Below are 252,617 nucleotides of genomic sequence, written 5' to 3'. Positions count from 1 at the left end.
ATACATATACACATACACATACATATACATATACATATACATGTATATATATATATATGCATATATATACATGTATATATATAAATGTGTATATATATATATACATGTATATGTATATATATATATATAAAGAGGAAAATGTAGATTCCCTTCTTCTTACATCACCCCCATTGGCAAACGACTGCAGTTAGCTGCCTCTTTAGCTGCTCATCCCTCTTCAATTTTGATCTAGAACTTGGAGAATTCATGCACCTCCCGCTTTTTACATTGGTTCCAACATGCATACATTAGTCTTGTACTACGTCCTGGATACTCTTCATACTTCTCTCTCTCTCTCTAAAACTGATGTCGCTCTCTCTCTCTCTCTAAAACTCGACACTCTGCCTATACACGTCACCTTCAAAAAGCTCCCAAAAATGAGGTAAAAAACAAACAAAGGAATTGTGAGTTGCTTGGCAAATGGACGTGATTGCCATGTGATGCAGAGGAGGCGACCACGTGCCTACCATTGGCTACATGGAGCTCACTAAATTTAGAATCGTTGGGCACACCTTCAAGGATTGAACCCACGACTATTTTTATCACACTCAAGAGCCTTGACCACTAGTCTAACAAGCCAATAGCAGTACATGCAAACTATAATATGAGACTATTCCTTTATTTTATACATCCTTCACCACTTTTCAAAAACTCAAGTTGTCACTAGGTACAATCAGGTTGTTCCCAGCAATGTGCGGCGCCCCTACTAGTTAGACTTTAGATGGCCTCCCTGTGCCAGCCAGTGCCTTGGGGGAACCCCATTGGCATGGAAGATTTTGCAGCCCCATGGGTGGTAAATGCTAAGGTCTCCATTTCCCTCTGTGGTGGATTATTGGCTTGGCTTGCAAGATTTTCCAAATTCCAACCCATCATTTCAGTGTTGGATTGGCTAAATCGGCACAACGGCTCCATTAAGTAGCCTCGGGGCGCCTGCATTCCAGACGGGGTGTGATCGGCTCAATCCGTTTTTGCAGAGACAGTGCAACAAGGATGCATTGCATTGTTGGGGGCTTGCAGTTTGACAAGCGTGGAGACGATTCGTCCCATCGGGTCAGCCGCCTAGGTTTTTTTTTTTGCGGTAAAAGAGTCAGTAACATTCCATTAAAGAAGAAAAGAGAAAAGTATACAAAGTAAAGAAGAAGAGCAGGAATCTCAGTTCCATATTCTCCCTATCATCCTAAGATTCTCATTTTTTTCCCCAAAAAATTGAACCGCTCTTTTAACTTCCTCTATTTTGACCACAGGGAGCACTCTTCCGTGATGAGGTCTGCAGTGAACCAAGTTATTTCTCTGCATGATTGCAAAACCTCTGATCAACTGCCAGAGTTCATGTAAAGGGTCAGTCATGCTGCCCTTGTCTCCAAAAAGAGCCATTTTCCATCTGATCTTCAAGTGAATCTGAACCTTAGCAAGGCTTAGGCTGATCGCCTCCAAATCTCTTTTGTGTAGAAGCAGTGCCAAAAGAGGTGCATATGAGTCTCATTTCCTATCTTGCAAAATAAGCATACTGGAGCAACGTTTGGATTCCATTTAGCAATCCTTGCCCTCATAGGCATTTTCCCAATAATCACTCTCCACATTAGAAGATTTAGTTTAAAAGAGGGGGTGGCCCTCCATACCCTTCGGAGCCTTGCAGCCCAGACTTCCAAGCTGTCACCCGGAGCATGGAATTTCCACTGCGTGCTAGCAGCCAAAGGGGCACTTAGAGAGTCAGTCTCCTTGACATCCTTCAGTCCTATTTTTGAAAAGGGTTTGCCCGACCTCCAAACAAACCCCCTAAAGCTCACTTCCTCTTGCATATACTGGCTAGTTGGCCATTCATCTTTGATCTTACTCAATAAGATTCTTACAACCTGTCCCTCACGAGCTGTCAATCCATATCTCTGTTCAATCTCTATAAGTTGTAGCGATTTTCTACCTCCTGGGTCCCATATCTGATAAAAGGTTTGGAGCCCTTTTCTACACAGCCTAGCTGCCATTCGTGGGTGGATCTTGGTCAGCCGACTAGTTGGCAGCCTTCACTGCGAGCGATGTGTAATAGATTAGAAGCAATGATGATGATGTGTGGTGAAAGCTTGGGTAAGATGGTTGAACCCTAGGGTTGTGTGTTCAAACTAGGGTTCGAGTATGGAAGGAGCCCTAAAAATAAGGCCGTATGCACGTTTATGAATCTTTTGAGTTCCCTTCCCCTCTCTTCTCTGCTGCTGCTGCTGCAACAATGGTATGCTCATTTTCCATCGTTCTTGCCTTGCATTTTCCTCTTCATAGATAGCTTGCCTTTGTTTGCTCCCCTCGATACGTCGGCTTGCATGAAATCGTACTCTTTTTCAATCCTCTTTCATCACATCTCTAATATCCAGTCCCTCCAAGAAGGGACACCATTTGCGATTGCGGAAACCTGGAAGTTTGTGTGCCTTTATAGAGACAAGGGCAGGGAGACGTTGTTTTGGGAACCGACACAGCAGGTGTTCAAGACTGTGGACTGTTTTGTGCCGCGCCAATTCGGATTCCCCTCATTTATTGCGAATAGTCCCATCTCCAAAGCTTTGATTGATTTCTTTTGCCCGGAGATTATATTGTTGAGGTCTGTTGATTTTATTCCCAGTATCGTCAAGAGGCGTCATTAACTATCCCTAAATCAGCAAAGAACGTTGTGCAATTAGGGAGCTTAAGATGAAGGCGCGTGTTAATTACGCCGTGGGCTTTTATAGCCTTGCATTGGAAGGCAGGCAGTAAATGTCAGAGACGTCGGACTAGTTGTCTAGTGCGGTTGAAGGTTGACGTGTCAGAAATCTTAGGCATTGATCAAAGGAAAAAGGAAGTTAAAGGAGACTCTTAATGAAGGATGGCGTGTGGACGTTTAGCATCAGTTCTTTCATCCTTTTCTTGCTTTTTTCTTCCTGCAATCTAGTTGACTTTCAACTGGTTGATCAAGTTTAATCCTTGCTAGGTCAGAGTTGGACTGTCATCACAAGTGCTTTGTGTGTATGTGTAGACTTGTCAAATCTTAAGGATTAAGATTACACTCTTACTATTGTCATACTTTCTACATAGCATATATTTCATTCTTGAACAGTTATGCAATTCAAGGGTTTTAATTTAGCTACCGCTCTGTGCCTTTCTAATTGTGCATTGGCTGTAATTGGCACCAGGGCAAGGGAACCGGAAGCTTTGGCAAGCGGAGGAACAAGTCACACACTCTCTGTAGGCGGTGTGGAAGACGCAGCTTCCATATTCAAAAGAGTCGGTGTGCTGCTTGTGCTTACCCAGCTAAGCGCATACGTCACTGTATGTTATATAGTTTTTTGCCAAGGGGAATGTTTCAAGACAGCAAGTGATTCAATTTCTGACGGCTGCATGTTTTCTGCCTCCATATTTTATACTTGTGTGGTGTGATTATCTTACAGTGCAGTGCATATGGCCTTTGTTGGCAGATAATTGGAGCATAAAGGCAATTAGGAGAAAAACCACTGGTACAGGGAGAATGCGCCATTTGCGCCATCTGCCAAGGCTCTTCAAGAACAATTTCAGAGAGGGTATGGATACTGTTTTGTCCTAGGAATTGCCTATTAAGCCTGTTGTCATGTGAGATTAATTTGGCACTCGGAGAATATTCCATGTGTAAATTTTACTAAAGCTTCTGCAGACTAATTTTAGATAGTCTATGGGCTCTTTATGGATTGTCTCAAAGTATTTCTGGAGCTTGAGATTATTTTAATGACTACAGGGACGGTGGCACCTCCCAAGCAGAAGGCTGCTGCTACTACATTCTAAGGGTTGGAAGATCTGTCAGGTGGAACCATACTGGCTTCAGAACAAATTTTGGTCTGCGGCCTTTAAACCACATGGTTTCCTCGAAGCACCTTTTGTTGAGCTGTTGGACTGGGATTTTCTACCTTATTCGTGTAGCTCAGTTTTAGGAATGTTATGTGTTCATGATTGAGTCCTTGAGATTGTTGAGATCATCTACTTTTCAACATGATATATTTGGGAACCAGCCTGGCCTTTTCAAGATAAACTATTATTTTGTGGGGGTGTGCCACACTGACCATCCAGAAGGTAATTTTGCACATTAAAACAAGATATGGCATATGCACATTGGACATGATTTATCGGCATAGAGAATTTGTTTTCAGCACTGGTAGTGGTGGGCCTGTGTTGTTATCTTGCTCATTATCTTTCAACTCTCAATATTTGCTTCACATTGTCTCTGAAGTGCATGTTGCTTCTGTTTTACATTTTTTATCAAGTTCAAAATAATGTGTACTTGGTGAGATGATTCTCTTGTGAGAAGTCTAACCTGCCATTTCTGGCAGCTTCAATTGTTTGGAAAGCACTACATGGTTTTGAATTCTTCCTTTCGAATGACGGTGATTTTCATGCTGCAATGTGTTTGTATTCATGTTGTGTGAGGACTCTCTAGAGCAGTAATGTGTTGTATCCTTTTTTGGGGGCTTTGTATGTTTTTGAGTAGTACAGTCAGCCCTACCTCTTTTTGCAAAAAAGCTAAAAAATAGGACTCCTCTCCAAGGAATTCTGTCAAAACAAGATATAGACACCATGAAGTGCAAGGAGATGCTTGATATTCCACAGGAGAGGAATATCTACACCATGATCTGAAAGGAGATCACAACGCTATCTAATGGCATGAGATTCAACTGGTGCTAGTACTTCACATGACCGAGGAAGAGGAGATTGTATAGAGTTTGGTATTTAGGTTTAAAGTTCAATCACTCCTTAATGTTTAAAGTTAAATCACTACTTTAGTGAAACTGATTTAGAACTTGGAATCAGGGAAATGTAATACTATTGGGAAAAAACTATGTAATAGTTCTAGTTGAGTAATTAGGGAAATGTGAAATCATTGGGAATGTATTTGTGCTTAGCGATACATAAGTGTAAAGGGTCCATTTAGCTTTTTATGTTTTAAATGAAAGAGAGAGAGATTCCTGTTTTTTGGAAGATTTTGTTTCTTGACTTGCTTGTTTATTTTTGCATTGTCACCTTCTTCCTTTCTTCTATATTTCTTGTTTCCTTTCTCTTTTGTTTATTTGATATATATCAGTACGCATTGGGTTTTCCGAAGAGACTCTGCGGGTCTTTAGAATTCCAGTACGGTTGCTTATGCTTGGGCATTGATGACAACATAAGTGTTACTTTGCTTGCTAAATAATGTCTTCCTTTTGTTTTTGGCTCTCCACTTTTAAAGTGCAAGCCTAAGTAATGGTTTTTCATCTCATGAAAGCAAAAATGGTGGTTTTATTTATTTCATGAAAATTAGAATTACAAGTGTTGTCCCTTCTTTGTAGTCCAGGTGCCATCGACTTGACTTCTCGTTTTCTCTCAACTTGAAGCCAAATTTTTATTTATCCCCCCATCATTTTCTCCCCTTTTCTCTCTTCTTTTGCTTCTTCTCACCTTTCAATTTGCCCAAGTAGGCCTCTTGAATGTATTCAACTTGTTTATAGAAGTGTGTTTACCCTTCTTTTTTCTCTTTCATTCTCTTTTATTTCATGTGTAGATTTTTGGTCTTTAGAACAATGAAAAATCTTAATTTGCATGAATGAACTTTTCTTACAAAGGTATATATAAATTGCCAATGTCACACTCGTGGCATAAATCAAATGATTCTAGTGCAAAGTTATTTTAAGCATGAATGATACATAGAAAGGCAAGATTATACCAATAAAGTGGCCCCTTAACATGAGGCTTATAAAGATGATTGATTCTTAGAGAGCAAGAATTTTCAATTTTATCACGAGGGAAAAAGTCTCATTATAGGTTTGTGCATAATGAAAATTAGGAATTCTCAAGTGTATGAATCTCTATGAGAGTGCTAGTTAGGATATGATGTTAAACTCCATGTTAAGTTAATGAAAAGAGATGGTGCTAGCTTTTTGAGTCTCCTAAATAGAGATTGTCATACACCCTTATCCTTCCCTCTACCACAATCCAAGATTTATTTCAGAACTAGACATTAATAAGCTTTGACCAAGAGTTGCTTGTATGCTAACATGCATGCATTGCCAAATTGCTGTTTGCACTTGGTTCTTGCCTTACTAGTGTTCTTGCAACTAAAGGGTATTAACCAACGAAGTTAGGCTATAACAAATATATGCAAGAAGTTGCAAGCAGCGAGATCTCCACCACCAGTTTAGTAAAGTCTTAACAATGAGCACCACTATTACATTGGATATGCCTCCTACAAATGGCACCATTTATAGTTTTGATAAAGCTTCCATGGATAGCACAAACAAATTAGTTAAGACTCTAGCAAAGAGTACCACCAAGATAAGTATAGTCCCAACAAATTGGTTAAGACTTTAACAAAGAGTACCACCAAGATAGTAAAAGTGAAATGATAATCCAAGGGTGTTAGGAAAGCAATATGCATTGCAAAGTTGCAACACAATTTGATAATAAGAAAGATACAAATATTGAAATAGTTTGTAAATTATCTTTTTGAACAAGCCCAAAGGGCACGCAAAGCATTAAAGGATAGAGCAATTTCAAGCACTTGTACATGAAGTAAAGTATTCTCCTTAAGGGTAAGTAAGCATAGAAGCATGAAAGCCAACGTCAAAAGTGGAAGGTGCAAGAAGCTTAAAATGCAAACCTTGAACAAGTACATAATTACTTGAAATCAAACCATACCCACACTAATATTGGTGGAATATCAAATTGAAAATGCAATATTTTTACATCTCATTTGGGATGAACAAGAGAAAGACACTAAAGTAGAACTATAGAAGGAGAATAGATAAGGATGAATAAGAGAAATACATAGAAGTAGAAATGGTAGTGCAACTAGAAAATTATTTCCAATCAAATAATAAGAAAAATTTGAGCAAAAAACAATTCAAATGTCAAAGTGTAGCAATTTTGCCAAATAGACTTGTCACTTACTTCTTGAGTGTTGACAAGAACTCAATACAATGACCTTGTATAAACAGATGCTCTAGCATGTCTAGGTGTGCGGATTTGTATTTGTGAGAGCATATGCTTTTATACTATGGTCTATACTCACTCGTGGGCATTGATGATGTTAGTGGGGAGGTCCTAGTAGCTAGTCCCTACCATGTGTGATGGGGTTATGGTTTTCAACCTTGTGACTCATGAGATTGAAACTACACTATGTATTTTGATTTTAGAGCATGAGTTTGGGAATGTTCTTGGATTCATTTAGATACATGTCATCAATTTGCAACACGACATGATAGTTATGCCAAAGTCGTCAACATGTTAGAATAACAATTATCAATATGAACATAGTTCAATTCATAGAGGATGATAAAGATCAAGACCAAGATAGTGATAAAATGCAAAGTCGAAACCGAGAGTGAAAAGGTGAGACCAAGGCTCTTACAAGTATGAAATCTAAGATTTTAAGATGACACAATTTTGAAAGGGTAATTCTCTAGCGAAGTAAATGATATTTGACAACAAAATCAAATGTCTTAGGATGACAAGTTTAATGCAAACCACAATTTGGATATAAAAACTGTAGCTTTGTGTAGTATAGCATTATACAAAATGTGCAAACACCCACCTCAAATCACAACTTGGACTTACAGAGTATCGTTATCTCAATGTGTGAAGCTCAACAATGAACATGAAAAGTTACAAGGAGCTGGAGATACATATTTCCAAATCAATAGGGTGTGATCATACTGTTTTAGATCACTATGACAAGGATCACGGAAAATTATTGAAGTACATAATTCTTCCAAGACAATCGGATCTCCCAAAAAGCCGAGAAAATAGTTAAAGTTCATGGACCGTCCACACATCAATTGCAACAAGCATTTTCAAAAGGTAAATGAGATAACTTGAAAACAATGTAGACCAACAATCTCCAAGCTAATCAAGACAGATGGAGCTTATGCGGCAATGAGACAATACCGTAGCAACATGAACCTACAAAGACCAAGTGAAAGGCCAACATGAACCTACAAAGACCAAATCAACAAAGCACATGAACGTACAAAGACCAAGTGAAAGGCCAAAATCAAAGAGAGAGAGAGAGAGAGAGAGAGAAAGAGAGAGAGAGAGAGAGTATAGAAAAAGGTGTGGAGAAAGCCATGGATTATGATCCTGAAGACCTCATCATAGTTGAAATACTAACCCGTTTTCTTTATGATGCCATTTTCATGGCCAATGCAACAGATTGTGATATACACTCTTTTAAAGATACACTGATATGTGATTAGCCAACAGACACAAAATATAACATCATTTATGCCCATTCAAAATACACACCCATTTTTATATAATCTAGAAATCAGGAATTTAAAGTGAATGAACCAAAATTGAAATATTTGCTGAGGGAAGACAAGGACAAAGAGAGACAAGGACAAGGACAAAACAACAGTGACAATGATAGCTAAGACCATCATTTAAGAATTGTACCAAAAGGAGAAAGATTAACATCCTATTACCTCACAAAACTGCGTCTAAGGGGGAGTGCTGTATATAGACTTCATTTTATGATTAAGACGCCTTTTATAATCAAGTGAAGCTGTTGAGAATGATAGTATCAACATGATTATCATATGTGTATAACACACAAACTTTATGAAACGGTATTGTGGAAAGAGAGGATTATTCTTTGTTAATGATACTGTCCTCTCTGTACTGACTCCAACTCCCTCTTTTGTGCACCATGCGCACTTCATCATGGTATTGAAGATATTGTATCCATGTGTTGATGCACTTCTTTTGAAAACAAGCAGCCTAAGAATCTGCCAAATCCTGAGTGTCACAACGCAAGCAAACAAATTGAGCACCCAAACCTTCAAAATACCATCTTATTCCCATACAGAAGCCTGGTGGTCATGTCTCTCTTCTGCAGGGAAATATGCAGGACCAAATATCTGACCCCATCGGTTCTGTTCATAATCACTGACAGACCTGACAAAATGCTAGTATGACATTTCTATTTTCAGCCCACTTTCATACTCTTTTTCAGGAAAATCACCGAGTTTAGGAAAGAGAACTCCTTTTTCATATTGCCAGCAGCCAAACTTAGACCGGAAGAAGTCCACATCCAAATGACTTCTAAAGATATGTGTAGATGTCGATGAGTGAAACCAAATTCCCATTAGAACCATGAATAAGATATCGATGAGCTGTCATGTCACAGCTTACTGTAAAGCCAGAAAAGAAACAAGAAAAACCGACATGCAGTACATCTACATCTTCTGTAGATGAACTGGAACTGATTCATTTATGATAATCTTATGCATTCTTTATAAAGGTTGCATCTAATCAAGGCATTTACCTTCGGAGAAATTTGAATTCAAAGGTAGCCAAGAAATCATACTTGATAAGAGAGTCGAGAATTTCAAGATTTCTAGATCATAGAAAAGATACAACATATATCAATTTAAAATTACAAAGGTACAACAAGAGGGAGCACAAAGCGCATGGGATGGCTTGCAATGCCTCCCTGAATGTAACTTCGAAACAAAAGAAAAAGCCCAACCCCACAATCTAGTGAGAAGACCTGTAAATACATCTCAGATCGTCCTTATCTCGAGCTGTAAACATGCCGTCATAGATTGAATTTCTGTTTCCAGAATTTCAGAATTCAAAGATTAAACATTGGAATAATGCTGTTCGCCTAGTAGTGAATCAAATGCTGTACAGGAAAGGTACAAAACACCGTGGGTATCAATACTTTAGACAGTGTGCAAAGCTAGGAAGGCCCGTGCTTGTCTTCTCAAACTGGAATGTCTGTATTTTTATCTTTGGGTCCCTCATAAATTGGTTTTTATCGCGATAATGGCACTGGCCACAAATACAAAGAATGAAGCCGAACATCAGACAGGGGCGGGTCAGGTAACAATGTAACATGCCATCCTCTGTGTGTGTGTGTGTGTGTGTGTGTGTGTGGCTATCTTTCTCTCTGCCATTCAGATTTTATGGAGTTCTGTGATGAGTCTAATCTGTACTGGTCCCATCAGCTGAGAGCCCTAGTAATTGTCCAGTCCTTGGTCCATTCTTGTATGGAGCTCAATAGTAGAGCACAGGACTACATCGTGAAGGTATCCTGTACTCTATCAAATCTCCAATGGATGTTATTGGCTATCATGCCACGTTTGGCGAAATGTGACCACCATACAATTACACACTTGGACTGGGGAAAGTCATGTGCTAACTGCCTGAAGCTTGCAATGCACAATTCAATATAGGTCATACATTTCAGCAAGTCATACTCATATGAAATTCTACAACAGTTATACACAATGTGATGGTGACGCCAATGCTGAAGGCTCCAGTTTTGAATGAGCCACCCCCATCTTTCACAGGACCAAACACTGCCATGTATCCTTAGTTGTCGTGGACATGATGCAGTAACCAAATACCAACCATCGCTGAATAGGTGACAAACGGCATACATAGGTCTTTAACGAGATCCATACTCTGCTCTGCAAGGATTCTGCCAGCCTTCCAGAAATTGCTATATTAATGGGCTTCTCCTTTTGCTTTCCTCCTCTGAAAATTGCTGACGAATTTGGCAAGACTATGTGTGTGATTCATTACTATCAGGTATTGCTGCACAGCAAAATGCCTTATAGCATGGTGTGGGTGAGGCATTGCATTTGTTGCACTTCTCAAGGTATGGTCGGATACAAGTGCACAGCTGACTGCTGAATAACCTCGCACAGGTTTGGTAATTCATACTGTCACTGGATCCTGTACACCTCTGCATTTATCATGCCAAGCCTAGAAAAAAAATCAAATGTTCCATTTAATTGACTTGCTATTTCTTCTAACAAAAAGACCTTGATTTTCTTTCTTCATAGGATTGCTTGTTTAAACCCTACAACACATCATAGGGTCTCGACTTCCTGTTTGAGATATACATTTGCTAAGCGAAAGAAGACTGGAGGAAAGAAAAAGTAACTGCGTCTTCAAACTACATAAAGCAAATCCTTTGCCTGGAACAGTGTCCTACTGGGACTCATGACACTTAGGAAAAGCAGAGACCAAATCATTCTCATGGGCACTGCCAGGGATACCTATATATCAGAATAAGGAGGCCACTATTTTCCACACAAAATCCATAGACAAAAGTTGGTCTTTGTGTTGCTACAAACAAGATGATTGCATAAAGTTGGAAGCTGTAATTCTTTATCATGGACTTCTCGAAGGAAAGACTGCTAAAAAATGGACCATGTTTCTCAAATGGGGCATAGGGATGACAAACAGTCATGTTCTTCTCAGAATGTAGAACGTGAGAGATCAAGCTTTACTTATAACAAGAAGTCTAGCATCCTGTTCTATTGTGCAGAGAGAGAGGCTGTTTTTATTTGCACTATCTTTCTTGACCAACAAGCATGGGTCCTCCTTTTGCAACAAATGTTCGATTATATACACGTTGGTTATTTGTTATGCTGTAATCATCAGTGAGCTGCATTGATCTGGCCTTACCTGAATTCTCCATGAGGCCACTAAAAGTTGTCCCAGCAGGCATATCCACAGGTGCTACTGACCCTTCAAAAAGAGTCATAGATGCTGAACTCACAATGGGCCCAGAGTATGGCTTTTTCACGTTTTTGTGTTGTTTTCTCTGCAAAAAAAAAACCTTGTTCAGCTATGTTTGAATCCCTTAAGGACCAAGTTCCATTCATAAAAGACAAAAATGTACCCGGGCTCTAGTTGGTGACCGATCAGGTCCATAAGTAGCCATTGCCTGCTGAATAGCAGCACAAATCTGAGCAGCCTGATCAGTGTGTGGATGGCACTTCACAATACGAACAAGATCTTTTGTGTCGAAAATATGTGCATCCTGAGGTGCACTTCGGAGATGCAAAATCAATCGTGACGGTAATGCATTTTGTGAATCGTGTTTCCCAAGCATATATTCAATGGTCATTAGATCTTTCCATGCCACATCCCAAAGTACTGTACATGGATCTCTTTGAAGATCTGGCTTCTTTTGAACAATTATGTTTGTCGGGTGCTGAAAAGATCAATGAACCAACAAAACCTTAGGATAAATACTAAAATGACAAACAAGAATAAATGCAAATAGGGGATTTTCTTACTTGTAATAAGATGACCCGGCGGTGTGTGACGATCAGTGTCCGTCCCTTGGGAAGGTTGAAATGATCTTCATAAGCATCTGACATAGCGAATTTCCCACGAACCTTAAAAATGTCCATCGGCCCAAATATTGAGCCACGTTCTGCAAGTTGTAAAAGAATCTGCAGAAGTCAAATAAAATGAAAGAGTAGGTTAAAGAGAGAAAAATTACATTTCAGATAAAAGAGACCAACAGGTTGACACAGCATTTTCAATCTCTGACAAAATTATTTTTCCATGCTTCTCTGTATCCTATTGCATGTAAAGGGTCCTAGTCAATACAGTACTTCAGTCAAAGCTTGCAGCCCTTTGAACTGCTATCAAAGAAAAGATATTGGCTACCTGGCCTTGGGCCTTATAGTCATCATATGGGTGAAGAATGTTATCGCCCCCTATCACTCGAGGAAGGCGACGGCGCAACAGTACTGCTTCAGATGTTATAACTGCAGCAATTTTTGTCTTCATAGCATTTGCTCCTTCAGTTGTTTTAGAGAGAAGATCCAGTACACCACTTACAGGCTGAGCTGCTACTCCAATGATGCCTTTCCCCACACCTTGTACAAAGCCTTCCATTCCTGAAGATCTGGCCCCCTCAAACGGTTTGGTTAGAATTCCAGTGACCCCTCTAAACAATCCCTTGCCAAATGCTTCTGCTCCCTCTCGGAATCCATCTCCAAATCCCTCTACACTCGCTTTAGTATCCTGCATTCCAATGTAGAAATAAATATTTCCGTTCTGTAACCTTTTTCAACTCAACAATATGCAGAACTATCAGGCAACAGTCACCTGTTTCTGGCGGCTTCTTATGAACTTTTTGTCCATTGAAAGAGCAGCTACACCTTTGCTCATGTGGCCAAGTGCACTGCTTGCATTTCCCAGTATATCCACACCAGAAAGCAGCAGGAGTGGGTGACTAAGGAGATCTTTTCGTACACTTGACGTGAAAGCTGCTATAAGAGAGCTCTGGCGCATGCAAATGTCTTCATGAACACGAGGTGCAATCCTAACCTGTTTGGCAGAAAGAAATCTAAGCAGTCCACCACCTTACAGACATCAAGTACAAAGCAGCATGCAGACAAAGCTGCAACAGTTTTACTCACTAATAACAGCATATTTTGAAGGCTGTCTGAAAAGATGAGATCTATTTAACTCACTTGCATGTCATCAGTGTTTCCAAGAGCTGTCATAAGTGATGCCCAAAATCCAAGAGCGCCCCGAGGCCGCTGAGTGGGAGACATGGCCAGGGACACTTTGAACCGAATCTCAGATGTATTTAAAAGCCTGCAAATGTGCCAGCTAGTCAGCAGAAAGTTCAAACATACATGCTTATGCACTCATGACTGCAGGCGTGTGCAGGAAACTCCACCAGGGACACTCTCACAAGGAACTCAGAGATCTTGAATGGTTAAAAACAACTGATCCACCCACCCTACCCCCCACACACCCTTACACTACCAAAAAAATTCAATTTATTACCCAATAAAAATGATTGGATCTATGGCGACATCAGTTGTCTCACTGGCTGTTAATCTACTCAAATTGAGATGTTGAAACATCTGGTGCAAGCGCCAAATTATTGGCTCATGAATGTTAATCAGGAATGCTGTATTAGCTGTGCTTGGGCCCTGCACCAGCCACAAAGTACAAGATGAAGTCAAACAATTTATCACCCCCCTACAAAATAGAGTTTTGTGCTAATAATCCCATCACATGACTAGCTTCTAATTTCTTCTTGAAATATTAATCACTGATAGATTAGATCTGTTTGCCACATATTTGAGCTTCACCTGTATTCCAATATAAGGATAAACATATCGGTCTGGAGTCCCGTTATCCTGCAAAGTGACCGTGCACTTAAAAATAAAGTCTAGTGGATTTGCTGACACTTGCGGCCGAAATAGAACAGGCATAGGAGTTAACGGCAGCTGATTGTCCACTTGAAGACCGTCAACACGTAACTTGACCCTGAACAACAAGGTCAGCCACGTTGAGCTTACGTATATGCATGATTTAACATATAGAACCATACCATGCACCCAGTTGATATTAAACAGCTCTCAAAACAAACTGCTTTTACTTTGTTAATTTTGATACATTTTTGAATCCTCATGACCCTTTTCAATTACCTTCTACTTCCAATTGCTACGTTTCAATACTAGCAAAAGTCTTAACATGGATTTAATAGTACAATTTTGAGAGTGAAGTGCATAAATCAATGAAGCATTTACTTATTCTCAAAGCAAAGAACTGGCAACTTAAAATTTTATTCAAGATTGACTCTGAAGGAGTATTATATTCACTGTTAACCATAGAATAAGTTTGCATGGCATGAGAGCATCCTATGACATCCCCAATTATGTCAAGGCCCAGATGTATGTGCAGCTCACATGTAGCCAAACCAGCCTAAAAGACTGTCATGGGCCCGGCACAGAATAGATCAGCAAAGCACCTCGTGTGAGGAACAGAATCTTCCCTTCCCTGCATCCTTTACTAAATCTGCTGATGATGCATGGTTAATCGAAGCTACAAGGCTTAGAGACCAATTCCAGAAAAAGGAGGATGTGATTGAAACTACACGGCAGGAGGATGAACGAAGAAGGGAGATGGAGGCTTCCATTCAGCAGTCCTGATACTGTGACTAGGTTGGGAAAGCGCTTCTAGCCTCGTTTCTTTCCCTTCCCGGGATGCTTCCATTCTATGGGTAAACAAAGCAGTCTTCCATGGATGAACAAACTGCCTGCATTTTGGTAAGTCTCCTTTGAATCTTATATCTTTTATCTGGAGGGACAGACAGCTCAACGATGAAGGCTAGCTGCAGGACAACCCCATTATCATCACTTTGCAAGCTTGGTCTTCAGCTCTGCGTGTTTTAGCAGTGCCTAGAGTCCCCACAGCAAACACCCCAGAATGTTAAGAACTGGAGCTAAAGCAGCAGCTGTAGCAGTTGCAACTTGTGATATTGGTATCTTTTGAGGGTCATAGCAGATGCAAGATCGAAGGAAGAGCAACATGCTTATAGTTGATTGGCCTTATAAGTCACCACCAGTTCTCATTGCTAGCTCAGAGGATCCAGGGGGAGGTTGAGGATATGACAGATACGCTGGGGAAGGGTGGTGCCCTGCGGACAGCTGGGGCATGGCACTTAACGAAACAATGATGATGTGCCCAAGTAGATTGTGGGAGAAGTAGCTCCAGCTAAGCAAATAATGTAAGTCCAACAGAGCCCTAGCCCAAGCAGCAGCAATAGCCGAGCAACAGTAGCCTCAGCAAGAGCCAGGGGAGACGCAACCAGCGAGTAGCATGAGGACCTCCCCTAAATAATGTTTTTCTTAGAAAAAGGAGAAAATCAATAATAGATCTCAGACTTTGGGGAGAAGCTTGTGCTGAAGCCAATCGGGCATATCAAGTACTGCACTTGATACAAGACAATTGGGTACTAAGAAAAGTGGCACAATACAATGATGCCCAAGTAGATATGAGGGAATGAAGTTAAGGAACTAGATTGCAGAAATGTTGGGGAAGCTTAAGGCCCAGAATGCACTAGTACATCAAATAGTTCGTTTACAAACTGAGCTAGCAAAGAAGCATGCATAGCATGATGGGCGCACAAAATGTTTGATGGAATCTGTATGGCGAGGTTTGACATGTACCGTCATCGTTGCAAGCAGAAGAACGAGTGCCTCAAACAGCTTTAGGATGAGTTGGCTGTGGCTGAAAGTGCAACAGCCTCTCCCCAGCAGTTAGCTGATTACTGAGAGGGATGCATTCCAGACAAGCTTAGATTCACAAAAGTGGAACGGGAGGAGAAATATGGAGTTTTAGTGAGATGGTTGTAGAAATTGTTGAGGTTTGTGGTACATCAGACACTTTGCTGAACTTGCCTTTTCTGCAATAGCACAAACTTGATTCTAACATCCTTTTAACCCAACATTAGGCATCAGGGCAGGTACTTCTATTTCTATATATCCCATAGCTTGCTGCAAGTTCCTGGGATGGGAATGGGTAGCTTGCACTCTTGGATTACAGGGAATGGCTTCGGTATGACCAAAGAGGCTGCTAATAGCCAATGCAGATCACTGGATGTGAATGGCTTCTCGCTTATTGCAGACATTGCCTGATTCTTCCAGAGTTTACGAGACCAAATACATAAAACCTTTGAAAAGTCCATCAGGTGGAGGGCTTATGTAAAGCGATGGTACACAACCTTTAAAAAGTCCATCAGGTGGATGGCTTATGTAAAGCAATGGTACAAAACACAGTTCAGAAAGTACATCACATGAGTATATCAGCATATGCCTATTCACATGCTGAGCTGGATCCCTCGAGGAGGAAGTTTCTAGTGCAAGTAAAATGATAGACTGAAACAATGAAGAAATACACCTTAATAAATCGCATAAACTCTGTTTGGCTGGAAAACTCACAATACCATCTCTAATGGAATGCATGAACTCCAATCACATCTATGACATGACTGCAACATGCACACCATATCCTCCAGAGGGTAATGCTAGAAATGATTGCCCATAAAAATCAATCTAAAACACAGTGGCGGTCAGATTTGAGACCAGTGCTGCTGCTCCCCGCTCCTCCTGCTCCCCTCCTCTCCCTGCTCGACTGCTGCTCTCCTCTCCCCGCCCTGCTGCTCCTCCTGCTCCCCTCCTCGCTGCCCCCTCCCTTCCCTCCTGCTGCTCCTCCTCCCTGCTGCTGCTCCTCTCCCTGCTCCTCCTGCTGCCTCTCTCCCCGCTCCCTGCTGCTCCTCCTGCTCCCTCCTCGCTGCCCCCTCCCTTCCCTCCTCGCTGCCCCCTCCTACCTGCCCTCTCCCCCGCTCTGCCCCCTTCCCCCGCGCTGCAGCCTCCCCCCCCTGCGTTGCAGCCTGCTCCCCCCCCGGCGCCTGCTGCTGCTCCCCCCGTGCTGCAGCCTGCTGCTCCCCCCCCGGCACCTGCTGCTGCTCCCCCCCCGCTGCAGCCTGCTGCTCCCCCCCCCGCTGCAGCCTGCTGCTCCCCCCCCCGCTGCAACCTTTCCCCTCCTCTCCCCCCCTGCTCTTCCTTGCTTCTCCTCCCATCTCCTCCCCTCCTCTCTCCTTCCCCTCTCCTCTACTCCTCTTCTCCCCCTCTCCTCCACTTCTCTTCTCCTCTATCCTCCCCTCTTCCCCTGGTTTCTTCTTCTCTCTCCCTTCTTCTTCACCCACTCCTTCATCTGGAATACCCCTATTCTCTTATAGGGGTCTCCTGGGTTTCAGGAAAGCGGACGGAGTTTTTATTTTTTGTGTTTGAATCGGCCAACACACCTCGATTGACGAATGGGTTCCCATTCAGTCAATCCGTCTCCGCTCACACCGGCCGCGAGAACTCTCACTTTTTCAAAAGACGAGCTACAGCAGTTGCAAAAGGATTTGGAGCATGAGTGTTCCACGACTCTCTTCGCACGCATTCATGGCTCACACCCCTCCAGGTCACAAGCTAGAGATTGGATGCTGTCGGCGCTTCCTCAGGACCTCGCCCCCCACCTCAAGGATGTTCGTTTGTTGGGACGGGGTTTCTTTCAGGTGTGCCTAGATTCCTCGGACTTCACGAGAGACCTGCTACAGGCCGGGTTTCTACTTCTAGGCTACAGGAGGATCTTTTTGTTTCCTTTTCAACTGGGATTTGACCCAATTGAAGAGGACAAGTAGGGAGTTTCTGTTTTCATCAGGTTCCCTGGTCTTCCCTCGGTTTATCACCGGCTTCTTTCAGTTATTGGCGAGAGGTTTGGTGTGGTGGCAGAGATCCCCCCTCTCCCTAGCGAGCCCTCTTCGGCTGCTAAGGCGGTCAGGTTGGACGGGGTACCCAGGGTTAGGGTCATTGTCCAGGACCCCAATATTTCAGATGACCACATCATGCTACAACGACCCGATGGGTCTTTCTTCCGCCAGAGATTTGAGGTTGCAGGTCGGCAGGACCAGTGCAGGATTTGCAGATCCTCGGGACACTTCGCCAGAGATTGCCCAAAGAAGAAAAAGAGGCCCACAAAGCAACCATCTTGTACTAGCTTACGACAGAGAGCTGGAGCAGGACCTACCGCTCCACAGACACGGCCTCAGACACGGGCTCCTCCCTCTCCTAGGGCTACTCGAGTCCCTTCGACACCCCGCGCCACCTCTCGCCCACGGTGGGTTCCGGTCGCGGCTAGGCCCTCTACTTTAGTTCACTCCTCCACCTCTTCGGAGGCTACCCACTTGGAGCCTCAGGAGGAGACTACTGTTCAGGAGCCTTGTTCGACTCCACCCTTGGATCGGGCTATACCTTCCTCAGCAGTGCAGGTTGTTGGCACCTTGTCTGCACCACTTTTTGATCAGGATCCAGTACAGATGCCTCCCTCTTTGGACAGAGGGAAGGGGGTTTTACATTCTCCTCCTACTTCAATAGGAATCCTTCGTATCCCCTCCCCAGGGCTGGCTCAACAGAACTCATTTTCCACTTTGGAGGACCTCTCTAGCCTCCCAGATGATGATTTTGTACCCTCTACTTTTGGAGAGCCAGTTATCGGCATCCCTATTGAGAGATCCTTCTCTCTCTCACTTGTGGATTTTCCTCCCCTTGGACCTCGTGTGTATGGCAGGAGGTCTGCTCCGGTAGACGTTTCTGTTTCCGCCACCAGGTCGGGTAAGGTATTCCAACCCACTTACTCCCGCCGATGAGGATAGCTAGTTGAAATATACAGGGATTGGCAGGGATTGGGCGCCATCCCTCATCGCCGTCGCAGATAGCTGATCAGGAATCAGCTCCATCCAGGTGTTCAGCGCCTTGCTGCGGCAAGGGCTCACTTGCAGACTTTGCTTGATCAGAGAGCAGAGTATGCCTTCCATGCACGGGAGTCCTTTTGGATACAGATGGGAGGGAGAGTCAATAAACACTTTTTCTCTACACTTGGTCCCAGACATAGTAGAGAGAGTGTCACGCAGCTTATTGACTCTGACGGCGTTTTGCAGTCTCATCCGGAAACCGTCATGCATTTAGCGACAGCTTTCTATACCTCCCTACTTTCCGCAGATCTGAACTCACAGGCCAGAGAGGTGGCTAGAGATGAAGTTTGGCCGAGTTTACCTGTGTTGGTCATGTTGGAGATAAGTGCACACTAAGTGTACTATTTCCTAGTCTACATTTGTCTAAGTCTAAGTCTAAATCTAAGTCTAGTCTTTATGTCTTGAGTGTGTGCCATGTGGCACTTCTACAATATCCCATAAGCACTCTTGCTTTATGTCTTGTACTTTGGCCCATATATTCAATGGGTCACATCATTCTAATCAATCAGTCTAGCTTGTGTCTTGTCTACATCCTAGCAAGAGGTAAGACCTTCCCACATGGCATCCTCCTCTCATTCTCTCATATCTATCGACAAATTCAATGGGTCCAACTTTCATACTTGGCAGATCAAAATCAAGTGCCATCTTATGAAAGAAGGCCTTTGGGACATTGTTCACCGTGATGCTCCCGAAGGTCCATCTGAGCAAGTTGTTGCTGCCAAGAACGACAAAGCCTATGCTATCATATTGCTCGGCCTTGGAGATGATTACATTCATCACATCTCCGACATACAGTCTGCTCCTCAAGCATGGATCACTCTGGATACTCTTTTTGGAGCCCGATCTAAAAACTCTAAAATTGCACTTATGATCTCATTCTTTGATCTACATATGCAGGAAGGAGCTACTATAGCCTCTCATGTCAATTATCTTCGCAATCTTATGGTTCAGCTTGCGTCAGTCAAGTCTCCCATCTCAGAAGATATTGCTATTGCTGTGCTTCTCAAAAGCTTACCTGACTCTTATGATACTCTTGTCACTACCTTCAAGTATCATAATAATCCTTCTCTTGAGGGTATCATCAATGCTCTCCAAGAGGAAGAAAGAACTCAACAACGAAAGGTAACTGACACTGCATTTTTAGCAAAGAAAGGAAGTTCTAAGGTAAGAAAGCCTTGCACCCATTGTGGCAAAACTAATCATGTGGAGAAGGACTGTTTCAAGGCTCATCCATGCACCATTTGTGGCCGTGATAATCACCGGGAGAGGGACTGCTACTCCAAAACCTCTACATCAACTCCTGCATCTACCTCAGCCCATGTTGCTGCAACATCTCCATCAGTTGATCCTGCTGTTCCTTCCTCACATGATGAGAAGTGGGCTTTCTGATTACTTCTATGTCTTGTCTACCACCTTGACCACCGATGATGTAGGTCAAGGGGTTCTAGTGTCTTGGTCTTTCTATTTGTCTACAGTCAGTCTTCTGTCTATCTAGTCTTGTCTGTCTGTCTATTTGTCTATCAATCTGACTGTGTTTTAGATCCATCTTGTCCCTACCCTTGTGGACCCATATGAGGATATCACTTGAGGAGGGGTGTCTCAGGATCTTTTGTCTGTCATGTTTTCTATCTTGTCTCTCAGTCTATCAGTCTTTATGTCTGTCTTCTAGTCTTGTCTTTCTGTCTTACTCCTAGTGTCCACTTAAGGAGGGTGTTGGAGATAAGTGCACACTAAGTGTACTATTTCCTAGTCTACATTTGTCTAAGTCTAAGTCTAAATCTAAGTCTAGTCTTTATGTCTTGAGTGTGTGCCATGTGGCACTTCTACAATTATCCCATAAGCACTCTTGCTTTATGTCTTGTACTTTGGCCCATATATTCAATGGGTCACATCATTCTAATCAATCAGTCTAGCTTGTGTCTTGTCTACACTCTTCTCAAGGTATTTCTAGTCTTTCATTCTTATTATTTCATTTCAAGTTTCTAGCTCTAGTTCTAGTTCTTGCTTCCATATTCCAACAGGTCACCCCAGAGATGTTATGCTCACTTGATGCACGCTTTACCAACACAGAATTCAAGACTGCTCTCTCTGCCCTTCATAAGGGCAAATGCCCTGGTTTCGATGGTCTTACTCCTCCTTTTTTAATAGCCTTTTGGGATATGATAGGTGATCATATTACTTCAGCCCTGCAGGGCATTTGGGACTCGGGTGAGATGCCTGACTCACTGACCGAGGGACTCATTCACCTTATCCCGAAAGGTAGCAACAGGAATTTTGTATCCCATTGGAGACCCATCACTCTTTTGGGCACTCTTTACAAAATCCTTGCCAAGGCGATCGGCATCCGCGACAACAGCCCCTTCTTCCAAACCTCATCCATGATACTCAGACAGGTTTTGTGCATGGCAGGAGCATTTTTGATAATATCTTTTCCTTTTGGGAAGCCACAGAGTGGGCTATGCAGAGTGGGCAGAGGCTAGCAGTTTTACTCTTGGACTTCGAGAAAGCCTATGACAGAGTAGATTGGGGTTTTCTTGAGGGCACTCTTCTGCGGTTTGGATTTTCAGATGCTTGGATCAGAGGGGCGGCCTCCCTTTACAGGTCAGCCCACAGCCAGGTTTTGATTGGAGGGGTAAGGGGTGACAGGTTTCAGATTTCCAGATCAGTTCGTCAGGGATGCCCTTTAGCCCCCTTCCTCTTTCTTTTTGTGACAGAAGCTATGAGTATCTTCCTTAGATCTCACGCTGAGCTTTTTGGGCTGAGATTGCCCTTGAGACAGGAGCAGGAGCTTTTTGACTGTGAGTTGGTTGATGACACTGCTATTTTTATTGAGGCCTCCTTGCAGTCACTTGATTCTTTCCGGACAGCCTTGGATATTTTTTGCTCAGCTGCAGGGGCACACATTAACTGGCATAAATCCTTTGGCTTTTGGATGAGTGATGAGGACACTCTAGGCTGGGGAGTTGACATTGGTTTTTCCTGGATTCAGAGGGGTGTTCCTATCAGGTATTTGGGATGCCAGGTAGGATTGGACATCTCTCCAGCACAACAGTTTGCCCCAGTACTAGAAAGTATAAGGAAAAAGCTCCTTTTCTGGAGCTCTGCCAAACTTGACCTTGCATCTAGAGTTGTGGTAGTGAACCCGGTTCTCTTGGCCACCTCCTGGTTTGTGTGTTCTTGCTGGTGCCGGTCTAGGGATTGCATCACTCAGCTCATCAAACCAGTCAGGAATTTTTTATGGAGTGGACTTGATGGCACAGCAGATGTTGCAGCAAGGGTGGCTTGGGAGACCATTATTCTCCCTACATGTGAAGGGGGCCTTAATGTCATTGACCTGGACTTGCAGTGCAGGGCATTGCTTTGTAAGGTGGTGGTGAGGGGACTCATGTCTGGGCAGGAACCTTGGAAGGATTTCTTTTTTGGACGCATTCAGGCTTGCACACCAACCTTGGGAGATGATTGGGTGGACAGCCCTCGCTGGATTTTCACTTCAGCCCCTCTCAGATCTCCTGCCTCTCCTCTCATGACTACCATCCTGAAAGCTTGGGGGAGCTTCAGGAACTCTCTTCGAAGGATTCCACCTTCTACCGTCGAAGAGATTGATAGGCAGCCGATCATTTGGAATGATAGTATTCTTGACGAGCATGCTAGACCACTGGGCACTTCCCATTACATGCAGTGGTCTAAATGGGAAAGACGCCCGGCCTACATAGTAGGCACTTGGAAATCTTTTATCACGCTACCTGAGGATCAGAGACTGCAGCCCGTGAGTCACCTCAGAGGGATAGCACGCAAGATTCAGCAGATAGATGCAACCATCCCAGTGGAATGGACAGTTGAGTTGCCTATTACTTCCACCACTTGGATGGGGGCTTTTTCGAGGACATCAGTTCCTTTACAGGTGATCGCTCTCCGAGGTCTCGGGGAAGACGCACTGGTCTTTGATGTTGGGGATGGAGGTTTACTTTCTACATCCAAGGATGGCATTCTTCTTGAGGTTGCCTTTCAGCCTGTCAGGATTGATGGTTTTGTGGACCATGGAGCGGGCTTGCAATGGTACTTAGACCCCGACCCTCTGCTCTTGGCCTTGGGATCCTGGAGGTTGTGGTCATATGGAGGTGCACCTATCAGGTGCTTGCAGTGGGACCCAGGAGAGTGGGAGTGGATAGATCATGGGCACCGAGAGAGGGGGATTCCCTTCTTTCACGGTTGGTAATGCCAGGAGGTTTCAGCTGAACAGTAGGGGTTGGATTCCCTCCAGAGCCCCCCATTGGGAAAGCTTCTTCATCACCGCAGATTTGCGTAGAAATTTCTGGAGGAGGCTCTGGAAATCCCTCAGAAATAGAAAGATCACTCTTTTCTTTTGGCTTTCTATTCATGGAGGGATTGCAGTGAACTTATGGAGATCACGGTTTGGGGCTGATCCCACTTGTCCTCGATGTCATTCTGCAGAGGAGTCAGTGCGACATTGCCTTTGGGACTACAATCAGGCGAAGACTATTTGGAAAGGGGTTGCTCGGATACTCAGCATCTTTCACACTTCCCCTTTCTTCATGACTTGGGGCTCGGTCACATGGTTATCTCTTACCGGGCCCCAGGTGTTTTATGAGGGTGAGCCTTCTTCTTGGGCACTCTCCGTCCGCCGGCAAGTGATAGAGCCCTGCTCTCTGCAAGATGTACCACTTACTCCCTTCAGAGCTTCTCATGTTTCAGTGGACACCTCTTGGGAGATTTTGGCTAGCATTTCCTCTTGGCACATTTGGAGAGCCAGATGTTCTGAGGCCTTGGATGGCACCCAGATACACCCATCACAGGCGTTCACGGGTATTTGGACTGACACGGTTCACACTTCCGCCCCTCACCTAATTATCATTACATCTGGGGCTCGATGGATTATTTTGTTGATAGATGGATGTAAGATTGGCTTCCTCAACCTCTATGCTCCCATTGCCTCCCAATAATAGAGTGGATATTTCTTTTTGAGAAGGAATTGTACCCTTGGGTCCCTATTGCTGATTCTTGGGTATTGGAGGTGACTTCAACTTGATGGAGTTGCCTACAAACAAAAGAGGGGAAGGGAAGGCGGCATTCACTCTCTTGAGAGAGCTTCATGGATTCATTCCTCAATGGAGGCCGATCATGCTTGTAGGCACTACATATAAAATTTTAGTGAAGGCAATCAGCCTTTGTTTTCAGCCTCTACTTCCTCACTTGAAACATGACACACAGATTGGCATTGTGCATGGGCACAACATCTTTAATAATATATTTATTAAATTTGAAAGGCCTCAGATTGGTCTAGACAGAGCAGCTAGGACCTTGCTATTCTAGTCTTATTTTCGATAAAGTTTATTGATAGAGTAAAGTGGACCTTTTTGAAGGGTACGCTGCTGTGTTACGGTTTTTCTGATTCATGGATCCGAAATGTGTCCTCTCTTTACAAATCAGCCCATAGCCAGGTTAAGAGATGTTTCAGATTTCCGGATCAGTCCATTAGAGATGCCCTTTTGCTTCTTTGTTATTTTGGTTTGTGGCAAAGACTATGAATTGTTTCCTCAGATCTCAGGCGGACATCCTTGGTTTAAGAATTCCCCTCAGCTGGGACAAGATGTCGCTAGACAGTGAGCTTGCAGATGACACAACAGTTTACTTAGATGCCTCCCCTTTGACCCTTAACAGATTTCAGGACAGCTTGGAACAAATTGAGTGGCATAAATCCAATGGCTTTTGGATCAGTGATGAGAACTATCCTACCTGGGGATTAGACTTTGGTTTCACTTGAATCCAGAGAGGTCTTTTAGTTAGATATTTGGGCTATTAGGTTAGCATAGGCATCTCTTCATCTCAACAGGCTGCTCTAGTGATGAAGAGTTTTAGGAGGAAACTCCCCTTTTGGTGTTAGCCAAGCTGGATCTAGCCTCTAGAGTGGTAGGATTTGTTGGCCACTGCTTGGTTTGTATACTTATGTTGGTGCCATTCTAGGAGTGCATCTCTTAGCTTAAGAGGCCTATTAGAAACCTTCTTTGGAGAGGCCTTGATGGGTCCTCATACATAAGAGCCAAAGTGGCTTGGTACCACTTGATTCTTCTGTCCTAGGAGGAAGGGCTTGACATTAATGGTCCGGATTTTTAGTGTAGACCTTAGCTTTCCAAGCTTGTTTCAGTGACTTATGGCAGGTCAAGAGCCTTAGAGATAATTTCTTCAAAGCATTGGGTCTTGCATTCCCTCTTCAAGCGGTGATTGGTGGACAGCACTCGGTAGTTTTTTTCTTATGCAGACATCAAGATGCCTCCTTCCCCTTATGGCTGCTATCGTCAGAGCTTGGTGGAGTTTTAGGATCTCCTTACTACATGGTGAGACTGATAGGCAGCCACTTATGATGTGGTATGGTTCTATTCTGGATGAGAGCAGCAAACCTCTTGGTGCCTTGAGATATATGTTGTGGTCCAGATGGAGAAAGGTCTTACTTTTTCTCTGGGCTCCGAGAAGATTTTCAAGGATCTTCTTGAAGATCGTAGACTTCATATGACCAGTCACCAAGATGGAATGGTAGGAGGATTGCTCAGATAGATGTGGGCCTCTATAGATGGAGCGCAGCATAGGCAAATCAGATGGATGGGTGCTTTTTACGTCATAGGCCTCTTGTAAAACAATGTAGATGACACTTTGGTCTTCAATGTATAGTCTGGAGGCAAGTAGGTTAGGTCCTGGGAGTTCCATGCTGTTTTTAAGATAGACTCTCTATTTTTCTTCAAATTCCAACTTTCTACAGTGTGGATTTGCATAGCTTCTTGCTCTCTCCTTGGACATCAACTCCTAGTATGACCATTTGTACGAAGAAGAATCTCACACTAAATGATAGGACATCTCTCAACTCTGACTTGCCACACACCCATGGACCTACCTGATCCAAGCTCTCCCCTAAGCTGGAAGTTATTGTCTCACCTAGGGCAGAAGGTAGAACCAAAAAGGAGAGTGTCTTCATGTCTCATACCATCAAGTCACACACCAAAGTATCCTCGACTGAATGAATCCTTGAGGGTTTGTAGAGTCTTGTCCACGTGATGATCATTGCCCTAATCTCAATACATGGAAAATGAATATCTATAATTATGTTGAAACGTCATGAGCCCCCTCGCAGGATTTGGAAAAACTATTTTGCTCAAAGATAACGAATGCCTAAGTTATTCTCAAACATGAATTATGAAGAATGAATGTGCATGCATAAGGTCATGTGAAAACACAAATTGACAACATGAAGTACTTAATAGGGGAATTGTCTCTTCCATCATGCTCTCAATGATTTGGTGTGAGGTCAGAGATGGTGATAAAATAAATGATATACAGTATACCATTTTCGAGGTTAAGCTTTTCAAAAGGCCAAAGAATGGATAAATCGCTTTTTCAGCTTTAGTAGAGAGTTTTTGGGACAAACAATGTGGGAGAAGAAAGGGCTTCTAATCTCAAGGCTGAACAGTGATTGATACTGCTCATCAACACATAACGAGCACACCAGGTAAAATGTACAGACCTGCTTGTTCTAGAACCGAGCCCTGTAGCATAGACAAGTGTGAAATTCTGCATCGATAAATACAAGAGCTCCTCCGGAGTATGGTCCACCACAGAGAGACCAAACTCTGCCAGTTCAACTGACAAGTGGACCTGATTCTCAATTTCCTGAGATTGAGAAGATTGTTTTGTATCATATACATGATGAGCTTGTTCTTGGAACATTGATTTGTTGGGAGTTCCAAAAGGAACAATAGACAAGTCCTTATTACTCGGCATCCAGTCACCAACTTTCACCACTTGTGTAGAACTCTCTCTAAAAGTTGTAACATGCAGTGCTGCCACAGGTGTACCTTCTGTTGCCATTGGCTGATATTCTGTGCTTTCATCGATGTTATATTTTCTTGTTTTCAATGGATCTGCAATATCAACAGTTATCTCTAGCTGGTGTTCCCTTTGAAGATTCTCCCATGCAAAGGGTACAGACGAGCCTGGCTTTAGAAGCTGCCAGGATTCATGATCACCACCAGCTTGGCGAAATAGCATGGGCAGGACTATGGAACGGTTCTCTATTCTGCATGACAAGTCATGGGAAACATGTTCTGAGCCAAATCTAGAATCCAAGATTCAATACAGGAGAATCCACCAAAAAGATGATAGACTAACTAAAAAAAGGTGCATGTCTAGCCTCTCACCGATAAGGACTAGAATAGGACACATGACGGAAGATCACCAAAAAACGTGAATCTGTGGTTCCATTACGGATCTCAGCTCGGATAATCAACTGCTTACTATCAAGTTCACTTCTCATTAGAATATGTGTCATTCCCTCGCTATCTGTGCTAAATGGGGTGCTCCATTTGTATCCATCCACACAAACCTACAGAAAAGCAAGACAACCAATAAAACATGGATTGACTGAAATAGTTAAGTTGTTTGTGTCCAAAAAGAAAGGTATCAGAACATGTACCTTCAGCAATTCAGGTTCGATTGCGGATTGCCAAAGGAAAACTTTAGGTGGATCATTTGGATAGAGCAGCTCAGCACAATCAAGATCACACTGCCGCAAATAAAGCTGCTGACCAAGCCGGTTCACAAACAAAGTGTGCGGTTGAAAGTTTACCACCTACCATAAATAACAAAGCTTCAGATCATGTCCAAAAGTCAGAAAGCCACCAAACAAATTTTTAAGCAAGCTAAATCTCGTTAAACCGACTGATCAAGCTCTGTGACTAATGCACTATGGACAATTTGAGCACTAAATACAGTGCGCAACAATTTGAGGCCTTCACAAGAGTCAGAATTGCCCAATAAAGTTAGATTGGACCAACAAGTTGTAGAAGATAGTCGATTTTCTCATTTAATGTACACTACAATATGCAGAAAAATTGATAGTGAACGGAATAACCAATGCAGAAGACAGGATAGGCTGTACCTTCAAACATAAAAATATAAATCAGGCCACACCTTCGATAGAACAATGATTGATTAAAGAAAACAAATTCAGCATTTCAAAGACTGGTCAATAAATCAGCTGGATAGAAGAATAAGTTATTGAAGAAAATAAATTCAGCATTTCTCAAAGCCCTGACCAGGTTGACAAAGGAATAAGTTATTGCGTAAGATAAGACAATGCCAGTCAGATATATTGAGGTTGATACATATATTCTAAAAGTAATATGATATAGTCTCTGAGTAGGCTATGAGGTTCAGAATAAACACCCAATATCAAAATGATAGAACCAAATAGGATACAAAGGAAATAATAAGACCATACACCAGGTATCCTAACATGGTGTAATCATAAAGACGTGTACAAAGACGAGATTGGAATTACAACTCACCTGTGCACTCATAGGATTTTATATCACAATCAAAAGGTCCAATCCTTTACCGAAAAAAGACAATTCTCACCTTGGTCCTCTCTGAAGACATGCTCAGAAAAACAGAAAGCTTGTAATAAGCTCCATTTGCATCCATGGCTTTCACATTTACACGTTCCTGACATTGCCAAAATACAGAAAATTACAATTCAGTCAGTTTCTACTTGTTCAAAAAGATTCCTGGAGAAATAGTTTTTAGACATTTATTGAAAAGTAAATGCCAATATTGTACTCACGTTATCTTCCAGATCTCTGAAAGAAATGCCGTACTGAAAATAATTGCATTGTAATGCAGCAACTGAGATCCCCAGTCGAAGAGAGAGAAGACCATCATCTCCACGAGGAGAAAATGGCATAAACCCAGCCGTTCGGTTGTACTGAGCTTGGGGTGACAGCATGGTTGGAGTGACACCCGTTCTTTCAATGGCCGCAAGGCACTGAACCACTCTCTGTAATCGTGATGTTTTGCTCTGTGGCATGTGCGAGGGGCGAGATGAAGCTTGTTTTGCAGCTTTTACTGCTCTCATGAGCCATGGTGTGTCTGCATCTGTTCCTTTACTGGGTTCAACTTCAACAAGGCAGTAGGATAATGGGAGAGCAGCATTATTGCACAGCCAATAGGGGACAAAAACTCGCACCACTCTTGCAGCAGTATTTGTACCACCAAAATCATGTTCCAAGCTAATCTGGAGCCTCCTGCATTCAACACGCTACTTCAGAATTTGAAGCTCCCATCAGCCGCTTGTTAACAATTAGGATTAGTGGAAGCAGTATAGAACTACCTTTAGTAAGCACTCTGCTAATGCGAAACTCATTGTACATGAGATAGATTAACAATTTGTTGCTTTCCATACCAAAACAACTGATAACACTGTGATGATAAAAGTTCAAACATGTCCTCTATAGTTTTCCCATAGGATTCTATATATGCATACAAATGTCTATACGTGTGTGTATGTGTGTTTAAAACCTATGGAGACATCTAAGTGCCTATGAAGGCTTACTAGGGTGTCTGAAGGCCACTCTGGTTTAAAATTCTGAAACACAGATAAGATGGACGTTAAAATCTAACGTTGAGATCTAGTGAGCCCAGGGTGTTTGAAGGCCACTCAGGTTTAAAATTCTGAAACACTCATAAGATGGACGTTAAAATCTAATGTTGAGATCTAAGGTATGGTGTGCCCGTGGAGGCCCACATCGATTGCCATGCACCAGGACTATAAATGAGACTTCAATTACAACCTTGAAATGTTTTAAAATTATGAACCACATGATAGAGAAATATTTCAGAGAACACCATCCTCAGCCCTCTCCTCCTCCTGTCTCTTCTCTACCAAGCTCACAGCTCTCTTTCCTCGAGTTCTGCCCAGCAGTCTCCGCCTGCACCGACTGCTCCAATACTATCCCTTCACCTTACTTTGCTACCTACTGCGCCAGCCTTGTTTCTTCACCCTCTACCAAGCTTATGTTAGAGTGGGATCTCTTGATGTATCATATGTATCATGTGAGTGAGGGCTTCATTGTGGGTGTTCCGCCCGTTGTGAGCATTGTACAGATGGGGGGGATGATTTTGACCTGTGCACCCTGACCGTGTATTTCGCAGAGTGCAAGTTTGTTTGGGACTGCTGCGGGCTCTTGTCAAGGGGTTTCAAGGCTACACCCGCCTCTGGTATCGCCATGTAGGTGCCTATGCCCGCCTGGGTTGGGGGGGCAACCAGGCCTCCAACCAGGTCGGGTGACCCAACTTGCTGGTTGGGTTCCCACGACCATGTGGTTGGCCAAGTCAGCCAGATTGGCTTTTGGGGGGGGGGGCATAGGGCTCCTCTCTCGCATCGTTTCTTGTCTTGTGCTCAGGTTTTCTCTCAGTTAACAAAGACTTTTCTCTTACCTTCTGAGTCGATTCTCTCTTTCCCTGTTCACATTTTCAGTTTGCTGTGTGTCCACTCTGCTTTGCTGTTCGGATTCCGCTGTACTCTCGTGAGCTGCAAGGCTCGAAGTTCTGAGACCTGGAGGGCGATTGGAGCCAGCAGACTTGCGAAGTGATTTGCTGCTGTTCGGAGGCGTGGATGTTAGGCTGTGCAAGAGCAAGGTGCGACCAGTTTGACGGAGATTTCAGTATGTGGAGGTGGTGTTTCAGGGCCTAGACAGCAAGGAACTGAAGGTGCTGTGGGCAGCAAAGCAGACCAGGCTCTTCATTAGCCTTTTTCCAGCCCCCTTCTCTCCTCTTACCTTAGTCCCCTGCTCTTCTTTTTTTCCCACCCACCCTCCCTTTTAAGATCAACTTCTTTCCGAAATGGCAACCTTGACTGAGATGGTTTGAGAACAAGGTCAAGATCCCAGTCTTACCCACCTTTCTAATGGACTGGCAATTAGATGGCAACAATTACAGCATGTGCAGAATAATGATGGAGTCAGTTCTACAGTCCTATGATCTTGCAGAATTCATCATTGGGGGGGTTCCAAAGCCAGATCCACTTGATGCAAGCCTTGGGATCTTGGAGCAGGACGGTGAGACTTTGGCTCAGCTTTAGGACCGCGTTAATGTACAGGCACGTTCCTTTATTTTCTAAATACACGTAGACACATGACGCTGGGAAAAGGGATTTAGGAGCATTTGGCATCACTCTATAACAGAACCTCCCCAATGAAGAGAATTGCTCTTGAGGAACAAATGAGAGAGTTATATTCTGCAAAGTCATCCACCATGCCGGAACATATCAACAACCTCCAGGAGCTTCAACAGGAGATCCTTCAGGCAAGCAAGGAGATTTCATCGGAGGACATGGCCATTACTTTGCTGTCCCATCTCCCTTCCCAGTATTCAGCGTTCTATTCTTTTTTGATCACCAACAAGAGGATGAACACTATCACCTGGCAGCCCCGCACAACAAAAGATGAAACCCAGGCCAAAGGACCCCTTCTGACAAGAAGATTGATGCAGAGAAGGAAGTTCTCAAAGCGCATACCTGCAATCACTGTTGCCAGAAAGTTCACTACTAGAAGAAGTGCCCTCAAAGGACAACCAACAAGGGCCCTAGTTCCTCATCTGCAGCAATTACTCCGCCTTTTGTTCACCTTGAGATCCTAGACTCTTTGACATCTCCCGTTGGAGAGTGTTTGCCCTTTAGGCAGAAGATTCCAAGATTCTGGATAGTGGAGCCACTTGAAACATGTGGCCATCCTCAGCAGGATTCAGAAACTTCATGTTATTGGGGGTGACATTTGCATAGGTGACAGTTCGACATCAAGGTTCGTGGTGAAGGTAGCCTCGAGATTACTCCAGATGGCAAAGGGGAGGAGCATTCCTCTCAGATATTGTTTGTTCTGTCTCTCGGGTTTAATTTGCTGTCAGTTCATCCAAACTTGGCACAACTGTCTTGTTCGATGTCGGGTATGTGGCGGTCAAGCCTTGGGGGTGCTTTGTGAAGTATTGGTCGATGATTTTAGCAGATTCACGAGGGCATACTTCCTGGCTCTCAAGGGCATGGCGTATTCCCAGTTCAGAGAGTGGTGCACTCTCGTTGGGAATGACCATGATAGCCCTTAGGAATGATAAGGGTGGTGAGCTTTGCTCACAAGCATTTGACAGGTTTCGTACAGAGACAGGCATCCGGCTCAAGAAAGAGGAACGTCCATACAGGTCACAGCGTGGCAAGGAGAAAGTTTTGGAGGACACACCTCTACAAGTGAACTATTCTTTGATGTCTCGGATCATTCAAGACAAAGAACCATCTACAGGAAGCACTCTCTGAGGAGAAATGGACGAGAGCTATGGAGCTGGAGATCGAAGCCATTGAGAAGAATGGGATCTAGGAGCTGGTTTCAAGACCTTCGCGGTGGTCAATCATTGGTGTCAAGCGTGTCTATAAGACCAAGTATACTTCAGATGGAGCTGTGGACAAGCACAAGGCTAGACTTGTGGCCACAAAGGGTATGCACAGAAACCAGGGCTTGACTATGAAGACACCACTGCCTGGATGTCTACTCTCAGGACAATTTTGGCAATTGCTGCTCATCAACAATGGCCGACCTATTAGATGCATGTGAAACCAGCTTTCCTTAATGGCAACTTGCACGAGGAGATCTATGTGGAACAGCCCCCAGGATTTGCTAAATCAGTGGGTATGGTCTACAAGTTGAAGAAGTCCTTGTATGGTCTCAAGCAGGCCCTGTGTATATGGAACCAAGAATTGACATGGTTTTTTTTCAGAAGGGTTTTTAGGTCTCGGGGGCTAATCCGAACTTGTATGTCTTCCGGGAGGACGGCTTGGTTACCTTGATCATCCTGTACGTCGATGGCCTCTTTATTACAGGCAGTCATGTGGCACATATTGCCAAGACCAAGGCTGCTTTGTCACATGCATTCGAGATGATGGATTTGGGGCTACTTCATTTCTTCCTAGGCTTGAAGATTTGGCACGGTAAGGAAGGCTTCTTTGTTTCTCAGCAGCATATGTGCAGGAGCTGCTGGCAGCCTTCAAGATGGAGGAGTGTAAGCCTATTTCTTCCTCTATGGATCCTAGCACAATACCGTCCAAATATGATTCTAGTGACAAGCTGGACACCAGTTGTAGCTAATTGGATCCTTGATCTGGCTTATTGGATCTCAGCTTCTCCGTGGGGCTGTTGAGTTCCTTTATGCAAGGTGGAGGGAACAAATCGAGGATCCAGTTACAAGGGTGGAAAGATTCTGATCGGGGAGGTGATCCAATCACTAGGAGATCCACCACAGGATATTGTTTCACCCTCAGGTCAGCAGCAATTACATGGAGCAGTAAACGGCAACCCACTGTGACCTTATCTTCTACAGAGGCTGAGTATCAGGCTGCCACATGTGAGGCAGTGTGACTTCACAGAATGCTTGGCAAGACAGGGTTCCTGCAGAAGTCCTAGACCATCATCAAATGTGATAATCAAAGCTGTATACCAATTGCCTGCGATACGGTGTTTCAAGCTCGGACCAAGCATATTGAGATACAATATCATTATATTCAGGAGAAGATGCTAGATGAAGTGATCTTGCTCATCTTCTATAAGACGGAGGACAACAGGGCAGACCTATTTACCAAGCCACTTCCACAGCAGCTACTTGGTGCTCATTCCTACTTCCTGGGGCTGATTCAACATCCAGGAGCTGAAAGGGGGTGTGAGTTGGCATCTCCTGATGTATCATATGTACCATGTGAGTGAGGACTTCATTGTGGGTGTGCCCGCCCCTTGAGGATTGTACAGATGGGAGGGATAATTTCGACCATTGCACCCTGCCCGTGTATTTTGCAGGAGGGCATGTCTATTCGGGGCTGTTGCGGGCTGTTGTCAAGGGGTTTTGGGGCTGTTTACGCCCGCCCCTAGTATCTCCTGCAATCCCTCTGCTGAGGATTACATGAAGACTATGTCATCTGCGTACAGCAGTATTTGCACCATCAGGTCAGCCAGAAGTGAACCCTCTCCACCTAGGCGATCTACAAATGATGTAATCTCATCGATATAGAGCCCAAAGAGAGTCAGTGAGAGAGAGAGACACAAATGAGTAGAACAAGAGCAATGCTTAACTAACAGCAAAGGAGGTAAAACTGAGTAGAAAAAACTGTGAAGAACAGATGACATACAGCAGAAGGATTGATAAGACTGCTCAAGAGATGATACATGTGCTTTGAGAATGTGAATGGAGGTGAGAGGCCTCTAGAACCCTTCATATCCTTAAAAGCTTCTAGCTGTTTTTGACACATCGAAACCAGAAAGTCCTTCCCGAATTTGTATTCTATATGCTCTGGCTAATGGTTGGCACCATGCTAAAGATTGGGGAAGAAAATATTCCTTTCAGCCAAGGGTTCAATGCAGATTCAAACACGAAAGACCCATACCCTACAGTTGACATGAAGCATCCCCGTCTTCAGAAGAGAGAAGACTCTAGGAAGTCAGTTGTGTCCACAGTTCAAGACCAACTACACAGTAGAGCCTAAATTCAACCTTTAGGAGCTTTTCGACCAATTAAAATATTGGAATTAGGAGACACATAGGTTGTATAAATTGCCTGGAAATTATATACAGCACCTGGGATTGCAGAGCTTACCTTCCACTCTGCTGATTTATGAGTGAAAACGCAGCAGGAAGCTCCTCTCTCATCTGATCAGAGATGAGTACTACCTCCTTTTGTATTTGGAATCAAAAAGCCACAACATGCATTAGGAACGAATTGTGACAATGGGGACAAAAATAAGTTAGAGCTGATGAGCTTTCAGAAACTGAGATATGGACTGGTACCTTCTCTAATTTCCATCCACCTTGCACAAGCCATGTTAGGTAAACTTGTCTTCGTATATCTACAGCAAAGATGTGCACACTCCCCCCGGCAGGAACTACACCTCTCTCTCTTTGAACCAGGTTAGAGTCTCTCTGTTTTTCCCAAATGGTATACTCAGCAGCACAAGGGAGAAGGTTTTCCAGCTTCAAAGGTGGACGAACTGAAATTCTCCAATCATATATAGGAGAGTTTATCTCAGTATAAAGAATATTGGCATCAGCCTCCATGCTAAGCCACCAATGAGTTTTTGAACCGGAAGAATGTGCCACAGGGCATACCAGCAACTCTTCTGTTTTCTCTAGCTGATTTAACATAAACAAAGAAACAGGAATCCGATTCGAGTTCAGCCGTGCAAGACTTGTATTTGAAGATTGGCCATCACTGTTTCTGCTGTTAAGCTGATTCACAGCACTGATTGATCGACCCCATAAATGTCTTGCAGTTGTGGAATCTGAGTAAGGGCGTACTTGAAGGCAGTAATCAGTATGGGGTAATGTGTATTCTGAAGGAACAGGAATGTAACATCCAGGTTGTACAATGGAGATAGCTTGTCTGTGATGGCCCTGCCTACTCTCTGGAATGCGTTGGCGAGTTCGAATCCAACGTCGTCGTCTTACAAAGTCAAACGGTGACTTCTTGCATGACTTCAATGAATTGGGCGGCCACTTCAAATTCTGGAAATCAGGACCATAAGCCCAACCATCATCATCGACATAGCCAGCCTTGTCAATGACCCAATCCGTATTCCAAATCCATCCAGGTGGTAAAGCAGCTTCCAGCTCCCCCTGTAATATAGCATAGCCATGGGATTGAAAGACTGTAACAGCAAATAAGGCTTGTCCTACGTGAATCATGAGAATTCCATTTCAAATTGCAAAAAGATGCAAGGTTCTCACCTGAGACTGAGAAGATTTTTGATAGTCACGAGAGCTCCATCGTCCAGGATCTGTGGGAAGAAAATGTCCAGGCCATTTGCTTCCCCAACCCGCCAAGGGTTGATACCTTTGATTCTCAAAAACTTCTTCCGACTCAGCTACAGGTTCACTTGTTGCAAGCAGACGAGATTCATCAGGGCTACTCAAAAGGGACATTGGGCAAACACATACTTCAAGGACGACATCTGTTTCATTAGAAACAATGACAAGGCTACGAAGAATGGCATGCTTATGTCCTTGATTCATTGCCACTTCAAGCGCAATGTAGTCATTATTGATTTGGATTGGAATGGTTCCCAAAGGTAAAATAGAACGAATACTGGACCAGGGTCCACTGGTGCTAAACCCTATCAAAAGTCCAGTGTCACTTAGATCATGATCGTTTCTGCTCGTCTCTCCTTCTGCATGCCGGTTGATTCTTTCTGTGAAAAAAAACATGCTGACAACCAATGATCCTGGCTCATTATATTTGTCTTCAACTGGATCACTTTGTGCCTAATAATCAGCAATACGAGGCAGAGGAGTTCATTAGTCAGTTTACATAAGCTCATATTCAGCTCTCACAACAGATTGTTTGAAGCTCTCATAGCAGATTCTTTTGATGCTGGAACAGGATTAAGTAAACTTGTCACTTCGTTTTAAAGTAAACAGATTGTTTTGATGCCAGAACAGGATTATTATTATTCTTATTATTATTTGAAAAGCAAACCTGTTTCTTTGGAGACTCTAAAGAATATGTTTTCCCTTGTACTAGTGGCCAACTACTTTGATATGCTTGACCAACAGACTGCTGGATAAGGTTCCAATGTGAAGATGGAGGTGTGAACCCTTCAGTTTTCTCTTCCTTTAGAGGAAGTGAGAGCATCCCAATCAGTTCCCCTACATTGCAGTAGCAAATGAAGGGAGAGAGGATAATTTATGGTTAGTTGAAATTACAGATTGCTAGAGAATTTCAGTTTGACAGGAATAAACAAGACTTCATGTTACCTCTTCCAGCTTTTGCTGCCTGATTGTTTACTCTAATGTCCACGTATGCAGAGCCCTGTGTCAAATGCAAGAATAGCACATTGAAAACCATATAAATGCAAGACAAATGGCACAACTGAGGATGAAGAATGCAAGTACTGATACATGGGTGGAAATAGCAAACACAATGTTGAAAATAACAAGAAAAGTAGCTTGTCAGAAACTTAAAAATAATAGTATTCCCAAGTACTTAGCAGTGAGCTACACATGTAATATACTTGAGTTAGTACAGAAAAGCTTATGCGTGCAACCTATTTGCTATGCTTTAACATTTACTTTAAGATTGACCATGGCATGGCATACACTAGTATTCAGCAGGAAACGATTTTTTGGGAAAGAAAAAAAAATCCCAGATCTTCCATTAAAACATTGTTTTTTTATACATATACTGTGCCCATGTAAGCCAGAAAACCTCTGCTTCTACAAATTCCCCTTTCACCTAGCCAATTTTGCATTCATTCAATTATATATCTTACTAAATGTGAGCCATTGGGCTTCCAAACAATATAAGTATAGCATTCGACTGACCATGGCCTACCCTTCATAATAGCTTGAATAACTACAGGTAAGCACCGTGGATTCATTTTTATCTTATGTATCGTGGGACCAAAAGTTTTTGGTTTCAACATTGATATCATGCTAGAATGACTGATCCGTCAAGATTCGAATAAGGACTGCCATTTTCATACTTTCAAGTTTCACAGTGCTAATCATGAATGATCTGCAATCTCACAGTTCCTGGAATTACCTGTTCTGGCAAATCAAAGATAAACATTTCATTCCATGTTGCTGTTGCAACCACTGTGTTCTTTCCTTGAGTGAGAGCTGAAGGTCTCACAGAGCGAGATCTTGCACTCTGAATAGGGATTTTTTGCGCTTCAGCAGGTTGTTTGGCAGTAGTGACACGTAGAAGATAGGAATACTCCTGCCCATTTCCATCATCATTCATTGGCAACTCCTGCAAACAAGGAAACACATGACAAAGCTTGCTATCTGCAAGGGAAAATTGAACAAACCAGCAGCAGATGGATATCTGTTGAAACAATGCATACCCTGGCCTCTGAAATGCAAATGGCAACATGCTGGCAAGGCATCTTCAATACTGTCGGAGCCATCATCTTGTCTGGAAAGCTTTGGGGAGGCATATGTACGAGCATGCTTTTATCAGATTCCAGGAGTTTAGAGCCCTTAAATCCATGGTCAAAGGTGCATAAAAACAAGTCACGGCCAAGTTTATTTTCTATTAAAAGCTTTTCTGAATCATCTTCTTCCAATGCTGAGCTGATATTTGAAGCACAAGGGTCAATGATACCATCATTTTCCTGTGTCGAGCAGCCCATGTTTATATTAGTTTGAAGACTGATTTGAGGAAAACAAATCGGACCAGAACAAAAGAGACTGTGGCATCAACACTGTGAAGTAAAGAACACAACCATACCCGTTCTGTCTCGATGAAAACCTTCTGTTCAAACTCTGACTGCTTTCGCCAAGATAAAGTGGCAGCAACAAGGGCATCAACATTTGCAGAAGTGACATTCAAATTAACTATATTGGCTGCAGTGATACGAATACGCTTCCCAAATTTAAAGGTGGAACCAGAATCCATATCATGTGACTCATACCTATGACCAAATTTAAAAATGTCAAAGCTTTGCATGCCAAACCATCTAGTAATCTATTCATCAGCCAAGGAAGTTCTCTAAAAAGACATTTTACCGCCATTATAAAGCCAACAAAAATAGTTCTACTCACTTGAAAATTCCCTCAAAAGGTTCTATTAAAGGCTCCCAAGCTTCCAGCTGGGTATTGAATGTGGAAGCTGCCATAGAAGCTACACAAACAGCATTCAAAGCTTCTGCCCGGCCATTGGCAGCAAGGTTGATACTTGTTATTGTGACATCTACCAAGGGCGTCATCTGAATAATAGATATCATAAAATATCGGAGAAATGATTTAGAAAAAACTGCAATGTTCTATTCATGTAAAAATATAAGAATCATAAAATTAATCTTGACAACTGTGCATTTCACCTCCTTAAAAGCATTCTAGACATATAAAAACAAGAATACAAAATACGAAGGACTCACCAAACCCCTCAAATCATCTAAAATAGTAACCGAGAATCTCCCTATCTTCATCTCTGCACTCAAATTGTCATGCAACCTGCTTTGAGCTGTCTCTACCAGACCATAACCTAGTCGGCTAGGAGGCCTCTTCAGATCTGGGCGTGCCAAGAAAGTGTTGGCCTGCAATCCATGCTACAACAATTTAGCATTTTGGCACATGATCGACTGAGGCAGAAATACACACATCCTTAGACTGAGCCAGAAATACAAACTACTCATGCTTTTAGGTTGTCTAGGCTATCATAAATAACAATCCTTGTTCCTCTGGATTAGCTGAGCCAGAACTACAAGCATACTCACGCTTAAGGGAGTCTAACTTATGAGAAATAGATTCTTGTACCTCTAAAATATACTTAAAACATGCAGATTGTGCACTCGTTTCTTCTGAATGATTCAAAACTCTCAAATGAAATTAGTAAGTTCCTGAGCAAATAAAACCCAAACATAAAACCAGCACATAAAGTTTGGCATCCATCCTCTTCAGCATCAGCTATGAGGCCTGTACATCATCGCAGCAATACACCAAGTCTGACACCCATTGCTATCATCATAAGCTATAAGACAAGTACATCACCATATATATCATGCAACACAGAATCAAATTCAGGGGAAAAGAAGAATGATGGAGAAATAGTGAGTCACTCAATGTATCAAAACTGTAGTTTGGCAGATGCATTAATTTTTCTTAACCAAAAAAGTAACATATTCCACTGGATCAGTACCGAAGTACAACCATTACAGTAAAGTGGAAGATCAATATATCCACAAAAACCCTAAAACCAATACTCATGAGGCGGGAGACAAAGGTCAATCCCATTACTTACTACAGCTCAAAAAAAAAAGCTTGCATCATCGCCTTCCAGTGACACGTGCCATTTTTCCCAAGATTTCCTCCAGAGTGAAGTACATGCACCAGAAACTGATTTCGAGGGAGCAAATTGAGAATGCTGGAAACACCGAACCACTTGGAGGAACAAAAGGAAGGCCGAAAATGAATTGCACCGTAGTTGGAAGAAAGGGGGGAACAACACTAAAAGCTGCAGGTGAACTCACTTTACAAAATCGGACTGCCTGAACGCAGATGAAGCGCTCCCCAAAACCCCAAACCAATAAGTTTACGGATGTGGCAGTGTTCTCTAATGTCAGCAGCCCAGGGAGGCTGATTGGCAAGAAGTAGAGAAGTCCGCTTCACAAAGACAAGCAAGGCTGGGCAGAAGAGAGATAGGGAGAAAAGGGGGGGCGGGGGGGCCAGGTGCTACTGAACAGGAAGCTCAGCACCATCCCAGCACAAACTCAGGTGTGGCATGGAACGGCAAGGAGAGGAGCTATAATACTAGAAATGATCACTTTTTAAAATTAACAATTGTTCAAATGAGATGGTAATTAAAGCGTGTTCAACATCCAACTTGGGGTCCTCAACTTTGACTTCGACATCCACATCGATTGCTACATCGACAACAGTTACACTAGGTTCACCACCTACTTCGCAGTTTTCAGAGATCCATACTGGCCCACAGTACTCTTTCTCTTCCCTCTCACCCCTCCCTCTTAGCCAGCCCTCCTTCCAATATTCTACCAGAGTCACTTCATCACTGTCCCAGATATCCCCTCTCTCTGCTCAGCTCACTCATCGCCACCTACCATCCAGCCCCACCCCTCCACCTTTGTGCCAGCCCCCTTCCAGTTCGAGATCCCGAGAGGACCGGGCTTCCCACTGGAGCTCAATCTCATTCAAGAGCTCAGCCAGGACATTGTAGAGCTCAAGAAGGTCGTTTCTTCTTTGAGCACGGCCTCGAGGGGCACACCAGCAGCAGCAGTAGAGGCCCAACAGCCACCATGCAGTCAGCCATTGCAGAGACATCCAAATGGGTAGATGTGGTGAAGCAGAAACCTGCGAAAGCAACCATTTTGGCTACCCTTTTGGAGCAGCAGTAGAGGGCCACTAAGGCTCTCAACGTCAATGTCTGCAGGATCCCATGGACATCGATGTGACCACCTTTGTTGCAACCACTTTAAGGGTTCCTGATCATGCTATTGTGGGAGCATGGCGAGTGGAGAGAGACCCCAACCGAGAGTAGCCTCTCATTATACGCTTCAGAGACACTCAGGCACGCTTGGTAGCTTTGAGCCGCAGATCGTCCTTACAAGATCGCCCCTCGATATCCATGGATGAGGAAATAATGCCTCTATAGATAGAGGAGAGATGTGCTCTCTTGCAGTAGCGGGATGCGGCCCGCAAAAAAGGGGAAATGGGCAAGTGCGGGACGGACGTCTCATCACTGGGTCCCATTGGACATCTGACCGCCCTCCCACACAAGGGGATGGGGTCTATGAGACGCAAGATACCGAGACCCTCGCTTGCACCATTTGGAACTGTAATGGTACCCTATGGTAAGAGCCTGGAAGCTTCTCGAAGTCCTACATAGGACGAGATAGTTTTCTACACTAAGACACATCAGAGCCCAGAGTGTCCCTTACTGGCAGTCAGCGGATACACTTGGGAGTCAGCTTATAGGGAGGAGACGAGGGAGACACGTGGAGTACGCAGTTCATGAGGAGTGGCAGTTCTATATAGATCATCTCTCATTGGGGCGATATCCGTTGAGAGGAGGGACCCACACTCTAGGTTCCTCTGGATCGGGTTACGATGCACGTACACCCCCATTCACCAAAATATCATGGATTTCTCGAGCCACGGAGATGTTCTCGTAGTTGGACACTTCAATGCGAGGATGGGAGAAATCCTTCCAAGGTTCCTGCCCTCGCAATAGTCCTCTAGGCTCTACCCACCACCTTGCATAGTAAAACTCAGCTCTGCAAGTCTGGATCTATTATATCGAGTCCACCTTCCCACTTGGGTAGGAACAGAGTCTCCCAAGCCACCTTCGGTCTAGTATCTGTTGAACCATTTAGACCACTCCAAATAAAATTCCTTATCTGTCTTTGAGTTGAGTGATGCAGTTCATAGAGTGGCACCAACACCAACAAACAAAGCAAGCCGTGGCTAGCAATACTTCGTTAACCACCACTGCCCTGGAGGCAAGGTCAAGTTTTGGCTAAGCTCCAAAAAAGAAGTTTCCTTCTCACACTCTTCAACACAAGAGCAGTTTGCTGCAATGGAGAGATGCCCACACCAACCTAGCAGTGCAAGTAATTGATAGGAACACCCCTTTGGATCCAAGTAAAACCAAAATCAGCCCCCTAGGCTAGAGTGTCCTCATCACTAATCCAAAATCCATAGGATTTATTCCAATTGCACACAATTGATGTGAGCACCTGCTGCAATAGCAAATATATCCAAGGCTTCTCTAAAGGATGTGAGGCTATGGGTATTGGCATCCAAAAAAACAGCAGTATCATCAGCCAACTCATTGTCCAAGGGCTGCTCATCTTGTCTAAGAGGGAGTCTCAACCCAATAACATCCGCATTGGATCTCAAAATCTGCTCATTACAAATAAATACAAAAAAGAAGCAAGAGGGCATCCCGGATGAAATGATCTGAAATTTCAAACCTCTCTAACCTCTCTCCTCTAATAAGTACTTGTCTTTAGTATAACGAGGAAACCCCTCTGATGCATGCATCTTAGAAATCCAAAGCATGCAAGGGTACCTTCCAAAAAACTCCAATTACTATATCATATGCCTTTTCAAAATCCAAGAGCAGAATGATGAGGTGTTGGCCATTCTGCACAGCCCAATTTGAAGCTTCCCAAAATGAGAAGATATTAACAAATATGTTTCTGCCATGCACGAAACCAGTCTACGTATCATGAATGAGATCAGGAAGAATGAGCTGCAAACACAGACTGCAATATCTTGTAAAATGTTCCCAGCAAAGTGATGGGTCTCCATTGCGAGATGAAATTTCTGCAACCGCTTACCAAAACCTGCTGCCCCTCCCAAAATGGACCCACTACTGGAGGTAACAGCAGATGCACTCACCGCAACCGCACTCGTCGTCACTTCTGTCTATGGCACCTACGTACTGGCCACCAATGCCACACTTGTTGTGACTCCTATAATGCTTACTGGTGGAGTGCTGATGACTGCCTGAGAGGTTGGCTGCATTGAACTAGGTGGTGGCAAAGGGGGCACTAGGGACACCGTGGCTGCTGTAGAAGGAGGGGCAATCGAACTAGGCATCCCCGGCTGAGAAGAACTTTCGCCCTCCTGATTCCTCTTCCGCTTCTTCTGTTGTGCAAGTAGCACAATCCGAGGACCGTCTGGCACCAAAGATGAGATCGTTGCTCCGATGCGCAGGGGAACCTTTGTGTCACCTGTGATGGGCAAGAGGACATTCAGCACCTGACCAACCTTCGTCGTCATTGGATTCCCCCGTGCTGCTGCTTTCACCACCCGTGATACCTCCGCCTGAAGTCAGTCCTTCAAAATAAATGCCCATGCAACCGACTGAAACTCTGTGAGCAATAACACCTAAGACCCTTTGTAATGAATCGGGCATAGTACCAAAGTCCCAACGCCATGCAGGGGTGAGGTAACATGGGGTCCCCATTCATGTTCCAAAAAGCAATGAAAAAGGGAGGTGTCAGGCCACTTGAGCCCAGGCATCTGCCCTTGTGAAGGGCAAGTGTAGTTTTGAATTTTGTATTGGTGAAAGGGGCATCAATTACATCTATCACATGGGCTTTCACAAATACTGGAATACTCTGCCAACCATATGTCTGGCATAGTCCTTGGCAAATGAGTTAGAAAGACTCTCCTTTTCTAGCAACTCTCTCTGCTCACTCAATGTTTTGCTTGTTTCTCGGCATGATTGAGTTGGGGAGGCATAAAAATCTGTAGCAATAGGCATAACGGCATCATGATCTGTTTGCAAAAATCCATCAAGGTCAACAAGATGGGAAACACTCTCTCTACCATGTCTCGAGCTGAAAGAAGAGAAAAAGTGTTTCTTGACTCTTCCTCCCATCCAGAGCCAGAAGCATTCCCATGCATGAAAGACATGGATCCAGAAGCATTCCTGTGCATGAAAGGCATACTCTGCTCTCTGATGTAGCAAAGCCTGCATATGATCCCTTGCTGTAGCAAGGCGCTCTTGAATCCAAGCATCTATAAGCCTTTTCTGTTCTTCCCTCTAAAGGGCTGCTAATTGCCAGAAAATCTCATGTCTCCACTACCACCAAAAAGGGATGCTGCAACATGTGAAGGGAATGACACTCCACCTTGCAAATGAGATACCCAAATCTATAGAACATCCTCTTTGAGGCCCTCCTTTGGATGGAAATCCTGGCACAACCTTTTGGCTCTTCACAACCATATGCGGATCTTCTAGGACTTCTATATCTACAGCGGCTTTAGCATAGCCTAGTGCTTTTTGTGTGGAGTGAGCTCTGAGTGCCTAGAGCTTGTAGTCTTCTTGTGGTCAACCTTTGAGGCTTGATAGGTGATCTTTTGTACACACATGCAACAAGCCTCATAGGGATGAGCATCTGTTAAAGTGTGTGAAGTGCTTTTGTCTTGTGAAGCTTGGAATAAAGATATGCCATCTTTTATAGTTCTCTTTCTCTGTCAATCTTAAATTATTGCATGCATGCACCAATTCCAACAAAGAGGACACGGTCCCCTCTATTGTTGGGGACATAAAGGTTGAGAATACCAACCTTGCATCCCCCAATCAACAAAATAATCCACTATGTTCTAGAGGGAAACATGATACTGTGCTCTAGAGGAAAACATGATACTGTGTCCAACCACAAGGGGAAGAAAGCAGTCTGAAACTGAGATGCATGTTCCCCCCTAGAGCCCAAAGCAGGAGATCAAAAAGTAGACTTGAAAGCAATTTACCTGACTTTGAGCAATCTCTGGCATCCAGTTTGTATTCTTGAAGAAAAACTCTATCAATGGTATCCCCAATAACACCTGGATGAAGCCGATTGCGGATCAACTGCTTGCGGGCGACAATGATGAGGCACACCACCGAGGCCCTGAATGGCTATCAATGGGAGGAAGTAAGGTGAAACACCTTAACTGACCTAGTGGTGAAAACAAACCCCTCCGGGAGGGTAGGCCTCTTGGCATATTCTTGAGCAAGGGTAGGGTACTCTTCAGGGAAAGAGCCTCACGAGATGACCTATAGACCGAAAAACCAATAATTGTATCCTGAGATGGAGAGCACAAAATCCTCATCACCATAATCCGACAAGGCAGAAAAGAAGTTTGTGTGAAACATGCCTGTCACCGGAGTGCGTAAAATCCCTGCACTTGAAGATTGTAGACAAGTAGCAACATCCTCCTTTCCATGAGCATTGAAGAGAGTCTAAAGAACGAGTGAGGAAAGGGGCTGCTCGGATGTGGGGCTAGGATCTGGTGGAATAACTGCAGGGGAACTATCACTGCTCCTATCCAAAATGGCATGCGGTATAGTGCTGGTGCCCACGATCTGAGGAGAAACTAGAGCCTCATTAGGGACAGCCGTATCTAAGGCTAGAACTGGTGCAATACTAGCTGCAACTTGAGGGATAAAATCCGGGGTGCTAGAAGGTCTAATAGGAGCAAGGCCCAGAGAAGAAGAGATCCCTCCGGATTTGCAAGTGGTGGAGAAGCCACTCTAACTCTAATCGGAACCCATTGTGGGCCAAGAGCAGGGACAGGACGTGTAGCTTGTGCTGGGTGATGAGGCGGTGCAGAAGGTCCACTCTTTGTGGAGTACGAGAAGGGGCCGCATCGGAAGCTTTCTTATGTCTTTTCTTCTTCTTTGGGCAATCTCTAGCAAAATGCCCAAAGATCCTACACATCCGACACTGGTCCTACCTACCCACAATCTTGAATCTCTAACGCAAACGAGAGCCATCCGGTCGCTCGAGCATGATGTGTTCATTAGTAATGTTAGGGTCACAGACAATGACCTTAACTCTAGGTACTCGATTGAATCTGATCGCCTCGGCTGCTACAGAGAGCAAACTAGGAAGGCAGGGAAACTCAGTGACCACTCCAAAAGTAGCTCCGATTGAGGCAAGGAGCCGATGGTACACCTGGGAAAGACCTAGAAATTCGACGAAGAGACACGTCGTCTGCCTACCATCCTCTACAAGGTCGAAGCTGAGAGAGAAGGGCTTGAAGAAGATCTTCCAGAAACTGAGCAGTGAGGGGATGGAATTGAGCACAATGCTTGCAACTCCAGGCGTGTCGAAATCCTCATCCCAAAAGTCGAATGTCGATGAGGTGCAAGGCCAGGTCCTCATATATGGCCGCAAGCATTCAAATCCTAGCTTGTGATATAGAGGGGTAGGACCCCTAGTTGCATGCGAAGAGTGTGGCAGAGCTCTCAAGCTCCACGTCCTTTTGCAATTGCAGCACCTTGTCTTTTGAGAAGATACATGTTCTTGTGGCCGGTAGAAGTGGAACATGATTGATTGGATGGGTTGCCATTCGTCAATTAAAGGTCGAATGCCGATTCAAACCGATGAAGAATCCGTTCGTCAACAACAGAGGGAAGAGGGGAAGGAACATAAGGAGAGGGAGGGGCTAAGTAGAAAACTAAGGGAAACTAAAGGAGGGGGGGGCCTGAGAAAGAAAGAAAGAAATTTTATTAGAGTCTTCAGAAGACCGATGGGTCTATGAGATTGAAAGAAAACCTGATACAAATCACAGTAAGGGTGGAGCTACTGAAACGAGCATCATCACCCGTGCTAAATCCTAAGTCTGATCATACATAATCAAATACATCCGGATGCAACAATGAAGAGAAAAGGACTAGTGGAGCGGAGCGGAATCCTCCGTATGTCATGTCCCCCTGGCTGGTGCATAGCTGGTGATGGGACGTTGGTGCCCGTCAAGGGGTGCCGTGCGTCTCGGTCTCCTAGACGAGGCTCGACGCAAGACCAGAGCCACCGTGACTCCCGTGGGACGTATCCTGGGTCTAAACAATGACGGGAGGTCCCCCAGAGTGATCTGTCTGTCCCCTCAATGTCTCGTGTGTCGTGCTGTGATCGTCGGGTCGGGGTCTCTGTCACGTCGGCGGCTAGAGACTGGACGATCAATGTCACTCGATGGGAAGAACTCTGTGATCCCGCTCTGAGAGGTGTCTGATGATGTGACCAAGCCCCGTCGCCTGAGTAAGTACTCTCTATGTCGGATTCCCTCGTGAATGAAGGCCGCGAGGCATCTCTTCAAAAAAGAGACTTCTATTAAGTAAGAAAAAAACCCGCTAGAGCAAGCTCTGTGCGGAATACACCATGCTAAGCATGTAATAAAAAACACCTTGGAGGAATGAGGTAGAAAGAAACCAAGGCTGAGGCTGAAAATGCCATCTCAACCCTGTAGACGTCTCAGCAAAGAAGGGAGAGTCTCTCCAATCTCTGAGAAAAGTAACTCTCCTGGAGGAGGCAGCTCGAGATGATCCCTGCATGGTCGCCCAAATGGCCATCAGAGTGTGTATCGTATCTGTCCAAGGTACTGGCCAAGATCTGAGAAGGGTGAACCTGAGAACCCTCCAAAGCCTCGGTGCATCTGGCTCTCCAAATGTGCCATGCTGCAATGGTAGCTAGGATCTCCCATGGAGAGTCGACCGAGGAGTGAGCAGCCCTGAAAAGAGTGGCCGGAACATCCTCTAGAGAGCACGACTCCACAAGGTGTCGTCGGATGTGAAGAGCCCAAGAGGAATCAAGTCTCTCAAAAAATACTTGGGGCCCTGAAAGAGTAAACCAAGCCACTGATCCCCAGGTCATATAGAAAGGTAGGCGAACAAAAGTGCTGAAAAGTCTTGCAATCCCCTTCCATATGATTCTCGCTTGTTTGCAATCCCATAGGCAGTGCTGTATTGTCTCCAAAGCAGAAAGGCAGCGAGGGCAAGAAGGGTCAGCTCCGAAGTTGGACCTCCAATGGTTTACTGCTATCCCACCATGAATAGAAAGCCAAAAGAAGAGAGTGATTTTTCTATTCCGGTGGGATTTCCAGAGTCTTTGCCAAAAAAATTTCTGCAAGTCAGTAGGAATCTGAAAGTTCCCCCAATGATGAGCTCTGGTGGGCCTCCAACCCCTATAGCTGAGCTGGAATTTCCTGGCATTACTGACCGTGTAATGAAAGAAGGGGATGCCCTTCTCTCGGTGCCCTTCATCTATCCATTCCCATTCCCTAGGGTCCCACTGTAAAAACTTAATTGGGACACCTCCATAGAGCCACAACCTCCATGAGCCAAGGGCGAGGAGAAGCGGGTCAGGATCCAAGTACCACTGTGAAAGAGAGCCATGCTCCATGAAGCCCACTATCCTGACTGGCCAAAACGGTACCTCCAACAAGATATCGTCTGTGGATCTGGACAGCCTGCCCCCCGAAGAAACATCAAATACTAAGGCATCCTCATGTGGGTCAAGAAAAGCAATCACCTGTAAAGGAACTCCCAATCTGGAAAATGCCCCCATCCAGGTGGAGCAAGAAATAGGCATGTCATCTGTGTCCACCCAATCCAAGGGCAAGGCTGCATCAATCTGTTGGACTCTCCCTGCACTCCCTCTGAGATTAAGAACCATCTGAGCATGTTGGTCTGCAGGAAGCTTCCTGAAGGCTTTCCATGCTCCCACTGTAGATGCAGGGCCCCTCTCCCATCTTGGCCACTGCATGTAAGGAGAAGCTCCAAGTGGTCTGCCAAGCTCATCCAAAATCCTATCATTCCACATGATAGGCTGCCTTTCAATCTCTTCACGGGCGGATGGGGAAATCCTGCGAAGAGTACTCCTAAAGCTGGCCCATGCTTTCAGGATAGCAACCATAAGAGGGGAAGAGGGAGACCTGAGGTGGGCTGTGGTGAAAACCCATCTAGTACTGTGTGTCCAATCCTCTCCTAAAGTGGGCGTGCGAGACTGTATGCATCTGATTAAAAAATCCTTCCAAGGCTCTTGCCCTGGCATAAGCCCTCTCACAACGAACTTGCAGAGTAAAGCTCTGCACTGTAGATCTGGGTCGATGATATTCAAACCCCCTTCTCTTGTAGGAAGAATCGAGGTCTCCCAAGCCACCCTGGCTGTAACATCAGTTGTGCCATCTAGACCACTCCATAAAAAGTTTCGTACAGGCCTCTTAAGCTGAGTGATACAATCCCTAGAGTGGCACCAACAAGAGCATACAAACCATGCTGTGGCTAGAAGAACCTGGTTAACCACCACCACCACCCTGGAGGCCAAGTCAAGCTTGGCTGAGCTCCAGAAAAGGAGCTTTCTTCTGATGCTTTCCAACACCGGAGCAAACTGTTGTGAAGGAGAGATGCCCACCCCAACCTGGCAGCCCAAATATCTAACGGAGACGCCCCTTTGTACCCAAGTGAAGCCAATATCATTACCCCAATGCGGGGTGTCATCCTCGCAAATCCAAAAACCACTGGATTTATGCCAAATAATGTGTGTGCCTGCAGCCGTGCAAAACAAATCCAAGACTGTCCGGAAGGAAGTGAGTGTCCTCGGGGAGGCATCCAAAAAAACAGCCGTGTCATCTGCCAACTCACTATCCAGGAGCTCTTCTTCCCGGCGGATAGGAAGCCTCAGCCCATAAATATCAGCTTGAGATCTAATGTAGATACTTATAGCTTCCGCCACAAACAGAAAAAGAAACGGGGCAAGAGGACATCCCTAGCGGACGGATCTAAAAATCTGAAACCTGTCCCCTCTTACCCCCCCAATGAGCAACTGCCTATGGGTTGATCTGTAGAGAGAGGATACTCCTCTAATCCATGCATCTGAAAAACCAAAGCGAGATAGAGTACCCTCTAAAAAATCCCAGTCTACTCTGTCGTAAGCTTTCTCAAAGTCCAAGAGTAGAATGACCAATCTCTGGCGGCTCTACATGGCCCATTCTGAGGCCTCCCAAAATGAGAAAATATTATAAAAAATACTTCTGCGATGCACAAACCCTGTCTGCGTGTCATGAATCAAATCTGGAAGAAAAGCCTGTAGCCGCAGACTGATAGCTTTCGCCAGAATCTTGTAAAAAGTGCCCAATAGAGTGATGGGTCTCCATTGAGACACAAGATTCCTATTACCCCCCTTTGGGATGAGATGAATGAGACCATCTGTAAGTGAGTCCGGCATCTCACCAGAGTCCCACACGCCCTGCAGGGCTGAAGTAATGTGATCACCAATCTGCTCCCAAAAAGTAATAAAAAAGGAGAGGGTAAGTCCATCTGAACCTGGGCACTTGCCCTTGTGAAGGGCAAGTAATGCAGTCTTGAATTCTGCATTAGTGAAAGGTGCATCCAGAGAAACATACATCTCATCCTTCACCAATACAAGGATACACTGCCAAATAACCTCTCTGGCATCATCAATGCCCTGTGTGCCTGGATCTGCAATAAGAAGGGATGCAAAAAAATCTGAAGCTACACGCATGACAGCATCAGGATCTGACTGTAACACCCCGTCTGAGTCAACAAGCTGCGAAACACTATCTCTACTATGTCTAGGCCCATGAGTAGAGAAAAAGTGTTTGTTGACCCTACCACCCATCTGAATCCAAAAGGATTCCCGTGCATGAAAGGCATATTCTGCTCTTTGATCCAACAATGTCTGCAAATGAGCCCTTGCTGCAGCAAGGCGCTCCTGAATCCAAGCATCTGTGGGCCTCTTCTGCTCTTCCCTCTGAAGGGACGCTAACTGCTGGCGTATACCAATCTCACATCTGAGAATCTCACGTCTCCTAGAATCAACGACTGTATGATAATAGTCACTTATTCCGGATAAGGCTGCAGCTACCTGAGATGGGTGGACAGCTCCACCCTGTATGTGAGAAATCCAAATCTGTAAAATATCCTCCGTGAGGCTCTTCTTTGCATAAAAAGCATCCAGAATCCTAACACTGGCAGAGCGTCCTCTCCGATGAGGGTCAAGAATCTGCAACACCACTGGAAAATGATCTGAGGTGGAAACCCCAGTAGAAATGCATACAGATCCTCCTCTGTCAAGTGCCCAATCGTCTACATAAAATCTATCAATCCGTGCATGAATGGGCATGTGTATTCTCCTGTTCGACCAAGAGTACAGGAGTGACTGTGGCATAATATGAAAGGCATCATCCAACCAAGTGTCCCTGCCACTGAACTGAAAGAGGAAGGCATCCCAGGCTGCCGTCTCCAAAGAATGAATTCCACCCTGTCTGCCTCCCTTTTTGTCTGAAGGCAACTCAACCATGTTGAAGTCGCCACCAATGATCCAAGAATCTGCAATGGGGGCCCAAGAGAGTAACTCCTTCCAAAAGGAGATCCGCTCCCCTCTGTTGTTGGGAGCATAAAGATTGAGAAGACCAATCTTACGCCCTCCAATCAAAATAATGATCAATTGAGCTCTAGAAGGGGAGATAATACCATGACCAGCAACCAAGGGGAGAATAGAAAGAAAGACCGAAATGTAAGTACCTCCCCTTGTGCCCATAGCAGGCGACCATAAGGTATGTCCTGAAAGCAATTTGCCAGACTTAGAGCAATCACTGGCATCCAGCTTGTGTTCCTGGATAAAAAGGATATCAATAGCACCTCCAGTGACGCCTGGATGAAGCTGGTTCCGGATCAGCTGCCTACGGTGACGGTGTGGAACTCCGCCTAGGCCCTGTATGTTCCAGCTAACTATCCTCATCGACAAGGGGATGCTGGATGGAAAGGCTTACCCGACCTAATAGAGGAGACCAGCTTCCCCTTGGCCAAAACACTCTTGCTGAGGGCAAGAAACTCAATAGGTGAAAGGATCCCCACACCTGCTGAAAGGGAGGCCCTGTCAGAAGGAATCCCAATGACCGGGACCCCTAAGGTGGAGGGCACAAACTCCTCATCATCCATGAAAGTCGCCGAATCTGCCAGTGCTGAAAAAGAATTCCTGATAAGCAAGTCTGGCCGAGGAGTGCGAAGGAGACCTGCACTCGTGGAAGATGGAGGAGAAGGACCTGCCAGGCCTCTATCGACAGAACTGGAGCTGGGGGTTGAGGAGGCCTGTGGCTGGGGTGAAGAGGAATCAGGAGCCCTCATCTGCGCCTGCACTTTCTTGGTTGTCCTGACTGTGGCAGGAACAGTTTGTGGGGAAGAAGTACCTGTAGCCCCCTCGTGGTCAGAAACCAAGGGGTCAGAGACCAAAGTGACTGGGGCTGGTGGATCTAAAGGCCCCTCCTGATGTGGAACTGTAGTGTTTGGGGCTGCAGCAACATCCACCTCTGAAGTCTGGAAGGCGTATGTCTGAACATGATCAAAAGTCTCCTCCTGAGGTAAGGGAGCCGCTCTGATAGCTCTCCATCGTGGTACTGGGTGTGCTGCGGGCATTGGGCGCCCTGCTGCCCCTAGTGGTCCTGGGGTGTGCGAAGCAGGGCGCCCTGTTGCTCTTGGTGGTCCTGGAGTGCGTGGTACAGGATGCTGGGGAGGTGCAGTCGTGGTAGTACGTGAAGGAGCCGCACCAGAAGACCTCTTGGGTCTTTTTCTCTTCCTTGGGCAATCTCTAGCAAAGTGCCCAAGGGTCCTGCAAATCCTGCACTGGTCCTGTCTACCTGAAATCTTGACTCTCTGTTGAAAGAGAGAGCCGTCTGGACGCTGAAGCATAATGTGGTCCTCTGAGATGTTAGGGTCAGAGACAATGACCCTAACACGAGGCACCCCGTCTGCACTGACTGCCTCTACCGAGGAAGAAGGCATGCCAGGAAGGGAGGGGATCTCCGTGACCACTCCGAATGTGGCTTCGATAGTAGCAAGAAGTCGATGGTAGACCTGAGGAAGACCAAGAAATCTAATGAACAATGATGTGACCTGCCTGTCCTCCTCGACCGGATCGAAGCCCAAGGTGTAAGATCCTCCTCGAACCCAAAGCCAGGGGATTAGCTTTGAGAACAAGGGCTGTGGACTCGTGGGAGTCGAAAACCACTTGGAAGAATCCACGTCCCAAAAGTCGAATATCCCTGAGGTGAGGGGCGAGGTCTCCTGGTAACGCCGCCAGCATCCAGTCTCTAGCCTGTGATCTGGAAGGGTGTGACCCAAAGATGCGGGCAAAAAGTGATGTGGAGCCCTCTAATTCCACATCTTTCTTGAGCTACTGCAGCTCGTCTTCTGAAAAAATGACGGTTCTCGCAGCCGGTGGAGGTGGACGGAGATTGGCTGAATGGGGATCCATTCGCCAATCGATGTGAAAAGGCCGATTCCAACATTGAAAAAGCTCCATCCGTGAAACTACTGCCCAGGACGCCCTGAACGCGGGCGCAAGAAGAAGGAGAAAGAGAGGGTAGGAGAGAGGGGAAGGAAAGGAGAGGATAGACTGAAGGGAGAGACGGAGGTAGGCTGAGGGGGAGGCGTGGGGAGCTGAGTTAGCAAGGAAGGGGGCGGGGAGCGAGAGGGAGGAGGTTTTTTTTTTTTGGGTCTCCTTGGGGGGGAGAGCAGCGGGGGGGGGGGGGGGGGGGAGAGGGAGGGGGAGGGAGGGGGGCGGGGGAGGAGAAGGGGGCGGGGGGGCTGGCGGGGGAGAGGGAGGGCGGAGGAGAAGGGGGCAGCGGGGAGGGGGAGAGCAGTGCAGGGGGAGAGGGAGGGCGAGGGAGGGGGGCGGGGGAGGAGAAGGGGGCGGGGGGGCTGGCGGGGCGAAGAAGAAGGGGGCAGCGGGGGGGGGGGAGGGATGACGGGGGAGGGGAGGGGACGGGGGAGGAGAAGGGGGGGCGCGGGGGCTGACGGGTGGGGGAAAGGTAGGGCGGGGAGGGAGAGGTAGGGGGCAGCGGGGGGGGGGGAAGAGGGAGGGTGGGGAGGAGGAAGGGGAGAGGGAGGGTGAGGGAGGAGGGAGGGGGCTGGCGAGAGGGGAGGGAGAGGAGGAGCAGCGAGGGGGGGAGAGGGGGGGCAGCGAGGGAGAGGGGGCTGGCTGAGAGAGGGAGAGGGGGGGGCAGTAGCTCACGGGGAGGAGCAGCAGCTCACTTGCCACGAGGCATCTCTGATTTGGGTAGGCGAGGAATCTCGAAAGGAGCCCGGAGCCGTCTCTGAAGAGGCAATGGTAGCGACCTCGGATCTCGTAGTACACTGGGCACCTGAAAATAAAATGCTCCTCCGACTCTACCTCCTAACAGTCGCACAGTATGCATAAGCGATGCTCCCTAGGAATCCTCTCTGCTCTGCCGCTCTCTATGTAGAGGCGATGTGATGATACCCGAAACTATCCGATGGAGATCCGTAGTGAGTGAGGCATATGAAGCTCAGTGTACCCCGGTGGTGTGATGAATCCCTCCTCCGAAATGCGAAGACAGTAATCTCTGTAGAAACTCAGCTTCACTAGAAGCTGCCTCGGCTCCAACTAGGTCCTAAAGGTGTGTAGCTGCAGGAGATCCTCTCGAATGACCTGGTTGGTATGTGGCCCAATTGGGATGGTGGGTGGGAGTACCGGAGGGGCATCTAAACTGTACTAAAAAGGAGGTATCCTATCGATGTGGAACCCTAGTCTCACAAACCATCTGTGAGTCCGTGCATACCAGCATCGCTCGTCTCCCTCTACTCATGGAGGAATCGAGAGCCAACCACGGCAACCTCTGTCTCCCTGATGTGCAGTCCCCATATGATCTAACCCGGTGTAGATATGTGATTGTCTAAAAGGCTGCATCGAGCTGGAGTGGAGAAGCACCAAACTCGGCTTGAATGATGTGATGTGGTATAGACGGTTCCCCCCGGATCATCCGTGAGAGCATGAGGATCTGCAAGCGCTCCACCCGTGTCCACTCTATCTGTGACATGTCAGGCCCCCAACAAGGGCTACCATACATACCGGCTCGTCGGACCAAGGAGTCGAAGAGAAGAGCCTTGGTCCGAGGGTCCTGGAAGTGAGAGTGAAAGCACTCTCTCTCTAGCCGGGCCAGTGAGGCGTATCCCCTGCTCAGTCTGGCCTGCATCGCTGGTCTCATCGTGAAGATCGGGCCGGAGAAGATGATCCCCAAGTAAGTGTACGAGGATACGATCTCAACTGGTCACCCACCCAAAGTAAAAGTAAATTGTTTCCGTTGCATGTTTGCTCGAGAGGTGTTAAAGATCATGACCTTGGTCTTGCCAAGGTTGACCTCCAAATCATGGGATAAACAAAAAGCCTGCAGTGCATCCAGGTGTCGCTGGAGCCCCTCGGGTGTGGACGACAAGAGTACCACGTCATCTACATAAAGAAGAATCCTGATGATGATCCTGGCAAGTGAGCAACCGGTCCCTCCGAACGTCCCCATGAAAGTCTCAAGCTCATCGATGTGGAGACCAAACAGGGTCGGTGATAAGGGACAACCCTAATTGACTCCTATGGTACTCAGGATCTCATCTATCCAACCTGCGCCTGTACGAACTCGGCCTGAGACTCTCATGCAATGCCATGACTGCCCAGATGATCTGCTGATCAAATCCCAGTGTCTGTAGGCGTGTGATAAGACGAGCTCGAGATACTGTGTCAAAGGCTTTGCGGAAATCCACAAAGCAACAGTATACCCTCTCCTTCCGTGATCTGGCCTCCTCAATGACACTCCTGAGTGTGAGTATGTGATCCATAGTCCCATGGTCTCGCCTGAAGCCGGTCTGACCCTCTGCTCTGAGCCCTCTCATCTCTGCGAACAGGCTGACCGATGCATCCAATACAGCTGCATAGATCTTGGACATCACATGTCCAATCATGATAGTCCTGTAGTTACTCGGGTCCATGGGATCGCCTACCTTGTGGATGGGGGTGATGGTGTTGAGTGTCCAAGTGTGGGGGAAACCAAGGCAAACAGCGTCATTGAATAGCTTTGCTAGGATCGGGGCTAACGTGTCAATCCCATATGCGATAAACTCAGTGCATAGCCCCTAGTGATCCTTAGCTCGGCCGTTGTGCGGTTTCAATGTCGCGTCCTTGACTCCCCCTCTGGTGAACAACGTGCAAGTGGTGGGACGAGGTGTGTGTATGAGGTCTGGAGTGGGCTGGTGTGGGACATCATATAGATGGTGTGCATACGTGTGCCAGACTCTCGTGTCGGTGAGGGGTGATGGGGACCTACGCTCAAGGAATCTCCGCCAAAAATCCTTAGACTTGCTGCTGTAAAAGATGTGTAGCAGCAGCTCCTCATTTTGACGAAGAAAAGCCTGCTTATTCCGACGTACAAGACGTCGATACTTGCGTATCGTGTCTGGTGTGTTCGGGAGGTGACATCTGGTTTCAAGTCAAAGCTGTCGGCGATAAGCCTTGCACTCCGCATCGTACCAATTGTTGCAGGGTATAGAACCAAGAGGTGGTGGTTTAGTGGACCGTGTGGTGTGGGGAAAGATTTGGAGGGCAGCCTCGTGGAGTGTGCAACTAATCAGGGCAGCACGGTCCTCTATGAGTGGTATGTGATCGATGTAGGTTAGGAGTCTGTTTAGGCGTCCAGAGTAGGCCGGTGAGAGGCTGTGATCAAAGTGTATGTCGTGGTAGGTGTCGTGCTTCCTATGTGGTGTGTGTGGTGTGGCTAAGCATTGGGTGGCGATAGTAAAGAATAGGTATGTGTGATCAGCTCCTGGAGGGAGTGGTGCTACGGTGAAGTCAATGATACATGAAGTGAAGGTAGGGGATCCCATGATGTAATCTACTACACTAGTGCCCTCCCTGTGTGGGAAGCAAGTAAAACCACCTGAGGAGGGCCATAGGTCGAGCCCGTTGTAGATGATGAGATCATGCATCCTGCCCAAATCGAGGAGCGCGTGTCCATATGGTGTAACAGGCCCGTGTCGATCCGATGAGGTCCTAGTCATACCTGCTCCATCTAGGTCCATGTCTGGAAGCATGATAGAGTCGTCTCGGAAGTCCAAGAGTGGTGCCTGTCGCGTACTCATCCTGGCGTTGAAGTCCCCAACAAGGAGAACTTCCCCGCAGGCTGAAATGTCTGGGATATCCTGATGTAAGGGTGCATATGGAGATGTCTCACCCTCTTCTCGTGCCACTCTGGCGAAGTGGGATGTGTCTGGCGGGAAGTAGCATATTGCTATGAAAAGGTCACGGGTGTCTGTGCGTCGGATCCGGATCCACATGAATCGGGAGTGTGCGTCCTTCCTCTCAATGGAGATGGCTCCATCGAGGGAAGACCTGTACAATACTGCGACCCCGCCTGATCCTCAGACTCCTCCTGTATCCCTTGTCTCATCCCTGAAGGCTGACTCCCATGTGTAGCCACTGACTATCGGTGGTGGATGCTCTGGGCTCTGGTGTGTCTCCATGTAAAAGACTATGTCTCGTCCTGTATAAGACTCCGAGAAGTTTCCTAGGTCTAACCATAAGGTGCCATTACAGTTCCAAATGGTGCAGTCTAGGGTCTTGAAAACCTGAGTCTCATAGGCCCCATCCCCCTAGGGGGTACGGGTGGGAGCCCGATGGGTACCGGTCAACAACCTACCATCTCCGACCACGGCCCATTTTCCCTCCTTGCGGGCAACATCTCGCTGCTGCAGAAGAACTCGTCGCTCCTCAATCTATAGTGGTGTCAAGTCCTCGTCCATGGACATGGTGGGATGCTCTCGTAGAGAGGCTCGGCGTCGGAGTGTCACTAGATGAGCATGTGAATCTCTGAAGCGAATGACTAGGGGCTGCTCTCGGTTGGGATCTCTCCCAACACGCCATGCTCCCTCTATGCCATGGTCGGGGACCCCCATGGTGGTAGTCGCAAAGGTAATCGCCTCCTCCATGGGCGTCGTAGTGGTACTGGTGCTGTCTCGCGTGATCCCTCATATCCGGATGTTGAGGGCCTTCAAAGCCCTCTGCTGCTGTTCCTGTATGGCGGCTGAAACGGTTGCCTTTGCGGGCTCCCGTTTTGCCACGTGCACCCATCTAGTCGTCTCTACTATAGCCGACTGTATCGTGGCTATCTATGCCTCCATCTCTGTGATTGGGGCTGCTCTGAGGGTCCCGAGCTCCTCTCGAAGCTATGTGATGTCGTGTTTGAGTCCCTGGATAAGGGTGCCCTGCTCGTGTATAATGCGGGCCTGCTCCTGGGTGTATCGGGCCTGCTTCTGGGTGTAATGTGTCAGCTCTGCCTGATGGGCCCGGATGCTGTGTATCTCAGCCAATAGGGAGTCCCAAGCATCTGGCGGGGGCCTAAGATGTCCTGGTCCAGGTGGGAATTGGATCTCGAGAGGGGTTGGAATGAAGGTGGGCTGCTGAGGTTGTACTGAGGGTGGGGACAATATGATATGGGCGAGGGAGTGATATGTAGGAGTAGCGAGGTCGGACAAGGTGATGAGAGGGAGGGGGGTGGGGAGAGAAGGAGAGAGAGAAAAAAAGAAAGATATATTAACGTCCGCAGGAGGCCTCGCGGGCCTATGGGACAAGGTATGGAATCAAGTAACTCATTTCGACCAATGTGGGCCGGGACAAAGGGCTCACTAAGGCCCTTGTTGAGTACTAAAATTCTATACTAGTAACAAATAGCAAAAAAATAGCAAAATAGCATGAGGGTGGCATGAAAATATCAAGTGCTAAGAGCTAGAGTCCCAAGTGCATGAACTGGCTCCACGTATCCACGCTCCATGATGGCTCACTGATGAGATGCAAAGAGCTCACGTATCTACATCTGTCGGGCTGTCTCCCGTGGTGGTGGAGGGCGTGATCTCCTCGATCTCTGGATCCGATGGGCTATGTCAAGGGTGACGCCTCGCCTCAGTTGATCTCCCTTGAGGAGAGCTGAAATAGGTCGAACCTTGATCGTGTGCTCTAGTCGCCTATCGCGTCGTGTACGGTCTCTGTGTTCCTCGTCCAACAGGAGAGAGAGTTTGAGGGGGCTGAAAGGGAGAGGGAGAGAGATGGGTTGAAGGAGAAGGAGTGAGGATTTAAGGGGCTAAGGGAGGGAGAGGGGAAGTGGAGGGTTTGAAGAGGGAAGAAAGGGCTGCCCTACAACGACCTTAAATAAGGCCCACATAGAGAGCCAGAGGATCACAATGACAAATGTCAAACATGCTTTTGAGACAACAAGATTCCAAATGGGACCCTAGCCTACCTCACTCTTAGCTTTGATCGATCACAGCTAACCCCAACTTTAGCTCACCTTGACATCAAACCATATTACAATAGACTGTCTCACCTTGCTCATGAGCAACGCCACTCAAACCAATTAACAAATGGCAGATGCAGATCTTGGACATGTTTCTGAGACAACAGTGGCCAAAAAGATTCTAGCCCAGGCTCCGTCTTACTACACCTGAGATATACCCTTTTTAAAGTACCTCTTATCTAGTTATATTTTGTGGAGGTGTTCTAGATGCCTCTAGTTCCCCTAAAGGGGGTTATGAGCATGATGAATTTTAGATGTTGTTTTCATATGTTAGAATTAGGGTTTCAAGGTGGAAAGCAAGAGAGCACACAAATGAGATCCATGTATTGCATAATGATAAAAACTGAACCCTAAAATGATTGAACCTGACTTAAACTCACATAAACTCCTAGACTGACACCTAAAACTCCGTACATCCAACATTTCCCCCTACCGAGTGAGGGTGGAAGGTATTTGAGACACCTTCAATAGCCATGGTGACGTAGGCTATAAGGACTCAGCTAGTACATGGTCCTAAAACAATCTCAGAGGCAAGTAAGCATAGCTCAAAGACTAATGATCATGGTACAAAAGACTTAGAGGCTCACCAAGCATGGCTAAGAGGCTTATCATGCATGGCTAAGAGACTAATGATCATGGTACAAAACACTTAAGAGGCTCACCAAGCATGGCTAAGAGGCTTATCATGCATGGATGTACAAAGACTCAGTGGTCTAGTGATAACATGCCTGACCACTCATGACAACATACATAAGTGAACTTGCCCGGCCCCCTTTTGTTGTAAGCTAGGGCATGGTGAACAGACAGAGCCTTTTATAAAGCAAGGCATGGTAGAGCCACTAGCTAGTATCCGCACACAAGGCAAATACAAACACAAATATGAATACTAAGTATCTTTGAAACCCATAGCAAGGATGAAAAAAACTATAGTGTGGTATCACTGCGGCAGTTTTCTGTATGTTGTCTGAGAAACCAAGTCCACCGGATGGCTGAGAATGGATAAGAGGATCTCTGCACAGAGATTCTCTGCTGGTGATCGGTGCCATGGTGACATGAAACTAGTGATAGAGACAATTTACATGGTGTCTCCTAGTAGTGGCTCATTGAACAAGTGCCACTGTCACCCGTCGGCTGTTCTTGGTTTAGCACACATAGAAGGAAGATCCCCAAGCCTCCGTTACGAATCGACACACGGACGGGTCTATTGTGCCTCTCGCTTTGGGCCTCGACTATGTCGTCTTCCTGGAGACTGCTGGTCCGTGCTATACAAATGGAAAAACACAATAGCTGAGCTCAGCCAGACTCCCTGATCGCGTTTGTGTGTCCTGAGCAGTTGGTCTTTGTGTCGTATAGCCTCATGAATGAAAGTCGCTAGACGTCACTAATCAGGGTGGACTAGGACACTGGAGAGGGGACTGAATCCATCTCTGAAAAGGCAATGGTGATGGCCCCGATCTCATAGTACACAGGGCATCTGAAAGCAAAGTGCTTGAACTCAATCTCCTGCAAATCACATAGGGCGTAGACGCGGCCCTCTCTAGGGATGCCCTCAGTCTCAATGCATGAATAGCAAAAAAGCCTTCTCAGAGAGAGAGAGAGAGAGAGAGAGAGAGAGAGAGAGAGAGAGAATAGCAAAAAGCACCTATGGGTCAGAAAGAATAGCAAAAAATCCTTGTGGATTACAGGTTACAGCAGTATGAATAGCTGGCAACATTGTATGTCACATTTTCTCTCTCAACACAAGCTTGGCTGGTGTATGTGCCCTGCCCCTGCCTAGGTATGAGAGGCTGGCTGTTTGAAGTGGTTTTTCAGATCTCAAGAAGTCACATACGAAAATTCTCCTTCCACTACAAGGATCACAATTCTGCATGCTATTAATGTGCTGCTGGTGAAGGTGAAAAAAGGTTTATTGTCATTCACAAATGTAATGCTGGAAAGCTTATTTAAAATGGCATAATCTGACTTCACTGCTTGTAGACTACATACCCAGGGTGTAGTAAAGAACTTTCATATTAGGCGATTCAGATACGGAAACATTATAATTGAAATACAACTACGCACCTGATTCTCTATTCTCCATAAGCTGCAGACATAGCCACTCTTAGACCCAGAAACAGTCCAAACTGGTCTCTTTGAGATATTCACCTCATTTACAAGGTCCGCACGCACACAGCGAACAGTATTCAAAGACATTGTGTCTTGTGTCTTTGACACAACACAACCTAATGTAACATACCCTGCTGGTGCTACAGGATACCAAACAAAGAGCTCTTCCAGCCCTTTTCCTGATGAGTGCATGCACTGGACAAAACGGATGGGGTCTGCCAACCTCCCTGAATTGTCATCTCGCAAAACTATTCCTACACTTGGTGGTTCTAACCTGCACCCATACCAAACAAAAAACTTCAGTAATACTCCCTCCCATTTCCTTCAAAAGGAAAGAGGGTGGGGGGGGGGGATCGACAAATATAGATGCATTCATTACCCTTCTGACATGTAATCACCAACAATTGTATAACCAGGTGGAGGAATAGGCCTCCATATTGCAAGCACCCGCCGAAGGTCATTCCCCTTGTCCCACCACATGCGCTCAAACTGTGCAGTGGTGGAAATAAATCGCCCTCCTTTAGGTGTGGCTCCTATACTTTCATGCCTAGGCATGCTTGGCCTACGTTCCAACTGGTTTACTCTTCCATTGATCGACTGGCTTCCAGAATTCAACCCATCTACACCAGATGTGCTTGCTCCTTCATACATAATTTCTCGTAAATCATAAATTGCTAGACTTGCTGGAGCTTCTATGGACTGATGTGCAAAGAAAGAACCAGCTGCATTCTCAATGCGCCACACACTGAAACCACTTTCAGTCCTGCTCAGCAAACCCCCCAAAAAAAAAAATCATATAATTTCCAAAGGCCTGTGCTTGTAGATGCTGTGCATAAGAGTAGAAACCTTTTTGTGTGTGTGTGTGTGTGTGTGTGTGTGTGTGTGTGAGAGAGAGAGAGAGAGAGAGAGAGAGAGAGAGAGAGAGAGAGATGCATCTAAATTGTCTCATGTATGGTATAGCAAAGATGACAAAAGGAAACAGATGAAAATTCTACATCGCACATGATGCTTTTCTGCATTGAAAAAAAAAGACAGCTCAATTGCACAAATAAAGCATGAGTGATTAGAATATCATCTTTTAATGGCATTAAAAGGCTCCATAATGTAGCTTTGAAAACACAATCCACACCCTGAGGAGCCTTGCTTTGTCAAAGGCTCTAAGCATATTTCTTCATGTACCACCCAAACCAGAGATAGGCTTGCAAAAGTTTGTTGGATCCAGCTTGGAATCTACTTCGAGGACTAAAACAAATCATGATGGAGTAGAGACCCTCATATAGAAGGGGAGCATTTTCATGATTTGAAAAACTGAACATGCCAAAATTTTCTAAGGGATGCTCTCTCTCTCTCTCTCTCTCTCTCTCTCTCTCTCTCATATACTCATGGTTGGTGTCGTTTGCTTCCTTCCCTTCCTCTCTTGTTACAGCTCTCTCACCGCTTATGACACCTACTTCGGAGGTGTCATACACTACTCCGCATTACGCTTCAACCTTTCTCTCCCCTCTCCCTCTCAGTCAGCCCACGCTCCCACATTCCATTGGGACTGCCTCTCCATTTCCACTGTCATCCCCGTACCTCACCAAGCTCACCTAGTCACCACCCACCTTCTAGGCTCATCCCCATACTTTCATGTCACAGCCATTACAGTCTCAGCTAGGACACGAGCGCCTGACACACCAGAGGCCTGGGAGACCTTGCTCATGGAGGTACACAATTTTCGTGAGTGCGAGATGGAGTTGACACGCTTCGCACAGGAGCAGGTCCGCTTCAACCAGGAGCAGAGCCGCATCATACAGGAGCACGCTCGCGCCATTCGGGAGCAGGCTGGTCTCATTTAGGGACTCGGACAGGATATCACGCAGCTCCGGCAACAGGTCATAGCCATACACACAGTCCGAGGGAGTACCCCGGTTGTGGAGGCACAGATTGCGAGCATGCAATCTGTTATTGAGGAGACATCCAGATGGGTTGACGTGGCCAAACAGGAACCTGCAAGGGTAACCGTTTCGGCTACCCTCATGGAGCAGCAGCAAAGAGCTAGCCAGTCTCTCGACATCACAGTACGTGGGATCTCACGCACTGAGGCTATGCCGATGGTAGATGCGACTGCTTTCGTGGCCGCTACTCTAGAAGTGGCTGAACACACGATTGAGAGGGCATGGCAGATGGGGAGAGACCCCAACCGAGAGCAACCCTGATCATATGGTTCCATGACACTCAGGCACGACTTTTAGCTTTACGACGCAGGTCAATCCTTCGAGATCAACTAGCGATCTCCATGGATGAGGACCTCACCCCTCTACACGTTGAGGAGAGACGCTCTCTCTTGCAGTAGCGGGATCAGGCCCAGAAGAAGGGGAAGTGGGCAGTGGTACAAGAGGGATGACTTCTTACAGGCCCCCGTAGGGCACCATCCCCCTCCCTTACATAGGGAAGTGGGGTCTATGAGACTCAGATATCCGAGACCCTATCTTGCACCATTTGGAACTGTAATGGTACCTTATGGTCAGAACCAGGAAACTTCTCAAAATCCTACAGGTCACGACATAGTCTTTTATACAGAGACACATCAAAGTCCAGAGTGCCCACTACCAGTAGTCAGCGGGTATACATGGGAGTCTGGCTACAAAGATGAGACGAGATCCACACTTTTGGGGACCATTTCAGTAGAGCAGAGAGATGCACATTCCAAGTTTCTTTGGATCCAGATTCGGCACATGTACAACCGGGATCTGTTTGTTGCAGTTTGCTACTTCCCCCTTCAGACCTCCCACTTTGCTAGAGATATTCGAGGTGAGGATGAGACATCATTGTTGACTTTTCTCGCCGCAGAGAAGTCCTCCTAGTTCGGGACTTCAACGCGAAGACAGGCGTCCGTCAGGTACCACTCCTCAACTTCACAAATGGTTCCACTCTACTGCCAGACATTGACCTTGAGGATATAGGTATGCTACGGGTTTCGGCTGAAAGACGAGGTCCGATCACATCTTATGGGCAAGCCCTATTAGACCTCGATAGGATGCATGATCTCATTATTTATAATGGTCTTGACAAATGGCCTGCATCTGATGGGTTCACGTGCTTTTCACATGGGGGAGGCTCCAGCGTTGTGGATTATATCATGGGATCCCTTGCCCTCACGTCTCGCATCACTGATTTTACCGTAGCACCTCTCCCTCCAGGGGCTGATCATACCTATCTTTTCTTTAGCATTTCCACTCCTCGTCGCACATCACCTTTCACCCCACTGAGTTCTCACTCCACCTATCATGATATACGCTTTGACCGCGATCACTCACCTACTTACTCTGGCTGTCTATACATACTTCTCGCTTATATTGACTTCATACCCCTATTAGAGGATCGTGCTGCCCTGGTCACCCGCTCACTACACCAGGCTGCCCTTCAAGCTTATTAGACTGGATTAAGAGCACCATCGGAGTAAAGCAAGGCTGCCCCCTATCATCAACTCTCTTCGGGCTCTATATCGATGAGATCACTTCTTTTGTCAATCAACTAGGCGGAGAGGGTTCGCTCCTAGCTGACATGATGGTGCAGATACTGTTGTATGCCGATGACGTCCTCATATCATCCTCAGCAGAGGGGTTGCAGAAACATCTAGAGGCTCTGGAGATGTTCTACAGGGAGAGAGACTTGACAGTTAACCTTGGGAAGACCAAGGTTATGATCTTCAACACCTTGCGAGCAGCAGTATCCCGTCACCATAGTTTCACATACCAGGGCGAGCCTGTGGAGATAGTGCAGTCCTACACATATTTGGGGATAATGTTCACTGGACTAGGTTTCACGATGATCCATGCGGGTACGGCACGACTCACACAAGAACGGGGTGCTCTGGCCTGACTATAGAGGCGATGCTTCCAAGCACACGATTGGCTACTTGCCCCTTCATCTTAATTAGCTCCATATCGTTAAAGGCTGTATACCCCGTTGCTGCGGGCTTTGATAGGATATTATCAAGTGCACTGTTTACTAGCTTAGCAACAGACACACATAACAAAACAAGTACTAACCTTTGAGAAGATCCCGCTAGCTGAATCTGCATCTGTTCTGCTCTAGGACTTTCTTCCATTTCCACGTTGCATTCTGAGATCACCATCTCAGCCATTTGACAATCCTTGTTTCGTGGACAATCTTTCCACTGATGAGGCTGAAGGCATCCAAAACACAAGCCTTCTCTCCTCGCTTTTTCTCTTTGCTCTGGGTTCAAAGAAGACTTCGACCAAGCCTGGGCTGCCATTGGTGTTACTTTTCTTTTCACTCCAATGGTGGTACTTGGTTTAGGAGTATCAACTGGCTTTGCCTGCTCGGCTTGACCACTAGGCTGTGAGGCACTCCCTTTGCTAATCCAATTCTTCTTAAATCCAATTTTCTTCGGGTACTCATACCGACTCCCAACCTACACAAACCCACTTGGTTTGTTCCCTTTGGCATCCTCATAGTTCAGGGCTATGGAAATTGCTTCATCTAGCGTGTTCGCATACTTAGCCCGAACTTCCATCTTGATCCAATCATTCAGTTCAAAGATAAAATCTTTTACCTGCACCGACTGAGGTAGAGATTCATAAATTTTCATTACACTCTCTGAACTTATCAGTGTATTCAGCCACTGATAAATTTCTCTAACAAAGGTTTCGATACTGATCCCAAGCTCAGTATGCTTCGTCAGGAGATAAGAAGTGTTTTCTAAATTCCTTTTAAAACCCCTCCCAAGAAGTGGATGCCACTCCATCATTCTGTTGTTTTATCCACCACCTATCCGCTACCTCATTAAACATATGGGTGGCCTCGCGGATTTTTTTCATATCATTCCCAATTTCACAAATAGCGAAGGCCTCGTCCCATTTGTATAACCAGGTCTCTATGATATTGGAACTACGGTCAGACATCTGACCAGAATACTTTTCTGGCCTATAATTGGCAATATTAGGCACCTTAGCCCTCCTAGGCTCGACCATATAAACACTAGATTCAGGCTCCATTGGAGCCCTACCCTTCTCTTCACGAGATGGTCTAGCAGACATACTATGAACCATTTTTCTGAGCCCGGATTGCCCTACATTTGCTTGCAATTGTTGAGCTAAAATATGTTGCAAGGCATCCTCCAATAAAGCAATTCTACCAGACAGTGTATGGCCTACTGAAGCTTCTTCTTCAACTTCCATTTAGGTCGACGGGTGTTTTTTTTTTTTAAAATTAACACACTCTATATAAATTGTAAATGCAAACTGTCACAACTTCCCTATGCTAGGGAATGCCTGCAATCCAGACAACTTCACAATTGAAATAAACACGCTTTCCCTATACTAGGGAAATATCTGCAATCTTTAGTGGGAAATAACCAACCCCACAATAAAATTTTAAAACTCAAATAACTCCAAGGCATAAAGAAATAGAAAGCTCCCTGGTCCAAACTTCAGTGTTCACGCCCCTGATCGCCTCTATTTGACACTACACCACTTCAACATATCCAAATCCACCCAAAAGTGCCTCCAAACAGGTTTTCCGTCAAGTTCCGTCCAGTTTCGTCAATATATGGACAAAAAAAAACGGGATTCCGTCCATGATCAACGGAAACTCCTTAATCAATTTTGTTTTCTCTATCTTCCTCTAGCATACACTCACAGTATTGCGCAGTTTCACTGGTCTCCCACAATTCAGCACTTGAACATTCCTTATTCAAAGAAGACCATTGCCAAGGCTAAAGCAAGATCGTTATCTGCAGATGGACATACTTTGCAAGAGGAGGCTTGAGAATATATCATCATTGGTACACGTGGAACAAATCTCTAGATTGGAAGACGACTCAGAATCTAATCCTACACGTGAAATCACCCGTCACTACATTATCCTTCTTCAACGCATGATGCATCGTGACCAAATCGCCCACGTTCCCTGAAAGCGATTCCAACGTCAACTAGCAGCGTAGAACTTCCCCATAGAAATCCTTGTCCTAGTTGTCATGTTGCACAAAGGAAATTCTCAACTTGAGCGCCGCTGCCTCCACGACTATGTCTCAAAAGTTCTGCATTAACATCGATAACGTCTTGTAGCATCTCTCTGACAGGAAAGACTCCAGGAAGGCGTTAAGAGGGTCAACAATAGCTTTCAGGCCTGCCAGATTGTACGATTGATTTCCGACGACGGGCTTGCTATAGAGACAAAGACGCTAGAGGCTTGTCGGTTCTTGAGCCCGATAGTTCCTATCAAAGTCTATTACTCATCACGCTCCAACTGATCTTTCGTTGGGTATCACGATGAACACCCATCGTCCTAGGCTCTGATACCAAATGAGACAGTCCCAATCGTAAAACTTGTTCCATCTTCACAAATCTCTTGGATCAATCACGGGGTAGACACTCAGATATCCTCCCAGCCAATTCTCGGTGGTAGCAAACTCTCTCAGAATCCCAATCTTACGTGAAAGCTCCTGCTTGCATATTCCACCAAGCCCCAATTCCCTAGATGGATCTAGTATGCCACATGTCTTCATTCTAGGGTACCTCGTAAATGCATCTTTACTACCCCTCTCTTGGGATATCAATTTATTTACTTGCCCCTAAGCACATTTCCACACTTAATGCATTTAAGACCCATAGCCTTAGACCCATCTAGTCAGTGCCTTGTCACCCTCATCAAGGACCTTGACATTAACCCCTTTGACCATTTACATGAAGCCCAATAAATATAATACAAACATTGATCCTTTATAAAGGAGAATGTCGACTGACCCTTTCGAGCTCATGTTGCCTCAACTTGAGCGTAACAGTGGGCTCAGTCGAATGAGCTACACATAGGTAGAAGGCTATTGGTATGCACACTCTTTTTTTTTTTTTTGGTGGAAACTTTTTTTTTGCCCCCAAGAAAGAGACATCTATTAAGTAAGAGAAAAAACCCGCGACAGCAAGCTCAAAGCGGAATACATCATGAAACCATGAGGATAAATAAACCCCCTCAAAATGAGGTGGAAAACAACCAAGGTTGAGGCTGAAAGTGCCACCTCAACCTTGTAAGAGTCTCAGAGAAGAAAGGAGAATCCTTCCATTCCCTGAAGAAAGAAGCCCTCCTAGCTGAGGCTGCACGGGAGTCTCCCTACATGCTCGTCCATATGGCCATCAAAGAATGTATGGTGTCAGTCCAAACACTACCCAATGTGTGCGAGGGATGAACCTAAGTTCCCTCCAATGCCTCTGTCCATCTGGCTCTATAGATATGCCAGGCTGCTATGCTCGCCAGTATCTCCCAAGAGGTATCCACATAGGCATGTACAGCTGCAAAAGGAAGGTGTGGTACCACATCCAAAGAACAAGACTCAACCTGATGGTGTCAAATCGAAATGGCCCGAAAAGAGACATGTCTCTCATAAAAGACTTGAGGCCCTGTAAGAGAAAGCCAAGCCACTGAGCCCCAAGTCATAAAGAATGGGGAGTGTGATGGGATATCTCAAGGTGTATGCCCCAGGCACACCTTGGGTGTTATGTGTGTGTGCTAGAGGCACAGTTAGGTGCCCATAAGCACTGTTAGGTGGTGGTAGATGCCACATAGGATGATTGAGAGATTCTAGGAGCTGATTGAGGAGATGATTGTGGAGCTTGGTGGCTCATGTAAGAGGTGCCTACATATGGACCTCACCTTTCTTCATTCCATAAGCAAGCAAGCATTCTCATTTCGTGTTCAGCTTCATGCTTTCCTTTCTCTTCTTCAACATGGTATCAGAGCACTATGATCCTCCTTGAGCCCATTTATGCCATGTCATCTTCTTCTTCACCTTCCTCTCCATTTTTCCCCTTTCTGCCCAACCACTTGGAGGGCTGAGTTCTCCATCTACAAGCAACCATTCCCAGAGTCCTTCTGGCTGGAGAGACCCTTCATATGGGCGACCTTCCACGTCAGAGGAATTAGACAATGGTGCCCACCAAACCGCGCAACAGTCGCCTTCTTCCTGACGCCATTTCGTGCAATTCGACTTGCTGAAGCAGCCATTCCGAAATTCCTCTGAGCCAAGCTTGCACAACAGCATGAGCTAGCCCCTGTTCAGATTTGAAGTAAATGGTCCACCAGGGAGGGAGAAACAGGTGAAAAACCAGTCGACCTTCAAGCTCTTGGCTATGGCGACGTGACGCGGCATTTCGCCTCTCTTCTTCAGTGGCTCTTCTCTGGTATACCAGCTTTATTTCTACCTAGAAAGCCCTCTTTTCTTTGCTTTGAAGAGTGAGATACAAGCCCTCCAAGATCAGGTCTCTGTTTTGGACAGTTTTGACAATGTTGTGAGTTTGGTGCTACATTAGATGCTACTTTAGCATTTCTGATGTTTTAAAGTGTTGAATAGCATCAATACAATTGTGGCTACAAATTTCCTTTAGGTTGCTATACCTGGATTTGCTTGGAATACTTTCATTTAGCCGCCTCTATGAAGCATGCAAGTTGAAATATCATTTCCATAATGATTTTTAGTATGGAATTTGGTTACAAGTCTTTGCTACACTAAATGCTTGTACTTTGAAAGCTTTTCAACTCTAGACACTGCCCATTTTGGGTTAGACCCTCTCATGGCTACCTTCTTGAATATGGATAAGTTCAATGGTAAAGGCTTTCACACATGGCAGATGAAAGTTAAGTTTGCATTGATGAGGGAAAATCTATGGGGGCTTGTCAAACCTGCTTCAAATTCTTCTTCAACAGCCTCTAATGCTGGAGAATCCTCAGCTTCTACACACCCGGCAAGAGATCCTGCTAGAGAGGAGAAAGCCTATGGCATTATTGCTCTTGGCTTAGGAGATAACTATATTCATCACATTTCTGATTTGGAGTCTCCTTCTGAAGCTTGGCAAAAGTTTGATATTATTTTTGGTGCTAGCTCTCACATCTCAAAATTGTCACTTAAGATTGCTTTCTTTGAATTGAAGATGGCTAGTGGCACTCCCTTGGCTGCCCATGTCAATCACATGCGGAGTCTCATGACTCAACTTGCTTCTATCAACTCTCCAATCACTACAGATGATGCAATGGCAGTATTACTCAAAAGTATGCCTGAAGATTATGATCATGTTGTTACCACATTGAAAAACTAATCCTACTCTTGAAGGTCTTATTACTGCTCTTCAAGAAGAAGAAAGGCACAAGGAACTCCGAAGAGGTAATGACACAACCTATGCCATAAAAACTCAAATGGGCAAGTTTCAACCTTTGTGGGAAGACTAATCACCTCTCAAAAGATTGCTTCAAGATCAATCCTTGCAAATATTGTGGCAAAACAATCACCATGAAAAGTATTGTAAGGCCAAAAAGGAAGCAACTACAAAACCAGAAACTGCTAATTTACTTTCAGTTGATGTGTCTCCACAAGATGAGGCCTCCTATGATGATTATGCTTTTTGAACCATCTCCATAAATGCTCCAGATCTCTCTTTTATGTCGAGTCAAGGTACTCTGCCTGGATAGTCCTCCAAAATGAATGGAATAAACTATTGTGTTCTTTGAAAACACCTCTGGTCACCATATGATGTAGGCCATGTGTATGTGTTTAGCTCCATGGTACCTCCTGTAGACATTGTGTGCATGTACATGCACGGGAGATAACCATTGGAAGGTCTTATGTATCCCTTTTGTTTACTTCACACCCTTGGGAACCCCTTGCTAGCATGAGATCCTAGCCATAGATTTATCCTTGACCACCATGAGATGGCATGAGAAACTATGAGACTAGATGTATCCTTAACATAGTCTGAGGCATTCCCTTGAGGGGGGGTTTGATGGGATATCTCAAGGTGTATGCCCAAGGCACACCTTGGGTTCTATGTGTGTGTGCTAGAGGCACAGTTAGGTGCCCATAAGCACTGTTAGGTGGTGGTAGATGCCACATAGGATGATTGAGAGATTCTAGGAGCTGATTGAGGAGATGATTGTGGAGCTTAGTGGCTCATGTAAGAGGTGCCTACATATGGACCTCACCTTTCTTCGTTCCATAAGCAAGCAAGCAAGCATTCTCATTTCGTGTTCAGCTTCATGCTTTCCTTTCTCTTCTTCAACAGAGTGCACAAAGTGACTGAAAATCCTGGCTACCCCCATCCAAATCATCCTCGCCTGTTTGCAATCCCATAAGCAATGCTAAATAGTCTCCAAAGCAGAGAGGTAACGAGAGCAAGTAGGGTTGGCTCCAAATCTGGATCTCCAAAGGTTAACTGCAATCCCACCATGGATAGGAAGCCAAAAGAAAAGAGTGATCATTCCTGTGGGATTTCCATTGTCTCCTCCAGAAGCACCTCTGCAAATCTGCAGTGATATCAAATGCCTCTCAATGAGGAACTCTGGAAGGTCTCCAACCTCTACTACTGAGCTGGAATCTCCTGGCATTACTGACCGTGTAGCGAAAGAAGGGGATGCTCTTCTCTCGAAGCCCTGCGTCAATCCACTCCCACTCTCCAGGGGTCCCACTACAAATACCTGATGAGAACTCCCCCGTAGAGCCAAAGTCTCCAAGATCCAATGGAGAGAAGCCGGGGGTCTGGGTCAAGGAACCACTCTAAATCAAACCCCTGCACCAAAAGACCTACAACCCACCAATAAGTACCTGGCTGTGGGCTGATCTGTACAAAGAGGAAACACCTATGATCCAAGCATCTGTAAAGCCAAAACGTAGAAGGGTGCCCTCCAAAAACCCCCAATCTACTCTATCATAAGCTTTCTCAAAATCCAAGAGTAGAATGGCTAGATTCTAGCCGCTCTGCATGGCCCACTCTAAAGCTTCCCAAAAGGAGAAAGTGTTATAAAAAATGCTTCTACCATGCACAAATCCCGTCTGAGTGTCATGAATAAGATCTAGGAGAAGGGGCTGCAATCAGAGGCTGATTGTCTTGGCCAGAATCTTGTAACATGCCCCCAAAAGTGTGGTAGGCCTCCACTGGGACACTAAATTTCGGCAACCTCCTTTCGGGATAAGGTGGATGAGACCCTCTGTGAGAGACCTAGGCATCTCGCCAAAGTCCCAAATGCCCTACAGGACTGATGTAATGTACTCTCCAATCATATCCCAAAATGCAATGAAGAAAGAAGAGGTGAGGCTATCCGAACCTGGGCACTTGCCCTTGTGAAGGGCTGAAAGTGCAGTCCTGAACTCTGTGTTGGTGAAAAATGCATCAAGCAAAACATGCATATCCGGTTTCACGACCATAGGGATGCTCTGCCAAATAGCCTGTCTAGCATCCTCTCTATCCTGTATGTCAACATCAGCAGTAAGAAGGGCGGCATAGAAATCTGAAGCTATGTGCATGACGTCATCTGGATCTATCTGTAAAAGCCCATGTGAGTCAATAAGCTAGGATATACTCTCTCTACTATGTCTAGGGCCAAGAGTAGAGAAAAAGTGTTTATTGACTCTGCCACCCATTTGAATCCAGAAAAACTCCCGTGCATGAAAGGCATACTCTGCTCTCTGATCAAGCAATATCTGTTGATGAGCCCTTGCTGCAGCAAGGCGCTCTTGAATCGAAGCATCTGAAGGCCGTTTCTGCTCTTCCCTTTGCAAAGCTGCTAACTGCTGGTGAATACCAATCTCACGTCTGAGAATATCGTCTCCTGGTAATAGCAACTGAGTGGTAAAAGTCGCTAATACCAGAAAGGGCAGCAGCTACATGTGATGGAGATGGCTGCGCACCCTGGACATGAGAGTATCTCTGCCACAGTAGTGAAAAATGAAGGCATTCCAAGCTGCTCTCTCTAAAGAGCGAAGTCCTCCTTCTCTACCCCCTTTTTTGTTTGACGGTAACTCAATCATGTTGAAGTCACCTCCAATCACCCATAAATCCGCCATGGGGGCCCAGGAGAGCAAATCCTTCCACATAATGACATGTTCCCCTCTAATGTTGGAGGCATACAGGTTAAGGAAACCAACCTTATCAAGAGAATAATCCACTGAGCCCTAGAGGGAATAATGACTTCGTGTCCAACAACTAAGGGGAGAACCGACTGTGAAACTGAAATAGAAGTGCCTCCCCTAGTGCCCAAGGCAGGCGACCAAAATGTATGACTAGAAAGCAACTTGCCTGACTTGGCACAATCCCTAGAATCCAGTTTGTGCTCCTGAATAAATAAGACATCGATGGAACCCCCAATAACACCTGGATGAAGCTGATCCCGGATCAGCTGTCTGCGGCGGCGATGTGGGACGCCACCTAGGCCCTATATGTTCCAACTAACAATCCTCATCAACGGGAGGATGTAGAATGAAACACCTTACCCAACCTAGCAGCGGAAACAAACCCCTCAACATGGGAAGACCTCCTGCTCAAGAAGCGAGGAATGGAACCAAGTGGCGGAAATCAATAGAAGAAAGAACCATGCCACCTGACGAAGAAGCCCTATCAACAGGAAACCCAATCACTGACTCACCAAAAGTAGAGGGCACAAACTCCTCCTCTGCCAAATCTGAAGCATCTGTCAAGGCTGAAAATGAGTTCCTGTGAATCATGCCAGACACTGGAGTGCGAAGGATCCTTTTTGAGGGAAGAGGGTTAATAAAGTAAACCATCCCCTTCCCCCTATCCAAGGGAGAAAGTGAGGACTGCTCAAGACGACCCTCTGTATGAACGGCCGCGGAGACCTCTCATGCCTCGAGGAGAGGATCTGGCACCAAACTAGATAAACGTGGACTCGCTGGGTCCAGGGGAGAAGCTGCAATCGGGGAGGAGGTCGAAGGTGAAGCGTCTTGGACTGTGTGAGGTGAGACTGGAGGGACAACCCGAGCTGAAGCAGAGTCAACTAATGCATCTTCATGAACTGAAGGTGGAATCTGCACATGAACCGGAACCCAATGGGGTGCGGCGGGTGTCCTTGAAGGTCGTGAGGCACCGGAGGCAATAGGCGGCGGTACCAAAGGAGCGCTCAGTCGATGAGGAGCACTCTGGTGAGTACGAGCTATACCACCACCCTGAGGAGGACCACCCTGTCGAGGCCGACGAGCAAGTGCTGAACCTGTACCACCCCCTGTCGAGGCCGAGGAGCAAGTGTTGGACCTGTACCACCTCCATGTCAAGGCCAAGGAGCAGGTGCTGGACCTGTACCACCCCCCTATCAAGGCCGTGGGGCATTATACCAGAAGGCTTCTTGGGCCTTTTCTTCTTCCTGGAGCAATCCCTCGCGAAGTGTCCAATGGTCCTGCATATCCTGCACTAGTCTTGCCTACCTGCAATCTCTACTCTCTGGCGAAAAAAAGCACCATTCGGGCGCTGAAGCATAACATGGTCCATCATGAGGTTAGGATCCTTACGGAGGACCCTAACTCTAGGTACCCCATCAGCCTTGGTTGCCTCTGCTGCAGTCAACGACAACACAGGGAGGGGGGGGATCTCAGCAACCACGACGAAATGCTGCCCAATAACAGGAAGAAGTCGATGGTAAACCTGGGAAAGCTCGGGAAATCTGATGAAGAGCGAAAAATTTTCCTTGTCTGCCTCCACTGGGTCGAAACCAATATTGAAGGCGTCAAAGAAAATCTTCCTGTGTCCCAGGTGTAAAAACTCAGCTTTGAGCACGGTGCTAGAGTGTCAAAGACAACCTGGAAAAAACCTCGTCCCAAAAGACGAACATCTAAAAGTCATGGAGTGAGGTCTGGGGGAAGAGCCGCAAGCATCCAATCTCTCGCTTAGGATCTGGAAGGGTAAGACCTGAAGATGCGTGCGATCAACGTGGTAGAGCATTCAATCTCTACGTCCTTCTTGAGCTACTGCAACTCGTCTTCAGAAAATGTAATAGTTTTCGCGGATGGTGGAGGCGAAATAGGATTGGCTGACGTCAAAAAGCGCTGCGGGAGAAGGAAAGAGGGGGAAATGGGAAGCAAAGAAGGGGATGGGAAGGGGAGGGGGGCAGAGGAGAGGGCTGAGGCAGGGAGAGGAGAGGGGGGTAGAGGAGAGAGCTGAGGCAAAGGGTAGGGAGCGAGGTAGAAGAGAGGGGGGTAGAGGAGAGCGGGAATAGAGGAGAGGGAGGGGGGTAGAGGCTGAGGGAAGGGAACGGGGTAGAGGGCGGAGGGGGGTAGAGGCTGAGGGAAGGAACGGAGTAGAGGGCGGGGTAGGGAAAAGGGTAGAGGGCGGGGTAGGGAGCGGGGTAGGGAAAAGGGTAGAGGGCGGGGTAGGGAGCGGGGTAGAAGGCGGGGGTAGGGAGCGGGGGAGAGGAGGGGGCGGAGGGGGAGAGGGGGCTGAGAGGTAGGGAAGGGGAGCGGGCTGAGAGGGGAGGGGGCGGGCTGAGAGGGGTGGAAACTTTGATTGATTATATTACAAAAGTAGCGACGTCAAAACGAGGCAGCCGAAATTACATCAGCCATGAACACACACACACACACACACACACACAGAGAAAGATGTGTTAACGTTTCGGGAGGCCGTGTGGGCCTATGGGACAAGGTACACCAAAAAGGAAAATCTCATACAAGCCTCAAGGGGCTGGAGCGAAGGGCGAACACACACAGATACATATGCAAATATATATGAATCCGGTGAATCTGGGTCAGAGGCTAGCTGAAGTAGGAGGGTAGAGAGAGAGAGAGAGAGAGAGAGAGAGAGAGAGAGAGCTACAAGTAGGAGGGAGCGGATAGGATTAGATGTCACATAAAAAATACTACAAGAGTGGAGGGGTTGGACTTATATAGTCCCCTCCATTATCCCCTCTAACCCTCACTAAAACACCCCTAAATTAACCCCTTTTCCCCCCTTCATTACACACAACATAAAAATGCTGACTTGCATTGGAGTAGTAGTAGTAGCTTGAGTTCCATCAGGAGAATATTGTGGGGCAAAATGACCAAGCTTTCGACATTAATAGCATGCATTTGGGAAAGGTGAAAACTGTAGAGCAATACAATATGGAGAAGACACATCAAACCCAATATTCAGACAAGCTGGTATGGGCACCTGCCCATCCCAAAGAATACACACTCGAACATCTCTTCTCGGTATGAAAAACACTTGCTGAGGAACATGAAGAATGCTCCCAAGTAATGCTGCAAGAGTATGTATGAATATGCAGAAAGAAATGAACCGGGAGGGACTTAAAAGTCGCTCATAACAGGCAGAAGAACATATATTCTTTAGCTGGATGAGAACGGTGATCCCAAGGCATAACATGAGGTGTAACACACTATGCCCAAATTCCAACGAAAGAGAAGGGAGCCTTAGATCCTATTAAACAGCCAATCTTCAGTGATATGTATCCCCGGTGATGAAAACAAACTTCCATGGACAATAGATCCATCTAAAAAACGGAGGAAAAATCTTGGAGCCATATAATCTGAGCAAAATCACCTTCCAAAGACTTAACTAAAAGAAGTCATATATCACCATTGTGGACAAACTAATGACATAGGCCATTTATCTTAAAATTCAAGCACTAAAAAAGCATAATAGAAGTGGTTCTCCCAGTTCATCAAAGAAACACCATTTCAGACTTACGTATTCCCTATGGGGTGTGTTCATGCCTATGATCATTCCCTCTAAGGCAAGACCAAAACAGGGATGAAAGCTTTTGCTTTATGGAAAACAGGTATAGAATCCTCTCCCCCCCTCAATCTACTTTTAGACAAGACTATGCCTATCGCCAATAAAAATTTGCAATTGGGCTTTGAATAATACCCTGAACCAGGAGGCACGTAGAAGACACAATCATCAATTGATGCTGATGTTACAAGGTCAGAACGAACACAGTGAACAACACTAGGAGCTGGTGATGCATCACCCATCTTTGCAACACAACCGATTGCAACATACCCAGGAGGCGCAAGGGGCCTCCAGATAGAGCATTCTTTCCTGCCATCACATCCACTGAATATCCAAACAAGATCAAAACCCACAGGCTTTTTGACACGACGATAAGCATTGCTGACAGCCATCACGGCTTGAGAAGGGGGCGCTTCTCTGCATCAACAAAAACCATTATCAGATGTATTTAACAACAAAAACCATCATCAGATATATTTAAAAAGGATGGTCAAAAAGTTGATGCATCAAATAAACTTGAGGCTCACCCTGAAGTTACACAGTCACCCAAGACAGCATAGCCTGATGGAGCCCTTGGTCGCCAGATTGCTATTCTCCGCCCAGAACTATTCCCTGAAAGTTTAATAAACTCTTATTATGCCATCCTTCTAAAAGCCGAATTGTACAATCCTCCACATTTCAACAGGCTATCATTTTGACGCAACACTTCCTTCAGATATTGCCCTTTTATTACAGACATTGTTACCTTTATCATTCAACCAAATTCTGTCAAAATGAGAACATCGTGATATGACATGCCCACTCCCAAACTGAAACGTGGATACTGCATCATTATGGAGGCGAAGCAACAGACGCATCAAGCTGAAGGATAACTGAACATAAATTTCTGAGGTGAATACTGTCAGGCTTGTCTTCTCTTGAACACAAGCATACTCTGCGGAGATGAGCAGTGGATCCAGCACAGTAAGCCCTGAACCACCATCAATGGAAAATTCCTTTACACGACCACGAATCCATGTATCACCTTCCTTGCAAGCATACCTGAAACAACCAGAACCCACATTAAAGTGAAGAGCAACGAAATTTAACCACAAACTTTCTCCATTTAAAACACATTTTAAAAGAGCTATTATTGCAAACACAGCCATTGCAGGCCATTAGCAAGCAGGGCACTTGTTTTTCAGTGTAAGAGCAAAGGGCCTACATAAGATTGAGATCCATCCTGGCCCTGAGTAGCTTTTCTCGTCTCTGCATACTTGCATATGACCTCTCACTATCATAAAAGGTAAGTTCAGGACCAACAGCCTGCCACAGAACAAATTCAAGATCAACAACTGCTTCCGAATTTCTATGTGAATCCAGCATTGTAATAAAGAAGGGATTATGCCCAAAAGAAGGGCTTTTTTTCTTTTCAATACCAACAAACCTGAAGAAAAAAGGGAAATACTCATTACAACTAGATACGGCAAGGATTAATGCTCAACCCAAAAAAGTATGGAGGACTGTGTGAATGGCTAGGGACATTCAAACTTAAGCTTGTAACAACCATGTACCCTAATCTTTCCAACCCACCAATGAAACATCCTGCACAAAGATGAAAATCAAGTAAAATGTACACCATTTCAGATGTAAGTCAAAAGGTTTGCATATCGTGAACAGGTTCCTCCCACTGATAATGACAAAAAATAGCGGACCCAGTAAAGGAGCAGCACAATCAGTGAGCCATCAACAGCCAGTTACAGACAGGTAGCACTCGGGCAAATCACACCCAGCAACGGTTTTGTGAAGGCCAGCACCAGCAACCACTAGTGGCTCCACTGCTTGCAAAGTGTCAATAAAGTTCACACTTGTCTACACCAACGAACATCTCACTGCAAGACAATGGGAACATACACTATGAGGGGGGAGGAGGTAACATAGAGCTAGACCTTGAGCATGCCACTGTTTGTGGAATGAGCTCGAGTAATTAGGTTTCAGCAGCGTAAATAATGTTTTTGAGGGAATAGATAGGAAGAAATCATTCTCTCTTGGGAAGCCCTTGATTTTGTGTAATATGAAGCTCTTGAATGGGGGCTTAAGCTGCTCTTTCTCATCTATCAAGCGGACGACACAAAGGGTGACCTGTCACGATTAAGGGCACTGAAGTGGTTCCCATGTCAGATGAATTTAAAATCTCGCTACTCAATCTACCATTCAACCACGTGGATTCTCTATACCCATGGGTTAGTAAAAGAGTGACTACCATGTGCATCAACCTTTAGGATATTGCCATGCAGACCATGTGAGAATCTTGGAATGTCCCTATGCACATTAGATTGACATACAGTCAAGGGCTAAGTGACTCACATGTCTTGGCCATCAAGTGGCCTATCCTAACGGTTTGAACGTAGGTCGGGTGTGGATATGGTGATACAAAGGGTGGGGGACCATGTGCAAAAAAGAAAAGCGGTGGTTGTGGCTGTGGATGTGAGGGATGCAGTGGTTGTGGCTGTGGATGCAGGGGAGGCAGTGGCTGTAGGGGATGCAGTGGTTGTGGTTGTGGCTGTGGAGGAAGGGGATGCAATGATACTTGGGGATGCAACGGTTTTTATGTACGTGACTCTAGCTTCTATGGCAGGACCCTCCCACTTTGTGTCGTCTTTTTCTCTTTAAAGCATTACATCAAGTGATGTCCACTGTCTGCACGACTGTGATATTACATCAGAAGTCTGGTTGGAGATCGGACACACCCTTCTCCAATGTAGCAACAGAGAAAGTATCTACATTTCCTATGCTGTGTGATAGTTGCTTTTCCACCGTGTGCCATATGTGTACCTCACAAGTCACCTCGTTAGATAAGCCAGATACTCCGCGATACGGAGATGCCTCTATTTTTGTCATTTCATCCTGATGTACTTAGTAACTCAATGCGTATTAGATTTTTAAGAGGAAAAAGCTATTGGGATGATGGGTAAGGCCAACCTTTTATGTTTTACATTTAAATAAATTTCTTCTTTTGCACTTTACACATGGCCCTCAATGTAGAGCTCATGTGAACGATAACTGGTTATTCGCTATATATTCATTACCAACATTTACATAAACACATGGAAATTGTGATATTTACCTGCACATCTAAAATGAAGTTTGTCATAGGATCAGAGGCATTCAAACTAGTAACGTTACTCTTGGATCTACTTATAGATGGATCACATTCCTCCAGATTACGTTCCGGCATCAATCCCGGACTAGGGTTTGCAATTGGTCCCTCCAGCACCACTGCATCCTCTGCTGAAACACTGTAGCTACTGTCAAAATGCAGCTGTAGACAGTCCTTTAACCTGAAAGCATTCTGTAAAATATACACACAAGAGGAGATTAAGACATCAGTATACACAGAATTCCACGATTCACAAACAACATTTCATGTTTACAATGATGCATATAAACATATTATGCAGATCTCAAAGTGACGTTCTAAGGCCACCTTTGCCAGAAAATAATCCCAACTTATCCATGCTAGAGGCTTTACATTATTGAAATGCATGTCAGACAAACTTTAACTTGTTTCAGGCTATTTTGTACATACCTTAGGCTTGCAGACTCTTATAACTTGAAAATAGGAACCTAAGTTATGTTTAAATGGTAAAGTCTCGAACTACTTTACTTTCTAGAATTCTTCAGAGCCCTGCATCCTACTCTTAAAGCGGCTATTGGGATATAGCTGATGAGGGTAGTTGTAGCAATGAAGCCAAAAATAAATTGTAAATTATATCACATGCGCCACGCACAAGACAGCTACATTACAGGCACAGTGTTGGCCTTCACAATTCTGGTCAATCCGAGTAAAAACAACCAGTTAGGCGTGGGCATTCAGAAAACAGGCTCCAATAGAATGTCACCAAGGCAGATAGGTACAAATACTTGGCTGCCCAATACAGAAAATTCAAACCAAGATTGACCCAAACACAATGCACCCTCATAAGCTTCGTTTTAATAGAAAGAGCTTAGATATATGCATGGGAGCTTGTGGCCTGCCCTCTCAAGTTTGAGCTCTACTTTGAACTCCACTAGGAGCATAGATTGAGACTAAAATGAACTAACCCCCTTCATTTGCAATGGGCAAGGTGCCTCACATATTCTCTCACTAACAGCACCCATCCTAGCTATTGAGTGTGGAAGTGTGGAATGTTGCTTGTGAAGAAAGAAAGAAAATAAGAAAGAGCCTTTGAACGACGGAAGGGTCTATGAGACTAGAAGAGCCTGATACAAAGAGCTAAATGGATGAACCCTCTAAGCGGGCATCAACACCTCCACATGAATACAACATAATCATAATCATAGAAACACGAATACATAAAGAACTCTAGTGCCCAAGGAAGGATGGAAGATGTGGTGTGGCCTCACTGTGATGATCTTCCGGAGCCCTGCGGTGTACGAGGCTGCGGTGGCATTGAATCTGTGAGAGTGTTGGCGACGGTCATTATACGCGGTCCGCTATGGACTCCTAGCTGTGCTGCTGTATCCACTTTCACCCCCCTCGGGAGTGCCTCCGCTTTGGTGAGCATGGAGAAGTCTTCAAGCCTGAACTGTGCCTCAACCCCCTAGTGAGTCTGTCATGTCCCTCATTCTGTCCTCGAATCCACTGTCTCCTTGAGGCCTGCTAGTCCATGCATCTAGCTGGAAAAACTTAGTGATGATGCTCTGAGTGGAGTCTGGTTGTACACCTTGATCTCGCCTTTGTGCCCTGAGCAGATACTCCCTATACCCGATGGCCTCACGAATACAAGTCGACACACATCTCTGATCTAGGTAGGACAAGAAATGGATAGGGGTCTAAAACCATCCTTGAAGAGATAGTGGTTGCGACCTCGGATTTCATAGTATACAAGACATCTAAAAGAAAAGTTATCCTCCAACTCAATCTTTTGCCGATCACATAAAGTATGGATGCGACCCTCTCTACGTATACCCTCAGCCTGCCCACTCTCAATGTAACGTCGGTGTGATGACACACAGGACTTAAGGAGTGGGGGAGGTGGATTCGTGCAGTGGGTCAATGAAGCCCTCCTCTGAAATCCGTAGGTAGTGGTCCCTATAGAAGCTGAGCTTCACAGGAAACTCGTTGGGTGCCACCTAGGTTCTAAATGTGTGTAGCTATAAGAGATCCTCTTGGATAACCTAGTTCAAGTTGTGATATGTGAGCGAGACAGAGGGGGCCTCAATGCTATACTAAAGAGCGGTAGTATGCCCATGTGGAGCCTCAAACTATCAAACCATCAGCATGTACGTGCATACCAACACCTCTCATCACCCATGTTTGCCAAAGACATGGATGAAGATAGGGCCAGCCATGGTAACCTACATCGGCCTGCAGTAAGAGCCATGATCCCTAATGCAGTGAAAATACGTGACAACCTGGAATGCTAAGTCAAGATGCTCCGAAGTGAGCTAGCACTATCTGATATGGGACTGACCGCCTATTGCGGATGGTCCGTGAAAGCAAGAGAGCTTGTAGCCTCTCGAATCTATCTCTGATAGGTCTAGCCCCCATATATACCCACTAGGCATACCAAGGAGTCAAAGATAAGAAACTTGGTCCAGGGATCTTAAGAATGAGAGTGAAAGACCTACACTCAAGTGTAGCAAGGGCGACGTATCACCTGCTCAATCAACCTGCATTGCTAGTCACATCTTGAAAATCGAGCCAAAGAAAGGAACCCCCAAGTATGTATAGGATGCAACAAGTTCCACCAATAATCCATCCAAAATTAAATACTCTTTGTGCATGGTTTCTCGGCGAAGGTATCAGGCTCATCCACGTCACGGGCTATAAGGACCACATGGTTGTTGCCTACCCTCAGACCTCACCCCCTACTTTTCCAAGTGGCTATTGATTCTCCTGGAGCCGCAGGCATAGTGTTCAAGGATAGCCCCTTGGCACTTGGTTCCAGGAGGATTTTCTTTACATCTATAATTTTGGGTTTCAACTCTATAGAGAAGGATAGACGATCACATCACTCTTCATCACATTCCCCAGTCTTCCTTAGGTTTATCATCAACTCCTTCACACGATACGAGCTTCTTTTGGGCTGGTCACAAAGATCGCCCCGCCCTTCCCTAGTTTACCCTACCCCACAACGGAGATGATCAGGTCTAATGGGTTTGGTCATCGTATTTGACCCTGACATTTAAGGTTACCACATTATGCTCCAACATCTAGATGGCTCTCTTTTTGGATAGAGAGTTGAGATCATGGACAATCTGATTTGCAGGACCTTTGAGCATTTTGTTAGAGATTGCCCAAATAGGAATCAAAGGCCCAAGAAGTTTTTTGGTACGGCTCTTGTTTGTAGCGCTCGATCGGCACCTCCTACACGTTTAGCACCAACTGCTGCACGTGCCGCCCCTGCTGCCCCTCCGTTGGATTGAGGTTAGAGTTGATGAACCTCCATTGCCTCTAGATTAGGAGGACACCTTCTCTCGTTTCTGACCCCACTCTGATTGCAACCAGTGATATTTTGTATGATTGCAATCAGTGATTATGCAATTTAGGCCATGGCTAGTATCGCACATGACCCAATTTTAGGTGAGGCCAGTTATAATGTCCTTCATATCCTTATACAGGTCCTAGTCTCTATCTAAGCAACCCCCTTCCACTTGAGTTCTCCAGAAACCCATCATTGATCAAGGGAAGGACATAGCTCCTACCTACTCAACTCTCTTGCAGGCAAGGATCTTCTGGACTCCAGCCCCATGCTTGGTTTAGAAGAATTCTTTCTCTCCTCTGACCGATTTGGAGAGGTGGAGTTTGTGCCCTCTACCTTTGGTGACGTGGTTCTTGGTTTTCCTATTGATAGAGCGTCCTCTTCCACACGTCTGGGGGTTCTTTCCCCTGTAACAAGGAGGATATGGGTTAGGGAGCTGTAGGGTGCAGGCATACCTAGATAGGGTAGTTTGGCATCATTTGGAACATGTTTGAACGATCAATAGTATCTTAAATAGCCTCAGAAATTGTTACAATGATATGGACACGTTCCAGAAGGAGAACAAATACTTTGATTCAGGGACGTAAAGTTGATCTCCTCAACCTTTCTGTCCGCAACAATAGTGCGGATCGTGTCCTTTTCGAGGAAGGAACTTATCTCTAGGGTCCCAATTGCAGACTCATGTATTATTGGAGGTGACTTCAACTGGATTGGGAGTATCTTGATAGAAGTAACTAACAAATTCCGTCATTGGTAAAGTGCTGTTCTACATCGATTCGGGAGGGCATACCTCCTCTTTTGAAGAGGGAATATATTATGTTGCAAGCTACCAGTAGTTAGCTTGTACCTAACTTGGCTTATTTATTTTTATGCCTCCCTGCTATTTTTACGCATAAGTGGAAAATGGATCTTGAATCCTTCAATCAATTAAATAAATCAATAGCGTCTTGATTTTTTTGTACTCCACTTCAAATTTCTATTCATAACAATCATGCTAGACTTCCTGATCATAGTAGGAACCATTCCCAGATTATAATTATTTAGCAAATTACCGCCCAAGATGTAGAGGAGTTTGTTTCTAGAATCTAGATGACAAATCGAGGTTAATACATGCTCAACCCTGAACATAAATAGCTATTGTGTGTTCACTATGGGAGCAACAGTTCAATAAAGAGCTTTTCATCATTTTGATATCATAAGGATTTGCCAATCTTGCTTACTAGTTGATAACACGTCAATATCACAAATGATGATGTTCACACAGTTGAGGCCTCTCTCAAGTGCCTCAACTGCTGAATTATCTCCTTGAATTCATACTCCAGTTTTTGAAGCCTAATTTCTACGAGTAATTTCGAAGTATATACATCTTTCTCCTCACCTTCTAACTTGTGGATTGCCTCCATCCATTCAAAGAAGGGAGAAGATTACACTTCGACATGCATAAAGAACTCCTACAATTCAATTATACAAATCCATCCACCTTGCAGCTAGAATCACAAATTACAAACATTTGATTTGTATCAAATGTTTTATAATGACATGTATCCTTTGTATCAAGACAATTGTAAGGGTAGACATAATAATATTATTATTAAAAGCTGTACTTTTTCTGTTATACCAAACAACCCAAGCTCCCATAATACATGGGTCAGTTATGATGCCTGATCGCAATTGAATTTGAGCAAATGAGATCAGCTTTAGCATCCTGAAACTCAGTGACGATAGAAATTTGATACCTATGAATTTTCCCCGTTATCTCTTTAACTTTTCTAGTTTTCCTAGTCCAGGAAAGATTCAGATGGCCACACTGGCTACAAGAGAAAATTACAATTCTATATTTAAATTTTTAGTACTCCATTGAGAAAATATGTGGTGTCTCTTATCACCCCATACTTCATAGGCTCACCTCATGTCACAATAACCAAATCGCATCAGACTCTCGCAAATGAACTGTACCAAGCTCAACTCCCACATGGAATTGACAGCTGTGAGGCAATGCTCCAAAATGGGAATTACCTTGCATGCGCCACATGTTGGAGCACACTCCCAAATCGTGCAATTCCTCATGGATCCAAAACCTCAGGTCTCAAGCACCTTGTGAGAATAAGCCAATCCTTGAGATTCCTCGATGCTCATGTCAGCCAATTGCCAGAAAACCCTCACAAATACAATGATGTCCTCTCAAGATACTTCCCCATGCGGTACTTGCAACTCACACTTGCAAAACCTATGTCAGCTCTTTCAACTTATAAAGTGGCATGGCCTTATTGTAGCTTCAAAGGATTCCGGAGAAAAAATCAGAGCCTTTCGTACAGACAGCTATCTTGGACGGCCAGCTGAGCCATGTGCAGACTTGGATTCCACACTATTAATTACCAAAAAGTAGGTGCAGCTTCTTATGCACACCGAATCATACCTAGTCTGGTTGCCTCCATATAATGTAATGCTACTTGGGTGCTGGCTTCCAGTTAGAGCATTAATGAGGGGGCCACGTCGCAACCCCTAATGCAAACCCACCTACCCCTTCCTCTCCTTCCAAGCCTAAGGCATAAGGGATGGTACATTTGACGTTTTGGAAGGTTAGAAGAAGGCACGCATTTGAGCTCCCCCCACGTTTCTTGTTGCTTCATGCACTTCGAGGCACTCCGTATGGCTGTACGGGCTGCAAGCGTTGATCCCGAGGTGCTTACACAGTGTAATGCTTTGTTTTGCACGCATTTCCAAAACGGGTTGTGGGCACGCTTTCCAAGGCTGGCTGTACGGACCTTTGCGTGTTGGCTGTACGAATCTTTTAGTGATACTGCTGCTGTATGGACTGTTCGGGCACTGTCTCCAAGGCTTGTACGACTCAGCCAAATAACCTACCGGTCCAGGTTTTAATTGCCCCCCCTGCCTAGCCTTCGCTCATGCAGCAGGTCCTGCCATCAATTAGGGCTTTGAAGTCCCCAAACACACTTATATCGAGTGCTTCAAGCACTTCACCTCAAATTCAGATTTTACAGCCACAAGGCTGACATCACTACACAAACAGGAAAGAAACATATTCTGCTGTTCTCACAGCCACACAAGTAGTCCTTTCACGCCTAAGGCCACTAGTCATCACTCATCACACAGCACAAAGAAAAACTCTCAAACTCTTGTCACAAATTTAGAGCTGATAACTAATCTAGTTAGTATAGCTAGCCGAATGTACATTGGGGTACATAAAATTACACCAGATTAAGCATTAACTCCGAACTCTTATGCATAAACAAATGTTTCACTATTTCTTTCAGAGAATCCTTCTGATTGCAGATCTGCTTCTAAAGAACAATAATGAAATCTATAGAACAAATGAATCACACATGTGCATCTTCCTTAGAACACTACTGGGAATTCAATGTTCTCTTTACACACTGGGAATTCAATGTTCTCTATACACAAATGTGCATCTTCCTCAAAAGGTATACCAACCGTCCCGCGGTTATGACGGAGCCTTCTTTATAAACAACTGATTTAACAGTGCAGGAAAAACAACATTCCATGGAAGATAGCCTTCCTCTATGAGAACATGTCATTCAGAATACATGGCAATACATCATATTACACCCTCTAGTAAGAATGTGTTACCTTGATTGTGACATTTATGAAACGGAGCTTCTTTCCAGGGCCAACAACAATCAAATATGGTGCATGATTATCATCTTGTACATCCAAACATAGCATGTTCCCACCTCCATCATATATGAACTCTCTGATATGAGGGGCATCAGCAATAAGTTGATGATTTACTGATAACATCACCATTGAATCATCTTGTTTATAAAGGGGACCTATCAATCTTATATGCTCCTGGACAATGATGGGATCCTTGTGTTCACTCATAGTTTCATCCTTGCCAGTCATTGCAGCTAGAGAAGGTACAAAGAATTCCCCAACATCAAGCAGAAAGTCTAGGACTACCAATAACCGTGGACGCTGGATTCGTATGACAAAGGCCTGTGACTCTGGCCTCATTCTTATGTCCATCACTAACATGGGTGGGTGAGGACTTTGCAGTGAAAGTTGATTGCTAACATCAGCTTCTCCCTGTCCACTTGATGCACCATAAGTTTCCATGTCTGCCATGGAGCCCAACATAAGACGCATTTCTGGTTTGGTATTAGATCGCATGTCAACAACACTCAACCTCGGCAATGTCAAAAAAATGTCTGTTTCCTCGATAGATGTGGTTCGATAGTTAAGCCACAAACTTTGTAGCTGCACAAACATAAAGTGTATCCCAAGCATTCAGAAAATGGTAAAAATGGTTATTCTCCTATGGTAGTACAAGCCGAAAAATCTCCCAAACAAAACTTTCTCTATATTTCTAGCCAAACCAAATTGCCTTGTATCAAATGAGGAAACATGTGGGGAAGGATCATGCTATAGAAGATGTAGCCATAACAATAATTTTTACATGAAACTTCAACAGGAATCTCCCACACTGCATATCATTGAAAAAGAGAAAGCGAAACAGGACTACAAACAGAAATACAAACTCTACAGATATTCCTTCCAATATTCCAGACTTCAACAAGATTACAGAGGTACATCCATAAGCAAAATCATAAATCATGATAACTAAACCAAAGAACAGCCCTAAAACCAATCACAAATTCCTCGTGGGCGGTCACGACTTGCAGGTGCTTATGGGCTTCAATCCACGCGTAGAAACCAAAATCGCAGCAAAGGAAACACTCTCAAGCTCAAGAACCTGGCACGCAATCCAAGACAGGCTCTGTAGAAGAAATCGCAATTTGCTCCTGCACTAGAATCTGTAACCGGAACTTCAACAAAGCGTGGGAACTTTGAAGAGCTTGTTGAAACATGATTGGCGGCAAGTAGAGTAGCTGGGAGAAGAGGGGGAGAAGTCATTCCCGTTTCTGGATCTAGGAAGAACAAAGATGAAATCCATAGCAATACTTTCCCATGGTCCTTGTGGTATGGGCAGTGGCATGAGAAGTCTTGGGGTCTTGTGCCTGTCATACTGGACCCCTCGGCTTCTGAGGCTGAAATATTTTTTAATCTTGAGTTGGTGGTACAACCCTCACACCCTTTCCTTTTTCTGCCATAGTCTGAAGAAGATCTTCCCTTAGCAGTTCAACCACTAAAGCTGAATGCATCAAATCTCAGAGCTTCATCTTCTTTGGATCAATGCTTACTTGAGTCCGTATGTTGGGAAGCAACCCTGCTCGATACTTCCGAAGCTTTGTCTTTTCTGAAATTTCTTTGAAGGGCGTGATTTGAAGATAGGCTGTCCAAAACTTTTGATTGTATGTGTCGATGGTGTTAGTGGCTGCCATGCACACTTTCCCATGCTGTATGAACGTCGTCATAGAAATTCTTAGGCAAGAACTGTTCATAGAACTGCTTCTTGAATTCTTTCCAAGTCTTTGGAGATTCTTCCGCAACAAGAAGAGCTCCCCACCAAGCACTGGCACTATTTGTTCGATGAAGACTTACAATCTTTAACTTAGACTTCTCGCGGTAGTGCCCCGTTTTGAAGGCTATGTCAAACTGACGGATGAACTGCAAAGCTTTCTTAGTGGCTCCATACTTTCCATCAAAAGTACTGAACTTGACAGACGTACCTCCTTCCTTGAAATCCTTACTTCGAGATCTGGATCTTCTTCTACGCTTATGACGGGAGCGTCCTCGGGATTTAGTAGAAGATGAGGAAGAGGAAGAAGAAGAAGATGAAGAAGAACTTAAAGAAGATGGGCATGAACTGGGAGTTCTCCTTCCATGTTTTGACTTCGACTCCCGTGTGGCTTCAAACTCCTCCCTCGTTTTCTTGAAGTTTGACGCTTCTGGCGTGATGCAGGACTCCATGAATTCTCCCTAGAGAAAGGAGAATGCTTAGAAGACTCTTTCGATGGAGAAGCACGAGAAAGTTCTTTGTCTCCCTTTTCTTTTCGTGGCTTTGACCTTGGATAGGACATCATCTCCTCAAATAATTGCTGAAATCGAGGTTTCTCCTTAAAAATCTGAAACTCCTTGATCTTTTCTTTCATGAATCCTTCACTCAGATCGTCCTCAGGTCCCTTAGATTGCTTCTTGAAAGCTGAACCGGGCCTCTTGGAAGCTGAACTCCCTTGCTCCAAAACCATGACTTCTTGTTCTAACACAACTAATTGCAGAGCTCCACTCCTCTTTGAGGTACTAAATGCGTACGGCTGAAGACGGGAGCCGGCCTGATGCACGACGAAGTAAGCGTGGGAGTGGCTTTTAGTTGTATGGTGCAACCAATTGTCCGGGAAATCCGGGCCATAGATACGCAGATACAGCAAGGGCCTGTGAATCTCTAAGCCTGCAAGCTTCCTGGATCGTGGTCACCAAAGAGAGCAACCAACCTGGCTCTAATACCACTGAAACCGTAACTAAACCAAAGAACAGCCCTCAAACCAATCGCAAATTCCTCCTCATCTCCAAAGAACAGCCCTCAAACAAATCGCAAATTCCTCCTGGGCACCCTGGCACGGCTTGTAGGCGCTTATGGGCTTCAATCCAAACGTAGAAACCAAAATCGCAGCAAAGGAAACACTCTCGGACTCAAGAACCTGGCATGCAATCCAAGACAGCTCTATAGAAGAAATTGCAATTTCCTCCTGCACTAGAATCTGTGACCAGAACTTCAACAAAGCGTGGGAACTTTGAAGAGCTTGTTGAAACGTGATTGCCGGCAAGTAGAGTAGCTGGGAGATGAGGGAGAGAAGCAAGAACACAGCACTAGGGGCCAAAAAGAAGGGCTGCCCCCCCCGATAGGTTTTTATTGCAATAGAAAATAGTCTTTGTACAACTGGCTCTTCACAAGAGCATGAACTGAGTACAAAACTCAATGATCTTGAGCTCTTTAGCTCTTCTTTTATAAACCTAGCCTAGCAAAAAGCTAAACCTGCTTTCTAGAAGCTATTTCTAGCTTTAGTGCTTTTTAAAAGCTATTTTATGCTTTTGTTCTTCCTAAAAGCTATTTTATGCTTTTTAGAGGCCCAAGAAGCCCTCTAGTACAGCTACCGCCCCACGGCCGTGGGGGCTGGTACAAGTCCAGCACCTGCTCCTCGACCTCCACATGGCAGTCCTCCTCAGGATGGTGGTATAGCTCCTACTCGCCAGAGTGCTCCTCCACTGAGCGCTCCTTTGATACCGCCACCTTCTACCTCAGGTGCCTCACGACTTGCAAGGGCACCCGACGCATACCAACGGGTTTCGGTTTGTGTGTAGATTCCTCCTTCAGTTCACGAGGATACACTAGTGGGCTCTGCTTCACCTCAGTCTGTCCCTCCAGTCTCACCTCACATAGTCCGAGACGCTTGAGCTTCGACCTCCTCCCTGGTTGCAACTTCTCCCCTAGAACCAGCGGTGCCAGACCCTCTCCTCGAGGCAGTAGAGGTCTCTGCGGCTGTGCAGACACAGGATCGAGATGAGTCCTCGCTTCCTCCCTTGGTTGTAAAAGAGAGAGATATGGAAATGCATGCTGAAATAAATGAGGTAGATCGGAATAAATTTCAGTTTCTTGAGAGACCTGAGAATCATGGCATAGAACTCATTCCTGGCAGCGAACCACCCAATAGGCCCCCATACAGAGTTAGTGTAACTCAACGAGAAGAGATTATGACTCAGGTGCAGGATTTGTTGTCCAAGGGGCTGATTCAGCTCAGTTCTTCTCCTTTTTGTTCCCCTGTACTGCTAGTATAGAAGAAAGATGGCTCATTCCGTATGTGCATCGATTACCGCACACTGAACAAAATGACCATCAAGAATAGATTCCCTATTCCGTGCATTGATGATGTACTGGATCAATTAAATGGAGCTTCAACTTTCAGCAGGGTAGACTTAAAGAGTGGTTATCACCAAGTGAGAATACAGCCTCAGGATGTGCACAAGACAACGTTCCGCACTACCTTTGGGTTGTATGAATATCTGGTGATGCCTTTTGAACTGACAAATGCTCCAGCTACTTTCAATAGGATGATGGATCGTATCTTCCGACCCTACAAACAGTTCATTGGTACCTTCTTCGATGACATAATTGTCTTTTCTAAGTCCGAAGAAGAGCACAAGGAACATCTTGCTGTAGTGTTTCAAGAGCTGAGAAATCATCAGCTCTATGCAAACAGCAAGAATAGTGAATTCTTCCTGGAAGAAATCCATTACTTGGGGCATATAATATCCAAAGATGGGATACGGATGGATCCAGCAAAGATCCACGCCATTCAGGAATGGCCAGAGCTGAAAACCGTGCATGAAGTTCGAAGTTTTCTAGGCCTGTGTTCTTACTATAGAAGATTTATCAGGCATTTTGCGGCGCGCCACACCACGATCTTACTAAAAAAAATGCAGCTTTCAGATGGGAAATTCCTCAAAAGACAGCCTTCACCACACTCAAAGAGAGGCTGACCACAGAGCCAATCTTATTAGTTCCAGATTTGTATCAGCCATTTGATGTGGATTGTGATGCTTGTGGGGAATGTGTTGGGGCTGCATTGCATCAAAATGGTCATGTAGTGGCCTATGAGAGCAAGAGATTCCGGGATGCATAGAGATATCTGGGAATCTATGAGAAAGAGTTATTGGCTGTGATTCATGCCATCCATACATGGAAGCATTATCTTTTGGGCAGATTTTACAGTTAAGACAGATCCCCAAAGTCTGAGATACTTTTTGACTCAGACAAAGCTTTCGGAGAAGCATATGAAATGGGCAAATATGCTGTCAATGTATTATTTTCAGATTGTCCATACTCGAGGAGTTTGAAACAGAGTAGCAGATGCTTTGTCTCGAAGACCCCAGATCAACAATGTGACTATTGCCTATCATCAGGACCTAGAAGAAATGAGAGAAATATCCTAATGATGCAGATTTTTGTGAGATTTTATAGCAAATGCAAGAGGGGCAGTCCACCAATCACTATTCCCTGAAAAATGGGTATTTGATTAAAGATGACTACCTATGCATCACCCAAGAGATGAGGAGAAAAAGATTTTGGAGGAATGCCATGCACCTCCCTATGCTGGACATAGAGGAATTACAACAACAACTCAAGCACTAGAGAGGTATTTCTTTTGGCCAAGGATGCGGAAAGATATACATCAGTTTGTTACTGAATGCAAAGTGAAGTATGACAGACGGAAGGCACCTGGCCTACTTATGCCTCTTCCCGTGCCTCAGGCACCGTGAGAAAGTATTGCAATGGACTTTATTTTTTATTTGCCAAGATCAAAGTCAGGGAATGATGAGCTATCATTGATAGATTTAGCAAGCACGCTCATTTCATTTCAGTTCGCAAAACCATAAAGGCAGACCATATGGCTAAGCTTTCATGGCACAGATCTTTAAGCACCATGGCATGCCTAAGTCCATTGTCAATGATCGAGATCCCAGAATGACCAGTCTATTCTGGAGAGCTTTATTTGATAATATGGGGACGAATCTGAATTTTTCTTCTTCTTTCCATCCCCAAACAGATGGTCAAAGTGAAGTAGCAAATTCTACAACATTGGATATGCTGAAATGCTACGTGGGTGACCAAGGTTCAGACTGGGAAAAGTACCTACCATTGGTAGAGTTTGCTTACAATAATACAGTACACAGCTCTACAAGGAAAGCCCCCTTTGAGGTCATTTATGGGAAGGTTATTCTGCCACCTATACTCAGAACCAAGGATGAAATATTTGCAGCTGATCAGTTTGTAAGAGACCTCCAGACAGCTTACAGCGAAGTCCGGACAGCAATTGAAAGGTCTCAAGAGAAGCATAAAAGAGCTGCAGATAAGCATAGGAGACAGTTAAGGGGATTGGGTACTTTTAAAGTTCGAGAAAGCTAGGCTCCGCAAGTTTAAAGACAAACAAAAAGTGTATGCAAAGTTATCTTCCAGGTACTATGGCCCTTTCAAGGTTACAGAAAGAATAAATGAGGTTGCATACAGGTTGGCATTGCCAGAGCATTGGCGAATTCACAATGCATTCCATGTGAGTCTTCTAAAGAAATTCCACGGGCCAGAGCCTACACAGCCAATATCAGAGGATCCACCAGAAGTGGATGGCTAGAGGAGGTCCTTCAGCCAGAACAGATTGTGTACCATACTGTACGCAAAGGCCCTCAAGGCAAGGAGTTTTACAGGTATCTTGTAAAATTCAAGAATTATACGGCATTGGATGCCAAGTGGATGGATGAAGACATGTTGTCCGATCATCCACAGCTTTTGGATGTTTACAAGGAAGCTTTTCAGTTGAGGTCAACTAAATAGAAGCCGAGGGGATGCCACCACAATGTAAAATATCCTAAGTCAAAGTACAGTTGACCATTTATCTGATCATAATTAAAGAGTTTTCATATGTGTTAATTATGGTCAAAGAATTGACTACGGTCAAAGATACTTGACTCTGGTCAAGTAAGCCTGACTTTGGTCGGGGAGACTTGGTTTATTACCAAGAGGCTTAACTGTGATTAACCAGAGAACCACAGAGCTGACTACGATCAGAGAGTTTGGACTTCGATCAACGAGACTTGGCATGCGCCCAAAAGATTAACTACGGTTGACCAAGATGTGCCAACTTCGGTTGGAGAGTTGTGCCAACTTCGGTTGGAGAGACTTGATTACAATTAAGGCGCCTCGACCCTTGGTCAAAGCCTCTTAATTATAATCAAGAGTGTTGACTCCGGTCAACTAGAGAATAAATATATTTATATATATATTTGTTATATGTACACGTGTGTTCACTAGGGACGCCCGCCGTGACTAGAATTAGTCCACAGTGTGTTATTTGCATGCAAAGCACTAACAATTAATGGGTGCCATAGTGGTGCACTTTATTTAATTGTTACACGTACAAGGAAGGGTTATTTTCCTAAGCGCTACAGAGCCTAACAAGCATCTAGGAGGCAGTTCGTGTGACCAAGTGCTTCGAAGACTCCAGAGTTGCCCTTAGTGGCATGTAATAGGACGAAGTCTAGATTTTAGACAAGTGGCATGTTGCGAATTTGAAATGAGCTTGAAGCTCTTGTAATATTGATTCACGTTGGATTTTGTATCAGACAGCTCCACGCTGAACACTTTGTAACAGATTCTCTCTTCAAGAAATAAAATACCTTCAGGGGGGTCTCCAGCCCGACATGTTGTCCTGGGCCCTAGCTGTGTGTAGAGAGAGGGAGAGAAAGAAAGAAAGAGAAAGAAAGAGAGTTTATTAGCGTCCTCGGGGGGCCAAAACTGACCCATGGGACCCGTCTCGATACAATGTAAAAAGAGTCTCCTCAAGGAGAGAGGTCTGGAGTCTATGAGTTCCTGACGACAGGTAAAAAGACGAGTGACAAAAGATCCCAATGCTGCCGGAGAGGCAGTGGAGAGAACTGATGTCAACTTAGCGGAGTCCCCCAGTATCTGCTGGTAGTCCTCCCTAATATGTGCATATCACAGAGAGAGAGAGAGAGAGAGAGAGAGAGAGAGAGAGAGAGAGAGAGCTCTTATGAGAGTGTTTCTGCAGTAAATTATGAGCATCAAGTTCCATGAGAGAGCAAGCGATTGAGTGCGAGGCTCTGGGGGGGTCTAGGCAAGGAGACATCCTGCTGCTAGGAGACTTCAATGCACGGATGGGAGCCAGACAATTGGGTCTTCTTGACTTCACAGATGACAGAGATCCCAACATAGTCGCCGAGCTAGATGCAATTGAGCTAGGAATACTGAGACACTTTGCAGATGCTCCACAGGTGACAGGGTATGGACGACATCTACTTGATTTGGGGGCAATCCATGACTTGATCATCTACAACGCTCTTCAAAGATGGCCATTGTCTGGTGGACTCAACTATTTCCCACATGGCGGTGGGTCAAGTACAGTGGACTACCTACTAGGCCCACTAGCCCTTGTATCACGGATACACGATTTCATTGTACCCCCACCCCCACTTGGAGCCAACCATTCATACCTGGCCTTCCATATTTCTGCCACTATCTCACCCATAGGAAGAGCCCCCATCACGCCTGCACATGTCCAGACCACGTTGATCGTGCCCTCAACCCAATGTACGAGTCACTTAGCCAAAGCACTCCCAGCCCTACTTGAGGACGACACACCTCGCACGTGCTTCGAGCGCCCTTGTCTCAGTGGTACATGACGCTGCCACCAGATCCTTTCCCACGACCTGATCCACGCCAGTCCGAGATGGGAAGACACCTCAAAACCTCTGGTTTGATGAATGCCACGAGGCAAGAGCCAACCTCATACGAGAGCAGATCTTAGGGCATCTGACGGCATCTGAGGCATAGAGGAGTTGTCGACGATTGACACGCCGCATGAGACAGGCTTTTCTCATACACAGGATGGATGAGATTGTCAGATCTTTTCGAGGAGATAACCCGACCACTCGAAGGGGTTTCCTAACAAAGGGCAAGTCATTTATCCCCATCACTGGCCCATATGTCTGGCACACGAATGCATGTTCCCTCTATGATGTCTAGATGCAGACATCACCGGACATGTCCTCAATGCCCAGGCCCACCACTTGTCGCTTGTTTACCACACAGAATGTGCGGCCTACACTTTGTCGGCTACACAACCAGAAAGCATAGGATCATGAGAGCCTACGCACTAAGCACTTTGCACATGGACAGGAGGTCTTAGCTCCGGTCCTAGCACACATACTCAACCAAGCTGTTTGTAAGGGCTTCCAGACGAGGAGAGCAGCAGGCATACCCAGGGAGCAGCAGCTATGTATGCTTTGCACACTAGGAGTGACTGAGACAGAGGAGCATTTCCTAAGTGTCTGCCCAGCCTATTATGAGATCAGGGGATGATATCATTGCCTCTACCAGGAGGGGAGCAGCTTTAGTCAACTCTCACGATTGATCTACTTCCAGGATCAGGTTTGCATTGGGCTATATCTACTTGAGATGTGCCCACACAGGAAGACCCTACTACGACAAATCAAAGACTGGCAGGAGGCGATCAGGCCATAGGATAGACAGGCTGACAGAGCACAAGGTCATGTCACAGATTTCTATGCATTTGAGTCAGCTCCAGGACACATCGGGATGGAGGTGGAGGAGATAGCTGACATGCGGGCAGCCTGGATTACTGAGAGAGGAATGCAGAGACCAGGGGTTACTCTGAATATAGTCCAATGGGTTCAAAGATCGAGGAGACCATGTCCCCCTCCGCCACCATAGCGCGACACAGCCCGACAGATGCAGATCCGAGACGTTTTCACCGCTCACAGGTGAGTCACCATGGTGCCGGGCTTTGGCTTTTGAGCTTAAGTCTTAGATCTCAGCATGCTATAGCCCTCAGATAGTTGCTACTTTCCGGGTTATATATCTGATTTTGCTCGAGCTATTTAGCCCTCCACAACCTCTTTAGAGACGGTTTTGTATCCCTTCGAATTCATTGATTACCCACATAAGAGATGCCTTGGAGATGCGGTGACACAACAAGAGACTTCTCCAAACACCCACAGCCCCTTAACCTCATCACAACAGCTGACCATTTCTACCTTCTTCAATACGCAGAGGTCCACAGCATTGCCTCACCCTAGCCTGAGCCACAGCTCATAGGTGCACCACCGCCCTAGACCAGCTGGGCCACAATGCATGGGGCCACGGATACATCCCCGGAGATCCTTCGACACCATAGAGATACTTTTTCTCACCAGTTGGACATGAGTTGCCTCCACTCAATCTTCCATAATCCAATGCTGGACATACTAGAGGAAGTAGAGCCCTGTTGTACACATGTTGACAGATCCTTCGTATATCATCTTCTTCATTTCACCTTTCATTTTGTTCTCGTGATGAGAATCAGACAGACCCCTAGGTACAGTGAGGTACCTAACTCAATGGTCCAAGGTGCAACGAGGTATCTAATTATTTTGGTCCTTTTCTTTACCTAAGAAGCATAAATGCAAGGCTCAAGCTTGCAATATTTAATCTGCTTAAGGCTTCCATGCTCATAAGTACTGCACTTCACGTATATGTTGTAGAAGGGTCTACGACCAATTCTAGCTTCGAGCATTACTAGAAGACCACCAAAGTCAGTAACTAAATACAATGCTGACTAAAACTTATGGGTTATAGCACCTCCTTCTTTTAGTGCATCTCTTCTATGACTACCTATTGGGCTCCCTAGTAGATCAGTAGTCGCCCACAAGATTGGAAACCATAAACTAATCATGCATAGCAAAGAATAGATTTTGTGATATATGCACCGTTAAACTTTCATATTGAATGTCTAAAAAGGTTTATACCAAACACTTAAGGACAAAAAGAAACGTAAAAGAATAAATGGCTTTTAAGAAAGCGGCTGTAGCCAGTTTGCAACAGTTCGACGGCCTGGTCGGCTGAAGCCAATCAAGTCTATCAATGGCATCACTACATTGGACAAACAGTTGGTTTGCAGCCACAAACTGGTTGTCACCTTTACACAAATTTCACAAGCATATTAACAAGCCTTCATGTAGCATGATGTCTTGCATATGTCTTTCATTATTGAAGGAATTTATAGCTATTGCATTGAACGATTTTTTTGCAGGCATATTAGCAAACCTCATGTAGCACCGCACCTTGGATATGTTTATCTTTGATTGACGGATGCCAACTGAACTTCCCACCCTCCACTGTCTCTATGGACATTTATGAGCCCTCTTTCTCATAAACAATCTAGTATATTCTAGCCAGTGCTCCTATCCTACATCCCCATTGGTCTCATCTAACATTCTTGGGCCTGTGTATTGGAGAGATGGATCAGGCTGGCTATGTCTTCGTCGATATGGTCTGTGAATTTCCTTTACTTCTAGGGCAAGACCAAACAGAGATCGCAGGACCTCCTTGTGCGTCCCGTTTTTGCTATGAGACATTTCTGCAGATGAAGAAAATTTTGAGGAAGAGGGAATTCTCCCCTAAGAATCAATGTAGAGGCTGTGACAAGCGACCTATGCATTATTCTTCACATATGCCTTGAAAACCATCCAGGAGAGTGACCTTCAACCATGCTACATATCCAAAGCACTACTGTATGTTGACCAAGACTGTTTCGTACATGCCCACACTAGGATTACAAGCTTACAGCACCACTACAAGTCCAAGCTGAAAGCGCATCACCCTGTAAAAGAGCCAATGAGAAAGAAAAGATATTATTGGGCTCCTTGTTTTGAGGCCCAGTCAGGTCAGCAATACAAAAAGACAATAGAAGGGGAGACTTGCAACATTCTATGACAAGGTTGATTGAGAAAGCTATTATATATTCCATCCAAGATACAGTCAGTGACACAGCTTGTGGGACAAGAGGATGCACAACAGAAGAACGCTCCAGACACCCACACATAAGATAGATACATAGCGAAGAGAGGATTTGATGTAAGCACATCGATACAGAATTGTGGAATTCACAAGGCTTCTATGCACAAACCTGAAAATGATGCCAACAGATCAACCACGAAGGGAATGTAAGAAACTAGAACAGGCACTAGATGGACAGAAGGGGCACAAGATTGGGAACAAAAATAGCTATTTGTAAGAGGAGAAAGTAGATAGTGAAAAATAGAGAGAGGTTTTGTGCAAGGAGACCTGAAGGACGGCAGACTGGAGAAAACAACAAGACAAGCTGCCAAACGAACTGTAACATGCCTTCTTGGTTTCATTCGACCATGCTGGTCTCCTACTGATGTAAAATATATTCCTCTTCGTAGTCAAATCGATATATTTTCATAGAATCGTTGAATTTGACTCCAAAAGGGAATGCAATTCAAGACAGTAACATGCAACCAAATTTTCTCCATCAGTTTTGCATTTGCTGACATACTACCTCTCCTTATAACAATTTTACAGACATGTACTGTTCCAAACCAGGTGAAAAACCTAAAATCTCTGAGCAAACCTCAACTAATGCAACCAAAACCCATGGCAAAAATGGAAATAAAGGCATGCCGAAAAGAAACATGGTATTCAATGGCTTTACCTCTACACGAGCAAGTGCTGAGTCTCGCTCCATTCCATTGTATAACTCCAATTCAGCATTCTGAACCTCTACGGTCACACGAGTTATTGTCCATGATGAGACCGCTTGCCTTGAATTGCTACTTTTTCCAGAAGGAATGCTTCTCAGTTCTAAAACCCTTAGTGTATCATCACTATCATCCAATGAAGTGGAAACTTCAGTAGTCACATTTCTAAAATCTGGTGGTAAATGTGGATCTTCTGCAATGTTTGTTGCAGCACAACCAGTAATCACTAAATACTCCTTATCAGACATGATGCCCCTTAACATTTGCACCTGTCCACAAGCATTTCTTTGCTAAAATACAAGGTCCAAAAGTCCTTCAAAATTTTATTTAAATACTTTTTTAGCTTTGCACGACAAACCCCATGCATACAAGCAGAGTCTAAGTTCTCTTTACAACAAAGAGTATTACCCCAAGCACAAGCATCATGATTTAACCTCTTTATTCACTACTATATAATCTAAAACATTTGGACAGCATAGATCTGTCTTAACTGATTCAATAAGACATATATAAAACTCAATTTCTGTAGAACTTCCAAATATGACTCCTAATGGCTGAAGCAAGTCCTCTATGACCATTGATCAGCCAGTAAACAAGTTTTCTCTCAGCTTAAATTTGATATGGGAGGGCATATAGATTAAGCAAGCTACATCAACATGTTTACATTCTAAAATCAACCCCCACATCAGAAGCTTTGGTAATTAAAATATTACCATGCACACCTCACACAAACCAAAAGACACCACATGTTATCAGCCTCCACCAAATTGAAACGCCAGAAAGTGCAAGCAGCAAATCAGCAATCAGCCATGCAAGTGCAGGGGAAGGAAGAGAAAACACCAAACACCACACTAGGGCCCCAGAACCAATCGGCTGGACCCCCCCAAAGGTTCTCAAGAAAATCTGAGTACAAGTTGCACAGCCAAAAAACTGAGTACATGAACTGCGGAAGGCAGTACTCAAATCAGCAACTGCTATTCCCGGATCTAAGTACTAAAAATAGTTACATCCCCAAGATGGCAAAGCTCTGGAGCTTGCTAAGCCCGAAGTCACACGGAACAATGGCAGACTCCTTTGGTGTAGCACCGCTTCCTTAAAACTGGGAGAATAAACCACTCTTGATACCTGGAACAACTAATTAAATGCACATAGCCATGGCACCCATTAATTGTCAGCCTCTCACATGCACATACAATCTCTAGACTAATCCTAGTCTCTGTGGGCATCCCCACTTTGCTAACCAATGCAATCAATAAAAAATACTCTGGTTGACCAAGGTCAACACTCCTTGACCATGGTCAAGAACTTTAGCCCAACAAAGGCTCCTTGACCATAGTCACCGGAGTCAGATCTGAATACTCTGGTTCACCATCGTCAACTCTTCTTGGCCAAAACCAAGATTTCTTGAACGAAGTCAAGTCTCTTTGACCAGAGCCAATGCATTGACCGAAGGCAAAAGAACTCTTTGGCCTATAAAAAATATTTGACCAAAGTCAAACAAAGAGAATACTCTATGAATTGCTTGGGATATTACAAATCGGTGACTTCTAATCAATTGATCTCAACTGAAAAGCTTCTTGTTATATCTGCAAAACTCGAAAAGTACTTAGAACAAAAGTCCTTATTCAGCACGGGTGATGATGCTCGTTTTAGTAGCTCCACCCTTACTGTGATTTGTATCAGATTTTCTTTCAGTCTCATCGACCCATCGGTCTTCCGAAGACTCTAATAAATTTTCTTTCTTTCTTTCTACCCCCTTTTATGGCTCTTCTATTGCTGGCTCGGTTGGCTTTGGCCCCATGGTTTCTGGAGTTGTTACACTCCCTCTAGCTCGCTCTTCGGAGTATTGGGCAGCCACATGCCCCTCTTTGCTCACCCACATGATGAGATTAACCGTATCATACGGTTAGACCTTCTCTAGCTTCACACATCTCGAGCTTGGGGGGGAGGATCAGGAGTTCCCCACCAAGACACAGTTCTATCATGACCACTTTCTGAGGATATCGGAGCATGGTCTCATCATCAAGCCCCATTACCTCGAGGATAGGATAGTTTCACACACCTTGCAGATTGCTATTGGACAAATACGAGTCTCGTCCCATCAACTGGCGGGTTGAGGCTCGGAGAGCGGCCGACATACCTAGAGAGCAGCAGGTCTGTAGACTATGCACGATGGAGGAGGTCAAGACAGAGGAGCATTTTCTATATATTTGTCCGACCTACTATGAGATCCGAGGGTGATAACACTGCCTCCTTCAGGAGGGGCTCGGCTTCGGACCACACACACAACTGATACACTTCCCCGACCAGATCTGCATTGGGCTCTACCTGATTGAGATGCGGAGACACACAGATTCCCTTGTGTGGCAGCCCAGAGATCAGCTACTGTCGATGCCTCATGACACCAAGCTAGATCGAGGACAGACACACGTCACTGATTTTTACACATTTGAGCCAGCACTAGATGAGATTGAGGGGGAGAAACTCCAGGAGATGAGAGCACTATGAATCAGAAGTGAGACCCGTCATCACCACGATATGGCTGGACGAGAGACGCAAAGACCACACACGACACGTGGGACGGCCAGAGGACTCATGATTGAGGTTCGACATATCTTAGCACTCCTTAGAGGGGACCGCCAGAGACATGGCATTACTCTCGATGTAGCCCATCCGATACAAAGATCCAAGAGAGCACGCCTCCCGCTACCACAGGAGATAGACCGACCGACATAGAGCCACTGGAAAATCTGAAATGCAAGACAAAAAGGCATAGTGCTCCTCCATAAAGTTGGCTGTAACATCCCCTCCATCATGTGCATTAGAAGCTGATGCATCTGAGACAGCCATACCTGAATCCCTTTTCTTTTCCTTAGCTATTCGCTTCTCGCATTCACCAATGTAATGACCTAGTTTCTTGCAGCAGTCACAAATGCCCTTCCTTTTAGGCTTATATGCATCACCTTTAGCCTTATAAGAGGGCTGTTCTGAATCAGCTTTATGTTGATGTGTGGGCTGATTTCCATGTTGCTTTTGTTGCCCTTTGCCTTTGGCCTTGAACTTAGAAAGCATGGCGTGCTCGCCAGCCCGTGTTGCCATATTCTTTCTTCTCTGCTCTTCCTACAACAAGAGTCCTACCAACTCGTGAAAAGAGAAAGGATTACTGCCCCCCCTCAATGACAAATTCACTGTGGTGTGGAAACTGAGATAAGACTCAGGAAGAGAATTCAGAGTGGTGGTAATCATCTTTGAATCCGGATTAACCTCATCTATATTCAACAAATGTTCCCTCAAATCCTGAAGTTTTGTGAGGTGAGCTATCTCCCTCATCCATATGTGTATGAGATAGCTCTCTCTTCAGCAAGGAAACTCTCACATCATTTCTTGCTGCAAACATGCTCTCTAAAATCCCCTAAGCTGCCTTCGAGGTCTTACATGACCGAATGTGAGGAATAATAAACCTCTTGACAGAAAGAGAAATAACTGAAAGAGCTTGTGCATCCCTAGAATCCCACCTTTTATGCTCTACTGTGGGAGCTACTCGAGTAGCAGCTGCTGCTCCAATCACTTGTCCTGCATTTTGACCTCTACCCCTGCCTCCAGCAGGAGGAGTGACAAGTGTAGCCACAGTTTATGGCCTTGTCTCATCTCCAATGACATAATCCCAAAGATGTCTGCCAACCAAGATGTTGCGAACCATAAAACTCCACAAGGAGTAGTTGGTGCCATCCAACTTATCCTCCTGTGTGAGGACTCCAAACACCTCGCTGGGGTTGTTCTGAGCCATTTCTGCCAGAAAACTAAAAAAAGCAGCAAACTAGACAAGTAAAGGATGTAAAATGCACAACCAAAGTCTGCCAAAAATTTTGCCAACAATGGCAATTGCTGTCACAGCCTATCAAAGGCTTGAGATGCACCACAATGCTCTACAAATGCCCAAAAATCTGCAAAGTATATCTGCAAAAAGTGACGAATGTCTGCAATATGACTCAAATTGAGTCCAAAACTTCTTGCAAAGCTCCCAAGTGATCTTTCAACTGCCAAATTGCATCCAAAATGCAAAAGCCGAAAATTCCTGCAAGAAATTTGCATCTAAAAGGGGGGAAATCAACCAAAAGCCCCAAATTTTGCAATTATCTGCAAAAGCCCCAAATCTTGTCTGCAAGATTGCAAGCAGAACCAAAAAGCCCCAAATTTCTAGAGCGGGTTCTACAACCTGACTGCAATGCCTGCAATAGACAAGATGCCCCAAATGTGCTCCCAAAATACTACGCCAAACAATGGCTGTCTGCAAGAATGCCTGCCAAAAAACACTTGCTTCACCTACAAGGAAAAACTTGCAAAATGTACGGACACCAAATGTGTACGGAGTAGGTACGGTCGTACGGACGACAACTTGCAATTGTACGGCGAATGTAAGGTGAAGTACACTGTACGGTCAGTGATGACACAGATGCAGTACGGACGATGACAACGAGCTTGCACGGAGGGTGCCTGCTATACGGAACGACCTGTGATGAACTTCTGGAATCTGTACAATCATAAGGACTATACGGAATAGCAGCAAGATGGAACAGGCTATACGGTACTTCACGGAAGAGATGTACGGGAGCGTTGGATGTACGAACGGCGACAAGACTGCGGTATGGACAGAAATCTATACGAACTATACGGACTGGTAGGAACGTGGGCTGAAGCTCGAGCTTGTGGGCAAGGGGCAGTACCGGGAGCAACCTGCTCTCATAACAAATGTGAGTTGAGAGAGCAGAATGCAAGAGTAAGCAAAACGTCTGAATAGATGAGTACTGAAAATACAAGAGAGTGTAAGGTTTTGTCTAAGTGACAAAACCATATCCTATCCACTAACCGTAGTTAGGGATCTGATTGTGGTTAGGGGGAAAAACCTCAGTGAGGGAAAAGTGCCCCTAACCTACTTATTACATTACATTGGCCGTAGCCTAGAATATACAAATAATTCTAACACAGACCTCCCACATCCATTGCATCCTACTTCTTGCTCACTCTTCACCGTTGGGGATGACAAACACGCAATCCTCAATGGTCAAGCCAAAGATCATGAGGGACTATGTATTGAGTACATTGCATATGGTATTCGTACACTAGCCCCGGTCTTCGCAAAGCTATTCAATGGAGTGGTTTGCACCCATTTCCCATGCACGTAGATCCTCCAATCCACAAGGCGTGGAATCCCATAAGTTCAGAAAACTACAAGACCATTATGATTGGACATGTTATGTCCAAGGTTTATGCAATAACACTTGACACTCGTGTTACTCCATAGGTAGAGTGTGAGGAATCCAAAGTGATGGAGCAGGCAGGCTTTCAAGCATATCATGCTACATTGGATCACATCTTTACACTAAGAACTGTCATTGAGGAGGCTTGAGCACGGAAGTAGAGAGTTTATTGTTGCTTTGTGGACTTCCATAGTTAACATTGGCAAGCCAAGGTTATGATTTTCAACACCTCACGGGCAAAACTTCATCGACACAGCTCCACTTATCGAGGGGAGCTAGTCGAGATTGTGCAGTCATGCATCTATCTAGGGGCAATCTTCGCGGCACCCGCCAGGGCACAACTTACATGAGGGTAGGGAGCTCTAGCTAGGCTAGAACGGTAGTGCTTTGAAGGCACACTTCCAAGACCCCTCGATAAAGGGATGGCTACTTGTGAGACCGACATCCATGTATGCAATACCCTTTCGAGTGAGTGACCTATAAGTGACCAAGTGGGGGTGATTTGAGAGGTTGTAGGTGATTATGGGGTCGAGGATGATTCGGAGTAAGCCCTTAGTATCCCATCAGACCGTGTAGCCAGAGTTCACCACAAAACCACTCGAGATTGATGCCCTCTTCCAGACAATCACTTATCTTCACAGAGTGTGGGCCTTACCTAGATGGAGACTATTGAAGTTGGCACTCGAGTCATCTATACGATTATCCTAGAGTGGGATTAGCACGGCCTGATACGCACATATATCTAGATGGTTTGTCAGTCAGGGTATTCAAATGGACCATCTCCCTCCCGTCTAGTACAGCTCAAAGATTAGGCTTCTCGGTGAGGTGGATCAGAGGGGTCTCACCTCTCTATGCAGGAAGTTCCAGTCAGGTGATCATTGGGGGACACATGGGTGAGGCCTTTTCTCTCTCGCTCAGTTCAACAAGTTTTCCCTGTCGCCCCCTTCCTCTTCCTTTTTGTAGCGTAGGCCTTGGGCTATTTTCTATGTTCACACGCGATTGGCCTCACATGGATGAGGCTGCCGATCCGATAAGAGGAGGAGCTGATGGACTCAAAGTTTGCAGATGATACAGCTTTTTATGTGGAGAGATCAACAGCCTTAGCTATCTATTGTGAGGCCTCCGGGCCCTGTACCAATTAGACCAAATCTATTGGCTTCTTCACAGGGACAGAGGAGGTTCAGAAGGTCCGAGACTAGGGAGCTGCTTTCGACTTTCATTAGATTCATCATTCCGCGGGGACAGATAGCAAGATACCTTGGCTACCAAGTAGGTATTGATATCTCAACAGAGCAGCAGATCCCAATTGGAGCTCGGGCAAACTCTCCCTGGCAGGTAGAGCACTCGTAGTCAACCAGGTCCTTGCCACGACCTGGTACATAGCCTCTTGCTGGTGCTTCCATCAGGGGTGCATGGGGCAGCTGAGGTGCTTGCTGCACAACTTTCTCTAGGCAGGATCAGATCGGATGGCACACGGAATACGATCCTGAGTGGCATTGCAAATAGTGATAATGCCACAGGTATGTGGAGGCTTGGGTATCGTTGATCCGAAGATGCAAAGTAGAGACCTCTTAGGCAAGCTGGTGGTACGTGGTCTCACCCCAAGTGCAGAGCCTTGGAAGCTCCTCCTTTAGCAGGGACTCCTTGAAAACACTCCTCGCATAGGTGAACAGTGGCAACACTCCCACAAGGAAGGGCTCCCGCCTTATGAGAAGCCTTTCTATTGTCTGGCAACATCTGGCTGGGGGGCTCATTCGGGTCAGCCCTTCTTGTAGGGAGGAGTTCGAGAGGCAGTCGATCATATGGAACCCAGAGGTCCAAGACCAATAGGGGTGCATGCTAGGCCAACGGACGCCATTGGATGGGAGTAGTGAGAAAGTGGGCCAGCCAGATCTTTTGAGGTTTGGAGACAGCTCCCTGGGAATGCATACCTAACCTACCTTCTATTTAAATACATTTCATCAACTATCTTAATACAATCTAGGCCATAAATTTTGTCGTGACACAAATTCTCGTATTCAAGGGGTGCAAGTACACGATGTCAGAGATTGATGTAGCAATCCCCGCTTCCTAGTGGAAAGGGTTACACGGTCCTTGGACACCTCATACCTAGTCTGGGCAGTTGCCATGGATAGGGGTGCGTCTCAAGGTTCATTCTTTTCGAGAGTCCCTTGGATGCTTTTGGCGAGGCCTATTGTAGGCAGAGACAGAGGGGGACAACTTGGATAAGACAGCCTTGGATGGTTTGGAGTAGCAATGAATCAAGATAGTGCGCCGCTTGAGCAAGGGTTGGCATATTGATCCCAATACAGTCCTTTCAGCCTCAGAGGGAGCAGTTCGGCGCCTGTGGCTCTAGGAGGGCTGACCTCTCCAAGATATTTAGTGGGACCCGGGGGAGTGGTTCTAGCATGCTTGAGCAGGACACTCGGATAGGATAGAGGAGGCGCCCTTTTTCTCGTACATGACTTGCATCTGCTTGGAGGCATATGCTTGGATAACCCTTGAGGGAGCGCCACTAGGTTGAGCAGAACGTTCCTTGGGAGGTCATCTCCCTTTTTTGTGCTCGCCTTTGGACTAGTGACACGTCCCAGCACTCTTGAAACCTCTGATCAGCAAGCAAACACAAGAACACAACACAACGTGAGAAACTGAGCAGGCTGCTCACCACCCAACCATGACATCTACGGGATGTGATCCCGAATCAGGAGATGTCCCTCCGAGCCACGAGCTGAGCTACTGGCACGAACTCCCAACCAGATCCAAACCAGCCTAGTGTCCCATACCACCAGGTGGCGCTGTGAAGCCTGGGATCTGCTACTCGGCCTTGGGCTACGCTAAGATGCAGGCACGCGTCCGCGACTCAATCCAGGATCAGACCTAGCACCTGGGAACGAAACTTGCTCCCATCGGCTCCCTGAGAACTGAACCCCTGGGCCCCTTTTATAGACTCGGGCCCCAAGCGCCAAAAATAGCGAAGACCTCAAACTGGTTCGTACCCTTGCCACTCAACCCGAGAATCAAGCCTGCCTAGCTCTAAGCCTCCCCAGGCTACCTGAGCTAGTCTTGTGTACCCAGTACATGTCAGATACCAATCCGTGCACATGACATACTTCCCCTCCTCTAAGAACTCACTACTGAGTTCGCTAAAAAACCCGGAAATGTTCTTTGGAGGTTTTGTAATGTCTCCCATGTTGCATCCTCCTCAACATGATCCTTCCACTTGATCTTGTATTCCGTGATAGATCGATTACGAATCTGTCTGTCACGAAATTCAAGAATACACTCAGGTTCGTGTGGAATAAAAGTCAAATCTGTAACTCCTATTATCTCTTGAGGAGAAACAAGTTGATCATCCGCACCCAAGACTTCTTTCAGTCTACTGACATGAAAGACTGGATGTACTTTAACATCAGGAGGCAATTCTAGTCGAAATGCAACTGGTCCAATTCTTTTAATGACCTTGAACGGACCACAGTATCTGGGGGATAATTTCGGAACCAAACCAGTACTTAGGCTCTTGGATTCCTTAGGAATTCGTAAATATACCATCGTTCCTTCATAGAACTCTCTAGGTGAACGATGTCTATTAGCATAAAATCTATCCCGATCTTGGGCACTTTTAATAGACTCCTTGGCAAACTGCAACATTTCTTGCATGTCTTGCAAGAAGTTCTTAGCAGCATCATTTTGAATCCCTTTTAACCCAACCATAACTAGTGACTTAGGTTGAAACCCGTACATAAGCATAAAAGGAATGTAACCAGTACTCGAATGCTTTGCACTGTTGTAAGCAAATTCTATCATAGGTAGAGAATCTTCCCATGAAGACTGTCTCTTAGATACATATGCCCGAAGCATGTCTTCAACCAACTGGTTAACCTTCTCTGTAATGCCATCGGATTGTGCATGATCTGAGGAACTCATACTTAGAGTAGTTTCTAACTTCTCAAAAACAAGTGTCCAAAAGTTACTTGTAAACTTTGAGTCCCTGTCACTGACTATGTCAGATGGCAAACCATACAGCTTAAACAAGTGGTCCACAAACTCGGGAGGCAGCTGAACAGCTGAAATAGTTGTTCTAGTAGGTAAGAACCTAGCCATTTTTGTCAAACGGTCAACTATGACCCAAATGGAGTCATGACCCTTGCGCGTTCGAGGCAAACCAGTAATAAAATCCATGGAAATACTTTCCCATTTATTACCTGGAATCTATAATGGCTGTAATAAACCCGCGCTTCTAAGGCGTTTTGCCTTAGTAACGTGACAAATCCGGCAACCTACTACATAGTTTTCAATAAATGCACGCATCTTAGGCCAATAAAAGGTATGCTTCACAAGATACAAAGTCCAATGTATACCCGGATGTCCAGCACTAGGAGCATCATGACACTCCTAGAGAATCTTGGATCTAAGTTCCAGAACATCTGGTACACAAATCTTTCCATTCCGGAACAGCAAGCCGTTCCTAATCATCCACTGACCTCCCACCGCCTGTACCGTAGGTGGCACAATCCCTGAGTCCTGGTCAACCATGGAGCTCCCATCCTGGACTCTCTGTCCATAAGAACTGAAATGACTATCAGTTGCGTATAGCCCTCTCAAGGATTGAAATAGGTCTGAGGATATTTCCGTAAATGACATAGCATTTACAAACTTGACTCGACTTAAGGCATCCGCCACACTATTCAACGAACCCTTTCGATAACGTATTTCAAAATCAAAATCTTGTATTAATTCTGTACATCTGGCTTTCCGTCCCCTTAATTCAAACCCATCACACACATACTTAATTGACTGATGATCAGTCAATACAAGAAACTTCGAACCATACAAGTAGTGTCTCCAAACCTTAAGGGCATACACTACAGCATAAAGTTCCTTTTCTAGTGTGGGCCAACGATATTGGGTGTCGTCTAGCTTCTTACTCTCGAAAGCTACAGGTCTGCCCTCTTGGAATAGAGCTGCCCCAATCGCAAAATCACTCGCATCGGCCTCTAGAACATAAGGCCAGGTAGGATCGGGTAATGCAAGAACGGGTGCTTCCTTGATAGAAAACTTCCAGGTTTCAAAAGCCTTGTTCATTGCATCATTCCAAGAGATCGGCTGGGTAGACCTGCATCCACGACCTTTCAATATGTTTGTCAGGGGTGCCGTGATATGTGAATAATCACGCACAGACTTTCGTAGAAATACCGTAAATCCTAGGAAAGAACAAAGTTGTTTCACAGTCTGAGGAATAGGCCATTCTAAAACCTTCTGGATACGATCCAGATCAATGCTAATACCTTCACAAGAAATCTTGTGTCCTAAGTAAATGATCTCCTTCATAAAGAAGTCACATTTACTCATCTTGGCATAGAGCTTATGCTGTCTTAGAATAACTAAGACAATCCGGAGGTGTCCTATGTGATCCTCAAGCGTTCGGCTATATACCAAAATGTCATCTTAAAACACTACAACGAATTTGCCCAGAAAATCTCGGAACAAATCGTTTATCATTTGCTGGAAGGTGGCAGGAGCATTGGTCAAACCAAAAGGTAATACAAGAAACTCCTAGTGACCATACCTAGTTCGGAATGCGGTTCTATCTATGTGTTTAGCATAGATACGGATTTGGTGATAACCCGTACGCAAATCAATCTTAGTGAAATACTTCGCTCCGGCCAAACGGTATATCAAATCATCGGAACGAGATAGAGGGTATCGATTCTTAATTGTCACTTTATTCAATCGTTTATAATCTATACACATTCTCCATGTAGAATCTTTCTTCTTTCTTAAGAGGACACGTGCTCCCCAAGGTGATTTACTTGGGCGAATATAGCCCATATTCAGGTAATCCTGTAGCTGTGTAGCTAACTCATGCTCCTCAAGCTGGCTCATCCTATAAGGTGGTACACTAATAGGTTGAGCCCCTGGGACTAAGTCTATGCGATGATCTACTGCCCGTTCTGGAGGTAAACCTTCCGGCAGTTGAGCAGGAAATACATCCTTGAAACTATCTAACAACATTCTCAATTCACGGTGTTCAAACACACTTAAATCATTCTTGTTATTTACACAGACAACAAATGAAGAAAGCGGAATCAAAACACACTGATAGACATCATAATGAGAAGTGTTTAATATATTCCGAAGCTGCATCGCAAATACAATAGGTCCCTGAGAAGAGGGAATGTTATCACACTGAATACAAAATTCGGTGTCCTTATCCACAAAAGAAAGGGTATGCTCCGTCCATCCAATCCGAATATTTTACAGAATCAGCCATGTCTGAAATCTGATCTGAAAAGAGTAGCAAACTGAGAGGAATAATTGGGGGAATCGAAGCTGGAAGGAGAGTGGAGCAGAGAAAAACCGTCCCAAGAGGATGTGACGAAAGAAGAGGAGCTGGCCGAAAAGAAGATGCTGGAAGCTGTCGATCAGCTGGCGTAGGTGATCCCGTGGTCTCTCCTTGCTGGTTTCGGTGCAGGCTGCAGTGTACGGAAGTCTACTGCAGACCGTACTGTATGGAGATCTGCCGCAGCTGTACGGAATCTGATGCAGGCTGTACGGTAACCTGACACAGGCTGTACCGAATCTGATGCAGGCTGTATGGAATCTGTCGCAGGCTATGGCCGGTAACCTGACGCAGGCTGTACGGAATCCGGCGCAGGCTATGGCCGTTCCTAGATGGCGAAATCTAGTAGGTGTGTAACAAGGTCTTCTTGCGCACTCTAGCTGAGGCTATGGCTGAGCTTGGGACCCTGCCAGACTATAAAGAAGATGGTGCAGCTAATCTAGGAAGCCATGCTTTCTAGAAAAGCTCACCCTCCCAATCTTGGAAGGTGGTGCTTTTTTCGGAAAAAGCAGCTCCTCCAACAGTATGGCCGCACCCTGCTCCAGCCCCTGGCGCACCTCCCTGCCTGGCCGAATTCCTTTCCAGCCTATGGCGCACCTCTCAGCCTCACCTACCTGCGTCACCTACTTCTACGCAGCCCTGACCAGCAAACGGAATCCCTTCGCCTACCACTCAGCTCTTCTCACGCTTCTCCTCCCTTCATCTCCACTCTCTCCTAGCTACGCCTCAACCCTCTCTCACTTTTCCCTTCAGCAATTTCGAAATCAAGACTCTCCTTCTTCCTACCTTTTCCCTAGATCCTGACCACATCCGATAACCCATGAACCAACAAGATCTTGCAGCAACAAATTTCGAAATTAGGGCATACCTGGAGGAAGAAATCGTCCAAAATTATCGCATCAGAAGTTCCTACCTCAGGAGTTGGCTCTGATACCAACTGACACGTCCCAGCACTCCTGAAACCTCTGATCTGCAAGCAAACACAAGAACACAAACACAACGTGAGAAACTGAGCAGGCTGCTCACCACCCAATCATGACATCTGCGGGGTGTGATCCCGAATCAAGAGATGTCCCCTCCGAGCCACGAGCTGAGCTACTGGCACGAACTCCCAACCAGATCCAAACCAGCCTGGTGTCCCATACCACCAAGTGGCGCTGTGAAGCTTGGGATCTGTTACTGGGCCTTGGGCTACGCTAAGATGCAGGCGCGTGTCCACGACTCAATCCAGGATCAGACCTAGCACCTGGGAACGAAACTTGCTCCCATCGGCTCCCTGAGAACTGAACCCCTGGGCCCCTTTTATAGACTCGGGCCCCAAGCGCCAAAAATAGTGAAGACCTCAAACTGGTTCGTACCCTTGCCACTCAACCCGAGAATCAAGCCTGCCTAGCTCTAAGCCTCCCCAGGCTACCTGAGCTAGTCTTGTGTACCCAGTACACATCAGATACCAATCCGTGCACATATGACAACTAGCATGAGACCACAGAAGACCTCCTATTTCTTATGGATGTTTACTTATGGGTGGATCACCCATCGGCCCTTGGCTAGAGCAGACCTCTTATTTCTTCTGGCTGTTGGCTTATGGGGGGATCACCCATCAGCCCTTAGCTAGAGCATATCCAAGTAGATGCTTCTGTTGCTCATTGCTTGTGGGGATGTCCCGCGGCTCAAAGGATCTAGCTAGCGGCCTTCACAATTGTGGCGTACACGTAGTCGATGCAGCGGGACTTCACATGGGGGATGGTTTCTTGGCTTATGGAGGGAGGGTATGCCTTTTCGATCTCGCCAACATATCGGGTTCATGTCCAGCAGGTCTCTCAGATACAAATACACAACGTATTGCCATCTTTCCATGTACGCTCGACACCCTCTTGAGAGGACAGTGTCTAGGAGACTATGTCTAGCATTATTGCTTGGAACATTTGGGTCGTGCGCTGCAGTCAGGTGATGGTTGGCCAGCAGATCCCTCTGACGACTACCCTAGTCGCCATTTTGCAGAACATCATCTTTACCTTGCGCACCATATGGGAGTGTGGGACTCCAAGATCAAGAGCAACTACCGAAAGGCGGGAGTGTTTCCGCAAGACCTGGCCTGTAGGAATCTTTTACACCCTTTCCGTGGGAGGTATCCGTTGGATGTATAGACCGCCACCCTGGTGATAGTTGGCCAGCAGATCCCTTTGACGGCTACCCTAGTCGCCATTTGGCAAAACATCATCTTTACCTTGCGCGCCATATGGGAGTGTAAGACTCCAAGATCAAGAGCGACTACCGAAAGGCGGGAGTGTTTCCGCAAGGCCTGGCCTGTAGGAATCTTTTACACCCTTTCCGTGGGGGATATCCATTGGATGTATAGACTGCCACCCTGGTGATGGTTGGCCAGCAAATCCCTCTGACGGCTACCCTAGTCGCCATTTGGCAAAACATCATCTTTACCTTGCACGCCATATGGGAGTGTGGGACTCTAGGATCGAGAGCGACTACCAAAAGGCGGGAGTGTTTCTGCAAGGCCTGGCCTGTACGAATCTTTTACTCTCTTTCCATGGGGGATATCCATTGGATGTATAGACTGCCACCCTAGTTGTTAGCCCTTGTTCCGGCGATTCCCTAAGTAGTAAGCTAGGATTTCTGGAAAGGTGCTCTTCTGATAACCAGTTTTTATATTTGTTTTTACCATCCTTAACTCCTTTTGGAAGATGATTTGTATGGTGTTTTTTCTAGCATTAATAGAAGTCTCCTTCTTCTTGAGAAAAAAAAAGGTCCAAATATTTGACACAATTAATTCTAATGCAATATCCACTTGGTTTGATCATGTCCATCTGTATGTGTATCAAAACTATACCTTTATGGGTCTTGGAAAATTTCTTTGATAGGGCAAGACCCAACTACTGGAAATAGTGCTTCAAAGATAGTATGGGCAACGGAGATGTCTTTGCAGTTTAGAGACATCTGTCAAGGGAAGCAAGTTGCTGTCCAAAGATCTAGTGCAGCAAGCAAGATTCTTATGGATTCTATGATGGAGAAAAGATTTATAAAGACTTTCAAAGACGATTTAAAGACATCTAAGGCTAAGTCTTACATGTTTATGAAGTTTGCCTTAATATTATATGAATATCTAATCCTCGTATAGAGCATAACATTAATGTGCGTAATTAAATGGTCAAGAGAAGTAACTGCCAAGGTCCTAGGTGAGGGCGTAATGGCATTGACTAGATAGTTCTAATAGGGCGTAATGGCATTGACTAGATAGTTCTAATAGGGCTAGGGCCTAAGTGCATCTAAATGTGCAAATTGCCAAGGGCAATTGTTTTTAAAAGGAACTCCAAGAGAGGGGTGAAAAAGGATGCATCTAAGTAAGGGCCTAAAATGTAGACATGTGGCCAGGAACTATCTAGGGAATTGTGGGTCTCAGGGATAAGGATGAAGGAATTAACGTTGAGAAAAATTAATCACGCATCAGGTCCCTGAGTGTTGGCTGGGAGGAAAGAAAAGATAGCCATCACCCGTGAGAAAGAAGTAGCGCAGGTCTGGTTTATATTGCATAGCAGCGTGGGATAGATGGGGTAGTGTGACATTTATTAGAAATGCAAGGATAAGAGTGGATTGTTTTCTTGAATTTGTTTCACAGTAATGAGAAGTTTATGGAGCTTGACATGCTCAAGTAGTGGCTATATATATATATGACAAAGATTTCTATATATGATGCTATTTGGCCAAGTTTTTCTATTGAGATTAGAGAGAGAAAGCCTTTATGGAGTGATAGCTGTAGAGAGAGTGCCAATACTGATCAAGGGAGGGGATGTAAGAGAGGAGCTGCTGCTGTTCCAAAGGTGCACAGAAAGGCAGATTTCTGCAAGGGGAATGGGCTGGAACAGTAGAGAGAGAAATTCTGCAGTAGAGAGAGAGAGACTGCAGCAGGAGAAAGAAAGGGGCTGTGGCTGCTCTAGGCTAGGAGAAGGAGAGAGGATCTGCTGCTGTTCCAGAAGAGCTGAGAGGGGGCAGATTTCTGGAGAGGAAGGGCTGGAACTGTGGAGAGAGAAAGTGCTGCTGTAGAGAGAGAAAGTGCTGCTGAGGTGAGAGAGTGGCCTGGGGAGAAGCTGGCTGCACCCAAAGAGCTGGAGAGGTTCTGTTGCATCAACCAAAAGGAGAGAGAAGAAAAGTGACAAATTTTTCATGTAGGGAATGAAGGGGAGAGGCTTTCTTTTATAGGCTCCTCCCCCCCAAGCTTAGAATGGAAGGTGGACACTTGTCCCAGATTTTTGGTGGGCTGCAGTCCCAAAGAGGACAGCCCACAACCTGCCCCAAATCTACCAGATTTGGGGCCAGACACTTGGCCTGCATGCCCTGCCACTTGCCATGCATGCTGCCACATGTGTGGGACAGGTGGACTGACCTGCCAGCTCAGATTCCATGTGGTAGTCTGCCACGTGTCAGCTGCCACATGTCACTCCCAAAAACCCTAAAATTTCAAAGTTGTCAGAATTCAATTCTGATCGCACCCACAGGTTCCTAACAGCTTGGACTATCTATTGACGTACTCTAAGGTCATAATTGAGCCATACTGAGCTCATTTGTTTGTCGTCTTATCTTGTATCTCCATTACTCTTGGCATGCTGCCAGGCCCACACCCAAAGCTCAGGGAACATTCTCTTGAATGGTTCTTAGGTCAGTATGCAATCTATGCATTTGATTGGTCCCATGTTTGGGTACTCAGGTGGGGTTTCTAGATGTCCGTCTCAAAGAGAGGCCATCACTCTTGTGGGTCACTAATGCCCATAACCCCAAGCAAGGGGGTCCACCCTCAAATGCTAGACCTAGTCCCCATTGTCCGTAACTGAACAGTAGGAAAATATTTCATTTCTTAATAAGCATACTATTGAAAAACAAAAAGAAATAGTACCAAGCAAGCGGATACATGTTGAAGCAGGATGACATTCCCTCCGTCTTTCATTCGGTTGTCCTCAACTGAAATGCTTCCTCATAAGCATCCAGGATTTTAGGGCACTCCTGAAATGTAGCTCTGTCCACCCATTGGGCATCGGTGGATGGGAGCCCTCTGAACTTCAAAAGGTACATCTTGCGAGTCGTGCCTCGACGTCCCGTAGTGGAGTTATGCATAATAGTTTGCTCTGGGATCAACAAGATCTCAATGTCCTCTACTTCAGGTGCATCGTCCAATGTGGGCTCTTGAGGTGGTTCCCCAATGAAGGGTTTCACCAAGCTTACGTGGAAGACATCGTGGATCTTCCAATGCTCTGGAAGTCTCAATCAGATTGAGACATCATTTATTACCCAGGGGGTGACTTGCAGAGAGAAGTTGCATGCAAGGGACATCAGTATGATCTATGTGTCAACACATGACAATGTTGCATACATCTTCACCAAAGCACTTCCACGTGAGAAGTTTGAGGCATTTCGCATGCCCTGAACGTATCTCCTTTTGGTGATTGATCACTATCCTATACACCACATTGGCACTGCAGGGAGGTGTTAGAATTATTGGTATATTCTAGGCAATGGCCAATTTAATGTAATAAGTAGGTTAGGGGCACTTTTCCCTCATTGAGGTTTTTTCCCCAATTAGTGAATAGGATAAGGTTTTGTTACGTAGACAAAACCTCACACTCTCTTGTATTTTCAATACTCATCTATTCAAACGTTTTGCTCACTCTTGCATTCTGCTCTCTCAACTCTCACAGTCTGTAGGCTGATGAGGGATGTCATAAAGTGTGTGTGCGTAGTATGTGAAATGATTGGATATGACCTCCGCAAGAGAGACTTGCGCCAGGTCAGACCCACCGAGATCGCAAAAGTGTAACCCCACGGACCCTGATCTTGAGAGCCTTACTGGCTCTCTCTTGCTCCTCAAGTAGGGTGGCTGAAATGGTGGCCTTCGTAGGCCCACACTTTACAGCATCCACCCACTTGGAGGCCTCCTCAACGAACGTCTCCATCGACATGCGCGCGCACACTTTTTTTGTTAGCACTTAGCCTTGGTATGGCCTTGTAGGCTAGTCTTAGGACTCAGTCAACCCCTAGGTTGACTTCCTTGGCCAACCATATGGTTGACGAGGCCATATAGGCCACCCCTTTGTACTTTCTCATTATCCATTTGCACATACTCATGTTTGCTTCAGCTTGTTGTTTGCTCCCTTGCATTCCACTCCGTTTCCATTGCTTCCCGCACCCAACATTGGTATCAAAGCAGGTTCTCTTGCTCCTACATGCCTCCCCTCGTGCTCTCCCATTGCTCCTACCTGCTATTTTGCTCTAGTTCAGTCATGTTCCTCATTTTGTCGCCAGAAATCTGTTTTGGAGCAGAAAAACAGTCCAGCGGCAGATTTTTGGCTTTTTGAGGTCCGATTTCGACGTTTTTCGAAATTGCTAAGCTGCTCGCATACAAACCACCTTGTCCCGCACCATTTTGGCCACCCAAAAAAATGTTCGTACAATTGTACAAATGTCCATACGGCCATAAGGACCTATATGGACACATGCGTGACGCTGCCAGGAATCCGTACGACCTATCAAAAGTTGATTTCGAGCATTTTGGGGCTGTTTCTTGAGGTTTTTTCTTAGATCTCGAAAGTTTTCAGTCATTAGGGCCTTCCTCCAACTGCTTCACCTTGCTCTAGCACCATTTTGCTGGGATTTGCTCCCTCATGACTCAGATCTACCTGGTACAATTGGATTTGAAGATTTTCACCCTCTTTTATGTCACATTTGCACACATTGTAGTGACATTGAAGTGATTTTGCTCTAGAAATTGAGGCTTTTGTGTCACATCTGCAGATTTTGCAATGGCATTTGCCCCTTTTGGTCACATTTTGGGGCATTTGCAGTATTTGCCCTATTTTGACTCCATTTCAACTCCGATGTTGGGGATTTTGGATCTATTGCAGACAGATTGCCGATATTTTCAGATTTGCAAGTTATTTTATCACATTTGCTGAATCGCAGTGACATTTGGCTGCTCTGATATGAAATTGGGGTTTTTTCAGTGATAATGGCAAGAAATTGCAGCCGATTTGGTCCCATTTGCAAAATTACAGCTTATTTGCCCTCTTTTTGGCATAATTGCCCTCTCCAAATTTGGGGCTTTTGCCAGATTTGCTGATATTTGCAGCATTCTTTTCTTGACACAACCAAATTTGAGTTCTATTTGCATTTACCCTTTGATTTGGGCTATTTGTCCTTCGACATTTGTGGCATTCAACCACCATTTGGGACAAATTCAGCTCAGATTTGAATTGGACAAATTTGCAAAGATTTGCCCTTTGATTTGGGATGGTCATTTGCGGGAAAGCTATTTGCAGGGGGGGTCCTTTGATTGGATCGACATTTTCTTGCAGGTCATTTTGGGAACAGCTTGTGCATTTTGCTCAATGTTTGAGCAGCCATGTTGGCATTGACACTTGCAAACATTTGTTGTCATTTTAGTTTGACATTTGCAACAAGTAGTCAGATACTTGGGCAGCCAGCTCTTTGCATTGTGGCCTTGAGGCTATGACACTTGCACAGCACTTTTATTTTTTGGGGATTTTCATTTGCATTGGCAAACCATGAATCTTTTTGGAATGCTTGTTGCTGAGGACAAGCTTAATGGCATCAATTATCCCATGTGGTCCTACTTGGTGCGCCACCTGTTGGAGTCCAAGAACTTTTGGAGAATTGTATCTAGATCGGAGACTAGACCTGTCTCTTCATCACAGGCACCTAGTGCCACCGCAACCACTTCTTGCAGTTCTGGTTCATCTACCACTACTCCCTCAGTGCCTGCTACTGACCCTCCAACACAAGAACAGATTCATTGGGATCAGCAAGATGCACATGCACATGTATTGATTGCCATGAATTGCAAGAGAGTTGTTATACCTCACATTCGGTCTTGCAAAACAGCCAAGGCTGCATGGGACACTTTGGCCATGACACTTGCAGAGCACTTTTATTTTATGGGGATTTTCATTTGCATTGGCAAACCGTGAATCTTTTGGGATGCTTGCTGCTGAGGAAAAGCTTGATGGCATCAATTATCCCATGTGGTCCTACCTGTTGGTGTCCAAGAACTTTTGGGGAATTGTATCTAGATCGGAGACGAGACATGTCTCTTCATCACAGGCACCTGGTGCCACCGTAGCCACTTCTGGCAGTTCTGGTTCATCCACCACTACTCCCTCAATGCCTCCTGCTGACCCTCCAACACAAGAACAGATTCATTGGGATTAGAGAGATGCACAAGCACATGCAGTGATTGCCATGAATTGCAAGAGAGTTGTTATACCTCACATTGCAAAACAACCAAGGCTGCATGGGACACTTTGGCTAGTCTATATTAGATACACAATGAGGCCAAAGTTGCTTATTTGTGCAGGAAGCTTAACAATGTTAAGATAAATGAAGGGGACAGTAAAAAGAATCTGTTTTCTATCTCAACCATCTCCACACATGGCTTAAGAGTTCTTTTTCATGGTTATCACTGTGCCATTTATGATAATCGGTACGACAACTATATTGTACTTTCTCGAGCACTTGATAGAGGGCTATATCATCTTAAAAATCTCCCAAGTGCAAGTTCTGGTCACCTACAATCGTGTCGTCGCTCATTTGTAGCATAAATGTTCACAAGTGTAGCATAGGTCCTCGGGTCGTATTCCGGTGAGAGGTGTAGGCTAGAGCGTGGAGAGCAGATCTCATGCGCGCGTAGGTGAGAAAGAGGGCTTCATCATAACGGTTGATGGAGGCTCTTGCCTCCACGGGAGTTCATGCACAACAGGTAGCTATAGAAGCTAATGCCATGGCTGAATCTGTCATTTATGATACACATCTATGGCATGAGAGATTAGGACATCTCAACTAAAGGGGGAAGGGAAGAGGGAGAAGAACAAAAGGGAGAGAGTGAGAGAGAGGAGTGACACTAAAGATGCGGGTGTGAAGTGATGAGCCACACCACAAACTCATAGGTTTTATTAGGATTAGGTTTTTTTCCCCCTATGACTGTCTTAAGACAGTCATAGGTGTCATATCTTTAATAAAGGGGTGGCAATGTGCAAACCGCTCTGTAGGCAAGCTCTTAGTGAGCAAATCTGCAGGATTATCATCAGTATGCACTTTCACAAGCTCAAGTCGCTTGTCTTCCAGTACCTCCCTGATGAAATGATATTTCACATCTATGTGCTTGGTCTTTTGTTGAAAGACCGGATTCTTTGCTAACATGATAGCACTCTGACTATCACAATGCAAGACTGGCATATCTCCTGTAATGCCCGAATCTCCCACCAGCCGAGTAAGCCATATTGCTTCCTTGCAAGCCTCAGTGGCTGCAACATATTCAGCTTCAGTAGTTGACAGTGCAACGCATTTCTGCAACCGAGACACCCATGATATAGCACCTCCTGCAAATGTGAAAATATAACCGGTAGTAGACTTCCGGTTATCTGCATTCCCTGCATAGTCTGAATCTGTAAAACCATGCACCAATGCATCCTGCCTACCATAGCATATGGACAAGTCTTTGGTACCCTTGAGATACCTCAAGACACCTTTCACTGCTTCCCAGTGCCGCACGCCTGGATTTGCCATATACCTGCTGATGACTCCCACCGCAAAAGCAATATCCGGACGAGTGGCAACCATGGCATACATCAAAGAACCAACTGCAGATGCATACGGAACTTTGGCCATTTCAGCCTTATCATCATCTGATCTGGGGCTGTCCTTATTGCTGAGTTTTAAATGTGGAGGCAGCGGGGTACTAATAGACTTCCCCCCCTCCATTTTAAACCTCTGCAGTACTTTGTCAATGTACTCTTTCTGTGACACAAACAAAAGTCTCTTGGACCTGTCACGAGTAATCCGCATGCCAAGAATATGATTTGCATCACCCAAGTCTTTCATGTCAAAAGACTTATGCAGTTGTTTCTTCAAAGTACTAATCTCCTGCTGAGATTTACTGGCAATCAGCATGTCATCCACATATAGAATGAGTAGCATCAAACTGCCATCCTTTGCCCGTTTGGTGTACAAGCAATGATCGGTCTCACACCTATGATACCCTTGGGACTGCATGAAGGCATCAAACTTCTTGTACCATTCTCTTGGTGCCTGCTTGAGTCCATACAAGCTCCTCTTGAGCTTACACACAAAGCTTACACACAAGCTGCTCTTTCCCTTTAACAGCATATCCCTCTGGCTGACTCATATAGATCTCATCATGGAGATCTCCGTGAAGAAAAGCAGTCTTCACATCCATCTGACATAAATCCATGTCCTCATGAGCAACAAGAGCTAACACTGCTCTCAAAGTAGTCATCTTGACTACAGGGGAAAAGATCTCATCAAAATCAATGCCCTTCTCCTGCTTAAATCCCTTGGCAACCAATCTGGCCTTATACCTCGTTAAAGCATTTGAATCCACTTTGACTTTGTAAACCCACTTGCATGGCAAAACCTTTCTGCCTGCAGGTAGCTGCACCAAGTCCCATGTATCATTTGGAAGTAGGGAGTCCATTTCTGACTGCATGGCTTTCTCCCACTTCCTTTTCTCTGTTCTTCCCATAGCTTCCTTGAAGCTGGAAGGCTCACCACAATCTGTCAGCATAATAAAATCAGCCACATTATTGGCTCCTGGGACAAACCTGTCAGGAGGCCGTTGTACACGGGTGCTCCTCCTAACAAAATGTTCCGGATTATGCTGCTGTCCAGCCTGTTCGTCAGGCATGACGGTGGCTGTACCACCATATTTGGCTGTTCTACAGCCCCATTTGCTGGCATATCCTGTGGTGCATCATTGGCAGAATTATCTGGCTGATTTTCAGCCTGTATACCCTCTTGAACAGGGTTATCTGCAGCAGCCTGCTGCTGCATATTAATGGGCATTCTTTGCTGTCCGACATCATCATAAACAACCCTCCTGTATTCCACAGGTTGCACGGGTTCTTTGTGTACACTATCCTCTTTAAAGATGACATCATTGCTGCGTATAATCTTCCGTTTGACGGGATCCCATAACCTGTACCCCATTTCACCTTCGTCACCATAACCCATAAAGATGCATCTGAAAGACTTTGGCTCCAGTTTGGTGCGCAGTTCTTTGCGTACATGAGCAAAGCACTCGCAGCCAAACACACGTAAGTGCTTATATGAGGGTGGCTTGCCAGACCACACCTCCTCTGGCACTTTCAACTCCAAAGCCTTGTTTGGCGACCTGTTAATAATGTGAACTGCTGTTTGCACGGCTTCTACCCAAAAGCCATGGGGCAATGCAGCATAAGACAACATACATCGAACTTTCTCCTGAATAGTTCGATTCATCCGCTCACTTACACCATTTTTAAATGCATTATGAGGGGCTGTGAGTTCCTGTTTAATGCCCTTAGCTTCGCAAAACTGCACAAAAGCATGTGACACATACTCACCCCCATTATCGGATCTGAGGCATTTCAGCCTACGACCTGTCCGATTTTCAACCTGAGCGACAAACTTCTTGAAAGCATCTAAGGCATCGCTCTTATGCTTCAAGAAATAGACCCACAGTTTGCGTGTGGCATCATCAATAAAAGTAATGAAATACTTTGCACCCCTTAGTGATAACTGTGGCATTTCACACAAATCAGTGTGCACTAGATCAAGCGGTGCTCTATTTTGGGGAGTTCTCCTCTTATGAGGAGTCATAGAATGCTTGCCAAATATGATCACAAGTAGGCAAATCTGAAAATGAAAGAGATAGCAAATAACCCAAACGTGACAGTTCTTGCATTCCTTTAACGGACATGTGTCCCAACCGGCTATGCCACAATGAAATCTTTGGCAGCTCAGTTGTAGCAACAACATGATTACCTACACTGGAAACATAAAGAGGGTACAAGGTATCACTCTTAAAACCCTCAGCCACTACAACCTGGCCATCAGTAATCACCCATTTGGAATCCCCAAATGTGGTGTGGTAACCACTATCATCCAATAAGCCAGTGCTAATCAGATTTTTCTTGATTTGCGGCACATGGCGAACACCATCAAGCATAAATGTGCGTCCATCAGGGAATACTATCTGTATACTGCCAATCCCTGCAATCTGACATGCATAGTTGTTCCCAAGGTGAACAACTCCATGAGTACCTGTGTAGGAAGTAAACCACTCCCTATGAGGAGTAACATGAAAAGAAGCACCTGAATCTAAGAGCCAGGTGTGCATGTCATGGCCATCAATAACCAAAGTATGTGCAATTACACCAGAAGAGCATAAAACATCATGTCTGTCACTGTCAATGTCCTCTGCTGCAACATTCACTGCATCCAAGTCATCTACCTTGGCCTTGCCTTTGCCTTTGCTTCCACTGCCTGCATCCTTTGCTTCAGCCTTCTTGGCTTTCTGATCCCGTATAAACTTGAAGCACTTAGACTTCACATGTCCCTTCTTGCCACAATAAAAGCATTCAATATCCTTTTTACCACGGGACTGACTGCGGGATTTGGACTTACTAGCAGATCTCCCCTTCTGCTGAGTCCTGCCTCTTTCCTGTACCTGCAAAGCATTTGAAGACTTGCTGCCCGCATTATTTTTCCTGCTCATCTCCTCCATGAGGAGAGAGCTCTCTACATCAGCATATATAAGAGTGACATTTGAATCAGACAAGGTGGTCTTGAAAGTGTCCCAACTCTCAGGAAGGGTACACAACAAGAAAGTAGCCTTGAACTCCTCATCAAGGTTCAACCCCTGTGCAATCAGCTGTGTAAAGATGACATTGAACTCACTCAAGTGTGAGGTCATAGCTGTACCTTCCTTCATGCGAAGATCAACCAGCTTCTTCAACCAATACACCTTACTGGCTGAACTCTTTTGGGCATACAACTCTGCTAGCCTCTGCCATACACCATAAGAGGTCTTTTCAGCCTGAACATTGTACACAAGAGAATCACTGAGAGTAAGCATGATAGCAGCCCTCGCGGACAAATCTAGCTCCTCCCATTCATCATCTGACATCCCAGATGGCTTGACACCCTTCACCCTTATGGGCTTAGAAATCTTCTTAGGCAGAAGTACATTCAAACACTGTTCTGCCCATAATGCATAATTGTGTGCCCCTTCCAATTTCTTTATGTTTAGAATTGATGATTCACTTCCCCCTGATGCCATATCACATAAGGAAAGTACCTGACTCCCTGTAAGTTAAAAAAGGACTGAATAAAATTCTGATTTCTCAGAAAAAAAAACTTGCTCTATCAAGAGCCAGGAGCACTCACAATAGTGCTGTTTTTACTGTCAGAAAATCTGCAGCAAAACAGAAAATTCCCTCCAGTTACTGTACCTTCTGACACACTGTACCGTGCTCAAATAGGCATAAAAACAGTAATTTCAGAATGCTGCAGCTGCTCCACAAGTGCTTTAACAGTGCATCATCAGCTGACAAAGCACAAAACACTGCTGTCCTGATCACTTCTCCCACCTCAGATGAGGTATTGCACTGATTTAATATGCATAAACCACTTGGCATACACTGTTTTGTTCACTGAAAAAGAGGCTCCAGACACTTCAGCCTGTCACAAACCTGCAACAGAAAATGGGATAAATCCCAAGCAATCACCCTTCTGCCAAGGGGATAAAAGGCATCTGAAGATCTCTGACAGTAACCCAAGTGCTCTCAAGCAAAATCTGGGCAAAAGCCCCTTGATTTAACACCTGTACCAAGTGAAAAACACCTCAACACTGAGGTAGCAAAGAAAAATACAGCGCTCTCCTGGCACTTTCACCTGACAATGCAATGCATAAACAGCCCTGTGTACACAATAACAACACAGATCCCAACGTACAAACACTGAAGAGAAAATCTTTTGAGCACTGTCAACGATGGACAGTTAGGGACCGAGTAAACTCGATGCGCCCTGGCCAAACGTGGCTCAACTGAGATTTTCCAAGGTGTCGTACACAAAATGTTACCTGTAGAAATGTCACTGAATACACTGCGGAAACAAGACCAATGTGGACTCCCTGGCTCCACACTGCCTCAAGGCATACACTGCATAAGCTTCCAGGCAAAAGCCCTTTGAAAATGTCACCCAAAAGCTGAGATTTGCACTCAGCAAAAGCATAAAAATCCTCAGCAAAATCAAGGCATTACCTTCCCGAAACAAGATAACTGTGCAACCACCACACACTGTGGTACTAGTCACCTCAAGCACGAGGGACAAGATGTACTTGCTGTACCTCCAAAAAAAAAACACAGTTTGAAGGACTGAACAGCCGGGAATGCTCTCTCTTTGCCTTCTTTCCCCAAAGAAAAAAAATGATGTACTTGCTATACCTATGTACTGGCAGCACTGTACCTGTGTACCTGTGCAGGGTACGAAATCCCAGAATAGAGAGAGAAAAAAAAAATTTTCGAAATGCTCTTCCCTGATGCAGCTCCCTGTCGAAGAAGTTCCTGACGCTGCTCCCTGTACGTACGGCGGCGTCCGTACAGTACGGACGGCCGTACGGCCGTACACGCGCGCGCCTGCGCGCCGCCCTGTACGAAGCCCGGAGGCTGTAGCAGCTAGCTGCTGCTGGCGCTGCTCGGCGCCGCCCTGCGCTCCTGCCCGCGCTGTCCCCCTGGACCGCGCTGCGCTACCGCTGCAGCTGCCCGCGCTACGCCCTGGCTGTTGCCCTTGCTGTCCCGCTGGCCCGCGCTGCCTGCGCAATGCTGAGGGCACGAAGCCCGAGGGGAGGGGGAAGGGTAGAGAGAGGGGTAGGCAGGGGTAGGGAGGGAGTGAGGCTGGCTCTGATACCAGTTGAAGGGGGAAGGGAAGAGGGAGAAGAACAACAGGGAGAGAGTGAGAGAGAGGAGTGACACTAAAGATGCGGGTGTGAAGTGATGAGCCACACCACAAACTCATAGGTTTTATTAGGATTAGGTTTTTCCCCCCTATGACTGTCTTAAGACAGTCATAGGTGTCATATCTTTAATAAAGGGGTGGCAATGTGCCTTTACCCCAACATCAACTTCAACAGTTTGGTGAAGATATTCAATTATGTGTGCCAACAATGTGCTCAACCGAGCACCCACTCGGGCGTTGAAGACCATCACTCCCTATGAAGCATGGACAGGTCATAACCCGATCATTTCTCACATGCGGGTGTTTGGGTCCCTAGCGTATGTGCATGTCTCTCAGTTGAGGCATGAGCTTGATGATAAGGCTGTCAAATGCATCTTCATTGGCAACAGCTCACAAAGCAAAGGTTACAAGTTGTTTCAGCCTAGCACAAGCAAGGTGATTGTCAGTAGGGACGTGGTTTTTGCTGAGCATGCCCCTTTACCTTGGCTGGACTGTAAAACACAGCCTTCAATGGAAGCCTCGGATGTGTTTGATTCTATTACGCCTTTCATAGTGCAGAGCACCATGCCCAATGTCATAAGAAACGTTTCGAGATCTTAACAAGCATTTCGTCTAGAAACGTGTAAAATTAGTGTACATGCGGGTGTTTGGGTCCCTAGCGTATGTGCATGTCTCTCAGTTGAGGCATAAGCTTGATGATAAGGCTGTCAAATGCAACTTATTTGGCTACAGCTCACAAAGCAAAGGTTACAAGTTGTTTCAGCCTAGCACAAGCAAGGTGATTGTCAGTAGGGACGTGGTTTTTGCTGAGCATGCCCCTTTACCTTGGCTGGACTGTAAAACACAGCCTTCAATGGAAGCCTCGGATGTGCTTGATTCTATTACGCCTTTCATAGTGCAGAGCACCATGCCCAGTGTCATAAGAAACGTTTCGAGATCTTAACAAGCATTTCGTCTGGAAACGTGTAAAATTAGTGTATTTTATATAAATTATAAAATAGTGTATTTTATATAAATTATATTTTAAAAAACGTTCCACGTTTCGCATGTTTCTTAGATACGTTTTTTCACGTTTCTACTACCTGAAACGTGTTTTCTGGTTACACTGACCATGCCACATGCTTCTAGTAGCTCCAATCCTCCTCCCGTTGCTCCTGCTCAGCTTGATTTTCCACTGCCAGATGGCCATGCTATCGAGCAAGCAGTTCAAGTAGAGAGGGCTGTCATGAGACTGCAAAAATCAGTCCCTCATTGGCTTTTGAATACCCTCAGGGACAGCAAGCAGGCTGAGCCTTTGCATGCCCGCACTAGAGGTGCGCACAAACAGATGCAAGGCAATTTTTTGGTTGTATCTTTGATTGCCACTGCCTGTAATGAGGAGCCTCTATGTCACCACGATGCAAAGTCATGAATGGATGCACGCCATAAGAGCTGGACTTGATTCCATTCAAGCAAATGGCACAAGGGACTTCTGTGATTTGCCTGCAGGCAAGCGTGCCATCGGCACAAAGTGGGTTTACAAATTGAAGCGCAAAGCTGATGGCAGTGTTGATCGCTACAAAGCTAGCCTTGGTGCGAAATGTTAAGCCCACCAGGACCAGTCGTTGAGTCATTGCTCTTGCATCCCACAAACATTGGGAGGTGCATCAGTTGGACATTAAGACCGCCTTCCTTCATGGTGATTTACAGGAAGAGGTCTATGTCACTCAAGCTCCTAGCTTTCAGAAAAACGGTTATGAAAATCAGGTTTGCTGGCTCAAAAGGGCCCTATGCCAAGATACCTGCACATTTGACACCCCGTGGCTTTCAGAACAGCCATACAGAAGCAACTCTTTATGTCCAAAAGAGTGTTGTGGGATCTGTAATTCTCATTCTTTATGTGGATGGCATGCTTGTCACTAGGCCAGATATGGACAAAATTGCAGAATGAACCCAAATGGCTCCTAATTCACCTGCAGATGAAGGTGACTCAGCCCAAGTCTCGACTCTAGCTTCAACAAATGACCGAATCGACCTGCTCTAGCAGTGAAGGCAGACATCACTCTGTAACACCTTCAATGCTCCTACAAGATCTACATGTAGCTCCAATTGTAGCTTCAACGCACCAAAAGCTGATTTGCAGAAATCATTTGCAATAACAGACAAGGGCCAGTTGCACTATTACTTGGGCATCCAGTTTGCATATGTTGAGGGGGGTATAGTGATGAGTCAGTCCAAGGACATTGGACAGCTCTTAGACTGCTTCCAGTTTGAAGATTGCAAGCCAGTTTCTAACACCATTGGAGCCTGGCTTTTGTTTCTCCTCCGCGGATGGGAGTGAACCCTTTCATGCCACCCTTTATCAGCAGGCTGTGGGCTGCCTTATTTATTTACCGGCCTGATCTTCAGTATGCCGTCTCCCAGCTGAGCAGGTACATGCACATGCCTAGGACACAGCATTCGCAAGCAGAGAAAGCGGGTCTTCCGTACTTGAAGGCCACACAAAATTTGGTACTGTTCTATGGTGATGAGTCTCCACTAGTCTTGCATGCATGTTCTATGGTGATGAGTCTCCACCAGTCTAGCATGCTTTCACAGACAGTGACTCGACAGGTTGTTACGACACCAGAGTGTCTCTCAGTGGCAACTGTTTCATGCTTGGCTCTTCATGCATTTCATGGTTCAGCAAAAAGCAGCCTACAATTGCTACTTCTAGTTGTGACGCAGAATACGGGGCAGTCTTCACAGCTACGGTAGCGAGTGTCTGGCTCCATAAGCTACTTGCAAATCTTGGCATCAGCCAGCCAGCTTCTACTACCATCTACACTCACAACCAGAGTGCTTTGGCTGTTGCGAGAAAGCCAGTGTTTCATGCGCGCACAAAGCACATTGAGGCTCATTATCATTATGTTCGAGAGTAACTGTCAGCTGGAGACATACAATTGTCCTATGTTCCCATGGAGGACAACTTAGCAGATCTCTTCACGAAGGCTCTACCACGGGCCAAGTTTGAGGCTTTTCGACATGCCTTACACTTGCAACAATTCGTTACGTGATGTTAATCTCCCTGTACTATCATAGGTTGTTACATCCATCTTGGACGAACAGGTGCAACTAGTTTTCAGGTATACCTGAGATGTATCCAGGATACTTCAGCCATACCATGGAGGGGGATTTGTTAGCACTTAACCCTAGTATGGCCTTGCAGGCTAGTCTTAGGACTCAGCCAACCCTTAGGTTGACTTCTTTGGTCAACCATATGGTTGACTTCAGGGCCATATAGGCCACCCCCTTGTACTTTCTCATTATCCATTTGCGAGTACTCACGTTTGCTTCAGCTTGTTGTTTGCTCCCTTGCATTCCACTCCATTTCCATTGCTTCCCGCACCCAACATTTTTATGACACTTTTTTAGCGAAAGCCAGGATTGTTTATATGACAAGAATAGCCACCTCAAAACGAGGCACTGTAAAATACATCAGCTGAAAATCTCTATATATGCCAAATATACATCATGATCTATGTGTCGAGTCTGCAAGCAATCAAAGAAATATTGTTGCACACACACACAATATAACATATATGTATACATATATCTACACTAGCTCCTAAGTTCCATAATCATATTTTTCTAGTTTCCTTAAGACCCAAGTTTTTCGCAGCTTTCTCATACCATCTTTATCAATGCTTGTGACAACATCCACACAGTGACGACACAAGAGGTAAGGGAGCCAAGGGCAAGGTAGAAAGCTTTACCTCGACATCAACTTGCACTTGAGGTACAGTCCTGAACAAGTCCCTCAATGGCCGGCATACTCTTACATGAAGCCCTCGAACTTCTTGTATCATCGACTTCCCTTCCATTCCACCTATGCCTACAACCAGATTGATGCCCGATATCTAGACAAAATAAAGAATCTCAGTTTGATCGAACTGATTTAGGGTCACCATCCCTCATGAAGCTAGCATTGGACATGATTAAATTACCTCAGCTGAAAGTATGTCAAGATGTATAGCAGAAGCATCAGCTTTTGACCCACCATGCCACTCAAACCTATTAGATATTTTGAGGTAGCCAAGATCCAACTGCATAAATCTGACAATCCAGTGGCTTCAGTATCTCTTTGAGAGAGAGCCCACAAATAGTAAACCAGATATTGGGACTTCTAACAAATACAACATAATTTCAAAACCATGCTTCAGAAGTGCATACTCTTTGCTTGCTGAGCATCGGGGCATTATTATGATGGGTGTTTCCAAGGAAATATTCAGCTTCAATGCTGGTGCTCCATCAATGTCAGACTGTGGTACAAGCCTCTCAATTCCACCAACTTTATCCACAACACGAGTAACTTGTTGTGCATGTGGTGTAGCAAGGGCGGTAAAATATGACATTATCTACAAAGTAGACAAATTTATTAGGCCATTTTGTTTATAACACGAAAAACAAGCACGTTTCTTAAAGTTTTGGAAATTCAGAGTCCTAACCCACCTCTTGAATAAATCTATACAAGAAAACAATGCGTACGGCAGAAAGTCTCCCATCAAGACTGTAATCATAACCTTGGTAGTCATCCTCATCCACATTGTAGGATTGGAACTCCAACTGCGATAAACAATAGCGGCATCTAAGACAATTGATGTTTTAATCCAAAGCACACCAGATACGTTCACAGGGGTAATGATAGGAGCAATACAAAAAAAAAGCTCTTACTCTTCCCTAATTCTCTTCTGGTGGCTCAATTGTATGCTGAAGTAATAAACCATAAAATATGAAATAACCTCAATTATCTATTTGAAATTGAACATCAGCTCTGCGTCATCCTATACAGTGGAAAAGGCAGTTTTGACTTTCCCTGAACACTAATGCAATATGAGACAATGCCAACAGGAATCCAATGTCTGTATCATACCTTGACAAGAGAGTCACAACCAGGATTACGGATATCACACATCCAACCCCAGTAATGCTCTAGCCCAAGCGACATGTCACAAATTCGGAGATTCCCTAGAGTCCCAGATATAATAAACGACCCTGGAAAAACCTGTACAAGGTAGTGACAGAAAAGCACATTGACTTGAGTTCAGCATGTCAGCTCTACAAAATGTGATCATGTACTGGTATCTCTACATAGTATCTTCACTCAGCCATGACCCTCTAAAGAGAACACCTGGCAACCATGACAAGCACAGGCAATAGAAGCTGATTTAAACTTCATCCAACATATCTATCAAAAAACCTTTCCTAAGTGCACCAGAATGAGTACCACAAATTTAGTCACTATTGGAACAGCTATTACCTTGAGATCCATTTGAAACCTTTCTTGATCTAACATCGCAAGTTGGGATCCATCTTCTTTATTGAGAAATATTCGTACACTGTCCACGTTCATCTTCAGTTCAAATACAATTCTAGATTTCCCTTGACCTAGTAAACCTTTTACTATTATCCGGTCTGCAGATGACTCCAGAGTGTTGGATGAAGCTGAAGTTGTTTCATTATTAGCAGGAGATCCCAAGACCTGCTGCGACTCAACAATTTCACTAATCTCTGTCCCAAAGTTGATCAATGCAACCACAGTTGGCCTGTTACAGAAGAATTCCAGTGTAGCCATACAAATACTCATCTGTTGCAATCAGAAGATTCGATCAGACATATTATATATGTCTTGTGCTTTTTACATAGAAGGTACAAAAATCAGCCCTTATGGGTAAGCATCTTCCACTTGTATCTTCAGGTATATAGCTGCAATTTCTTATTTTGTTTTTAAGTTTTGTTACTTCTTTTTCTTCACCCACAGAATGATCATTTTAAAAATTAGAAAAACAATAAGTCCCAGCTTAAGCTTACCTGTACATCCCTCCCATCATAATCTGGAGATTCAAACTGCCTCATAATGAAATGCATGCTCACAAAATTTTTGAGTTCACCTCCTGATTCAAAGATCTTGTCCATTAGACACTCGTCAGCTGAGATATCAAAAGGCTCAAGCCCCAATGCTGAGAAGTTACTCTCTAAACCAGAGGAAAGTTGATTAGGCATTGGGTTCTCAACCGCCTTTGGGTAGCCCCCAGATGATGAATTCAAATCTGCAGAACCTCCAAATTCTGCCAAAGCATCTTTAAAAGACTCATCTTCGTCTTTGAATTTGTTCTCCACTTTTGCCACCTCATCAGGAAACTCTTCGGCGGATGGTCCTAAAAAGGCTTTATTAAGCACAGAACGTGCTATGTACCGGCATGATGGAGCTATATAGCCTTGAAGCTTATCCTCGATTTTAAGATAGTGCAGGTTCATCCCCACTGTCAGATCGTATTGTCGTTGCAGCACATTAACCTGCCAAGTCCAGTCATTAAAGTCAGGCAACAAAGTCCAGTCATTGAAGTCGGGCAACAAACACCATTGATTCTAATCATAGCAAATACAAAATGTTCACATGAAATCCTACCCTTCCACCACCAGCTTGTAAGTTCAGAATAAGGGACTCTTTATCTTCCAACGCATTTAATTCCATCTGGATGCATCCCAACAAATAGAAAAAGAAGAAAGTTGTACAGTCAACAATGCTATTTCCTATTAGCAGTAGCATTGACTTTTCAATCTTTATTTGTCTCAAAAAATTTTGGTACTAAATAATCTCCACATACAAGTCTTGATAGATACAAATTTAAGAATAAGACGTCATACCTTTGCATAGACAGATAGCTGTAACTCTTGGAGCGTTCCTGTCATAAAAAGAACTGGCTGTCCCAGAAAATCAACTGATCTAGTAGGCACATCTTCAACATCACCAATAAGCCCCTCCGGTAAAGCAAGAGACATAGGGGGCTGCAAACCTTCCAAGATTAGTTCATTGAATGCTCCAAGGACCTCAAACCATAAACTTGAGTTCAAAACAAAATCTTTCCAGACTCACAGATGCTTTATAAACTGACACAGTAAGAGACTTTAGCCACATTGCCTTGCATTCCTCATCTTTGCATTGCATGATAACTGTGTTGGACGATTCCAGGCCCTGCAAGAAAAAGATGCCATATGGATATACACTTCTGTCATAGACACTTTTGTCTGTTAGACAAGGGCATACAAGATCTATTTGATGAACAACAAATAAATAAATTGATGGAATGATGTGAGATAACACACTCAAAAGTTACAATCGAGATCTAAAGCTAAGACAGGTATGGCATCATACAAAGCACCAATACAAATTTAGAGACTTGTCATGCCCCCATCACAAAACATCTATCCTTAAATACTTGAGAGTTGCATTTGAAAAGATAGAAAATAAGATTCTGCCTTTAATCAACACAAGGAAGGGCATACAGACGAGCTAAGATATCTAAGCAAGGAGGAAAGTCCCTGGTCTATAACCGGAAGGCATCATACAAAGCACCAATACAAATTTAGAGACTTGTCATGCCCCCATCACAAAGCATCTATCCTTAAATACTTGAGAATTGCATTTGAAAAGATAGAAAAGAAGATTATGCCTTTAATCAACACAAGGAAGGGCATACAGACAAGCTAAGATATCTAAGCAAGGAGGAAGGTCCCTGGTCTAGAACCGGAAGTTACTCAAAGTATAAAGCAACTTGCAGATTTGGGGAAATAGTAACATTTTAATGCATATGATGAGTTCAAGAGGGACCGGATGATCCTCGTGCTAGCTCCCCTAGCAATAGTTTTATGAAAAGTTTTTCATTCATGAGCATGTTCCACTTGAAACAAGCTGAATATTTCCTTTCAGGTGTGCCTGAACAATCAGATCCACTGCAGCCATATCAACAAAATAAAACCAAAACTTGCCTTCTGCAATTCCATCCCTCGAGTGCAAACAGCCAATACAAATTCGGAGCCACCGATGTTAGAGGAAGGAACTCCCAAAACCTGCTTTCCATTCATGCTGCCAAGAGATAAACAAACATATGTGATCAATCAAATACTGAAAATAACTTGTTTCCTAATCTATCGAAGCATGGAGATTTTTCTTACAAGCACAATGGCCATGCCCACATACAAAGTTTATCAAGGTTAGCACCCACATACCTGCAGCAGCGCAGGTATGTTTGTGCATTTGCAGACTCCAATATATACAAATATGATCCGGATAAGACGACCCAGCATGGCTGCCACTCTGCCACTGCATTGCCAAGACCCTGCACAATACTGACTCTTACTATGCTAGTGAACTAGAAGATAAGAGAGCAGTTAAAAACAACAAGTTCTATAACCTAATATCTGGAGAAAAACTAGAGGATTCCAAGAAGCTGCTTCAGATCACAATAAAAAAGAAAACAAGACAAAGCATTCCCCCACCACGGAATCCCAGCCACACCGTCACAAGCCATCACATCTCATACAGGGCCTGGCAAATATCCATCAGAACAAAAAGAGAGAGCACATCATGTTATTGATACTCCCTCCGCCGATCAACACGATACCATCAACAAAATCTGAAACTATGCACTTTATGCGACCTGCATAAGACAAAGAAAGAGAAGCATATAGTGCTGAGACGCCCCAAGTCATATGACAACCAAGGTCTATACCACAGCTTTTTTGACCAAGTTTTTTAGGAGCCAAATCATTGACTACCTGGACCTATGCTTTGCTTGACCTTTGTAGAGATATTTGTGGTCCTCATGTGCGGGGGAACACAATGACGAGTCTATCGTGTCATGCTCTTTGGATTCCGATTGCATCGTGTCCCTTGTGGCCTCTGGTCAAGGTCCTTTGAGTCCTTTGATTAGGTTCCAATGGGCCCTCCTGGTCTCAACTCGCCTCTGCGCTCGAAACTGGCAGATAGAAAACACAAAGAGAGAAAGGTGGTGGGAATTTCAAGCGCGGCAGGTTAGGTTACGGCCATTGATTGGGGTCTCACTGGGCGTCATGGTGTCCCTGGAACAGGTTAGAGATATGCTGCTGTTGTCCATTGCTCCTCTCTCTGGGGTAAATCTGTCGGCATTGTGAGGTGAGCGTGAAGCTGTCACATTGCAGTGAGGGTGTCTCAGATCGGATGTGACTTTGCCACTTCTAGGTCTGATGTCTTTGGAGGATGGGCTCCTATGGCCTCCACTTACTCCTCTCTCTTGTGAAGACGGAATCTATGATTGCTTGCTGTACACCTCATTCTTTGACTTAGGGAGACTGACGACGCTATTCTTAGTGTCAGAGTGCAAGCAAAGTAGTTCATACACTCTTCCTTCGTCACAGCAACTTTTTTTGTTTTTGGGGCAAAAAGAGACTTCTATTAGGTATTAAAGAAAACCGTTAGAGCAAGCTCCATACGGGATACACCATGCAATGCATGAAAAGCTCAAAAGCCAAAAAGAAAGGATTGGGGCTGATAGTGCCATCTCAATGCTGTACAACCCTGCGAGAAAAAGGGCAAACCCCTCCAAACTCGTAGGAATACAGTCCTCCTAGAAGAGGCTGCCCATGAAGGGCCCTGCATGCTAGCCCAAATGGCTATCAAAGTATGAACAGTGTCACAGCACCATTTGTGTGACAGACTCACAGAAAGTTCTACAAATGACTGTACGAATCTTCTTCCTTAGTTCCTTTGAAATTGAGCTTAACTTGATAGGAGTAGCTGGCTTAACTTTGACAGTTGCTAATCTCCCATGGCCCATAAGCTGTGCACGCCATTCCACAAACCTCATGGTGTACTTTTCTACGTGTTATGCTCATCTCAGACATCTTCCTTGAAATTGGATGACCGCTTGAGTGGATCTATCGCTTGGCTTTTATTGTATTTGGTTTTCTTCAGTCTCGTAGACCCTTCAGTCTTTCAAAAACTTTAATAAACTTTCTTTCTTTCTTTATATCATGCTGCTCACCCAGCCCTGCTGCCCCTCTTTGCCCTCTTTGCTCCCCTACCATGGCCCTCTTGGCCTTTTCTACCTCTTCTTGGTGGCCCAAAAGCCTAGCCTGTATTTTCTGTACAGAAAACTCTCAGCCCTCCATTTCCCCATTCATTCTCCTTCTACAGCCTCCTACGCGTCGCCCTTCCTCCCAGCCTCCCTAGACCTAGCAGCAGCAATGTGGCACCTATCCCCATTGGCTAGGGCTCTCCCTCAAGCATGATCGAGGGGTGGTGTGACATGAACTGGGAATCTTAGCCAACCCTAGCAAGCCTCATGGATATTCTCCTCAACATCTCTCAAATGAGCTCCCTTGTTCTCATACCATGTGAGAGAAATTAACGATACACGCTGTCTAAACAGGCTGAATAGAAGCTCCACAACTTCAACAGGTAGCCACACACTCCTACTGGATTTCAGTAGCTTCCATATCAACTTCCTGAGACGGGAGTGTGATGGACAAACCTAAGCACTCACTATGAATGAGATCCCAGCTCCTCGAGATTGTGGAGAGGAGACTGAGACTCTCTCCTTATATAGCCCTAGATAGAGCCATTTTAGGTCAACCAGAGACCAGCCTTCCATGTGGCAGACATGATATCACCAACTATCATGTCAGCAGTCGAACACATCAGCAGACTCTCACATGGCCCGCCTACTGTGCCACATCATCTACTGACCCTGTGTCGTCTGCCACATCAGTCGCCATAGTGCATGTGATCATTTATGCATGCCACATTAGGAGCAGACAGAATATCAGATGCATTGGCAGCACGCTTTGCTGCTACATCATCAGTTCACCTGTCCATGTGGCAGATCATGATCCAAATGCATCAAAACTCACTGCTGTTGGCTTCTCATATGGAGGTTTTACAAGTGAGAATCTAGAACCAGATGGATGCCTAGAGGGCGGAGCATTGATTTTTCAAAAGCAAGTAACGTTAAGATAGAACACCATGCACTCTTGGCATGTACAGCATCACCCAGGTCACAGACACGTCAACACAAACTTTGAAAAGCCACTAAACAAAACCACCTCCCAACCTTGTGTACCTATATTGAAGAGGTAATGGATATAGGCTTAAACTCCTGGGGGCAACTATTGCAAGCATAATTGGGTCCGTACACGTATGATTGGCTGAGCCATACACGTATGAAATAATTATTCCGTACGCATATGGTACGGCCAATCATACTTGGCTTTTTCCTTTTTCTTTTTCTTTTCTTTTCTTTTCTTTTTCTTTTTTTTTTGGGGGGGGGGGTGTCCCAGACCATTATGAAAACGTTTTTTAATCAGTTTCTTGACTTTAAAATTAATACAAAGTTGAATTTGAAATTTTTGTAGCTCTCTGTCAATCAAATGTGTACAATGTATATTTTCCTCTCTTTGTTTTTTGTAAAATTGGGGTCACGTATGATTCAGCCCCAGGGGCCAGGGGCTGATCCATACTCCAATCATACTTCCGTACCCGTATGCAGTATGTGTATGGTAGCATATGGAAAAAACTATGATTGCAAGCACCTAGTCTAGCATCCTCTTTGAGCCTCTCGGTGTAAAATTTCCTGTATTCAGACCTCTATTCATGAATATCACTCACCACAAGGGCAAAGCAATCTCAAAGGGTTACACAAAAGGCCTTTGTATTCAGTCATTCTAGTACTCAAAATAAATAACAGTCTTTGTCTTCATGAAGATGGCACTCCTCAATTCGTAATTTCAAAACATGCCATAGCAAAACTATACCTTCCAGAACAAGACTCTCATGTCCCCTTCAAGCTCAGCCGGATGCCATGATGCATGTATCGTAGAACTCTGTGATGACTCCATTTCATCATTTGAACAAGATGAACCTTCAAATGTTGCGATGAGCTGCATGAGTCTCTGATACCTTGCAGGCGAGAAATGCAAGCCAAGGTGTGGAACTTGGATTGCAATGTGAGTTGATGGATACGTAGGGTGCGGTATACGTATCTAACAGAGGACAAATGCCACTCAAGTCAAGAACATTCATATCAAGGCAGCGCCAAACAAGAATGAACCTTATTGTTGAAAATCAAACACAGCTGACCTTCTCAAATAAAAGGAACATCCCACAACGATTCAGAACAGGGAACACTGTGTGTGTATCGTTTGCAACTTCATTCACACAGCCGACCTCTACTGGCACTATAGGCTGCGTCTCCGACCAATCAAATAATCCATCAACCAAATAAGCAGCTATATCACTTCCTGATATGTAAAATCGAGAATAAAGCCCCCCTCTCATAGAGTGATCATCGCCTTTCTCATTGCCGCATTCTTCCTGCTGTCAAATACATATCAGCTTAAAAAACCATGTGATCCTTTATGAAGCAAAACAGGGGCAGCACCCATAGAAAAGAAATGCTCATCACATGAACTCCAGCACGGACCCACTTACATTTGCAGTATGCAAGGTGAAATGCCCCAAGTCCAACAGAAGCTGTGTGCCTGACCCCCCAGTTAATAGTTTATCTGCAGGTAATCTGACTTTGGGAGCATCCACATCAAGATCAATAGAGAACCTGTCAAAAAATATGAAATGAAGCCACCAATCAACACTTGAGATCTTGTATAGACAACTCATTTCAACTTATTCAGCATTTCTGGCAAACAAAGCCTCTTGCCTGCTCTGTTCTTCCAACGCAATTTTCAACTGTTCTTGGGCACGGCGTCTAACTTGCTCTAGCTTGTTCTGAAAAGAAACAATAAAACAAAAATGCAACCTCAAAATTAACATAAACCTTGCAGAAATATCCATGTGCCTTAATCTCAAATTAATCCTTTCTATGAGCCTTGAAAAAGGATCGATCGGACTAAGGTGACTATCCCAAACCTGCAGGGCTGTTGCAGTCTCCAATGCAATATCTGGGCTCACTGCATTGCTGCTCTTCAGAAATAGCATAAATCGCTCAAAACTTGCAATCCAAACCTGATGAATATAATCGTTACTATCACAATGAAATAAACAAACATACATACATACACACCCACACACACCCTTGTGGGGGGCGTGTGTGTGCACACGTATCAGGAAAAATATGACAGTGCTCCAGTGTGTAAAGTGATAACGGTGAATGAACAGAAAACAACCTAACTTTTTGTAAATTGTTGCATGTCTTGCTTTGTGATCCTTTCTAACATGTTTATCTTGATTAAGAGCAAGAAAGTAGAAATAAATTTCTAGATACCGTTACATAGCATGGCGACATGGCTGCAGACACTTTCCAATCCAGGTTGTCATCGAAAGGATGACGAACATAGCAGGCTGTTAATGCCTGCTCCTTCCCCTCCCGACACACACTCTGCAAACAGATCCATGCCATATCGTTAGCTATTAAATATTGCTCATTTGCAGAAATGCAAAAAAACCTCCCATTTAAGACCTAAACACCACATTCTGCAGCAAGCTTTTGAAAGCATTTTGCTCCCAGGAACAAGAAACTTCTCAGACTTGAAAAGTACAATCTTATTCCTATGGCATTGAAAAATAGGATCAAAGGCATAGAAAACACGTAAGGCTTCAAGAAGAATGGTTCACACACCTTGATAAGAGAACCTTCAGGTGAAGAGAGACCAAATGATTCAAGCTTTATGTGGCACTCTAATGTCCTTGGATATAGCTTAAGGCCCACAGTTAAGGTCACAAAATTTCCACACAGAATTTCTGCCTTCTTCTTATCAAGGATGCGCACTGCACTTTCATTGATGGTTGCATCGATGGAAATTTGCAACATGTCTGGAGCTTCCTGAGCAGACAGCATAGAAGAGTCTTCACCTGGCTGATAATTTAGAAGCTCGTTGATTTTGGTCCACTCTTCCTTGGTTAAATCTCCTGGCTCTGTGTCTTGCTTCTGTGATGTCGCTTCTATTGATGCATTGGAATGTTCAACATCTGATCTTCCCCTATGGTGAAGTAACACTTTTCTATCAGCGCACTAAAATACCAAGATGAGGGAAGCACGTGAAAAGTGAAGCACATGAGAAAGAGGTGGAGAAAGCAAGCCTCAGTTATATCACAGGTTTGGTGAGTAGCTAAAGCTAAAACACCACTCACCATCCAAATGCCCACCATCGTCCCTTTCTTAATTTCTCACGCTCTAGGCTTGCTTCCTTAGATTTCAAGCTTTCCACTTTGGCACGTGCCAACAATCTGATTCAACCATAAAACACATTTAAATATACTGCCATCCCACTCAAGAAGGTATTTTCATTTCAAACCATTAACAAAGTTTGAAAGACAGAACTGTTTCTGAACCACAGCAGTCTATAGTTAGATTGGCATATTTACCTCCACAAAAGTAAAACCTCAGCATCCATCTCTTTTTCAATTTCTTGAAGCTCTAAAATGACAATTCTGGGCTTTTGCTGCAATGAGTCCGCATAAAGCTGCACATATTTCCTCCTCAAACGGCACAGATGAACAACTCTCTCCCAAGAAAGATGATTCCTACAAGTCCCATTGAGTGTGAATATCATTTGCACTCGGACAATGTGCATCAGGGAGAAATGTGTAATTAACAACAATCCAGCAGAAGATGAAAATGGATCAAATCACTCTGGATGCCTCAAAGAACATGAGATCTATTGCAAAGATGGAAGCACTTTAAAGTTTTCTCATATATTTTAAAAAGGTGCTTGCTCCAAATCTATGGACATAGATTCAAAAACAAAAGCTTGCCAGCAACTTGACAAATAAGACTATCTCTATCTTTAATACAATCTACGGCTTGGTGAATTTAAAACAACCATTATGGGATTAAGGAATTAGTCAATCAGTTGTGAGCATATGAAGACAAGAGGCTGCAAGCAATCCAAAGTTTGTGCATTCATCCTCTTTGTGCCTTCCATAGCAGACCCACGTGTGGTGCAATTTTAGAACCACCTCATCCCACAACCATGGATTTACTACTAATTCTGAAACCTACCATAGTAGCAAAGTCTTTAATTTTGCCATTATTACTACTATATACCTTCATACTGTCATGATCTGTGACATATTCCTTTCTTAATACCTTAGACTTATGAATGGTGAGATGAGTGGACACTTGTGGAAGGGTATGCCATTTCAATGGGACACTTCCCATGAGGCAACCCTTCACAAGAGGCATATACTTATGCAGAGCACACTACTACTTGTATCATTGTAAGTGTACTCTCTCATTAAGGGTCACACCCTTCACAAGGACCTCTTCATGCACATACCTTTTGAAGCACACACCTTTTCATGTGTAGCTCTTGACTCTATATATAAGAGAGGCCTTAATGTATGGATGACACACTCTAGACATTTCAAGCAATAAAATCATTCTTGTTATCTGCTATTTTATAGTCTCCTTTTTGCTCCTTTGCATACTAATCATATTAGAATACTAGGATTTCTTAGAGTGATATCATAGCAAATTTCGTTCAGTGTTTTCCTTCCTTGTTTATGATCTAAGTGCAACACATTACGTCTACTTTCTTCTATTCAAGTCACTATGCTAATCTCAAACGATCAGATGAATAGCAAGTATATTCACCGTAGTGCATCAATTCATCCTCATTAAAAGTCTTGGAAGGTAGTAATTCTTATAGAATAGTAGATATGTCCAAGGTCTAGGACATGTTGAACCCTTTGTTTCTTGACTTGACATAGAATCATTAGGCATTGAAGAGTGTTCGGACTAGATAAGAAGTGAGATTAGCTTTTTCACCAACGGGTTGAGGCACAGGTCACACTACCTTCCCTCCATGCATACTAGATTAGCGGCACGGACGACGGGTGTGACAATGGCAGGTCCCACCTCTACCCTATCCCCCCCCCCTTCGGGCCGCTTTAGGGCCATAGCTAGGAGACTGTTACACATAATACAATCGTCAACGGCCCATCACAAGCTTCATGCGACCATAGCCTCATACATCACCAACCCCCCTTAGGCTTTCCATCGCCGCCCCATCTTCTCCATGAGCCCATGGATTCCATGGATATCGTTGGGCTCTTTTTTGTATTCATCATGGGTGTTGATGCCTACTTAGAGACTCCACTCCTTCAGCTCGTTGTATCAAGTTCTTTCATCTCTCTCTCTCTCTCTCTCTCTCTCTCTCTTTCTCTCTGAGACTTGGGGGGAGGACCAAGAACTCCCCACCAAGACCCAGTTCTATCGCGACCACTTTCTACGAGTATCAGAGGAGGGATTCATTATCAGACCCCAGTATCTTGAGGATAGAGGAGTATCTCATGCACTGAGGATTGCCATTGGTTAGAGGCGGGTTTCATCCCATCAACTGAGGATTGAGGTAGGGAGAGCAGCAGGTATACCTAGAGAGCAACCGATCTGCACGCTATGTACGCTGGGGGCACGTTGAGACAGAGGAGCATTTTCTTTGTATTTGCCCAGCCTACTATGAGATTCGAGGACGCTACCACTGTCTCTACCTAGAGGGGAATGGCTTCGGTCCTTTGTCACGACTGATCCATTTCCATGACTAGGCCTATATTGGACTCTATCTGATGGAGATGCGGCGACACAGGGAGGCGCTTCCATGACAGATCAGAGAGCCGCAAGGGTTAATCACACCACTACATGACATAGAGGGTGACCGGGCACAGAGAGCAGTCTGGATGAGCAGCCGGCACAGTACCGTTCAGAGAGGGACGCAGAGGCCACATGTAAGACAGACAACCCCCAGAGTACACTCTATTGAGGTCCGACCTATCACAGCTTTCCTCAGAGGAGACCGACAAAGACGAGGGATCACTCTAGACATAGCCCAGAGAGACCAGAGAGCGAGGAGACCGTGCCCCCCGCCATAGCTCGAGAAAGCTCGACAGACGCAGATATGAAATATTTTTACAGCCCACCAGAGAGCCATCACTGTACCAAGCTTCGGTTTCGTCCCAGCGCCTGGATAGATTGATTGATATGATATGATATGATTATGATAATGTTTATGATTATGATTCTGTTAGCATAGATAAGTACTCACCAAGGGTCCTAGCGTACCCTTTGCTTCAGCCCACTGAGGCTTGTATGAGTTCGCTTTTCTGTGCGCTTTGTCCCATAGGCCCGCAAGGTCTCCCGTGGACGTTAATCTCTCTCTCTCTCTCTCTCTCTCTCTCTCTCTCTCTCTCGTTGTATGGCAGCCCATGCTGGGGGCCAGATTTGTCGGCCTCGCTCTCTCTCTCTCTCTCTCTCTCTCTCTCTCTCTCTCTCTCTCTCGCGTTGTATGGCAGCCCATGCTGGGGGCCAGATTTGTCGGATACAGAGTGGGCCAGATTTGTCAGATACAGAGTGGGCCAGGGTGGAGCGGCTACAGGTTCTCATGTTATCACGGATGATCCGTGGTAAGCCATCCGTCCTTCACCAGATCATTCGGGCGCAGTTTGGGTCACCCCCATTACAGCTAGATGCTGCATTTCAGGTCATTACATATATGTTCCGAGTCAGGGAGTATGGGGATTACACATTCGGGTGTAGCAGGATACCGTGGCTAGCACTGACCTCTTCTATGGCACTTGCACCAAGGGGAGATCAGAGGTGTTGGTATGCACGCACAGAGAGATGGTTTGCAGGACTAGGGCTCCATATGGACAGACTACCTCCTTTCCAGTACAACATGGATGCTCCTTTCTCTCCCCTCCTATCACACAAGGTCAACCAGGTTATCCGTGAGGATCTACTACAACTACACACATTGCGTACTTGGTTGGGCCCGAGTGATCTTCCAGTGAAGCTGGGCTTCTACAGAGATCACTTCTTACATATCACACCGGAGGGTTTCATTGATCCACCAAGATACACGCAAATTCACCTACCCCACTCGCTGAGGATCTCCCTTGGGCAGTTTCGGGTCTCTTCACATAGACTTCGTATTGAGAGCGGCCGCGCACAACGGTTACCCAAGGAGAGGCACATATGCACATTTGTGTGACATGCAGGAGGTTGAGACAGAGGAGCATTTCATCTTCAGGTGTCATGTTTACTATGAGATCCGAGGGCGTTTCTACTGCCTCTTCAGAGATAGTGAAGGGATGTTGGCCCGTGTCCTCTCCTACCCAGACCAATGATGTTTGGCCAGTTTCATTCATGAGATGCTCAGACATCGCGATAGGATACTCCGAGCACGGAGATAGGAGCAGGCTTCTCCCTCGACTGATACCTCTCAGAGCTCTATCACGGAGTTCTTTCAGCCATATCACATAGACCCCCACGAGGCGAGACCTCGACATGACCATGACCCGGAGCCTGTGACCCGACAACTCAAACAAAGGGTTGACTCACAAATCATACTTGGGGACATCCCCTCCTTGTTTAGGGTCGGAGCATGACTGACGGGGGTTACAGTGGCCTTGGTTAGACGAAGAGCTACGACCAGGAGACGTACCAGGACTGCACCCTTGAGGGGGCGACAGCGTTCTATTGCTGACCTCATGCCTCCACTTCCATAGCCTCATCCATCCTGATGTCCTGTTGCTGACGATGATGATGATGATGGTTATGATGATGCCGACGATGATGCTGAGATTGATATATATAGTCGGGATATGACTGTGTTGTACTTAGGACTTAGTACTGCCATTTTGCATTTTTTTGCATTCTACATTGGTGTGGATGCTCGTTTAGTAGCTCCACTACCACAGCTCACTGTATCAGGTTTTTCACAATCTCATAGACCCATCGGTCTTCCGAAGACTTTAATAAACTTTCTTTCTTTCTTTCTTTCTTTCTCTGTGTGTGTGTGTCTCTATCTCTCTCTCTCTCTCTCCCCTTTCGCCACCCCTCAGCCTACCCACGCCACCCCTCAGCCCACCCACAGCCACCCACGCCATCTCTCAGCCCCTAGACCGTCACTCATCCACCCCGCCTTCTATCCTGCCCTCTCCCTGTGCCAAATCTCTGCTCAGCCACCGGCCTACACTGGTCGCAGCTGCCCTGCTGGCTTTGACCTGCTTCTTTGCCCCTGCTGGGCCTCTCTGCCCCCACCTAGGGCCTAGCCCATACAAGGAAGATGCTCACAGCCCCTACATGCAAAACACAGGCTGCTCACAGTCCCTATGTTACACCATTTCTCTAACTCCTCTCTTACTAGATCACGGGAGAAGCACCAAGTATATCCACCCAGCCAATTCTGACAAGGCTACCCAGCTTGGGAGAGAGAGAGAGAGAGCTGTATCAAAAAAACCACGTAAAAAAATCCAATTCTTCACTTCTCTCACTAGCCTTGACAGACCCCAATTCCCTAGATAGATCTAGATGCCACATGTCATCCATATAGGGCCTTTCTAATGCAACATTTCACCCCTCTCTTGGGATGCATTTAATTCCTTGCCCCTAGGCACATTCTTTGCACTAGGCCCCTGGTCTCAGACCTATCTAGTCTGGTGCTATCAGCCCTCACCTAGGACCTTGACATTGATCCCTCCCGATCATTTACATAAAGCGCAAACACATATATTACAAAGATAGATCCTATAAGGGAAATGTCGACTGATTCTTCCGAGGTCATGCTACCTCGGCTAGAGCGTAACATTCCTTCCCTCTTCAGACATCAGCGTCCTCGATGATAAAGTCTGGGAACACTCTCCGCAACTGATATACGGATTCCCAGGTAGCTTCGGATAGAGGTTGACCATGCCATGCAACCAACACCGTGGGTATCTTCCGATTTCGTATTTGCATTGTTCCTCGGTCCAGGATTCCTGTTGGTTTGCGCCTTGCAATATCCTCTATCTCCTGAAACAAAACCACACCTTCGATTAGTGAGTCACCAGTATGTAAAAATTTCTTTAAACGTGAAACATGAAAAACCGGGTGCACCTTACACCCCTGTGGCAATTCTAATTTATAGGCTACACTGCCTATTCTTTTTAGAATTAACCACGGCCCACAGTATCGAGGTGATAACTTAGCACACTCTCCTGAAGTCAACGACTTCGAGTGCGAAGGAATTCTGAGAAAAACTTTTTCTCCTTCTTCAAATACTCTTATAGACCGATTTTCATCCGCATACACCTTGGCTCTATCCATAGCCTGGCGGATGTTAGCTCTCGCAAGTGCTAGCATCTCCCGCATCTGAACTACAAAGTTCGCGGCACTAGGCACTTTCTGAGGTACTCCAACTATAGTCGGATTGGCTGGTCTATAACCATAGTTCAGTTCAAACGGACTGAACCCAGTAGATGAATGTTTCCTATCATTGTAGGCAAACTCCAACAATGGCAACCACTTGTCCCATGTATGTTGCCTCAATGACACATATGCTCTCAGCATATCCTCTAAAGTCTGGTTGACTCTCTCCGTCTGACCATCCGTCTCAGGATGATCCCCACTACTCATTCCCAACTCAGTCCTTAGTGTCTCAAATACCGCTGTCCAAAAATGACCGGTAAACCTGACATCTCTGTCTGACACTATGGATCTAGGCAATCCATGCAGACGAAATATATGTTTAATAAACAAATCCGCTACTTGCGGGGCACTAATAGACTCTCTAGTCGGAATGAAGTGAGCCATCTTGGTTAGACGATCAACCACCACAAGGATAGAATTATACCCTCCTTGTGTTGCAGGTAGCCCTACAATAAAATCCATGGAAATGCTCTCCCACTTACTTAGTGGTATTTCCAAGGGCTGTAAAAGTCCGGGTGGCTTCACCCGCTCGGCCTTACTTACTTGACACGAGAAACACCGTGTCACATATTCATGAATATGCTTTTTCATCTTTGGCCAAAAGAAATCTCGCTTCACGAGATCATATGTCTTCTCGACCCCTGGATGTCCCGCACACGGGCTATCATGGCATTGTCGAATGACTCTCTGCCTGAGATCATTCTGACCAGGTACTACAACCTTGCCATTTCTAACTAGCATACCATCCCTTATGGTATATCTTGCATAAGTTTGGCCTTTTCTGGATGCCAGGTCATCCTTTTCACTTTCCCCGGGTTTTAACATATGAGCTTTAGGCCACAAGCTCTGGACAAACTCGTCCACCTTCTGAGTTTCTCTAATCTCGGTCATTAGAGCACTCTCTAATACCGTGAAACTCAGGTTGTGCATAATGCGAGACAACGCATCAGCTACCTTATTGTCTTTTCCTCTTCGGTACCGAATCGTTAGATTAAACTCCTGCATGAGCTCTGCCCACCTAGCTTGGCGGCCCCTCAAGTCAGGCTGTTTACAGAAATGTTTCAGAGTATCATGATCCACATCCACATAAAACTCTGAACCATACAGATAATGCCTCCATGTTTTCAAAGCATGGATAACTGCATACAACTCCAATTCATGAGTTGGCCAATTCCTTTGAGAGGGAGAAAGCTTCTTGCTTTCAAAGGCTACTGGCCTTCCCTCTTGAAGGAGAACTGCTCCTACCGCAATGCCACTTGCATCGGTTTCTAGGAACAATGGTTTCTGGGGATCAACTATTTTTAACACCGGTCCAGTGACCACAGCTTGTTTTATGGTGTTAAAACTTTCCTGTTGATTCTGTCCCCAAACAAAAGGTACTTTATCTGAGGTCAGATCAGTCAATGGCGATACTATTCCGGAATATCCTTTGATATGCCTTCTATAAAACTGGACAAATCCCAAGAATGATCGCAACGCGGTCAGACTCTGAGGGATTGGCCAAGTCAGTATCGCAGCCACTTTCTTCGGATCCATCTCTACCCCCTGTGGAGTAATTATGAATCCTAAATACTCAAGCCTAACCATACACAGTATAGTTTTCTTTTTATTCACGTAAAGACTGGCTTTCCTCAAAGTACTGAACACTACTCTTAAGTGTTCACGATGCTCAGTAACACTTTTACTGAATATCAGGATATCGTCAATAAAATGTACTACGAACTTTCCGATATACGGACGTAGTAAATCGTTCATAAGCATGACGAAGGTCGCTGGAGCATTGGTAAGTCCGAAGGGCATTACCAAAAACTCATAATGACCAAACCTGCTTCTAAAAGCGGTTTTATGCACATCCTCGGCTCTAATCCGGATCTGATGATAGCCGCACTTAAGATCTATCTTGCTGAAAATCACGGCTCCATGTAATGCATCTAGCAAATCATCAATCCGAGCCATCGGATACCTGTGCTTAACAGTGATATTATTCAATGCTCTGTAATCTATACAGAGGCGAAACGTATCATCCTTTTTCCTCTTTAATATCACTGGTGAAGCAAAAGGTGAGAAACTTGGTTGAATCTGCCCCAACTTGAGGTATTCTTCCAATTGCCTACGCACCTCCGCTTCTTCAGTAAAACTCATTCTATAGGGAGGTCTATTTACAGGTTCTGCCCCCGGGATTAGTTCAATCTTATGCTGAACTTTCCGCTCTGGAGGTAACCCATAAGGTAGTTCATCCCTAAAACATTCAGAGAACTCCTCTGTTATAAGATTAGCCAGCTTGGCCATCTCACCACTTTGCGTAACATCAGTGCTAGCCGACGACTCATCCACCGACTCTACCGATGCGGTGCAAAGGTACAAAGATTCCACTTGAGCCTTTCTGATTTCCATCACGGAAACCAACGGTCCCTGAGGTATATCTTTTTCACCTCGCAAGACATAAAGCACATCATTCATCTTGAATTGATATATGTGCTTTTTCCAATCAATGGCTGGATTCTTACTAGAATGCCACGCCATTCCCAGGGCTATATCTGCATGAGCAAGCTTGGTCATTTCAAAATCAAGCTTCTCAGCATAGTCCTGAATCCGAAGCTCCAACTGGGTAACCCTTTGGTCCCATACTTCAGTTGAACTTCCATCTGCCATCCTGACTGTATACGCATAGTCAGATGGACTTGTCTTTAATTTCAGCCTCTTCACGAGCTTGGAGTTAATCACATTGTGAGTTGACGCGGAGTCAAACAACACAATGACATCATGACTGGCCACTTGCCCTTTCATTTTAATTAACTCCGTATCATTGAAGGCTGTATACCCCGTTGCTGCGGGCTTAGATAGGATGTTATCAGGTGCACTCGTCACTAACTTAGCAACAGACACACATAACAAATAAGGTACTAACCTCTGAGAAGATCCCGCTAGCTGAATCTGCATCTCTTCCGCTCTGGGACTTCCCTGCATCTCCACGTCGCACTCTGAGATCACCATCTCAGCCATCCGACGATCTTTGTTACGTGGACAATCCTTCCACTGATGAGGTTGAAGGCAACCAAAGCATAAGCCTTCCCTCCTCGCTTTTTCCCTTTGTTCTGGGTTCAAGGGAGACTTAGACCAAGCCCGGGCTGCCATTGGAGTTACTTTTCTCTTCACTCCAATGGTGGTACTTGGTTTGGGAGTTTCAGCCGGCCTCGCCTGCTTGGCTTGACCACTCGGCTGCGAACCACTCCCTTTACTAGTCCACTTCTTCTTAAACCCAGATTTCTTCGGATACCCATACTGGGTTCCGACCTGTGCAAACCCACTTGGCTTGCTGCCCTTGGCATCCTCGTAGTTCAGGGCTATAGCTATTGCATCATCAAGCGTGTTCGCGTACTTAGCCCGAACTTCCATTTTTATTCGGTCATTCAATCCAAATATGAAATCTTTCACTTGGATTGATTGAGGCAGGGGTTCGTCAACCTTCATTACACTCTCTCGAAACTTATCAGTGTATTCTGCCACTGATAAATTTCTCTGACGCAGGTTCCTATATTGATCCCAAGCTCGGGATGCCTCGTCAGGAGGTAAGAAGTGTTTCCTGAACTCTCTTTTAAACCCCTCCCAGGTAGTGGATGCTATGCCATCCTTTTGTTGTTTAATCCACCACCTATCCGCTGCCTCATTAAACATATGGGTGGCCTCGCGGATCTTTTTGATGTCATTTCTGATCTCACAAATGGCGAACGCCTCGTCCCATTTGTGTAACCAGGTCTCAATGACATCGGAGCTACGGTCGTTCATCCGACCAGAATACTTTTCCGGTCTGTAATTGGCAATAATTGGCACTTTAGCCTTCCTAGGCTCGACCGTATGGACACTAGACTCCGGTTCCATTGGAGCCTTTCCCTTCTCCTCTCGAGAAGGTCTGGCAGACATACTATGTATCGCTCTCCTAAGCTCGGACTGCCCTGCATTGGCTTGTAATTGCTGCGCTAACAACTGTTGCAAGGCATCTTCCAGCAATGCAATTCTGCCAGATAAAGTGTGAGCTACTGGGCGCGATCCCTGCTGGGTCGGCCGGACTCCTGATTCACCAGGGTCCCTCCTGGAAGCTCCTTCTTCTGCTTCCATTTGTTCAGTAGGTGTTTTGTTTAGGGGGTTTTTTTTTTTTAACACCCTTAGAACACAATAATCACAAACTGACGCTCTGAACACAATTCCCTATACTAGGGAATTCCTGCAATCCCAAATTCGCACTAACTAAATAGCGCTTTTCCCTATACTAGGGAAATCCCTGCAAACTACTCCGACTAAAGCATAACCTGTTCAAGCATAATTTATTCTTGCTGTAGCATCATCAACTGCGACCTCTGAGACCAAGAAAATCTAACTGCTCCCGACAAAACAGGAATAACGAAAATCAAAAGGAAAATAGATAGAGTGCTCCCTGGACTTCGGATCCCACAGCTTGCAGTCTGCATGTACGGCCTGCTCTCATCCGTACTCTGACATCTACCAGCGACCACCGTTCGAACGCTGTTCACCTCATCGCCAGCACGTCAGCGACGAAACACACCTCCACGCCACCAACTTGTGCATCGGCCGTTCTCGTCAAGTCCCCCGAACGACGTGCATAGCAAATCTTTCACCAGCTCACGCGATCCTCAAACGGATCCCTGCTCACGCGACGGGCTACCCACTGTCAACTGATTTCCTCGTTAGACCCCCAGGTGTCCGTTATGGTTTCGCTGCAGTCGCCCTGTACTCACTGTCAAGGCACCTATAACCCTTCCCTTGAAGTAATCCAGTACCCCGCTAATTCGTAGGTCCCCGCGTTCTTACGCTACGTTGTTCTGCGCCACCTACGAACTAATTTCGTCGAATCGCTCCAACAGCTCGTTCGTCGATTCTTTCACTCCTTCCAACCTTCCGCTCTGATACCAAAATGTTACACCATTTCTCTAACTCCTCTCTTACTAGATCACGGGAGAAGCACCAAGTATATCCACCCAGCCAATTCTGACAAGGCTACCCAGCTTGGGAGAGAGAGAGAGAGAGCTGTATCAAAAAAACCACGTAAAAAAATCCAATTCTTCACTTCTCTCACTAGCCTTGACAGACCCCAATTCCCTAGATAGATCTAGATGCCACATGTCATCCATATAGGGCCTTTCTAATGCAACATTTCACCCCTCTCTTGGGATGCATTTAATTCCTTGCCCCTAGGCACATTCTTTGCACTAGGCCCCTGGTCTCAGACCTATCTAGTCTGGTGCTATCAGCCCTCACCTAGGACCTTGACATTGATCCCTCCCGATCATTTACATAAAGCGCAAACACATATATTACAAAGATAGATCCTATAAGGGAAATGTCGACTGATTCTTCCGAGGTCATGCTACCTCGGCTAGAGCGTAACACCCTACACCCCTGCCTCTGGTCCAGCCAGGTCGAGATTTACAAGAAACATCAAGAAGATCACGAAAACCAAGATTCAAATCAAGAAAGCGCAGAAGAGGAGGTTCCAACAGCACACCAACACAATGTAGCATTGAAAAGACAAGGAAAGACAGAAGAGAGACACCAGCATGCTTGACGTCCACCCAGAGGCAATAAATATGTGAGAAATATCATTATTTCTACATTATTATACTTCTGCAAACAAACAGGCATGGGTGATTTTGCAAAATGGGTGTGTTGAAGATAAATGGGGAAAACAGGCTCTGGACAGTGCCATGGCAACTTACTCAGCAGGGACACCCAATAAGGCTGCAGAAAATGCCCTTACCAGCATCAACAAGATTTGCACGGCCCTCATTCAGAAGATAGATAATCTGGAAGCCACTAATGTGGCATTGCTAGCTGAGAAAGCACTTGGGGATAAGGTATTAGCTGAAATGAAGAAGCAGGGTGGGAAGATGCAGGAAGAATGGAGGAAAGAGAAAGCCAAGAGAGAGGAATGGGAGAAAGACAAAGTGCAATGGGTATATGCTAAAACCAGCCTCCAGGATAAAGTGCACGGATTGAAAATTGAGTTACAGAAAATCAAAGAAATGAAAGGGGCCCCAGAAGAGACATACAAGGCAATGGAATAGCTCAAAATAGGGAATGTCAACCTCAAGGAAGATATTGCAGCTATGCAGGCCACAATGCAAGAGAAGCACACTGAACTTAAACAGCAAATCAGCATAGGAGAAGCCAAAATGTTGGAATGGAAGGATGTTGTTAATAAACGTACATCAGCCCCTAAAAAAGAGATCATTCGGATACCCTTGAAGAGGACAAGGGACAGCAAATCGTTGAATGTACATGTTAGAGGCTAACCAATAGGGAACACTCCCATGGTGGCGGACGCCAAAATCCTTTTCACCAAGATGGAGGTCAACCTCACTTGTGAGGCAGCTTGGAGAGTGGGTAAAGCAGAGGCACCAGAAATACAATGATGGCCATCATCTGGTGGGCTCACCAATTCACATGCGCCCGGGGGGGGGGGGGAGGGGGGACAAGCACAGTGGACTACCTATTGGGTCCACTAGCTTTGCCTCATGGATACACGATTTTACTGTGCCCCCCCTCCACTTGGTGCCGACCACTCATATCTAGCCTTTTGTATCTCGGCCGCCATGCCACTCGCAGGGAGGGCCCCTCCTACACCCACCCATGTTCAAATCAACTTTGATCGTGCTCTTGACCTAGTATACGTGAGTCACTCGGCCTCGGAGCTCCCAACCCTACTTGGAGATGAGATGGACCTTGCTCATGCCTCAGATATCCTTGTCTCAATGGTACAGGATGCTGCCACCAGATCTTTTCCCACGACTAGATTTGCACGTGTCCCCAATGGGAAGATGCCCCAAAACCCTTGGTTTGATGACAAGTGCAGAGAAATGAGAGCTCACCTCACACATGAGCGAGCCTCGAGACATTTGACTTCATCTGAGGCACAACAGATCTCATGCCGAGTGACGCGGTCCAAGAAGCGAGCTTTCCTCATACACAAGATGGACGAGGTGATCGGATCCTTTCGTAAAAAGGATCCTACTACTGGTTGGGTGTTCTTACCAGAGGGGAAGCCACCCATCCCCATCACAGATCCAGATGTGTTGCACAACTATCCATGCTCTGTCTACGATGTTCAAGGTCAGACGCCATCCGATATGTCCTCTATGCCTAGGCCCACTACATGTCACTTGTTCACTGCACAAAATGTACGGGCTGCCCTTCTCCGGCTTCATAATCAGAGATCACCAAATCATGAGGAACTGCGCATTGAGCACTTCGCACATGAACAGGAGGTTGACTCCGGTCCTAGCGCAATTGTTCAACCATGCCGCATGCCACAGCTTCCCACCTACCTGGGGCACTACCACCATTGTACCAATACACAAGGCAGGTGACCCCATGGACACTGGGAGCCACTGCACTCTATTGATTGGCCACACTCTGGCTAAGATATATGGATCGGTACTAGAGAGGGAGATCAGCAGCCACCAAAGGGTCATGAGCAGCGGGGTCTTGGGCAGGCAGGTTTTCGGAAACAACACTCCACCTTGGACCACATCTTCAAACTGAGGCTATCTTTAAGGAGGCAAAGTCGAGACGCCAAAAAGTCTACACTTGCTTTGTAGACTTTCAAACGGCCTTTGACACTATGCGACATTCCCTCTTGATCAGGAGGCTACATGAGTTGCAGCTCCCAGAGGTTATGATCTGGGGGGGTGATGATCCTATATGAGTCCGTGAGAGGGAGAGTACGTGCTCCAAGAGGTCGTTGGGAGCACTATCGGAGTGAAGCAAGGCTGCCCCCTCTCTCCGACTCTTCTCGGACTCTATATTGATGAGATTACATCCTTTGGAGACTATCTAGGAGGAGAGGGTTCACTTCTGGCTGACTTGATGGTGCAATACTGTTGTACGCAGATGACATAGTTCTCATATCATCCTCAACAGAGGGATTGCAGAAACATCTGGAGGCTTTGGAGGTGTTCTATAGAGAGAGAGACTTGACGATTAACCTTGTGAAGATCAAGGTTATGATCTTCAACACCACGAGGTCATCCAGTGGAGATAGTACAACCTTACACATATTTGGGGCACCTCTTTTAGTGGCAAATGAAGCACCCAAGAAGTGAAAGAGTTTCAAGAAGCAATTTTTTTAGCAATGCCAAAGCATGGTGGGGAGCTCTTTGCAGATCAAGCACCCAAGAAGTGGAAGAGTTTCAAGAAGCAATTTTTTGAGCAATTTTTGCCAAGGAATTTTTATGATGATGTTCATACAACTTGGGGGAGAGTATCCATGACAACTACGGATACGGTCGAGACTTACAAGCAGAAGTTCTTTTCAGCATACCTCCAGATTACTACTCCCTTCAACAAAATTTCAAAGAAGACAGCGATGCAGAAGTACTGGGCTGGTCTGCATCCAAGTATTTGCACCCACGTGAGATTGAATGCAAGACAAAGCTACGAGATTTGATGCACTCAGCCTTAGTGGTTGAGGAAGTGAAGAAAGATTTGCTATTGGCAATGGTTGCCTCAAAAGGTAAAGATGGAGACACCTTCAAAAGGAACATGGTCCTGGCAGTTCAAGGACAAAGACAACTCCAGTTTCAGAAGCCAAGGGGTCCATTGAAGCCCTACAAAGGGAAGCCAAAGTTTTCACTAGAGCAAAAAGAGGCCTTTCGAAAGGAGGGAAAGTGTTTCCATAAAGAAGGGCATTCAGCTGTCCAATGCCCCGAAAAGCCTCCGGGTCTAAGGGAGCAAAAAACGCCAAAAGAACCGTCAAAGCCTTTGGCGGGAGGAATCCCTCATATGTTGGGAAGAGCTACTGATCCAGAAGCTCGAGAACTTTGCCTCTCATGGGGTAAAGTAAGAGACCGGAATGCTTTGATCTTATTCGATCCAAGAGCAACATATAATTTCATCTCAGAAGACCTAGCGTTGAGGCTAGAAATCAAGATTGAAGAGTTGGGACCAACTCTACATGCAGAACATGTTTTTGAAGGGAAACTAGTCAAAGTTACTCCATTGATTGGGAAATTCAGAATTCATATTCAAGACTATGTGGGCCATGAGCAGTTCTATGTTTCACCCCTCAAACATCATGATGTCATTCTGGGTATGCCATGGTTCCACAGAAAGGAAGTAAATTTGGATACCAAGGCAAGAACACTCAATTTCATGCACAGAAACAAAGAACATAAAATTTTGGCCAAAGGAAGAGGCGAGAGAATCCCAGTTGTATCTAATGTTTCTATTGCCAAGTCAATAAAATCAGCTATTTCTGCGTACTTTGTTTTTGTACGAGAGAGAGAGGGTGAATCCCCAATGGAATTGAATCTTGTCGAGAAAGAAAATTTGCAGTTTCTTAACTCTTTCAAAGATTGTTTTCTAGATTCTCTTCAAAGAGAGCCTAAGTTTATTGTTAGTGATCGAGATCCTAGGTTTATTCTGGCGAGCATTGTTTGATAACATGGGTATGAAGTTGGATTTCTCATCTTCTTTTCACCCTCAAACGGACGGACAAAGTGAAAATGCCAATTCTACCATATTAAATCTTCTAAAGTGTTATGTGTCCGAACAGAAAGCCGAATGGGAAAGGTATCTTCCTCTTGTGGAATTTGCATACAATAATACTGTACACAGCTCCACAAGAAAAGCCCCATTCGAAGTCATTTATGGAAAGGTGATTTTGCCACCTATCCTCAGAAGAAAGGACGAGATATTTGCAGTTGATCAGTATGTTCGAGACTTGGACACAACCTTTTCCCACGTTCGAATAGCAATTGAAAGATTTCAACAAAAGCAAAAGAAGGCTGCAGATAAGCATAGGAGAGATATGAATCTCCAAGAAGGAGACTGGGTGTTACTCAAGTTTGAAAAAGCATGTTTAAGAAAGATGAAAGGGAAGGAAAAAGTACATCCAAAGCTATCTCCTAGATATTATGGGCCTTTTCAGGTTACTATGCCCATAAATGAAGTTGCGTATAGACTAGAATTACCCGAGACTTGAAAAATTCACAATGCTTTTCATGTGAGTCTTCTCAAGAAGTACCAAGGACCAGAGCCCACAAAACTAGTACAAGAAGAGCCACTAGAGGTACAAGAGATGGAAAAGATTCTCCAACCAGAACAAATTGTATACAACACAAAAGAGAAAGGGCCTAAAGGCAAGGTCATCCGCAGACACCTTGTCAAGTTTAAGAACTATTCGGCACTTGATGCCAAGTGGGTAGATGAGAACTTCTTTTCAGAATATCCTCAAGTTTTGCAGTTGTATATCAATATGCTTTACAGTTGAGGGCAACTGATTAGAAGCCGAGGGGATTTCACCATTTGGTACTTCTCTCAAGAAATAAAACATAATCTTTATTAGAAATTGACTTCAGTCAACGAATATTGACTTTGGTTAACTAAGAATAAGTTTTATTGTTTTACTTTTGCTTTGCATTGGTAAGAGAGAGCTGTAGGGACGCCCACAAGGGACTAGGACTACTCCAACACGTAGGAATGCATGCATTTTGCTAGCCTCTAATGGGTTAAAGTGTTGGAATTTGTTTGTGCAATATGTAGAACCCAAGAGAGTGCTCAAAGGACTCAAGAATGGGAAGAAAAGCACAAAAAGCAGGGCTCTAAAGCAAGGACAAGGGGGCGCCTCTTTAAATAGAGGCCCACAAAACTAAAAAGGTGCCTAAAGCATCCAATTTAGGAAGAAAAGCCTAAAAGCTTGGCTTTTATGTAAAAGTAGCTTTTATAAAGCAGGCCCTAGCTTTTTGCTAGGCCAAGTCTATAAAAGAAAGGGCCCCAGGCCTCCCAGATGTATTCAGAGTTGTACTCAGGTCCATGCTCTCACAAGAGCCAGATTATTCCATTGCAATAAAGACCTTTGGGGGGGTCCAACCCTTATTTATGGGCCCTAGTGTGGTGTTTTGTCTTCTCTCCCCCACTCCTAGAGTTCTATCTATTGCTGTGAATCAACTCTCTCTCCTCCAGGTTGAATTGTGATTTACTCTAGCTCCAAGATCTTGTATCATCTGCACGTGTGAGTGGCCAGAGAGAGAGAACCTGCTGCGATTCCTGTTTCCGCCACCTATACTTGCTGCGAATTGACTCCAGAGCACCCAGAGCTTCTGCGAATTGATTCTGGAGTGCCTAGACCTGCTGCAAATTGATGTCAAGCAGCCCAGCACTACTGCGATTTGGTTTAGAAGAGTTGCAAACTGCTCAAAAGTGTCATAATAGCAGCGATTTTATTGCTAAAGTATTTTTCAAGTATCTTAAGGGTTGATTTCAAATGGCAGAGTGGAGGACATTTGAGCAGCTTGGGGCCTAGGATGATTCGGAGTAAGTCCTCACTTCCACATGAGATAGTACGAGCAGAGTTCGCCATGACACAATTGCAGGTTGATGCCATCTTCCTGGCATTCATAGAGTCTGGGACTTACCTCCATGAAGACTATTGAGGCTGGCCCTGGAGTCATCCAGACGACTAGCAGAGAGCGGAGCAAACACATGGTATGCACGTATATCCACATGGTTTGCCAAGCACGGGATTCATATGGACAAGCCTCCCCCCTTTCAGTTAAATGGATGCACATCATGAGTCGATCCCACAAGATGAGATTAACCATATCATAAGGTTAGATCTCCTCCAACTCCACATGTTTCGGACTTGGGGGAAGATCAAGAGTTCCCCTACCATGACCCAATTCTATCGCGACCACTTCCTAGGAGTATCACAAGAGGGATTCATCATCAAACCCCCAATATCTCGAGGACAGAGAAGTCTCGCATTCATTGAGGATCGCCATTGGACAGATGCGGGTTCCATCCCATCAGCTGAGGATTGAGACAGGGAGAGCAGCGGATTTGAATGCAATGCACACTAGGAGTGATTGAGACAGAGGAGCATTTTCTTTGTGCCTTCCCAGCCTACTATGAGATCAAGGGACGATACCACTGCCTCTACTAGTATGGGGTCCACTATCACGACTGATCCACTTCCATAACCAGGTCTGCATTGGGCTCTATTTGCTTGAGATGCGCCGACAAGGGAGACTCTACTACGACAGATCAGAGAGCAGCAGGAGGCGACTAAACCACAAGATACACAAGCTGACTAGGCACAGCAACATATCACAGATTTTTATGCATTTAAGTCAGCTCCAGGACAACGGGTGGAAGAGGAACTAGCCAATATGCAGGCAATCTGAATTAGAGAGAGAGAGAGAGAGAGAGAGACGCAAAGGCCACCCGCGACACGGAGAGCGACAGAGCACACTCGATTGAGGTCCTCCCTATCACAGCTTTCCTTAGAGGAGACCGTCCGAGACGAGGGGTCACTCTGAACATGTGAAGAACCAACCTTCTCAAGAATGCAAATGTGTGCAATGCATGCAGAATTTGAATGCCGATTGGCCCTCCAATGGGAAAGAGCGCCCTCGTCAGAGTACTTGTTTCTATTTTCGACCTACATGCAAGGTGTGTGTGAGATGGCGGATGAATGCGAAGTGAATGAAGAATGCTATGTGAGGTTCACAATGAAAGGGTGATACCCTTTCATTAACGTCCCTTGAGATCTCTCAAGTTCCATCTTCCCATTTACACCTACCCTTAGCCTATGACCCATGCATCTACCATTCAATGCATCTTAATGCACCCTTCCCTTCCGATTGCCCCTAGGACCTAGACACGTGTGTGCACATTTTTATTAATAGAATAAGTATCACATGTGCCGTCTGAAGCGGTGGCTCCAGCTCGACTAGTCCTATCTGCTCAAATGATCCACCGCCATAACAAATCGGTCGATGTCCATCATAAATAGATATACATGTTACACCATTGGCGTATAATGTATAATAATGTTTTAATGTCTACTAATCACAGATTAGTGATTTCTCTTGTCATGACACTCCCTCCTGCTTGAATGGGAAGAAGTCCTCTTCTGGATCCTCTCTTGTCTCTTTCCCTTGCGTACGCTTCTCTTTTACTTTTGCATTTGCATCTCCTCTTCATAATTTGCAAATAATCTTCTCTTGGTAGCACACTATCTCTTCTAAATCAGAACTTAGATCCAATCTTCAAGTTCTGATTCCTCTTGATGCTGAATATTCAAAATGCAGAAGTACCACTGCAGTGCCCCTTCAATATCTCTTCGTACTCAGAACTCTCTTTTGAATACCAAGCTGCTGAAATCTCTTTATAGTAACCTGCTCAATAAGCTGAAACATATTCTCAACAAACTGGTCAGTATTCAAAAGATGTTCTCTCACCCAAATATGTTATTGCACTAGCTAGACCTTGGCTATAGATGATATTGCGATGGAGAACTACTTAGTCTATAGAAACTACAGACCTTCAATCTCTTTTTCTTTTTAACTCTTCTATTTCAGCCCTATTCATCCTATAAGATGCTCTACATGGAGGAGAAAAAATATTTATTCTTCTGTCCATACTCTACAATGAATATGCCTACTCTCTATTCAATTTACACATTCATACACCAGTGTTGGCTGAATGGATAGCATTTATTCTTGGTTCTATGTTCACCGTAGAGTCTTGGGATGAGGGGGTAGAAGCCTCACCTTCTTGCTTGGATGCTTTGCCTTTTCCTTTTACAGAAATGGTTTTGACAATTTTGGCTAATAGAGTAGGACATTTATGCCATGGATGCCCTGGCTTATGTTTCTTACATCCGAAACATTTACCCTCCTTAATTATCTTTTTCTTCTCATCGTCAGTCATGGAAGGAAATGGTGTCCATCCAGGACGTGATTGGCTGTTAACATTTTGTACAATAGCTTTCTTCTTTCCTTTGTTGAAGGGTTTACGAGGATTCAACTTCCTCTTAGCAATCTCAGCCAATTTAATGAGGTCTTTCAAGGTAGTTGGTTTGAACATTTCAACCTCATACCTCACTTTCAGGGTTAGGGTTGCTAAATACTTCTTCCTTCTATCATCCTCGCTCTTCTCGAGTAACTCTAAAGACAGTTTCCACAACCTAGCTGTAAATTCAGCGTTACTCTTGTTTTCGAATTGCCTGAATCTTTCCCAGCGGAAGGTCAATTCTTCTTCATGCCTCGGAGGCATGAAAGTGGCCTTAAGCTGCTCTACAAATTTGGACCATTGAAGAATAGGCTCTTTTCCCGTTTGTAATAAGGACCACCACATCAAAGCATCCTTATGTAGGATGTAGTGTGGCAAGAGCAAGCTTCTCGTGATCGGTCTTATCTTGATGGGCAAAATATAGCTCAAAATGGCAAATCCAATTAAGGATTTTATCCGCCTCTCTTGCTCCATCATACTTTGGGAACTCTTATTCTCTCTCGGGGTTGGAATTTAGCTCTCTTTGAGGGTATACTTAAATCGTCATCCCCAAAATTCAGCACTCTCTTAGTTCCTAATTTTGTCCTAATGGATTGTTCAATCATATGGCTAAGCTAAGAAACCAACCTATCAACGGGAGACTCCTCTCTCCCTCTTGCACTAGGATTATAATCCATGTTTACGGGATTTTGAGTTAAAAGCGTAAACTCAACGCCTTGCTCTTGGATGAACTCGTTTCTCCCTTCATTTCTGAAGGGAAACTCCCTATCAAGAGATTCTTGCAAGAGAGATGAAGGTAATTCTATACGTTGGTTATCATACTCAATATGTGTAAAACTCTCATCTACATCATCCTCTTCAGGAGGACGTCATGGTGATCTCTCCCTATCTCCTGGTGGAGGAAAAAGGACAAGTTCATTATTAAATATCCCTTCCCCTTCCATTCTTTCCTTTTAGTAATACAAGAGAGAAAATGACTTGCTGTAATTTAGGAAAGGGTTTATTTTACAGCAAAAGTCAAGTGTTGTAGAGTTGGTGGTACTTATCCGACTCCCGCTTCATTTGTGTCGAGAAAACAATTGAAATGACCTCTTCTTCCTCCTCTTTTAAGCTTTTCTTCTTGTATTTCTGCTGTAAACTGGTGCACTCCGTTTGGGCTACTTATTTTGAGTGGATTGGAGCTCTAGATACCGTTATAGGAGGTACTTGATGGGTGGATCACCCCCTTAAAGTCTTGTTCCAATCCGACTTTCCGTTGGGAAGAACGGGAGGGGGTCTCTTTTTCCCACGGTTTAAGGGTTTTAAGGGTCTATTCGCCCCCGGGGGGGGGGGGAGGAGTCACCCCGTTAGGACACCCCGTTCCCCGTCCAAAGACCCAAAAAATCAGAGAAAGCCCTTATCCCAAAGACTCTATGATTCAGATATTTAGCCTTCCGTACTATTCTGTACCTGTCCCATCCGTACCTCCATACAACAGCAACAGCCTGTACTACCTGCTTCTGCTGTCCGTACAGGTATCTGTGCCGTACCACCTGCTCCGTACAGGTATCTATGCCCTACGTATCTACCGTACAATCATACGAACTGTCAGTCGTCCGTACAGTTGTGCATCAGCAGTCCTCAGTCGTCCATACAGGTTGCCATTTTGTCCGTACAAGCTGCGTCAAGCATCCGTACCGTCGACTACACCATCCGTATAGTTGCTGCAAATCCGTACACTTTGCAGGCCCTTGTACCTTTCATACATTTTAAAGGCCCTTGTGCCTTTCATTGGCGTCCGCAATTTATGCACATTTCCCTTGAAGGATTTTCTTGCACGATTACTTTGTAGATTTTTGCTTTACAAGTTCTTCTCTTTGCAAAGAAAATGGGGCTTTTGAGATCTTTGCAAACACATTGTATGTTTTGCAGTGCTCTTGTACAATTTTTGGGCAGACATTGCAAAGAAGAGCAATTTGGGAGCATTGAAGGTTTTTTGGACTTAGTTTGAGTCACATTTGAACACTTGGGAATTTTCATTTGAACACATTGGCAGTAGAATTTACTCCTTTCGCAGATAAATTGCGAAATTTGCCCCTTTTTGAGTTGCAATTTCTTGCAAAAAATTGGGGCTTTTTGCTTTACACAGCAATTTCTTGCATTTTTGGGGATTTCAGGCAATTTGCCCTCTTTTGGATGCAATTTCCTTAAAGAAATTGGGGTTTTTGGCATTCTGATGCAATTTGGCAGTGTACAAGCATTTTGGGACTGTTGCAGGCAATTTTGGACTCATTTCGAGTGGCATTGCAGACATTGGAGAGCATTTGCAGGATAATTGAAGTGCATTCTAAGCCTTTGACAGGCTGTCACAGTATTTGTCACTGTGGGCATATTTTTCTTTGTAGATTTTTCTTGTCACAGGATTTCACTTGGTCGGTCTCCTATATTTTTTGAGATTATCTAGTAAAAATGGCTCAGAACAACTCAAATGAGGTGTTCGGGGTTCTCACACAGGAGGATAAGTTGGACGGCACCAACTACTCCTTGTGGAGTTTCATGGTTCGCAATATCTTGGTTGGCAGACATCTTTGGGATTATGTCAATGGAGATGAAGCAAGACCAGATACAACGACTACACCTGTCACTCCTACAGCTGGTGCCAGGAGTAGAGGTACAAATGCAGCACAAGTGGTTGGAGCAGCCGCTCCAAAGCTTAGCCAAAACCCAATCAGTTTGTTGTCGGCGAGTGAGTTCCCACCCCAAAGGGTAACCAAGATGACGAACAAACTGAGTGGGTGGAATGATATCCCCGGGCCATAATAGACTATGCCAGTCTTTGGAATGCAAAGGGAGCAGCTTAGACTTCTGAAAATTAACATGAAGACCAGCTACTAAACCATAAATAGAGACGACCTGCATCAAGGCACCAAGATCATGGGGCGTATTCTTCGGGGTAAAGAAAGAATCATCAGCATAAGCTTGAGCAACCATGCTGCGATTAGCATCCAATTCCAAGCCATGAAGTGATCCTGTAGCCACAAGATGATCAATATATTGCAGCATAGGATGAGTAGCAATGGCATACAATAAAGCACTGAGAGGGCATCCCTTGCGGACCGAACACTCATCAGAGATATCCCCAGAGATAATGCAAGCCGCATTGCTATCTCTGTAAAGCCAGTAAACTACCTGCTGCATTTTTTGTCCAAACCCCAAAGCTCGCATAGTTTGCGAGATGAAATCCCATTGAACTGTGTCAAAGGCTTTTGCAATATCTACATGCAAGAGTAGAACATCCTGCTGCGTGTATTAGGCATATTCAATCCCAATATAAGCATTGGCAATGTTATCTGTGATATGGCGACGTGAAACAAAGCCATATTGGGAGGGATGTAACCCATCATGCAAATAACCTTTAATCCGATCAACCACCATTTTGGCAATGATCTTGTAAATGATTGGCATGAGTGTGATTGGCCTCCAATCACCCAGTGAATCACATAGCTGCTTTTTTGGAATCAGCTTGAGAAGACCCTTTTTCCATGACAAAGGCATCTGCTGATTTTGCCATGCTGTATTTACCATTTGCAGCAAGGTGAATTTAAGAAGATCCCAGAATGCAAGAAAAAATTCAACAGTGAGACCATCCCATCCTGGAGATTTCCATCTGCCACACGATCTCAGTGCATGACAATTCCCTTTCAGTGAAGGGATGTTCAAGTTCTAAAGCCTGAGCATCAGACAAAATTGGATGAACATGCTGCAAAAGAAGCTGACGTGCAGACACGGCCCGAGGAGAAAGAGTATCCAGATGCCCAAAATGAGTGGAGAAGTGCTGCACACATAAATCAGCAAGCTCTCAACGAGATGTTGACCAAGAACCATCAAGCATCCGGATCCGGCAGATATTGGCAGCCTGTCTTTTGTAGTGTAAACTCTTAAAAAATTGCTTGGAAGAGCAGCCTTTATCCAAAAATGCCCGTCGTCTGGATCGAGTTTCCCATTTAGCAAGCTTTCTGCGATCATTAGATTAAAGAGAGAATTGAGCCTGACATAAGAGCATGCTTTCCTCTGAAGACAAAGGGCGAAGATGAGCAAGCTCAGTCAAACTCTGACATGTAAATTTGGCATGTGCTACAGTCTCCCTTGTGGCTTGCATATAGGATTTGCCATAATCTCGAATAACTGCTTGCATCCGAGCAACAAAAGCCTGCCAGGCATAATCCAAACCAATGCGTATCTAACGAGAGAGAGGCTGAATAGCATCAGAGACCAAGGCTTTAAAGTCAGCATGCTCCAGATAACTATTATTAATCAGCAAAAGCCTTTGGCAAGGCAATCTGTCAGTGGGAAATTCATGTAAGGAAAGCCTCAACCAAAGAGGAGCATGATCCGAATGTGTGAAAGCATGATCAACCCAAATTTGACAAGTAAAGGCATCACAATGCTGTGGATCAATCTGATACCATCTGTCCAAGCGTGCCCGATAAGAAGATTGAGCATTATGCTGAAAGGTATAACCCGGAAGCATGGGCTGTAATTCCTTTAGAGATCAACCAGGCGTAACTGAGGCAAAAAATCAGACCATGCATGTGTTTCAGAAGCCAACATATGAGTGTGGCCTGAGGTGTTGTCACCCGATTGAGGGGCATTATTAAAGTCACCACAAATGAAGGCATGTTGTCGCCATGGATAAGTATGCACGGCAGCGCAGATCAAAGCTCTATAACGAGAAGACTGGGGGGCATAAACCGATGCAAATTCAAAAACTTCCCCTTGAACAAGGCATTGAACAGTTATCCATCTACCATGGCATAAGATCGAACTAATCCCGGGGGCAAAACCTGTAAATAGACCTCCCTATCGAATGAGTTTTACTGAAGAGACGGAGGTGCGTAGACAACTGGAAGAATATCTCAAGTTGGGGCAAATTCAACCAAGTTTCTCACCCTTTGCTTCGCCAGTGATATTAAAGAAGAAAAAGAATGATACGTTTCGCCTCTGTATAGATTACAGAGCATTGAATAATATCACTGTTAAGCACAGGTATCCGATGGCTCGGATTGATGATTTGCTAGATGCATTACATGGAGCCGTGATTTTCAGCAAGATAGATCTTAAGTGTGGCTACCATCAGATCCGGATTAGAGCCGAGGATGTGCATAAAACCGCTTTCAGAAGCAGGTTTGGTCATTATGAGTTTTTGGTAATGCCCTTCGGACTTACCAATGCTCCAGCTACATTCGTTATGCTTATGAGCGATTTACTACGTCCGTATATCGGAAAGTTTGTAGTACATTTTATTGACAATATTCTAGTGTTCAGTAAAAGTATTACTGAGAATCGGGAACACTTAAGAATAATGTTTAGTACTTTGAGGAAAGATAGTCTTTATGTAAATAAAAAGAAAACTATACTATGTATGGTTATGTAAATAAAAAGAAAACTATATTGTGTATGGTTAGGCTTGAATATTTAGGATTCATAATTACTCCAGAGGGGGTAGAAATGTATCCAAAGAAAGTGGCTGCGATACTAACTTGGCCAATCCCTCAGAGTCTGACCGCTTTGCGATCATTCTTGGGATTTGTCCAATTTTATCGAAGGCATATCAAAGGATATTCCGAAATAGTATCACCATTGACTGATCTGACCTTAGATAAAATACCTTTTATATGGGGATAGAATCAACAAGAAAGTTTTGACACCATAAAACAAGCTGTGGTCACAGGACCAGTGTTAAAAATAGTTGATCCCCAGAAACCGTTTTTCCCAGAAACCGATGCAAGTGGCATTGCAGTAGGAGCAGTTCTCCTTCAAGAGGGAAGGCCAGTAGCCTTTGAAAGCAAGAAGCTTTCTCCCTCTCAAAGGAATTGGCCAACTCATGAATTAGAGTTGTATGCTGTTGTCCATGCTTTGAAAACATAGCGACATTATTTGTATGGATCAGAGTTTTATGTGGATGTTGATCATGATACTCTGAAACATTTTTGTAAACAACCTGACTTGAGAGGCCGCCAAGCTAGGTGGCCAAACATATGCAAGATATACCATAAGGGATGGTCTGCTGAAAAAAAATGGCAAGGTTGTAGTACCTAGTCAGAATGATCTCAAGCAGAGAGTCATTCGACGGTGCCATGATAGCCCATGTGCGGGACATCCAGGAGTCGAGAAGACATGATCTCGTGAAGCGAGATTTCTTTTGGCCAAAGATGAAAAAGCATATTCATGAATATGTGACACGGTGTTTTTCATGTCAGGTAAGCAAGGCCGAGCGGGTGAAGCCACCCGGACTTTTACAACCCTTGGAGATACCACTAAGTAAGTGGGAGAGCATTTCCATGGACTTTATTGTGGGGCTGCCTACGACACAAGGTGGATATGATTCTATCCTTGTGGTGGTTGATCGTCTAACCAAGATGGCTCACTTCATTCCGACTAGAGAGTCTGTTAGTGCCCCGCAAGTTACGGATTTGTTTATTAGACATATATTTCGTATGCATGGATTGCCTAAATCCATAGTGTCAGACAAGGATGTCAGATTTACCGGTCATTTTTGGACAGCGATATTTGAGACACTAAGGACTGAGTTGGGAATGAGTAGTGGGAATCATCCTGAAACGGATGGTCAAACGGAGAGAGCCAACCTGATTTTAGAGGATATGCTGAGGGCATATGAGTCATTGAGGCATTATACGTGGGACAAGTGGTTGCCATTGTTAGAGTTTGCCTACAATGATAGAAAACATTCCTCTACAGAGTTTAGTCCGTTTGAATTGAATTATGGTTATAGACCAGCAAATCCAACTACAGTTGGAATACCTCAGAGAGGCCTAGTGCCGTGAACTCTCTGGTTCACATGCAGGAGATGCTAGCACTTGCGAGAGCTAATATCCACCAGGCTATGGATAGAGCTAAGGCATATGCGGATGAAAACCGGTCTATAAGAGAATTTAAGGAAGGAGAAAAAGTTTTTCTCAGAGTTCCTTCGCACTCGAAGTCGTTAACTTCAGGAGAGTGTACTAAGTTATCACCTCGATACTGTGGGCCGTGGTTGATTCTAAAGAGAATAGGCAAGGTAGCCTATAAATTAGAATTGCCACAGGGTTGCAAGGTGCACCCAGTGTTTCATGTTTCTCGTTTAAAGAAATTTTTGCATACTGGTGACTCACTAATCGAAGGTGTGGTTTTGTTTCAGGAGATGGAGGATAATACAAGGCGCAAACTAACAAGAATCCTGGACCGAGGAACAATGCAAGTGCGCAATCGGAAGATACCCACGGTGTTGGTTGCATGGCATGGTTTACCTCTATCAGAAGCTACCTGGGAATCCGTATACCAGTTGCGGAGAGTGTTCCCAGACTTTATCATCGAGGACGCTGATGTCTAAAGAGGGAAGGAATGTTACGCTCTAGCCGAGGTAGCATGACCTCGGAAGAATCAGTCGACATTTCCCTTAAGGATCTACGTTTGTAATATATTTGTTTGCGCTTCATGTAAATGATCGAGAGGGAATTAATATCAAGGTCCTAGGTGAGGGCTGATAGCACCAGACTAGGTGGATCTAAGGCTAAGGGCCTAATGCAAGCAATGTGCCTAGTGGCAAAGGAAATGAAAGTATCCCAAGAGAGGGGTGAAAAGATGCATTAGGAAAGGCTCTATGATGATGACATGTGGCATCTAGATCCATCTAGGGAGATGGGGCTTGCTGGAGTTAGTGAGAGAAGGAGAATGGACCTTCATGTGATTTCGATTTCAATTTGTCTGAGAGCTCTCACGCTATAGCAAGGAATTGGCTGGGAGGATATTCTATGGTGCTACTCCTGTGATCTGCTGTAGTAATAGGAAGTTCGTTATAGCAGCCCAGGTCAAGCCAACACCAAACTTTTCAGCAGGTGTTTTCCCATGAGAGGATGCACCACTCCAAGTCCGAGAAGGCAAAGGTCGCCTGGGGGGATCACTGTGCGAGGAGTTTGCCATCCATCAGTCAAAAAATTTTCCCCCTTCCCTTGAGGTGGAGAGGACAAAGGCACAGGAAAAGAAGCATTACCATGTGAGACAACCGGGGCTTTGCCTTTGTCTTGAACAGAGCAAAACTGTTTGACCCCTTTGTTTTTTACCACAGAAGAGGCATTTGCATTCTTATTCAAAGACTGATCCATTTCAGCTTGCACTGGCATCTGTGGAGCTCGGGAAGGGCATTGTGAAGCCATGTGCCCAAATTGCTTGCATTCAAAGCAAGCACCTGCAAACAGCCCCCACTTGAGCTTGTAAAAGGCACTCCCCATGGAAACATTATTCACAGTGACCAAATATGAAGCTGGAGTGGGATGATCTGTATCCCACAAAATGCAGAAGCGATTCGAATTTCCATTGGGTCGTGGTGGACATACCACCTTACCGAGGGAAGCTGCAATTTTAGGTGGAAGAGAAGACGAGCATTGAGGAAAATCCACAACTTCTACCCAAACAGGGCAACGATGCCGAATCAATGCCTGGTAATCCCAGGTGGGAGACCAGGGCAGAACATGGACCATCTGCTGGCCATAGAAAAGAGGAGAGTGCTCCAGCAAAACCTGACGGTGCTGCTCATCAACCATGATGATCTCAAAAAAGCCCCTCGCTGCATAATGAACTTTTTTGACATAAGAACCACCCAGGGTTCGAGTCAACCAATTCCCAACATCTGCAGCAGCAGGCATCCGTCTTGGGAAGAACATTATAATGGCATGCTTTGCATACTCCTTAACTGGATCAAATATATCATCCACTTCCACCATAATGCCAGTGGTGGGAAGTGGATCTTTCCAACCTTTACGGGTGTCTTCAAACCCTTCATGCATAACCTCATAAACACGCTGAGCCTCAGCACAGTCATGAAGGGAATCATCTGAATCCATCACCTGTTTTTGTTTCTTGTTGGAAACCGACTTGTCTCTGTGAAAGGCTTTCTCATAGGAATAATCCGTCATTCGAGTTAAGGAAAAAGCTTGGAAGCAGCAACGCTTTACAAGGAGGAAAGCACAGCAGGTACAAAACTGTACGGTGTTTTCTTGGCTGTACGGACGAAATCGTACGGATTTTTGACAGTACAAAAAAAAAACTTTTTTTCCCCTGACAGGCAAACTGTACGGACTTCCCCTACTGTACTGACAAAACTGTATGGACTGTACGGTCAAAACTGTACGGAATTTTCTGTCTGTACGGACAAAATCGTATGGATTTTCTAACTGTACAGATTTTTGACAATGAAAAATTTTTTTCTGGCAAGCAAACTGTATGGACGTCCCCGACTGTACGGACAAAACTGTATGGACTGTACGGATTTTTCTAGCAATACGGACGAAATCGTACGGATTTTTGACAGTATAGGAAAAACCCTTTTTTTTTCGGATTTTCTGACAGAGCGTACGGACAGAAAACGGGCGTCCATGTATCATATACTCACACTCAAGGGGGGGTCATCGAGGATGCTAGGACACAAAGACAGAAGGTCTAATGATGCTTTGTGGATTTCCGTGCGGCTTTTGACACGGTGCCGAGAGCCCAACTCATCAGATGTCTACAAGAGCTGGGATATGACAGGAGATCACTTGGGCAATCATGGCACTTTATGAGGACAGGTGCACGGTGGACAGAGGAGATCATGAGCACCATTGGGGTCAAACACCTTGTTTGGCCTCTACACAAATGAACTTGACACCTTTAGTGGGACCCTAGGAGGGGCTGGTTGCTATGTAGCCTCCTCTCCCAACTACTGCAATAGCAACAAGACATACAGTGACAGCTACAATGTAGCACACAATAGCGCCGTGTGCCGTAGATCCCTAGGTTGCGGGAGCAGCCCCAAGCCTCAAGTCACGCCACAAGCTTTTTCTTTTTCTTTTTCTTCTTTTCATGAAAAAGACTTCTATTAAGTATCAAGGAAACCTGTGTGAGCAAGCTTGAAGCAGAAACACATCATGTTGGGCATGAGGATAAAAAACACTCTAGAAGAGTTTAAAAAATACTCAGAATGAGCGAGGAAGAACCAAGGTGGAGGCTGAAAATGCCACCTCATCCTCGCTGTAGTCTCTGAAAGAAAGGGAGAGTCTCTCCATTCCGTAAAGAATATATCCCTCCTGGCAAAGGCTGCCCAGGAGGACCCGAGTCTCTCCATTCCATAAAGAATATATCCCTCCTAGCAAAGGCTGCCCAGGAGGACCCATGCATGCTCGCCCAACTAGCCATCAGTGTGTGAATGGTATCAGCCCAAATACTGGCCAAGGTGTCAGAAGGGTGGACCTGTGATCCATCTAAGGCCTCTGTGCATCTGGTCCTCCAAATCTGCCAAGCAGTAATACTAGCTAGTATCTCCCAAGCAGAATCCACATCAATGTGTACTCTTCTATAGCGAGAGATAGGCACATCCTCCAGAGAGCAAGGCTCGACTAGGTGTCGTCGAACGAAGATGGCCCAAGAAGCATCTTCCCACTCATAGAAGATCTGAGGTCCTGACAAAGAGAGAGAAGCCACTAATCCCCAAGTCATGAAGAAACGAGAGAGAACAAAAGTACTGAGGATCCTAGCAGCCCCTATCCATATGACTCTCGCATGCCTACAGTCCCATAAGCAATGATAAACCGACTCCTCCACAGACGAGCACCTAGAACAAGTGGAGTCTGCCCCAAACCTAGACCTCCACCTATTCACTGCAATCCCTCCTTGAATAGAAAGCCAAAAAAATAAAGTGATCTTTCTATTTCTTTGGGATTTCCAGAGCCTCCTCCCAAAGACTCTCCAAATCAGTGGAAACCTGATAACTCTCCCAATGACGGGCTCAGGAAGGTCACCAACCTCTACAACTGATCTGGAATCTCCTGGCATTACTAACCATGTAACCGAAAAAAGGGAGACTCTTCTCTTGGTTCCCTGCAACAATCCATTCCCACTCTCCGAGGTCCCATTGAAGATATTTTATGGGGACTCCTCAATAGAGTCACAACCTCCATGAACCCAAGAGAGAGAGAAGACGAGGGCTCGGATCTATATGCCAACCAAAGTCCTTGCCTTGTTCCACATAGCCTATGATCCTGACAACCTAAAAAGACATGCCCAAAAGAATATCATCTGAAGAAATAGACGGCCTACCACCTAACTGTACATCACAAACCAAGGCATCCTCCTGTGCCCCCAAAAAATCAATGACCTGAAGAGGAATACCTGTCCTCGAAAAAGCCCCCATCCACCATGAACAAACTACGGAACAAACTACGGGCCTGTCATCTGTATCCATCCGATCACAGGGTAAGGATGCATCTTTCTTAAGTATCCTCCCTGCACTTCCTCTGAGGTGACTTACCAATTGTTGTTGACCATCTTCTCGAAGCCTTTTGAAGGCTTTTAAAGAACCTATAGAGGCGGCAAAGCCTCTCTCCCACCTAGAACACTGCATGTATAAAGAACCATGCTCATCACGTATATTGTCATTCCAAATGATAGGTTCCCTGACAATCTCTTCTAGAAAGGAGGAAGGAACTCTCCAAAGAATATTTATGAAGCTAGCCCAAGCTTTCAAAATAGTGACATCCGCGGGGAGGAAGGAGATCTGAGACGGGCTGAAGTGAAAATCCGTCCGGTGTTGTCATCCAGTCTCCACCCGAGGAGGGGCTGCAGGTCTGAATGCAATAAATAAATTAAAAATTCCATGGTTCATCCCGAGACATAAATCCTCTAACCACAAATTTGCAAAGCAAGGCCTTGCATTGCAAATCTGCGTCTATGATGTTGAGAGCCCTCTCCTGCATGGGAAGGATCAAGATCTCCCAAGCCACCCTGGTAATAGTGTCTGCTGTGCCATCTAGCCCACTCCATTAAAAAATCCTTATAGGCCTTATGAGTGATCGCAACAGGCTTCTAGGTGCTCAAGGCACAGTAGTTCCAGTTTGTAGCTCCAGGCCCAGTTGCAGGTCGCAGCAGCAAGCCAAGGGAGCGCTCACTCCAAACCGGGCTAAACCCCCAGCCCAGCTTGTGGGTTAGTCTCAGCAGAGGGGTTTCTCAGATTTGCAGGCCAAAACTATGAAATTTCCTAAGGTGAAGACATTTGCCGCGACTCCAAGCAAGCCCTCATGTTCTGACATTGCAGCTTCATCACCTCTTAAAGAGGCCCCCTCCGTATGCAAAGGCATTTCTACAGCACAAGAAAATGGTTAGCATCATAGACCCGCAAGAGAATATTTATTATTTACAGCAGGAATTCGTGAGCTCAAACTTAGAATCGCAGCTGTAGAAAGGAATAATAATGATATGGAAGGGAAAGTAGGAAGTTATTCAAGAAGTGTTGCACAAATGTACTTCATCTCCACCAACACCTCAGCTGGTATCCATAGTAAAGGAAATGATCACTACTCAAGTGAACATAATCAAGCAAGAGATGGCTGCAAATGTTAGCAATAAAGTTAACAAAGTTGACCTTTACAGGAAGTCAAAGAGCAGGAAAATAGAGTACACAACAAGATGATATCATGCACCAGGGGGGCTGCAGGATGGATGCCTTGGGGATGAGGGATTCACAGAGGAAAAAATCATATGTCTTTAGAAAGAAATACTACAAATCATTCCGAGAGGGTTAAGAGCAGCGACGGCGACGATGCCCTTCCTAGCAATGCAATTTCTCCCTCCTTTCAGGCAGGCCATTTCCCGGGCCCTCTACAGGTCCCCGGGTGGGGGACAGGGTAGGCATAGAGCAAGGCAGCGTGCGTTCGCGCTCCCCATTTGCAGAGCTTAAGTGCTAATGGTTAGCTGCCGCCGGGTAGCCAGCCCTCGACGCCATCGTGCGAAAGTTGTTTTCACAATTTGGGAATTCAACTGATTTTAGGTGATCCATCTTTATGTAACGTAACATGAGGGAAACCCAAAGACTTTCAATCTTAAACCAATGTTAATGAGGCCATTGCATGATAGTACTAGTATATATAGTTATGCCATAATAACTGGGGGATGAGCTGCTTTATGAGCTCCACCGACTCTCTGGTTATCCAGATGTAGTAAGTATTCTATTGGTGTTTGTACTTTGTCTCATAGGCCTGTGAGGCCTCCTGCAGATATAAATATTTCTTTCTTTCTTTCTACCAGAAGAGATACTCCAATTCAGAAACACTGAAATATAGCAGAAGCCCTATTGTCAGTATAATGTAATGAATAAGCTAAAGCTAACCATTTAGAGAGATCCTCATTCTCACCATGTTTTGTTCTGCTTGTGAAGTCCTGCTTGACAAGCATAAACCCACCAGCTGCGTGGATTTTCCAGCACCGTGACACGAGGACGAAAATGAGAGAATTCAATCTGTGTTCTATACTGTGAAACCCCTTCTAGCAGCTTCAACCCATCACAATACTGTTCCTGAATCAATAAAAACAGAAGGGTTAAGTCAATGTGTCGTGAGAGCCAAATGTGATTGCCAAGACAAACATGGAATAAAAAATAAGGGATCAAAAAGTGTCAGCCTGAATAACAATAATGACTTAAATATCATTATGAATGCAAAAATATCTTATGTATACAATCAATGAGCCTGTAATTGACCAGCAATGAATGTGAGCGACAATGTACCACCAGTTTTAAAAAGAACATTCTACCTCTGAAATAGTTAAAGATAGTTCACTCAGGACAAGTGAAATGTTCTGGAAAGCCACTGTTGGATCTCGTTTCTCTTTCTTTCCACGTCGATGATAGTTTAATATGCCATCCACTGGGCGCAAAAGATATTGGCGATCATTGCCCCACTTTGAGGACAGCGAATCTTGAGAAGGTTCTTGATTTATGCCTGCTTCAAACACCTGTTTATGTAAAACCATTTACGCAAATGGATTGTCATTTTTGTTAGTACACCTATTCAAATCAGACATTTTATTTCAAAATACAGAGCAAGACTAGCTAGTAGGAACATCTCGCTTTCACAATTGACAATAAATCAAGCCTTGAATACAAACATTTTAAATAATCTCTCCCTCCAAATAAAATTTGAAAGGATACATAGCAGCTTCAACAAGCGTAACACGACACCATTAATACAATGAGCCAATGCTGGTTTACCACAAGAATGCTTTGTTGCTCAAGTGACTTATAAGGAGAATAAACCTTCAAGAGAAAACATTCAGACTGTAGCACTCATGTTCCCAAAAACACTTTAGCACATGGTACATAAACTTAAGAGATGGATCAAAGTAGGAAGAACTAAGCTGCCAAAGTGTACTGAAGAAGTATTTACCACGTGGCACTGTAGGGTATCACCACAACAAAGGATCGAAAATGTAAATCCCAAGAAAAGCACTACGCTTGGGAGCTGGGCCAATGCCAACTACATAACTTAGATCAGGCCTGGTAATGGAGAGCTCCCAGGTTCACCCTTCAGACTATGGCCAGTATATGGACTGATACTATACACACTTTGATGGTCATTTAAGTGAGCATGCAGGGATCTTCGAGAGCACCTTCCGCTAGGAGCGGATATTTTTTTCAGAGTTTGGAGGGGATCTCCTTTCTTATCTGATTCTCCTTCAAGGTTGAGGTGGCATTTTCAGCATCCACCCTGGATTTTTGTTAGCTCTTTCTGAGCTGGTTTATTCTTTCATGCATGTCATGATGTACTTCCGCACTTGAGCTTGCTCTTGCGGTTTTCATTCATACTTAATGAAGTAATCTTTTTGGACCAAAAAAAAAAAGATCAGGCCTGGTAATGGTCAGATAGATAAGACTACCTACCATCCTCCTATACATAGTCACATCCTCTATGTAATGACCATCATCCACTAACTTGACGTTCTGGTCGATTGGGGTATCAATAGGTTTGCATGCAGTCATACCATATCTCTCCAACATATCCAAGGCATATTGCCTTTGCATCATCCAAATGCATGAGGGGGTGTCAACAATTTCTATGCCCAAGAAATATTTAAGCTGTCCCAAATCCTTCATTTCAAATTCACTTGCTAGCCTCTTCTTGATGGATGCAATTTCAGTATGATCATCTCCAGTAATGATAAGATCATCAACATAAATGACTATCACCACAATTCCTTGCCCCGTGTGCTTCACATATAAAGAATAATCAGATTTTGATTGGCTGTAACTCATGCTCTTCAAGAATTTGCTGATCCTCTCACACCAAGCTCTTGGAGCCTGCTTCAGCCCATATAACACTCTTCTCAGCTTGCATACATAATTGGGGTATTTTGGATGAACGTATCCCTGTGGCTGATGCATGTACACTTCTTCTTCCAATTGACCATTCAAGAATGCATTTTTAACATCCATCTGATATGATAACCATCCACACATACTAGCCAATGCAATTACCACTCTCACGGCTACCGGGCTGAATGTCTCATCATAATCCAACCCTTGTGTTTGGGCATACCCTTTAGCCACAAGTCTATCTTTATACCTTTCCAAGCTATCATCAGCCTTGCATTTTACTTTGTATACCCATTTTGAGCCAATAGCCTTCTTCACAGGTGGCAATTTCACCAATTCCCAAGTCTTATTCTTTTCCAGGGCATTCATCTCTTCATCCATTGCATTCACCCATTCTTTCTTGTTTACCACCTCTTCAAAAGCGGATGGTTCAGCATGTTGTATTCTTGAAACCATATATGCATAATGCATTTTCATGAATCCATTATAAGTCAACCTCTCAACGGGGTGTCTCACTCTCTCCGATCTCCTCAATGGTTGCTGAATTTCAGTTCTTTCTCTCCTTGCATGTGGAGGCAAGTATTTTTCAGCCATCTTCTTTACTCCTGATGTGGATACTGAGGGCAATCCAAGTTCATCATCAATGCTCTCATCGCTTGAGCATTCAGCATGCGCTTCCTCATATACTTTCTCCTTGCCTTTGTCCTTTGCACTACTCCTCAACCTACCCATCCAAGGGCTTACATTAGTGCTCTCATCCTTCTCCAAAGGACCTGATAGCTCCTGGCTAACTTGCCTCACCACTTTATGTTTGGGTCTATCAACATGGGCATCATCCATCACTACTGCGATAGGTGCATACCATGCCTCATTTTCAGCAAACACAACATCCCTACTAATAAGCACCTCTCTGGTGTATGGACTCAAGCACTTGTATCCCTTTCTCTCCTCAGCATAACCAATAAATATGCATTTTATAGCCCTTGGGTCCATCTTCTTTCTAACTTGCTCGGCACATGACTATAGCATACACACCCAAATACCCTGAAATATGCAACTCTACGCTTGCTGCCCCAAAGTCTCTCAAATGGTGGCATGCCATGAATCACTGCTGTGAGTGGTCTATTCATAATATGAACAGTTGTATATACAGCCTCTGCCCAATAGTAAAATGGGACATTCATTTCATTCATCATGGCTCTACAAACCTTTGCAATCACTATATTTCTATTTTCAGCCACACCACTCTGTTTCGGTGTGTACCTGCAAATTATATTCCTCCTAATGCCATGACTCTCCAAATAATCATCAGATTCATCAAATATATATTCTCCCCCTCCATCTAACCTCAAACATCTTATGTATCTTCCCACTTACTTCTGAACCATAGTCTTAAAGCTCATGAAAATGGGCAGGGCATCATTCTTGTGCTTCATGAAATATACCCAAGTATACCAGCTGTAATCATCAATGAAAGTGATATAATATCTTGAGCCATTCATAGATTCATTGTCACAAGACGACACATTTGTATGAATCAACTCAAGTGCATATTTGCTGATTTTTCTCTCCTTGGAAAAGGCAACCATGTTTGCTTTCCAAACTGACAGGCTTCACATATATGCCCAAAATTTAAGTGTCCAAAAATGGGGAGACCTCTCACTATGTCATTTCTTTGCATTTCCTTCAGCCTCCTATAATTTACAGGTCCTATTCTCCTATGCCACAATTCAGCCTGCTCGTGTTGTTCGCTTCCCTTAGCATACATTGACATTTGATGAGAAAATGGCTCTCCAGCATAAAAGTAAATAATCTACCTTCTTTTCTTCCTCTTGAAATCAGCCTGCCTTGCCTTCCTCTTTTAAAATCATGTATGAAACATCCATTTTTATTGAATGTTACCTGCATGTCTTGGTCTACCATCTGACCAACAGAGACAAGATTCTTTGTGATTGTGGGCACACAAAGTACATTTCCACTCCATATTTTGTCACCAATGGCATAAAACCAACATGAGTGATCTCATGTAATGAGTCATCTCTTGTAGCCACATACTCCTTCATAGGCATACTTTGTTTGTGATCAAACCATTCTTCATGGGCTGTCATATGATTTGTACAGCCTAAGTCAATGTACCACACATCTTTGTTACATGCAGGCATCATGCTATTTATAACATGCCCCATGACAAATAAGTGTCCACTTGACTTTCCTCTACTCATGCCTCCTCTATGAGCATATCCACTATCATCATGACCAGCGTAATGGCTGAATTGTTGTCTACCTCTTCCTCTACCACAGGCATTGTCATTTTGGTTGTGGTAGCAATCCCTCTCATAGTGCCCATATTTCCCACAATAATGGCATGTATCCTCTCTTCTAGGTGAGCTAGCAAAGCCTCTACCCCTAGGGATTCCTCTTCCCCGACCTCTGGGCATTCCATAGCCACCTCTATGCATATCATTTCCTCTACCAGAAGGCTGTCCATAAGCATGATTGTCATGTCCTCTACCTCTGAAAGCTCCACCACGGCCTCTTTGAGAACCTCTACCTCTGTCATGATAAAAGACATGATCACGGCTACGAGAGCCATTGCTACTAGTGCCTCACAAGCCCAATTTTACCTCCTCCATCATGCATAGTGCTACTAGTTCCTCAAAGTCATACATGTTCCCTCTGAGTATCCAGTGACTTGTATTGAGAACCTAATCCATTCAAAGTAACAGATATCAAATCATCATCCTCTACTGTGCAATTAATGGATGCTAAATCTTCAGCTATCTGTCTGATCTTGGCCACATAGTCAGTGATGGATCTAGTACCTCTACATACACTGTGTAGTCTCTGTTTAAGCTGACTTTTTCTAGCTTCAGTGCTAGTGCCATATATCTTGTGGATTATGTCCCATGCATCCTTTGGATTGTTTGCTTTCTTTCTGTGAGGTATCAATGTCTCAGATATGCATAATGAAATCCAATGTAGCACTTTTCTTGATTTTTCTACCCATTCTTTATAATCTTTCTTCTCCTGCTCAGTAGGATTTACTTCTGGTAAATTACGGCATTCATCTTCACTGGTTACCAAGTCCCACATGCCTTTTCCCATGAGGAAATTCTCCATTCTATATGACCACACAAGGTAATTGTCTTTCGTCAAATTTTCACCCACTATTTGGGCTACTTGTGAACTCTCTCTGCCTTGCTTGAAACTCAAGCTGTATGCAAGCAAATCCTTCGAATGACCACCAAATAGGCACCACAATTTAAGACAACAAACTATAATTTTCCGTACACAATTTTCTTCTCGCTTCATGTGAGGCATAGGCATCAATAAAGCCTCAATCCCAGGCACAAATGCAACCCTTATGACTGCAAGCACTTCTGAATTTTATCCCTCTCTTATGGCATCAATCTCCTCCAGTTTGTGGCAATAGCAACCACCATTCTGCAATTTATAGTCAAGGCATAAACTAAGGCGTATAACCTTCACCAACCAGGCACAATTCTATAGTTTTCTAATTTTCTGTTTGTAGTGCCTGCAAGCCAATTCTTGGTCTCAAGCTGTAGACTGCAACTTTTTATTGTTTTGCACCCCACGTATTTTTTGATGCATGATCCGGATAAAATCGCTTCAAAAAGCAAAGTTGTAGCTTTTACGACAATCTCCAACTTTCCAGTTAAGCTCCAAGCTCAATTCCACACAGTTCCGAAGTTATTTGTTGCAAGCAGACTGTCTAGTGCATTTTAAACAAAAACAGCCCTTTGTTTGCTTGTTCCTTCTGCTAAGCTTTTCTTATTGCTTGCTTTGCTGATGATAGCCTAGTGCTGCTTGCTTTGTGCCTTGCTGCTACTCTCTTAGCTTCTCTGTTGCGTGGCTGGCTGCTGCTGGCAGCTTGCATCAATGCTTGCACTGTCTCATGCTTATGCTTGCCGTTGTTTTAGTCACTTTGTTCCATGATGCTACTTCTCCTGCCCTGTGCTTGCTTCAAAACTTTATGCTGCTAACGCTTTTCACGTTATTGCGTCACTGCCACTACAGCTGTGATCAAGTTGCTGCTGTCGGTGAAGTCAAGCGTAACAATGAACTCTTAGAGTCCTCTCTTGTTTCAAACTGCATCCATTGCAACCTTTGCCTAGCTTGTCACCAACTTTGCCTTGTGCTTCTGCAATAGCTTGCTACTATTTATGCTTTGTTGCTACTTTTCTTGTAGTGTCACTGCTAAGGTACCTTACTAGCTGTCTGTCGCATTCCATGCCACTTCGTCGCTGAATTTAGTCTACTAGCTGTCTGTTGCATTCCACGCTGATTGTTGAGTCTTGCGGTAGCTTGTAGTACTATATTGCTATTTTGCTTCGCTAGCTTGTAGTGTTGCTTCGACTGCTCCCTCCAAAAACTCCAGTTTCCCAGCATTCACAGAGCACAGAACACAAATTTTAGTAAGATATGAGCAGGCTCTTTTCTTTTGTGAGCATTAGCCTTCTAAATATCTCTTTAGGATGAAGGAGCAGCAACTTCCTCTATGATAGAATCACGCTGGACTTGTAATGGCTCTGATACCACACTGAGAGTGCATATGGCAGAAGCAACAAGCATACATAATAGAGGAGACTCCACTCCTTGGCGACCAGCATTCTTCATCTTCACTTTCATTGCTTAGCTTCATTGTTTACAAGCTTTACATCTCTCATACAAAAAGAATTACCCTTATCCTCTTTGACTATTCAACCATGCCACCTCACACATACAATCAACCACTCTCAAGATACATATATCTCCCATTCAACTAATACCTTCTCACCTCCCCACTCCGCAATGTTGACCTTTTGCAAGGTCTAACCTAACACACGAGGGATTGATCATGTACCCAAGAGAGTGTACTTTCTCTAAAACAAAATTGGCATTCTTGGCATTGATATACAGCTGATTACCTTCAAGAGCTAGAGGGCCTATCTAAGGTGATGCTCATGCTGAGTGGGATCCTTTGACACAGGGACCATTTGCCAATAAGATTCTTGAGCAGTAACAACATCCTGTTAAAAGTGACCAGTGCATCTGTGAAAACAAAGGGCATGACTAGCAACTCATTCTCAGTGATTCCTCCAGGTACTGCTTTATACAACTGACGCTTTCCCAATGTAGGCTACAATACCACAGTAAGAGGTGATGACTGAAAGCAGCATACTATTCTGACAAGTCTACAGATCTTTGCCTCAACAATAAAGCGTACAGTTCCATGATGAGTAAAATATGACATACAGTCGAGAGAATTCTATAGTTGATCAGTCTAAGTCTGCTGGTTTCTTCATCTTCTTCCTAAATTAAATTTCTATAAGTATAAGCCAACAGTATAAGTAAACATCTAGGCCATACCCAGATCTGAGGTAGTCTAAAAGGTATAGCCCCTGCAGAGAAATTATACAGTATCCCTCCACTGAAAAAAGAATGCAATGAGCATAGGTAAATCTTAAATCATCCCATGTCATACAATTCAAGGAATTGCTCTTGTCAGGCAAAATTTAAACTCATACCTTGCTAAACTAGTTTCAAAAATGTACACACAAGCTACTAGTCTCTCAACATAAACTTGAAAAAGTAAAAGCTTTTTTAACCTGAACTTTGTCATAGGAAAAAACCAAAATAAACTACGATCACTAAAGATTTGAAGATCACCTCACTCCACTCCTTTGGTGTCATATCCTCCCACTGTTTGCCTACTTTCCAAGGAGAGGCGTTTGAATCATGGTAGATGGCAAAGCGTTCCAAATGAAGAGACTGCAAAGAAATAATGCAGGCATACACAAATCACTCCTAAACTCCTTGCTCAAAGACAGAAGATGACAAGATAAAGATAAAACCAAGGATTCCTTCATTATGAAATCAAACAACAAACCAAGCTCTCCCGTGCCCAAGGTTAGATGTAACTAACAACCTTGTGGAGTTTATCAAGTGCCCCAGTTGACACAAATGTCTCCTTAGCATTGTCATCTATTGTCACAGCAGCAAGCCTTGATAGTGTAACTCCAGCACAGAAAGGCTTTCCTGGGTTGCTGATGATGACAGACAACCCACAAAAGTTGAGCACGCCATGCCAAGGGTAACAATCTTAGTACACAAACCAAAATCATTAACAGCACAGGCATTGGCAGTAGTATGTATATAATTTCACAAGACTAGAATATATCCAATGTTACAAAAAAAAATTTTATTGTAAGTCGAACAAAAGAACAATGAGAGCTTATATTCTAGTATCTATATTTTTTAAAAATTTGTAAGATTGGATGAAGGTATATATATCTAGCTGTTGATACCATTTATGAAGCATGCATCCTTGACAAGCTGGAAGAATCTACAAGCTAAAGCATAACTATCTCATTGTAATTCACAAAATTGTCAAGCACAAAACAAAATGGACCTTATACTGTCTTCATAGCGAATGTGCACATTTGTGATCGAAATCTTCAAGTTGCCAACGATTGTTGCAATGAGAGAACCCAGCCATGAGCTTGTTTCTGCAGACTAAAAACGTAAAAGGACAGTAGATGTTAGCAGTCAATCTTTGCTTCTACACCTTACAACACTTTTTCTGGTACTAGTTTTTAAGCACCCAACACTAATTAAAACAACTTCTGTAAAAAGCAAGAAGCGCATCAAAAAAACCAATTAAAGTGACAAAATTCAGTCTTCCATCTTTAAATGCCAACCAGTGTGTAAGGATATCGAATATCTTGACATGAAGGATTGGGCAATGCACATGAAGAATTGGGGGAAGGACAAAGAAGAAAAACTAAGAGAGAGTGCATGTGCATGCATGTCTACATGTATGCACACACATGCATGCATGGGTGTGCCTGAATGCATGTAGAGACAGTTATCTTAAACTACAAAACAAAATGGATTTTATATTTATTTATTTATTTTTGGAGGGGGGGCAGGGTTAAGCATACGCTGCTTGTGTGTAGAATTAAATTCAGCTAGTCTTACATTACAAGGAAAAATGAATTTTCGATTGAGTCACGAGCAGACCTCCCCTTAAGGCCAATCGAGGTTTTTAAAGATATTGGCTCTTCATTTTGTACATGCTAAAAGTGAGACATAGGTTTCATTTATCATGACATGCACTCTCCTAGCAGCAAACGGAAAAAAGAACCAAAAGTTTTAGATTCTGGACTATCAAACAATTTTTTAATGTAATGAAAAGGGGTGATGCAATGAAAAGGGGTGACCACATCATTTACAGGTGGTAAATTTGTCTTTTATTTCACCTTGGCCAGCAATTAATGACAAAATGATTGAAGATGCAGAGCCATGCATCAATATTACAAAGAGTAAGTAGGTCGTCTTCCTGTGGGATGCATAGCTTGTCATCAAGTTGAGATAACACCTGCCTCAAGGTCATCTTAGCAATAGTTTGCAAGAAAACTTGACACGTCATATATGGCTTACAGATGACATACAGTTTCTGGTTTGGCTATCTTCTTGTCCTTTGCCTCAAGCAATGCCAGCTCGGCCTCCTGTCAAGATAACAATATTACCTTTAAAATATAGATACTTCAGCTCTACTAACAATATTTCAACCATCCCTAAGCTCAAGTATTCATAACTCACCAACTGCAATGGGATGATATCTCCATGGCACTAGACTTAAAGTCATTTGCATGCAGCACAAACCGGTAAAAATAAACCAAATAAGCAGACACAGTATCAAACACGAATACAGTCGATCCACCAAGCATCTAGGGAATTTAAATATCACAGATGAACTCCCCAAAAAGGGGGCAAGAAAACAACCCACTTATGAAGACCACTTGAGGAGAATAAATGATGGCCCATATGCAAAATCTCCAAATGCGAGCCTTTAAAGGGAATCACGAATTCTGAAATGGAGCCCGTAATTTGAGAGGAGTCAACAAACACCCTCTTATAATCATCCAAGGTATTTGAAAGTACATAGGAGTGAAGATAGTGTCAAAAGCAGAACACCCTGTTATAATCATCCCACTGTTGGGTTATTCCCTCATGGGCGCGTTTTCTCTTGCTAAGGCTGGAAGAGGCGGAAATCCCATGAATAATCAGTGGCTTGACGTGGACATTTCATCTTTGATTGGGTCTTCTATGTGGAGTTTTGGTACGCGTGATTGGCTCATTAAATGTGGGCATGACAACTAGCAGTAGCATGGACACCAAGTAGCAATACATGATGACTTGACTAGTAGTTCAGGGTGGAGAAGGTCGTGGCTCCTACTAAATCGAAGAGATGGCAGTCTCTTGCCTTCTTTTCTGGCCTCGGGCCTGGCTGTGATGTACATTTTTGCAGCAAAGATCGATAAGAGTCATTCTAGTTCTATTCATCTTCTGGTTGTGTATATGTATATATATATATATATATATATATATATATATATATATACCTTTGTAAAGACTAGAATGTTTCCAATCATACAAATTCAGAGTCGGTCTTTATCTTGTAAGGGGGTCATTGAGCTAATATTATATATATATACACCTTTGTAAAGACTAGAATGTTTCCAATCATACAAATTCAGAGTCGGTCTTTATCTTGTAAGGGGGTCATTGAGCTGCACTATGTCAAGTGTTTCTATGTCCCATTTTTGAATCATTTATAATGTGTTTTATCAAAAGGTTTTGTCTTAAGTGAGCGCTCATTTTATTTGAAGCATTTTGAGTGAAGCTCTTAACAATTCCGTCGTGATTTCTATCATTTGGTATCAGAGCTGGGTACTCAGGGGTTGTGATGAAACCAGCCTCAACAACGTAAAGGGTGGTAGGATAAAGCATACACAGTAATTTCACAAATAAATATGCACCACAGATTAAATCACAAGGGAGCTAGAGCGCTCCTACTCAAAAACAAGGACACCGATTAGCCCCAAACGTTGGCGCCCCTTGCGGTCTTTATTTAACATTCATTTGAAGCCAAGCGGATGATTACAAAGGTCTTTGGGAAGTTGCACCACAGGCAAACCAACGCCCACAGACTTCCCGTCCAACCCACCCTGTAATTCCCTACTCAACTCCAAATAGTGAAATGGCATCCAGTCACTAGACAATCCTATATCCTCAGCCAACCAAAGCGTGCAACAGAGACCCCAAAAGCATCCATTGTCTGTGCCACACCTACAATTGCACAACCAAGTGCCCAACCAGCCAGACACGGCTGAACAACTGCAAGACAAAGCCCCCAACAGCCAAACTCTGGTGCAATCAATCGACAAAGCACCTCCAAACAGGTCGTCTCAATCTATAGCCTCTCTGACCACTGCCCAACAGCAAGAATCAACCTTTCTTCACGAGAAAAGAAACCCAAACGCAAACTAGCCAGCAACCAATCAGGGAACGGCAAAAGCAAGCCTTCTTCTATTTTTGCCATGAGGTTTCAGTAAACTATACATGTTATTCTTGTCATGAGGATTTGATAAGATGGGAATGCTATTTTTTGTCATGTGGTTTCGACAAAAAGAGAATGGATTTCCCTAGACGTTGGTTTCGGATGCGCAATTCCTGGAAGTGGTCTATGTCGTGCATCATTGGCCGTGATGTACGTGGTGTACTAGTCACATTGGGTGTACTAGTCGCTTGGTTTGCAGTGCTATACGTATTTGTTATCTCTAGCTCTACAAATCGTATATGCACTGTTGGTGATCTGCAATACTTCGGATGTTCATGATGTACCACTAGTGTGGGTCTGAAGAGATGGCCATAGATGAGTAAAGCATGCATGAACTATCCCTGGGAAGTACAGTCTGAGTATCTATGTGCATGCATTAAGTGTTTACATATGCTCATATTGTACCACTGGCAGTGGGTCGTTAGGAATGGCCCATGTGAGGTGGATCGGACATCGTGGGGAGCATATTGTTTGTGAGCGCATGTATGCATGTATGTGGAATGTTTGCTTGTCTTTTGCCTAACAAACATTGTAGTGTTTCCACTTGGTTTTCTTTTGCAGGTAATTAATGCAATCACGAACGCTTGCCTTCTTTCAAGGGGGGGCTCTGTCAAGAGGACATGAAATTATGGGACTTTTCATTTGCGACTCCCGTAATTTGTGCATGACTGCCTTGAGCCTCTGCGGCGCGAGGGTCTGGCCATGGGGTGGGACTTGGGGAATTAAAATTCCCTAGTGGGTCCTTGGAAATAGTGAATGTGCGCCCAGTTACTAGGCAATTAATTCTAGAGTCAAAGTGTGCAACAGGGGGCCAAAAGAGTGGTGCAATTAAAAATTGCTATTTTTAGCACAGGGTTCTAAAAAGGGAGAGAGAGCCCTTCTTTTGGACTTAGAAGTCCAAAATCAGTTCTAGAAGGAGCCAAATCATTAGTTGGGAGCTGCCAGAGCCTGCCAAGAGCTGCTAGAGCCAAATCGTCATATGCCAGAAGCTTCCAGAGCCTGCGAGGGAAAATCGCCATCAGTTAGGGTCAGCTCCAGTGCATCCAGGGCCTGCCAGAGGAAATCGCACCTGATCCAGGAGCCTGTTGCAAATTGTGAGTTTAACCTTAGAACCGAGCTCTCTATTGACTTAGCTTTCTTGCAAGGATTCATTTGCAATAGACCAAGGTGCCTTTGATGAATGCGACCAAGAACTGAAACTGATGAGAAGAACTTTGTACAAGCTCTCAAGCTCTCACAAGTCCTCCTGAAGGATCACAACCTTTTTGAGTCTACTCTACACCTCACATGTCACGAGGACGTGAAATTATGGGAGTTTTGATTTGCGGCTCCTGTAATTTGTGCGTGACTGCCTTGAGCCTCTGGGATGCAAGGGTCCGATCATGGGGTGAGACTTGGGGAGTTAAAATTCCCTAGTGGGCCCTTGGAAATAGTGAATATGCACCCAGTTACTAGGCAATTAATTCCTTGGGCCAAAGTGTGCAACAGGGGACCAAAAGAGTGGTGCAATTAAAAATTGCTACTTTTAGCACAGGGTTCTAAAAAGAGGGAAAGAGCCGTTCTTTTGGACTCAGAAGCCCAAAATCAGTTCCAATACGAGCAGTACATGAGTGAATAATGCCCTGTGAGAATAGATCATCAGTTTGGAGATGCCAGAGCTTGCCAGGCGCTGCTAGAGCCAAATCGTCATCTGCCAGGAGCTTCCAGAGCCTACGAGGGAAAATCGCCATCAACCAGGGCCAATTCCAGTGCACCCAGGGCCTGCCAGAGGAGATCGCACCTGATCCAAGAGCCTGCTCCAGATTGCGAGTTCAAACAGGGTGTGTTTTCCAGACTACGATTTCATCTCAGGGTCTTCCGGGCTCTGTAAGGTGATTGCGACCTGGTTCAAGGCTTTTCCAGGCTATCTAGGTGGCTGTAGAAGATTGCGATTTGCTTTTTCACACTTTCGAGGCTCTGCAGGAGATTTTCACCTAATTTTTGGAGCTTTCTGGGTGTTGCTGCTGATTTTGGTAACTTTCCAGGCGTGGTTGTTCTCTTCTAAGCTGCTTTTGGGGTTGTGCCAGAGCAAAATCATATTTTCTTTGCAGGATCTAGGGTTTTCCAGCCTCGGTGACCTATCTTCTATGGATACTGTGGCTAGCATCCAAAAGAAGCAGGGAAAACACCATCCTGCAAACCGTATAACATACATCATTCGTGGCTTATCCGTGTCACTAGTTGCCTCCTTCCTCTTACGGTTCCGACAATCTCTAGACCAATGTCCCTCCTCTTTGCAAATAAAGCATTTGCCAGCTTCATATAAAGCGCGTCGTTCCTCTGGAGACAAACAATTACATTCATCATTTTGACGATTAGCTTTTCTATCACACTTATCCCCGCGAGATCCATTCTTCCTCTCGTCCTTCACCGGATCGGTATCATGCTTCTGACCACCTTTGAACCCAGAAGTCCTCCCTTGCATCAAAGCATATGCCGTGCTACCATTCTCGATAAGCTTAGACATATTGGAAACTTTAGTCTTTGTGCAGTAGTCTCTCAACTCCTTAGGCAGCCCGCAGCAATATTTCTCAACCTGCTCAATGAAAGAAACAATCCAGTAGGAGCTAACAGGCAACAAAGCCACCCAAAATTTGCTCTTATACTCCTCTAAATTACGGCAATTATTGGAATTCAGCTCATGCCAAGTAGTCATGATATCCACTTCAAAAGTCGTGGTAAGCCACGCAGCTGAAAACACCTGCTTGAATCCTACCCACGTGTTTGGTGCGGTGCTTTGCAAGAGCATAGTGGCCCACCACTGAAGTGCATTCCCCTTTCGAAAACTTGCAGCCCAGCGTGTTTTGGATGACACTCTGAAATTCCCTCCTGTGTAGGCTAAATCAAACTGTTGCAAAAAGGTCAAGGCCTTAAGTTTATCCTCCAACCCACTAAATGTATCAAATTTTATTGCTGCACCAGCCTCTTTAAAGTCTTTCATATTCCCTTGAGGTGCCAAATTATCATATACAGGTGCCTGGGCAAAAGGGACAACAGCACTCACTCTATCTCCCACAATACCAACATTGGGAAAAGCTGTATTATTCAGATCACCACCCATATTTTGCATATTTCCCAAACCAAGGTTACCTGCTGTTGCATTAGGCATACATGTTTGCATCCCTGTGGCTGCTCCAACATTTGCATACATCATATTCTGTCCCATGGGTTGTAAACTAGGCTGAAACCCAACTGTTTGACTAGCAGGCATACCCGAAAATTGGGCTTGTGGGCTGACCATAGCTTGAAACACTGAACCACCACCAAAATAACCTGATTGCACCGGGTGTTTGCCATAACTCCTTGCTGTCCGGAAACCATGGACTGAAAATTATTACCTTGAGTTGGCCCCGGAATAGCATGAGGCTGCTGCTGACCATAGAGGTTTTGAGAGAGCTGACCCTGAAAGCAAACATCTGGTCTCTTGTTAGCTTCAACATCCCTATCCCCATCAACGGGCTTCCTTTTCTTCGGCTGCACATTAGAATTCATCATCTTCTGGAAGCGAGGATCCTATGTGAACTGCGTCAAAGCACTCATGAAACTCTGCATCTATGCCCTAAATAATTCCACATCCTCCTCATCAGACCGATCATCCTGATGCTCAGCAACATGCTGGGACTCCTCTCTTGCACCCTTGTCATCGTCATAAGACTGAGACATCCGCTCTACCTCTTCCTCTCCAATAAGACTCAGAGATCTCTCCCTGTGAGACGTATTTACTAAACAGTATGCTGTCTTCTTCACCTAGTCTGCTGGACTTGCAACAAGCCAACCACAGGCTCCCCTCTTGAAGAAGTTAAGTGGATCCCGGCAATGAAACCACTCAAACCAGCCTCAACAACATAAAGGGTGGTAGGATCCACTTAATTACAGCATACACAGTAATTTCACAAATAAATATGCAGCACAGATCATATCACAAGGGAGCTAGAGCGCTCCTACTCAGAAACAAGGACACCGATTGGGCCCAAACGTTGGCGCCCCTTGCGGTCTTTATTTAACCATTCATTTGAAGCCAAGCGGCTGATTACAAAGGTCTCTGGGAAGCTGCACCACAGGCAAAACCAACACCCGCAGACTTCTCGTCCAACCCACCCTATAATTCCCTGCTCAACTCCAAACAGTGAAATGACATCCAGTCACTAGACAATCCTATATCCTCAGCCAACCAAAGTGTGCAACAGAGACCCCAAAAGCATCCACTGTCTGTGCCACATCTGTAATTCCACAACCGAGTGCCCAACCAGCCAAACACGGCTAAACAACTACAAGACAAAGCCCTCAACAGCCAAACTCTGGTGCAATCAATCGACAAAGCACCTTCAAACAGGTCGCCTCAATCTATAGCCTCTCTGACCTCTGCCCAACAGCAAGAATCAACCTATCTTCACAAGGAAAGAAACCCAAACGCAATAACTAGCCAACAATCAATCAGGGAACGGCAAAAGCAAGCCTTCCTCTACCTAGTATCCATAGAAGATAGGTCACCACGACTCGAAAACCCTAAATCTTGCAGAGAAAAGCAGCTTAGAAGAGAACACCCACGCTTGGAAAGTTACCAAAATCAACAACAACACCCAGAAGGCTCCAGAAATTAGGTTGAAATCTCCTGTAGAGCCTCGAAAGCCTGAAAAAGCAAATCGCAAACTTCTACAATCACCTGGACAACCTAGAAACACCTTGAAAAGCCTTGGAACAAGTCGCAGTCACCTGGCAGAGCCCGGAAGACCCTGAGATGAAATCGCAATCTGGAAAAGACACCCTGGCTGAACTCGCAATCTGGAGCAGGCTCCTGGATCAGGTGCGATTTCCTCTGGCAGGCCCTGGATGCACTGGAATTGGCCCTGGCTGATGGCGATTTTCCCTCGCAAGCTCTGGAAGCTCCTGGTAGATGACGATTTGGCTCTAGCCGCACCTGGCAAGCTCTGGCAGCTCCCAACTGATCATCTAGCTCCTTTTGGAACTGATTTTGGGCTTCTGAGTCCAAAAGAAGGGCTCTCCCCCTCTTTTTAGAACCTTGTGCTAAAAATAGCAATTTTTAATTGCACCACTCTTTTGGCCCCCTGTTGCACACTCTGGCCCTAGGAATTCATTGCATAGTAATTAGGCGCATATTCACTATTTCCAAGGGCCCACTAGGGAATTTTAACTCCCCAAGTCCCGCCCCATGGCCGGACCCTCGCGTCCCAAAGACTCAAGGCAGTCAAGCACAAATTACAGGAGCCGCAAATCAAAACTCCCATAATTTCACATCCTCGTGACATGTGAGGTGTAGAGTAGATTCAAAAAGGTTGTGAGAATCCTTCAGGAGGACTTGTGAGAGCTTGAGAGCTTGTACAAAGTTATTCTCATCAGTTTCAGTTCTTGGCGCATTCATCAAAGGCACCTTGGTCTATTGCAAATGAATCCTTGCAATAGATAAGTCAATAGAGAGCTCGGTTCTAAGGTTAAATGGCCTGAATGTTGCTGCTTGGCAATTGTCAACTCATCTACATTTCATGGAAAAAGGGCTATGGAGCACCGTGTCTGGAACAAAGGAGAAGCCTAAAAGCACTGGCAACGAGGTAGACAAGATACCCACTTGGGAGCAGAGCAAAGAGAAAGCTGTTGAAATATTGGGTAAGGCCTTGGGTCATGAATAAAAATAGTACTGGACAATTGGACGATAGTGGAGTCTCTATTCGGCACAAAAATAAGGAATTTAAAAGCATTCTTGAAGCAGGAGCTTTTCAGTTTTCATATGAAGGAATCCAAAGGTCTTTGTACGTGTTTGAATAGCGTACAATCTTTGTTAAAGGAATGAAGTGCCCTTGGCTCTAAGGTAGATGAGGAAGCAATATTATTTTCTTGGCTCTATCTAACAAGTATCCGGAGTTGGTTCAAATTTTACGGGTTAATTCAGAAGGTCTTGAGTTCACTGATCTGGTCACACTGTTGTTAAGTGAGGAGGGACGGATGGAAGCGGATCTACTGTTGGTAAACCTGCATACACAGAATGTTACAACTGCTCGGGCCCTTAGTGAGCGTGCAGTTGATGGTTGGTGGCCATATTTTAGTCTGTTCAAGTTGTTTGGTTGGTTCAATTTTCTGGTCAATTTGTTGATAGTTTGATTCTGACGTGGACATTTCATCTTTGATTGTGTCTTCTATTTGGAGTTTCCGTACCTGTGATTGGCTCATTATACATGGACATGGCAGCTAACAGTGGCATGGACTCCACGTGGCGATACATGGTGACTTGTGACTGGTAATTCCAAAGTGGAGGAGGTCGTGGCTCCTAGATGGCGTGTCGGTTTCTTATCTTCTTTTCTGGCCTCGGGCCTAGCTTGTGATGTAGATTTTTGCAGTGAAGCTCAATGAGAGTCATTCTAGTTCTATTCATCTTCTGATAGTTTTATATGTTGAGCAGCTGCTCATAAGTCCTAGAGTCTCTATAGAGTGCTCATAAGTCCTAGAGTCTCTGTAGAGTGATTCGTCTTTATCTTGCAAGCAGCAACATATGCAGGTCATTGAGCTGCAGTCCGCAAGTCTTTCTACGTCTAATATACTCAGCCATTTTGTCACTCATAGTGTTGTTTAAAATACGTGTTTCATTTAAAAAAACTGTCTCAAGTGAGAGCTCATTTTATGTGAAGTATTTTGAGTGAAGCTTTAAATAATTCCATCGTGATTTTTGTCATACACAATGCCACCAACAACTAAAATTAGAAAGGTACTAGGTTATATATAGGAAACCCTACCCCCAATCCTTCCAAATCAAACCTAGCTGAATCACTTGCATTACCATCCATTGTAATTGTATTCTTCAATTCCCCTCTCAATGTTATGTTTGAACCTCTCATGGAAATGCATTGAGGGTACGGAATGTACCTAAAGTAGCATGGTTGCACAAATTTATCTCATAGGATATAGCAACCCATGGGAGAAACCCAAACCACTTTATAAGAAAAGCTCCATTTGAAAAGTGGTAGGAAGGATTGAAGTATCATCTGTAACAATGTCCTTAAGAATTATCAACGAAAGGACCAAACCTTTTACTAGTGCAACAACAAGAGCTACAAGGGTGGCTGACTTCTCAGGCTCTGTAAGCTTTCTAAAGACGACCTATCCTAATATTGTTATGTATTTCCAACCAATCACAGGATGATTCCAAATTCCTCTAACCCAATGAGGAAGAGCACTCATAACTTCAAGTAGCCTCATTATATAACTTAAATCTATCTTGTTAAGAACAGAGAAGTAAATATAGATGTAAGCTCTTCTGTTAAGATGGGAGAGCTTTTAAGCCATGAATAGTCACTCCATTACATTAGATTAGCCACAATCAATCCGTTAGTCCGTCCACCTATCAGTTTGTCACTAGTCTATCATTAGACATTAGGTAGTCACATCAAATCTGCCCATCGTTTTCAGTTTGCTGCTTGTTATTAGTCATTTAGTCACCGGGTCACTCAAGGTAGTTTTGTCAATTTGCTAGTCAGTTGTTTTGTCAATTGTTGGGTTAGTTAGTTGGCTTAGTTAGTTAGTCCATCAACGTCAGGTCTCCTGTACTCCAACATATTCTATAGGTCTTAGAGAGGAGGAGAAGGGGGGGAACCTCTTTTCTTAACCCCACTCTGAGCCCTCCAACCCTACTCAGGGGTTATGTCCAAGTGGAGGGTCAACACACAAAAAAGGCATTCAAAACAGCAATATAATACACCTCCTCCTGCACCACAGCTGCTTTCTACTATTCAGGACACACTTGAAACTTAGGTGAAGTCAATGGAAGAAAAGATGTTGCATAACAAAGTTAACAAAGTGGACCTCCATGAGGAAATAAGCAAGATCTAATAATGCTTTGTCTCTACGAATTGGGGGACTGATAATGCCGAGGGACATGCAGAAGATAAGTTCAACAGGCACATAGAAAAGATACCTAATGTGGAGTGGGATTAGGAAGACATATTCGGGGTTCTTCAAAAGGAGTCGCATACTCTAGTTTTAGGCCCCGTGGGACCTGCTTTTTGTGCATTTCTCCCCACTCTTGGGTTCTTTTTGCACTCTCTGAGGTCCTACAATTGCACAAACAAGTTCCAACACTTTAACCTATTAGAGGTTAAGCGGGGCACCTCTTTAAAAGGAGGGCCCACGAATAAAAAAGGCACCAAAAGCACCAGATTTAAAAAGAAAGCCTAAAAAGCTTGGTTTTTTTGTGAAAGTAGCTTTTAGAAAGCAGGCCCTAGCTTTTTGCTAGGCCTAGTCTATAAAAGAAAGGCCCCGGGCCTCCTAGAGGAGCTCACTCCGCACTAGCTTTAACAAAAAGCTATGGAACCCATCAAAGTCAAGGAAGCAAGGAAGGAGGGCAAATGGGCAACACACTTAATAGGGAATTCAAATCTCATCCTAACACGCCTTACTTTTAAATTGGTGTTATGATGGCCATAATGTTATGATGTTGTGATCTTATAACACCTTTCAAGCTTCAGCATCAGTCTTACAGTTCCCAGTTTCTAGATAATAATCAAGGCAAGGCCCTTTTTTGCCCTCTTTTCCTTCCCCTTGATCCCTTTTAAACCTGCAATAGATTTGACTTCATCACCTATAACAATATCCCACAAATCAAATGCCAAAAGACAATGCTTTACCACATGCTCTAAGAATGGTAATTGGAAGCTCCTTCTAGTTTATTGGCATCACTGCCAGTTTGGTTTATCACTGAAGACATGTTTGATCAATTATTGTGATCGAATTCGCATTATTTGCGCAAACACAAGTGCAAAATCTTCTTACACTGTAAAAGCAGCAATCTCGTTCAGATTATGTGCAACTTCTGCCCCAATGTTTCAACAGATATTCCTGCAATCTGTTGCAATTTTCTGTAATTTGATAGGTACGCACATCCCAATGTAATCAAAAAGTATACTCTGGCATGCAATCAGAGATGCAATCAGAGGCAGCTAAATTTGGCATAAAATGTCTGATTTTTGCCCCAATTAATGCACAACGGTGCATACACAACACTTCCAGGCCTGCAAGTACATCCAAAACAGTCCCAACTGTTCAAATATCACCTCTGTAAACCGAAATTTGCATTTCCGATGCAATTTTTGCAATTTTCTTGCAAAATCTGCAACCCACAAGTGAATTACACTACCAAAACTGGAATTCCAGAATTTTCTGCAATAGATGTCCCAATCTGCAAATTTCACATCTGTGAACTGACAATTGCATTTCTTATGCAACTTTTGCAATTTTCTCACAAGTATTATTACATTGCCAAAACTGATCCAATGGGCAAATTCTCTGTAACAAATGTCCCCATCTGCAAAATCATCACATAGTTGTGCCCAGATTGCAAAATCGTATGACATAGGTGAAAAAACTATGCAGAAAACTGTATAAACTGCCATAAAATTCACATGTGAGTTTCATCTATAGATTCCAATACTGAGAGCTTGCACATCCTCCAAAATCCAAGCGGTGTGAATTTCACCTGTTGCAGATGCCCTTTCTATTGCAACCAAATTCAAAAAACAAGTTGTTTTGCAGCTCCAAGAAATAGCCTACATTTACTTTCCAGACATTTTCAACACTAGCTATCTGCACATGCACTCAGATCTACACAAATGCAAAAAAATTCTGAGTAATTTGTAAAATACAAAAGGAAACTATAAAAATTGCAACAATTTCTACCAAAGGATGTCCAGAAATCTTCTATGTCACTCACAGATGCTTCAATTTTCATGAAGTTGTTGTGTACTTCACTCCAACAGTAAAAACGAGCTCTAAATATTTTCATGAAGTTATTGTCTACTTCACTCCAACAGTAAAATGAGCTCTAAAAATGAAATTTGATCACAATTTCCACCTGCTCCCAAATTGATCTCATACCATGTTGAACAGCGGGAAGCAGGGGGGAAGGATAGATCAGCTGACTTGTTGCAAAACTCTCACAATCGGAGAGGGACTGATTACAAAGTTGTGTACACAAAAACAAACATCACAAATTGATGTACTTACAAAATTAGGGTTCCCAGACCCTATGATGGCAGGGTAGTATCACGTGGAATGTCAAAAGTTTTATTGATCACAAATGTAGACAAGCTGAGCCAAACTAGTGTCGAAATTTAAAACCCACCACTGGCCCAAAAATAATGCCAAGGAGTACCAAATTTGAGCATTATCTTCTAACATTGTCTAGGATAAGCCTGCCTTTAGTAGTTGATATAACAAGGTTGACGCTACTGAAAAAGATGAGCCAGACTTCCTTATAACTCGAACATGTGATTATTCGTCATTAGATTTGTTTCTCATAGGCCCGCAAGGCCTCCTGAAGACGGTAATATATCTTTCTTTCTTTCTTTCTTTTTTTGGCACTGAATATGTATTCAGCTCTACATACAATTTCTATTCCGTAAGCTCTACACAAAATTTCCACTCCCGAGTCCCTACAACTATAAAATAAGTCAAGCTCATTCTCTATGTTTTACTTCACATTTTTATAAACAAGAAAAACATGCCTATTAGGAAAGTGTCAATCAAAGCTTCCCTTCAAGACTGCAACATTAGGGGAAAACTTAAATATGCTTCTAGAGAAACAGAATCAATAGCAAACAAGTGAAATCAATTCTTTCTCAAATAAACAAAGACCTGAAATCATTTTGTCCATTTGTCAAACAAACATAGGTACATGTGTGAACTTAAATCAATTTTAAATCCACACAAGTTTGTAAAGATGACCATAAGCTACTTAAATTCATCATCAGCTGCTATATTGATAAAATCTTGTGACATGTTGTTTCAAGTAATAGATTCCTCTAATGAACATAAGGGAGGAGAGTTTGAAGCTCTAATAAATTCAAACCAACAATTACTGTTTTTTTTAGGCAGCCACTCACATAAATGTCTAGGCTTGGCAGTTCTAAAACCGCATTAAAGGAACCTTGTTGAAAAATATGCAGCTCAGAATTGAGAGGTGAAATTTTCAAACCTCAAGTTGGCGTCTTTTGGCTTCAAAAAGCTCCTCTTTGTCATTTCCCTGTTCATATATCATCAAGTTAGAGACCTTGAGTGAATTCATATTCTTCAAAGTACAACCAAACCGTTTCATTGCAAGAAAGTAACTCTAATCCACAGCATTGAAGGTTTTGCATACCACATTATTAGGAGTTGGGTGCAATCATTTTCTCACAGCATTCACTCTAAGCGTAACTTCCATATCTCATTCAAGAAACAAACGGAAGGGGGAAAACACATGGGTCTTATTAAAAAAGTGCAAAGACATCAAAACTTGCGTTATCAATGACATCTACAGATATGTTGTATTACTAGTTGGGCATTGATAATGCTACAATAGTGTACAATTAACTACTATTTGATGAATTCTAATTCTTAACATTATGATTATCACGACAGCCTTATGTTGAGGCTTATCTCAATTTGGGGGTGTTGATGGAGCCCTCAGGTCTTGATGGGACTGACTGGTACGGATGGTACAAACAAAAAATGTAAATTGGCTACTATTTATTAATAAAGACATGCACTCACATGTCTAGGTCCTAGGGGGTGTAGGAAAGGGAAAAGGGTACATTAGGATGCAACGAATGGTTAAGTCCAAGAGTCTTTGGCTAAGCATAGGCTCAAATGGGAAGACAGTCCTTGAGTGATCTCAAGGGGCATTAAGGAAGGGCTAACCCTCTTATGTGTCCTTCCGCATTGCATTCTTGCCTAAACTCTTTCCTACCTTGCATCTAGGTGGAATAGAAGGAAATTCTCTCATGAGGGCGGTGCTCTTCCCCCATTAGAGGTCCAATGCTGTGTCAATTTCTGCATCATTGCACACATAAGCATGCATTGAAGCTTTCACAATGTAACAACTTAAGGCAAAAAAACACACTTCAAGAACAATAAATTGAAGCTTTCACAAGGTTCCAATATACAACAATTCTCATAGGTAACAACACCACTTACTAGCTAATGGTTGTCACCATGATTAGAGAAGACTACCTAAAGGGTTGTATACCACCCTTAAACTGCCTTCAAGTCCCACTATTCAGTTGTGTAGAAAAATTTATCTGTGCCAACAAATTACTAACTCCCATGTATCATTCTGCTTTGAATTAGTGTCCATCACTGTAAACTTAAAAATTGCATCCAAATTGTCCTAGTTGTCAAAACATTTTAAAAGTATTTTTCAGCTTTCACACAGCTCTTGCTTACATTGCTACAAAAAGTCCCTTCAGAAAGAAAGAAAGAAAGATATATTAACATCCACGGGAGACCTCACGGGCCTATGGGACAAAGTGCACAAAAGAAGCGAACTCATACAAGCCTCAGTGGGCTGGAGCAAAGGGTACGCTAGGACCCTTGCTCAGTACTAGTCTATGCTAACATAATCATAATCATAATCATAGAAAAAAGAAAGTCAACTACAGCTGCAGAGTGGGCCATATCAATCAATCTATCCATGCGCTGGGATGAAACCGAAGCCTGGTACAGTGATGGCTCTCTGTTGGGCTGCCAAAATGTCTCGTATCTACGTCTGTCGAGCTGTCTCGCGCTGCGGTGGGGGATGTGGTCTCCTCGCTCTCTGGACTCTCTGGGCTATGTCTAGAGTGACTCCTCGTCTGTGTCGATCTCCCCTGAGGAAAGCTGTGATAGGTTGGACCTCAATAGAGTGTACTCTAGGGGCTCTCTGTCGCACATGTGGCCTCTATGCCCCTCTCTTGGTGGTACTGTGCCGGCTGCTCATCCAGACTGCCCTCATATCGTCTAGCTCCTCTTCCTCCACTCCATTGTGTCCGGGGGCTGACTCAAATGTATAGAAGTTTGTGACGTGCCACTATGCCCGATCACCCTCTATGTCCTATAGTAGTCTAACCATCCCCTACTGCTCTCTGATCTGTCGTAGAAGCGTCTCCCTGTGTCGCCGCATCTCCATCAGATAAAGCCCGATTCAAACCTAGTCATGGAAATGGATCAATCATGACAAAGGACCGAAGCTACTCCCCTCTAGATAGAGACAGTGGTAGCGTCCCCAAATCTCATAGTAGGCTGAGCAAACACAAAGAAAATGCTCCTCTATCTCAACCGCCCCCAACGTACATAGCATGCAGACCCGCTGCTCTCTAGGTATACCCGCTGCTCTCCGTGCCTCGATCCTCAACTGATGGGACGAAACCCGCATCTGACCAATGGCAATCCTCCGTGCATGAGAGACTCCTCTATCCTCAAGATACTAGGGTCTCATAATGAATCCCTCCTCTGATACTCTCAAGAAGTGGTCACGATAAAACTGGGTCTTGGTGGGAAGCTCCTGCCCCCCCCCCCCCCTCGTCCGAGATGTGTGAAGCTGGAGGAGGTCTAACCGTATGATACGGTTGATCTCATCTCGCGGGATCGACTCCGCAGGTGCATCCATGCTATACTGAAATGAGGGAAGCATGTCCATCTGGATACCATGCCTAACAAGCCATGTAGATATGTGTGCATACCATGTGTCTACCCCTCTCTTTGCGAGTCATCTATATGACTCTAGGGCCAACCTCGAAAGTCTCCAATGGGTTAAGTCCCAGACTCTCTGGATAAAAGTCACTGTCTGAAAGATGGCATCAACTTGGAGAGGTGTCATAGCGAACTCTGCCTCTACTATCTCATGTGGAACTGAGGGCTTACATCGGATCATCCTGGATCCCATCGTCGCCTGTAGCCGCTCAAAGCTCCTCCAATCTGTCATCGGAAGATCGCATCCCCAAAAAGGTGTTGCATACATGGCAGTCGGCCGCACTAGTGTGTCAAAAACCCAACCCGTCGTCGGTGGATCCTGAAAGTGCACCTGGAAACACTGCCGCTCTAGTCTAGCCAAAGCACTACACTTGTGGACGAAAGCATTTCGATTGACTGATACAGTTCTTAAAATTGCATCCTGATACGTAAGTTGATACACCTTTCCATGGGGCTTCATCTTCAAAAAGCATGTTTACAAATATGTGAAGTTTGTGCTTCTGATGGCCCATAATTGTGCCTTAACCTCCATAAATTTGGAAGTGTATTGTGTCTGGAAATCCTTCTTCTCTCAACCATCCTAGACACCAATGCAATGGCACAAAAAAGTAACATATTCTCAAAACATATATCTAGATGATTGTGCAAAACAGCTCCAACGCAACATGTGAAAGCAAAGCAAACAGTGCAGCTTCTACGCTCCCTCATGCTTGTTAAAAACCATCCATTCCATCGTCCATATAGGGGCTACCAATAGTGACATCCCCACCATGGATGCAGACCATTGTTTTCTATAAACATATGCTCTCACAATCATGCTGAAATGAGGCTGTCATAACCAATCTAGAGAGTGGAAGTGCCATGAAGGCCCTGTGGGTGTGTATGTGAAGAATAAACCATAATCCCATAAAGAGGCCAATTCTAACTTGAAGACAAAATTGTGGGTGTGTATGTGAAGAATAAACCATAATCCCATAAAGAGGCCAATTCTAACTTGAAGACAAGATTGTGTAGTACATGTGTCATTTCTGAGATACTTTCTTTTGAGTTGTAAGGAAGCAACGTGGACAAAGATCTACAAGCATCTATAGAGTACAGCCAATGTACCTACTTGGCATACAATCAAAGCAGACATCTGCAAAAGACAGACGACAACTACTGCGCCAACAAAAGAAGTGGCAGCAGGTTCATGCAAAAAGGCATTGGCTTCATTGAGTTCATTAGAGCTCTGAGAGACCAGAACAACAAAGGTAGAGATTGAAGAGATGTGTGGAAAGTTAGAAGAAACGATTACTGCTGCTCCCTGGAGCAATGGAGGGATCACTCAACTGTCTCCAGTTTCTTTTGCAATACTACATAAAACAATGAACCACAAAACTAAAAATATGCAGCAGAAAATGACTGACTAGATTCTGTTAGATTGGAGATGTCTTGGATAGGTTCAACATTCACGATTGTAAGCCTATTGCCACTCCTATGGAGCCGGGGCTGAAGCTTACTATGTATGATGCAGGTGAATCAATCAATGTCACACTTTACAGTCACGCTGTTGGATGCCTCATATACTTGTGCAATACAAGACCCGATATTCAATATGTAGTATCTCAGGTGAGCAGATATATACACAGCCCAAAGACAACACATTCGTAGGCTGTAAAACGCATCTTGCAAGGCACAAAGTCTTATGGCTTGATGTTTCCCAGGGGGGGTAACTTGCAGATGCATGCTTACAGTGATTTAGATTGGGCTGAAGACTATGATACCAGACAGTCCACTAGTGGTAATTGTTTCTTTTTGGGCAAAGCTTTCATTTCTTGGCTGAGCAAGAAGCAATCTACAGTGGCTACTTCCTCATGTGAAGCTGAGTACAAGGCAGCTTTCACAGCGACAGTTGAATGTGTTTGGCTACGACGTTTGTTCGTTGATCTCGTCTCTTATTGGAGGGTCCTTCTCCAATTCTCACTGATAGTCAGAGTGCTATAGCAGTGGCAAAGAATCCTGTGTTTCATGCTCGCACGAAGCACATTGAGGTTCATGAGAGAAGTTACATGCAGGGGAGATCAGTATGATCCATGTGTCCACACATGACAATGTCGCAGACATCTTCACCAAAGCACTTCCATGTGAGAAGTTTGAGGCATTTTGCAGTGCCCTAAACTTATATCCTTTTGGTGATTGATCACTACCTTGTACACCACATTGGCGCTTCTACACATACTTGGATTGAGACATAACGATGCCACGCTTGTCTTGTATAAACTAGATCCCCAAATAAAAATTTAACATGCCCAAATTTGTCATGTCAAATTCAGCTTTCAACTCAGCCTTAAAATCTGCAATTATATCCTCATTCGACCCTGTGAGCAGCATGTCATCTACATAAAGAATGATGACCCCCCATCCTTCTTGCTGTAGAGGGTGCTTTCCGTAGGACTATTATGTAACCTCTTACTTGCCAGGAATGCATCAATCTTGGCATACCATGCACGTGGGGCTTGTTTCAGCCCATATAAAGCTTTGTTAAGCTTGCAAACCTGAAGTGCATTGCCAGAAAGTTCAAATCCAAGAAGTTGTTTGACATAAACCTCTTCCTGCAAGTCCCCATTAAGGAAAGTTGTTTTGATGTCCAACAGATGGACATTCCAAACAAAATTTCAGCAATGGCAATAACTGACCGTATGGTGGTCATCCGGGGTGTAGGAGCAAAAGTCTCCTCATAATCTATGCCATTCTACTGTGCATAGGCTTTGGCAACTAGCCTTTCCTTGTACCTGTCAATGGACCCATCTCGCTTTCTTTTCACCTTGAAAACCCACATTGAAAAAAATCAGACTTGGGATGTTCTGGATTTGCCACCAGGTAAGCATGCCATTGGTACCAATGGACTGCAATTCATTGTGCATGATGGCATGCATCCAATGCACATTATCCTTTGCTTCTTCAAAAGAGTCAAGCTCCTCTTCATCAAGAAAAGTCCCTGCATAAGCTGTCTCAATTGAAAGAGCCCCCCTTGCGTGCCTTACTGCACTACGAAACCTGCCAAGCAATGGGGCCTCAAGACTACTCTCCCTGAGAGTCTAAAGCAACCAATTTGGGACTGTTTTGGCTGCGTGTATCTCGTGAATCTCTTGCCTCACAACTTCATCCACACCCTATCGAGGTACAAAACCAACATGTGGCTGAATTGGGGCATGTGGATTAGGAGGAGGTTGCTGTAAATTCTAATTTTCAGCAGGAACCTCAGCTAGGGAACCAAATGCTATAGGACGCATCCCCTCAAAAACATCATCTGAAGAAGCTGGAATATTAAATTCAGCATGTGTGTGTGCTGAATTTTCAAAGAATATAACATCTCTACTCACAAAAATCTTGCATGAAGCAAGATTGTAGAGACGATAGCCTTTGCTTTGTACACTATACCCAAAAAAAATGCATTTAAGTGCCTTATCTGACAACTTATGTCGAAACTCCACAGGCACGTGGGCATATGCAACACAACCAAAAACTCAAAAACTCTGAAGTGATCCACTGAAGGCTTTCTCCCATCATAGGGAGTGATTGTCTTCAAAGCCTTTGTGGGAGCCCGATTCAAAACATAGTTGGCACACATGAGGCCTTCAAGCAAAAACATGTGAGGCAACTTTTTACTAGTAAGCATGCATCTATCCATCTCCATAAGAGTGCGATTCTTGCGCTCAGCTTTGCCATTCTATTGAGGTGTAAGCCTCACTGTAAGCAGATGCCTGATGCCTTTCTCTTTCAAAAATGCCTCAAACTCATGAGACATATACTTCCCCTTCTATCTGTGCGAAGTGTCTGCACCTTGAGTCCTATCTCATTCTCAACCATAGCCACAAAGTGTTTGAAATGCATAAACACTTCTGATTTTGCCTTAAGACCATAGACCCAAGTGTAGTTGGTGAAGTCATCTATGAATGTAGTATAATAAAGATAACCCCCAAAAGCAGGTGTCCTCATGGGACCGCAGACATCACAATGAATAAGCTGTAATTTGCAAGTAGCTTTCACTGCATCATCCTTCTTGAAAGGAAATCTATGCATCTTGCCAAGGATGCAACCCTCGCATGCATGAGGAGGAGGTGACTCTAAAGGAGGCAATGAGCCAACCATAGCATGCTTCTGAAGTGTCATTAAGCTGCCATAGCTCATGTGCCCATACCTGGCATGCCATAACTCCGCATTCTGCATCGCAGCAATGGGAGTGCTCACTGAAAATGCAAGATCGGATCTTTTCTCATATATATCAAGCTGAAAAAGACCCTGACACAAAGTGCCAGACAACATCAAAGCATAGTCATTCTCTCTGTCTCTGACTGCACACTTAGCATCATCGAATACAACCTGAAATCCTCCTCTATTAAGAGAGGACACTGAAAGCAAATTCTTCTTTAAACCTGGCACACAGAGAGCATCTGAAATTCTGAAATCTGTGCCTACAGTGGATGCGAGAATAATGTCCCCCACTCCACACACTGAATAAGAAGAATTATTTTCGCACATCACCTTCTTTTTAGTAGGTGGAGGATGCAAAAATGCAAACAGGCTCTTCTTAGAAGTGATGTGCTTTGAAGCACCACTGTCAAAATACCAAGTATTCAGTGTATCATTGACGTTGAGAGAGCATGCATCCTTTTAAGGATTGTAACTGCAAGTCAAGAAAGCATAAGGGTCGTCATCATTAGTGGCTGTAGCATTTGAACTACCCACTGAAAAATCTGAAGTGCAAGACAAAAAGGCATAGTGCTCTGCCACAAAGTTGGCTGTAACATCTCCCCCATCATGTGAATGAGGAGCTGATGCACCTGACACAGCCATACCTGAATCCCTTTTCCTTTCTTTAGCTATGCGCTTCTTGCATTCACCAATATAATGACCTAGCTTCTTGCATAGTAACAAATGCCCTTCTTTTTATGCTTATCTGCATCACCCTTAGCCTTATAAGAGGGCTGTCGTGAATCAGCTTTATGCTGATGTGCGGACTGATTGGCATGTTGCTTTTGCTGCCCTTTTCCCTTGGGCTTGAACTTGGAAAGCATGGCATGCTCGCCAGCCCGGGTTGCCATATTTCTTCGTGTCTGCTCCTCCTGCAACAAATGTCCTACCAACTTGTGAAAAGAGAGAGGATTGCTGCCCCCCCTCAATGACAAATTCAGCGAGGGGTGGAAACCAAGATAGGACGGAAGAGAATTCTAAGTGGTGGTAATCATCTCTGAATCCGGAATGACTTCATCAATATTCAGCAGTTGCTTGAAGCTTTGTGAGGTGAGTATTCAGGGAATCTCCCTCATCCATATGCGCATGAGAGACCTCTCACTTTAGAAAGGAAACTCTGGCATCATTTCTTGCTGCATCATTTCTTGCTGCAAACATACTCTCTAATATCTCCCAAGCTGCCTTTGATGTCTTGCATGACTGAATGTGAGGAATAATGAGCCTCTTGACAGAGAGAGAAATCACTTGACAGAGCTTGTGATAGAGCTCTGTTGTGGGAGCCCCTGAAGCAGCAGCTCCAACTACTTGTGCTGCATTTTGACCTCTACCCCTACCTCCAGCTGTAAGAGTGACAGGTGTAGCCACAGAATCTGGCCTTACTTCATCTCCATTGACATAATCCCAAAGATGTCTGCCAACCAAGATGTTGCAAACCATAAAACTCCACAAGGACTAGTTGGTGCCATCCAACTTATCCTCGTGTGTGAAGACTCCAAACACCTCATTTGGGTTGTTTTGAGTCAGTTTTGCCAGATAAACTCAAAAATACAGCAAACTAAACAAGTAAAATCCCTTCCTAGGATGCAAAATGCACAAGTAAAATCTACCCACAGTGACAAATACTCTCACAGCCTATCAAAGGCTCGAAATGCACCACAATGCTATGCTTAATGCCCAAAAATCTGCAAATAGAATCTACCAAAAAAAAAGGCAAATGTTTGCAAATTGACTCACACCGAGTCCAGAACTGCTTGCAAACCTCAAAAATGCTCTTTTAACTGCAAAATTGCAACCCAAATGGAAAAGCCCCAATTTCTTGTGAGAAATTGCATACAAAAGAGGGCAAATGGTCTGAAAGCCCCAAATGTTGCAAAATTTACACTTTGCCTGCAAAAGCCCCAAATTTATTCAACACCTGCAAACTAACTGCAATGTCTGCCCGCGAATACAAAATGCCCCTAATTCTCTGCAAGAACTAAAAGGGGGAAGGGGCAGATTTGGAGATGGCGAAAAAATAGCAAAAGGAAGGGAGGAGAAGAGAGGAGAAGGAAAAGGAGAGAGGAAGAGAGAGAAGGATGAGGGGATAGAGAGAGAGAGAGAGAGGGAGGAGAGAGAGAGTGTGAGCATGGGCAGCACGTAGCAGGAAGGAGGAGGGAGAGTAGATAGGATTAGATGTCACATGAAAAAAAGTGCCATACAAATCATTAGGGACTGACTTATATAGTCCCCCTTCTTTCTCCTATCTCACCACCAATTTCCCTTCTTTTTTCCCACCTAATTCCCTGCTATTTCCCACCTTCATTACATCACCTGATTCCACGGGATGAGATCAACCGTATCATACGGTTGGACCTACTCTAGCTCCACACATCGCGAACTTGGGGAGGAGCCCAAGAGTTCCCCACCAAGATCCATTTCTACCATGACCATTTCCTTAGAGTATCGACGGATGGAGTGATTATCAGACCTAGGTACTTGGAGGACAGACAAGTCTCATATGCCCTAAGGATTGTCATCTAACAGATACGGATCTCGTCCCATCAACTGAGGATTGAGACTGGGAGAGCCACAAGTACACCCGAAGAGCAACGGATCTAAAGACTATGCACCCTAGAGGAGATGGAGATACAGGAGCATTTCCTTTGTACTTGCCCTATGTACTACGAGATCAGAAGACGATACCATTGCTTATTTCAAGAGGGACACGAATTTTGGCCTATCTCCGAGCTGATCCATTTACACGACCAGGTCTGCATCAGTCTCTATCTGATGGAGATGCGACGACATAGAGAGACCTTGATGCGCCACATTAGAGAGCAGGAGGAGACAGTGGCCCCTCGACTGAACTAGACCATGCCTAGCGACAAGTTACAGACTTTCACACTTTGAGTCCGCCCCTGGACATAATTGAGTCGAGGGCTAAGTGGGCTAGCAGCCAGATTTGCAGAGACGGACCAAGGCACACATGATGGTGGTCCAACCCATCGCAGACATACTCAGGGGAGACCGTCAGCCTGAGGGATCAGGAGACCACGCCCCCCACCATTGAGAGAAACGACCCGCTAGGCATAGATACGAGATGTCTTGGGAGCCGGCCCGATGCGCGATGAAAGTTGGGAGGGAAAGGCTAATGGAAGTATGGTACTACCACTAGTCCGGGGTAGGGACAAAATACAAAATAATATCCCAGACATGCTCCCTCCTATGCTAACTGAGTCCCCATAACTAAGCTATGCTGCCAGCATTCCCTCCAACCTACTTCAGATCAAGAAGGAACCATACTACTCTGATACCAATGTAGCATGCGGAGACTAGCTGAGTGGAAACATAGATGACCATACAAGGAGAACTCAAGCAAGAGAGATACAAGAGATCTGCCTAACTATAGTACACTACTTTAGTTACACATGGTTGCCAAATCGGCATACAAAACTGTGCTGATACCACTTCCCTAACTACGACATGTGGGAGATAGAACTATGCTGTGGAACTACACCCAAACCTCACTCATATGCTTGCTGGAAGTGCTGCTGGTGGCTGGGAGCTGGATCCTGAACTGAGGAGGGCTGAGTGAGTGAAAAGGGGGGCTGAGGGCGCCTTATATAGGGCTGGTAACCAGCCAACCTTGGGCCAACACAACCAATTGGCTGGTCGGTTTTGGCTGACCGGGCTGCTAGCCCTTGCCTATAAAACCAGGCCCTTTTGGACCATTTCAGGAAGGACTTGGGGCTGCCTATGCAAGGTGCCCCTATTGCCCTCCGTCCACACTGTCTGTTGCCCTTAGGAACCTCCAAAGCTTGCCAGATATGCTGCGATTTGCTGACTACGCAGCCAGTTGTCACTGCCACTTGGGCTTGACCCTAGTGAATGTGACACACGGGCTCCCACTTCATGAGCTCGGAGAGTTTTCTCTCTCTCTATCGGCACTGTTATGATCAAGATTATGGTTTTCTTTTGTTTTCATCATGGGTATTGATGCCCTCTTAGTGGCTCCACCCCTTACGAGTTTCTTTTAGTCTCATAGACCCTTTGGTCTTCTAAAGACTTTTAATAAACTCTCTCTCTCTCTCTCTCTCTCTCTCTCTCTCTCTCTCTCTCTCATATTTGCGTGTTGTGTATGCCCACTCTATGTTTGTTCTATTAGCTTCCACATTGCGATTTGACAAAATATAATCTAGCATTCCTAGATTATGCAATTTAGATAATAAAATATTGAGATATAAAGAATTTATGTACCTTGCAAGACCTTTCATCTTGAAGAGGCTCAGCAAGAATGAATATGCGATCCAAAAGCACTACAACTGATTCTTTTCCAAGACGATTCCAAGGAACCTGCACATAAAATTCACTTTATGAAACCAGAAAACACAACCTTCCAATTTACTTTCATCACAAGCAATCTCAATGGAAAATTCTTAATCAACACAAAAGTGTCATTGTTAAGTAGACATCAAAAAAACATAACACTAGGCTATCATGGCAAACTATGGGCTAAAAATGTCGATGCCATTGCATGGGAGCAATGCATTCTTTTAAAATTGAAATCATAACCAACATCAGCATGCCCCTCCCCCCCTCTGGCCAAAAAAAGCATCTATGCATGCATTGCATCGATGTGTGTGTGTGTGTGTTCACACGCACATGCATGTGTGTACTATGCATACATGTTCTAATGAGGGTAAGAACCACAATAAAGCTTGAAATCTGCCGGTCATTCTAGCATGACACAAAGTCATTAGTCTTCAAAAGTCCGATGGGTTCAGCTTGGGAGGTAGTATCCCGCATTACATTGTAGCGGATCTGGTATTCGAGATGTGAACATGTTTTAGGCGACCAACCATCTACTTCGGCTGGTATACTAGCTTCTATGTGGGCAAACCGTATTTTCATCATCAAGAGTCAGTGTGGGAGAGATGTATTGCGTCCTCTGCAATAGCGCAAGAGAGATTGATCTCATTTATGAGGACCTAGGATTGTTCCCTTTTTTTTCCATTTGACACCACTTGGGATGTCATGGCACGATAGACCACCCCCTTGGCTTTTCTTTCATAATGAAGAGGTCACGAATAGAGCTCTTATTCTCCCACCTCTGGTATAATTTCTTTTCTCCTACCGCGCCGCTTTCGTCGTCGCTCCCGTTTCTCCTAAGTAGGGGCAGCGCTGGGCTTAGGCTCGTGCCACCCCTTCCCCTCCTTACCCCCCTCCTTGGCCCTTTTAGCCTTGGTCCCTCGTGCTATCGCTCGTGGTGGTGGCTAGTCAACCTATTTTTCTTTCGCATCCAGATGAGACTTGGTCCTCTTGGTCACAGCTCCTTTTGCGCTGGTCGACCTACTCCATCTTCATACTCAGACGTTGCTCTTGGTCCTCTTGGTTGTCATTCTTTGAGCAGCCGATCCGCTTTGTCTCCAGATCTGAATGTGGCTGAGATGGTCTATAGAAGTGTTTTGTTTCGAGTTCGGAAGCAACAGATCCCTCTACTTCACGTGCAGCTCTTTGTTTCCCCCCTACTTCCCTTGCCTACCAACACTCTTCGGGAAGGGCGTGAAATTTCTTCTCTCCCATTTTTTAACCTGCCCTAGCTGCAACATTGGAGGGCTTCTGCCATCCCGTCAACAAATTGGAAAGGGATTGTAGGTGTTTGGGACATGCTCCATCTACTTCTACACTAGGTTGTAGGTGTTTTTGTTGTTCTTGATAGGCTGGGGATTGATTGATTCTCCCCAAATATGCCTATTTTTTATTTCTTTGCGGAGTTCGTGGGATGGAGATTACTCTCCCACCTCTGTTGCGATCGCCTTTTGGCCATTTTGAAAGGAATATATTATTGTTTAAACTTTAAAAGTACAATGGCTCTCTAAGATGTAGAAAGCAAGACTAGTAGAAAAACGGTATGCATAAGGGAAGGAATACGACTACATTTGGTCTAATAGAAATGCTGCTGCCTATCGCGACAGTCGTTGGATAGTACTTCTACCTTCTTGAATTGAGATCTAGATGGGAAGGTGTATATGGAACACCCTCAAAGGAGTATGCTAACACCTACCAGACAGTCATTGGATAGTACTTCTACCTCCTTGAATGGAGATCTAGAAGGGAAGGTGTATATGGAACAACCTCCAAGTTTTGAGGCTACAATGATCAAAGTTTAAAAGCCTTGAAAGGCACCCTACGCACTAAAACACACCTTAATGGCAAAGTACACACATTAATTCAAGATCAAACTCATAAGGTTGTTCAAGAGTTTTCAACACCAACCTTTCTCCCAAAAGCAAGGGAGGGAGGGAGGTTGTACTCGTTCTTTATGTTGATGGTTTCATTGCAATAAAAGACCACATGGAAAAGATCACAAAGACCCAATCTCTACCAACAACAATAGAGTTCGAAATGACAATGTTAGAAACATGGTGAAGGAAGAGAAAAGAAAGAAGGAAAGAAAGAAAGAAAGAAAGTCTATTAACGTCCACTGGAGACCAAAAGGTCTATGGGACAGCAAGAAACCCTCTAGTACATCTGCTTTAGGGAGGGCATATGGCAGCTCCCAAGGAGTGCAAAAAGCAACCCCAATTATTTAGAGTACCTACATGATATTCTAGAAGAGTAAACAGCCATACATCAATTTAAGACTGAGAGTCTTTTGGTTTTGATTTAAACTCTCTGATTAGTGCTACGCCTTCACGGTAAACTGCCCATTTTCCATCCTTTCTAGCAGCCCTGACTTTAGCTAATTCAGTTGCCTTAAACTTGAGTTGAGTTTAAGTAAGCTCCTCTGCTATCCATACTTTGGTGCCCTTCAGCTTATAAGATTGTCAAAGAAGTTTGATCCGCATCTCTTTTGACTTCGATGTAAGGATTGCATGTCCTCTATAGTGCAAAATAGAAGCTGGCCTGGAGTCATCATCATCCTCCTCATCATCATTCACCCATTCAATGTTGGGCAAGCTTGATTTGATCTTTGTCAATATTTCACTATATGTGTCCTTCTCTTTGTACCAATCTTCTTGGAGCCCCCCTATTCTAATCTTCAGCGCATTATTACATCTAGTTTCGTGTTCTTTAATCTTTGCTTGGATATTAGACTAACTTGCTTTGTTGTCCACTTCTACAATCACTTCCTTCTTAGCAATTTGTACTTCAGTGTGAACAAGATCTTTGACTATAGAGACTAGCTACGGGGTAGGGGGGAAATCCTTACAAGATTTTACAGCCTCATCAATTACTGCCTGCTTACCAGGCCCTTCCAGGATGTGAAGTCGGGCATTTACTTCTGTCAGCTCCAATCGCAGCTCTCTCACTACCTGTTGCAAATAAAAAATCTGATCCTGTTGCCCGAGAGAGAGAGAGAGAGAGAGAGAGAGAGAGTTAGGCTGTGAGGAAATAATGCTCAAATGAAGACATGAAGAAGGCTTTCATTCATTCATCAAGTGTGACGAGACAAGTGAAGTACAAGCCTTATATAGGCTACTCACTCACACACTAGCACCTAGTGCATATGGGATAAGTCCCATGATGACAAGTGACTAGATCACCTAGTACTACACACCAACACACTCTTTGACTGATATCTCCAACACCCCCCTTCAAAGCAAAGAGTGTGAGAGCCAACACGCAAGAGTAGATCAATCCCCCCTCCACCGCAATACTGCAAAGAGCAAGTCCAACTATCCAACACCTCCCGTGTGATAGTGACTTCTCAATCAACTTGCGACCAGCAAGGGCAAACCATCACTCGCCATCCCCCCTTACTCTGAACTGGGTGGTCAATACCATCAACCAAAGTAAAAGACAATACATTCATTTTTGGGGGACAACCCAAGGCAGAGTACCTAAAATTGATTCCAAATACATTCAATTTAGAGGGACAACTCAAGGCTGAGAACCTTTATTTGACTCAACACAAACACACATAGCATAGGGGCCTAGAAAGCCCAACCCTGGTCAAATGGATCCTCGTCGTCAAGAGAGAGGCCATGAGCCTCTGCTGTAGCTGCATGTATCTCCTCCAGGGGCTCTTCACGTTCAGCTTCGTCTTCAGCCAGAAGATTGGCATGATGCTTCTCTTGTTCTTGTGCTTTCTTCTTGAAGCAATGGGCTTCAATGTGTCCTTTCCTCTTGCAAAACCTGCAAATAATGTTCTTGTTGGTCTTCCATTTGCTTGTGGAAGCAAATGCATAATCAATAGGAGAGGCAAGAGCGGCTTCCTGCCTTGAAATCGTAAAGCAGCTCAGCAGAATAGCTCCAAAGCACACAGAGATGCTGTAGCAGGTGTGGAGGTGTACCAAAGCGCAACAGCAGGTCCGAAATGTATCAGGCGGCTCTCTAGAACAGCTCCGAATGCTGTAGCAGGCCACCACAATGAGAAACGGCTGCTGTAGGTGATCTGGAAGCCAATAAGCAGCCCCGAGCTATCTCTGTTGAAGGCGGCTATGCAAGAGCAGCTTAGAAATGCTCGGAAATCCCTTCAAAGCCTCGAATAGGTGGTCGGCTATGCTGCAGCGGCCTAGGAACCCCAGATTCGGCGATGGAGAACTGCAAAACAGCCTTAGGGAACCTTATGTGCAGACACGCCTTGCAGAAACTGTCGACCAGCAAGCAATAAAGGCCGTGAAGCAGCGCCCAAAGCTCCAAAAGCTCTCGAATAAGGCAGCAATGGAGGCGAGCTCTGGGCTGGCAGAGACGGAAGCAAATGACTGCAAGAAAGGAGGTAGAATAGGGCGAAATGGAGCAGGGCTGAGGCGGCTGCAGGAAGAAGGGCTGAAGCAGAATTAGGGTTAGGGCAAGAGTGACGTGGCAGCAGCTATGGAAGGTGGCTCTGATACCATGTTAGAAACGTGGAGAAGGAAGAGAGAGAGAGAGAGTTACGGTGTGAGGACATTCATTCATCAAGTGTGACAAGACAAGTGAAGTACAAGCGTTATATAGGCAACTCACTCACACACTAGCACCTAGTGCATATGGGATAAGTCCCATGATGACACGTGGCACTCACACAAGACTCACACACATAGACTAGTACTACACACCAACACACTGTTTGACTAATATCTCCAACAAACAAATCTTGAACAACATAATTTTGCCTTCCCCCTAAGCTACACCAAAGACTTGAAAGCACTTTATTTCTTGGCAAAAGTGTGTTGATGAGATTCTTCAATCCATCAAGATCGAGCAAATGCAAATCATATACCATTCCAACTAAGGCACATGCAAAGATGACACACACTTGGTGGTAGACATCGACGAGTATCACAGGTTGATTAAAAGCCTTGTTTACCTATCCAAAACTCAATTTGACATCAACTTTACTATTGGCAAATCCTCACTAAGCTGAGAAGAATCTCTCAAAGATTGGACTTGAATTGTTTCTTAGATATATTAAGGGCACACAAACTTACAGCAATAAATATGTATTAGTTTAGGAGCCACATTGGGCAATGATAGTAATACTAAGAGGTTGCATTAAACTACTACTACAGAAGGTTGTATACCTTGGCTTGGCAAGAAGCGATCAATAGTAGCTCTTTCTAAAGTACCAAACCACTTCAATTTCGAAGCACATGGCGGTTTGGTTGAGATGATCTTGGATGACAAGCATTTCTTCTCAAGATGATGCAACAATCTTGAAGAGCGATAAGCAGATGCACCCCTCTTGATGTGCAACAATCAGAATTGCATTGCCATAGCAAAGACTATGGTGTTTTGTGAGAAGGATTGCTCAACCTAGGAGAACATAGATAACATCTTCATAAAGAGACACAATGAAGATTCACATGAGTACCTGCTATAGCCAATTGACATTCAACCACCCTTAGGGCTCTAAGCAAGTCCATAGTGGCTCAATCTACAAGGACCCCATATGAGGAGCATCCAATGACAGCATTTGAGAGCACCACATTGATCAATAGCATCAGCCACGTGCCAACCACACTACCAAGCAAAGACAAGCTGAATCAAGTCCCAAGAACAGGCAACCAAAAAGCAGGTCACACGTGGTAGGACAGCCATGTTCGACCATGCGATATGTCAATCGACCTTCAACTGCTAGAGGGCAAGCTCCTTGTCATGCAAAGTTGGCCATGTAGCTGGCTGGCTGTCCCAAGTTGGCTCCAGCTTGACCTTAATGATGGGTAATATGGAGCTCATCCCTCCAGTATAAGTAGAGGTTGCACCCCCCTCTACTCATCCATTAGCTCATACATCCTTTGAGAAGCATTGGTGGCTACTAACCTTCAATGTGGGAGAGCGTGCTTGGCACTCATGCACTCTTTGCTCCAGCCTGATTTGGGCAGCATCTTCTAGTAGAAGAGGGCAGCATCTTCTAGTAGAAGAGATCTATTCTTGTTCATGTATTATTAATAGGACTACAAGTTTTGTGAACTAGTCTTGTGACCATTTGCTTTTGCTCTGTGCATGCGTGTGTGTGTGCGTGTTTGGGGGGGGGGGGGGGGGGGGGGCCTTCGCCAGTGGGATCTTTCTTGGTTGCCAGGCGCATTGCTTCTTCGGCTTGCCCCACTTGTTCTCCTCCGCAAGAGATAGTCTTACATCTATTTGGGACCTATCCTATGGCTCGCCGCTCGTGTTTTTCTTTTCAAATTGATGACAGGACTTCGAGCTGGTTTTCTCAGGATTTCGTTTGGGAAGCAGCTTTGGTTGTTTGGCAGACACGCTGCTATGCTAGACTATGATCACTTCTTCTCCTGGTGTCGCTATGGGGCTCTCTGGTCGTCGTATCATGCTTATACCATTCGACTGTATGAGCACTCTTTTAGTGAATGTCTTTCCCTAATTTCAAGCTTCTTTGTTTCGGTCTCTTCAGGATGTTCACTCCCATGGAGACCTTCCACAGGCCCAGTCAGAAGTCTTTTATTAATCCCACGCTGCCACCCTTTGCTGATACTTTGCAAGCTTTCCCAAGACTTTGTTTGGGAAACAGTTTTGGTTGTTTGGCAGACATGTTGCTATGCCAGACCATGATCACTTCTTCTCATGGTGTTGCTATTGGGCTCTCTAGTCATTGTATTGTGCTCATATCATTCGAATGTATGAGCACTCTTTAGTGAAAGTCTTTCCCTATTTTCAAGCTTCTTTGTTTGGGTCTCTTCAGGATGTTCATTCCCATGGAGACCTTCCTCAAGCCCAGTCAGAAGTCTTTATTAATCCCAAGCTGCAACCCTTTGTTGATACTTTGCAGGAAGGTTTTCTAGAAATAAATCAAGCTTGAGTTCCAGTCCCTTTGAGTTTCGAGTTTTTGTCCGAATCAGGTTTTGTATGCACCTGTCATGAGCTTCGCTCAACAAACAGTGGTACTGTTATTTCCAGGAGATGTGGCACAATGGTTGATATCCCTGCTTAAGGGCTGTTTTGTTGAGGGCTGTTATAAGGCCGATAGAGGATTCTATGAGGTAATTTTCATGGATGCCCAATATAAGCAACAGGTCTTGGCAAAATCTCCTCTCTTTTTTGGAAATCAGTTGGTGCATGTTTATCCATGGACGTCGCGATCAAAGTCTTATTCGTCATAGATGCCATGTATGCATTGAGGTGGTGGATTTACCTTTATATTGCAAGCCTGCATCGCCTTATCTAGCACATATGGCTCTTCATGTTGATATGGCAGGACTGCCATCCCAACAAGTTTTTTCAAATCGAAATGGTGTAAAGTTGCAGGTTCTTGTTTTGAATGTGGCAAATTTGGACATATGCAATCTGAATGTGCAATCTGAATGTCCACAAGTTTCTGAAGCCTCCCCCTGCTACTGCATGCCCGAATGATGCTTCTTTGGCAAAGCTTACAGCAGTGCCACACACTCGTGGTTCAGGATATCCATCTCCCCCTCAATGGCAGAAAAAGGCAAGGCTAAAATGCAAGTTACCCCTTCCAAGGCAAGGATCAAAATGCCAGCTGGAGAAAAAGCTTCTTGGTAGTCGCCTAAAAAATTATTCAAGCCAAGGACGATGGCTAATAAAAATTGGACGGAAAATGCATCCTCCTCCGAGGAGACTCCGGTGGTTGATGGATTTGAGTTGGTAGGCCTTGGCGCACAGTGGTCATGCTGAACCACTGTATTTACCACTTATGGCAGCTATACCATTAGAGAATCTTGTGTATTCCCCTGGCCCTACTTCTATCAGGAATATTCTGGCTGGCACAGCGATCTTTGATGTTATGCTACATCTTCTTGTTTGTACGTATGTACATACTGATCAAATGCTTCACATACAATGTTCAGGGCCTCTATAATATAAATAAATGGAGGCTGCTTTGGGATTGCATCACTATTCACAAACTATATACTGTCTGTTTGCAAGAACATAATCAGCGCTCTTTTGCAGGCCATGAAGGTTTCTTTTCAAGATTTCACATATTTTATGCTGGTCATTTCAGAGGTTGCTATGCTGATTCATCACGATTACAGCCCAGTTGGCATACAATGACCGCATGGTCGTTATCTCCTTGTCAGATGCATGATAAATGGGGAGACTTATGAATTTGCTTCAATTTATGCCCCTTCCGGGCTGAAATCTGGCATTGTCTACCACATTACCCCTACAGGGGTAATGCTTTCATATGTGAAGATTTTAACAACGCTCCTGATATTGCAAATAGTAGTACTCATCGATCTCACATGATGCGAAGAGAAAGGGATCTTGTCTGACACTTTGCATGATTTATGGCAACATCTTACGCTTGCTACTGTTGGCTACACTTTCCATCATAATTCATTCACTCAATATTGGGCCCAATTGGATCAATCGTATATGCTCCATGCGGCACAATTTGATGAACTTTTTTGAGATGGCTTTGGATTATACACTTTAAGCCTATCTGCTCACTTTCTCGTATACATGACCTTGCATTCTGGTTTGCCAGTGCAGAATGTACAGCCGCCTTGTAAAAGGCTTCTCTTGGTCAATAATTCTTATCTGAAGCACCGTGCCTTTACAGTTCTAGTCAAGGCTCTCTTCATAGGCTTGTATTGCACACCTCAGTCAATGCAGAATGAGTTTGGAGTTTCTCATTGAGCATGCAGGATTTAATTAAAGAGTATGGGAAATGCCACCTAGGCGACCTGCGTGGCAAAGTGGTAAATGCAAAGGCTCTCATTCAGCACTTTACTTTGGTTGCACAGCAACACCCATTGTCCTTTGAAGATCAATCTGCTTTTCAGGCAGCCCTTCTTTGTTTGGCTGAGAAGATCAACGGAAATTAAGAAAATGGCGGCTTCATTCTCGTCAAAAAGCCATGCAGGATACAGGCTACTCTTCCAAGGCTTTCTTCAAAAGCCTTCATACTTCCCACCGTATGCATTCTTTGCATCGGATCCTGCATCAAAATGGCTCATGGGAAGCCCTTTATACTTCCCGCCATATGCATTCTTTGCATCGGGTGCTGCGTTACAATGGCTCATGGACGATGAATAGGCAACAGCTTGATGCTATGGTGCAGAAATATATATTTTTTAATATCTTTGCAGCCCCTCCTACTATTTCACCTGTGGAGGTTGATGCTCGGAACGTTTTTCTTCAAAATGATCGACCAATTCATTCCCAAAAGGAAGCTTATGAGCTCAATGTGCCTTTTATTGATCAAATTGAAAGTAGCAGTCTAAGTTAGGGTGCGCTCTAAATCCCCGGGTAAGGATAATTATGCAGGTGGACATTGAAAAAGCATTTGACATTGTTAGATGGGATTTTATTGCAGATGTCATACGATGGTGTTGGCCTTGGGACCCAAGATGCAAAATGTAGTTTACTGGCTTTATGAAAATGGCACAGCTTGTTGCCTCTTATCTAATGCCCTCTCTTCCTCTTGGACCTTGGACCGTTCTGTTCTCTCCTCTTATTGCCCTGCTATTTGCAATTGCTATTCATCCATTATTAATGCATATGGATGCCTTAGTTTCGCAGCATTGTTTGCATGGCATTGATTATCCTAGAGGTGCACCTTTTGTAAGCTAGGCTTATGCTGATGATGCCTTTTTATTTTTATGGAACTCAGAAGCGAATTTTAGGCATCTTATGCAAGCACTTGATTTGTTCGGTCTTGCAGCTGGGCTAAAAGTAAATCTCACTAAATCCAAACTTTTGCCTCTACAGGAGTGTCACTGGCATCACCTTTTGTGGCCTGGCCATTTGGGTTATCCTATTGGATGGCATATCTCTTTGCCACAGGAGAGACTTTGGGTACTACAAGCTCTTTCGTAAGCTGGATTACTGGAACTTGTCTACTTGGCTGCTGCATGTTCACCTTCGGATTATACAGTCCATTCATATCCCATATGTGCAGTTTTATTTCCTGCATATTCCCCAGGGAGGTCTTCTTTGGACATTCAGAAATTTTATCCCGAAGTTATGGAATGTCTTTGGCACGCCAGATATGATCATAAGGCGCTCCGTCTTCTCAAATACAATTATGTTTGTTTGCCTAAGATGCATGGGGGTTTGAACATTCTCAATTATCACTCATATGTTAGCTTGCAAGGCCATGCTCTTGATCTTCTTTTAAGAGCAACATCAGCCATGGGCTATCACCTTTATTGCATGATTGGCTCTCTCCATACAGATGCTTCTAGCCATTGGATTCCCGCCATTTCTAATGTTATTTTTGGGCACTTACATGTCGTATTCCTGCTGTCCCTTTTCTAGTCGCCTGATTCCTGATTGGCAGCAGCTTCTAGCTTATTTGCATTGGTCAAGTTGCCCCTAGATCCTGGCAACAGTCTCCGTCTGCAAAGCATTCATTGGAGCTGGGTGTTTGTTCCCCTTTAGACCATCTTCAGCCTAGAAAGGCGTATTTCTTGCATCATCTAGGTATTTCTATATTGCAGGATCTGGTGCATGATTGGGGCTGCACTCTTTCTGTTACTCAAGCCAGGAGACAGCATTGTTTGGGTTTGCATCAAAAGCCGATTTATGCTGTCTGGGTTTGCATCAAAAGCCGATTTGGCGCATTCAGCCTATCCCTCACCAATTTACTACTCTTCTTCTATTGGACTAGAAATTTGATAGGGCACTTCTGGATTACTCCCCTTTTCAATTTGTAGATCGTTCTGCCAAGAAATCTTATCATCTACTACTTCCACAACCTTGGATCCAACACCATAGGAATCATTTTTGGCAACTTAACAAGTCTCTTGCTCCATCGAATCATTTTTGGCAACTTAACAAGTCTCTTGCTTTATGGAGGGTTTGTCTTTGACCCATTTGGGTAGTAAACTTCCTCTTAAGCAGCGGGTTCTCTTGTGGCACTATTTATATGAGCATTGCACCTTTCTTTGACCTATCCTACCACTCATGATTTTCTTCCCAAGCTAAGGACTGGCCTTCATGCTAGTTTTCCTAGGATTTCTTTTGGCAAGCAGTCCTGGTTGTTTGGGTTGTTTGGGAAATATGCCTCTTGCTAGACTATGCTTAGTTCTTTTGCTAGTCTCATTGTTGGGCTCTGTGGTCATTGTATCATGCCCGTAACATTCGACCGTACGGGCACTCTTGGGTGAATGTTCATCATTTTTTTCGTTCATCCTTACTTCGCTCTCTCCAGAATGCGCACTCTCTTGGAGACCTTCCTCTGGCACAATTATATGTGTTTTATTGCTGCTTTTAGTTTCTCAGTAGTAGCTCTTCCATTTCTGGGTTCCATTTTTGAGAAGCTATGAATGTACATTCCTCTTGATACTGCTTCTACGTACATTCTTCTTGATACTGCTTCTACAAAAAAATGTGCGCGCAAGTGTGTGTGTGTGTGTGCGCGCGCGTGCAAGCATACACACACACACTTTTTTTGGTAAAGAACACACGCACACGCGCACACACTTTTTTTAATGTAAAAAGTGTTAGAATTATTATTATATTCTAGCAGTGACCAATGTAATGTAATAAGGAGGTTAGGGGCACTTTTCCCTCATTTAGAGGTTTTTCCCCCTAACCATAGTTAGTTCACTAACTACGGTTAGTGAAGGATAAGGTTTTGTCACTTAGACAAAACCTATCCCACTTCTTGTATTACTCACTTCATCTATTGCAAACAGTCGTTCAGCTCTCGTGCTCTCTCTCTCTCTCTTTCTCACATTTGGTATCAGAGCAGCAAGACCCTGCTCTTAGCTCAACAGCTCCCTGCTCTTTGCTCAACACCCGACGTACAGTCCGTACGACCTGCAAGTACCATCGCTGCTCTTCCGACTTGTTTGTAGTTCGTCCGTACAGCCATACAGCAGCCCACGTTCCTGTCCGTACGCCCGTACTAGCGACGAAGCTCCAGCCATAGAGCCTGTCGTACATCAGCCCGTGAACAGCCGTACAACGTCCGTACGTTGTACGAATTTCGAGTTTGCCGTACAACCACACGTGTAGTCCGTACCTACCATCCGTACAGTACCTGCGCTGACTGGCCGTACACTCCTACGTCAGCCAGCCGTACAGAGCTGCGTCAGTCAACCGTGCGTCCATACACCTCCAGCAGCCGTACATCCATTCAGCACCAGCTGTACTTTTGTACAACAACAGCCCGTTCAATTATCTGTTGTACAATTATTTTGTTTCGGAGCAAATTTTCTTAGCAGACTAGTTGCAGGCAGCTGTGCATTTCAATTTGGGCAGCTGATTTGAGAAGGAAGTTGAGCATTTTGTAAAATTTGGGGCTTTTGTCAAACTGCCCCAAGTTGTGCTCAATTTCATTTTAAAATTTGGGGCATTTTGTATTCGTGGGCACACATTTACAGTTGGTTGTTTGGCAAACCTTTTTGTGCATTTGAGCCATTGTTTGGCTGTAACATTTGGGGCTTTTCCAATTGGATTGCAATTTTGCAAAAGAGCAATTTTGGGAGCTTTGCAGGCTTTTTGGACTCAGTTTGAGTTACATTTGAGCACATTGACAGTAGATATAACTCCTTTTGCAGATAAATTGCAAATTGGGGCTTTCAGTCAATTTAACCCTTTTGAGTTGCAATTTCTTGCAGAAATTTGGGGTTTTTTCCTTTACACAGCAATTTCTTGCATTTTTTGGGGCTTTCAGGCAATTTGCCCTCTTTTGGATGCAATTTCCCTGAAGAAATTGGGGCTTTTGGCATTCGGATGCAATTTGGCAGTGTAAAAGCATTTTGGGACTGTTGCAGCCAATTTTGGACTCATTTTGAGTGACATTGCAGACAGTGGCAAATTCTGCAGTGTTTTTTGGAAGTTTTGGAGAGCATTTGCAGGACAATTGAAGTGCATTCTGAGCCTTTGACAGGCTGTGACAATATTTGTCACTGTGGGCAGATTTTTCTTTGCAGATTTTACTTGTGCATTTTATATCCCAAGAAGGGATTTCACTTGGTCAGTCTACTGTATTTTTTGATATTTTCTAGTATAAATGGCTGAGAACAACTCCAATGAGGTGTTCGGGGTTCTCACACAGGAGGATAAGTTGGATGGCACCAACTACTCCTTGTGCTGTTTCATGGTTCGCAATATCTTGGTTGGCAGACATCTTTGGGATTATGTTAATGGAGATGAAGCAAGACCAGATACAGCGACTACACTTGTCACTCCTATAGCTGGAGGCAGGGTTAGAGGTACAAATGCAGCACAGGTGGTTGGAGCAGTCGCTCCAGGAGCTCCCACAACAAAGCAAAAAAGATGGGACTCTAGGAATGCACAAGCTCTTTCAGTAATCTCTCTTTCTGTCAAGAGGTTCATTATACCTCATATTCGGTCATGCAAGACATCTATGGCAGCTTGGGAGATACTAGAGAGTATGTTTGCAGCAAGAAATGATGCCAGAGTTTCCTTTCTGAAGCGAGAACTTTCCCATACAAATATGGAGGAGGGAGATTCCATGAACTCTCACCTCACAAAGCTTCAGGACCTCAAGGAAAAATTGCTGAATATTGATGAAGTCATTCCGGATTCCGAGATGATCACCACCACTCTGAACTCTCTTCCCGAGTCCTATCTCGGTTTCCACACCTCGCTGAATTTGTCACCGAGGGGGGGCAGCAATCCTCTCTCCTTTCACGAGTTGGTGGGACTTTTGTTGCAGGAGGAACAAACTCGCAGAAATATGGCAACCTGGGCTGGCGAGCATGCTATGCTCTCCAAGTTCAAGCCCAAGGGTAAAGGATAGCAAAAGCCACATGCCAATCAGCCCACACATCAGCATAAAGCTGATTCTCGACAGCCTTCTTATAAGGCAAAGGGTGATACAAATAAGCAGAAAAAGAAGGGCATCTATCATTATTGCAAGAAGCCAGGTCATTATATTGGAGAGTGCACGAAGCGCATAGCCAAAGAGAAGAAAAGGGATTCCGGTATGGCTGCATCAGATGCATCAGTTCCACATTCTCATGATGGCGGAGATGTTGCAGCCAACTTGGTTGAAGAGCACTATGCCTTTCTGTCTTGCACTTCAGATTTTTCAGTGGGTAGTTCTGATATTACAGCCACTAACGATGATGACCCATATGCTTTCTTGACTTGCAGTTACGATCCTTCAAAGAATGAATGCTCTTTTAGTGTTGATGAGACACTACATACTTGGTATTTTGACAATGGTGCTTCAAAGCACATAACTTCCAAGAAAAGTCTGTTTGTGACTCTGCATTCTTCACCCACCAAGAAGAAGGTAACTTGTGCAAATAATTCTTCTTATTTAGTGTGTGGAGTGGGAGATATTATTCTCACATCCACTGATGGCACAGATTTCAGAATTTCAGATGTACTCTATGTGCCAGGTATAAAGAAGAATTTGCTTTCAGTGTCCTCACTCAATAGAGGAGGATTTCAGGTTGTTTTTTATGATGACAAGTGTGCAGTCAGAGACAAAGAAAATGACTATGCTTTGAGGTTGTTTGGCACTTTGTATCGGGGTCTTTTTCAGCTTGATCTATATGAAAAAAGATCCCATCTTGCATTATCAATTAGCACTCCCACTGCTGCGATGCAGAATGCGGAGTTATGGAGCCAGGTATGGGCACATGAACTATGGCAGCTTAATGACACTTCAAAGGCATGATATGGTTGATGCATTACCTCCTTTGGAGTCGCCTCCTGCTTATGCATGTGAAGGTTGCATTCTTGGCAAAATGCACAGGCTTCCCTTCAAAAAGGATGGTGCAGTAAAAGCTACAAGAAAATTGCAGCTTATTCACAGTGATGTCTGCGGTCCCATGAGGACACTTGCTTTTGGGGGTTATCTCTATTTTGTTACATTCATAGATGACTTTACCAACTACACTTGGGTCTATGGTCTCAAGGCAAAATCAAAAGTGTTTATGCATTTCAAACACTTTGTGGCTATGGTTGGGAATGAGACAGGACTCAAGGTACAGACACTTCGCACAGATCGAGGGGGGGAGTATATGTCTCATGAATTTGAGACATTTCTGAAAGAAAAAGGCATTATGCATCAGCTTACAGTGAGGCTTACACCTCAACAGAATGGCAAAGCTGAGCGAAAAAATCACACCGCCATGGAAATGGATAGATGCATGCTCACAAGTAAGAAGTTGCCTCACAGGTTTTGACTGGAAGGCCTCATGTGTGCCAACTATATTTTAAATCGGGCTCCTACAAAGGCTTTGAAGACAATCACTCCCTATGAGGCATGGCATGCGAGAAAGCCTTCAGTGGACCACTTCAGAGTTTTTGGTTGTGTTGCATATGCCCACTTTCTGTGGAGTTCAGACACAAGTTGTCAGATAAGGAACTAAAATGCATTTTTGTGGGATATAGTCCACAAAGCAAAGGATATCGTCTCTACAATCCTGCTACACGCAAGATTTTTGTTAGTAGAGATGTTATATTCTCTGATAATTCTGCACATACACATGCTGAATTTCAGATTCTGGCCTCTTCAGATGATGTGTTTGAGGGGATGCTTCCTATAGCATTTGGTTCCCCCGCTGAAACTCAGACGCTGAAACTCAAAATTTACAGCAACCTCCGCCAGCTCCACAAGTACAGATTCAACCACTTGCTGAATTGGTACAACCTCAAAGTGTGGATGAAGTTGTCAGGCAAGAAATTCAAGAGATACACGCAGCCAAAACAGTCCCGCATTGGTTGCTTCAGACTCTCAAGGAGAGTAAGCTTGAGGCTCCATTGCCTGGCATAACTTGTAGTGCAATAAGGCACATGGGGGGGGCTCTTTCAGTTGAATCAGCTTATGCACGTACTCTTCTTGATGAGGAGGAGCCTGAGACATTTGAAGAAGCAAAGGATAATGTGCATTGGATGAATGCCATGCACGATGAGTTGCAGTCCATTCATAAAAATCAGACTTGGGATGTTGTGGATTTGCCACCAGGTAAGAATGCCATAGGTACACGGTGGGTTTTCAAAGTGAAAAGAAAACCAGATGGGTCCATTGATCGGTACAAGGCAAGGCTAGTTGCAAAAGGATATGCTCAAAAAAAGGGCATAGATTATGAGGAGACTTTTGCTCCTACATCCAGAATGACCACCATCAAGTTAGTGTTCATCAGTTGGACATTAAAACAGCTTTCCTTAATGGAGACTTGTTGGAAGAGGTTTATGTCAAACAACCTCCGGGCTTTGAAATTTCAAGAAATGCACATCAGGTATGCAAGCTGAATAAAGCTTTGTATGGGCTGAAACAAGCCCCACGTGCATGGTATGCCAAAATTGATGCCTTTCTAACCAGCAAGGGGCTGCACAATAGTCCAACTGAGAGCATCCTCTACATCAAGAGGGATGGGGGGGACATTTTGGTCATCATTCTTTATGTAGACGACATGCTGCTCACCAGGTCAAATGAGGAAGTAATTGTAGATTTCAAAGCCCAATTGAAAGCTACATTTGATATGTCAGACTTCGGCTTGTTACATTTCTAAGAGAAACGTGGCATTGTTATGTCTCAGTCCAAGTATGTTCAAAAGCTCTTGGACAGATTCAACATGCATGATTGCAAGCCTATGTCCACTCCCATGGAGCCGAGGCTGAAGCTTACAATGCATGATGCGGGTGAATCAATTGATGTCACACTCTAAAGTCAGGCTATTGGATGCCTCATTTATCTCTGCAATACACGACCTGATATTCAATTTTCAGTTTCTCAGGTGAGCAGGTATATGCACAGCCCAAAGATTATGCATTGGCAGGCTGTAAAACGCATCTTCCGTTACTTGCAAGGTACAAAGTCTTTTGGCTTGATGTTTCCAAGCAGGGGTGACTTGCAGATGCATGCTTACAGTGACTCACATTGGGCTGGAGACTATGATACTAGGCAGTCCACCAGTGGGAAACCTTATCTCTCACTCTTTCAATTGTACTCTCACACTCTTCATTGCAACTAAGCTTTCAAGCTATCAGCTCTCAGCTCACTCTCTTGCTCTCTCTCTCCCCCAAATCTTACATTTGGTATCAGAGCCTCGTTGAGCTCCTGCTCCCAGCCCAAGCTGCTCCTGCCCGGATAGTTCGTGCTCCTCCTCTTGTTGCATTCCGTCAGTACGCTGCATTCCCGTTGGAGCATGCCATCCATACAATCGTCGTCCGTACAGTTCGTATGATTGTATGGAACTGCGGTGAACTCGTCCTTGCAACGCCTTCCGTACCACCATCGCAAGTCTGCTGTACAAATTTTGCGGGTGTGACAGTTGCCGTACAGCCTGCTGCAAGTGCGCCATACAGCGTCGTACCAACGTACTCTGCTAGCGCCGTACTCTATCCGCACATAGTGCCGTACTCTGTCTGTACAATGCCCGTTCTCTGTCTGCATATGGCCCCGTACAGCTCTGTGCAACTGTCCGTACATCGACTGTACTCTATCCGTACAAGTTGACTGTCCATACCGCCGTACATCTGCAGGACATTCGGTATATCTGGTCCATACATCGTTGAGTGTCCGTACACCATCGGCCGTACAGTTGTACAGTTCTTACTCCAAGTGTGTACCTGGCCGTACAGGTTGTACTTGCGCACAAGCTCTTCCTTGCAGGTGATCTTTGGCAGGCACATTTTGCAGACAGCCATTGTTTGGCTTAGTTTTTTGGAGCACATTTGGGGCATCTTGTTTGTTGCAGAGATTGCAATCAAGTTGCAGAATCTGCTTCAGAAATTTGGGGCTTTTTGGTTCTGCTTGCAATCTTGCAGACAAAATTTGGGACTTTGCAGATAATTGCAAAATTTGGGGCTTTTAGTAAATTTGCCCCTTTCTGGTTGCAATTTCAAGCTCGAAATTTGGGGCTTTCAATGTTGCAGTACAATTTCTTGAAGAAATTTAGGGATTTTGTGATTACACTGCAATTTCGCAGTGAAATTTGGGGCTTTTGCAGACAGAGCGCAATTCTTGCAACATTTGGGGCTTTTGATCAATTTGCCCCTTTCTGGTTGCAATTTCGGGCCTATTTTGGGGCTTTTATGTTGGGAGAGCAATTTTGGAGATTTCAGTTCATACTGCCTTTCTTGAAGTGTTTTGCAGCACTTTTGGCAGATTCTGGAGAGTTTTTTTGATGCTTGGACAGATTTCTGACAATGCAAGTGCAGAAATCTGAGTTGCATTTACAGCCAGTGCTTGGCTGTGTTTTTTGGGAGTTGTGCATTTCATTCCCGATAAGGGAATTCAGTCTTGTATCTGCTAAAATCTCTTTCTCAGATATGGCCCAGCAAAATCAGAATGATTTCCAGTTCGGTGGTCTTTCACAGGAAGACAAGTTGGATGGTACCAACTACTCCCTCTGGAGTTTTATGATACGCAATATTCTGATTTCTCGCAATTTAAGGGATTATGTGAATGGGGGTGAGATCCGACCAGCAGGTATGGCACCTAATACCCCTCCCCAGCAAGGAGGTGGAAGAGGTCGTGCACAGGGTGCAGCTGCAGAACAAGTTGTTGGTGCAGCTATAGCCACTACTCCAGAGCAGAAGAGATGGGATTCACCGGATGCCTTAGCTTTGTCATGCATCTCTCTTTCAGTGAAAAGATTTATCATTCCGCATATCCGGTCGTGTAAGACCTCGAAGGCAGCGTGGGATATCTTAGAAAGCATGTATGCAGCCCGGAATGATGCAAGGGTATCTTTCTTGAAAAGAGAGTTAAGTAATACACATATGGAAGAGGGTGACTCCATGTCAGTCCACCTCACAAAGCTACAAGATCTCAGAGAGCAATTATTGAACATAGATGAGATTATTCCTGATTCAGAGATGATTACCACCACTCTGAATTCTCTTCCTGAGTCTTATCTCAGCTTTCATACCTCACTGAACTTATCATTGAAGGGGGGTGCAAATCCTCTCACTTTTCATGAGTTGATAGGACTTCTGCTTCAGGAAGAGCAGACCAGGAAAAACTTGGCTTCACGTGCAGGTGAACAAGCTATGCTCTCAAAGTTCAAGTCAAAAACAAAGGGACAGGCAAAGACATCAGTAAATCAGCCTTCTAATGGGTCAGGACAGCCTTCACAAAAGGCTAAAAATGATGCAAGTAAGCCCAAGAAGAAGGGTTTTTGTCATTACTGCAAAAAGCCAGGCCATCACATTGCAGAATGCAGGAAAAGGCTTGCAAAAGAGAAGAAAAACAACTCCGGTATGGCTGTTTCAGATTCAGCTCCTCATGCATCTGACAGTGGGGATGCTGCAGCCAACTTTGTTGGACAGGATTATGCCTTTTTATCTTGCATTTCAGATTCTAGGCTGGCTGCTCCAGATGCTCGGGATAGTACAGCCACTTGTAATGATGATACATATGCCTTTTTGACTTGCAGTTATGACCCCTCTACGGATGCATCAGCTTTTAGTGTCAATGAAACACTGAATACTTTGTATTTTGACAGCGGTGCCTCCAAGCATATCACTTCTAGAAAGTGTCTCTTTACTTCCTTGCATCCACCTCACGTTGGTAACAAAGTCACTTGTGCCAACAACTCGTCATATTCAATACGTGGCACAGGAGAAGTTGAGCTTACCGCCATTGATGGCTCAGTTTTCAGACTTTCAGATGTCTTGTATGTGTCTGGTATCACCAAAAATCTCCTTTCAATGTCCACTCTTAACAGGGCTGGATTTCAGGTCATCTTTGAGGATGACAAATGTGCTATCCGAGACAGGGAAAATGATTATGCCTTGAGATTATCTGGTACTCTGCTACGTGGGCTTTTTCAGCTTGATCTTTTTGAGAAAAGAGCAGCCCATGCTCTTGCAGTTTCTACTCCTACTGCTGCCATGCAGAATGCAGAATTATGGCATGCCCGATATGGCCACATGCATTACAACAGCTTGATGACACTTCAGAAGCACTCTATGGTTGATGCATTGCCACCTCTTGAGAAACCTCCTCCACATGCCTGTAAAGGGTGCATTTTAGGCAAGATGCATAGATTCCCCTTCAAAAAGGATGGTTCAGTTAAAGCTGTCCGCAAATTACAGCTTATACACACTGATGTCTGTGGTCCCATGAGGACTCCATCATTGGGTGGTCATCTCTACTTTGTTACTTTTATTGATGATTACTCCAATTTCACTTGGGTCTTTGGGCTGAAGCGCAAATCAGAAGTGTTCATGGTGTTTAAACACTTTTCAGCCATGGTTGAAAATGAAACTGGACTCAAGATAAAGACATTGCGCACAGATAGAGGTGGGGAATACTTGTCTGCAGATTTCGATGCTTTTCTAAAAGGCAAGGGTATTGTGCATCAGCTCACAGTGAGGCTGACCCCTCAGCAAAATGGCAAAGCTGAGAGGAAAAATAGAACTCTTGTGGAGATGGACAGATGTATGCTGAAAAGCAAACACATGCCTCACAAATTCTGGCTTGAAGGTCTAATGTGTGCCAACTACATCTTAAATCAGGCTCCCACTAAGAGGTCTGGAATGGGAGAAAGCCTTCAGTGGATCATTTCCGAGTCTTTGGATGCCTTGCATATGCTCATGTGCCAGTTGAATTTCGGCATAAGTTGTCAGATAAAGCAATTAAGTGCATATTTGTTGGGTACAGTGCAAAAAGCAAGGGGTACCGTCTCTACAATCTTGCTACACGCAAGATCATTGTCAGTAGAGATGTGATATTTGCAGAAAATTCAGCTCACACTCAAGCTGAATTTCATATGCCTTCTTCTTCAGAGGATGTTTTTGAGGGGTTGCTACCCATTGCCTTGGGTTCCCCTCCTGATACTTCTGATGCAAATCAGAATTTACAGCCACCTCCTGATGCTCCAATTCAGCAACAAGATGTCTTGCCACCTCCAAAGGCAGTGGAACAGGTGGTTCAGCAAGAAATTGCTGACATACATGCAGCAAAAACAGTCCCAAACTGGCTGTTACAAACTCTCAGGGAGAGTAAAATCGATGCTCCATTACCTGGCAGGACTCGCAGTGCAGCAAGGCACATGGAAGGTGCTAATTCAGTGGAATCAGCATATGCAGGTACTCTTCTCGATGAGGAGCCTGCAACATTCGAAGAAGCAAAGGACAATGTGCATTGGATGAATGCCATGCACGATGAGTTGCAGTCCATTAAGAAAAATCAGACTTGGGATGTTGTAGACTTGCCACCAGGTAAACATGCCATTGGCACACGATGGGTTTTCAAAGTGAAACGGAAGCCAGATGGCTCCATTGACAGATACAAGGCAAGGCTGGTTGCTAAAGGCTATGCTCAGAAAAAGGACATAGATTATGAGGAGACTTTTGCTCCTACATCCCGCATGACCACCATCCGATCTGTTATTGCAATGGCTGCACATTTTGAGTGGAATGTTCATCAGTTGGACATAAAAACAGCCTTCTTAAATGGAGACTTGTTGGAAGAGGTTTATGTCAAACAACCTCCAGGCTTTGAAATTACAGCAAATGCACTTCAGGTATGCAAGCTAAACAAAGCTTTGTATGGGCTGAAACAGGCCCCTCGTGCATGGTATGCCAAGATTCATGCCTTTTTGACCAGCAAGGGGCTGCACAATAGTCCTACTGAGAGCACCCTCTACATCAATATGGATGGGGGGGAAATTTTAGTAATCCTTCTTTATGTCGATGACTTACTGCTCACAGGGTCCAATGAAGATAATATTGCAGATTTCAAAGCTGATTTGCAGACCAACTTTGACATGTCAGATTTGGGGCTCTTCACTTTTATTTGGGGCTCCAGTTCTCTCAAGAGAGACGTGGCACTGTTATGTCTCAGTCCAAGTATGTGCAGAAACTCTTGGACAGATTTAACATGCATGATTGTAAGCCCATAGCCACTCCCATGGAGCCGGGGCTGAAACTCACAATGCATGATGCAGGAGAATCAGTTGATGCCACATCTTACAGTCAGGCTGTTGGATGCCTCATATATCTCTACAACACTAGACCTGATATTCAGTTTGCAGTATCTCACGTGAGCAGGTATATGCACAGCCCAAAAACTATGCATTGGCAGGCAGTTAAGCGCATCTTCCGTTATTTGCAGGGCACGAAGTCTTTTGGCTTGTTATTTCCCAGGGGGGGTGACTTGCAGATGCATGCCTACAATGATTCAGATTGGGCTGGTGATTATGACACTAGGCAGTCCACTAGTGGCAATTGTTTCTTTTTGGGTAAATCTTGCATTTCCTGGCTGAGCAAGAAACAATCTACAATGGCTACCTCATCATGTGAAGCTGAGTACAGGGCAGCTTTCACAGCAACAGTTGAATGCGACGTCTATTTGCTGATCTTCATCTGTCATTGGAGGGTCCTTCTCCAATTCTCACTGATAGTCAGAGTGCCATTGCAGTGGCAAAGAATCCAGTGTTTCATGCTCGCACGAAGCACATTGAGGTTCACTATCACTACGTCAGAGAGAAGTTGCATGCAGGAGAGATCAGTATGATCTTTGTGTCCACACATGACAACGTTGCAGATATTTTCACCAAAGCACTACCACGTGAAAAGTTTGAGGCATTTCGCAGTGCCCTCAACTTATATCCGTTTGGTGATTGATCAGCCTTGTACATGACATTGGCACTGCAGGGGGGTGTTAGAATTATAGATATAATTCAGCAGTGACCAATGTAATTTAATAAGCTAGTTAGGGACACTTTTCCCTCTTTAAGAGGTTTTTCCCCCTAACCACAGTTAGTTCACTAACTATGGTTAGTGACTACTAAGGTTTTGTCACTAGGACAAAACCTTATCTCTCACTCTTTCAGTTGTACTCTCACACTCTTCATTGCAACTAAGCTTTCAAGCTTTCAGCTCTCACCTAGCTCTCTTGCTCTCTCTCTGCCCCAAATCTTACAAGTAAGCCTTCCTAGGCTGAAGATGAACCAATGGTGGCTCAAAGACCCGGCTCCAATGAATACTCTGCAAACAGAGTGTATTTCCAAGATCTAGGTGACGGCCTGACCAACACAGAGGCCACACACACACACGCACACGCACATAGATAGATAGAGAAAGAGAGAGAGAGAGAAAGAGAACAGAAAAATGATCAAACTCTTCCTCTAAAAACACAGCACATAGTGCAGCTTCAATCTCATGATAGTCATTCCCAAGGTTGTAAACCAAAGAGTTCCGTTACAGATAGCAGGGACTAGCTACTATAACATCCTCACATGTTTGTGCTTTACACATACTCTCATAGTGGGCAGAGAATCTTTGATGGGTTGATGAGATTGGTGATGGAGAATCTTTGATGGGTTGACGAGATTGGTGGTTAACCAAAAAATGGTAATCATTGAAGGCATCCTGCACACCAACGTCACAGAAAAGCAAGAAATTACTTGCATAGACTTTTTTGGCAAGAAGTAAATATACCTAGATGAATCCAGGAACATTCCCAAACTCATCCTTTAAAAACACAACATAGTGCAGTTTCAATCTCATGATAGTCACTCACAAGGTTGAAAACCATAAACTCCATCATGCATAGCAGGGACTAGCTACTATGACATCCCCACTGACGTCATCAACGCCCAACAGTGGGTGTAGACCATAGTATAAAAATATGCTCTCACATATACAAATCCACACACCCACACATACTTGAGCATCCATTTATACAAAGTCTTCGTACTGAGTTTCTGTCGGCACTCCGGAGGTGAAGGGCACACTCAGCCATGACGAAGGCTAGCACTAAAGGAGAAGGCTAATCAAAAGGTAGTCCAAAAATTCTTCAATCAAGCTACAACTGCTTGTGAAGTCTAAACGTTTTCATTTTAGTCTCTCCCTAACGAGCATCTAAATCTAAATCTAGCTGATAGGGCAACGCACCATTTAAGATAAGAAAGAATTATATGATTCCAGGAACATTCCCAAACTCATCCTTTAAAAACACAACATAGTGCAGTTTCAATCTCATGATAGTCACTCACAAGGTTGAAAACCATAAACTCCATCATGCATAGCAGGGACTAGCTACTATGACATCCCCACTGACGTCATCAGCGCCCAACAGTGGGTAAAAAGTAAAATTAACTGTGAAACTTTGGGGCCCATCTCAAGATTCTTTGGTTGGCTCATAAGGATGTGAGCTCATCTATAATAGCAGAGGAAGTTAAAAAGATGGGGGTGTTGATGCTAAAAAGTTGAGAATCTCCAATACATGCAGCGAGCTTCTTATTGCACATAGGAGGTAGATGGAGAGGTGCAAATGAATTGATCTCAATCACATTAAGCACTATAGTGGGATGACATGGACTTAAAGGGAGCCTTGACTTATAATTTGGACACAGAGGCAAGCTACTTCTCCTCTCTTGTTGCAAAAGGGGAAAAGAATATTGAAGTGATTAGAGGCATTTGAAGCTTAGTGTCTGTTGGAGCATCCATGTTTGTACCCTAATCAACTTGATACATTGCTAGAGCTCCCACGCAACAGAAGAATGGAATATCACAGAAACAACCTTGAACCAAAGGAACACTAGAACAGCCAAAATAGCTCAAACTTTATTGCTCAAAATGTAGGCCAAAACATGACAATACTAAGCTCCTACCCTGCAGCCAACTCCTACTCTGGATGCTCTAAGGAGAGCTCAAGATCTGTATCCAAGTCTGCCTTGCAGTCACTCTGGCTGACCACTTCTGTGAGCTTCAGTACGCCTCTGGTAAGTGCTACAAGGGCACAATGCACCTGTATATAGGCGGGGGGGCATTCTACCCCCAACACCTAGAACAGGGACAGACCTTTCTGGTCTGTAAACTGCCGACCAAACAGAGTAGGAGTCTGTAAAATCGCCGCCAAAGTATGTGGTCTGCCGCCTTTGCAAAATGCGGACTGTGCAGCTCAAAGGCAGAATACCTCAGAGAAATGCACAACATGGTGAAAGCTCTAAGTATGCACCCATTTCTGGCCTCTTTCCACAGCCTATAAGGGCTGTATAACCTCACTCGTCTTTCTACTGCTGCAGCCTTTGCTGCCCATGAGACAGCCTATACGCTGCCCACATGACAGCTCTCGTTGCTGCTATATCATGCCCACTATGCTGCCCACATGTCAGCCTATATTATGTTCACATAGCAGCCCTTGTATTGGGCGGCAGGCCTGATCCAATTGCATCTACCCATGTGGCATTCATACCTCATGCTCATTCTGAACCCTAGAACCTCCTTCTGAACCCTGGAACCTCCTTCTAACCTTGGAACCTCCTTCTAACAATTAAACTCCTCCGAAACCCTACAACCCCCAATGAAGGCGAAAGCCTTGATTACCTCAACGAAGATGATTTATGTTCCTTTTACACATGCATGCACTTTGTTTACTTACCACACTTAAGCCTACGTCTCTCACTGGAACACAACTCGAGGTCCTAAGCTACACGTATACTACAATCGACAACCCCAATATATCTGTAGGTGACAAAAAGCCTCGAAACCCTGCATACTGAGAAAACCCACCTCTTCCTACGAAAGCAGTAGGAAAGAGCCAACAGAGCTTCATATCCAGTTTTGCATGATCCTTGAACTCCAGGAACCTAGCAAGTACACAGGTATAATGACAGCACCACTTTTCGATGGCACAGCTAAGATCCATCATGGATCTGCCATGAGCATCAAGACACCCAGGTAAAGACACCCAGGTACAACCAACGGGTACATTCAGCTGTCCTCTGTGAAGCTGGAAACATATACATTTGTAAGACTAGAATATGTCCAATCATACAAATTTAGATTTTTTTCTTTGTACATTCAGCTGTCCTCTCTGAAGCTGGAAACATACCAGAATCTACCAAGTACCAATTGTCATGGATCTGTTTCAACTCATTCTACAACCAACATCATAATCCTTGAGAAAACCTGGAATTGCTCCAAGTTGTCTCTGAAATGCGCTCCACTCCACTTCGAATCCAATGCTCACCGAGGTAACAAATAACCTGGCTCCCCGGTCTCCGACACACAATTCTAGTGTACCAAACCTATCCAGCACCATGTCTCTGATCCTCCTTGACAAATCTTCAATGTCAGCTTCACCTATTAATATGGACTTCGTAGAGCTTCACACACCAACAAGGTGCACCAACCAGCAGGAGGTTCTCAATGCCTCTACCAAGAAAACTCTTCCTGTGTGTGCTTGGAGCTTCTCACCCTCCACCTTTGCAGAGATATCTCCCCCTTCAGCAAACACAAAGTTCCAAACACTATTGTATTCTTCCAAACATTGCTTAACATCCATATGAGCACTATCAACTCCTGATCTACATATGTAATCTCAAGACTACTCAAGTAACCACTAGAAATACTCTTCCATCAAACATTTTCTTTTTTCTTTCTCAGCTCATCTTGTGTGGAGTGTTCCTCATCGGTTTCCTTGTATCTGCCTTTTTCTTCCAATACTCCCTCACCAGATCTCTAGGCATATGACAGTAGTAGCACTTCTTTTTCTTTTTCCTGATTTCACCATCGCTTTGATCTCTCTTCAGTCGTTAGGGTCATTACCAACCCATTGTAGCTCCTAGGAATTTACTGAGCATGACGTTGGCCAACCGACTACTTACCCACCTTCTGACCAACAGCAGCCAATTGACCTTTTAGAATTTAATTTTCACTAGATGTTCACTTACCCAGCCACATTCTTCCATCTTCAGCATGTATAGCTGAATTTGGAGCATTATAATCCAATCCGTATTGTTTGTCTCGTCCAAGTCATGCAGAATTGTCCAGAACTAAGACGCAAGCACTATCAACTAAATGTGTAGAAGCGCTAATCTGCAGTCATCCCTGGACTCATTGAGAGCACCTCAGCATCCCTGAAGGCACACACTCTCTGATCTTATCTGGATCTGCTTCATTGATAGCTTTGCCTGTTGCATCCAATTGATCAGCAGGCTTTTCCACTCCTTCAGTTACCTTTATCTTCCAGATCGGATAGTTGTTCCCACCCAACATAACTGCCTTGCCAAACTTTTGAATGAGCATGCGGGAAACCATGTCGCAATGAGATTTAACTGCACACAGAATCCTGGCTTACAAGCAGATCCCTTGTCACAATTCACACCTCCACTGAGCAGAACAAGAGCCACATTCCTCTTTTAGTCTATCTCTGGAACAGATGGCTTGATCACCAAGGCACACACCTGGCTTCAATTCTCACTTCTCTCTGGATTGCTCGCTCTTAGATCTCCCTCCCCGAGCACGTTACCATGGCTCTAATACCACGTTGGAGAATGTACACATGTACCCTAGACAGCTTGATACACTGTTAGACCTTCCATGCAGTGAAAAAACGGAATACCAAAGGAAAGGAAAGTACTGAAACCTCAATTGAAAAGAGGTGCACAAGAATCACTCACAAAGAACACTCAATTCTGAAATTGAGGACAGGAGTAGAACAGACAAAATAGCTTAAATTTTATTGCTAAACCATAGGTCAAAACATGACCCTACCAAGCTGTTACAAAGATCCTACACCTGCAGCCAACTCCTGCTCTGGATGCTCTATGGAGAGCTGAAGGTCTGCTCCTACGTCTGTCTTGTACTCATTCTAGCTGAACTTCAGTAGGCCTCTGGTAAGTGCAAGGCAAGGGCACAATGCCCCCCTATATATAGGTGAGGGGCGGCCAGCTGCCCTACACCCAGATCTGGTCGACTGCACAGACCCATCTGGTCTATTACAATGCCGACCAAACAGAGTTAGGAGTCTGTAAAATTGCTGCCAAGTCTATGGGTTGCCGGCTTTGCAAACTGCTCCAAAATGGCCAACTGGATGCTGGCTATTATGCCCCACAGACCCCTTTGGCTGGGCTTTGGCTGGGCTCACATCTGGCCCAGCCTTTGCCCATCTGATGCCACCATTTCTGCCTCTGTCCACAGTGTATAGGGGCTGATTACCTCTCTTCTTCTTCTTTCTTCTGTTGCATCCTTTGCTACCCATGTGGCAGCCTATATGCTGCCCACGTAGCAGCTCTCCTTGCTGCTATATCATGCCCCCTAATTGCCCATGTGTCAGCCTACATGTTGTCCACATGGCATCCCTTGTATTAGGCCAAAGTGGCATGGATACCTTATGCTCACAATTCGACCCTCAAGCCAAGGCTCAAATTTCTGTACTGATCATTTGACACAACAATAAATGAAGGCCCTTTAAACTGTATCGGAATACCTCATGCTGTTTCTTCTTTAATTTGGTGCCTCATGAAAGTGTAACTGCATAATGATAAATTATGTCTACAATAAAATTTACATGCCGGACTAACTGCAATCAGGCCTAGAAACTTCTTGCAACCCCACATTACTTGCTTAGTAGACTCTAGCATACCTAATGCATTATTCTTGTTTCATCTGTGTTATGTTTTCTCAGCCTATTTCCTAGGACTTGTTGCATCACTATACCTTTATAGCAGTTATAAAGCTACCCATTGATCTAGCATAAAGTTATATATACCTTCATAAGACTAGAATATACCCAATCTTACTAAATAGATTTTTCTGTTTTGTTTTAATAAAAGAAGGAGAGACAAGGGAAGAAGGGGTCTGTAAGGGACATAAAACTAAACTAGAAGTAAAAGATTAAAAAATTTATCAAACATAAAAAGAACTTTGTAAGCAAAGCTACACTCATGTTCTCATCAATACCCAAGCATAAGCTGCCATCTGTGTTCCAAAAGATTCCAGAATCTCACAAACCGTAACTAGGATTGCTATGCTGTGAATGACTTGAGCATTAAATCAATTTAATTTGTACTATACGAAGGCATTCATAATCAATCATACTCCAACAATATTAAATCAGACGTAGCTTCTATGTTACCTTCAATGTGACTGATCCAAGAAAACCAGCTTTAACAGTAATAGGAAGCTTCAATGAGTTGAGAGCCTCAGCTTTCAATTGCAGATCTTTGAGAACAACGTCACCTGCAGTCAAGTATAAATTTTCATCCATTATCATCAAGAAATGACTTCTGTAAGGTCTGAAATCATTAAATCCCAAACCCTGTTCAAAAGTGATGATTATGAGTATTTAAAAGCATTGCTTAATGCATTTGCCATAAAGCATCTATTTTGTACATCAATCAGCCTTTCTCCTCATTTATATAATCAATATTTCTTAATGTCTCTCTTTGCTATTAACATAGTTACACAGTATGGGACAATCCCAGTTTTTCAAGTCATCCATCTCATGCAACAGACTCCTGCAGGAAGGCATCACAACCTAGGCTCAAAACTTAGTGTTCAATTTGAGTAGAAACTGAGCTGATAAAATATCACAAATCATATCACAGAAATCTTATGTTGCTTGATCCATTGCTTGATCTTAAGATATTCAAAAACCCATAAAGCTAATGTTCATAAATTGTGTCATTTGGATGGGTAGGAGGGGGCGGGGGGGGCGCATCAGTCAGGCCAAATGGTCATTGAATAGGATCTGCCTTAGAGGAAAATTTATATAGCGTATGGTGTTCCCGCATCAGCGTACCATCCGAGGGAGTATCAAGTCGATGCAACGTCCCTTCGTCAGCTCAGCAGAGGGCCATTCTTATAGCCAACCAATTTCTGGGGATGGCTACTTTCACAGCTGGTGTAAGGGTCGCTTTGCACAAATGAGACAGCGCTGACAATGTTGTCCCACTAACTAACATTGCCTTGATAACTGCATCGAAACTTACTAAGAGCTCAGCATGGGCAATGCATTGAGGCAGTACCAGGTCTTGTACTGCATTTCCTTATCGTACACTATCAAATTTGGCATCCTTAATTTTTTTCTTGCTAAACCAGTCTACATTTTCAAATTGCTTCCCGATTTGCACCATAAGTTCCCTTGTGACTCACCATCACTATCTTGCAACAAACCTGCACATTTTGACCTTTGCATTGGTTTTTACGCACTCTCTTCTATTAGTTCATAATTATTGCTCTTGAGCCCATTTTACAACCAACTAAGCTTGACCAATTAAATAATATATGCTAAAAATGCAACTTTCATTCTACATTTGATTGCTGTAAAAGGCATGTTTATTTAAGAGTGTATAGATATTGGTATTTACAAGACTTTCAAAATTATAGGTAAAGGGTGCGGCACACAATTGCATTAATCAGACAAAAGTGTACCTCTGGCGTAGGATTGAGAGACGGGAGCGTTTCTGCAAGGCTTGGTGTGCAACTATTTTCTACACTTTTACCGGTCGATGCATTCAGTGAATGTATAGAACCGCACCCTGGCTGTTAGCCCTAATTCAGAGATTCCCTAGGCAGTGAGCTGGGTTCTCCAGAGACAGGCTGGTTTCTTTTTCTTCTTTGTACTTACTATTATTAGCTCCTTCGGAAGCTGATTATAGAAAGTTTCAAATGTGCTTTTGTTATGCATCTTCCACACCATCTGAAGGCATGTAGAAAGGTACCTAAAAACACGCACTTATAACAGATATATGTTCATCTACTGTATCCTGAATGCTTTGCAAATTCATATTATTCCCTGCATTTGCGAAACAATTTACGTAAGGAAAGATTGCAATTGCAAGTTCTCAATTCTGGAAACACCGGTTATTTATTGGGGTGGTGGAAAACGAAACGCCGAAACGACTGTCAGACATATCTATGCTTATGATTCCCCGAATAAAGAACCAAACAATATTATACTGAAAGACTCCACAAAAAGAAAGCTGAAGGATTGAGAACTGGTATTATGCAGAAGACCTTGCCAAACGCTAATTTTTAGAGCTTCAGCTGACAAGCCTCGAACGTACTCTCCTAAATATTGCCGCAGAAGATGCAAAACCTGCCACGTCATCAGCAAAATGAGCTGAAATTTTTGGATTAAGATACGAAACACGAAAACTATTGTATTGTCATCATTGTTCGTCTACTAGTCCATCAAAATTGCTCGACATGTGCGTGAGACGTGTGCGAAATTACATGAGCTTCAAACATGATGAAACAGTGCGCAGAGAGGCTCCCCCAATGCTAAACAAGTGCTCATTCCCGTGTCCCGGTCTTGACGCTCAAAGGCCTCCGGCAACCGGGGGTCCAGAGCTCAATGAAGTCCATCTTCGCCAATTTAACGCCAATCAGAGTGGGACGATGCATTGTGAGAGTGAGGAAGCGATCGGGGGGGGCTCAAGTGGATGGAATTGGAGCAGCAAGGACCCCGAAAAGGGATGAAGAAGTGAGCGATCGAGAAGGGGATGAAAAACGATAGAGAGGAGGAGGGTGAAATGTCGAAATGGGAGCTAGAAATGGATGGAAGCGACGGAAAGGGAAGGGGATGGATGGAAGGGAGGGAGAGCAAGATAGGGTTCACAGCTGCAGCAGAGAAAGGGAGAAATTTGAGAGAGAGAGAGAGGACTGATTAAGAATTTGAGCATATATATATATGAGTGTGTGTTTTTTTTAAGCTCTGCAGCTTTCGCCTTAGTTTCTGTGCTGAGTCGGCAGCTTACGTTTATCCAGCATCATCATCTCTTCTTCTTCTTCTTCTTCTTCTCTACCGTAGGTAGCCTTAGTGAAGGTTGAGGTTTTGAGATGGGAAAAATAAAATCGTTGTTATTATTTATGCTCTCTTAGGTGTTAAATTTTGGTTGGTGCACTTGTAGAGTATTGATGATTTGGGGTCCCTTGGGCCATTCTCATTTACTCCTCTTTGCACACTCTTAATCTCCTTCCCTTGGGCCTCCAATTTTATGCGCTCCCTTGAGCATTTCACCCATACACAGCAGGCCTAATGAATGATAGATATATCATTCACCTTTTTTTTTAGACATTTCTTTTTATTTTAAGGTGATTGGTCCACCTATGCTCCATTGAATTGTTTATAGGCTGTTGTAAGGGGCTTTCAATGCATGCATTCATGACTCTCTCTCTCTCTCTCTCTCTCTCTCTCTCTCTCTCTCTCTCTCTCTCTCTTCTTTAGGGCAAGCCATATGAATGAAATTCATCTTGTTGCAAGATTGCTTTGGAGTCCCATTTCCATCTCTTTTGGCAATGTTTGGTGGTATGGAGGCTTTGGGGTTATTTACAGAGTTGGCTACCCAGGGCACACATTTGCCTTTGTCTTAGATGGAAGATGGTTCTACTAGGAGATCATGGTAACCTTAATTCTTCCCTCCGCCGTGTTTGGGATCTTGTGTGTGCAGTCACTTTACAATACATTTGGAGAGTACGTAATTTCCTCATTTTTTGAGAGGTGCCCATTAGTGGCAATTTGGTCAAGGATGTCCAAAGTGAAATTCTAGATGTGTTGAGTTTTAATAATAGCCACAAATGGACTGAGGGAGCCGCGGCATATCGAGCCTTGCAAGCTCCGTAATTTTTTCCCCTCTTTTCTTTTAATATGACTTTCTAATTTTTCTAGGCAAAAAAAAAAAGTGTTAGTATCCCGCCCCAAATTCACTCTCAATTAACCTATGGCTAATTTGTCTAACGCAGATGAACGGACGTAGGTCAACGTGGCTGCCCCATGATTGCATCTGTGAAGAAAAGATATGTGTGGGTAGCCACAGGGGGTTTCACACCATCCACCAAATGTCAACCATGTTTCAAAGATAGATTTTCAAACCTCCATTCACACTCGGGCTGATGGATAAAGTGATATAATAAATGCTACTGGGCTAGGCCAGGTTAAAAATCTTGGGCATGCCTCTCGATTTGTTATTGTCTCTCGGACAACCTCTTGGGCTATGCCAGGCATGACTCAACTGCCAGCACGATTTTTTTTTGGGAAGCCAGGTGGATGCATGTGAAATTGTTTTCCAATCAGCGTTATTTCTCATTGGGTGGCACTCCATCCATTGATTTGAGAGCGAACAAGTGTGAAACCCACCCATAAGACTCCACCCCCCGCCCATCCCTGACAATGGGTCTTTGTGACTTGAGCAGCCAATCCCCTCAAACATCTCTAACAATGGGTCTGCATGGTGGCCCCTCCCCCCCCCCCTAAAATCCTTGACAACGGCTCTGTATGACTTGAGTTGCCACTCCACTTGTTAGGTAATAGATTTTTATTTTTGCCCATTTGCCTCTACTATGTAACCGCACCTGCTCTCCCATGGGTGGGCATTAGGCACTGTGTATCGGCCCGTCAAGGACATGCATCTATTGAGATTAAATCTCATCCACCATCGGATCACTGACCCCTAATGCAGAATCTGCCCTTGAGAAACCCGACACCCCTCCAAAAGTTTGGTGTCACATGTTGCCTCTGCATCGCCATTGACGATCGGGAAAGGCCATGTGTCGGCCTTCTCGATCGAAATCTGGCCGAATTTTGGTTCCCAATCGTCCGATCATCGAAATTCGGCCGACTTCCTTTCTAGAAGGGCCTCCCCATGGCCCTTCCCTACTCCTTAAAGGCACAAACTCCAAGGGTTTGGTCTAGTGACCAAGGTTCATAGAGAAGCTTTACGTTTGCAGATAGATTTCCTAAAACTATTCAAGTTAATAGGCCAAAATATAACTCAAACACGAAAAGTTTTAGGGTTTTTTTGAAATTGCCAAAATGAAACTATTTGATAGACTTGAGATGGCATTTTTAGCCTCAACCTTGGTTGTTTTCTTCCTCCTTCTGAGGAGTGTTTTCTCATGCACCACATGATGTATTTTCCTTGTCCTACTAGGAAAATTTAATGCCTATCTTGTGACCACTCCTTTAGCGTTTGTTGCCCATGTTAGCATTCCTTTTACCATCCCACTTACCATTGGAAGTCCAACTGACATTGTTGGATCCCAAGATCAACAAGTCACAAGAACTTCAGTAAGAGATCCTCCAAGTAGGGTCTTCCAAGGACACAGCCAATGGGAAACAGAAAAGAATAGCCTCAATGACAAAATGCAAGCCATGGGGACAGAATTACAGCAACTAAGGGACATGCAAGGGACACCGGAAGGGATGTGCAATGCAATGGAAGTGCTAAAATCTGAGAATGAAAAGCTCAAGAAGGAGATGGCAGCCTTGCAAACTACCAAGGGAAGCATGCTGTGTTCGCACAGCAAATCACTAAAGGAAATGCATATATGCTAGAATGGAAGAATGTGGTTAAGAAAGGTGCAGTAGCCCCCAAGAAAGAGATCATCTCTGAAGCTCTAGAGGAAGAGAAAAGAAGGAACAACAAGGCTTTAAATGTCTTAGTCAGAGGCTTAACAGTTGGAGACACCCCCATGTCAGATGCCAAGATTTTATTCACCAAAATGGGAGTCAACCTCACATGTGAGACAGCATGGAGGGTTGGTAAAGTTGAGGCCCCAACAAGACCCCTTGTAATGAAACTCCGAACAATTGTAGATAGATCTACTCTCATGAGTATGAGGGCAACCTTGAAGGGGACCAGAATATACTTGGATGATGACCTCACATTATTGCAGCAGGAACATCGGAGAGAGGGAATGGTTTGGGTTATGGTAGCAAGAGATGCAGGTAAATGGGATGCCTATAGGGATGGAAAAGTGATTATCAGAGAGAGAGCAGACAAGGGAGAAAGGGAAGGAAGAGAAGAATGAGAAATAGACAGCACATGATGGTGTCACACCCAGGGGAAGAGGGCACATGGGGGCTTGAAAATGGTGGTTTGGAACTGCAATGGTACCCTCTGGTTCGACCCAGGAGGTTTCTTGGAGACATACACTGACACGGACATAGTTTTCTATACTGAGACACATGACTCATGAGAACCCAAAGAGAGGGCTGCCCACTATGACAGGATACACATAGAAGCGTGCCCATAGGAGGGAACTGAGGAGGAATAGTGGAGTACAAGGCTCTGGGGGTGTGGCTGTCCTCTTCAAATCAGCTCTCAAGCCATCCCTTTCAGTGGTTAGGAAAGAGGAACATGCATGGCACATCTGGATTAGAGTCCAGATACGAGAGGCACGACGATCTTCATTGCCTCCAAATACATCATCCTATGCACGTGAGGTTGCCACAAAAGGGAACAACCGGTATGAGAGTATACATGATGATATCACAGAGTTCTCTAGACAGTGTGGCATCCTCCTCCTTGATGACTTCAATGGGGGACAACCAGGTGGGACTACTTAACTTTGCATCCAATTCCCTCATAGTACCAGATTTAGATGTAGTTGAGCTCGAGATAATGAGATACTCAGTCTCCACACGTGACAGGTATGGGCGGCACCTACTTCCTATGGTAGCAGTCTATGATCTGATCATATACAACGGCGTTCAGAGATGGCCATCATCCAGTGGACTCATTTGTTTCCCACATGGAGGGGGGACAAGCAAAGTGGACTACCCGATAGGCTCCCTTGCCTTTGCATATCATATTCATGACTTTGTAGTACCCCCTCCCCCACTCGGGGCTAATCACTCATATCTGACATTCTGTATTTCTGCTACTAGGCCAGAGAGAGACCTCCGTGCGCCCACCCGGACCCATGTTCACTTTGACCGGACCCTCGATCCAATTTACGTGAGTCACTTAGCTCGAGAGCTTCTGACCCTACACAGAGCGGAGGTAGATCTTGCTCAGGTTTCAGCCACTTTGGCTTCAATGGTACACGAGATTGCCATCATATCTTTCCATATGACTCGACCCACACATGCCTCGGTTGGGAAGATGCCTTAGAACCGCTGATATGATGATGAGAGCTCACCTCACACGTGAGCAAGCCCTGGGACACCTGACATCATTTGAGGTGCATCGCATCTCACGTCGGATGACACGATGTAAGAAGCGGACTTTTCTCACTCGCAGGGTTCATGAGGTGGTCGAACCTTTTCGAGGGGGAGACCCGATATCTGGCTTTCACCCAAGCGACCCGGGTTCAAATCCCGGCAATGGAACCACTGAAACTGGCCTTCAATAAACAGAAGGGTAGTGATCTTCTTCTACTCTCAGTCATAAACTTCATAAATGGCTACAATGCAAGCTTCAGTTCAATCACTTAGCACAACTTAGAAACAAAGTTGACCAACGGGATTGGCGGTATCTCAACATTGGTACAGACGATCAACCACGACATCTCAAGGTAGCCAGTTGGGTTTGGGAGCATGATTATCTCCTTGTTGCACTTTATTGGCAGCTAAACTTCCTGTACAGTTGTAGTTTGGCGGATTGAATGGAGTGATTACCAATCCTATTGGTGGTCAAACCATAGTCCCATAGTGGAGCACGCCGACATGGATGGAGCTTTGCATTTCATTGTGGATTCAAGCTTGGTTGCTGCTAGGTATGTAGTGTCCACAATGAGGCCATCCTCATCAGCCAATGCTAAATGTGGTCTAGACACCATCTATGTAGATGATGATAGAGATAGTAATGAGAGAACCTTTGAAAAATTTCAGGTGGATGGCGATGACAGCATGCATTCCATAGTAAATTAGAAATCCACAATATCAAGTTCCTCTCCCCATGCACCGATAAATGTTTTGGAATCGCATGGGAGTAACGAACCAACATCAATTGGAAGTGGATCTTCCTCAAGGCCGCCACAAAAAGCAAGTGTAGACAAGGTTGGGTCACCCAGAAGGATGCCTTTTTCAATTGTTGATGAAAACCTTCCAATGCCATCCAGAGTAGAGATAGTGGAGACAAATGAGGATGAACCCTCCTTAGAAATTTCCAAAGCAAGTAGAAATGCAATATCTCTTGGGTGTAGTGTTGTAGCTTACATACATTTAGGATGTGCATCAACAAGTTTAGGTGCCTTTGTGAGAAGGGTCGGGTGTGTTGTAAGAGTGGAGGAGTTTCCATGAATGAAATTTCAAATGGATGTGACATGAAGACTCATAGAAGATCAATATTGAATGCAAAATGACCTAAGGAGGATCATTATGGTAATGTTGAGTTATGCAACAATTGAAGCCACTAGTAAAAACACGTAGGTAAGTGGCAATCCCTTGGTGTTGAAGAATGTGATGCTTGCAAGGTGCGGAGGATTAATGATTTTGTTATTATTGTTTTATTCATATTGCAAGACATGTTGGCAAAGCCAAGAGAGCTAGTTTACTTGGCAGTGGTGGAGTAAATAGCATCTTCAAGCTAAAAGAGAAATGCATGTATGAGTTCTTCCATTGTAGTCAATTCTTTGTAGGCAATCTCTTGGTGTTGAATATAGTGATGCTTGCAAGGTGCAGTGGGTTAATGATTTTGTTATTACTGTTTTAATCATCTTGCAAGACATTGTTGGCAAAGCAAAGAGAGCTAGTTTACCTGGCAGTGGTGAAGTAAATAGTATCTTCAAGCTAAAATAGAAATGCATGTATGAGTTCTTCCATTGTAGTTGATTCTTTGCTCAAGGATTTGAGGAGGATAGATGTTTTGTTTCTAAAATGTCTACAAGGGGTCCAGCCTTAGGGGCTGATCTAGTCAATCACAGGAATCGGGATGGTTATGGTGATTTGAAGACTAGTTGGGTGATGTTTCATCACACAAAAAGAGTGGTTGGCTGGAGCACATTTTCTTGCCATGTTTATGATTCAAGGTATAATGTTTGCTCAATTGCATGTATCAAAAAATGTTTTTATAGAGTGCATCCTCCTTTTTAAAATTTTTTTTTTCTATCGTAGCTTGTGCAAAGTGCCACCTTGAGATGAAAGAAGAAGATATGGAGACTCAAATAATCTTCTAAGAGAATCTTGTCCAGGTCATGCTACACTCTTGCCATTAGAAGGCAAACTTTTATGGACTTATGGCCAATGAAGCACAGGGGGTGTGGTTGGCCATGTGAGATAAATTTATTGGAGGTCTTGAGATGAAAGGAAGGGAGAACTCATGCCTATTCCATTGAATGCAAAGCTTGCACCAACACCAAGCATACATAGCAACTACCCATCATGTGGAGCATAAGGATTTGTGTGAGCAATGCCATCTCAGGGAAACAAGGGAGGGGATAGACTAGATATATGAAGAGATAGAAGCATTTTGGAGGTGAGGGAATGTTCTGAACAAAGAGCTGCCTTAAATGGAGAGTTGGCTAAGTTGGTGGGGAGTTAGGACTCACAACTAGGGAAATTTCAAAGGAGCGGTATGAGACATAATGACAAGATGATCTATTTGATGCTTTGTCATTAAAGTAATTGCATAGTAATGCTTGTAATTTACATTGTTGGTAGGTAATCCAAAGCCCTAGCATAGCCCCAATACCGATTGTAAATCTGTCAAAAGCCAAACACAATAGTTGATTAGTTGGAGAAGGTTTCAAAACCAAGATCTCCTTATATGATGTTGTTTCAGTGATCTGTACAGTGCTATCAACAACCAAAGTGCAAAGCAACATGCCTATGATGAGGGATGGTACATAAGCCATGGTGGGGAAGGGCAAGAAGTGAGTTTAGGAGCGAGTTTTTTTTGGCAACCAACATGTTTTGTTCCACCTATTCCACTTATGACATCTCTCTCTCTCTCTCTCTCTCTCACACACACACACACACACACACACACACACACACAAATACTCTTTTTGTATCTTTTCTCTCTTCGTCCTCCTTGTAATCATTGCAACCCTCTATCTCCATTTATGTCTAACTCCATCACCTCTCTCTCTACTCCCTCTCTCATGCATGCACTGTTCTCTCTCTCTCTCTCTCTCACACACACACACACACACACACACATTCAACAAGCTTATATGGTACACAATTTGTAAGCACAAATGCCCTGCATTTCATTTTTATAGCTTCCCAATTTCATCCACTTGAGGTTCCAATAGTCTCTCTCTCTCTCTCTCTCTCCTCTTTCTCCTATGTATAGATCCTCTATCTACATCTATGTGTAACTTTGTCATCTCTCTCTCTATCCCCTCTCTCATGCATGCACCGTGGTTCTCTCTCTCTCTCTCTCTCTCTCCCCCACCTTTTTTACCATGATAATTTGTCTTTTTTTCCCACCATTTTGGGTAAAATTTTCAGCCAAAAGCTAGCATGCATAGAATCACAGCAGAGACAGAATCTCATGAAACTAACAAGAGAAATGAGATCATTTGATGTGTTCCGATCATTTTGATTCCAAACATGACTGAATTTGGATATTTCTAACAAAAGTTGTGAAATTGTTACTAGCCCAAACTGGCATCCAGAGGAGGGCTTTGACGCCCTCCTCTGGATGCCAATTTAGGCTAAGAAAAAGTTCTTTGATTTCTTTTTTGAGCCTCTCTCTCTCTCTCTCTCTCCCCCACCATGATAATTTGTCTTTTTTTCCCACCATTTTGGATACATTTTTAGCCCAAAAGGGCTTCTAGAGGAATCCCACTAGAGACTAAATTTCATGAAACTAACAAGAGATATTGGGCAACCATATGGATGTTTCCTTGCAGTGAAGAAACATGGTGCTCGTATTGCAAGGGGATTTTTCGAGATAATTGCGTTTGACTTTCTTTTGTTAATTGTCCAGCCTAGATGCTTAACCTGACTCCCTTGATTGGTTCTTTGAGTTATCCAAAACACGTATACTAACTTTAGCTAAACCATCCTTTTCCCATCTTGGTGAGCCAAAATTGACTATTGGCCTTGCGAGGTGGTTTTTATTCCATTTTGTTCCATGCCTATTAAAATCCTTCAAGGCCATTCTCTACTTTGCCTAGGTTGGTTGACATGATCATATTTATGCCTATGGCTGCTACCCTCCTCAGGCCCGCTTACATTTGCTAGTTTTCTTCACTTCTGTATAGTCTCGCTATCACATTCCAAGTGTGCTCTCTCATTGTATAGTGGGGTTCCAACTATCACATTCCTAACAGCATGTACTACCTCTACCAGAAGGCCTACGTGTCTTGCCCTCTCTTGCTCTCTACTGCAAGGTGGCAAGCCATGGTTGAGTGTGTGCGAGGAGCGAGTTTTTTTTGGCAACCAACATGTTTTGTTCCACCTATTCCACTTATGACATCTCTCTCTCTCTCTCTCTCTCTCTCTCTCTCTCTCATATTTTTTTCCCACCATTTTGGATAAATTTTTAGCCCAAAAGGGCTTCTAGAGGAGAGCTAGCATGCACAGAATCCCACCAGAGATAGAATTTCATGAAACTAACAAGAGAAATGAGCTCATTTGATGTGTTTTGATCGTTTTGATACCAAACATGAGTAAATTTGGATATTTCTAGCAAAAGTTGAGAATTTTTTTAAAGCCCAAACTGGCATCTAGAGGAGGGTGCCAGCGCCCTCCTCTGGATGCCAATTTGGGCTAAAAAAATTTCATTAATTTCTTTTATAGAGAGAGAGAGGGACTAAAAAAGAAAACCAATGAATTTTTTAAAAGAGAAATGAGCTCATTAGATGTGTTTCGATCGTTTTAATACCAAACATGAGTAAATTTGGATATTTCTAACAAAAGTTGTGAATTTTTTTAAAGCCCAAACTGGCATCTAGAGGAGGGTGCCGGCGCCCTCCTCTAGATGCTAATTTGGGCTTTAAAAAAATTCATTGGTTTCTTTTTTTAGTCCTCTAAATTAGCATCTAGAGGAGGGTGCCAGCACCCTCCTCTGGATGCCAGTTTGGGCTTTAAAAATTTTCACTTTTGCTAGAAATATCCAAATTTACTCATGTTTGGTATCAAAACGATCGAAACGTATCAAATGAGCTCATTTCTCTTGTTAGTTTCATGAAATTCTATCTCTGGTGGGATTCTGTGCATGCTAGCTCTCCTCTAGAAGCCCTTTTGGGCTAAAAATTTATCTAAAATGGTGGGAAAAAAAGATGAGAGAGAGAGAGAGAGAGAGAGAGAGAGAGAGAGAGAGAGATGTGTCATAAGTGGAATAGGTGGAACAAAACATGTTGGTTGCCAAAAAAAACTCACTCAAAAAAGTCACTCCTCACACACACTCGCTTGCCACACCTTGCAATAGAGAGCAAGAGAGGGCAAGATATGTAGGCCTTCTGGTAGAGGTAGTACATGCTGTTAGGAATGTGATAGTTGGAACCCCACTATACAATGAGAGAGCACACTTGGAATGTGATAGCGAGACTGTACAGAAGTGAAGAAAACCAGCAAATGTAAGCGGGCCTGAGGAGGGTAGCAACCATAGGCATAAATATGATCATGTCAACCAACCTAGGCAAAGTAGAGAATGCCCTTGAAGGATTTTAACAGGCATGGAACAAAATGGAATAAACACCACCTTGCAAGGCCAATAGTCGATTTTGGCTCACCATAATGGTTTAGCAAAAGGTAGTATACATGTTTTGGGTAACTCAAAGAACCAATCAAGGGAGTCAGGCTAAGTGTCTAGGCTGGACAATTAACAAAAGAAAGTCAAATGCAATTATCTCAAAAAATCCCCTTGCAATACCAGCACCATGTTTCTTCACTGTAAGGAAACATCCATATGGTTGCCCAATATCTCAAATGGTGTAGTTAAGTAATACCACATGCATGCATGCATGGAATGTTGACTCCAACATTAGTCTTGTACCAGATACCATCCCAAATTTATGGCTTGTGCAGGAAGGAACGGGCTGGCCCCGCTCTCTCTCTCTGTCTCTCTTTCTCTCTCTGGGCAAGCCACATGAATGAAATTCTTCTTGTTTCTTCTTTTAGGATTTTAACATATGCAGACAAAGGGGTGTAGGTCAATGTGCTTGCCTCGTGATTGCATCCACGAAGAAAAGATCATTGTGAGCAGCCACGAGTTGTTTCACACCATCCACATTTTTCATGTTCGCCATGTTTCGAAGACAGATTTCCAGACCTTCATTCACACTTGGGCGGATGGATAAAGTAATATAATACATGTTGCTCCAATAGTTCACCAAATTGGGCTAGGCCAGGTTCAAAATCATGGGCGCGTCTCTCGATTTGTCATTGTCTCTTGAAGAACTTCTTGGGCACTGCAGCTAGGCCGCCCATGATTTTCCTCATGCCCAGGCATGACTCAATTGTCGGCATGCTTTTTTTTGGGGGAAGCAAGGTGGATGCATGTGAAATTCTTTTCCAATTAGCGTGATTTACATTGGGTGGCACTCATCCATCGATTTGCTGGTGAACAAGTGTGAAACCCACCCACAAGACCCCCCCCAACCCCCCTTGCTGATCCCCGACAATGGGTCTATGAGCAGCCAGTCCCCTAAAACATCCCTAACAATGGGTCTGGGTCTGCATGACTTGAGTTGGCTCCTCCTCCGCCCCCCCCCCCCAAAAAAAAAAACACCTTGGCAATGGCTCTCTATGATTTGAGTTGCCACTCTTCACTTGTCAGGTCATAGATTTTTATTTTCGTCCGTCCGCCTACTATGTAAGTGCACCTTCTCTCGCATGGGTGGGCATTAGGCAGTGTGTATCGGCCCTTAAAGGCACGGACACCAAGGGTTTGGTCTACTGACTAGGGTTCATAGAGAAGCTTTACGTTTGCAATAGATTTCCTAAAACTATTCAACTTATCAGGCCAAAATATAACTAAAACACGAAAAGTTTTAGGAATTTTTTGAAACTATTTGATAGATGAGATGGCATTTTCAGTGTCAACCTTGGTTGTTTTCTTCCTCCTCTTGAGGAGTGTTTTCTCATGCACCACATGATGTATTTATGCCTGAAGCTTCTCACGGGTTTTGTTCATACATAATAAAAGTCTTTTTTTTGGGGAGGGGGGGAAACATATTTGGTAGACTTGAAAATTTGCAATTTCGTTGTACATAGTTTGCCAATTTTCTGTGAACAACGGGCTAGTTGCATGCTCCTTTCCACCTTCCCCCCAAGATTAGTGCATCTCAATTCAAGGGCTTGGAGTCCCAATGGAATTGGGTGCTTTTTGTTCAGTGTTCCAAAAAAGAAAAGAATGAAAAGGCAAATGGGTAGATTTCTTCATCATTGTGTGTTTTTGTTTCATTCACCATTGTTCCAACAAAAACGAATGAGAAATCCCAATGGGTTGAAATTTTGTTGCCTTTTTCAATATACTTAAGGATTATCTAGAATTTTTAGACCAATGACAAGCTCATGTCCAAGGTTGATTTTCATTAAAAAAAAGGGAGGGTATTTCTCAAATTTTGTCCCTTGCTCCCATTTACCTTATGGACGAGAGCTTTTAGTTTTGCTTTGCATTGACAAATGCAAGTACAAGTCAAGATGCAAGATATTTGTTAGCTATATTAAAATAATGTCAATACAACAGATTGGGAAAACATTGCACACTACTCAAAAATTGGGAAAATAATTCACACCACTCAAAAATTGACAATGATTTTTCAAAATTGCCTCCAAAAGGAGACATGGTGGAATTGGCCCAATGGCTTTGTATATAGTTGGATCTTTATCTAGAGTGTCCTCCACTGCCACCACCCAAGAACTCATCCATGTTCAAGTCCGTTTAGGCATTCACCTCCCTAGTGCTTGAGTCAGTCAAGTTGTCAACCTAATCTTAATTAATGCATATCCTCCAAGAGGTATATATTATAAAGGGGACAAAAGGTGCTATTGGAGATGTGTCATACAAGGCACGACAATTGAAATTAATGGCCACACAGGGGACAAAAGGTGCTATTGGAGATGTGTCATATAAGGCACACCAAATGAAATTAATGGCCAAACCGTTTTGTGGAAGATTCTATAGAGGCATGATGACGATATCTACTAGTGGCGCTTTTACCACAAAAATCCACATGGTAAACTCTAGCTTTGAAATAGAATTTTCACCTCATTCGACCACATACTTCCCTCAATTCACCATTCATAAGAGATTCAAGAGCCTTTTTGTGAGTTTTCTAGTTCCTTTCTCTTCTTTTTTAGTTTTTGTATGTGTTAGACGAGGGTAGGTCTATTGCTCACAATTGCCAACCTTATCATCCTATACTAATCAACAATTGTATAACTGGTCTTTGTCAATTGGGGCAAGCAATGTGCCTTGGGGTTGTTGGCCTAATCACCTTGTCTTAACTAACATGTGGAGCGAGGGGTGGTCAGCTTACATCTGACCTTGTTTTGATCCAGTAATTTATTGTATTATACTATATGGATATATCTAGTAGATCATGTTTTATATGTGGGTGTGTGTGGCTCCCATATTTATATGGCATCTTGTATCCCTTGGGCAACAACTTTCTTGACTACACGTGTCATTGGCAAGGCTGGTTTAAATCATCTTGGTTTTGTACTATTGTTTCACGTTTAGATTTTTTGAGTTTTTCTTTAGGTTTAGATTCTCAATAGTAGTTTGGAATATACTTTTTATAGGTTTTAAGAGTCAATCCAATAGTCTACTATGTATATTATAATCATTGCACTATGTACTTTTGAAAGTTTAATAGTTTGTTGGGAGTCCAATAGTTTATTGTGTAGTTAGTCTCTTACATGTGTTCTTGTTGGTATTCTTATTGTTTGTAGTATTTGATGACTTGTCTTTCTTGTAAATTACTTTGCAATGGACTTTGCCTACCGATGGAGGGGCAAAGCTTAGTACGTGGTTGTCATGATGGAAAGGGATAAAAGCTTCCATCTATACAAAAAACGTGAAAGAGAAGGGAGTAGTAGAAGCCATGGAATCTCATGCCATGAAACACTTTGCTACCATGACTAGTGAGGTACATGGTGATATAAATGCTGATTTAGAAGAAGGGAGGCTAAAGGTACAACTTTGCACCCAACGTGTAGATGTGTGTGCTTTTGGTGTGCATTTTTCACAAATTCACCAAGCAATTGGGCAAGAGAATGGATGAAAAGGTGCAATGAGTACAAGTTGTGGGTGTTCTAGACTTTAGGCTAATTGGAGATCAATGCTTTAAATGTGAACCCTCGAATGACAAGTATAAAAGGCTAGTGATGGTTCATAGATGAGCTTGAGAGTGAACTTTGAAGAAAAAGCCAAAGTACAAAGGGATAATTCAATCTTTAGAGCAAAGACAAAGTAGAACATTGAATTGCCTCCTCATGAATTCATCACATTCAATGAATAGGGTTTGAATGAACATCATACTTGATTCAACTGGCATTAGTTGCCTCCTCAAATTCACTACATTCGATGAATGTAGTTGCCTCCTTGCAAATTCAACACTTTTGATGAATAGGGTTTAAACAAACATCAAAATTGATTCAATTAGCAAGAGTTTCCACATCATCTATTTGATGTGTTCATGTAGGGTTTGATCAAATGACGCATCCATCACTCATGGGTTGAGTGGATCCATAGGACCCTATGGATTTTTAAAATCCATTCTAGAAGATAAGAGTCTTAGATTGTATTCGAAAGATAAGTTGACTTGCCAGCATTCATGGCAATGAGTTAGCAATGAGTTAGGAGCCATTGAAGGCTCACAATTTCCATCATAGTCAAGGGACGATCTCCCTAACTCTGCAAAAGAATTGTGGCACTAGTCACGGATTGACAAAACTATCATCACCCGTTAATATCATTATGGAAGGGAGCTCACTCGATATATAGCAACACACATTGAGTTACAAGTAGAGTGCAATGAGAGTCTTGCAAACACTTCAGTACTAGAGACCCTGGTATGGAACTAAGTGCAATGAGAGTCTTGCAAACACTTTAGTATTATAGACCCTAGTCGAGAGTCACTCACAAGTGCGTTACAAATCAAAATAGTTTAAGCATCCAATCACATAAAGAAGTCTAGAATTATGGTGAGAAAATTGCTTAGGGAGCAAGTAGCAAAGCAAACTTGAATATTCTTGAGCTACGAGTGAGTCAAACTAGTCGTAACTTGTAGTTCAAGTTGAGGCAATCATGATCTACAAGATGAGAGTGAGCGCGAGGATCCCAATAAAGCCTCATTCTCGGCATTTGAGAACTTTTGCACATCATGCCATTCTTTTGATGCACTCATTAATCGATTGAAGTAGGACCATGATTTGATGTATTTGTGTGCACCATGCCATTCTTCTAATGTATTTGCTAACTGATTGTGTGATTTTAGAAGCTTTCATCATGTGACTCATTCCTCGAAGAGATAACAAGTTTCTAATGCACATTGTTTGGGGGAGTTATTGATGGCTTCATTTAGGCAATTTTGGTTGGTATCGATACATATTCCATTTCTCCAATATGTTATTAATACTTATTCCATTTCAACATTGGTCTTGGAGAGAAGTTGCTCAAAGCTTTTGAAATCTACATCGACATTGAATAAATGGTTCCTCTTGAATTTAGTGTTTAATTAAGGTTTGAAGTTTGTAGACTCACAAAATGCTAGCTCAAGATGGTTAGTCAAATCCCCAACTTTGGGGAGAGCATCAAGCTTAACAAGTCCAACCATCCACTGTGGAGGATTTTTTAATACAAAGTCACTTGGTTGTCAAAATTCAATTGTCTAGCAAATTATTAACAAAACTGAGTTGAGGCCTGAAGACATTAAGAAGGTCATTGGAGCGGTGTGATCACTACAACAAATCCGGTTGCAGCAATGATCATGGCCCTAAGACATGTTTTCATGTATAGTGGGCCTAATTATATGTGGCATAATTGAACAAGAGTACCACATGGCGTGCCCTCATGAAAACCCAATAACACCAGGGCAAAAGCCATAGATTGACTCATGACAAAAAAAAATGATGCTCTTAAGTCAAAGAACAACGAAATTTTTATAAGTTATGAGCCAATCCATGGCTTTCGCTAGGCAAAATCCACGGATTGGCTCTTGAATTTAAAATTTTCACTTCTACGTAGCCTTTAGGGATAAAATTTTAAAGTAACGATCCAATTCGTGGCTTTTGCTCGATGAAAGCAATGGATTGGTTCACGACTTTAAAAATTACATTGTAATTGATTTGAAAAGCCATTCAGAATGGCTATAGAGCATGGATTTTTAAAGCTCCCATGAGCTAATGGTCGACTTTCGACAAGCGAAAACCATTGATTGGTTGACGGGAGTAAAAAAGCTTTGCCATTGAAGGACACCGAACAGGCACAGGTCTCCGCATAGAAGGATGTCCATGCCACCGAACAGATCATTGTGATTGTGATTAATCTCATGCATTCTCATGTCTGCTATAATGAAGGTGTTAATTCCTACAAGTGAATCTCATCTATCACCACAAGTTCAATGTTTTTGTATGCTATCAATAAAGTTTGCATCTTGTCAACTGATAAAGGCACGAGGTTGATGCCAACAACATCAAATGCAAGGAAAAATGTATGGTAGTTCCCT

The 252,617-nt window shown here is 44.3% G+C and overlaps 2 protein-coding genes across 3 annotated transcripts; one reads left to right on the top strand and one right to left on the bottom strand.

Annotated features, from left to right (window-relative positions):
• The first annotated feature begins 2,146 nt into the window (after window positions 1-2,146).
• LOC147902771 (large ribosomal subunit protein eL37x-like) lies at window positions 2,147-4,248 on the top strand. Its single transcript, XM_087373352.1, has 4 exons — window positions 2,147-2,260; window positions 3,192-3,327; window positions 3,474-3,575; window positions 3,767-4,248. Exons 1-4 carry the CDS (start codon window positions 2,195-2,197, stop codon window positions 3,811-3,813), a joined length of 351 nt encoding a protein of 116 aa, XP_087229478.1. The 5' UTR covers window positions 2,147-2,194; the 3' UTR covers window positions 3,814-4,248.
• A 5,151-nt stretch (window positions 4,249-9,399) lies between these two features.
• Window positions 9,400-236,903, bottom strand: LOC147902770 (calcium-dependent lipid-binding family protein). 2 transcript variants are annotated; one of them, XM_087373773.1, is made up of 65 exons: window positions 236,499-236,903; window positions 236,280-236,361; window positions 234,397-234,500; window positions 205,497-205,592; window positions 194,515-194,562; window positions 181,549-181,605; window positions 180,507-180,610; window positions 180,024-180,141; window positions 179,765-179,866; window positions 172,537-172,737; window positions 172,140-172,300; window positions 139,311-139,469; window positions 139,077-139,172; window positions 138,565-138,925; window positions 138,211-138,324; window positions 137,856-137,951; window positions 137,647-137,714; window positions 137,421-137,544; window positions 137,070-137,303; window positions 136,745-136,972; window positions 133,184-133,293; window positions 132,944-133,040; window positions 132,051-132,149; window positions 131,822-131,962; window positions 131,583-131,648; window positions 130,985-131,470; window positions 130,434-130,760; window positions 130,047-130,178; window positions 129,626-129,739; window positions 129,347-129,531; window positions 129,121-129,229; window positions 128,890-129,033; window positions 98,701-99,015; window positions 86,345-86,974; window positions 79,375-79,599; window positions 77,473-77,573; window positions 77,014-77,309; window positions 76,796-76,880; window positions 76,404-76,685; window positions 61,145-61,528; window positions 60,721-61,039; window positions 38,655-38,813; window positions 38,320-38,483; window positions 38,006-38,189; window positions 37,620-37,889; window positions 37,316-37,525; window positions 36,529-36,583; window positions 36,251-36,420; window positions 35,503-36,036; window positions 34,567-35,391; window positions 34,376-34,452; window positions 28,539-28,998; window positions 28,334-28,420; window positions 27,390-27,545; window positions 27,115-27,299; window positions 26,442-26,993; window positions 13,917-14,094; window positions 13,606-13,754; window positions 13,284-13,410; window positions 12,916-13,137; window positions 12,472-12,831; window positions 12,093-12,251; window positions 11,693-12,007; window positions 11,476-11,614; window positions 9,400-10,737 (listed from the first exon to the last, which is right to left on the bottom strand). In XM_087373773.1, the coding sequence occupies exons 1-65, from the start codon at window positions 236,511-236,513 to the stop codon at window positions 10,565-10,567; spliced, it is 13,125 nt and encodes a 4,374-aa protein (XP_087229899.1). In that variant the 5' UTR covers window positions 236,514-236,903; the 3' UTR covers window positions 9,400-10,564. The 2 variants fall into 2 exon arrangements, with proteins under 2 accessions (XP_087229899.1, XP_087229901.1); XM_087373775.1 differs by having other exon boundaries at window positions 10,598-10,767; window positions 137,070-137,306.
• Between the last annotated feature and the right edge of the window lie 15,714 nt (window positions 236,904-252,617).

This window comes from Dipteris shenzhenensis, chromosome 4 (genome assembly GCF_047967505.1).
Source record: "Dipteris shenzhenensis isolate YYH24624 ecotype China chromosome 4, Dip_SZ_1.0, whole genome shotgun sequence".
NCBI lineage: Eukaryota > Viridiplantae > Streptophyta > Polypodiopsida > Gleicheniales > Dipteridaceae > Dipteris > Dipteris shenzhenensis.
This window is presented reverse-complemented; position numbering and strand designations above follow the sequence as displayed.

Bases quoted from the DNA above. Each gene is read 5' to 3' on its own strand.
- LOC147902771 (XM_087373352.1), top strand. From the start codon at position 2,195: ATGCACGTTTATGAATCTTTTGAGTTCCCTTCCCCTCTCTTCTCTGCT. The intron at 3,328-3,473 runs GTATGTTATATA...CTTTGTTGGCAG, and splicing joins AGCTAAGCGCATACGTCACT to ATAATTGGAGCATAAAGGCA. The intron at 3,576-3,766 runs GTATGGATACTG...TAATGACTACAG, and splicing joins CAAGAACAATTTCAGAGAGG to GGACGGTGGCACCTCCCAAG.
- LOC147902770 (XM_087373773.1), bottom strand. The intron at 137,715-137,855 runs GTTTGGGATAGT...GTTTCTTTTCAG, and splicing joins AGACTGCAACAGCCCTGCAG to AACAAGCTAGAGCAAGTTAG. The intron at 34,453-34,566 runs GTACCAGTCCAT...CAAATACAAAAG, and splicing joins GTGGATGGAAATTAGAGAAG to GAGGTAGTACTCATCTCTGA.